A 281822-nucleotide genomic window follows, 5' to 3' on the forward strand; every position below is an offset into this window, starting at 1 on the left:
CCTAGAAAGACAAGGTTGGCAGAAATCCACGGTATTTTTGGCTGTAAATGACTAGTGGCTTTCCTGGCTCAAACCCCTTCAACAACGTTCAGGACACCCTGAGATTTGTTTCTTTTTAGTTTTTTTTCTTAAATCTTTATGCGCTTTTGGTGCCATCATAGGAAATGTTATACTACAGTTTCATGTATTCTTTCCAATTTTCTTTTTTTCTTTTAATTGCCACACATTTCCTGTAATTTTCACTCCTTACAGTTTTTTCCATCTGTTTTCCAGAGTAGTGAGAACATAGGAGGCAGTTTTCTGAAGGGGAGGATTTTCTGAAGGTTTGTCACCTCATCAAATTGCTGGGCCATTTGACGGAATATAAATTGAACTAGGAGACCACACCTAATGTGCCATCAAAAGAATTAACAAGAAAATAAAGTGATGCTTATAGATTGTGACCCAATACCATTCTGCCATTATGCATAGAAACTGTATATTGAATTTTAAACATTCCCAGCTCCTATTAAGATTATAGAATTATATATATATTGAAACTATAAAACAAAATCACAACAGCTTCTCTATGGCGAAGGAGAAGAGCCGATGGGAAGAATGCTTTATGTTTGGGAGAGGGGAACTAGTCCTTTAAAGCATCATTCCTTAGATTAGACTTTCAATATGGATCACTTTAGTAGGCACTAGAAATTAGGACAAATGACTTTCATATAGTTTTACTTCAATTTCTTCATATTACTGAGAGGTCTTCAAACTGGGGCAGAGTTAGATAAAATATCTCTCTCCTCTGAGATGGCTAATAATAGCAGTTTAAGGGTTTTGTTTCTGAACCTCACTCCTAGCCACCAGAAAAAGCATTCTTTAAACATAATCTATTTTCTCATTCTCAGCTAAATGTATGATCATATTAAAAGCATTTTTCCCTCTTTCATACGCTCCAAGCAAACATGCTGCGGTCTCAGAATGGAAAGTTTTATCTGGTTGATGACACCATCTTATATTAACTATAAGGTCAATTCCTTTCAGCAAAAACCCCTGAAACTAAAGTCTGGGGTCCCACTCACCTATAGGTCCAATTGTTTTTTTCCATTCAAGCTATCTTCTTCTGTAATGGTGTGCTTCTGCAAATGATAAAATAAATCAGAAATACAATTTGTGGGCAGGTATAGTTTCCCACCTGCATTTTTAAGTAGGCTGTTAAATAACAAAATCTTGGCCTTCTGTGCAAAAGGTTTTGGCATTACCAGAAAACAGCAACACATGCTGTTGGCTTTTTAAAAGAAGTAGACTGTACTGTTACAAAACACTAAGGCCTGGTTTCCCAGGCAGTTGGCATCACTTTTGCTCTGATTCAGCTTGACCAAGTCATTTGAATTCATGCTCAATTTATTACGTTGCATTAATCCTTTTCCAGTCATCCTCAGAAGTGACTGACAACCAATGCTTTCCAGTGCTCAGGGCCCTGGTGTCACTCTCTAGGATCATACTCTCCCATTGAAAAACAGAAGACCTTGAATGCTCTTTTCACTGGAAATATAAGCATAAAGGGAAAGAGATGATGGGTGGTTAATGCATTTGTTAAACTAGCCCTTCAGCTTACAAGCGCTTAGGAGTATGTTTTAACTTTATGAACAGTCCTTTTCAGCTTCCATGGGACTCTTCATGGGCACAGAACAAAGCTCATGAGCATGTGCAGTTTAGAGTCCCTAAGCACATCCTGTATGCTTTTTTTAATATCCATTTCGATACAAAGATATTAGTTTTGTTGCCAGGGGGCTTCTTATTCCCTCCCTCTATTAGAATAGAAATAAATAACATGATTTAAAGGAGACTAACATGGTTATTGATTTCTGGTATATACCAAAGTCTGCCTGGCTGAGAAATTTCATGAAAATCAATCTTCATGTCATACTATGTTTTACATCCTTGGCAGAATATTATTTTCAGCAGTAAAGTATTGCATTGAAGCAAGTGCTCTTTGGCACACAAAATAGACAAAAACATTTCTAAGCTATCTACTTTTATATGAAAATGCTGAAAATTTTGGTCCAATGTTTAAAGAAATTAGTGCTGTTGATTTCTTCAAATAATCCTTTAAAAAACTTTACTAAGCTCCTCATAAAAAGCCCATCAAAAATTCAGTTATAATAGTTTACTGAAGACTTCTTCCTAGGCCATAACTATAAAAAAGTGAATAAATACCTCTGAACATTTCCATGCTTCTGATGTGACACTCTGTGCTACTACCATTAATATTTCAGTGTTTGATATTGAGTGTATCAAACACACTTCTCCATCAAGTTTGATCTTGCAAAGATAATAGCAGCAGCAGTCTACAGTTAATAGCCCACAAAACAGTTCACATTCTAATGACTCCTATTGTATCATGCACTACATTTGTTTTTATAATTCTACAGTAAGCCACGAACAGTATGAAAGTAGGTTAGTTGAAAATGCATGGTTTTAAAAATACTAGACTTTTCATGAATATATGTCTAAACGTGTAACACACATCTGCCATTGTGGCAATTGCTTTGGTGTGCAGAAGAGCCAACAAGAAATTTAACTGAGAGGGATCCCCGGATAGGCCAATGCAACCCCTAAGAGGCATGCACAGCTTACAAACAAAAGGCTGCATCACCCTCTCTGCCACAAATCTCCAAAGATTCCCAGGCACACATGACTCGCAGGAAAATCGACTTGTTGTTAGGAGTCGTCACATAAATAAGCATGGGGAGATCGCAAGCTCTTCTTCATTTGCTTCAGGCCTGCTATATCTCTTCCCTTTCTCTGAGCTGCACCATCAGAATTTCAAAGAGATGGGAGAAAAAATTGTTATGGATGTTTGGTCTGAAACCCTAATGCTGGACATCAGCGCTGTTGACAGGGTTGAATTTATTGAACATGCTAACTCAAAGAAACTCTGTGCATGTTACAGTTATCTTGATATCGACAGGAACAAATTAGCCAGACCTGCACGCTCTCATGCATAATACTGTTATATTTCCGGACTACTTTCATCTATGAATGTTCTATTTTTACATGTATGCTTTCAAGATGAGGTTATATTCACACCAGCTGATCTGAATAGCAACAAAGGACAAGTTAAATTCAGGGAGAGTTAAAATATTCTCTCTTAATTACTCCTTTGGTGTCATTATGAAGAATGAAAATGGTGTTGTATTAACATACTACCAGAGAGCTTATAAACAGCTTGTGCGAAACTAGGGATTGAATGGCAGCTTAAACTCTGAGCTCTATTGCTTTGACAGGATGAGCTCAGGCAATGGTGCGCAGCAGTCACCCACGCCGAGAGGCAAGCCCTGTGCTCTCATCCCACGTTCACTCTCAAGAGTAAGCCAGTTTATTTGAACTATAGACATGAGAAAGGCTGTCTGGGTCGGGTTCTTAATAGCTTTTAAATAACAGATGCTTTCTGTGGTTTCATATCAGTAAACAATGCCAAATTTTTCCAGGGAAAGAAGGTTGCTCTCAGTTTTATTTATTTTGACAAATAAATCATTGCTTAAGTTTTTCTCTACAGACTTCTGAGGCACAGTGGCAATGAAGTTCATTCCTCTTAACGCTTTAGAAGTATGCATATGTGGTGGTAGGAGAGGGGAAATGGGAAAAAGAAGAAATAGGCTACGATTTTTTATCATTATTTTGAAGTTTCCTTTCATTTCTTCAAATGTGCAAAGAAAATCTCTTGAAGTGGTGAGAAATACTTTTGCATACGTGCTCTCAGGAGCTCCTGTAATGATATATAGTCCCCCAAACCCACACACTTGTTAGCAGGCTATCTGAATTACTTCTTCACTTCTTGCAAATCGTGGCTGAAATTGGAAATGACCTTCAGAGACAGCACTGCAAATGACAGGAAGAACATTTGCAGTTTAGTCTCTGGGTTTATGTTTCCAAAGGACCTTGTAAAATTCTTCACTTCCTTGCCTGTGCTGTTTTGGTGGCCAGCAGAGCAGAGGTCATTTTGTTTGTTTTACCCCTCTCATGACTTTGCTTTGCCAGACATGTGTCTGTAAGACACATCACAGTTCTTCAATAACAAATTGTGTCATGTATTAAAAAAATCACTTTAAAAGCATTGTGTCAAAGGCTATTTCTGTTCCCAGCTGTTAAAACTGTAGCACGACTTCGCTATTTTCTTTGCCTTTAGAAAGCTGCTGATCTTATATTAGCAAGTGAGCCGAACTTTACAGTTGGAACAACTGATGAAATACACTGAAATCAATAGTGACGATGTTAAAATAAATATTGTGCAGAAAAATAAATGTTACTATTTATGAAGCAGGAAAGGTCACAGGCTATAGAAAATAATGAACGCATTTATCTGAGCCGCTGTATCATAGTCAAACTGAAAGCCCTCTGATCAGTGAGTCATTGCTTTGCAAACGTTTCTCTCACATCACTTATAATAGAAACTACTTGTGTAGCTTCTGCCTTTGTTGTCAGTGTACGAATCACTGAGGCATGACTGTAGGACCCCATCATATAGCCCTTGCTCCCCTTTAATTCAAGTGGAGCCTTTTTTGATGATAAAACGATTGCAGCAGGGACCTATATTTAACTCAGTGACTCATTCATCTTATGGCTTTTTTTGGAGTCATTAGTGGGTCATATAACTATATATATTTCATTCATATTCCCATTATAGTTCCTACTTATGATTGTAGTTCTTTTGCTCCAATTAATTCTCTTAATAGAACAGCAGTCTCTAAACCACTGTAAACAATTCCCCTCTTTACTTTGTGGTCCGTTCTTTGACAGCTTTTTGACAGAGTCTAATCTGAAATTTCCAGCTAGTAGCATACCAGGTTACAGCAATGCTTGGCATTAGCTATTTGGAGCTATTGACTCATAAAGAAAGGTGTGGAGGAGAAGCATGAAGAATGGTACAGTTCTGTTGTAGTGAAACAACTGAATTTTTATTTGCATAATGGCCTACTCTTATCAGCTTAATTTGTTTCCTTCTGTCCTTAAAATAGTCTTTCAGCAGTTGGAGGATTTCAAAAATCCTTTTGCTATGCCATTTCCATCCAGGAAAGAAATTACTTTTTTTTTTTCCTTCTTTTTCTTTCCCCTTTTGAATAGATATGAAAACTTAGATATGAAAAGATATCTAGATATGAAAAGATATGTTTCAACAACAAACACATCAGTTTATTCAGAACCTTATCGTGCCAAAACATCTTTATGCTCAAGCATCAGCAATGAGATCAGTGCTGCTTTGAAAACAGTTTTTGTTAGCTATCAGGCTTTACAGAGATAGCAATGTTACCAGCGGAAGTGTTGGTGATTACATCATATTTGTAATTCTAGAATTGTAGAAGTCCCATATGCAGTGGAAGGCAAGGAAAGGAAGAGCATGTGACAGCGCTATATGCTTGTTTATTTATAGAAATAGTAGCTAACCAAAAGTACCCAATCGTTCATGTGGGCAAGCTAGCTCCACACAGGTTCCACATGCATCTGAGCATCGAAAACTGCAGTTCCCTGTGGAACTAGATGCCCAGTAGCACCCAAAATCCTTGTTTACTTCCTATGCTTCCTAACAAAAATGGCAAGACATCTATATGTAATCCTTCAAAAATCAGCACCCACCATCCTGAGGATACCAGAGGCATTAGATGCCGCTCTTACCACATGTTTAATCTAGAAATGCTGGCTTTGATCCTTTACTAGGAAAGTAGGAAATATGATTTGACTTCTTTCTCTAACTAAAGAAATTTGAAAAGGCCTCTTAGGCACCTGGCCAATCTGGGGAATGTGTCTTGCTCTGCTTGGAATAATTAGGAATGAGAGCACTTGACTGCAGTGCCGGGACCTGGATAATAAATCTTGTTCTTCTTTACTCTGGAAAGGAACAAGTCAATCTAAAGGTCTAAAGCACAGACCTAAGAGTCCAAAATAGCAGTAAAGAGCTTACATCCCTTGGCGCACTCTGCAGAGAAAGGCAAGGAATCATTCACAGCAGACTAAAGACAACCAAGTCTCTATTACGCACGAACAAAAGAAATAGCCAGTGCCAAATAACACTGAGAACATCCCCGCTCAAAACTATTTAATACAAGGAATTTCAAAGGCTGTTATCCCTTCCTCCTGTTTCCACTCCTTGCCTCCCACTGCCTCTCATTACTCAACAGACGTCTACTATCCACAAGCATCCGCACAGCACAGAGCCAGGGCAGCCTAAGTCAATCTAAGGCCAGGCTTTGAGAGAAGGAGAGAAGGAAAACCATCTTTTCCTTCGCTCTGGACATGTTTTCCTATTTTTGCCTTGCAAGGACACCCAGGTCACCACAAAACACATCACAAGGTGATTCAGGGAGAGGAAAACTAATCACCGTTGTCTGGGTAGCTTTGTACTGCCCCAAATTCTAAGTCTTGAGAAATCATGTTGAGCTTGAGAAGTGGTTTTGCAACAAAGAGGAAAAAATCAGGAGGCTATGTTTCTTCTCAAAACTGGCAATATTATAAGAGGGTTCAATACCTCCCCAAAAGATAGCTTTGTGACAAGGAATATGTAACATTCCAATATTAAATGGGATCCTGTAATTGCAAACTTTGCTAGGAGGGTGCAATTATCAATCTGTCAATGATTTTAACACCGTTATTTCCTAATTTGGGGGTGCATGACTCTGTGGGCCTAATGCTCTGTTTTAATTCTTCTTTATGTGTGCAATCCACAAAATGACGATAACCCTTTCAGAGCTTCAGACCATTTCTCATTAGAGTCAGGATAAGTATGAACAACATGAAAGGCCAAATACATGGGTGTTTAGAAAGCCTAGAGTGGGACTTGGACTAAATTTAAAACTCCTGCTTATAAATGTTAGTGGTTACAAGGAAGCAAACTGGAGACTTTAGGGGCACCTGCTTTTGGTAACACACAGTCTATGTCCCTTGAGTTGCACTCCTGCGGACTCTTGTGTTTGCACCAACAGGGCTGTGAAACCACGGCTCAGGTAACACCTGGTCCTATTAGAATCCAGAAACAAGGGACATAAGTTCTACCTATGTTCAAGAGCACACTTCCAGGAAATAGGTCCCAAGTGAACAGAGGTGACTCCCTGGAGCACCTGAGGCAGCGATGTGAGACTTAACAGGTACCTGTGTAGGAAGCACTAACACTGGCATCTCTCTGCTGAAGATGCTGACCCAGCACTCCTGATTCAGTGTGGTGGCAATTCTCCAACACAACACGAGCTGGAAAACTTTTCCTACATACTCTGTCGAAGCAGTCCAAGAGCTGCGTGTAGGAGTCCTGGTTTTGTCTCAGAGCTGGGCATCTCTAAGTTCAGTTCTACAACACCCAGCTTTTAAGTCCTCTGCTTTTTGTGCATGTCACAACAGATAGAGCCAGACATATACAAGAAATGTTTGGAGGGCTCATAGGAAGAAAACCTCTCCAGCTGCTTTATATCCTAAAGACCTGGAGCACAAGACCTCATAATTACTGAAAGTTTATAGTTAAATTTAGAACTACTTCTCCTCCCTCCAAAACAGGGCCTCATTAGTATTTTCACTGTATAGATTTTTAAAACATCAGTCTGGAAATCAATTAGTCTAGTCAAGCCATTGCCTTCCAATCCCCAGACTCCAGACCTAATTCTTTATGTCTTCTCCCCTTAGGTGCATTATAACCCTGCGTGCTACTGGACTGAATTGTGCTGAATACGAAAATGCTGAGGCATTTTCACATTTCATTAACAACCTCTTAAAAGAAGTATAGTTAAGGTGTTTTTTTTTGCATTAATTGTGACCTTCAGAGAGAAGCTGGTCTACTACTAATCTCCTGAAACATATGGTTTCCTTATCAGGGGGTGGGGAGTGGGTGGGAAGAGGGACTTGACTTTTTTTTCCCCGTTTTTGAGAGTGTTAACGAACACTGCTATATGATAACATAGGCCAAAGGGAAGGCTATTTGTTCCATTTATGTAGGACATCAAATAACGCAGAAGCACTAATGTCATTAATTGGCCTATACACCATCTGTTGGAAGGTGCTTCTGGTTTTCACGATGGTCACAGCAGTATTGTCAGCAATTCAGCAAGAACAGTTACCCAGTTAAACACTCTGGGAAGAAATGGTTCACAGAAAACTAGTAAGTGTGGAGTTGTTTTGCTTTTGTTTTTTTTAAAAGAAAGTGTGATGTGTATGTAGCAATGAATTAGGAGACTGATTCAACCCCTTTCAGACAGAATGATTTGACAGGAGATCAAGCAGCGGCAAGACATGGTGATCGGATGGCAGCCAGGTTAGGTTTGGCGTATATTGCAACGTAAATCAGAACAGTAAAATAAGCTTTGTGGGTTTTTTTCCTTTAGAGGTCATATCAAGTCTCATCCTTAAGGCTTGTTGGTTGTCTACTAAATTCAGAGCAGAATTTCTCAAAGGACGTGTTAAGTTTAAAGACTTTTCTTCCACCCTGTTTATACACATGTGAATCAGGAAACCAAAAAAGAGAAGGTACTTACTCAATCGAAGAGACTAATGATAATATATTGCAGCATACGATAGTCTGAATTCACTTAAATATCACACTTTTTGAAAGAGTATAAATGCTGCTATTTTCTTACTTTAGCCGACAGCACAGTGTCTATTCCAAAGCTTGTATGCTCGCCCCTCACTTTAAAGCTGAGCTTGTACTTCTCTTTAAAGCTGACACAACCAGTACAAAATTAAAATGGACAGCCTGATTGACAACATTCCCCACCCACATCATGCAAATCAATCAACCAGAATGACAAGAAAAGTGCCCAACACTCCCTGAAGGCTCAATTCCATATCTTTCAAGCTTCAATTAAAGCAGCTTTCTTCAGTGTTGCATCTCAAATTCAAATGACACAAAACTTAAAATGGGCTCCTGTTATACTTTAGGGAGTGGTAATTTTGAAAGAAGCAAAATAAGTTTTACAGAAAATTAGCATAGTGCCACATTGTTTCTCTTGTGCAGCTATATTAAATACATATACTGGCTTCATTTAAATAAGATCCATTTAAATATGCTTTTCATGGTTAATTGCTAAATGTAAAACATTTGCAAATTTTAGACAAAGCAAAAATTATTTGACACTTCTTACCTATGAATCATATTTTTTTTAGATTCAAAAAGATATATCCTGAAGTAGGGAAATACTGCTATAGGTGAATGCAAGAAAAATATGTGTTATAACAATATGTGTCCCTCTCTCATAATTTAGAACAATTATATAGTGCTGATAAGAGGAAATCACTGAATGGCCAAAAGGAGGAGTAAAAGAAGACCAAGCCAAAAAGATAATTTGAAATGTATGCTTGTCAGTGACAGAAAGGCCAATATTCATCTAAATACATATTCGCCGTACTACTGATCAGATAATCAAAGCAGAGATAAAAACAATTACTTAGTTTTCTGTATGTGTATGCAGAGTAATTTCCCAGCAACATATTTAATCTACAACGTTCTGCCTAAGTTTAAATGGTTGAGTTGATTGTACTTTCACTGTTTCCCTTAGATACAAGTTTTTACAGTCTGGTACATTTTCACTGACAGGACTAAGTGTAACATTGTAGGTACACCCCCAGTGTCAATTTTTTCATGCACCTGTCTGCTCTGTTTAACCAATATTTCATGACGCATATTTCATGAACCAGCACGTAACACGACTTGCTTCGTACGCACCCGTAAGTAAACGTAGGCACTTTTGACAATCTCAGACAAAGTGTGGGAGGAGGAGAACATCCAGGAAGACTGTGCAAGCACATCAGTTACTCTGGCCAGACAAGCCACTGTCTAACCGCTGAACAATGTTCACGGCTGGCGTGTATATACCCAGTCTCTACTCACTTAAACCAGCGTTTTGTGATAGGGTGAACATACCTCGTCACTCAGGGTTTTTTTTGGAAAGTTCACTGTTGGTTTATGTTTTTAAAAGACTGACACCTCAAAATATATCTCATGAACTTGAGACAAGGAAGCTTGTTAGAACTTCAGTGTCTCTGGAGGTGGAGTGAAGCTTATTCTGTGCAGGCGTATGCAGATCTATCTGTAAGGCAGAGTGACCACAACATCTACAGCTCAGATTGCTAAACATTTGCCTTATGAAGATTCAGTTTCAGTTACAACTGTTACAGAACTTAATTATTTGGGATGAAGTTTCCCATCATGAGCTTCTGCCTCAGGCTGAACTGAGTTTAAGCTTAATTTAGTCTTTTCAATAAGAAGAGATAGGATAAAGAATTGTTAATGAAAAACAAACACACAAACCCCCTCTTTGTAACTGTCTATTGAGAAGCTTTAGCATGTCCATGATTCTGACAGCAAGGAGTCTTTTGCTGACCTGAAGGAAATCCTCTTAAATTCGGCTGATTAACTTCTGAAAAGCTCTCTGTGTGTGCACATATATATATATACTCACACACACACACATATATTTACTCAGTAGAGGCTTGCTGGGCTTGACAACACAAGCCTAAAGCATTTTCTCTCCACAGACTACAGACATGGGTTGATAGAGGCCTCAGGAAGTCTTTTTCTCTCCTCTCTAAGATGGGATCATTCCCTAGATACAGGATACTTACTTAAGCTGCACTTAAAACATGCAGTGAAAGAAGTTCTGCCATTTGCCTAGGTAGCTTGGTTTATATCTAGAAAGATTTGTTCTAACATGTAATTGTAATCTTTCCTTTGAATTAAGCTGTTTGCACTTCATCCCAGCCACAGGGGACATTGTACACGACTGAAGACAGTTGCCTGTTGTTGTGTGCCCACCCCTTGCCTGTCCAAATCTTTTAGCTTTTCCATATTAGACTTGTTTGCTAGATCAGTTATTCATACTTCTTTCCTCTAGGTTGTCCAAAACTGGATACTAAGTGTAACAGGATAACTTTACACCTCTCTTAAAACGTGCTGTGTGCTTTACCTCCATCTAAGTCACAGCCCAGCAGTGATCAGGACTTTTTCCTTCTAGTCTTTCCCTGGCTACTAACACTGAGAAATGAAAGCCAGTGTAAGCTGTGGAATCAGGCTGTGGTTTCAAGAACTTGCTAAGGGGTAGCATAAGCTGGCTACGCTGCACAAATAAGCAGCCTTCTCTTCTCCATCAGCTTTTTATAGTGCTACATTTTTCCTCATATCACTGCAAGTGAACTTAAGTAGAGAACTTACCTGTATGAAAAGTTTCACTACCCACAATTTTTTCCCCTTACCTAGTTTTAATCCATATCTGAACCCTGGCTAGGTAGCTGCACAAACTGCTATCAGAGATCTTTGCTGTTGCCACAGCACTTCTGAGTGATGCTAAGGAAGTCATTCCGGCAGGACTCTTTCTCTCTGATCTGTAAATGAGCACCTTCCTTGTCTGAGTAAACCGAACAGAGGTTCAGTTGTGATTTTTTTTTTTTTAAAGAAGTGCTCAGAGATGTGAATAAACACATGTAGGAACTGTGATTTGAAAAACTGTCCCAGATGTCTTCAGCTGGATACTCAACAGCATGAAAGTAGCCGTCCATGTTGTAGGTTTTAACGTGCGCAGTGAAGGCAGCTGTCTAGACATGCAGTGAATGAGACAATCCTGCAAAAAATAGTGTGTTTATGTAATTACATAAAAGAATAATGCCTCTGCCACAAATGTGAAATTAACAGAGCTAACCTTTATCCTGTTGTGGGGTGGTTTGTAGTTTTTTTTTGGTGGGGGGTGCTTACATTTCAGGCTGTTATTTTCATGGAATTAGTATTTTGTCCACATTTTTGATTGTGTGAGAGGAAAATGACTGATAGGTAATGATTTAGTATTTATCTAATTTAGCATGTTTTTAACAAATTGATCATGCGTAGGAACATTCACATAGAAAAGCTTTTTTGAAACATAGCTGATACCACATTTGGTGGGAGAGATCGTCTATTGGTGGGAGAAGTTCACTAGTGCTCCTATGGTGTCCTGCATGCAGCAGTCATAGCTATTACATTCCTTCTTCTCTACCCTGCTCTTAATCAGTATAGGATTCTCTGCCTTTCCATACAGCCAAGGAATTTGGGAAAGTGCTTTCCAAGAAGAGAATTTGAAATTTTTATTTGAAATTAATATTTCAAATTAATTTGAAATGAATATTGGAATATTTGAAATGAATATTGAAAACATAATCCAGGAGTGCAGCACAGACTGGGATCCACCTGGCTGGAGAGCAGCTCTGTGGAAAGGGACCTGGGGGTCCTGGTGGACAGGAAGCTCAACATGAGTGAACAGTGTGCTGCTGCGGCCAAGAAGGCCAACAGGGTGCTGGGTTGCATCAAAAAGGGCATCGCCAGCAGAGAGAAAGAAGTCATTATCCCACTCTACTCAGCGCTTGTCAGGCCACACCTGGAGTGCTGTGTGCAGTTCTGGTCCCCGCTATACAAAAAGGATGTGGACAGGCTGGAAGGGGTCCAGAGAAGAGCCACTAAGATGGTCAAAGGACTGGGAAGCTGCCATATGAGGGTAGGCTGGGAGAGCTGGGTTTGTTCAGCTTTGAGGAAAGGCGGCTTAGGGGAGACCGTATCACCTTGTTCCAGTTTTTAAAGGCTATCTACCAAGATGATGGAGACTCCTTTTTTAGAGGTAGTCACATGGAAAAGATATGGGGTAATGGGTACAAGTTACACCTGGGGAGATTCCAGTTGGACACAAGGGGAAAATTTTTCACAAGGGGAACAATCAGCCATTGGAATATTCTCCCCAGGGAAGCGGTAGATTCCCCATCATTGGACACTTTTAAGACTCAGCTGGACAGGGTACTGGGCCATCTTGTCTAGACTGTGCTTTTGCCAAGAAAGGTTGGACCAGATGATCCCTGAGGTCCCTTCCAACCTGTATTCTATGATGATCCAACAATTCTAGAAATTTTGGAGCTGTAGGTAACTGCATGTAATAGAAAGCTGTTTGTTCCCATTAAATCTCCAACTCCTAGTCAATGGAGCAGGGGAATACTCTTCTTCCCTGGTAAGACTGCCAGTGCTTGATACAACAGGTAATAGTTTTAACACACAGGAAGACTGGGATTATGTATATGATTTAGGGTCCAACAGTGTAATTTCTGATGTTGTAACAAAAGAGCTGTCTAGCTGCACAGCGTTAGTCCTACTGGATGCACAGGAATTGTACAACTAGATCAAATGCTTAATACACTCATATTTAATCTCTAAAAGTATGAGGCCGTGACTATGATTAATTGGAATGCATTGGCTATCATGTCACTAAACTAATGCCCCTATAGACCTAACAATGGTGGGGCTACGTGGAGGGCAAGATGCGGTAACCTTTAACATGGGGAGCAGCAGGTTGGCCGTCGGCCACGTGTTAAATTCATGTATGTGTTATGTAGCACATTTTACCGCATTCCTTCTAAAGGAAGAGGTGATGACTATTGCTTACAAAGTACTTTGTTTGGAAAATGCACAGTATCAGTTTAAAGGAAGTTTAACTTCCTTCCATGGCACACAAAATGTTAGAGGAGTCTAATCCTCACTCATTCAGGACAGGTTCTGCTAGAAACACACTGACCTAATTGGCTGATCCGGGATGGCAATGCCAGTGCTCTTCTACAATATCTATTGTTCCAGAGTTAAATAATCTCACACTCCAGAGGAATGTTACAGAGTTAAATGAACTTAATTCCACTTTGAGTCTCAGAACCAGTTAACTATAATGAAGCCCATTGACTTTGAATATTTCATTAAGATTTAAATGTGTGGACGATTAAGTCTATGCACCTTTTATAAATGACGACGGATTAGATTATTAGATGGCTTCCTCAATCAAGTCTTTTGGATAGATCGCTCTTCAGGGTAGGTATTAATGAGCACGTTTACGAGCCTAAGACAGAACTGTCCAGAAGAACCTGCAGGAAATCTGAAAAACTCTGTGAATCAGCCATGCTGAGCAGCAGTGTGCATTGTCCCCCGTGAGAAAACATGAGATATAGCTATGCTCCTCCCAGTACTCAAATTTAGATAGGCAGTACTGTGTAGACATGCACAAACTGGCTCCCGTTCTCCTGCCTTCACTGCATCTGAGTTGCTACCTTCAAGTTACTTCGCCTAAACCAGCCAGCAAAGCGGTGTACTGAGGAATGGTGGACTAGATGAGAGGACAGAGGAGGCAGCCCGCAACAGGCAAGTTGCACTTTGGAGGGCCACATCTCCACTGCAGGTATATTTATACTATGCAGTGCAGCACAGAGGTCCCTAAATTAAGTTTGGAAAGGGTCATTTTGGAATTTGAAACAATATAGCCATGTCAAGGAGTAGTCTGATACGCTTTTCTCTGGCATGACTCTAGTTTTCTCTGGATCTGTGTTTCTTGCACAGAGCTTCCGGCACAGCAGTTCACTCTCTCCCTGCTCCCACCTTTGCGTTTGTGTTAACAGAGATGTCGGAGGTCAGAGTCCAAAACAGAACAGGAAAATAATGTCCGAGTTGCACGCGTTTTTTAAGAGTTTTTGCGTATTCTTTAACCTGGACTGTTTCACGGATCTCACCGACAGCTGCATTAGCACAACTGTGTCACAAGGGCAGGAACAAGCATCTGGAAATTTCTTTAACTGGCTTTGCCACTGGAGAAAACAAACGTACCACCGGCTTGCTAGGCCATAGAAGTATTCTGCTTCAGTTAATTAGCTCTGCTGAAAGGCTTAGTTAATTAGCATGGGTGTAGAGTTGCACTGACACAGTCGTACAGCTTGCAAGACCCGAGGTAATCCCTCGGCACGGTGCTGCAGCGTGCCCTGTAAGAAGTACGGAAGCGAGAGTAAAGCGGGCGGCGCGGCGTCCTCCCCGTGCCTCCTGGGGACGACCTCAGCCCCGGGCCTCGCCGGCGGCCAGACCCATCCGCCTCCCGTCGGAAGCGCCGTGCTATGGGGCGCGCTATGACCCCCTGCCTTCGATGATACCTCGCACCGCTCTGCGTTTGCCTGGCTGCTAACCCAGGCGGTAACGCCAGGAGACACCAGGCTCCTCGTCTCCTCGCACAGCCTGTCAGCGGGCCCGGGCCTCGAGCGGCTGAGGCAGGCCTCGCCCAACCGGCGCAAACCTCGAGGTACAGCCCGGGAGCAGCTCCGGCAGCAGCCCCTGCCCTCCCGCTGGGGCGGGGACCCGGGAGGGGCCCGGGCCGCCGTGGCCCCCGCCACCGCCGGGGCAGCCCCGCCCCGGGGGACAGGTGCCCGCCAGGCAGCCCCCAGGAGGGCGCATGCGCGCCCGCCGCCAGGCGGCGAAGGGGTGCGGGACCACCCCCCCCCTCCCGCCCCGCCTCTCGCGTTCCCCCTTCCGGAAGCGGCGGAAAGTGCCGAAGGATTCCGAGCAGAGCCGGAATCTCGGAAAGCGGCACCAACTCGGAAAGCGGCGAGTTGAGGACGGGGGCGGGAAGTGGGGGTGAGGCCGGTCCCGGCGGGGCGCTCCGCTAGGGGGCGTGCGCGCTCCTCGCCGCCCCGCCCCGCCCCGCCGCTCCCGCCCCGCCCCGCCCCGCCCCGCCCCGCCCAGGCTCAGCAGCCGGTGGCGGCGGCGGCGGCTGTGGGAGAGGGGTCGGTTCCGTGCTCTGGCGCTCCGCACCTGCTCGCCGCGGTCTGCGCGGTGGAGGCGGCCGCAACGGCCGTAACGGCGTTCCGCGCCCCCAGGGGGAGCGGGGCGGCGGCGGCGGAGCGGCAGGTACCGGGCGGGGTGGCGGGAGCGGCGCGGGGCGCGGAAGCCGGGCTGCGGGGAAAGTTGGCGCCGCCGGGGCGCCTCCGGGAGGCGGGGGCGGCGGTGCCGCCGGTGCTGCCGGGGCCGCCTCCGCACGTCCCTCCTCCTCCTTCTCCTCCCCGGCGGGCCGGCCGGCGGAGTGCCCGGGCGGGCAGCTGGCCCCGCGCCGGTGCCGGGCCGGCCGCGGGAGAGCGGCGGGGGCGGGGGAGAGGGCTGCTGCCGGCGGCTGGCGGGGCTGGAGCGGGGGCGAGGGGGGGGGAAGCGAGCGGGAAGGTGAGCGGCGGTGCTGGGCTGGCTGTCAGCCGGCAGCCCGCCGTGCCGTGCCGTGGCGGCGGGGGGCGGGCGGCTCGGGGTGCCCCGGGGCGTGGCGCTGCCCCGCGGGGTCCCGCCGCGTTCCGTTCCCCTCCGCGCCTTGCGCTCGCGGCGGGGTGCGAGGGCGCTGCGGCCCGGCGGCTGCGGGTCCCCGGGGCGGGGAACGGGGCAAGGTCCCGTCCCGTCCCCGCTGGCTCCGGCGCCTGCCTTCGCTGACTCCCCTCCCGGGGCTGCTTTGGCTCCTTCCCTCCTGCGGGCTTTTCTTCCGCCAAATCGCTGGCGGAGCACCTCGCCTGGGAGCTCTTGCGAGCCCGTCCGAGCACCGAGTGCCGTGGGCGGGTTTGGGAGGGGAGCGCTGTGGGCGCGGAGCGGCCCTGCCCGCGGGGACGGACGGACGGACGGCTGTTCGGCACGGCTCTGCCAAGGGCTCAGAACTCAAAGCCCGGAGATAACAGTACCACAGACCGGTTATCAGGGGCTACCTCACCTCGGAGGCTGCCGGCTCCCCACGGGGGTTACTTTAGGCATGTTGGGTGCCGGCTTACGCTGCGGAGGTACACTCCTCTCCAGTACATAATATATCCACACGTATAATATAGCTAACATACATAAATGTATATGAAGCGTGAAAGCAAGTTACCCTGTCGGTGTTGTGAAACACATGCAAGGCCAGTAAGAGATTCTGTTTCTTGTAATATAAAATTCCCATTAATTTTACGGCATTTCTCACTTCCTTTCTTTAATGATTATCTAAAGTAATTAGTCAGCCTCTGCGGTTGAAAAAGAGGAAAGCAGCGAGCAAAGATATGGGGATTTTTTTTTTGTTGTTTTCCTTGCTAGGATGGTTGCTTCCCCCGTGGCTGTACAGCTTGTCGTACAAATCACTCTGGCTCTAATACCTATGTAATAGAAATCAGAACAAATTAGTGCTTTGATAACATTAAATACTGGGACTCCTACTTTGATCGTCCCAAACTGTCCGTTTGGCAGAAATATATATATAACTGAAGTACTAACTTTGCACAGTGTTGCCTAGAAAAAGTATTTTTAAGAAGTGGATTTAGATGTGTAGAATACTTAACTTTGGGGGTGGGGGGGGGGAGCTGCACTTCCCCTTTTTTTTTTTTTATTTATTTCTCTGAAACTAATCTGCAGAAGAAACGAATTGTCCCTATTACCTGGGCGGCTTTGATTGTAAAGGAAACCGTTAACAAACAGGAATGTGGGGAAGAAAAGTCTGCTTAATTACCATATCTGGAAAAACTTGCTAATGAAATACAAATATGAACTTTTTATGATGCTGACATTCTCTCCACTGTCTTCTGGCAAAAATGTCTTGATAGGTTGATGATAAATGTCTAATACATCTTTGGTTTTTAGTTCATAAGGAAAAACGTTATATTCCACGTACTTAAGGGTATTTAAGTACACTGAACAAAACAGCTTATCTGAAGAGCCAGCTTCTGTCGATAAGGTTGATTTTGTTTTATTAAACGCTTGTGTTGCTGGCAGTAGATTCCCGGAAAAACTCTTGACACATGTGTCATCTCCCTGTGATTTAATAAGTGTTTCTTATGTGTCCAACATCACCATTTTTGCATGTTCTAACACTGGGACAGTTCATTATTTCAGGACAGACGTTTTGGGTAATATCACAGCAAGATGTTGTACTGTACAATACTTTTTACCCCTATGCCTCCAAAGTACTTTTAGTACAAACTAAGACTGTAATAAGATTGTAGGTAAGTGACCCTTGTAACTTAATAGCATACCCAGAAAGCTCCATAACTACTGCTAAATTTATCAATTTGTATTATTGGTATAATATGCTTAATGCAAAAAATGATAACGAGGAAGCTAGTGTGGTAGTAGCATTGCCTTCTTGCATATGTTCATGACTTGTCACGTGATAAATCTTTTAATCCACTCCAGTGGTCTAAAATAGCTAAAATTTCTAAAGATCTTGAGTGGGTTTTTCTAATAGGCAGTATTACAATAGAGGCAGTTGTCCATACAGTTGTCTCAGGGGAGACCTCCTCGCTCTCTACAACTACCTGAAATGAGGTTGTAGCGAGGTGGGTGTTGGTCTCCTCTCCCAAGTAACGAGTTGTGTCAGGTGAGGTTTAGATTGGATATTAGGGAAAACTTCACCGAAAGGGTTGTCAAACATTGGAACAGGCCGCCCAGGGAAGTGGTTGAGTCACCATCCCTGGAGGTATTTAAAAGATGTGTAGATGTGGTGCTTAGGGACATGGTTTAGTGGTGAACTGGCAGCGTTAGGTTAAGGGTGGGACTCGATGATCTTAAAGGTCTTTTCCAACCTAAATGATTCTATGATCCTATACATTTCTGAGCTGTGACCTACTTTTTGTACTGATAGATAAATAATAGCTTTGCATAGACATTAAAAGAGTAACCTTACATAGGCATGACACTAATGCATACAGAAGCCATTAATGTTAAATTCTCCAAGGTGGAATAAATGCAGGTACAGTGAGGAGGAGTTCTACTTTGTCACGTTGTGTTCACAAATAATATTTGCCATGCTGGCATCTATGCGTGGGGCTATTTGTTCATTACAAATTGAGCAATTAAAAGTAAACTGAAGCTTTAATGGTGATGAGGAATAGTGCTACCAACCATATTATTTTAAATACGGTACATCTGCATTGTAAGTTTTGTAGGAATCTAGTGATGTTTTTTTTCAATGCAAAACAATTGCATAAGGTTTATAACCATGAAGTTGAGAACTGGTTGCTGTCAGAGGTGACAGCATGTGGTCATCTACAGAAAAGTTTGCACTGAAGCGGAAAAGCAAGAGAACGATGTTTTTCATTTGTTTTCCCAGAACTACAGCTTTGAGTATGCTAAACAAAAATTATTTATTTTAACTCCTCCTCATATTAGTTGTTGGTAGTTTGTAGCATTGGCTTCTCTTCTGGCTACCTGTGTGTAGCAGTGCAATGTATATTTTGTTCTATGGCGTTAAGTGCACAAGGTCAATCAACAAGGGGGATTTGGCACAACACTGAGCACTAGCACATCTGGGTTGCACGTGTCCGGCTTGTGGTGAGAATCCCCCTGATGCGTGCATCAGATACCTTGGGCTAGAGTGTGGCGTGGCTCTCACTTGAGTAGGAAGCTACCCAACTCAATCAAGGGGTAATTTGGAAATGGGGTTGTATCTTAAGCCCGCAGGAAAGACAGGGTTTAGGCAACTTAGTCCAGGCTATGTGGAAGTGTCAGTATCAGCCAGAAACATTCTGCCTGCAGTTTTGTTTTGGAGTTGGATGCTTGTCATGAGTTACAGTGTGTTCTTGTTATCAAGGCCTAAAAATCAGAAGGTGTGTACAGTCTTAACTCATGACAAGTGTGAATTAATGGGAGGTAAGTTATTCCTCTGTCGGGGTGTTTACTGAGGGGAAAGAGCAGGCGCAGAGGCTGTTGGAGTGGAGTAACAGATGTGCTGCAAGTTCCATCCTGACTTATCTTGAGATGATTTATTCCAATCTTCCCATACCCTAAGATATCGTTGCCTTTATATCAGTATGTACTGAACCTTACCATGAGTTCTTATTTCTATTATTAGCGTTGTAATATGAACCTTAGTCACGTGTCCTGTACTTCGTATTCCTTTTTTCTTCCATTCATATCCTTGCACAGAAAATACTTCATGAAATGCTAGGAAATCAGGTAATATAAAAAACATTCTCCAATAACCTGCTTTATAGAGCTTTTTTGGTCTTAGTGTTACCTTACTCCTGTTGGCAAACTGCATTTAAACATCTTGAAGAGCCTTCTCCCTAAGGAAAACACTGATGCTTCCTATGTAATTCAGTTACTTGAGCTGTGCTGAAATCACCATGATGCTGAAGTCTGGTTGTGCTTATCTGCTAGATTTTATGCTTTAGATTTCTAAACGTTGCAAATGACTAATGGCAACAAAGGGTTCCTGTCTGCTGGGCTAGGAAGATTCAAGGGAAACTACAAAACCTCATAGGTGCTCGAAGCACTGCTGTACTGCTGTTCATCTGGCAAGTCCCACATGCTCTTGGCATGCAAGTTTGAGAAGTCTAAGCAAAATCTGTGATCTGGGCATATGTTGGGAATACAGATTCTCCATCTGGACCTCCTCAATAAGATGTGAGATTTTTAAATTGGTTTCCGTAAAAAAAGTTGGAAAAGATGCAAGCAGAAAGGTTTTCACTGTTCTGACAATTCCTCCAGTTTTGGCTGGCACACTTCCACTGTTTGAGGGCCTTGTACTCACGTGGCCTTGCTGTCTCGTCTTGGCATGTGTCTTTGTCCAGTAACAGCATCTCTCCTTTTATTAAAAGCAGTTCTGTCTGAGAATCTTCACTACTGATTTAGCAGGAGAGTGAATCACTCCATGAGGGATGCGGTGGATCTCTACAGGGTGTAGGCCCTTAGTCTGAAGGCAGAACGTTATATCCTAATTGCCTCTGTGTGAAATGAAGATCATTAGGATTGGGCTGATCTCACTGATTTTTGCAACTAGTTTCCCACTGTTCCACTTCTGCAAATCACTCTTCGATACGAAGATTAAAGAACAGTGGAGAAGTAATGCAGTTTTACAGACAAAACAGAAATCACAAACAGTGAAGCTTGCACACAGTACAGCCATACATTAATCTGCCACATTGGCTGTAATTTCATCGGTTCCCACTCTTGGCAAATTTAGGTTTCATACAAGCACTTATGGTAACATACGTTGTGGAGAGAGAGTGTGTCCCATGCTTTGAAGTATGACTAAAAGCCCTGCTGAGAAAACTGTGTTTTTTGCAATCTGAAGTTCAGAGGAGCTCGTCAAGCTAAGTGATCATAATCCCTTTTCTAGCAGAAGGAATTCAGCGCTTTTTGAAAGGTGTTGATTTCCAAAAGTGAAACAGATACTTTTCCTTGCATCAGAGAGTAGAAATACAGCCAAAGTAGCATGTTGCATGCTTGCTTCTATTGACCAGTTCGGTATGTTTCAAGGGGTAGTGTAGCAACCCTTGTCACGGCCGCCTACTTTCTACCATCTTTATCAACAGCCAGCTTTTATCTTCCTAATTCAGCCTAGCTACCTGTGTGCTCTGAAGCTGGTTAGATAATTATTCTTAATCAATACTGTACAGTATTAAGGTGGTAACTTACCAGTCATAGGGATCTCTTGTTTTTCTTTAGAGCTTCCCCATTAAGATATAGTGATGTTGCTCATAGAAATTCATGAAAAATGGGAGCAAAAGCCTGTACATATGTGTTATCATAGTGGGCAGTAAAGTTTTATAAAGGGTTCAAGAGGTTTTTCGTCATTCAAGGTGAAAACAAAATCAATATATTAAGTTCTCTGTAAGAAGAAAACTGGGTATATGGAAAGTGATTCGAACTCTACTTTGTTCTTCTATTGTAATGTAATACGAAACTAATTACGTACCCTTCCTTGAAGTTTGCATAGCCTTCAAGCAAGCTAAAAGGTTTCATTTCTGAAATGGTAAGGTGGACAATACTGACGTGTGCTTCACTTTTATTTTTTTGTTTTCTGAAAGAGAAGATATGGTAAAATTGCTGTGAAATCATAAAATGCTTCAACTTTTCTAGCTGGCAAATGCAGTTCCAATGGGTTGGTAGCAGCTTTAATTTTAGTGATTCTGACAGATGCCAGTAGTACTAAGCAAGGCTGGATGCTTTAGTGACATGTTTTAAATATCAAGTAAAACTTAACATGTGCACAAAGTAGAGATTACTGTTCATTTTTTGCATATCAAGAAACAAAAAGCTCCTTTTCTAAGTCATTTATTATTTACACTATTAACCAGATTTTTGTTTAACTTAAACAGGACTTTAAAAAATAGCTTTGGAAAAAGAGCGATTGTAAGCAACTGAAATGAACACTAAAGTATTTCAGTACTAAGTCAAATGCTGTTTTGTTTGAGCTTTAAAGTACCAAAGTAGTTACGATTTGACATCTTGTTCATTGATTTCCCTCTGTCTTCTCCCTCTACCCCCAGACAGATTCTGATCTGGTGTGTGTAGTGTTATGGAAAGCAAGCGGTTCATAACACCAAACTGTGATGAGTAACCACGGCTATTTCCCTAGCAAGTTATGTGATGTAGTTACGCTCTGTGGAATGACGTGTTTTATCAATGAAAGCTGCGAGCCTGAGCTGTGGCTTGCGGATGCGTGGGGTTTTGTACTGTACTGTGGTTCTTGTGTTGTTTTGCCTACAGTTGGGTGAATATGGATCCTGTTCTTCAACAGGGGGCATCTCCCAGGGATTGGCCCCAAGTATGCAGAGGTCTGATCTCTTTCACTGAGTTTTGATGTTTTTTTTAAAGTCTAACATTTTTATCCCAAGTATTGGATGTATGTGCAGTTGGCTTCTATTTCTACATCTGTATTGGTATAAAATGCTTTTCATAATCTTAGCAATTTTCTGGGTTTTTTTAATTACACAGATGGGAAAGGACTGCACTTCTTGAACTATAATAGTACAGGTAGAGGCACAGCTTTTGGTTGTAGGCAAACTTGGACATGTACCTGAAATTAAGCACATGCAAGGACTTTTTGATTGCTGTGGTTGCTTCAATGCTAGTGGTTTGTCTGGAAGAGGATAACTTCTTGAATGTGTTGCTAATGTTCTAAATAACACACTGAAAATCTCTAGTCTCTAGATAAAGCAGGCTATACTTTGGTCAAGTTGAAGATCAGCTAGCACATGCTAAAGTACAGCTTGCCGTATCTTTATGTTGTTATTTCAGAATGTGTTAGTCCTTGTTTATTGTAGGAAAGAAAGGTGTCTTTGAGCAACCTAGTGAGCACAAGTTGTCCTGATTGGCTTTCAGTGGTTGTTACAGGATGGGACAGTTTTCCTTTTCACATGCTTCTAGCCATATGTATATCACTAAAGATTTATTATAACATCTTGAAAAACTCGTTTAAAAAACTTCAGCTAACATTCTGGCCTACAGTGTGGATTAACTCCATAGTTATGGTATAGTTCAAACTTTTCTTATGTCTCTGGCTTCCTGTTTTTGGGTCCAGTATGTCAGTGGATTTCATTAACCATCAGAAGACTTTAAAGAGATCAAGTTTTTGAACTCCTGACAGTTCACTCTTTCACATGGCACTCTCTGGGCTGCTGTTGTTTAATTAAGATTTCTACCCTTGCATATTCTGAACTCAAATTTAAATCTTGATTCTCTCAATTCCTTTATCAATTGATGTAATTGTTTGTTAGAACCGTCTGTTAACTTGAATGATATGTAAAGCCGGGTTGTGATTTCAGTCTCTGTTCTGCCTGCTGCCATCTCCAGCTATGGCTTTCTCAGATGCCTGGTAAAAATAGTGTCAGAGATTTTGCTTGATGGAAACTCACTGGTGAACTTTAGTTTGGGTAGAGCATAAGCCACTCTCAAAATCATCCTGTACTTAATTCTATCAGGGTTAGTCTGAAAAGAGATCATGTCTTTTGGAAATCTTTTTACAGAAAGATCCTATTTTATTAAGGATCATAAAGCTTTTTCTTCTAAACATTTTTTTGTTTTGCTTTGCATGACATCTGAAAAAGTTGCTAAGAATTTAGGCATGTAGGGGTTCGAATACCTAGTCAAAAACTTAAATTCTCCATGTATTTAATAAAACAATTAAAAAATAGAACAACACAGCTTAGGGTGGCATGCAGCATTTGATGGCTATTTGTTGTGATTTTGAAAGTCAATGATATAAGTAAAAGTGTTTTTTTTTTACAGTATGTCATTGTGGGGAACAATTTTTGGGAGGGGATCAATTCTTTCCATTTTACTTCAAAAGCAATAAGCAATTTGAGGTGTCACTGGGAAAATTCAGATTTGTAAATGTTGGGCAACTCTTCATCTGTAAAATACTTGTGACATTGTAGCCTGTGTATATTAACAGTAGCTTTTAATAAGACTGCACATAAGTGTTTTGTATTTGCAGCCATGGTGGAGCTTTTTATTATTAAAACCCCCAAAAACTTCAACTGATTCTTCTAGCTTTCAGATTTGTTTGACTTTAGCAACACGGTGGTTCTTTGAAGTAGTTGCCAGAAAATTTCCTAAGCTGAGGGAAAGTCTGTGGGACCGCGCCAGTCAGGACGCGCTACTGATGTGGCAAGAGACCAAAAATCGCTGACAGACTTCAGAACTCTCCAGCAATACTTTTGTAGTAAAGCAGCTGTCTTAATTGTAGCTATCTGTTCACTAAGTTCAGTGGATTTTAAGTTTATTCTCCAGCTTTGGTTATACATGTTTCCTTTTCATACTGAAAATGCACACCTGGAGAAACAGATATCTATCTGAAGGAAGCTGGTGGTTTGGCACCTGGGAGCTGATAAGGCTCCAGGATTAGGGGGAACACAGTGGTTTTTGGTAACTAGGAAGTGATTCAGTGTTCAATAACGGGAAGGGTTGTGTGTTTTGTCTTCCGCCTTTTCTGAGCAGATATGACTATATTTTTCAGATGATTACTTAAACTTTTCATTCTGTCCTGATATGTGGTACCTTTGACCAAAGGTACCAAATAACTGATGGGGCCTGCAAGTATGCTGTTACTATTTAATTAAGCAGCACTTAATTTACTAACAGCATTCTGCTTCTAGCCAGTGCACTGTGTGTATCAGGTAGTATCTCCCTGGAACAAATAGGGAGCATCATACTTAGGTTGTAGCTGAATGCAGAGGCTTGCAACATCATGGTGCTTCAAAGTGTGAAACAAACACCTATCTGCCAGCGTAAAGGTAACAGACAACTTTTAATAATAGCATGTGCTTTTCTGGTACATTATTATACAATAATTCACCACCACTGTGACCACCCCCTGCACCACCACCTGGCTATTTACAAAAGTGCAGTTACATTTGGTGTAAGACCTTTGACATCTTGTAGTGAAATTATCTTGTGCTTAACAGTAAGGGAGGGCTATGGCTTGTGATATTACCCTTTTGACAGAATCTTCATGTTTGGTAAACTCTCAAGCACAAAGAGTGCTATGAATACTTTTTCCCTATTTCCTTAGAGATTTAATTCCTTATCTATATATTACGTTACATGAAGGTGAATTTACACACTTAATTTCTAACTCCTTAGGTAAAGATGGGAGGCTCTGTTTTTTCTCTTCTATCCAAGTATTTCACAGAGCATTCTAGGAAGAAGTTTGCCTCTTTCCAAGGATTACTTGTTTGTTACCCGAGTGTAGAGCAAAACTGCTGGAAGCCCTGCTCCACGTTTTCACTGTGGCCTGGCTGCTGAAATACATTCCTGCCTCTCTCACTGAGGGGTATTTTTTTTTCTTTTATTAATTGCAAAATTCTTGCATTTTGATGTGATGGGAATACTACACTTTGTTCTGTAATGTAAATTAGTCATTTCTCCTTATCAATATGAATAGAAGAACACAGAGTTGTTTGAAATAGATGGTAAATTGGTAAACTCTGCTTAGTACATGTTAATTTATATAGAGCTGAGTATATTGGCTTCAGATCCTGAGATAGTGGTACATTTGGTTTTACAGCAAGTGTCACTTATCTAGCTATACTTGGTTTCTAAACAGATATATCTGACTTGTGAGCAATTGAAGGTTTTGTAGTAATCAAACAGCGTTATTCAGTGGAATATGAAGTTCAGTATAGTCAGAGTAGACCTAGTAATAAAGGTAATTCTTCAGTAGAATAACTTGCTGTTACTTGTGTTGAATTCCTGATTCTGAAAACATGATCTGAATGATTCTTAAAAAAAAAACAACCCCATAATCCTCTTGGAGCAAAGTGATTGTAGAAGGAGTTGTGATCTTTTTATATAGGAAGCCAATCTTACTCATAACATATTACCCATTTTCCGTAGATAGTGAAGGAGGACTCTGACCCTTTATTAAAAGGAGTTGTGATGGATAACACACTTTTCCAATAGCATCTGAAGAGATTAATGAATTGAGCAGTGGCTTTAACGAGTGAGCCTCTAGAATCTGACGTACTGGGTCTAAAGTTAGCTCTGCATTGGGTACTCTTGAGCGCAAGAGATTTTGTTACTATTATCAGTTACAAACTCTGTTACTTGTTAACCAGTGTGTGCTATCTTTGACTGACTTGGAGTAGCATGGTGTTGTGCAGTAGGGTCACCTGTGTTTGTTTTTTTCTAATTACCCAGGAAGTAAACGTTTCCCAGTACAAGAGAACTGGTTTAAAATCCCACTTTTGGGTGTCGAAAAAAGCAGCCAAAGACAAATACAAGCTGTGTTAAACTGGTATGAAGAAAATAAATCTGTTGCTTAGTCTGCCAAGTGCCCAACACTGTAGCTTTTTTGTCACTTCATTTACCAAAAGCAAAAGCAGCTTTTCTTTTTGTCGTGTTTTTCCCTCTGCCTCCCATCCCCCAAACATTTGTAAACAGGAAACATTAACTGAAATGCCAAACTTGGTTTCATCCCTGCCACTACTTTAAATAAAATTACTTCTAAGGTGAAGATAATGTGCTTATCCTTATAACTTTCTCCACAAAAATAGACTGTAGGCCACACGTTACAGATGCTCTGAAGAAAGTGTTGCCCTGAGTGTCACCTTGGGTGTGTGGGTGGTTGCAGCACTGAGTCAGCTCTGTGCGTGTCGATGCTCCTCAGCTGCCAGGTGCACGTACCCAGAACTGTATAATGGCCTTTCCTGGTTAGAGATGGTTTCTGTCGTTCGTTGGAGCTCATTTGCTTTTCTTTCTGGTACCGAGGAGAAAAACTGGCTTTACAACCATTTGCTGTATCTTATAAGGCAAAGTTGAACTCTCTAACACGGGTAATAAAAAAAGCCTGTTTTACTGGATTGATTAGATGGCAACTTCAAGGCGATCGGCGAGTGTGCTTCTTGCCAGCAGATAAGGTCGGACAGCATGACAAACCTGGCTTTATTAGTCACCTTCCTTTCCATCCGTTGGGATCCCTTTTGGCAGTTGATGTGTGACAAGTTAGCAAGGTGAAAGTTTGTTTCTTCAGTAGTTTTAACTTTGATGTCCTGTCAGGTGACCTAAACCAATGTTGAATCAAATGAATGTTCAACTCCTGAGTCTGTTCTACTGTCTAAAGAGCATAACTGGCAGTCTGTCCCTACTCCAGTGATGTCTGACTCCGTTGGTTAGTTTCAACACATCTTATTAAAAAATATAAAATAAATTGAGATGTCTTAGAGACATTAAGCTGTGAACTATATAAGAAGGTTAGTGCCTGCTCTAAGGATAGGTCTTCAGTGTGAGGCTCAGCAGGTGTAATATTGTTTTGACCACAGGGTAATGAGTGAGCAGGTGCTTGACTTGGGTTCAACCACTGCCTATGTTGCCTCACTCTGTATCCTTTAACTAGTGGCTGGGCAAGAAAAGAGGGGACTGGTGGTATGGAAGCATATATAGGACTTGAAGACTTAGTGTCTTGAGCAGAAGACAGGAAGAGCTTAGGCTTGGAGAAGTGGCAGCCTAAGATCCTAAGGGATAAGAGTAGTAGTATGTACGAGATCAGAGGCATCCTGGTATGCCTGTGTGACTCAGAAGGACAGTGAATGGTGCCAGAGGTAGCCACCAAAAGGGATTGCTGATATATTACCAAATTATTCAATTATAAATAAATAACTTGAGCAGTTACATATACCATAAACTGTAGGTACTTGAAATAAATATTCTGCAGCTGTTAACTTCTAATGCCTGTCAGTTCCTGTTGCATTGCTAGTGTTAAGATGTGACAGTTGTCCAGTGTTGGATAACTTCTGCAATACAGAGCTTTTGGTTTTCACTTCATGCTTAGACTATATTATTGGACAATGTCGTATGTTAGGTTAGTGTGTTGAAATTTGAGGATGAAATTGTTAGTGTTCTAAACTACCTGTTTATGCTTTCTTTAATTTGGAAGGTTTTTGTGTTCTTTTGTTTGCGGTTTGTTTTTTGTTTTTTGTTTGTTTGTTTTTATATTAGACATCTGGATATAAGGGGGAAAAATATCTTTACCTTGAGAACTGTTAAGCCTTGGAATAGGGTGCCTAGAGAAGTGGTGGAGTCTTCCTTCCTGGAAATATTCAAGGTTTGACCTGATGGGACCTTGGAAAATCTATCTTAAAGCCCTGCTTTCATGAACAGTTAGACCAGATGATTTCTAGAGATCCCTTCCAACCTAGATTTTTCTGTGATTCTGTGATCTAGGTCATGTGTAGCCATGTTTTTCCAAAATATTGGTGATAACTTAATGACAATAACATTAATATTGTTAAAAATAATAGGGTGTTTTTTCTGCTGAAAATAAATGTGGGAAATAAGTTAGTCAACCATGCAAAACTTGACCACCACACAATGACACCCTTAAGGGAGTTGACATTGTTGCTCTATAGTAGAGCAATAGCTGTAATACTGATACTTAGTTATTTTTTACTTCTAAAAGTCTGTCTAAAATGAGGAAAGAGCTCTCAGTCAGGTTCCTTCTTAGAGTTTTGCTTGATGAACACCATGCTGCTAGAGTAGTGTTTAAAAACCTAGTTTCAAATATAATCAGAAAGCATTTGACTAGTTGTAGCTAATCTTTTTTCTTTTGCTTTATTATTGGTTATATGTAAATGATGAATGCCTGAATGAAGATTTTATGGCTGTGTGTATAGAGGCACAAAATTATGTATATTGATATATTTGTTGCAAACCAAATTGACCATATTAAGACAAACCAATAAATAGTGCAGGTATGTATGTTTCAAGACACTTTGAGGTAGACAAATCCTGTTTTTTTTTTTCATGTTTTGTTGTTTTTCAGAAATGGTCAGCTGTAGTGGTTGGGCTTCCAACACAAGTCTTTTTGGTTTTGTCCTAGCAGGTCATTGCAGAAATCATTTAAAAGTCAATGCACTCTTTTGACATTCTCTAACAGCCTATCAAATTGTGCCAAGGAAATTCTGCTGTGTACTGGCTCAGGAAATAATCTTAAGATCTGTGTTAGCATGGTGGTGTCTGTGTATATAATACATGAAATGTGTACAATGCAGCAGAAAACTTAAAAACTTAAACCTGACTTTCAGAATGGAACCTCAGTGTCTCTTACTGGAGTTAACAAAGTCCTGTAAGCTACTTCATAGGAAAATACAGTTAAATATTCAAAACCTTGTGTATTAACCTGTGACTGACTTGCATGTAAAATTAAGTGTAGGGACTACTTGGCTTAGTTATGATTTGGGTTGAGTTTGTTTAGAAACTTCTGGATACTGTTTCAAATGCTTAACTTGGCAATCAAATCCATGTACCTATACAGATGGGTATACTTTATAAGCATGTTTTAGAATGACCTCTTCTCCCTTACCTCTGAATTTGGCTGTGATTACTCAGGCTTTTTTTCTCATTAAGGGGGAACCATGGCAGTTGTCTTGGCTAGTAAAAGCATTTCAGCAGGGAAAAAAACAGTTACAAAGTCAGCATTTCTCTTAAGCAAAAACTTTCTATTTTTTTTTAATCTCCTGTGGTGTTAGTGTTGATTTTTTTTTTATTGTTTGATATCTTTTTCTTTGCATTTAGATCGACCATACCTTTTTTTTTTCCTCCTGGCACCGTGCAACTTCAGGACCTGTTCTTGAAGTGGGGAGCAAGGCGTTTCCATTGTTCTTGCCTGTGAGATGATGTTTGATGTAGATGTTTCTTATGCTTTCCTGACTCCTTAGCATAATTGCAGCCATCACAGGCCATGTTCAAACATAGTGCCGCTTCAGGCACTGGCATGCTGTCACCTTTCTGTACTGATAGCTAGATGTATAATTAACTACTGTTTGCACAGTTACAAATATAACAATGTAGGTGACAGCTTCCCTTGGTGGGGAAGAAGGGAAAAGATCCTCAAAAGAACCAACCCTAAAATAAAGACGTTGGCAGTTTTAAATGCCCACTACTGGCAATGAGTCCATTTTTCTCCAGGTAGGGCACAGGATTCCCCTGGGGTTTGTTATCAGGGAGGAGGCCATGAACCTCCTGCATTAGCACACCTCACAGGGGCTCTGGAAACAGCATCTCTTGGCGTTGTTTGTGAACCTGCTTCCTGTGCCCTGGCAGGGAATTGTGGCTGCGTGGTTTGAGTTGCTTGAACCTCTGCATTTGGTCTTAGTGGCAGCAGCACAGTGCGGTTTGATGGTGCTGGACTGCTGCTGCAGCGTGGGCAGGGGTGTGCTGGGGTTCAGGGCCCTGGAGCCACTTGCTTTTGGGGTAGTGAGGGCCCAGCACAGCTGGGGCTCGCTTCCAAACTCGGGTTTAGAGGCTAGTTTGTGGTTCAGTTTTGGAGGTTTGCATGGCTGGAAAACAGAGGAAAGTGGCCACCTAAAACTCGCATTTTACCTTTTTCAAAAATTCATGTTTTACTCAGAAAAAGAGGCAGGGTTTTTTTTTGTTGGTTTTTTTTTCCTCTTAAGTAATGCTTCAAATGAGGTCTCAGTCTTCTGTAATAAACCAAAATTAATTTTTATCTTTTCTTTCTTTAATTTCTTTTATTTTGGCTTTAAAAATTACTCCCAAAGAGACATGATTCCTTTGTTCTTAAAGATTTTTAATCCTTTGTTTACTGTGTAATGAGTTGTATTTTGATATTGAATTTCTTAGACTTAGTAACAGTAGAGTTGATGAAGAAGGACGTGGAATAAACTTATTCATTAGTAGTTGGACTCATAAATTTAGGAAATGGTGCTACAGCCTCATAAGGACTTAACTTTACTTCAACAGTTTTGAAATTCTGCTTTCTTTGCCTTCTAAATACTTGATTAATTAACAAGAACTGTTATATTAACCTTGTTTTTCTTATGGAGCAAATTACAGGATGAATCCTCAGATTCAACCTATTTAAGTAAGAATGCACATAGAAATAAACACAGGAGAACTTTCATACAAGCGTAGTACACTACAGTGCACTACTTTAATTTTGTCCGCCTTTGACAATATTGCCAGTTTTTTCTATAATAGTTTAATATCGGTCATAATGGAGTGTAAAGTTCTTAGAGGTGGAAAGAAGATAGTTTGATTAGCTGTTATATGCTGAAATATGGTTGGAAGCTTGAGGTAGAAGAAAGTAATTAGTATGGCCTATGATGATGGTTGTAATAATGCTGCTGGATAGAGTTGTCATCTTTGTTCTGAGGTTTTCACTTCCTTCTCTTTCTGGGGATGGTAATAGGGTGGAGCTGAGGAGTTGGTCTGGAAGCATTAAAAGTGGATGCTGGCAAAATATTATATACTTCAGCAGGTTGAACCTTTATTTGCTCGGAAAACAAGAAGTTAAGATCTCTAAGTGTCATAGTGCATATCTGGTACAGAAGGTAATATGGATATGTGGTCACTGTTAGTCAGCTGTCTGTACACTGTGTATTTGAGTAGTTGGAGAAAAAAGGTGACAAATGCAGCAGTAAGAGATGCCAAATAGTTGAATGAGATCTGACTCCTTACCGAGCTGTGCAGCTAATGTTGTTTGAGATAGACTAGGACTAAAAAGCAGTGCTGTCAAAGAAACATTTCAGGCTCAGCATTAAGTCATACTATCTAATATTTATGAAGGGAACCCCAAAAAAGATCCTTGAAACTTCAAAAGGCATTTAAAAAAAAACAACAACCCCAAACGAAAAAAAACAACCAAAAGATCTTAAACCCCACCCCAAACCCTCATCTTCTATTTCACAGTAGTTGATGGTCTAAACCATCCCCCCCTCCGTTTTTTTTAATGGGGCTAGTAGGAAATTCTACAAACGAGAACATCACCCATCGTAATTTTTTTTGCTGGCTCTGACCTATCTCCTTAGGAACAAACTTTTATTCGTTGTTTTAAAGACACCCGATAACTCTTCTCCACTATCTTATCTAATTTCTTCTTCCTCCATTCTCTGTGTTGCTCTCATTCTTGTTTCTGTTTGCTTTGTTCCAAGCCATACCATTATGCTTTTATTTAACCAGTACTTATTTTCATGTCTGGTCATCTTATTCTACCTGAAACCCCCTGTACTCTTCAGAGCCTGCACTAATCATTGACTCATCCTTATCAGTTCTGATTTATGTTTTCATTTGAACATTATCTGATATAATGCTTTTGAAATTTATGGAAAGGGGTGCCCTTTCTTCATGAATGCAATAAGGACACCAGGAGGTGTTCCCTTTGTGATTTTTTTTTTTTTTTCCTCAAGGTTTTGAACTGCTTCCCAGCCAGAGCTCTGCTGTGAAGTTCTCTTAGACTTCCCTTTCAAGCATGCTGCTGTGCTGCTCTTTGGCCGCTTTGCGCTAGCTGACTCAGGGTAGGCAGCCAGGCCGGCGTTGCTTTAAGTCCCCAACAAAACTCTTATACCACTTAATTCTGTCAAGTCTTGCAAATTATCTTTACTTTGAAAGGATTCTTGTTCTTGTCATATTGCTTCCAAAGGGGGACTGTATGCTACTGCATGAACTGGCTTATCAATTTTTATGAAGTTCTGGCTATATTTAGCAGTTAATTTCTATTTCATGTAGAAGTTGAATGCCCACCCTGTTTTTGAAAGGGACAAACTTGCTTAGGTGAAATTCTAGCTATTATCAAGAGTAGGAAAGTGTATATGGCATAGGCCAGAATTTGTACTTTGATTCCAAAGATCAGGTGGGGGCTGAGTTCATTCAGCATGTGTAAATATTGATGTCACATTCAGAAAGCTCTTGTGGCCAAGCAGACCACTTACCTGGTTATGACAAGGTACATTTTGCACTAAGAAAGCAGTTAAGATTAAATAGACTAAGCTGAGTATTTTTATAGAGGTGCAATTTAGGGTAGGCAATCTGGAATAGGGGTCATTACCTTTGTTACTGGTTACAGCATAAGCTTAAATATTAGAAATCTATACAAAGATTTAGCTAATAGCTTTTAAAATCAAGTTGTTAATCTGTTCAGTTATGGAGGTAAGACAAGCTTGACAACATTGTTTGAAGAATCTATTTCAAATTAATTTCTCCTTTAAAGCTCTTGGGGGAACGGGCTGCTTTGTCATTGATTTGCCATATCACTTGCTTTTGGTCAATTGACTAGTCTTAAGCAAAACCAGAAACACAATCACAGAATGGCAGGGGTTGGTCTCCAGAGGTCCCTTCCATCTCGTCCAACCCCCCTGCTTGAGCAGGCACACCTAGAGCAGGGGGCACAGGAACATGTCCAGGTGGGTTTTGAATGTCTCCAGGGAAGGAGACCCCACAGCCTCCCTGGGCAGCCTGTGCCGCTGCTCTGTCACCTGCACAGGAAAGAATTTTTTTCCTCATATTCAGGTGGAACTTCCTGTGTTCCAGCTTGTGCCCCTTGCCCCTTGGCCTGTTGTTGGGCACTATTGGAAAGAGTCTAGTCCCATTGTCCTGACACCCAGTATTGTTTTCAACAGTACTGTGTTTTCAAGTAGTCCTTGTTTTGATGCCTTTCCTTTATTCTGGTGTATAGCAGGGTTGTGAAAGAAATGCTAAAGAAAATGTTAGTAGTTCTGGACTTCTGTCCAGCTGTACTGTGATCATACCTCTAACCTGATAAGGTGCTGCAATCCACTCCCTCTTTGCCTCCCCCAGACCTTCCACATTAAGTTTTGAGGAATTTGCCTGTTGGGAGGCATTACTCATTATCACTACCATGCAAAAGCGCCTGACAGTGGGGGAACTGGGAGAGAGATACCGGATCTCAGCACTGTAAGCAAAGTTCTCCCTTTTTTGCTCCTGTTTCAGTATAAACCAGCAATGCTGGCCCAGTGCCTGCATTCCTCTGTAATCAGTTGCCACAGCATGCTAAAGATTGCTTTGAGGGAAGTAGATAAATGTTCTACCTGCCAGCCAGGAGTACAAAAGCTGAAATAGGAAGGATTGGGGAATGTCAGGTCGTCTTGGCAAAATTTGGGGTGTGTATGTGTTTAAAAATGCCTGGCATTGCCTTGTGTGTTAAGTGATTTGAAACTTAAAAACCAAACTAGCCTCCAAATTTAAACTCTGAGAAAAGCAGCATAGAGGTGTATTCTCAGACAAGGAGGTGTTTAATTCTATAAATTATGTGAGCCTGGCTGTGCATGGGAACTTCAACAAGCTTGTCGATACAAGGTTCAAGAAACCTGCATTACTTCAGATAGCAACAGGAATCTTTGTTACAAACACTCGTTTGTGGGATAGCTGTGTTAAAAATGAGCAAAAAAACCAGCCTAAGTGGGCTTGAATTACTTGTGAAGGCACTATATGTCCATAGGAGAATTGAAGAAAAAACAACAAAACACCAAAAAACCTAAAATATAACAAAAAAAAAACCCAAACCCAAAGGAATACTCCACTCTCCTTTGGAGTAAAGAGCACTCTCTTTACTCTTTGGAGTAAAGAACAAGCAGCTCTTTACCAAGTCACTTTCCAAAATCACACTGTACCCCACTACTTTTTACTCCCCCAAACTCCAGTCGTGGCTGGCATGGCTCCTGCTTGCTGTGAATGCAGGCTGCCTTCTCTTGGCCTCCTGATGGACATCCCCCTCACTGGCCTCAGGTTCCCAGCTTCCCAGTATGTTCCCCTTGATTTGGGGTTGGACACCAGCTGTCAGAACAGCACCTGTGCCTGTTCACATCATTTGTAGGCACTGGAATAGGCAGACTTAACCTCTTTGCCAGCATGGTGAATTAAAAGCTCAAACAACTGAGAAAAATACCACTTTAGTACCTTCGTGGCTGAAGGTTTAGCATATGTTTGCCTAGAAGTTGGCCCAGTATTCTTGCCCACCCTGTGATGGTGGAAGGGTGCTCTGTGGGCCCTGGTCCAGGGAGGTGTTTGCGCTGCCAGGCACCGGGCTGCCCAGCCAGCCGGCAGCCTGTGGCTGAGCTAGGTGCCGAAGCTGCATCGTACACTGACTGAGCAGCTGCTTTTTGACTTTTTGGGGGCTTGAGCAAATTAATTTGTTGAAAGGAAGGAACTGACCAAAAGATAGCCACCACTGCATTTGTGGTGAAGGGGAGACACAGGAGCATCTATTTTAGATGAATGCTGTTTGGAGTGGTTTCCTTGTGGTATGGTATGCTGTGGTCACTAGGTGCATGTTAATCTTGTAGGGTGATGAAAAAATTGCCTAACAGGGATGTAAAGATGTAAATGTTTAGATTTTGCTGGTCTAAAACATACACTGTTTAAATGCTGATGGAAAAACAGAAAGCACAGATAGCTTGCAAGCTAGGACGTGTCCTCTCATATGTTTACTCTATTTTTTTCTTCACTATGTGTAGGCATTGCTTTCTTCTTTTAAAATGAGGACACCCTAGCATGTGTGGAGATTGGAAAAATGGCTAGCCATTTTGAGTGGCAGTTACTCTTTTTTACTTCTTTTTTTTTTGCTCTGCTTTACCTATTTTCTTTGTGCAGGAATAGGACTTGTGCAACAGCTGTATGCACTTAGTGTCACTGTATGTCCTGCCAAACAGTTTGATCTTAAGAGATAACAAATTGATGGGATCCTAGATGTTTTGAAGTTTCTGCAACAATCTAAAAAAATTTTAAAAATGTGCTTTAAGCTTAAAATATGAATTTGTCAGCTAGTCATAAATGGGGAGGAAGGTGAGATGAAGGTAGAGAGGAAGGAATAGCTGTTCTTCCATGACCATTGTTTACGAAGTGCAGATGTTCGTAGGCTGGCTTTTCAGTGTCCATTTGCTTTTTCTTCTTGAAAACTTACAAAACATCATGTTTGTGAACTTTCTGGAGAAGTTCTTCTCCCCCAGTCCCCTCAATGGCAAATAAACTTCATACATGAACATGTTCAGTTTTGCTGATCTGAATATGTAACAATTATGATCAAAGTATCAGGAGGCATTTTAATTTCATCACATTGCTTAGGTTCTGGCTCTGAGTTACAAGACTGTTGCGACACATTTTCAGGCTCTTTCCTGTAGGTCGAGAGGTAGAACTTTGTGTAATTCCTTCAAACAAACTAATTTTATGAGACTTTAGGATCTTTTGAACTTGTGTAATTTTGAACAGTCCTGTACGATAAATACAGTCAGTGTCTAAACGAAATTTTTTGTTCTGTCCTTATAGCTCAAAGTTAGGTTGTCAGTTTTAAGTTCCCTTCATACATAACACAGTCTTATGTTGTAATGATGTAAACAACAACATAAATTTTACTTCTCTGATTGCTATTGTTTCCTTTTTTTTTTTTTCAAGGAAGAATTGCTGTGGTTAGGTTATTCTACCATCTTATCTTTTTCAGTAGTATTCTGTGGTTAATGCCACAGTTTTCAGTGCTTTGTTCCAGATCTCTTTGGGTACCTTTTGTGGCTGTAAGCTTTATAGCAGAGGAAGTCCACTGTCATGCTTGAGGGAATATATTTTAAAAGCTTATGGGTGAATATGGACTATAAAATACATGAAGTGTGAATGTATAGAAAACAGTTCCATGAAGTTTGAAGCTTTAAGGTCTGAAAGAAAAAGTAATTCATAGTAATTCTAAAAAGTCAGGGTTTTTTTGTTCGTTAACACAATTTACAAGATAGGCTTGCTTCTGAGATCTGAATGTTTCTCCAGCAAGAATGTTTTCTTGCACAAAATATGGACTTTTTTTTGCTACCAGCAATTAAACTTTTTCTTCCCAAGTTCGAATAGCACACAGTCCTATGTTGTGTTGAGAAGCAGACTGAGTAATGACCATCAGTGGAAAACACTGGGTAACAGTGCAAAATGTTAATCTGAGTTTTAGTATGGGATCAAGAGTTCTGATCCAAATCTAGCATATAATTAAAAATTACTTAACCTGTTTGTTTGTCAGCAGAGTACCATGTGCAGCAGAAAACTTGTCATCCATCTTAGTGGCTGTTGCTTTTCTGCTTCTGAGGTTTGTGACAGCTGTAACCATTTTAGCTAATGTGTGATTTTCTCTTTGATATTGGGAGACCACTTGATGTTGGATGTGTGTAAGCTTGTGAAGGCATCACTACTAATAGCTTTCTTTGGTTTATATCTGAACACTTCAAATGAACCTCAGGCACCTGGAGATCCCAGCACTTCCAAACTTCTCACAATGTTATCGATTAAATGTGCAGATGAGGTAGAACTTCATCGAAAAAACAGAATTATTCCAAGGTGGGAGCTTCATCAGTACAGGCTTTGCATACTGCTGTGTGGGATGTCCTGAATTTGCTCCTCTTGCTCTTTATTTTCTATTTGCTTTTCATCCTGTTTTCAAATGGCAGGTAGATTTCACAATCTTGATACACTACGCCCATGCAAGAAAGAAACCTCAGTCATCTGTATATTCAGGCTATTTCCCAGGTCTTGTAACAGTGTGTCACCGAAAATCACCTGGAGTTTCCATTTTCTTTAAAGGTTGAGTTAGCTTTGTGTGGCATTAATACTCTCACTGCTGTGTTTAGGATGATTGTTATCCTTCTCCTCACCCAGTTGGGCAGTGGGTGGCAGTCACTACTGCGGCAGCATCTATCTGATGTAGCACATTTAATTTCTATTCAGTTTTTCGTAGAAACTCTTTCCAGTTGTGCTATGGAAGTTGCTAGCACTGTAACAAGCACCTCTTGTTTATTCATAATCTAGTTACCTACACCATGCTGTCTGCTTTTTCAAGTTTTTAAAAAATATTCTTTGGCAATTATTTTAGTCATGATCTGTGTTCAGTTTGGAGAGAAGTGACCTGTTCACAAAATGCCCTTAGTCACAACATCAGAAATAGAATATGGACATACAGATTTACAGCCTTGTGTTGAATCCACTACTCTGTTACTGTCTACGACTGCTTCTTTCCTGCTCTTTAAAAAACAGCTTAAACTTTTTTACTCTAAACAGAGGTGATAAAATGTGAGGTACGGTAACATCAGACCTGTTGAAAAGAATGCAGTGTTTGGTAACTGTAGCTTTGTGAAAAATGTGATGTGTTGATCACAGGGAAAAATTGTAGAAAGAAGTCTTCTATTGGACCAGGTAATAGATGGGACTAATTAATATTTTATATTTAAATTTTGTTATGGTATTTAACTTGATACCTGAGGTTTCAGAATATTTTGATAGCTTGTCTTTGTACAATTCAATGCTGAACGCTTCCTTATTTCATATTGAAAATTTGAGAGCATAAATTATTTATGCTATATAAACTAATGGCATTATTTGGTTACCCAAATACTGTAGATGTAGACACAGCTTGATATTTGGTTATTTGATTGTACAGCATGGCAGTTTTTTTTAACAATTACCTTTGTAGTCTTCAGTCTATCCTGACCTATTTATGGGAAGTGTTGGTCGTTGGGCACTGCAGTGCTCAGCTTCCACTTTGACTCTCCTTTTCATGTTCTTCTTCCCTTCACTGTTGTTAATATAAGACACTATCAAGCTGAGAAAGGTAAGCTTTGATTTTTCAATCTGCAGTTTCTAATTTGAGTTCATGCAACATTGTTTGTAGCCCCAAAAAGGCATTTTTAAAGAAATAAATTAGTGATAGCTGTTGCTTTTTTTTGGTAAGCTAGTTTCCTTTTGTGCTGCGGTGCTGCTTAAAGCTGAGGCAGGTGATAGAGGAAGCCGTAGAGTTCCTGAATTCTTCAATTGGTGTGGTGCAGGAAATGGAGCAACAAGCTGTTACTGCCCTGAACACACTGGCTTAAGGTCTTATTTTATAAATGGGTTTTTAAAAAGCAACATCGTAAAGATCTAACATGAGCAGTAAAAGCTACTGAAAATGCAAAAGCATTACAAGTGTGTCTTGTTCTCATCTCTATTTTGTAGTACTTGAACAGTGTAGGGAGCATGGTTCTGCTATTACTTAAGTTGCTTTTTCCTCCCATTTGTTTTTCTTCTCTGACTCATTCTGCATGCAGTAGATGGTATCTCTGTACTAGTGCTAATCCAGATCTAAGGTCTAACAGTAATGCTTCACGCTTCATCTTGCCATGATGTAGCTACACAGTTTAATGCTGTGTACGTAAAGTAGCATCAGTGAAGTTGGTATGACCAGATTCACACCCTTGAAATTTGAAGGGTCATTCAGACAATCTGGTTTGATCCTTTGCAAATGTGACCAAAGGATTTTCCTCAGAAGTTGGATTAAAGCATGTGTAAGAACCTGAGTACTGAAATCGATGGTCAGTATTGGTTTTCTACCAGTAAGCTCCTTCAGAATTTAATTACCTTTGGGTTATCTGATTTCAAGATTAAGTTTTCAGATAACCAGCCTTGCTGTTGAACAGCTGCTGAGAAGCTGGGATAATTCTCTTTTCCCCACATGTAAAGACTATGACTATGTAAAGAATATGACTGTTTTTGGCCAAATAGTCTCTATTAGCCTATAATAGCAGCTTATCCTGCTTTATTGCTAGCCAGTCTGTGTCCTCTTCAGTCATAACAGCAAGAACTGTTGGTATGCCTGAAGCTGTCACATTTTAAGACTTTGCAGGCAAAAATCTGTAGGATGCAGACAATGTAAACCTTTTGAAAAAAGGGGAGGGGGAAGAGAAAGAAGGATCTCAGAAAAGTTGAAGTGTAGAGTCTGTCTCTAAAGCTTGTCTCAGAATGAATATATATAACATATATGTAGAACAAATATTTGACATAAATATTCGTTTTTAAAGAATAATTAATTTAATTAGTGTAGTTACTCTGTCACAGTCGGTGCAGCTCTGCTTTCTGTCACAACCAAAATCAGTGTTAATTAACAGTCTGAAGACAGTAAAGCCTCTTATGTTACACCTATACAGTATTTTGAGGGCACAGAGTCTGTGTTCAAGTCCCTCTCGGCCATCCATTGACGGACTGGATGGTCCCCAACAGAAGTGTTATCCCCAATCCAGCTGCGTGAGCGTATGTATGTATGAGGCAGCAGAACTGAGTCGGTGGCTTCTGTGCTGCATGGTTAATCTGCACCAGGTATTTGCAGCTTCTCACGGTGCTTGCATTACCTCCAGTATGTTGTTGGCTTAGTGGGATCTTAAGGATATGTCACTCAAGATAGTGTAATGCTAGAACTAAAACTCAGGCTTATTTCCTCTCCTGCTCATCTTATCTAGTCCATCTTCGATGTTCATACGTGGTCTTGCTGAATCCAGAGTTCAAAATGGCTGGATTTCTCTTTAAAACACTTAGCAATAAAAGTTTACCAGAGACATGTTATAATGGAAAGCTAAATGAAGTGCAGGGAAGGCTTGCAAAGCACTTAATAACTCAGTCTTATGTGCTAATTAAGCACCTAACCTCTTGTAGTAGTGTGGGGATTTAAAAAATTTATTCAGCTGCATATATTGCATTTTCTTGGAGGCAAAGACTACTGAACAGTAGGTAGGTATCTGATTTCTAGACATAGGAACAATCCAGTTTGCCTACTTACTTATTGGCTCTTAAAAGTAAAATAAAAAGTTAGGCTCCAATTTTGTGGAGGTTAGCAAAGGAAAGAGTATTCAAAATTACTTGTGGTTTGGTTTTTGTTTTTAGATCGAGGCTTTTTTCCCCTGTAACTGCTTTCATTGAAATGAAAATGCCTTCAAGTACATTCTAAATAAGCAAATAGAAATATAATCATATATATGGTCTACCCTGAAGGCTTATTTGTGGATGAACTCCCGCCTAAAGAGCTGTGGGGTGAATAAGAGGTATTATATTTTACCGTGGAAGAATTTTTTTCTTTACTCTGTTCTGTACTAGTTCTGGTAAATATTGGGCTGGCAATATATGCAAGAATATATGTTAATACAGGTATTTTCATACCTATTTAAGATACAACTTTAAAACACCTATGCTTAACTCTTATTTTCTTTTTTACTTAATGGACTCATTTTCTGTAAAATATCTCTGCCTGTAAGATCTGTTCTTCTGGAAAACTTAAGATGATGACTAGAATGACTGAAACCTTGTTCATGCAATTTTTGATAACATACATTGTCAGAATGCTTTGCTAGACTTATTAATTATTTATATGAAAGGTAAATCATTTTGCTGTGCTAGAATATATCACAGATGTTAGCCACTGGAAGCAAATATAAGAAAGGTGAATCTGAATTTTTTTATGTTGATTTTAATTTTGGGGTGAAAAGCTTCTATTATAATACTGCTGTCTGTCTTGAGTGATGGTTGGAAAACGGGCAGATACTGCTTTGCAGTTTGCATGTATGTCTACACACACACAAACTTTCAAAATGGGTATTAACCTTTATTCCGGTTCTAATTAAGAAGATGCTCAAGGAGTCTTTTAATCTTTGTATCTCAATTTGGAGGTATTTTTACACCATAAGCTGTACATTTAATCATCTAAAGGTTTCATGCTTGTTCTACATTTATAGTTTAATTGATTTTTTTAAAGCGATGCAAAGTTTCATCATGTTGTGATACTTCTGGCTTCCAAATTTACTTTCTGTATAATTTATGATCAGTACGTCAGGAAAGGTTTGTGGGAAGTAATTATAGATAAGGAGCAAGCGATAACCTACACACATTGCTCAAAATGAAGCTTATCTTTTACTTTGGTTGTTGCTTCAGTGATGCCCTGTAATTTATATGAAAACTTGCAAATATTGTATTGTGGTCAAATACCTCATGGGATTTTCCTGTGAAATATTAGAGTTGTATTTTATATTAATGGGGAGACATCCAGTTTCTCAATGTAGAAAAGATGAAGCATTTCTTCTGCAGAAGGTGAAAACAGAAGCTGGTTTTCATAGGTGTTGAGTTAAACTTCAGTCTTCTATTTGGAAAATCTGGCTGGATAATTTAACCCTCATTAAGATGCATTGATGATAGATATGACTTTGAGGTGTGTAAATAACTCTTAACTACAAGAGAAGAAAATCAGACTATAGATCACTACAAAAATTTCAGGCTCTAGGGGTGTTTTTTTCTGATGATAATTTGGGAAGTTTTTTAACGAGCAAATAGCTGATGCATGCTGAAGAGCGTTTGTGTTGGTTGTCTTAGGGCTATACATTGATATAAAGACACCTTTAATTTGTTATACCTCTCTATTACAGTTTACTTCATATCTTCTAAATAAAGCAATAGGTAACCATAAATTTTAACTGTTATTGAAAGGACATTCAAGACTTGGCCATGTCTTTAGTACTACAGTTTTTCCCCTTCATTGTTGGGATGGTCACTCACTGAAAGTGGGTTAGAAGCACTATCCTGTCATAAATGACATTCCCATAGATTCTGCAGTATTTATGATTTTCAGGAGTCCAACATGGAGCTATATATTGTCAGTCATGACCCTCAAGAAACTCTGAGAAAAATTAAAGTGTGGTAGTCCCCTTCTAGAAAAAACATGAGTGCACCCCACTTGCAGGAGTAGAAATAGCCCCGTTTACCCAATGAAATGGTGGTAATGAATGATTTATTTAAAAACCCAACCAAACAAAATGAAACAGAACAAAAAACCCCCAACTATTTACAATTATATATGTAGTGATTATACGTAGAAGTTCCTTGACTATATACTCAGCAAATCTGCTCTTGATTTAATTACTTGGTAAAAAACACATTAATGGTAATTATAATAAAAATCAGGTGATAAGTTTCTTACCAGCAATTCCTAAGTGAATTGGAAAGGAACTAAATGCTGGCATGGAAAAGGTCTTTTTAAAAGTCGGTCTTCAATACCAAAGATGAAGAAAACACATTATTTTTGTTTCGCCTGACTGCAGCGTTATTGTAAGAGAAGGCATGCATAACCAAACTTGTCCAGAAATGTTTAATGTACTTGGAAAACATTAACTTCTTTCTGTGGCTGTATTTGTTGCTCCTGTAAGACTGTTGCATGGTTTGATTACGGGATGGAATTCCACATGTTTGTTTTATACCTTAGGTGAAACTAACTGTTTTGGGGGTGGTTTTGTTTAGCTTTTTTAATTAACATATAATTCAACTTTCTGGATTTGAGGTGCTTATTTTAGGGAGAGGGGAATAATTCTGAAAGTATTCACTTATTGATAATGTTCAAATGTGTCTTATTTAGTTCTTTGTTTTGTGAATTAGCCTCCTGCCCAAGGCTACAAAGCAGGAGCTGGGATTTGCATGTAATGGCTGGTCCTGGTTGCTCAGGGCTAGAGGCTGGTGGCTAGTGTTTAAAGCTGGTATCTGGTCTTGCCTGAGATCTTGGTGACCCTCCAGCTATCCCAAAGGCAGTTGCCATTGCAGGTTTCTTTGTGCTTCAGTGTACCCCTTTATATTGCACCAAGGTTGGCAAGCCATTCCAGTAATCTGGGCCTATTTTAAAATACAGCTTTAGACACAGGTCATATATGGATGAAAACTAGTAGAACAGGTGCTAGTGACTCAGCTGCTCACCTCTCTTCTCTTGTTCCCTTGCCATTTAGACTAGGGATTGGCAAAGTTGTTTCCTTACGGACTTACTGAGCATACAGCATGTTAAATTAGGACACGCAAAATGACTTAGGCTGGTGCCTGTGGTGTGATACGTATAAAACAGCTCCTTCCGGAGCTTACTGTCTGCAGAGTGATGTTGAAGGCAGTGCAGGGGGCAGGGGGAAGTAGAGTTTTCTGCTTGGGATTCCCAGCTGGTGGCAGTTTTCTGGGGCTTGATTAGGCCATTTGAGCTCTACTTGGCTAATGGCTGTGGTGTCCGAACACTCAGCGTTTATCCTGGCCTTGGCACAGTTTCCTTGGTCAGCTGGCTCTGTCAGGGATAGCCTCAGCTGGGGCTCTTTGCACACTGTAAACACAAACTGAAATCTGTGTTACTGGTTTGATTTTACACAAAATTTTACAAATCAAGGAATTCCAAGTTTTGATTTGTGAACTCGAGGCAAATTGGTCACACTAGCAGGTTTGAATTTCTTGTGATGAATTAGAGTTACTCTTTCAGTTGGGGCATCCAGCATGTAACCTGAAGATATTAAAACAAATGTAACTGTGAAGAAATAGCATAAACCCAACTAACTTTAATATTAAACTAAGCAGTAAGTATATGTTACTGTTAGTTCTTGGATGGCTCTATGGAAGCTGGGAGACAAGCTGTTAACAGGTTTATGGCATAGAAGAGGAGGTCTGACTTGCCGGAGGGCATGTGGAAGTTCAGCAGTAGCAATGCCTATTGCATGATCTCTTTGCCATACACAATTCTCATTATTTTGTGAAAAACCTTCAAAATGGAATTTCGTCCTTGTTGCAGACAGCTTTACGGTGAAATTCCTGTTTCCTCTTGTGTCTAGTTGACAGCATTCAACTGAGACCTGGGGTTGGGTTTAGAGAGTATAATACAGTTTATAAGAGGCAATGGTTGAAATTCATGTAGAAATTTAGACGTAAGTGGAGAAGAAATGTTAGGGGTTTAATTTATGCAGAATATAGGGGACCATAATCTGAAAATTAAACCTAGCCTACCAAATCTACCTCAGTGTGGGCTAGGTTAATCAGGTGACATGCTAGGCTTTCTATAGAGGGGCACCTTGGTATGAAATGGACCTGTAATTACTTGTGCTGCTATGCATAGTCAGTTAAATAAAAATCATCCGTTTGTTTGTTCAGGCTTGTTTTTTCATAGTTATAAAAGAGCTTGGGGTTTTTTGGGGTGTTTTTGGATTGGTTTCTCTTTCTCCCCTGGTTAGCAAGCATATATATAAATGTTACTGATGCTATTTTATTAACTCCTATATTTGAAGCTTAAATAAGTGAGTAGCAAGGTCTAGCTATATTGTAACACTTGAAAAAATAATGCTTTGCTGGAGAGTGATTAGGATTAGATGTGAAAATTTCTGCAAGGTCTCCAAGCATGGCTTGACCTGCATCACTCTCTGCACTAGAGCACTAGGAGTGCAGGGCTGAAAGCAGTTCTCTTGCTTTCTCCAGGCAGGTCAGGAGCTGAGCACGAGGGTCCTGTGATCGTTGCTCTTTGCTGAAGCTGGACTAAGGTGGAAGAGAAGTAGAACATACTTAGAAAAGGGGAACAGTGGAAGTGTAGGATAGGAAGCATTGGGGGCAGGTGAAAAGGTTGGGGAATGTGAGCAGAAGGGTCAAATAGCATTTTCCCAAGAGCGGAGAAGTCTGTGACCTCCAGGAGCATTAGGCGTTGCAATGCAGACTGAGCCCCAAAGGCCAGAGCGTCACAGGCTGATGAAGCTTTGAATCTGGCTACCAAAAATTTTTTCTCATCCAGTGGCTGTCCCATGGCGAAGAATGACTTTCTCCTTTTAACCATCAGTGGACTAGTGGGTAGAGAGCTATTTCTGCAAGTGAAAAGTGTTGTGGTTTTGTTTTATTTGTTTTTTTCGGGTGTGTTTGACCTCCGAGGTGGAAGTGGGAGAAAAGATTGCAGTATAATTCATGTAGTCACCTGGCTTTTTGGTAAGAGATAACAGTGCTGAACAAATGGTTTAAAACTCAGCTGCTAGAAAATGAGAGAATGTGGGAATGAAGGTCTCGTATACAGTTGTAATCTGTCGTCACCTTTTGGTATGTCCTTGATAATGAGATAACTGCATGTTTTCTTTAGCAATAACCATCCTTGAATAAGAAAGCCCGTTTTCTGGATTTAAAAAAAATCAACATACTATGATTAACTGCAGACTGTATATCAAGAACAATTTCAAAGCAACAGGAGCGTATAGTGTTTTATACGGAAATACTGTTTGGAATTCACCTAAAGATCACGTCCTCCTTTTTCCCCCTCCTTTACAAACAAAAGAAACAGAAACCCCAAAACCAAAACAACAACAACAAAAAAACCCGAATCCCCAAAACCACACCTTTGGGAAAGAACGGAAGGAAAATACTGCTGATCTCCTAGGAAAAAATGCAATGTGCTGGCTAAATAAGCAAGCCGTGGCAATTTATGTACACTTCTGGTTTCAGAAAATATACAGTAGTAAACTGTCCATTGGCTAACAAAGTACGTGAGTACTTGTTGAATGCTTTTGTGTGTCTGACTTCTGAGTTTTCTGTGAGAAGGAAACTGTTTTAACTAATTCTAAGTATAGGTTATACGTTGTTATGTGAGGATGGATTGCTGCACTGCTTTGTTGCATTTGGTAGTCTATACAATTTTGCATCTCCTGGCTTTTCATGCGCTTCACAGTTTGCTTTTTATAGTGATGTGTAAGTAGATAGAATAAAATCACTTAAAATTTAAAAATTTCCTAAGTTGTACCATTTCTTTAGTTGCTTAAAGGAAAAACCAGCCTATATTTTAAGGCAGATACTCAGTTCTGACATTGGTCCTGTCTATTTTGGCCAGCTGTCTGGGAAACACTCATTATGTAAGCCTCTTTGTAGCTAGTCTCTAGTAAGTGAGGTATGATTTGGTAATTGATATGGTAATTAACCTGGAAAACTATCCTCTGCTTCACTTGCCAACTGGCTTTATATGCTGTGATGTTAATTGGTAAACTGATCCAGTGAGGCTTGAAATGTTTACAGGCTTGACTGTATTTAATTAATCTCTTATTTCAATGAATGGCTTTTTCCTGGGTTTGGATTTTTATTCATGAAAACTTTTTTCAGAGTTTTGGTGCTCATGAATATTTTTTCCAAAAAAAAGAACAAACTCCAACAAAACAATTTTTTTGTCGGATGTCCTGCTCAGATATAAGTTTCTGGCTTCCTGAATTAATGTATGCTAGGCTGTAAAATATTGACATGCTTCTAATGTTAATTCTGGTTGCCTTACATATGGCATTTGTGTGTATATATGTGTGTGTGTCTATATATTCCCAAAACAAAATGCTATTTGACAGAATGTGATCTGCATTAACTCAAGACTGTTTTGTCAGTTGAGAGTAAACAAAATTGTTTTAGTGTGGTAAAACTTGTATGGTAAATATAGAAATATATAGGAAACCTATAAGGGGGTGAGAGATTTGCTAGTTACAGAGGATAAAAACTTGTGTTGACATTGCCTTCCTGCTTTATAGAAGGTGTTTGGATTTTTTTCTGATTTAAACTAAGGTAATGACCCTATATATGTATACCTCAGTATACATTACAGGTGATTCTCCTAAGCTGGGTATGTTTTGAACATGGAAGCCCCTCTATATATGCATTTATGTTCCGGTTTAATATGTGCTAATTATATAAAAGAGTAAGTTGTAAAAGAAGCATTTTTTTATTATAGGTATTTGGGGTGTAATGAGACCTTCATGATATTGTGGATTTCTCTGAAGAAATGTAGATGAAATATAGTGAACTACAAGAACTGTTATTAAATGTAACTTTTGTTTTGTAGGCTATTCAGCAATAGTTATGAACTCCCGTTTACGAGCCTTAGGTGGGAGGATAAATAACATACGAGCATCAGAACTACCAAAAGAGAAAACCCGATCAGAGATAATCTGTAACGTCCACTTTTTGGATGGCTCAGTACAAAGCTTCAAAGTCAACGTAAGTTTGGAAAACTATATTATTTTTATATACATAGAAATTTGTTTGAAAGCTGAAGATCAAATGTGTGACCCTGAGGCATGGGATTTCCAAAAGATATTGAAGATGTAGCTTTGCCATTACAAATTGCAGAGCTATTGGTTATTAAATGGATTTATAAAGTGCTATTTACATTTTCTTTAAAGTTGACCAACGGAAACGTCATAAAATTATGGCATGCAGCTTGTATCTGGAAGAAGGTCGTCTGTACAATATGGGAACCATGAAGAAACAGATCAGTTGATCACTATCAGCTATGAATGAGTAACTTCTATTTAAAGGGGACTCCCAAATTTGGATGTGCTCCTCCTTTTCTCCCATCAAAGGACTGGTAGTCCTAAAAGGAGGAGACCTTGTAAATTCCTGTAGTGATGTCAGTACATATTTTCTGAAATGCAAAGATGTAAATAATGAAGGCATGGCTTAAGACAGTTGGGTTCAGTCTTTTGTACTTCAATGTAGTCTCTTTATCTGGGAGCGGGGAAGGAAGGGGATTAACAGAGGTTTGTAGTCTACATTTTTACTGTATTTTATTCTGTAAATATTTTGGTTTATAACCTTCAGTACTGATTAAAAGTATTAGTTCATTATTAAATGAAAACAAAGGATCTACCTTCAGTATTCAATACATTTTCAGTGGAATTATCTGACCATGCAGAAAAAACTGTTGTTGAATAATCATATGAATATGTGTATATGATACTTGTTTTATCCAATTTACCCTTTCTGAGAATCAGTGTTTTGCTGAGGTAGCTGAATTGTCAGATATCTTAGATTATGCAATGTTTTCTTATAGGGGATTCAAAACTTCACCTGAAAACTGTATTTTCCTAAGCATTATTACAGTTCTCATTGCAGACTCCTTTTATTTTTTGACCTTTGGATATTTATTGAAATATAAATGATTTGATAGAATGAAAATAATCTGTTTAGCTATTTATTTTCATTCTGATGTGTACAGAATTAGCCTTATTTCAGTAATATTTTATATATTATGTATGTATATTTGCATACATATGTGTATATATATGAAGTAGCTAACACTGGGGAGTGGGGTACACAGAGAGTAGGTATATAAGAAAAAGAGCAACACATTAGTATACAATTTCCACTGTTCATCTCCAGCATGCCATATAGGATTGCCTTGTGTGTCAGTGAGCTAGCATAACTGTCCTCCCCTCCTGCACAAGGACCTCTGAAAAATAAGGAATTTATGACTGCTTGAAATCCATGTATAGTAGTATATTCTTCCTTGTAAACAAGTGTTTACACAGCTTTAGGTTTAGTGCTTGGCCTGAAGTCCAGCACTGTGCAAGTGAACCGTGTGCTTCTCGTTTTGTCCTTTAAGCAGTAAGTGCAATATGATACACGGGAACCATTTTGAAACTCTGGATGCAGCTGATTTCTCTCCCTGCCTTCAGTGTACCCCCAGGGTATCCCTGCTGGTACCTTCTTCATCCAGCAATCGGAAAGGTCTCCTTAACTGCAGCTGTAGGGGTAGTGCAGGACCTATCACTGCTTTATTGAAAACAAGCAGGGAGTGTGGCTACCCCACTATGTTATGGGCTAATGCAAAGAAGAGGTTTACCATAAGACTTATGTTACTGGAGTAATAAGCTTTCATACTGGTACTGAGGGAGCCTGCACTTATCTGCCAGGATGGCCCTTCCTGATTGTCTAACCTTGGCGCCTGCCTAAGAACAGGCTTTGCCCCTCTCTGGTTGTGTCGCAAGGTCCAGTCCTCAAAAGGGTTTGAAGCCAGCTGTGGAAAATTTGTATCTGAGTTCTGCTTACGTTAACAAAAAAACTCAGCTTTGTGAAGTCTGTGCCTGAATGTGTGTTTTGATTTTAATTGCCAACATAATTCAGTTTTATGTCTGTGAGCAAAGAGTAACTCAGGTCTGTGGTCAGTCTGGGAATCAGCTAGGCATGTACTGAAGGAAAATAAGTTTTGCTCTGAACAGATTTTCCCCACTAGTGAAGTCTTTCTGTGTTGCTTTAGAGAAACTGTTTTTCATATCAAGACACGAAGTTATACATCTGATTTTGTTATATGCTTTATTCATTTCTGGATGGCAGGTCAATTGATAATTCTATTTTTAATAAATTCAATATGCATATCATGTGGTATGATTATCTGTAAGACAAATTAAAAGCAATGTATTTAATGATCACAGAATCACACAGAATCATAGAATCACAGGTTGGAAGGCACCTCAGGGATCATCTAGTCCAACCTTTCTAGGAAGAGCACAGCCTAGACAAGATGGCCCAGCACCCTGCCCAGCCAAATCTTAAGTGTCCAATATGGCCAAGTCAAGCACTTCCCTGGGGAGATTATTCCAACGGGTGACTGTCCTCACTGTGAAAAACTTCCTTCTTATGGCCAATTGGAATCTCCCCAAAAGCAACTTGTGTCTGTTTCCCCTTGTCCTCTCCATGTGACTCCTTGTAAAAAGATAGTCTCCTTCTTTGTAGCTGCCCCTTAAGTACTGGTACATGGTGATGAGATCCCCCCTAAGCCTCCTTTTCTCAAGGCTGAACAAACCCAGCTCTCCCAGCCTACCCTCATATGGCAGGCTTCCCAGTCCTTTGGTCATCTTGGTGGCCCTTCTCTGGACCCCTTCCAGCCTGTCCACATCCTTTTTGTATAGCGGGGACCAGAACTGTACACAGTACTCATGGTTGGCCTGACAAGCGCTGAGTAGAGCTGGATGATGACTTCTTTCTCTCTGCTGGCGATGCCGTTTTTGATGCAACCCAGCACCCTGTTGGCCTCCTTGGTCGCAGCAGCACACTGTTCACTCATGTTGAGCTTCCTGTCCACCAGGACCCCCAGGGCCCTTTCCACAGAGCTGCTCTCCAGCCAGGTGGATCCCAGTCTGTGCTGCACTCCTGGATTATGTTTTCCCAGGTGCAAGACCTTACACTTCTCCATGTTGAACTTCATAAGGTTCTTGCTGGCCCACTCTTCCAGCCTATCCAGATCTCCCTGCAGAGCAGCTCTCCCTTCTGGAGTGTCTGCTTCCCCACTCAACTTGGTGTCATCAGCAAACTTAATCAGGCTACACTTGATGCCGTTATCCAGATCACATACAAAGATGTTGAATAACATTGGGCCCAATATCGATCCCTGGGGGACCCCACTAGTGACAGGTTGCCAGTTTGAAAAGGAGATATTTACCACGACCCTTTGGGTGCAGCCTGTCAGCCAACTCCCCACCCGCTGCACAGACCACTTGTCTAGGCCATAACACATTAATTTCTCCAGGAGACTGTGGGGGACCGTATCGAAAGCCTTGGAGAAGTCCAGGTAGAAAATGTCCACTGGCCGCTCCTTGTCAACCAGGCAAGTCACTTTGTCATAGAAGGCCACCAGCTTTGTCAAGCACGATCTGCCCTTAGTGAGGACAGGTTGGCTTTTCCCAGTCACGTGCTTCATTTGACTTGTGATGGCCCCCAGGAGGATTCGTTCCATAACTTTCCCATGGATTGAAGTAAGGCTGATGGGCCTATAGTTACCCGGATCCTCCCTCGAGCCTTTCTTGTAGATAAGGGTAACATTTGCCTTCCTCCAGTCCTCTGGGACATCCCCTGTTCTCCACGACTTCTCAAAGATTATGGAGAGTGGCCTTGCAATGTTGTCAGCCAGCTCTCTCAACACCCTTGGGTGGATGGCGCAGGGGTCAAGCTCCTGTAATCCATGTACTAACTCTTCCTTCACTGATGGTGGGTCGGTGTTTGGATCAACTGGCAATTTCATTCCCAAAGCCTGGGACCCGACAGTGCTGGTAAAGGCAGAGGTGAAGAAAGTGTTGAGGACCTCTGCCTTTTCAGCATTGTTGGTGACTAACTCTCCTATTCTGTTTAACAGTGGGCTTATGTGTTCCTTCTGTTTCTGCTTGTGGTTGACAAACCTGAAGAAACCTTTCGTGTTATTTTTGACATCTACGGCCAGTTTCAATTAGAGTTGGGCTTTTGCTTTTCTAACTGCATCTCTGCATGCTCTGGCAATGCTCTTGTAGCTCTCAACGGATAATCCTCCACTTCTCTATCTCTGGTATGCTTCCCTTTTGGATTTGTTTAGACCCAGGAGGTAATGGTTGAGCCAAGGGGGCCTCTTGATCCGCTTACTTCCCTTTCCTTTATAGGGGATAAACTGGTTTTGTGCTTCCAGTAGAGAGTTCTTGATGAACTCCCAGCACTCACTAGCTCCTTTGTCTTCCATGGAAGCACCCCATGGAATCCCCCCAACTGAGCCCTGAGTGAACTGAAGTTTGCTCTTCTAAAATCCAGGACCCTTGTCTTAGAGCTGACCTTCAGTGTGCTCAGCAGGATCCCGAACTCCACAATACTGTGCTGTGATCACTGCAGCCCAGGCTATCACTAACAGAGATATTACAAAGCAGGTTTTCTTGGTTTGTGGATAGCAAGTCCAGCAGTGCCTCATTCCTGGTTGGCACATCTAACATTTGTGTGAGGAAGCAGTCCTCTACGCATTCTGGGAACTTGGTGAATGACATGTGAGCTGCCGTATTGTTCTTCCAGCAGATGTCTGGGTAGTTGATGTCACCCATCAGGACCAGGTTCTGTTGGCCAGAAGCTTGCTTTAGTGCCCCAAATATCTCTTCATTGGCATTGTCATCATGGTTAGGAGGTTGGTAGTAGATGTGCACTGTGAGGTCCTGCTTGGAGACGACCCCTTTGACCTTAACCCAGAGGCATTCGATAGAGCAGTGGCAATCACCATAGCTGACTTCAATACATTCAAGGTTTTCCTTAATGTAGAGTGTGTCTCCTCTACCTCTTCTACTCTGCCTGTCCTTACAAAAGAGCCTGTAACTGTCCATTGCGATCCCCCGGTCATTTGAGTTGCCCCACCATGTTTCAGTTACTCCTATGATATTATAACCTTCTGAGTGGGCATGGAGCTCTAGTTCATCCTGTTTGTTTCCTAGACTGCGTGCATTCGTATACATACAATTGAGGTGATTACTCTTCTGTTTCACATCTTGGGAGACAGCTATGGAACATTTGTCACCACACTGCTTGGCCTGACTTAGTTTCCCGTTGGAGATTCTGGTATGAGCATTTCTGCAATGGATCCCACCCCCCAAGTCCTTCATTTTAAAGCCCGCCTCAATGTAGTAATACATTATTGAAATGAAGGTGCTTTCTGAAATGACTAGACATAGATACATGATATGTGGATTAAAAGACATGCTATGTCTTATGAATGTCTTAAATATGTTTTCTGCCTTTTTCTACTTTCTCAATTTTTACTGTTATTGCTGAAATCTGTTGAACTTTTCTCTCCTGTCTGAGTGTGGAGAGTTGGAACTGAACAGGATCACCTCTTTTAAAGCATAGGGTGTAATGTTTTCTCTTTAAAAGAACTTCAACATATTGGAAAATTAAGGTTGGGAGTTTTTCAGGATTGTATGTTTGTGGGGTAGTGGTAACTGTGTGTCATTTATCAAAGCTCAAAGTTTGGATATATGTTACACTTCAAACTAATAAGGCTAACATTCACATTTACATAAGTATGCTTTATTTTCATAGACAGGATTATACTTTTTCTGCCACAGATAGTGGAAAGTGAATGGGGAAAAGTAGGCTACTCAAAGCTTTGCCGTCATCCATTTAATAGCATAAATGGAACCAAAGACTCCTCCCATTCTAATGACAACAGGCTGAAAAATATTGAGCATTGCTGTGTCATGTAGCAGCTACGTGAACACAGAATTCTTACTGCAAGAGGATTTCTTGCTTTCCAAAGCATAGGGGGATTATATAGAAAAATAATTTCAAAGAAAAGAAACATTGAGGGTAAGAAGAAACTCGAGAAATTTGCTTTAAGCAAATAGATATTCCTAACTTGTCATTTCTAGTATCTTGCTGGCACTGCACAGAAGCTCAAGACTAGTAAATTTGAGGTGGATTTAAATTTAATACAATGATGATAAATAGTCTAAACTTTCAACCTGTGACACACTGAAAAGAGCAACTTACGTATATTGAAATTCTGATCTAGTGCTCCAAGGACTGAATTTTTTAGAGAACAGGGACAATAGGGATATGACTTCTTTCTGTAGCAACAGGATCTTTTTTTAGAGCCCACAAAGCTGACTTTCATCAAACTATGTTAGCAAACTGCATGGGCTTATGAAATTTTCGAAGTTATAGCTACAGGTCTCTCTATCATTCTGCTAGATGGTACTTTCTTTTCCCAGTGGTTGTATCTGTAGCAGTGTGAATGAAAACCAAATATCCTAAAACTGGGGAAAGGAAGAAGGAAGGGGGATTTTGATTATGGAAATACTTCCTATCTTTTGAGAAACCTGAAGATAGCCGCATAATCTGATTCCTGCAAATTTGATCTTATTAAGCGCTTATCCCAACGACTATCAGTAGCCTGACCAACTATAAATAACGACTTAATTTCAAGACAGCAATGCCATTTTTCTCCTGGATTTTTGGCTTTGGCAGAGTAGTGAAACTTAAAGGCATTTATACTACAACTTTGAATCTGAAATTTGTATTAATGGTATCACAAAGAGTTAATGAGTATAACTTGTGGTATGTGCTGTTCGTAGGTCGTCATTATCAAGAAAGTCCACACATGAGTACAGACAGACACATTCCACTACATTGCTCACAATTGAAATAGAAATGTATGTTAACTCCGCAAGGCTGAAATGGCTTTTCTTGTCTTTCCCCCATTACGTGTTTTAGTATTTTGATGGAACGTATCCAAAGTCCAGGCAAAGAATAGAAGGTGCATGTAAGCTAAAGGTGAAAATGTTGTTCTTTCAAAAACACATTTCAGACAAAGGCTTGACTGCATTTAGTATGGAATGTTGCATTTGATTTTAATTCTATCCAGGTTTTCTTGAAGCCTCCCAATACATTTCAGGTGTTTGAATTTTGTGATAAGGTTAATTCACTTCTTTGTGAATCACTCTGATGTCACCTCTGTTCTTGTTCTAAGGCTATAATGCATAAGCTCTCCCCATGGGGAGAAATGTTAGTTGTCATTCTAATACATACAGAATGTGCTCACATACCATGTTTGGGTGTGTTTAATAGGTGTATATTGAGCAATAATGCGAATTTATTTGCAACTTTTAGTATAAACGTACAGGAATTTTCCGTTATTGCTCTCATCTGACTCATTTACCAGGAATGACCATTTGGGAATTATGCCTCAATTTCCAGTAAATTGAGTTTTGTGGATGTATAAAATTTACAGTGTCAGATAATTTCTATATTGCATTATCTTTCTGATTTGACACTTAAGTCTTAGTACCTGTGATTTTTGCTTTTAGACTAGCTGGCTTTTAGTAATAAGGTTTCTTTCTGGAAATGAAGTGATTAGGCAGTAATAATGAGAAAAGCTGTCCAACTTGAAATTCAAATAGTAAGAAATGTTTTTCCTTCCCCACTATCTCAGTTAAGCTCCTCCTTCCAGTATTTGAGAAGGAACATGATGTTAATTTTAACCATCAACAATTACTATTGGTATGTTTAAAACAATGGGCAGAGATGCAAGTCTTAAAGGTTCTTTTTGATTGTGGATGTGAGTTAAAATTTTAAACCACTCACAATAAAATGCAGTGAAGCAGAACTGTTGGACCTTAGTCAGTAAGTTTTCTTACTGGATATTGTTTGATAATACAAGACAGTTTAATCTGTGTCCCTGCATGTTGAAAGAACTGCTGTATGAAGTTTCAGGCTAGCAAGAAATACTTAGTTTTATATTGAAGCAGATTAGTATACTCTGACTGGAAAACAATAAGACAGTATGAAATTTAATGATGACTTTGAGGACAATAAGAAAGTGATCTGACCTACAGCAGGCATGTTAGTCTCAGCCCTTCAGGCCTGACTGCATAATAAAAGCTGAAGGAAAGAATTAGTGGAGGGGAGATTTTTTCCAAAGTTAGAACTGGAATGACTAACCTCGTGTACATGTTTGTTTTAAATCATTTTTGAAGCAGAGGAAATGCAGTGGGTCAAAACTCTGTGGGCTTGGATAAATATTTTGTGACCTTTATATAGGAAAATATTGAGCTGGAGTGTATGGAATCTAGAAGAGTTACAGATGGGCAGGGAGTTGGCTCAAAAGGTGGCAGTAGATCTTGTCGAAAAGGAGATGTTAAACAATGCAAGGACATTAATAGCATTCTTGAGTGTCAAATTTCATTAACATGTTGCTATTGGATCTTTTTCAGTAAATCAGAAATGTAAGATTTAAGGTATTATTAATGATAATGATACAGGAATACGGGGTAGCAGGTAGGTTATCTTGAACAAGGAGCAACTGCAGTGAGGGAGATCAGATTGTAAACTAATAGCTTTCATAAGATGAGGTAATGTTGGTTTTAAGCTCATTTTTCAGTTGTAAACAATAGAGGAGGAGAACACTGGTAGTTTGAAAGCTGAGCTGCTCATGTGTTACTGTTCTGGAAAAGGTGAGTGCTATTATACACCAGGCAGGAATCTTCAGCCAATGTCAAGTAAGTATTAACGGTGTTAGTCTTGGCATCGAGGCTACCCTCTGGTGAATGTCACGTGTAGATCCTGGCTACTCAGACAAAAGAGGAAAGTTCCAGTGAGGCAGGCATAGAAAGTACAACTAGGATGCTCTGCAAAAGTCTGGACTTCTGTAAAGAGGCGGCTGTTCTGTTTGTTCTAGCTAAACAAAATCTTGCATGCTTTGAATAAGAGCATCAGGTGAGTAAATAAATTCCAGGAAGAGAAAAGGCCAAAGTTAGCAGAAGAGCAAATAAATTAACTGTGTGTAAAATTAGCATGGAAATTAAGAGAAAGTGTAGCACTTTGTTCAAGCTCATAGGCATATTGGGACCAAAGGACACAGGCTCTTCGGTGCTGGATAACTGTTGCAGGCTAAATTAGGAAAGGATGACCTCAAACAGCACGTGAGGGGCAATGGGTATTGTCTTAAGTGAGACTAAATTTGCAGAAGCTTAGGTGGTGCTTAACTGTGAGGTTATCATTGCCAGAAAGTGGGGGCAAAGCTCTTGCAGAGGAGAGGGACAGGGAGATGTCCTCTTCAAGTGTCACCATGTACCACTTACCTTGTAGAAGCTAACAAACTGAGATGGATTACTTGCATATTTACCCCTCCACTTCAAAGAACTAAGTCTTCACTTACGTTTATGCAGTTCTTAAGACAGTAGGTCTTGATCACCCTGACTTCTAGGCAGTACTTGACATGAAAAATAATGAAGGGGTTCTTTTCAAAATCATGTAGTTTACTAGAGGCTAAACCTGACTGCTCTAAATTCCCTAAATATGGCAGGAAATTGTTGTGGCACAGGCAGAATGTAATAGGTGTTACTTATGACTGCTTTAAATACTAATTTTTGGCCTATCCAACATAAGTGAAATATATTTCAAGGCAGATTTAAATGGAGGTGAATGGTGTGTGGTTATGAGATGGTTGACACAAAGCTTTTAACAGTTCAGTATAAGGATTGGTAGATGTCAGGAAGATTAAATAAATGGAAATTTCTTTTCAGTGTGGAAACAATCAAACCTCTTGGAAGTGATTCATTTTAGTAGAAAAAACCGTTTATAATTCTTAAGATTATCTTAAGAGCTTGCTGTTGTAACAGAATAGGCTAGTGTGGAAAGTGCATAATATTTTTACCTCATTGTAGAAAAGCAAGAGCTATATTAAGAATGTCTTAACTACTTGCTGTAATGGTTGACAGGGTTAAGGAGAATTTGGTTCTAATGCCCAGTCTAGTTGGGTGGTGTTCATGTTATTTGCCCTCTTATGGCAGAGGGGAGTGAAAATGCGGTGTGCTGTAAAGCACTTGAGACACTGTAGTATTAGAGCACGCTGTGGCTGCAGCCTGGATTGGAATGGATGTCAAAATTCAAAAGCTTAGCCTGCATCACTTTAAACCTAGATCTCAAAACTGTTTATGTACAAAATAGATTGAAGATTGAACAGCGTGAGCTATGTGGTAACTTTTATTTTTAAGTGTATAGGCTGAAAAATAATTCAGATGTTTCTTAGAACAAAAAAAATCCTGGGTAAATACAGATTTTTTTGTTGTTGTTGAGAAAAACCTTCAACTTCAGGAATTGAAGAAGACTCACAATTTAAAATTACATTTTGTACTTAGCTTAGATTTCTGGAATGGGTGCTTGATCTAGGCACTGTGGAAGAAACTTCATGCTTTTAATACCAGAGAGCAAGAACGAGAGCCACAGACAAGTAGGGTTGGAAATTGCTTGTGATGAAAAATGTGGAAAGGAGGAGATGGTAGGTAGGTGGAGGGAGAGTAGTACTGGCCGAGCAGCTGAGTTTAGGGTTGGGAGACCCATGGGAACGTTGCAAAGAGAACTGCATCTGCTGAGCAAGAATATTGTGGCAGGGAAGTTACTTGTCTTTACAGGGAAGGAGCAAGAAGGCTTAGCAATTCATGTGTGCTGGGGGGGATGCAGTTGTGAGAGGGTGGGGAGAGAGAAGGTGAAGCCATCTGCATTAGGATGAAGGACCAGAAGTGTGAAAAGTGAGACGGGAATTAGGAGATAATGCCGTTGCAAAGAATGGAAACGGAAGGGAGTCAGAAATGTTGAAATTCAGAGAGAAAATTAGCAGAAGAATCTGCCTTCTGTGGTCTTCTGCCCCATCTGTAATGAAACCTGAAATGCCTGAACGCTTCGATAACGAGTATGTCTTGTCCCCTGTAATTACTGCTTTTGTGCTTTTAATCATAATATAACTTAAGTTGCGTATTTAGCTCCTGTCAGAAGTATGTGCCATAGATGTGCAGTTATGCTTCTGAGTTGTGCAGATGTTGTATATCACATCACTTGAAAGATTTTTTAACATTCTGCTTATAAAAACACAACCCTGGGGAAGATGAGTATCTTATGTCTAGTAAGGCAGTGCTAACAATAAAATTATTCAAGTCAGGAAATGCCCATTATTTCAGAGGGTTAAGGTGGCATCTGCTGTATTTGTAGGGCCCTCTTGTGTACATATATGGATAATGTCTGGTAGCAAATCCCAAGTTTTCATAGCTGAGCCTGCCTCACTGATGGTGCTGGACAGGACTGCCTGACAGATGCAGGGCACTGTGGCGCTGTGAGACGAGGAGTGCTTGGTCGCATGGTCCTTATCTGTCGCTGAGATTTCAGTTTGTAAGGTGGATCTAGGTCTATGCTATTTTGAAAAAAAACATAAATTGTTTGATCAGTGTCGTGGTTTGAATATCCCAAGGAACAGCAGCCTGTTTGAAAGGAGGGGGTAGGAATGTGCAGCTGGGGAAGACGGAGGGGCCAGAGCTGCTGCTTTTGATGGCAGCACAGACTTACAGGCCTGAGTGGACTTGCGTTTATTGCAAGACCTCAACTGTTTGTTGTGAAAGTTAAACAAGATGGGAGACTGTTGGAGGGGAAGGGGTAGTCTCATATATAACATTTGAGTATTGCCTACGTTGTTTTCTTCATACGTGACTTTGCTCCAGAAAAACGGGCACACCTTTTTACTGGAGGCCAGTAGTTGGCTGTTACCTTACCTTGCACCTGGAGTCTGATGTAGAAACAGTGAGCATTCAAATCACAAGCCAGCTACTAGCAGTTGTGCTCTAGCAATAGGAAGTATTGGATAATATTCCATCCTCCAAAATAAGGTAGCCACGTGGGTGTCTTTTGCTTGAATCTTTGTTCTTCTTTTCCCATCTTTTAAAGCATTCAATTACAACGGTGTGGTAATCGTTATTTTTTTTCTTTAAATCTGTCTTCTGAACAGGACTTGAGTGTTGTATAATAAACACGGCTTAGACAAAGAAATGAATATGATACTGTGTTCTTGGCTTAAGTGAACTCTTATGTATTGAGTAAGACTGGGTCCATCTAAAAAAACGTGGTCACTATCATGCTTATACATTAAGTCTTTTGTAGCAAAAGATTGTTTAAGAAACTAAGAAATTTGTTTAAGAAATCAGAACTTAATTAAATAACTTAATTTTTAAGTAATTATTTTCAGAACAAAGTGCTTCTCTTTTGCAGTCTAAATAATTTTCCTCTGGTAAATGTTTTTTTGCATGCGTGCAGTTTATTTCTGCTTTCAAGAATGAGATTTGGAAGATCATATGAAAAATTAGTTTGCTACAGTTCTTTAAATAGACAAGTTACCAAGCAAACCAGCCTGATATTTGTTCTGTCCAGCATTTTAGTATATAAAAATCTAGACCTAAAATGCCATACAGCTTTGCAAGCTATTTATTACATATTAGCATATTTAGGATTGCAGTCTTGTGAGGGGGTTTTTGTTTGTTTCTTTTTGTGGTTTGGTTTTTTTAGTAGAATTGGTTCATGGTGTTCTTTAGCAGAAGCTGCTTAATCTGCTCTCCACAATGCCATAACATAGAGATACTTGTTTAGTTTGGGGAAAATTATACCACACTTAAGGTTCTGGATCTCTGCTGTCTGTGTAATTCCTGTTGCACTAGTTCTTCTGTGATACCTGTCTTGAGGGACATCTAGGCAGAAAGTGGGGTGGCTGAACGGCAGCTGAGTGTGGAGGCTGAGGGGCAGGTGGGAGTGAAACTGAAGTACAGGATCTTATAGCTGGAGCACAGCATCCTCCTACATTTCACCCCCCATCCTAGTGTATACTAACTTTGCCTTTTGACAGCTGGCAGGGGCAGAGCAGCCCCGTGTGGCTGTAAGCCATCCTTACAGGCTACAGCTCCGGAGTACAGCATTGCTCCTGAAAACTGTGGTTAAGGGAGAGGCTGGCTGCTTAAATTGCCGGACCAACCTCAAGGGCTTGAGTTCGTGTCAATTCATGTTATGAGATCTGGCATGCCTAATGTATTTTGGAAAGAGAGCCTCTTTAAAAAAAAAAAAAGATGCTTTTATCAGGATCAAGTACTTACTGCTGAGAAACTTTGAACCAATGAATTAGCAGCTACTTTTACTCATGAGTTATATTTAAAAAAAAAAAATTTCAATTACTTGTATCTTAAAACGTGTAAATGTTGCAGAGTTTCACTTCTAAAGTTTTCATGTTTTCAGAAACAAGACACTGGACAAATCTTGTTGGATATGACCTATAACCAGTTGGGTGTGACAGAGAAGGAATATTTTGGTTTACAGCAAAATGAGACTTCAGTAGATTCACCTGTAAGTATAGTAAATAATAAAGGTGTGTGCATGTATATGTGTATACATATACACATATATGCATACGCATGTATGTATACACACATACATGCACGCACCTACACCTAAATAGTATTTATCAGTAAATATTTTTAATCCATCTAATAGTTTTTCATTTCACAGCGATGGCTTGAACCAAGCAAACCTATTAGAAAACAGTTAAAAGGTAAGATTTGTTTTTAATATCTTGATTGTAACTGTGTAGTCTTCCTCTTCTGTGTTCTTATGACTAGAATAATACAGTTCTTGTAAATTAGTGCGTCCAGATGGTAGATTTTCTATAAGTGCAAGCCTTATCTCTGCCAGTCTTTTCAGCAGAGCTTTCTACATCTCTTACTGCTACCTGAGTGCTAATAAGATCAGGTAGGTCACTAACTTTTTGATGCTGTAATAACATCTAAACCTGGCTTCTGAACGGTGTTGGATATCATGGCTGTGAAAGCAGGAGTCATATGGTTCCACTAGATTCCTTCTACAGGGAAGATAAAAGAAGAGGGGGCTTGATTGAGGGAAGTAGAGCTAGTTTCATGTATAGGTTCTGTCAACTTCTTGCCTCAAGTACAATAAGAAAAAAACCCTCTGTTTTTATTAAAACTAATCAAACAAAAAACCAACAGCACACACTTCCAAGTGCATGTTTTCTTCTACTATGTCTTGTTTATAAATACTTTTGGGTAACACAGAATGCTTACCAAAAAGGACAGGCTGGCCAGCATGATCCTGCCAGATAGTAGCTTAGAAGGATTGAGTGACACTATCCAAATTTGTGCTGTGAAACTTGAGCCATGTTCTTCAGCTCTCTTACGTCTACCATATGCTGTAGATTGTGTATGAACCGAAATAAAAATACATGAAGTGAATATGAACTTCTGTTAGTTTCTTGTATTTACACGTAAGATAGAATTGAGCATTATCCCAATTGAGACACTTAAAATATATTCTCCTTTTTTCTCTTCTAATACCTATGAGGCAAAGATAACTAATGCCTTCTATGTGATGTAGTGCATAAAGTACTTTAAATGAAAGTACCACAATATTTGAGAGTATTTTCTTCTCATAGTTGGTGTTGGGGGATGAGGAGAGACTTCTTATGGTTTCTGTCAGTTTCATGAGAAAAACGTGTGAGATTTCTGTGGGGTGGTTCATGTAATTTTTCCGTAAATGTAGAAATAAAAACCTTGGCCTCTTTCTTTTTTAAACAAAAGATTTGATTTGCTCTTCTAAAATATTGCAGGAGGTTTTCCCTGCACCCTTCGTTTTCGTGTAAGGTTTTTTATACCTGATCCTAACACACTTCAACAAGAACAAACCAGGTAACTTCTGTTTGTTTGCTTCCATGAACTAAAAATGCCTAAAACCCTTCTTTCCTATCTCCACAGCTTGGCAAACTACGCTTTATTAGGTAGATAACTTTGTATAACTCTTCATATGAAATGTTTGGAATTGACAGCTTGATGCGATGCTCATAACGAATGGTTTCTGCTATGTACAGCCTGCAACTCCAAAATACAGCTGGAGTATAAACTAATGCAAAGATGGCAGTTGGTTTATTTGCACCTTTGCACCTTGTACTCAGGGTTTTTTTGAGCCGTTCGTCGCTTGAAATACTTGCCTACTTGCCTATTGCATTTCTTTTCTCCTTTTCTCTTCTGATCTCTTAATCATATGCAATGATTAAAAAATAGGGAAGTTCAATGGTTAAGCTGTCCCTACACCCTAAGTCTGTGTTAGAAGTTTTGTATCAACACTGAGTCAGTTTTGAACATGTGTAGTAGATTTAATGCCTAGGGCGTGGGAGGGTGGGGTTTATTTTCTTTCAGCGTCATGTGGCTGAACCACGACATTCAGGAAGAACAGATAGCAGTTCTTGTTTTCCAGTTTGTCCTTTTCTTGTAACATGCAAAGTTCTATAATGCTTCAGTTTATAGTCGACCTTTAAAATTTTCTTTAACTTATCACTGAGTTTTTGAGTAGTAGGGTCCATGAATTATAAGCAATTTTCAGTTAACTTCTCACAAGGCTTTAATTGAATACTTGTGGTGTTCAGTGCATGTGACTGGGAATTTAGAATTCACAGGCACCCATTAATCTGGCACTTTTGTAACATTTTTGTAACATTTTCATTGTCTATTAATTTCAGTGACTTGAGAATATAAAGAGTACAGCATGTTAAATGATATTTATTGCAGAAAACTTAGCTATTGACCTGTTTTGGTATTTGCTAATCATGAAGTTGTAAGCTGTTCTTCAGTTTTAAACTGAAATTATTGAAAGACCTGCTCTTTATGGTTCTTCACATCCCAACTCTCCAGGATCACTATATAGTAGCAGGTGTCAAACACTAATAAGAGCAAGACTGAACTGGTCTTGGAGAATTAAGACCTTTTGTCAGCATATGCTACTTGAGAAATGTCTTATCCTCCATTGAGAAGTTATACATACACATATACACAAAAAAACCCTATAGATAGGCTATCACAGTTTGGGGTTGGGTTTTGGGGGTTTTTTTTGTGGTTGGTTTGTTTTGTTTGGGTGGTGTTTTGGGCTTTTTTTTGTTGTTTAGGTTTTAAGTTATGTCAAAGATGAATGTTCCTGGGAGAAAGAAGTGCAATTCTGTAATGGTTTGGGTTTTGGAGCGTTCATTGTGGCATTAACACTGTTGTCCTGGAGTTACAGTACAGATTACCAAAGATCTTTAAAACTGTTGGGAGAGGGAGTGTGTGTATGACTGCATATCTGTAGATGCCACTAAGAAGCTTTGTTCATCTGTTTGTATCGTTTGTCAGGAAATCTAATAAAATAAAACCAGTACACGTAACCATTTAAACCACACTTTTAAAATGTGAAAATAAATGTATGTTTGTTTTCCAAAAAATCTTTCTTAGGCACTTATTCTTCCTGCAATTGAAGGCTGATATTGTGGAAGGAAGGTAATAAGAATCTTCAATTCCTCTGTAATACTCCTTAAAAATAAAATTAAAAAAAAACCACCATCTAATATAAGCCTCCTTCTGAGGGTATCATTAGTATAAAAATGTGCCTTGTGAAATATTGCTTTAAAAGAAAATCAAATTGCTAGGAAATATTCCAAATTTTCATATAGCTCACTTACTAAGAACCGTTTAGAAGTTCTACAGCAAATGAGCTGTAGGAGATGTGTCTCGGCAGATACAATGTCAACCTGAGCGTTCTTTTTGCAAGGCATGGTGTGCCAGGCATCGTGTTCCAAACGTGGGGACCCGCTGTCTAGTGCAGTAATCGGGAGGGAGTAGCAACAGGCAGCTCATGCTATCATTTCTCATGATTTCAGGGTTATGTTCTCCATATGGTGCGCATATACCCAGTAGTTCCTTTGCCTATGATCCCTGTGTGTTTGCGTATTTTAAAAAAAGAGGAAAAAGATGGTCTGAGTATTTGGTGCCAAATGTAAATGGCCTTTAGGTGTTGGCTTTTTTCTTCTGTGGAGTAAGTTTTGGTCATGAGATCAGAGCTGCCTTTGTGCTTGGCATTTGGCTAATTCTTGTGTTTGTGTCTAATTTAAATTCACCAGACTGCAGGCATTAAAATGGTGTCCAGAGCCCCATAAAAACCCCTTCTACTCTTGCTTTCCTGAATAAGCACCCAGTCCTTTTAGGACTAGTTACTTCCATTCACTTAAGAAGCTGTTGCACAACTAGCTTTTCGTGTCCAGTCCTACTGTGCTTTGACAATCAAACTCTTACAAGAAAAAAAATCATATACTCTTTGAAGACTAATGAGTCTTCATGTACCGAACTAACTGCAGAGACAATGTTAACAATACATTTATGTTGTCTATGTCCAATTAAAAATATTTTCCCCTCTTTCCAGGTTATCATGCCCCATGAATTCTGCTGTTGTCCTGGCATCATATGCAGTACAATGTAAGTAATAACCAATCATTATTTTGTTAATAAATGTATCTGTCTGACTACCTTCACTGCTGTTTGGCACTGAAAAATAAAGATTTATTTCCTTATCTATTTGTGTGGAACGTTCAAAACGCTACTGGTGGTGCTTTGTAGAGAAGGTGCAGGTTTTTAAAGCAGCCTTCAGACAAACTAAATAGAAAAAAGTTGATACAAGCATAATGTTGTTATTTATGTGTGCTTGTATTGCAAAAAAGGCAGGTTTCATTGTCATTGGAAACAAAATAAAGAAACTTACTGTGTGTTACAATAGCTACAGGAAAGCATTCCAGGGAAATAAGAGATCATCTAGAGAACAGGTAAGGGGAAGGTAAACTCATGATTAAGAAACTCCAATGTTCTTATGTAATGTGTTTTTCAGGGAATTTGTTTGTTAGCTATGTAAAACTGTCTGGCACTTTGCAATACATTTAAGGTGACTCTACGTACAAGACCTTATATTTTTTTTCTTCCTGCAACTGGCAAAAAAATTTTAAGGGTGATAGTAGAAGAATATCTTCTGCAGTAAAACCAAAATGGATCCTGATCCTATGCCTTACAGACATTCTAAACAGAAAGTGAAAAAGAGCTGGAGGAAGGCCTTTCTCATTAAACAAACAAAAAAACAGGTTGAGCATTTAGTGGAGTTTGTATATTTGTGTATATATACAAATATTTGTGTATTTGTAAAAATGATTGTCAGTGGAAAGCATACTAGAATAGTTGTGTAAGGCTGATGTATATCTATCCCTTTTTATGGAAAGGCTAGCACAGTCAGCAGAAATGACTGAGGTAAGTTTTGCTTGAAATAAGTACCAAGCGAAATAATGAAAATATGGTTTTCAAAGGAGAAAGTGATGAACTGTTGGTATCTGTGAAAATACCAAGTGGCTATGAAATGTTCACTTTTATGTTTAAGTATATCATATGTTGTTCCCTTTTATTAAATGGAGCTTTAACCCCATTCAAGCTTAGTAAGAAACCAGAACAAGTTTTCCATAGCAGGTGGGAGTCCCAGTTTTGTTGCCAAAGGAAAGCGTCCCTGCTCCTGTATCCCTGGGGCGCAGTAGGGCACTTGAAGGCTGAAACACTCTGAACCTTTAGGATTGCAAAATGCAGTGTTGCTGACTCGATTGTGCTAAAGCACAAAAATGCAAGGGTACACTGAAGAATGCAAATATTTTATCACAAAGTCAGGCTTAACATGATTGTTAAAACTTTTGGGGGGTGGGGGTTATTAAAAAAATACCTTTTTTTACTAGCTGATGGCCTTTCGGTTGCTGTTTGTATGATGCCTATATTTATTCTCTGTGTAGGCAAAAAATGAAACATTTAATAGAAAGATATTCCCTTAAAGAAGAAGAAAAAAGTTTTTGTTTTGCTGCCAGGTTGCTGCTGTTTACCTAAAGATGATGGCGTAGGAAATTCCTCTGAAACCTGTGTCAGTTCTCCATATCTAGTCATGTTTGCTAGGATTCTTGTCAACTTATTTTATATAGTTTTCCTTTGGTGTTTTAATTTCTAATCATACTTACTAAGGAGAGTTGAGGTTCTTGGATGTGAGGTATCTGCTTATTAAAAATCTGTTGTCTGAAGTTGCCATGGATCAGTTCTACTTGAGCTGTTTCTTCTTACTGCTGCTACTTTGTGGCTTTCAAGCTGCTTTCTCCTTCTGTGACTTCCCTTGTATGCAGAAAAGGAAATCATTGTTGTCTAACAACCTTATGGTTATTGATTTAAAATGTGGAACAGTTGTCACTGGCTAGGCAGCTGAGGCAGATGTCTTTCATTTTGCATGAAGTCTGATGCTTGATACTTCTGGTCTTGCTTTTTAACTATAGTTTTCACATATGTGCACGGTTGACCTTCACAGACTGAGTTTTGCAAAGGCAGAGTTGGTGGTGATGTCTGTGCCACTGTAGTGCTGCTTCTCTGTATCGCCCATTGCACAGGTGTTTTGTTTTCAGAACCACAGTGTGGAACCTAAGCTTGGACATGTTGCTCTGCAGCACTGTGGCACACCCTGTGTTGTCTGGTGGGGCTAAGTTACAGGGGAACATGAGTGGGTGTGAATACTGTGGCTAAACAGCGTGTGACTAAACTTGATTACGAATACAGTTCAGACACTTGAAGAGTAAGTTGTTAGTATTTATTATCAGTAAATGTGCTTTGTGACAGATAGTGGATTTTGAAATCCTTTTTTAAGGAGAACTTATTAAAGTGCACTTCAAATAACTTTGAAATTGTAGAGTCTGAAGGATACTCATACTAAAAACTAATAAATCATATGTCTTGTTTTTTACTAGTGTAAAATGGGAATGTTGTGCAGCCTATAAAATGAAATAAGGGACCTATGCAGTGTGTGTATATTGCGCTTTTTATTTAAAATGTCACAAAGCTGATTTAGCACTGCTTGTTTTCTATCACATCACGTAGAAAGTTCCCATTTCCAGAACAGCATTTAAATGACTAACTGTTGGTATGTAAGAAGTCCCACGGGTTTGGTGGGAATACGCTCTTGTGTGTAAATCCTTTGCTGGGTTGGGACTTGAATCTAAAGCACAGAAAAAAAGCCAACAAAAGATGTTATGAATATTTCTGTGTTCTCCTTCCTGATCATCAGTAGCCCAGTGATTCATTAGGACCAGGGTCTTTCTGTTATCTCCTGTGATGTTCCCTGCTCAGCTCTGCTTTGAGAACTAAGAGGTTTCTCTAGCACGCTGCTATCTATCTTTGGGAGTTTGTTCAGGAAGGTGTCGACTGGTTGCTTGGAATTAATGTGGGCTTTGACCTCTTCTGAGAAAAGGAAGCCTGGGGAGGGTGAGGATTCGAGGAAAGCTGAGCTTAGTGTGCAAGTTCGTCAGGAATTAGGCATAAGAGTTTGTTGGAATTTTGGGAATGCCAGATGGCTGAGATCCCAGAGGAGGAGGTGGGCTTTTAGAGGAACATCAACAGCACTTCCACAGTGAGAGCTGCACCACATAATTCCCCCATCAACTTCCTGCTTGCCTGACTCTTCCAACTTGTCTTCATTTTGCCTCTTTCTTTTTATAGAAGTTACATTGAAACCTCAGACTTAGAGACCTGCATCTTTTCATAGCTAGCATTTGGGGATTTTCCTCTGTGTGTGTTCCTTGCCTATGCTTTTTTGAAATTAAATAGTACTCAGAAGGATGTCGTAAGCAAATAGAGTTGCTCAGAGGTCAGTCAGGTTCCTGCTACTCTCCAGGGCATCTCTAGCCCTTATGGCTCAGAATCAAAATCAAACTAGATAAACAAAGAGAACTTTGACTTGAATTTCCAGTGTCTGAAATGATTTACCAGATGTTGTTGGGTAGTGTGAGGATTGTGTGCGTGTTCCATCTGTTCTTCTAAAGCCTGAGGCAATGCTGTTCAGTCACAGGTACCTTTTTGTCATGTCTTACAGTCCCTGTCATCAGCAGTACCTGAGTGTTATTTGTGTGATGATGATGAAACTCCCAATGTGAGAATCTGCTTGGAGAGATTAGTTGAAATACATGTCCATTTTCTTCCACGTGGTTCACTGTGGTATAGATTACTGCTCTTGAGCTTGCTAGCATCTCTTTGTACAACAGCTTTTCTAAGACTGTCCCGATAGTTTATATACAGCAGCTCTCCAGTTGTTTTGGACTGTTTTCCCTTCATTATATCTTACAGTTGTGCTAGGCAATACAGGAGATCATTACTTCAAGTATTGTTTGTCTGGTGTTCTTTCACTGTGCCACAAATAATTTTTTCAATTTGTAACACTCCAAAACAAAGTACAATGCTGTAATCTCTGGAGTGGAGTGGAGAAGTCAGATTGGGATATTGGCCATTGCTGCATCTGAAGGAGCTGGCTTTCTACACTGCCTCATAGACTTGGTACTACTCTTCTGTATTTTTAAGGTGGAAGAATCTAGTAAATATTTTTGTGTAACGTAACTAAAAAGGGGAAGAGAACAGTTACCCAAGGTCAAGGTCCTGGTAGTACAGGATTGTATTCATGATAATGAGTAGTGGTCAATGCTGAGAGACAACATGACACAAGATCTGAGTGGTTTTAAGATGCATTAGTTCTGCAAAACCTCAGATCACTTGAAATGTCTAAACTGATTGAACTCTACACATCAGGAAGGATCTCTTCTTATTGTACCTTGTTAGCCTTTAATATTATAATTCACAGTTATATCAGCATGCCGGTCATTATTACTGTCCTAATTTGGAGGCCAGTCATGTGACCCTAACTATATTTTAATCCTGATTGCAGTTTTATAGCTGAGGATTTTTACTCCTTGAAAAAAGTTAAATTAGTTATATAACTTGTATGTTGGACTTGTCCCATTGTTTAGTTATTTTCTGTTCCACTGGGAACCTGATCTGCTTATGTAATTATCCTCTTTTAAAACCAGGTAACTCAGTTCTCTTTTGCGTTGTTCATGTCACCTAGAATATTCAAGCCTGTAAAAATTCATCAATTCTCTGTGAAACTACTTTTTTTTCTTTTTCTGGGACACTTCTCAGGTCTTTAGAAAGTTGATATTAAACTTGTTTTCAAGGTCTAGCTTTTGTAGGCATTCCTTTGGACCAAATTGTCCATATTACCTATAGCTGATTTCCCATCATGCTTAGCCCATGAGCCATTCATACATATGCCTTCTGACATCTGTAGTTACTTGGAATGCCCATATGCAGAAATAGGTTCTGGTGCTATTACTTTGTATGCAAATTTTTTAATTATTGTTTACAAGCAATCTCTGTAGAATTGGAGACTAGCTTGTCTTCTGTACCTTGAAGGTTATCACATAGATGGGAAGTAGAAATGGGTCACCCATTAAGTTATACAAAGCTAAAGGCTTATCTTTTCTACTATTATGCTTTGTGGGGCTGCCTGTGGAAACTGCGCCAGATTGAAATGGTGGTATTTTGGTACTGTTAACATTCAAAAACAAAAACAATTTTAAAAACTGTAATGAAGTAAATAATTATCTTGGTTGTGTAGCAGAAAGCTTGGATGCCAAAAATAACTTCATGCAAGTAAGAACCACAGGTAAATTTAGTTTGGAAGGGACTTCTTCAAAGTTAGATCAGGTTGCTCAGGGCCTTTCCAGTTCAGTTTTGCATTTCCAATGCTGAAATTTCTGTTGTCTGTCATCTTTTTGGTTCATAACTCACAGAAAAGTCTGGCTCGCTCTTGCATCCTCCCTTTGGGGTAGTGGAAGACAGAAATGTGATCAGTGCCGCCTTACCCAAATCTATAAGCCGACTGACCAATGGTTTCTTGGAAGAAACCACTGAATAAATGAAGCCTCAGTAACTACTGTAAGAGTTGTTGGCATCAATGGTTTTTTTTTTTGCTTCCATATGTGTTGGAACTTTCCTTTGTAAAGCATGCTCTCTCTCTGGCCCCCTCTCTCCCCTGCCTTAATGCAGCAATATATCTGGTACTCAAGCTTCTCCTTTTAGGGAAGATGCATGTGTACCCATAGAATTCCTATTACAATCAGTGCTACATAAATATACTTGTTCCTGGTCTTCCCTTCCTCTGTACTTGAATCTTAAATATGTAAAATGTGTAAATTCTTTCCTTTTTAATGAGTCCTTTTCTTTGCTTTCCTGCACAGAAGTCTTTCTGCTGCCAGGAGAAAGAGACAAAAAAATATACCCCCTGCATTGTTCTAACGGAACAAATTCTTTTTACAAAGTCTGAAGAAAAGGTGGCTTGTTTAGGCTTCAGGAAGGCATAGGCAGTTCATATCCTGTGTAAACATATGATCTCAAGATTTTTATTTGTTTTTCAAGCATTTATAAATTCTTACCCTATTGAGAGCTTGCACAACTACTGTTTTGGTAGGCCAACATGGGACTTCATCCATGGAAAATTATTCTGCGACTACTTGGATTGCACTAGTCTTTTACTAAGAGTTATAAACTAAATGTCTTCTTTTTATTGAATATGGCCTTCTAAATGAATGGTCCATCATGTTCCCTTCTTTAAAGCCTTTCATATTAGATATAACACTGTAAAATACAATAATCTGATATTTAAATAAACTGATTTTTTAACTACTCTGGGTTCCATTTTCTTTTATTTTACTCTATATTCTTTCCCAGTTATAATGAATTAAAGAGCAACAGTAGGTTAGAATGGCAATGGCGAAAGGTAAAAATTATGCCCTTTTTTTTGTTACTGTAACTTTATCCTCACTGAGTCAGTACCTGCTGTCTCATGTGATCAGAGCAGAAGCTATGTCAGGAGAAACTGAGATGAGAAATAGGTCTTTAATATTTCCTGTCCCACTGTTCTCTTCTGGACAAATCCAATAAAGAGGTAGAAGCCTCATGTGTTCTTCTTACTGAGGCCTTGATATGCCCTAACTTTTTTTTTCCCCTGACTTGGATAATTAAATCCTGCACAAGATCATTAGTCTTCCAAGATGTCTACTAATCATCACTTATAGTTTCTCTTCAACTGTGACAGTTGGCTGGGGAGTTGGAGAAGCAAGTAGTACTCTAAACTGCTCCCCTTGTTGGCATGACCTCAGGTAGCTAGGAGGAAGAGGAAAAAAGACCAGAGCAGACTCCATATTTGGAAGATGAGCAAGACGACTCTACCTCATAATGCATGAAGGAACAGCAGTTGCCCTCTTTAGAGAAGGTAAAACTACAGTAAAAAAAATCTTTTTATCTAATGCAAATAAAACTGAAGTGGACAATTATGTTGTCTTATTCCTGGCAATCTGGTCTATCCCCACTGACAAGAATGTAACTCAAGCTAGCTGCAGCAAACCTTAAAAATGTAGGCTGTGTTTCATTGAAAAGACAGGTTGTGTTAATGGCTAATAAAGGAAAAAGTCTTCAGTCAACTACTGTCATCTGTGAAATTGTGTTCTATGTTTATGTTAAGATATAGATATTCCCCCAAATTATTTCAGTTTCTTGTTATACTTCTGGATCTTCTGTCTTGGCTCTTTTGTTGTTGTTCTGTTTTGTTGGAGTTCTTGTTTCAGTTTAGGGTTTTTTTTGTTCTTTGGAGATACATTATTTGACAGAAGTATTGAAATATAAGTTTTGGTTCCAAGGATAAATTTAATCTTTTGCCAGCCATTTTGCTAACTAATTTAAAATTCAGGCTACCTTTAAAAAGAAATGGCTAAGCATTGCAGGAACATCTACATTCAAAATAAGTTACTGTTCATCATTCCACTTTCTTTCTCTATTTAAATATTTCCCTTGGTGCTGACAATTAGGTGTACAACTATATTAGCTTCTGACCTCATTTACCTGGGAATTGCTTTGTATCACAGTGGTTCCATTTTCTATCCCACAGAAATCATGCTTTTTGAATATTTAAGTGGCAAATATTAGTTATCCCCTGCATTACAGATACTCTTTATTTATTGTAGCTGTAAGTTGTTTTTGAAGTCCACAACTTCTTCCTCCCCACCCCTAACCTGAATCATTTAAATCACTCTCTCATACTTTGCATTTTCTTGAAAATAACAGTAATAGTATTGTTTCTAAAAGTATGCTTTTTAACTTTTATTTAGTTGAGGAGCTTTCTATGCTGAATTGTTTGCAGTCTATACAAGTACTTGCTCCTGTATTAATTTACAAGTCATACAAATAACTTCTGGGAGGCTTTAATGCTTTGCAATAACTATTTCATGTTCCTTAGGGAAAAAAGCAGATTAGTACAGGTTCTAGTGATTTGCATAAACATACCATCGTTTTGGGGTTTAGTTTCTTCAACTATTTCATGAAAACACAGATTTCATGAAATATGGGGGTTGAATTACTTGCTGAATTGAAAACTTGTGGTAAATAAGTAGTTTATTTGAAGCAACCTCCCTGCTGCCCCAAACCATGCATCTTTATAACAAGTAAAAGGTTTGTGTATATTTTCCAGGATATAAATTTATGCTGACCTAGCTTTTAAAGAAAACTTCCATAGACTGAGGCAATAAACTTATGGTCATTCATACTTTCATCTCTTCAGATATACCACCAACTGTAGATTAGTTATTAGATAAAAGCTAATTCTTTTTAAAAATGTCTACTAATTAGTATAATTTTTGAAGGGATAAAGTTTTAGGGAAGTTCAGGTTTGGTGGTTTTTTTTTGTTCAGTTCAGGTTTTTTGTTTATTTGGGTGTAAACATATATTTACTTTTGGCAGCAGCTTGGTAATGTTATATGTAAATCAATAGTTACTTCTTGTGCTTTAAGTAACTCACATTCAGCTGAGGCAAGGTTAACAATTGAATGGTTAGGACAAAGCCACAGTTGGTAGTTTAAACAATTTTTACCCAACAGTGTGAAGAGTAGATGCTTTCTAAGTGACACATCTTGTTGAAAACTTCTAATAAATGACAGTCAAGTGAATGTATATCAAATTGACTTCATTTGCCATCTCTTACTGAAGCAATTTTGTTTCCCTCTAATATTATTGTACTGCATGTTTGTGTCAAAATGGCATGTAATGCTTGTCTGGTGGTGGTACAGAAAGTGGGGCTATATAAGTAACTAAATGAAGTACTGAGTCATTCAGTGCCTCGGTTTATAGTTATGGTAAACATATTTTGAAAAAAAACAAAACCAAAACCAAACCTTTCTTCACTGATGTCATACAATCCCCTGTGTTCAACACTGCTTGTCTGTTGGGAAATAATTTGTAATTCCTGCATTTCCCCATATGTATACATGTTTTAATGAGGAGAAGGAATTCCTTCTAAATCATAATCAATTAACTATGAAACCTTCCTCTGTGTGTTTCTTGTTTCCTAACAGCACAACTTGGAGACTATAACGCTTCAGTACATCATTCAGGATATCTGTCAAATTACAACTTTATACCAGAGCAGAACAAAGATTTTCTTACCAAAGTAGAATCGCTGCATGAGCAACACAGGTAACGTTAACTTTTAGTTCTGTCACCTCTTGAGATTTTTAAAGAAAAAAAAATGCCAGAAGGAAGACACAAGCTCTTAGTAGTTTTATTTCATAGATCTTCTATTAAATGAAGTATTTGGTTTTATCATGTAGGTGCTAGACTAATCATATTCAGAGTATGATGCCAATGTGTTAAAGCTTAAATTTTAGCTATAACAACCAGTAGATCAGTTAGCATTATACATTACTTATGGCAACCATCTAGAACATAGTACCTAGATGTTTAAAGAACTTTTTGGATCAAGGACATTCAACCATTTTTTTCAAAGACCAAAAAAAAAAAAATCTACAGACTATCTACGGAGAGAGAGAAGAAAAAACAAACAAAACCAAATAAAACCCCACAAACCATGAAACACTTCAGTTAATATTGTGCTTTCTCTCCACTCCCCTGAGTGTAATATAAAGGCTGCAACAGATTATTCCAGTCAGTCCACTGCTAATTACTCTTTCTGACCCTGCTGATTTGTCTCTTGTAAGACTGCAGCTTTAGAATTAGTAGCGTTGATCAGATACTTGCAACCTGAATGCAAATATGCCAACCTAAGAAACTGTGAAAGTCTGAGCAAATGAAATCCAAATCTCTATGGTCTTGTTCTCTCTATTTTTACTGCAGCAGAGCTGGTTCCCCACTCTCCTAGTTTCTTTGATTTATACTCTGAAATATCTCCATTTTCATCTCCCATTGATATTCCTCAACTTCTTTTGTCCTCTTTCAGTACTCTCACCTCTCCATCTTGTTTCTTTATTGCTAGTGAGTAGTTCTGAACTTCATGTATTTAGTGCTGTCATAGCCAGAGATATAAAACTAGTGATGTCCTGCAGAAAAAAGACTAGAAGTTACTATTGGTCCAGATAAAGGTGTGGTGGGGTCTGTTGGAAAGACTCCTTTCTTTTCTGTGTCCTTCCAGTGATATCGATGCTTTCATTGAGTGTTTTTGGTAGAGTGAAGCCTTGATGACGGAGAAATTTAACTGCTGTATTTGAATTGACGTAGGTGATGGTAATTGAAGTTCTGAATAAAAATACTTGAGTAGACTGGACTGGGAAAAATGTTTCTTTATTGCTTCAACACCTTTTTTGAAACTCAGCTCTTCAGACTTACTTATTCTGGAGTGCAGGGAGAGGCAGACAAATTACTGTATATCCTGGCAGTATTTCCTGACTCTCCTTCGGCATTCATAGTGAACACTTAAAACTGAAACATGGTTTTGACTAGATCAATGCCAGTAATATACTTGACAAGAATGGTTCTGGTGTTCACCAGGCCTTCTGGGAAGGAAAGACAGAAAGGGGGAATTTATGTTAAAATTTTAGAACAGTGGTTTTTTGGAATGAGATTTCTGCTGATCTGGAGCAAATATTTGCTGTAGACCATACGGGATCTCTGTAAATTATTATCCCTCTTACTGTTTTTTGCTTAGTATGTAAGCAGCCTGAGGCTTTAGGATGTTGATATTATCCAAATTGGTAATGTTTTCGTAGTGCTTGCTAGATCTAGCCATCAGTTTGAGAAGGATGCATTTGAAACTTCATATGATGCTTATATTCCAGATTGTTTGTTAGTCGTTGGATGTCAGCAGCTACTTACTGTTAAGAGTGGAAGGAGACACCAAGACCAGTTTGCCCTTGCCAGTTTATCTCACCCAGTAACTACCACCTGCTTAGGGACTCAAGGTTTCATTTCATCTCTGAGTAGGGAGGCGTAACAACAAGAAAAAAAGATAAGTCTGCACTGAGACACTTTTTCTTGTTGGCCTTTCAGGACACAAGACTTGATTATTCTAGTGTAGATGGTGTTTGCAAATTGAGAATTAAAATTTGCAGGCCCATCCTTTTGGTACGCAACAGACTTTTCCCACCTTTCTGAAAAAAGTTCTCAACAAAAATTTTAAAAATGTAAATAATATACTCTTGCAAACATATTCAGCATCCTGTTGTATCATTAAATGGTCGTTTTCCTTTTTTAACCTTTCTGACACAGTGAAAGAGATAAGGTCTACCAATGTTTTTCAAAATCAAGGTGACAGTAGTCACTGTAGATGTAGATCTACGTAAGCAGTTTATCGCAGGATTGTGACAAACAGCTCTTTTTGTCTTTGCTCTTTTTTTCCAATATTGTGACATCTTCAAGCCACATTGCTGGCAATGGCTTTCCAGTTCAAGGTAACTTTCAGTTTCATGGACCATGATGTAATATTTCCTAGAGTGGTTGTTTCAGGGCATAGTATTTTGAAGGCCTGGAATTTGAAAGGATGGAATTAAAGTATTAATTGGAAGTATTAAATGTCCACCTTCTGAGGTAAAGACTCATTTGAAAATGGTAATTACTGCCTTACATGGAATGCCTTTGTGTCTGCAGTTCTTGACATAACACAATGTTATGTCAGCTTTTTACAGGTTGTATTTAAATTGCCTTTGATTAATGTAACTTTATGCATGTCATTTAGGAAGCTAACCTAGCAAAGAATTGTTTTTACCTGCTGTTAGTTGCAGACATGATAGAAAAGACACCAGATATCATCCTACTTAGATGTGTGTAAATTACATGCATCCCTCAGCCTCTGTTCTCACAGTTACTTGAATATGCTGTAGTGCCGGAGTTGCTGATCTGGGCTGTGAGACCAGGATCACCGTGGGCACAGCACGGTGTCAAAGGGCTATGGCAGATTCCAGGTTAGAGCTGCCTCTTCTCTGATCGGTTCTTGACTGGTCTTGGACCTGCAGTTTATTGGAAGGGGTTACTTTCATTATCATGCCCAAAGAAATCTTGTTTAGGCCACATTGCATTCTTCTCAGATGAATAATTAGTAGGCTGCATGGCTGTAGGGATTACCATTGGCTTCTTTGGTTTTTAAAACTCCTTGTAGATTCCATGTAGCCCTTCCATGAAGATGTATAATCTGTTTGTTTGAGGTGTGGGGATTTTTGAGTTTTTGTCTCTGGAAAAAAAAGTCTCAGAATCATAGAAGCTTTCTAGAAGACCAGAAGATAGATTCCTTTTGAGTCGTGCAGCACATATCTTATCAAGCAGTGGGAGAAAAAAATATTTTAGGACTTACAGGTTGTAGATAAACTCAGATGGCTTTTCCTTGGTGAGTTTCATAACTTAATCTTCTTTCTCGCCCTTATTTTTTAGTACATTCCTGCTTCTAATCTTTGTTCTAAATGACTTCCTTCTGAGATACTACTCAATATAGAATATTTACAGATACAGCTTCTTGTTATAAAGGAAGCTTTTATGGGGGAATTGTTTCCTCATCCCTTTAAACAAAACAGATACAAATTATTTTTCTAAAAAGCAGTGGTCCAGAATGGCTAAGGTAATAACATTGTGTATAATTTGCTCAGTTTTTGAGAGGGGTTTAAGAGAGCCTTCACCAGGGAAGAAATTGTGGCACTAGTTGGAGGCTGTGGGATTCTTCTGGTTTTTTGGCATTTAGAATAAATATAGTATTGTGTCTTTTATTTTTGACTATGGTCCATATAATTTTTTTCCCCTCTTTTAGTGGCCTCAAGCAATCTGAAGCAGAGTCCTGCTACATAAATATAGCACGAACACTTGAATTCTATGGAGTGGAATTGCACAGTGGTAGAGTATGTTTACATTGCCATTTTTCACTTGGAAAATATAATTTTATATGCCTTTTTATATGAACTTAATAGCAGTAAATCTGGTAAAATTAAGTATTAACTTTATCATGTGTTATTTTTAATTAGAGATGGATAATTTTTCAATAATTTCCATGTAACATAGGTGCTGGAATTTCAACCAAATAAGCTAGATCTCCTCGAAAGAGTAACAATATATTTTTAATACCGCAATATATTTTACTTAAAAATTTTACTAAAGTTTATGCGTGTCTTAACACGAAAGAACGTGAATGCTCTGTATAGTGCTGTGATGCAGTTGGCAGGTGTTGTAAGAGTTTATTTTCTTTGAATTTCTAATACAGTGTTAAGAATATAGATATTTTTATTCCTGTATTCTCTGACTCTAGGCTAAATTTAAGCAGTATTTAACACAGTGGATTATGACCACTAAAAATGTGTTTGAAATGTACTAGTATTTCACTGGCTACTGGGATTTCATTGTTTGATTACACTGCTGTCTGAGATGAATCCCCAAAATACATTTTATTTTTTAGTTGCATCCTAGTGTGCAAGTTACCATCTGTGCTTTTATATAATTGCAAATTATTTTGGCACAAAGCTTGTAGTATAAAACCTTAATGAAGTGTAGTGCAGATGATTCATTTCCTAAGTGAAGATGACTACTTTTTTCCTAACATTTCTCTGAGATTTGTTAATAATCCTGCCACTGAGAATTTTAATGAAAAAATCATCACTTTCTGTAATGACAGAAGGGATGGAAAAGGTCATTTTCTTCCTTCAGCACAATGTTTTCTTCTGGTTTTTTCTTTATGCTACCACAAATAAGTGAGCATTGCAATAGATTTCTAAGAATTCCTAAAGTACTCCTGTACAAAGCTACTGTATTTACGTTCATATTAATGAAATACAGTGCTCAAACAGTATAGGCCTTTTTTAAGGATGGGGAAAAGTACAAAGGAAAAGAAATAACTGAAGTGATCAGAATATGAACTGTCTGTGCTCATACCATCTGACATGAGTATCAGGAGAAGCAACTTCTATGTGACAACTGTTAAAGGTGATCAGATATCTTGGTTCATATGCACTGGTTGTGGGTAAGTAATCCAGCATATGTGAACTAATGTCTTAAATTCTTGTGTCTTCTGACAATGTAAAAGCTTTCCTGATTTCTAATAAGGGGATTATCTTTAAATGGTAAATGGGCATCTTACTAATTCTGGTTTTGTCTAGGTTCATTGTCCATTGGATCATCTGTCACACTTCTGCTGTCTTGAAGAACCCTTTACTGCCACACTTGAGATTTCCCAACATGCACTTAACTTGATCAGTCTATGCCTTTTAACTTCTGCTGTAGCCCAGTATTTTGATAAGCCAACTTAAGTTCCAAGACTTTCACCATGAGGCTGTTCTCGTAATACTCATGGGATGTTGTTTCTGAAAGTTCTTCAATTTCCAATATCCTCCCTGAGTTGTAGGCCACCGAACTACATGCAGGATGTCAGTACTGGTCATACCAGTGCCAAGCAGTGAGGATAGTTTAGAGTGGTTCAGACATCGTCAACTAAATGGAGTTTCATTGCAGTGTTCCCTGGGCTGCTCTGTCTGAGTAGAAACACCCTCCAGAGATATCTGCTTAGATGGTGTATATTTCTTTTCCCAGTGCATTGTTTTATATTTAATGACCTGGGGCTCACATGTTGTTACAATACTGGTCATGAGTCCTTACTCTACCTGACACCAAACTTTATGATCTGAGTCAAATAGAGTCTAGATTTGAATCAAAGCTGTCTCTATTCCAGGCTGCTAAGTTGCAGACCATCTTGCTACTATTTCAATCCAAAGTAATATTTTAATCACAATTTAATTTTTTTGGTAGGATGAAAATATTTGAAGTGGTCTGGTTTTGGTTTGGTGGTTTGTGTTCTTTTTTTTTTCTGGCACTTGAACTGAACATCTAGACAATTAGAAGCTGCTAGGAAGGAAATAGAAACCAAACTAGAAAATGTCATGCCACTTTTTAAATCTGTGTTTTGATACGAGTGGTGAGTTCTGTCCTCCTTCTCCCTTCCATATCTCAAAGTGGGTAATGGAATAAGAAAAGTACAGTGAAGCATAAAAATAAGGAATGTCTTAAGCAAAAGCCTTCTGTAGCAGGTGAACAGCATGGAGAATGTGGATAATGAACAAATTTTTTTTTTGCTTGTTAGTAAAAGATTTAAGGAGCTTCAGTCTCCCTAGAAGGAGACAGGTTTAGGTGAAAGGAACTTTTTTTCCATATGGCTGCAATTGAACTGTGGTGATTACTGCTATTTTAATGGATGACCAAGGTGAAATAGGTATTGAGCAGTTAGGCAGTTCAGTGGAAGAATGATTCACTGGAGTCCATTAAACATTCAAAAACCTTCTGATCCAGGAAATCCTCCAGTTGAAAATTGCCGGAAGTGGAGAAGGAGGGTTATTAGTAGAGGTTTATTGGTTGTTTCTGGGGTTTTGTATTTCCAAAACATTGGTTACCAGTCATTGTTTGCCTCATGCCATTCAGTACAAACCTTTCAACCAATATGTTATTGGTTATGCTCCAGAAAACCTCTAGGAAAAGTGACAGCGCTGGATTACATCAGCGTGGATGTTCTTGGCATTGTCTTCTGGTAGATGATCTTCCGTTTGCCGAGTGCTTTGCCAGTGCTGCAGCAGTCCTGCAGAAGAATACTCCTCAACATTTGGTGTTGCCTGGTAGTCTGTGTTGGCTGTAAATGACACTTCTCTGAAATTTGAAACAGTCTATTTCTGAAGTTTGTAGTGAAGGTTAGATACTTCCCCCCAATATGCTGCGGCTTCACAGAGGCTACCCACATTATACCCCAGCTTTGGCAGGGATGTTTACCGTGCCTCCTGATATCATCCCCACCACTTAGTACTGCTCTTAGATCACCCCTCTGTTCTTGTTAGATCCCAGTGCTTTGAACAGGTTTGGCAGGGACTAGTTAAACTGTGGCTTTTTGAAAAGCTTTAAATCTGTGGATCCTTATGGTTCAGCTCTGTGCTGCTAAAGTAGTCTTAGTCCTCTTAGAATGTGTATCGCAAAGGAACCAGGTAACGCCTGGTTTTTATACTAATGGCCAAAAGAAGCTGGTGCTCCTGTACTATTGGTTGAGAGTGGGATACTTTTGGATAATGTTTCTTGAAGAACAGATAAATATCTTTTCTTTAATTTTTGTTTTATGGTACAAATTTAAATATTTTTGCAGAAGTTGAGTGTGACCTTTCTTTTTAGCAACTTGCTAAACATGAAATTTCCATTTGTAAATTAATCTGAGCTCAGTTTTCATCTGCAAACACTTCTGCTTTTCTGAGGGTAAATCTGAACTGCTAAAATTAAAAAATGAAGTAGTATTAAGAAACTCAGGAGAGTTAATTCAATACCTTAAAACTGTACTGAGATTTCTTGAATTCCTAATCTCCTCTTGACTCTGGACCACCATCTTATCTGCCTAATAATTAGTCTGATGCTAACTCATCTTTCATTTCTTATTCAGGCACAAAGAAATTTGTAGAATCAATGTTATTTCCGTATCTACAAAAATACAGACAGTAATTATAAATTAAATCAAATGTGGATCAATATTTAGCTAGATGCCTGGCATGATCAATTTTATCTTTACTTTTTTTTGTCTCTATATAGAAACAGGTAAAAAGAAAACTATATGCACGTTATTTCTTAGTTGTGCAATTTAACAGTGTAGATGTTTTGAAAGGGAAATAATGGCACATCTACATCATCTTTCATTTGGGAGACCCTCCTTCTTTATGCTAGTCCAAAATCTTGTTTTCGGATTTCTTAGGTTTAACACAAGTAAATTCATTATAACAAATAGCATGGGGGGGATTAGTGTTTTGGATGGCTGCAGACAGGGATGGGGAATGAACTTTGCTCTGACAAAGCTCCCAGCGAAAATAGGGATTAATTATGCTAAACTACTCTATCAAGTGTTTAGCTAATCTTTTACTTATAATTCATGTAGATTTTCAGTTTTTTCTCCTAAAGCTGTTTTTTCTTCACAGTATTGATTTTTAAAAGCAGGAACCTGGCGTAAGCTCCAAGTGCTAATAATACAAGATTCTGCCCTGCTTTAGGTTGGCTGTATCATGGCAGGGACAGCTAAATTACATGTAGTTAATCTCCTGAAATACCTCAGTTTTGTCCCTGAGTATTGAAATAAAGGGGCATCAGTTCTGGATGCCTGTCATATGTTGGCATAAACTGGAAGTTCGGGAGCTTTTTCTGATAGAGATTCAAGCAGCTCCTCTAGCAGCAGTTCTTGGCAAAGTGGGGAGGCAGGTTGCTGAGAAATATTAATAATTTCATCTGAATCTGGGCTATCTGATGTTAAGTGTATTTGGACTGCTACCTACCTAACAGTTTTCTTCTATTATAATCTCAGAGATAGGACTGGTATTCCTCTCATCTTGTCAGTATTCGGTGTTAAGTGCACTGGGTGTTAAATAGGTTGTGCTCATTCGCTATGAACTGCTGTGGTATTTCACTGGAGGTTTATAAATCACGATGCAAATTAGGTTCAGTTTCATTCATTCATATGTCTGTGTCGTGCTTCTATTCAACTGTTTTCAAAGGATTTGCTGTAGGCTTTCCACAGTATTGCTAGAGCACATGCTATCTGTTCTATTCTTTTGTATCTTACTGAAAATAAAACTGTATATTAACTGAGCACAGAGTACCATCTAGAGGAGCAGCTAAGCTACTAAAGGCTTTAAGAGAATCCACTACCTTTGGCCATCCTTTACAAAATAGTCTGAAACTACTTTTGAGTCAAACCTGATGTTTTAACCAATGGGTTCTACACTTAGATGTAGATTTCTGCACGTGTTCAGCTCTGTTTAGAGACTTGTGTAATAATGTGTTAGTACGTGTTGATCATAGAGAAATAGGAAGCCAAGGTTTGTAATTTCTGTAACATCAGTTTGGGTTTAGACTCAAATTGACCACTCGGCGTCCTCCCCTGCCTTTTTTTTTAAATTTTAACTCAAGTATTTGTTTATATATAAGCATGTGTTTCCTCTTGAGTATCTCAATACATATAAAGGATTGTAATTTTATGGATGCGTTTTTCCAGTTGAGTGTGTTAAAGCTAAAGCACAGGTTTTGTTTTGGTTAACAATGTAATAGTTTAGCGTATCAAATATTCACGTTCACACATATATTCCTCTAGCACAGTCTCATATGCAGAATTGTGGTCACCTCTTGCCTAGTCTTTGTTGGAAAGACCTTGGAAAAAATAAGGAATTATTTCCTTTGTCTTTTTAAAGAGCTTAGAAACAGTTGTGTTCTGTTTCCAAAATTCTATGACATTGACCTGACTGATCTTGGGAAGTACTTCACCTTATTTTCCATGGTTAGATTAATGATGTGTGACTTGCAACTTTAGTCTGATACTGACCTAAAGAATATATAGTGTAATAAGATGAGCATTACAACTTGTTTTAATGAGTGGAAGTTTATAATACCTAGTAGAAAACATTGAAGGAAAGAGATTAATGAGGGGGAAAAAATATCCAAATATGTGATTGAATTTTTGCCTCAGGAGTAGCAATTTAAGTACAGAAAACTTGAAAATGAATTTATAAGTAGATAAATAGGAATGACACAAACTGCATTGGTGTTCTTACAGTATTTTTCTTTTGCAGGATCTCCATAATTTAGATCTCATGATTGGGGTTGCATCCAGTGGAATTGCTGTATATAGAAAACTCATCTGCACAAGCTTCTATCCCTGGTACATTCCTTTACTAGTAAAGAAATATGTCTGGTGTTTTCAGTTTTATTTCCACTTGCCTTAACACTTATTCCAAAGAAGCCTACAATGCAAAAATTTGTTCTTTACAGGGTATCATGATATTTCCTTGCATTGAGATAAAAATGAAGCCTGTTGCCTAGGCTATTAATTCTCTAAGACTGGACTCCTTGCACTGTGTGAAGTCTTGATCAAGTTAATTCACATACAGGTCTCAGCACATGATTAGGAGGACCCTGTGGTGTGAGATTTGCTGCTGTTATACCCAATAATATGTCTTTTTTTATCAGTATTACTAGTAAAGCTCAACAGCTAATGGTCTGATCATTTTTATCCTGTCATTCAACAAGATATTTGCTTCTCAGAAAAGAAATGTAAAATGAGTTATTTGGAGTTTCAGATTTATTAGAACTAGGATAATATAATTTAGACAAATTTTTAAATTGCGTCAAACAATGTTATGTGATGTTTTGGAGTCTCCAGGGCTGACACGTTTGCATTATTCTATGATACTGAAAATGTAGGAATGCATGATAGTGCTATAGAAAATAATCTCTACGAAGGAGCAATGTGCACAAGATGTCTAATATCAGTGACATTAGAAATCAGTTAAGATATAATAATTTATAGTATTTATGGGCTTTGTTATTTATACCATGCTAAAAAAGATAACATAAATTAGAAATTATATGGAGGCTGGGCCTTTCCTTAAGGATTTTGGATTGGATCAGAACAAACTTTTCCCAGTCTTTTTTAAAAGTATGAATTTGTTATGTATACTTGATAAAATATAGCTTTATCGTGTTATGCGTAATTTCCTCATATAGTTTGTAACAGTTCTTCTGGAGAACATTTTCTTAATTGTGACAGAAAAGTGCATTCTAATGGGTTGTACATGCTTTTTACTCCTTAATTACATAAACAGGTGCTGCTTAGCAATATTCCTTAAATACCTGAGTCATTCCATCCTTTCATTATGAACATAACCTAACAGCTTTTTCCTATGGGAAAGCAATAAAATAGGTTTCAATTTATTTTTAGTGGAAAATGTACTGCACTAAATTTTTTTTTCTTTAGAGTGAATTGTCTTTCAACTCACTTGCATGTACTGTAACCATCCTAAATGTATGTCAGTAATGCTCTCATATAGCACAGTGAAATTTTGTATTTTTCCATCTAAAACACACTAAAGCATAAAAGAATTTCATCTTTCATCTTTGTGCCCTGAGCCCTTTAATATGTCAGCCTCTCAGTTTCTTTAAACAGCTGCAGGTTTTAAAAACTACCAGCTGGAGGAATGTTTTCTGTCTTCTGCAAGTCTTGTTGTGCCAACTTAGTGACCTAAGATATGAATGGGTAATAGTAATCTTGGAAACCATAGTGGTGGCATTTAAAAATCCTGGACTATATGATTTTTAGGGAAGGGACAGAGAGCACACAGGAGGAATCCACAACTTCCTGTGCTATTTTTACACCTGGAGAGTGCAGAGGAATAAAACACAGACGCTAAAACATTATTTACAAAAACCTATTCTCATTTACAAAAGAAGTGGAGGGGAAAAAAAACCCCACAGATTTTTCAGTTCAAATAATTTCTACTCTAAAATATGAGCTTGAGGTAACAATATCTTCAGCTGACAGCTAATGCAGTTGTTCCAAGCTTTCTTACTCTCTCTGAAAATATCTTCTCAACAGGGCTTCTCAAAGGAACAAAAACTCACTACATAAGGGACAATTTTTTTATATCTTACTTCTGCCTTCTTGAATGAGTTAGTCGTAATTCTTCATGCAGGGGTGGTGTCCATTCTCTGCCCCCTGAAAACAAGCAAATAAGGGAAGTTACTGGAGCACACTAGCCTTTGCTGTATTTGTAGTGCACATTTTCAATTTCTCTTTAGACCTCAAAGCAGGATATATTTCTGTAAAGCCTGAAGTTTAATGTATCTTTCTTGGACTGAAGGTGTGCAAGTAAGGAGATTCTTTACAAAACAGTATGTGCCTGAGAATGCAAAAAAAAAAAACCACCCCACCAAAAACCACCCCGTTCAGATAATTGAAATAGTATCTAGGCTTTTTATGTAACACTATTTGTAGTGAGTAGTTTTTCCTACAGACTGAGCAAGCTTCACTATAAACGTGGTAGAACTCAAGGTGGCAGCAAACACCACCAAAGCACTCTTTCCAAAGTGAAGTAAAATGCTGTGCAGCATTAGTGGATGACAACAATACAACTATGCCATATGGTAGTAGTCAAAGGGGACCAAAAGTTTTCAGGAACAGAGGCAGTGAGAGAGTACTGCCTTGGCAAAAGGAGGATTTTCAATCAAAGCAACCTACATAAGGAGCTGACTGATCAGTCAGAGGCAAGGCAAGTCAAGGCAGGTTTAAAAAATAACTCTGGATTTAACACAGTATTTTATATGCTCTGCAAAGTTATTCCTGGGGGTGCTCAACTGTTTTGTGAGAATTTCCAAACTCATTTTGCAAGTAAAATATTATCTTAATGGCAAAAACATACAAGCACTCTATATCAGCACTGATTAAAGTTGTATATTAAATGCGATTCAGTGTATGAGTTTCTTTGCTTTGAAAACTTCAAACTGCTAGAGGACTGCATTCTACATTGCTAGTTAAAATTTTAAAACGCTGCTCAACAGTGTCTTACATAGCAAATTTGATAGGACCTTTCCTGCTGAATCTTCCAGTGGCAAAGTACAAGACTTTCAGCTATTGAAACATTTTTGCCAAAAATACCAGCTGAACTGAGTGCTAGGACAGAACTACCAGTTTGATCAGAAATTAATAATTCTGTTGCCCACTAAGTGACAAATCTATTTTGACCTTTGTAAATGATAGGAAGACAGGACCCAAAAGATGTATCATTAATAACATGCTACAAGTATTGACTGTTTTACATGTAAACTGTGAAATTAAATCATTCATGAATGTTGCATAGTCACTGGACGAAGTATTGGTGAGTGATAAGAGCAGCTGAGCCACCAGTTAAAATAAGAATAACTGCATTCTATTCAGATCATATTTTGGATGTGGCATCTTCAGGCACTTGTTAAATCTAAATCCTCTGATATCTTAATCTCTTGGATTTTTTGTGGATTGTGCTATGTGCGAACATTCACTCAGCTTGTAGGTATAGCATTGCAAATGATTTTTATTTAATGTTAAATAAAACTGTCAGATTAGCAAGTGTTCTTTGTCACTGAATTAAATAGGTTTAGTTGTACTTTAAAAAGAATGAATGGAATTGAGAGGGATGTTCTACTTAGAGGAGAGTCAAAACAGAGACTTAAAGCCCTGAATTGACTTGAAGTAATTATGTGGTCATGCAGTGAATCATGTTGTGGGGGCTTTTTTGGGGGGGGGAAGGAATGAGAGTATTTTGGTATTTTTGGTTGTTGGCTACCCTTCTGTTGTTGGGTGGAAAGGTCTTGGCGTAGTCTGCAAGGTTAGTTTTCTGTGTCCTGCATTTCTGCTGGCTCTACATTAGGGTAAGAACAGACAATGACATTGACTGTGTAAGCTGAGAATGACTCAAAAAATGTACTTGTTGAAGTTTAAGTCCAGGAATGTGTTAAGAAAGAACCATTAAGTGCAAAACTTGAGTGGTACAAGTTCAGGCAGACTAGCACTGGGATTTATATATGAGTTGTATCTCAGTAAATGCAACTGAAGGTTTATATGACTTAGGAAGTTCAGAATCCACAACTTTTAGGTGAACATTACAGATAATTACCATTTGAGGTAGCAAGTCAAACGGCACAAGTATTTCAAGAGTTGGCCTGACAGGAGAGGTGGATGTGACTTAAACTTTCTAGTAAAGTACAACAATTTTTCTGGTTGCCAAAGAATGCTGTGAATGAAATTTCTGTTTCTATGTGGTTCTGTAATTGATGGAGAAAAGCATTTCCAGAAATGGGCACATGTTCAGTTTCCATCTCTTCTGAGCAGGGGTGGGGCATTGTTCCTTCTGCTACCTTTCTTGTTTGTAACTGGCAAATATATGAATCCTGTACAAATGAGGAATGTTGTTTTATAATTAAAGTGTATTTCTGTCATGGATAGTGGGGAATGAATGATAAGCCGTTGTCCCACTTACTGGGAGTCATGAAAAAACTATGGTAAGAATGGAGATGATCTTCCATATAGTTCATGCCTAATGAGAACTAACATGCTGTGAAACATTATCAGCTGATGAGAATATTCTGAGACTTCTAGCAGCAACCTTCCAAAACCCTTTCAGGGTGTGTAGATGGTATTCTTCAGGCAGGTGGGACTTGGTCAGACATTAAATAGCTTTATAGCTTTCCTGAGGTATCCATGTGATTCTAATTGATCATAAATTCCTTTTTCCAAAATGTGTAAGTTTTCAGTTACTGAAGTAGAAGTATTGCAGAGAAGATTTAGGTATTTTAGACAAGTCCTGTTTTGCTGTAGGAAGGTGCGTGGGTACCTAGAAGTTTGTTTAATTTAGCAAAACTGATAAGCATATAATTAAAATGAAAATTGCTTGAGCACCAATTCTAACTGTATTCCTTACCTTAGAAAATCTTTTTTAGTGATATGTATATATAGAAAAGAGGTGTTCAGTTCTATATAAAATTACCACAAGTTATGCACAATGTTAATAATTGAAGTGAAAAATATATTAACACTCATTCTTACAGTTTTCATCCTTCTATAGTTACGATTTTAACTACAATGTTTAGTTATTAATACAAATGCATCATATTTTTCACATTGTGAAGTGAATGCTGTGAAGTCTCTGGGAAATTTCAGATGCTGTATGACCAATCTTGTTGCCTCATGAAGGCCGTAAATTTTGTTCCTTTAGTCACAGTTGTTGTATGGTTCTTAAGTTATACGAACTTGACACATTTAGCATTTGTGCTGCTTAGTAAAGGATGTCATCAAGTTTTCGCTGCAAGAATAGATTTGGTGGGAGAGAATTGCTATGTGAGCTATTTAAAGAGTAAATGAAGAATAATCTCAATTTTTAAAAGACCTTTCCTTAGCTAATTTTTTTTGAGTTTCTGGACACCTATTTGCCACTCAACACAGAAGATGGATGCATATTATTCATTGAATATTTAACAGCTATAATCTTATAGGCTTGCTGTACACAGTATTTTTCATCTTTTCCCCCTCTAAACATTGTTTAATATTTCATAGTTTGTTTCTTTCTTTTAGGGTGAACATATTAAAAATTTCCTTTAAAAGGAAAAAGTTTTTTATACAACAACGGCAAAAACATGTAAGTAGTCATTTAATTTTGTTTTGCTGAAGTGGTCACATTCTTTTTTTTTTTTTCTTGCCTTAAATGTTAAGACAACAAAGGGCTCTCTCAGCTTGCCTTTGAAATTCTGTTTTGTTAACTTGCCCTTGCTAGTGTGGTTGTTTTATGCTCGCTCTGTTTCCCATATTTGTTTCCTTTCCAGCATGGAATCTTTTCACATTCAGTCTGTTGGACTATGTTTTACCCATGCAAGATTCTTCTCCGTTGGAGACTTGGGGGAAATGTTTCTCTAGTGTTTTGTAACCTAGCATATTTCCCTTTTCTTGCTAGCATCTGCTGTTCTTTTCTTTGCTCTCCCTGCCCAGTAGTGATGCTCTTCACTGCCTCACTGCAGCAAATCTACTAAACAGCTGCTTAGCCCATCTAGGAGGGCTGTGTGAGGTCCGTTCTGCTTATGGGGCTCAGAGTTCTGGGAGAAAGGAAGGTATCTCGAGAAAAGGACAGGCCTGCAGCTGAGACATGAGGTTGGAAAGGGGGATAGTGCATCTCCTGCTGCATGTAACGTGAAGCACTTTAGAAGCTGACAAAGTATGTGAAGGTAGTTGACAAAACTGTTGTACAATAGAAAATTTAAGAGTAGTCTTCATAATGCTGTGTGCTTTTTGCAGAATGGTTTGTAGTATTAGGCTATTTAATAGAAAAAAAATATCTTGGTTACAGTATTGTACTGCCACCATGTGAGCAGATATTTAGGCTATCTTTAGAGGAAGAGAAGAAAATATTTAATATGATAGGAAAAAATATGGACATCTGTGACCAGCAGATATATGGATATTTTAATTCAGTTGAGGACAGAACTCAGATAGTAAAAGGTAAGTGTTAACATGTAACTAAACTTTATGTAGGCTCTTGTAAATGAGTTCTTAAACTGCTAGGAGCTGTTACAAGAAGACCTTTTGACCCTCATCAGTTAGGGAGTCTGCTGAACACAGATTGCTAGGGAGGCTTTTTTTAATCTCAAAGGATAGTATTTTCATTTTCCCCCCATTTGGTGTTTATCTTCAATATTTGAGGAGTGTGCATGTATGTACATGTTCTTCATTTTCAGAGCTCTTCTGTAAACAAAGTTAATAACTAGAAACTGCTACTGTGCTGATGCTTACACACATTGCATGCACAAAGGAAGCTGTTTTGAGTGTGTCCTACCCTACCATAAAGGGGTCTTAAGTGTTCTGCAAGCCCTAAGTTTCTAAATACATTGTATGAAAACTTGACTCGGTCTGTTCAAATGTATTTCATTATATGAGGAAATGAGTGGTTGGCAAACCACTCAACTAGCTTTTGAGTGTAATTTTATTTGTATTACATTCAGGATAATTGTACGATGCTTACAGGTATTACCTTCTAGGTCTGAGGGTTAAAAATTCACTGGTAAGGAGTCTTATTAAACTTGAAATATTTTCAGGTATACAAATACCTGCAATGGACAGCAATTTCCAAATGTGTCTGAGAATAAATGTAAGAACAGAACTCAGAGTGGTTAATAGCAATGGATAGTAAAATGAGTGTGGTTCCATGTTTTTTTTTTAATGGGGAGGAATAAAGTGTCAATATGTAATGACCACTGGACTCAAAGATGATGTAAAATATGTTCATTGCATAAATACTTTACTGCTGTCAAAGGTTGAATTTCTCTTTCTGGAGTCCTGTGTCACCTTTGAAGATAGTAGCATTCTTAATTTGTTCAATTAAGCTTTTGTTAAATGGTGACAGTTCGAGGCGCTTGATTTGTTTAACAAATCTCCTCTTAAGTGTTCGTCGTTCTTTATTTCATAACCCACAGAGATTACAGTAATGCACACTGTAGCATGCATAGAGAGCTACAGAACTGTAGGAAAAATAAGGCCAGCCACATGACCTTTTTACTCTTATCAGATATAAAAAAGCAGACCAGGTGTGCTATTAAATCTCCAGATACATCCATCCTTGTCAGTTAGCCCCCTGTGCCTGAAATTTAGGGCAGAAAGTCTGCACGTCTGCAGTACTTTGGTGTTACTGCTTTGAAAAGCTTGCTGTTGCAGTGTGATGGGAGTGAGGGGGCAGCTGGACTGCTAGGGGTTTTCTCCAGAATGGTGGCTTACTTGAGGGGTTTGCTTGAAAGTGCAGGAGGGAATAGGTAAATGAGGCTGAAAGTAAGGAAGGTGGAGGAGGGTGGGGAAAGCAGAGCAGGTACTACATATTAATAATCAAGATTTTAATGAAGATGGTGACAGTGCTCTAACATTTCAGGGTTTTGTATATTATATGTAGATTTCTTTGCAAAAATGTGCAGAAAGTTCTCAAAGGCTATGAATTTGCAGTCATCCAGTGTGTGCTATGTTTCATTGATTTATTCTCCTTATTCCTCTTACTCATTTTTTCTTTCCTTATGCCCCTGTTCTGAAGACTCAACTTACCTTATCTCACTGTCTCCCTGCTACTCATCTCCTCTTTTACTCTCCCACTGCTTCAGTTGGTTGATCAGCTACTTGATAAAGTATGCAATATTTCTGTCCTACTGAAGAGCTACATAAGGACTGAGGAGCAAGACTGATGAATCAGTGAATGTCTGATGCTATAAAAGCTCATGATATGTAGACTTAATGAAGGGTGCAAAATTTAAGGTAGGAATAAAAACTATGCTGGTTTCCAGGCAACTTTTTAAAGCTCTGAGCAATGAAACTTTATATCCAGAGTGCTTATCTAGTGCTTAAAAACAACTTTATTTTCTGCGTATTTAAAATACGTTTTTACTTGCTATGCTATAGATGCCTTCAAATTCTCTGTGAATGGAATAGACATATATTTGAGCAAAGCTCTTCCCTAATGCTGAAAGACTCCCTTCAGCTATTGAGAATTGTTCTCTTTACCTTAATGGTTACAAATTTCTCTAATCCTCACTTCTTGATAAGTGTTAAAATATTCTTTTGGAACTTGAGTTGAGCAGTATGATAGGTACTAGATCTTTGGATCCCTCTAGAACACTCTTCATCTTTAAAATGGTGCATTGATTTAATAACACAACTTGCAAGGTGGCCTATTAGTAAGTCATATGGTTTTGTTAACAAAAGATTTTGTTAATTTAAAAATTGACTACATTTTTCCTGAAATTTCTGAAAGTATTTATCCTAGTATAAATACTTAGAAGCTGATAAGAATGCTCTGGCAACAGTTGGGAAGAACACACTAGTGGCTTAGAGACCAAGATTCATTATTATTTTCAAACCTAAATTTAAAACCAGAGTATTTGATGTACTTAATTCCTTATCTTTACACTGTGGCTTTTCAGTATAACTGAGATGTTTGGATAATCTGATTTTTATGGCAACTGAAAGACCAGTACTCCAGGCTGACAAAAATAACTATACACTTCCTTTTATTTGCCTTCTGGAGTAGTGTAAAATGCTTCAAGTGTTCTTCAGCCAACAGAGGGTATGTAAGAAATGCAGTTTGTCATTAAAGATTTAAGTGATGCATGCTTTCTATGTTGCAAGAAATTCTGAGTTAAAATTCTACTGCACTTTATTTTTTATAAGCTAATTAGAAGCAACTGTGGTAAACTGACAAAAGATGAACTGGTTCCAGTATGCATGAGGCTCAAACAACAAATCCCCCTCCTTAAAAAAAGTTTTAATAGAGAAAGGGAAAACATGCCTGGAAGATTGCAATCAGTTAATGTTTTGCAGTGCCTGTGTAAAACCAAGGGACAAATCCTTTTTATCTTGCTCTTGATAGTATCATTGGTTTTCTAAAATAGTGACTTCAGTCATAGATCCTCTGAACTAGTCATAAAGTGTCTTGCAGAGCGTGGCATTGATCTCTGATACATGGCATTTTGCAAAATGTTGCCTAAAAATAAAAAGAATACAAGAAAAACAGGTTGATTATTCCAGCCAAAATGGTCTGTAGTTATTTCCCAGTAGGATCATGGCTGTGAACAAAAGGACAATGGCAATTAGAAATCATGGTGTTATCCAGGTGAGACCTCTGTTTCTTGCTGGACTGTATGAGAAAGATTTATTAGGTCTTTCTGGGTCCTTTAATAAAAGGCTTTGCAACCCAAATCCTGACTTTCTCCAAAGGATGAGTGAGAGAGCTTTGAGATAGTTGTCTGCCCAATTGTATGCTGAGGTGTCAAAATTCAGTCATCATTCAAAGCAGCTGGACAAGATGAGAGATGAAATTGAAAACTTGATTCTTATTTTCCACTGAAGTGCTGAGCTGTGATAGCAATTAACTCGGGTCTCATGTTACCTTCCTTTCTCTTTGCTTTACTCTTTACTCCACTTCCTTTGCATCAATAATTATATTAACTAACCAAAGCTATATCTTGTGCAAAACTCTCTTGGGACCTGAAGTAGCTCAACAGGTGTTATAGCTGGCAAAGGGCATAAATGTGGGTGTGTCACACCTATGTTTCATTGGCCTGTCGGCACTGAAGTTACAAGTAAGAGTTTGCACCAAGACAAATCAGCTTTGTCTTCTGCTTCCTTTAGATCTCCTCATTGTGGCCTCTTGTTATCATCCAGAAAGCAGGATTGGATTAGAACAGCAGTAGCAGCAGCTCCAGTCCTATCACAGATACTTTCTTTCCCCCAAGATACACCACTCTTAACATCTTTAGTATCTTCTAAAAGACTATCGAGCAGATTATTTTTGCATAGTATGACTCTTGAAAGAATGTTATTGAATTGAAGCCTTATGTGAAGAGTTTGAGTTCAAAGATGGAGGGTTTTTTTTGCTTTCTACATTGCACCCTTAATGGAATGTTTAAAAGTTTTGTTTGTCATAGGAGGTCGAGATATGACTGGAAACCTGAAACTAAATTTCGCTGTTTATTATGCTTGTATGTACAAAATCCTTACCACTTACATATTAACACTGCAAGAATTAGGAACTGAAAAACTTAATAATTTTTCAGCATTTCTTAAGCTTTTAAAGTGTCTGTTTTGCAGTTTAGAATTTCATATAGTCACAGGAATATTTTAACCATCTCCAGCTCAAAATCTACTATATGGTGGGTTTTTTTTCCTAAATAAATTTATCCTATTTAAGCTAAAAGTAATTTTATTGTTTTATGAGCTTGTTTACTGTGTTTGATCTGCTTGTATGTATTGAAACATGGTATTCCTATCGTTACAGAATGAATCCAGAGAGCATATTGTTGCCTTCAACATGTTAAATTACAGAGCATGCAAAAATCTATGGAAATCTTGTGTAGAGCATCACACGTTTTTTCAGGCAAAGAAGTCACTACCTCATGAAAAAAAGATATTGTCGCATTATTGGACCCTGGGTTCTAGAAATCCAGCAAAGTAAGTATTGTGTGAAAGCATGCTTTGCTTTATAATGGAAACAGAAGGATTTCTGTCAGTGATAGCTCAGGTTGGTGTGGCCGAAATAAGTTCTACCTGCAGCTGTGTCCCAGTCTATATGTGAACCATTTGACAAGTTGTATAGCTGTGGTTTCAGTTTCCGCAATGTGGTGTTATTACAATAGAACTTTTCTTATAATTTCCTAAAAAGGTATTTGGATATGTTTTACTGGTATTGTTTCAACTTGCTATTTCAGCATAAGGTATAAAAACACTAAAAAGTAAAAATGTCATGTAGCTAATGATACAATAAGAGAATTTACAGAACAGATTTGTTTTGAACTGCTTACCCCTTAGTGTCATATTCACACTCTGTCTAATATGTTCGAGCAATTTCTGGAGTGTAGCATACCAACTGCTCACTACTGGCATCAAGATGAAAAACTATGTCCCATCCAAGTATTCAAGATACCACTTTTTTCACACTTGTATTATTTGCCTCATTGGGTTCTGCTAGTCATGGGGCTCGTGGTTTCATAGTGTTATCTAAGATCTAGTTCCCCAAAAGTAATACTTCATATAGCAAAATGACAGGCTCTGAAGTTGGGTTTGTTCCTTCCCACATGCACCGACTGGGCCCTAACTTTATTAAACTTAATCTGCCAGTTTATTGCCTAGGCACTTGATGTTGTAATGTCCTTCTGCATTTCTTCATAAGTCACCTTTATTTTTGCCATCCTGTGTGATTAGTATCCTCCACAAACTTTGTTCACTCTTTTCTCTAGGACGCTAGTGAGTAGGTTGAACAGAAGAACCCCAACAGATATTCCTCTAAGACTTCACTGCTGATATTTTCCCTATAAATCTAAACCATTTTTTCCTATTCTCTTTTATGTCACAAATGAATAGGTAATTCCTCCAAGTGAGGATCCTATTCCCTAGCTCCTTGGTTTCTTTACAGGTTTAAGGGACCTTGTCAAATGTCTTTTTGAAATCTTGAGTAGACTAAATCACTAGTTTAAAGTGGGAGGTTATATTCAGGTAGTTCTGCTGTTTCGTCTTAGAGGCTTTTAGATTTTATCATCAGTCCCAGTGATTTCTTCCATTATGTTGATTTGGTTGGTTTCATTTATCAGCAATTCAGCTATAGATGTGTCATGTCATGTGTTGTCGTCATCTCATCTATGTCCTGTCCCCACCCCTGAAAAAAATGAAATATATAAAAAAATTTTCATATTAATAGTGAATGAAAGAGTCTTATATCATTATCTTTTCTGAATGTGAGATGTTGGAGGGTTCTTTGGTCCTTTGATCATCTCTAGTCCCTGTAGACTCTCTAGAAACCTGCTTGTTCTGATTATTTTTGGAGAAGAATTTTGTTTTCTTTTTGTGGATGGTGTTTGTGGGCTTTTTGCAGTGTGTTTCCTTAACAGTTTAACTTTACATTTATTTTGTCAGACTGATTCTCTTTCCTATTTGCATAAGCCTCAACTTCTGAACGAGGTCATCATACTTCAGATAGCTTTACAGACTTTTGGCTTGCTTTTCATACTGCCATGTCTCGCTTTAGACACTGCAGAAATTCATTCCAACGGACTACTGTTGCTTGTAAATGAAACAGTTCACTGATGAGGTCTGTCCAACAGTAAGAAGGCTGATAATACCCTACCAACCACACCATACAACCCTGGAGGTTTTAAGATTGACTTGTTTTCAATAATTCTTTTCATCCAACTTCTGTCAGTTTTGAAGAGGGTTACGTTCAGGCTTTATCACCTTAAGTATCACAAGCTTTCTTCTGGAATTTGTGGCTTTCTTGTACTATGTTCTTTACACTCATGTGAGGCAAATATCCCAGCATTTATAGTATCAGGTCAAATAGTTGAACTCTTGCAACCCTTTACTACAATTTCTTGTTTGTACATCTCTGTGCCTTTCTAGATTCTCTTAGCTTAAGGTACTAGTGGAATTCCATTTAAATTAGTCTGAGTTGTATAAATCACCTGTAAGCCTTATTCTAAGGGCAGGCTGAATCACATCTTGCAAATTGAGAGGTAAGTTCATTCAGTGTTTCTGGACTGAATGCTGAATAACCTGTCCTAGGCACATTTTCATTCCTTGCTGAAAATGTTCCTATTTTTTCATAAAGGATAACCTCGGTAATAGATGCGAGCAAGGAACTGTCACCTCAAGATATTAGCCTATTCCAGAAAGGCATTAGCAGCCTCTCAGTATGTTTGCTGAGAAATATCCTCATATTTGACATCTGAAGAACAGCTACTTGGAGTTCAGGAGATTGTTTATGTACCTTAACTGAAATATCTAGAGAATATATGGTTAAAGTGATTCTGTGGTCAGGGTTAGGGCTCTGGCTTCCATTACATGAGTTATGTTGCACCTCAAAAGTCACCTGCATTGGAAAATGTATGAACAGGCACTTGTAAAAAAGGAAAACTGATTAATGCAAAATATGTGGAATTCTTGAAGACGAATTTTTCATAATACATCCTCTTCTTCCACTCTCCCTCCCTGCTCCACCCATGTAAGCTGCCTTTGAAAGAATCTCTCTTTTTGTAGAAGACCAGAGTAGTTGGTGCGTTGTCATTGGTATTCAGAAGACTTGCAGAGATAAAATGGATAATACAGGCAAAAGCTTCTCCTGAGTTAATGGATTGTGTGTTTACTAAGTTTAAAAACACATGGGTAACTGATTTTGATATATTGATGCTTCATATTGCATTCTTCCTCTTTGTTTTTTAAACTGGGAGAAGCTTCAAAAGTACACATTTAGAAGATGGAGTGAATTTGCTTTAAAATCATGAACAAGAAACATAAATACTTCAGAATGTAAAAAGTGTTTTGGATTGCTTTTTTTCTCTTATGTAAACAAACAGTACAATGCAAAGCATACTTAAGGTTTTATATTAGCATGAGTAATAGCCACAGCATAAAAAACTTTACTACAGGGCTGAAAAGTCTCAATTACATTAAAGTCATCACATGTTCTGCCTTCCCAGCCACCCATTATGTACAGCTCAGGACTTTGTGAGCCAAAGATGGTTTCTCTGTAACTCATAAACTGCTTCTGTTCTATGAGAAATCCTAGGCCTGTAAACTTGAGGACGAGTAGCTTATCTCGCTGCTTGTCTTGTGGAATGCTGTATAAAAAGATGCATAAAAGTCAATTTATTTCAATTTCAATCTACTTTAAGAATTTCTTTGTGCTGTATAATTTCACTAGTAAGGTTCTTTTTCTGACGCAACCCTTATCAGGTTCTTGTCACAAGAAGCAGTCCAGACTTGGGGATCCCCTTTTCATGTCAGATCTTTCTCTAATGGTTTATTCCTATAAGGAACACATCACTCAAACGTGGCTTCCTTCTGGAAATAGAGGGTGGTCTGGTATAGCTCTTATTTGCTGAGGCAGGAGGTAGATGGTTAAAGTAGCAATGTGCTCAGTGAAACCCTTCATGAATTATTACCTCATTATAAGTTTTACCAGGGAACATCTAGAATATTTTGCCTGTATTGAACCATGTTTTTTCAAGCAGTTGGTTCAGTGCCAATAGGACATACTGAATTTCCTGTTTTCTCCTCCATCATCTTAAACACAATTGAGTTAAAAATAAGTCTCAGAAAAAGCTATTTTTACTCAGGCCTGTGATTAGCATTGTAGCAGGGATTACCGGTTTTATTGCTGCAAGTGCAGGACAGCAAATGGCTCTGTGAGAGTGCAAATGCATAAGTAAAGGGGGGTAAACACATGGGACTCCTTAAAACACATAGATTATAAAATTGTCTTTCATAAGCATATTTCACTTACATTTTCTGTGCAAAATAATTAATGTACAGGTTTTTTAATTTCTTTTCAGGTCTGTAAACAGCCAGTACTGCAGAAAAGTTATAGGTGGGATGGTTTGGAACCCATCAATGAGACGATCTTTATCTGTTGAGCATCTAGAGACCAAAAGCCTTCCTTCTCGATCACCTCCTGTTACCCCTAACTGGTAAATCCAGCTTCAGCCTTTCTCATACCTTCCAGCCTCCCACCTTTTCTAATTGTATGTCATCTAGTAGAATAATTTATGTAGTGTGTCAATATATATTTAAACATTGTTAGAATATATATGATGACAGAAGAGTGGGTGTCACCTCAGCTTTAGCAAGGCTTTTGAGATACTGTCTGCCAAAATATTATACCCAAGTTAAGACATCATGTTCTGGAAGGGTGGACAATAAGATAGTTTTAAAAAAATGGTTGGATGGCTGGTCTCAAAAGGGAGTAGTTAACGGCTCGTACTCTACCTGGATGCCAGCAACAAGTGGACTACTGTAGGGGTCTGTCTTGGGACCTGTTCTGCTTAACATCTTCATGACCTGGAGGAGACAATGTAGTGCTTGCTCATAAAGTTTGCAGATGACACCAAACTGGGGCAGGCGAGTCAATAAGCTTCGGGGCAGGCCTGCTATCCAAAGGGAGCTTGGTAGTCTGGAGAAATGAGCCGACACAAACTGTATGAAATTCAGTGAAGACAAATGCAAAGTCCTGGGAAGGAAGAACCCAGTGCAACAGTATTGTCTGCAGTGCAACTCTCTGGAAAAGGACCTGGTAGTCTTTGTAGGCAGCAAGCTGTGCATGAGATATCTGATGTGTCCTGGCCTCAAAGAAGCCCACAGCAACCTGGCAGCATTAACAGTAGCATAGATGGTAGATCAAGGGAAGTGATTATCCCCGTTTTGCTCAGCATTCGTTAGACCTTATTAGAATGCTGCAGCCTCTTTTGTGTCCACGAATACAAGAAAGACACTGCCAAACTGGAGCAAGCTCAGCAAAGGCCACCAGCCACCAAGATAGTCAGGAGGCTGGAGCACTTACCCTGTGAGGAAAGACTGAGAAAATGGCATCTGTTCAGCCAGGAGAAGTAAGGGTTTCCCGGATGCCTAATAACAGCCTGGCGATACTTAGGAGGAGGCTAGCTAGAGGAGGAGGCCATGTTCTCCACTGTTGCATGGTGGGAGCACGAGGCAACAGGTAAGTGTTGGAACAAGAGAGGCTCTGTCTAGAGATAATGACAAACTGCTTCTTCACAGGGATGGTTGAGCAGTGGTTGCTTAGAGAAGCTGTGCAGTCTTCATCCTTCAAGTTTTTTGAGATCTGACTGGATAAAACCTTAGGCAGCCTGCTCTGACCTCAGTTGACCCTCCTTTGAGACAGAGGTTTGAACTAGATGACTTCCATATGTCCCTTCCAACCTGAATTATCCTATGATTAGAACTTTAACAATACAAGTAACATTTTAAAGGGTGGAAAAACCCCAAATCAGTTCAGTGTACTGAACCTAGCAGTGTATGCTTGCCTAGTATACCCTGTAAAATGTTTAAAAATCGATTCTTTAAAGTGATACCCATTGACCTGTCATGAAGATTTCAGGACATAGATTCAAAGTGTAATTTCTATCCTATTGCATAAAGTTTTATGAATTATCCTGATCTTCCAACTTGTGTTTGTGTTCCTTGTTTTTAAGGCGGAGTCCTAGACTACGGCATGAAATTCGTAAACCACGACACTCATCTGTAGATAACCTTACAAATGAGATTAGTTATATTACCGAAACAGAAGATGTTTTTTATACATATAAGGGCTCTCCAACATCAAAAGACAGTGATTCGGAGTTCTCTCAGAACTGTAGTCCACAGAGGAGGTAAGGCGTTCTGCAAACAATTTGCCTTTTTTTTAAAAAAAAAACAAACAAAAACCAAACAGCTTTAGTATGAAACAATCATCGTTCATTATAATATTAAAATGAGTTCACACAGTTTTATGTCTTCATAAACATAATGTCTTCATAAATTTATTTTGACAAATTGCTAAACTGCAAATGCCATGGTACAAAATGACAGGTTAAAAACAAACCAGCCTTTCATCCCTAAATGATTCTCAGTAGTTGAGTCCTCAGTAAAATTAGAGAAGCTGTTAAGGCATGCCTGTTCATATCTGCAATATCCTGTTTCCTAGTAGCTTCTGCATCCCTTTCCTTCTTGTTATCAACTCTTCCTTTATTTTTTTTCATGGGGGAACACCTATGGAACTCTCTTAAGAGCTCACCTACATTCCACAGCATAAGCTCAGCATTGTCAGCTGGAAGAGTCACTGCATTTAAGTAAACACAAGAACATAATGATGCTAGCGGTTGTCCGTCTTTTCCTTCCTCAGATGAACTGTAGGTTGCCAGTCTAAAGGCAATCTCCACTTTTTGCCTTGGGGCATTTCTGCTGTCTTGCTTGAAGACCAACTTGTTCTCCCCTGCGGCAATCTAACCACTGCTAGTTCTGCTTACAGGGCTTGAAGTCCCTATCTTTGTGCACTGATGATTTGTTTGCTCATGTATTCTATTTTGTGTGGCTTCACTGTTATCTTACAGAGGCATTTCTTGATGAGTAATTTCAGATTACCACAATACTAACTTCAGAAATAATGTACAAAGTCATTGATTGTTCAGTCTCAAAAAGAAAATAGAGCTACTTTAAAGCTTTCAGCTGAGGAGAACACTATGTATTGCAATGCAGGTTCCTTTGTAATGTTAAAAAAGGATAATGCTTTCTAGTGATCCCTGGTAACTAAGGCAAGGTATATTTTGAGAAGCAATGTATTAATGGAAGCTGATAGGACTCACCTACCTCTGTGACAGTGAGAAGCTACTAACTGTAGCTTTAACTCTGGATTTAAAGTCTTCTTCAAATTGTAATTTATTGTTATTTATTATTATTTATTGTTACTATATTACAGCAGAGAGGTTTCTATGAAAGAAGGGGAAAAGTAACATGTATGCATATTTGGAGTTTGTCACTGTGGTGTTTTGAGTTGTTCTTCTATTTTTTTGACTGGAAGTCAGATGAACCTTAGTACTAGTAGTGTTAGTAATAGGCATGATCATATATAAAAGCAATGCCTCTGTGTTGTGAATAGTCATAGATAAGAAACCATATATTTCCTGTGTCTTAACATTTGCAGATTATACACTTTTAGAAGTATTTTCTGAGTAAAATAATGAGAGCCAGACCATAAGATGATGAGGGTAGAAGCTGTAGACAGAAAACTAAGTTAGCATGCTGTGTTTTGTGACTGGCAGGCTGTCCCCTGCCAATTAGTACTGTTGGGTTTTTTCTTTTATTTTCCTTTTTCTTTTCTTCCCCTGTAGTTTTTTTCCTTTGATTCCTGTTTCACCTTTCCTATGTCTATGAAGAATGGAGTAGGAAAGCCTGCTTTTCTGTGTTTCTCAGACAGTGAAAATAGTATGGTCTAAATTTGAAAATAGCACATTCATTTATTTTCTGAGCATTAAATGACTATGCTGTGTCTGAGTAATATCACTTACTGTGGCGAAGATTACTGTTATTACCTCACATAAATGAAATTTTCTACACACTTTATCCCCAACATGTTCTTGGTTTCTTGGGTATGTTTATAATATTTGATACTTTGCAGATAACTGCAAAAATGCTTGCATAAATCTGATTAATTTAAATTTGAATTGTGTTTTGAAAGGAGAATGTAATGCATGGAATGAATGATCCTTTATTGTATTGGCTGTTACTTTCATGAAGTAAAATGGTCATTAATACTTTCCTTTTTAACAACTGAGGTAAAATATACAATAACCATACAAATAAACAATTTCTTCTCTACACTGAGGTCTTCAACAGTTTGTTAGTCCCCATTCTAGTTCTTTTGTATTCTTACAGTAGTCATTACTTGCCTCACTTCCCTTGTTGAAAGATGTAAAGTTAAATTAAGTATATATGTGTAGTCAAATCTTTCTTTCCCTGAATGGTTTACTGAGAGAGGGAATCTTGCCCTATCAGCTAAATCTGTTTTGTGGAGGGAAAAAGTGTGTATCTTCATTATTAAATATGACAAACACTTGTCCTGAACTTCTGCCACATTTCAGGAGTATTTAGATATTAACTATAAATTACCTTGCAGTGAACCAATAAAGCCAACTTACCCATCTTTGCCATGCTGGTTTTCCGTAGATTGAATTGGTGTAACTGAAACAAGTTATAGAACAAAATTGAAATTGTAAATCTGGTTTTAATTTTCCTTAGAGGATAGCCAAGAGCAACTTCCCATAGTCCTGCTAACATATGTTGTCCTTAGTCTCAGATGGCAGGCTAGAGAGTAAAAAAAAGCCCTCTATCAGAAAAGGTGTTAGTTATTGCTAATTGTAACTAATGAATAGCTTTGATGTGAAAAAAATCTGAAAATTTTTGAGCTACTAGCAAACAACTGAGATGCTAGTTTTTAATTGCTGAATTGTTACTTCTGGGACCTCAAATCTTATAATCATGCAGCTGCTTGATTTTTGTAAACTAAGTACATTTACATCAATTTCATGTACTGTATCTGAAGCTCAAGACTGTGCAAGCTGCAATTAGCACAGGATATGGCTCTCCTCTATTTTTCAGGATGCCATCAGCATTTCAGGGGTGGGGGGATAGTTTTCACCTGTTTGACTTCAGGCCCCTGGGTAATGTCCGAAGTCCTTTATGTCAAATGACACGTGGTCCAACACAGACCTGCCTTCAAACAGATCTGTTGTGATACAGTGCTTTTTGACACAGCCATATAGGTGAAATTTATATAACAAGACTTATTGTGTTCCTAATTCTGCCAAGGCACGTTTGGAACCTTGGTGGATATCTGAACTTTAGAAGCCACCACAGCTGGCAGAGTACATACACCTGTACTTTTATTTCCCTGTATACTGTTTTTTACCTCCTGACAATACCAATTATAATTATTTTCTTAATAATTGATTTTCTATCTTGCTGTGTTTGCTCGCTTAAGGGAATGAATCAAGTTCTATTTTCTTTTGATGAAATAGTACACAATTTATAAAACAAATTATGTGGAATACCTCTTAGTTTAGAGGGCATAAAACACATCAGCTATTAACATTTCTCTTCCATTTCTTTAAATGTGCTGTACTGTATCGACATGTCAATACCTAGAACTATGTTTCCTGTTACATACTTGTAAATAAGCATGCTGGGCATGAGAGCCAGGAATATTTTGTTGTTTACTATGTTGTTTCTCTGAAGAATACAAGTCATTATTTAAAAAAATGTACTTTGTATGACCATTCTACCTTCTAACAGAAATTTATGAGGTATATCCTACAGGCTGTGCCTGGAAAAAAGGAAATTAGAAAACAGAGCAAATTACACACATAGGTGAACTAAAGAAAACCAGGGCAAGCTTCTGAGCCTCGTGTTGGTGTAGCTAGACTGCTTCTGCTACCCAAATTATCTAAGGTACTTTCACATTCAAGTACAATTTGAGGCTCAGACATAGTGAAAAGAAGCAATTTTTCTCTCCGATTAGTGCCCACAGAAAAGATTGGAGCTGTCTATTACATATGTATTATAGACAAAAAATTGCTCTAATCCCAAATTAACATATATTAAATAGAGCTTTATTCACAGGGCATGAATAGGTTTGCCTGTCTAAGCCAACCATCTCAAATCACAGCTGCATACAAAACCTGTCATCAAAGACAGTGCTGAAGAGGACTTCAAGAGGATTTTTGTTTAGCCCAGGGCTCCCCAGCCTTTGTGAAGAAAGCTTCCCTTGTCAGTTCTCTCTCCTCTTTGTGGCCCTGCTGCTGTCCGACTCATCCGACTGCTACTGCCACTGAAAAATTAACACTAACACAGACATGGAGCCCACACTGAGCCTTCCGAAGTCTCATAGGTTGCTTTCTGTGTTATACCACACTTTCTGTTATGGCTGTGCCTCACCAGTTCAGAACAGGTAATCCAGTCTATCTTCTGACTGTATGTTGTGCTCACTCTGTCACTATACTTATCCCATGGCTGCATACATATCCACATGCTGGTACTATTATTTTGTTCTAAAATGAATTCAAGAATAATATTGAGATAAAAAACATACTAATTAAGTGCACTTGTTTGAGAACTGTTTTTCAGTTAAAATTCACTTTCCCTAGTCTTGGCTTCAGCTTCCCTGAAGATGTTTTTCTTGATTTGCATTTTCTTCATTGAAGCACTTCTGCTACTGACTTATTACATTTCTTATTTTAAGCAAGATAGAAAACCTGTCTGTTCTGTGAGGTTACATATCTTCTCTTCAGATGTCCTTAAATGCTGAGGTATGCATTAGGAAAGAGTTGTGAATATGAAGTCTTATGGCTTTCCTTTAAGATAGAAAATAAATGAAATTATATTATGAGGGTTTATTTCTAAAGTTATTTCTACTGAAAAGCTTCTTTAATTTGGGTGGGTTTTGTCTGGGTGTTTTTTGGTTTTGGTTCCCCCCCCCCCAAGTTGTGTCATACCAACAGGCTACCTGGTGTGAACCCATCCCGACCATCTGTTGTCCTGATAGGTAGCCTGCATAAAGCTCCTGGAAGGGCTTGCCTTTGAAATAAAATGTTTCCCTTTCAGTGTAACAGGTTTAAACCACAGCTGGTCACTTTTAAAGGCAGGCTGATGGACTTGTGCAGCGAATTCTTTTAATCAAGTTTACACCCACCCACCCCCCCTTTTTTTTTTAGCCTGGTCTGGTTTCTGAAGATTACCACCATTGCAATTTTTCTTGATAAAGGTACCACTAAAATTTCCAAATTTGGAATGAGGAAAGCCTTTTCTGGTGTAGAGGAGCAAATCATCATTACTGATATGCCATTCCGTGACACTAATGCAATCTCTGTCATTTGAGGGCAAAAGGCAACAGTAAAAATGAAGTAGTTATATTGAAATCTGTGACACTGCTTCAGAACCAGGTTGGGAAATTGCAGAATGTCTTCAATTTAAGCCGTAACCTTCAAATCTAATTTAGCTTTAACTGGGGTAATAGGCTGATTATATTTTGGAATCAGGTACTCTGGCATGCTTGATCTTTTATCTGATGGCAATTTTTTGTCTTGAAAGACTCTGCTGTCCATCTCCAGTGCAATTTCTGGTTCTCAATATTGACATTTGATTTAAATAAATTTAAAATATAGATAATACATATGGAATGTAACTTAGAGCTTATCATACCCAGTAGTTCATTCGTGGCATCCTTCGCCAATGAATTGTTACAAGAACAGAAAAAAAATTGAAAGAAACTAGCTTACCCTTTTCCTTCAGGTAAATGAGTGAAAATTGAAATGACTACAATGAGTTTGTGGTTTTGTTTATGTTCAATTATTTTTTGTAAATTGAAGATCTGTGGATTTAAATGTTTCAAAAATAACGCATTTTAAACACTTGGTGAACTTAAAATACCAAGGTCCAAGGTTTGCCATGAAAATATAGACATGTAACTGAGTAGCATTTAAGGAGCTTTGAACTTTAATTTTCCCTGTGTGTTCCTTTCCTTTTTCTCAAGCATCTCATGGTGCCTGAGGTGTGATACAGATGTTCACACTTCACAGTGAAATGAGAAATGAAAGTGAATGAATGTCAAGAAGTGAAAACTGAAAACCACTGTGTTGTTTAATACTTTTAACCTCTGAGCAACCAGCTGCAGGAAGCTGTATGGTTTTTAGCCAGTCCCTATGAAAAGGAAAAAGTGTATTCCAATCTTTCCCTGTTCATGGATTTAAGGTTTTAATCCAGCTTTGTGAGAAGACTGTATGTTGCTACCAACACCCACGCTTGCCCCTTAATTGAGTGTTGTCTCACTAAAGTAAGCTGGTGTTAGAAGCAAAGGGTTACTGAAACAAACAGGTTCAGGATAATTCTATTCATGTTATCTAGGCAGGACTAATTTCTCCTTTATGTGAGGTGCAGAGCTCATTTTTGACCTTGTAAATTCAGGTGTAATGGCTTGTGTTTTTTAAAAGTTTTATACTATAGGTGGAATAGTTTGGAGTGTTGATCTAGCTGTTGCTTTGTTTCTTAATGCCCTTTTTCATGCTTTTGAACACCCTTTTCGGAGTGGAAGGGGGACATGCTAGTAAGAATACATAAATTTAATTATGTACATAAGATGTTATTTTAAGGGAAAAACCTGGATTATTGACATGGAAAAGTAACCTGATAAAGCTGTGTGGAGGGTCTTGCTACTTGAACTGTATTCAGTTCCCTTGTTTGCTCTGTAATTAAATCAACCAAAAATGTCTCCTTGGTTTAGAACAGCAGACTGCATAGGAACAAGTGTTTTGGTAGTTTTTTAGGGCTGACTCAGTGACCTAACAGAAGAGATCAGCTGTGAAATTTTCTGTTTAGCCTGTATTTCAGAAAGATTATTGTAAAATACATTTCTAAGTGATGAGGTATAGTACCAGTCAGTTAAAAAAACCCATACTGACAGATGAGGCATTATAGATCTCTTCAAAGTCATACACTGATTGGTGAGATAAACCTGGGTCATAGGCATAAGCATATGATATATGAGAACCGGAAGGCTGAGGGGTGTTGAGGTGGTGTTGGTCATATTGGCCTTCCTCTGCCAAAAGAGGGTTGTCTCTTCTTGGAGGTGGAAAACAAAAACATGTGAGGCAATGGACGCAGGTTACAGTAAGGGAAATGCTCAAAAGACAGTAGCGGGGAGAAAACCAGAAAAATCACGTTAAGGTACACATTGACAGAAAGGTGGAGGTGTTTCCATCCTTGGAGAACCTCAGACACAGCATGATGAGGGCCTGAATGTCCTCATCTAACTTTGATGTTGGCTGTTCTTTCAACAAGAGTTTATATGATCTCTCAAGATCCCTTCCAACATAAATTACTTTGAGTCTACAATTCTGCTTGTTATGCAGGAATATATTACGTTTATAAGTTTTTCTCTTAAAATCAAACATGCTTGCAAAGCTATAAACCTCTAACTTACATTCTAAAACTATCTTTTGCTGGTGATATAGATGGCATAGCATGTACAGTGCCAGAGTTGGAGGGGAAGGAAATGAAATGATCAACTAGTATACAAAAAGGAAATACACTTGCACTATACTATGAATTTCTGGAAGTCCATATATGCTCCTGCTGTAAGTGTGATGCATCATCTGGTGAAGGTATTGCACTGAAAATAGACTTCCTGAACGTATGCTGTATTTGTTCAATTCTTTCAGCTTACTCTTTTGATAGACAATAAACTGTAGCTGCATAGTGAGATTTTGGTGAATGTACTGTGGGGATACATGATTACTTTAACTAAAATATAATTCCTTTTATGAACAAAATTTTTAAAGCACTTCAGTTAATGAAGGTACCCTTCAGATGTATCCAGCCAACTCCTAGTAACTACTTTCTTGGTAGAAAATGGCAAATAATGAAAAAAAATTAGTTATCTTTAATTCTTAATCATATACAGATGTGTTCAATTCCTTGTTCTTACAAAATCTGCTGCATTTCACAAAAGACTGTTGTGCTTGTTCACGTACTTCAGTCTTTCTCAAGGAAGATGGCCTTCTAATACTAGGCAGTGGATCTCAGAAAATTTAAATTAGTTTCAAATTAGAACTCGGGACTACTACTAATAGACCTTTGAGTTTTACTGTGCTCTTCCACTCAAATATACATGAAAATACTGAAAATTTTTGCTTATATGTAAACCTTTCCTTTTTAAATATATATCCTTATTAAAATGTACTACACTTTTCTTGCCAGTTCAAAAAACAATCATTTTGCATCCAAAAAGAAAAGTCTTAAAGTTGAATTGCAAATTAGTTGTAAGACAAATTTTGCAGCAAGCCGAGCAATTGCAGAGTATCAGAATACATGAAACTTTCCATAAAAGTCAATAAACTGGAATATGGTCCATAGAGGCAATGCAGAGTAACTGAAAGTATTCTTTTATGGGACATGGCAGTGGATGTTTGGAATTTACAGAAAATAACTGAAAGTTGTGGATACCATTGAAGTCTGCAAGTTTTTTCTGTAATGGTACTCTTAAGTATGCAGTACTAAGGATATACATGGCCTTCTTACACAGTTGTTTTGTTCGTAGAAATGCTGAAGATTAACTGTGCAAGTCATTCTGTATAAAATTTCTCTAAAAGGCAGCAAAAATGTGCTACTGTAAATATCTTCTGCATATCTGGCTTATGAGTAATAATTCCAGTTTTAATGGTGAGTTCTCAGAAAAGAGGTGATAATGGAAGTGCTGGCACATTCAATCTCCCCAGCCCTGCAGGTGTTACAGTAAAATAAGCTTTAAGAACTTCAAGAACACCACAAGGGCATAAACCTACAGATGTTTCCTTCAGTTGTTTGTAAAGGGGGAGTTTTGCTACAGTTCTATTGTTTCAGTTGTCCCTTTTCTCTTGGGGTTTTACTCTGCCGTAGTTTATAATCTTCAGTTCTCAGAATAGTGGAATACCCTGGTAGGGCGCACTGAAATGGGGAGGAGGGGTCTTTCTTAAGACCTTTCCTTTCTGTCTTCTTGACAGAAGGAGGAGAGTTAGATTTATTTTTTTTTGTTTTAGGGCAAAGAGTCTTTATAATAAAACTATCACTGACACAGCAATCCATAGCGAGTCAAAGATTGAAGTGGCATCATTTTAGATATATTGTGGACTAAGGAAGAGAAACTACGTGCAGTTTTAAAGTGTTTGCTTGTTAGCTGCACCAATGGAAAGCTTTATCTCCTTGCAAGGAAGGGCACTCTTTCTTGATGAAAAAGTTGAATGGCTGGTCTGGTGAGTGTTCTCTTTTATTGACTTAAAATATGGTCCTGTCTTATGTCATGAGATAAGGAAAATATATTAGTGAAATGTGCAATACTGTATAGCCAGAAAAAGATCATCTAGTTATTCATGTTAACATATCAGGGAGTAATTAAATGTTAGAAATACTATAAGTTGTGGAGATCAAAATTCTGCAGCTATAGCGTGCTGAGCTACTAAGGACTTTAAGAAGCACAGCTGCTTTGTCCCTGATGAATTTTAAGCATTGAATTTTTCGCTTTGTAGGTCAAATTTTTCGTTACCTTTTTCCCCTTTAAAAGGTTACAGAATGATTCAGTAAATCTTTCGGAGCTGGTATGTTTGAATTAAAGTGCAATAATTCAACAGATAAGCCTTCAGCAAATATTAGTAAGAATTTATATTCCACATCTAAGTCTCCAAATGTGTATTGATCAGATGAGGAAAAACTTGCTGTATGTTTATATACAGTATATGAATGGAAGCCCATGTTGGTTTCTGTCTCAAATGACCTCACCCTGTTGGCAGGGAAAGAGGGGAGATATATTAAAATAGGGACATTGCATCTGTTTGCATCACAGTTTTATGGGGTGTAAATTTTGGTGAAGGCTTTTGAAAGGGGTTAACTTATAGCAACGTGAATTCCACATAGAATTTGTAATAGAGCTGTAGCTCCACTGTGGCAAAACGCAGAAAAGGTGTACAGTTTCATTGTTCTTTGTCTCACAAGGAAATCAAAAGCTTAAATGAAAAGAAATTCAATGTTTCTTTAGTTTTAGTATGACTTCCTAAGAAAATAATGCTTGCACTGCCTGTCTGCCTCTGTTCCCACCTTAGAATGTCTGGACAATTGCAGTCAAATTTAATGTAGGAGCCAAATTTTTGAAGATGCAAAGTTTTCTACAAGTTTAGTGAAAAGTCAGTGACTTGGCAGTAAAAAAACCCCAAACTGATCTTATCCTCTCACTGAGCAATTACAGTTCAGTTCAGTGGTTGTTGTCTATTCTATTTAGATGTGGGCTGATCAGGCAGCAAGTGAGTGCACATTCCCAAAGGATCTGCTGTGCTCTGCTGGCACTTATGAGGGTAAAAATAACGTGGGGACTGCAAACAAGGAGAACCAGAGGTATCTGTGGGAGAGTGGGGCTGGATGTTAGTGGAATCAGAAGCGGGGCATGACTGCAGTAAAATAAGTTTAATACCTTAAAGTTAAAAGTACACACAACCCGAACCTCCACAAATTCTTAGGGAATCAAGCTTCACCGTCTCTGCCTTTCAAGAATGAATGTCTTCATATTGTAGAATACATGTAAGGAAACATAACGAGACTGATACTGCTGCTATTTTTACTGTAGTTTTGATGAAACATAGTATGTGATTCTTAGTACTGAAGTAGTTTTAGAGAAGAATAATTGAAAATTTAACTCTATACAGTGAATTCCCTCCTGTAAGCTGAAAATTCATCGAGTCTACATTCAAACCAAACTACTTCATGTTTGTATTTTCCAGCATGGACTTATATCACTCCAGGTTTTGTGGTCATTACCTAATTAGATTGGTAAAGCTATTCCATCTGCCTTAATTTTCCTTTGCTTTGCAAGCACCTTTTTGGTACCTTTTACTTTCAAATTTATCTTAGTGTCACAGCTATTGTTTTCATTGATGTAAAATAGTTTAGCTTGCTGTTTCAGGTGATTTCTGATTAAGCTAATTGAATGCCTTGTAAAATGCTACGTACTGGCAAATTTTGATTTCTTTTCCATGCTAGATTGTCCTCAACTGTGTATCTGCTCTAGATATGGTTTGTCTTAGTTCTTTGTCAACCTCTGTTCTGCTCTTGCATTATGAGAATGTGTAAGAAAATTAATTCTTCTGAAGCAGCCTGTGCTTATTTCTTGTAACCTAGACATTAAGATTTTGCCATGTTTGACTCTTATGAAATACAGTGACATCTATAGTAATTTTGATCTACATCTAGAACTTTCTTAAATAATGTAGTGTGTATTGCTAAATCATTGCCTCTGTAAACTCCTACACAGTATATGTTGCAGTAGCAGATGTCTGATGTCTGTAGTTGGGCTTGTGCCAAAAGTGGAAGTGAGTGGTTAGAGCTGCCCTGGGATTTTGGAGTGTTTCATAAATTCCGTAACTGTCTGATTCACACTTCCAGTGTAGGATTAAGTATTCTTTAATTTACTGTGAGCATACCTTTCGGCTTTTATGCAGGCTTTTTTTATTGTTTTCATTAAGATTTAACAAACATTCATTTACTGGGTTTTTGTTTTGTTTTTTGTTTGGTTTTTTTTTAACAGGTCATCTGAACAAGAATCACCAAAGTGAGTTTTCTTTGAACTTTCTACTATATAATCTGTAGCTTTAATAATAAATGCATAACTTGATCTGATTTTTCCAAATTACTGGTCTTGTATGGTTAGAAGATACAAAGGTACCAACCAACGAAGACTATAAAAATTTGTCAAAAAACTTGAAGTTTTTGTATCAGGATGTGGAAAGTCTTAAGTCCTAATACACCCCTAATAACTATTAACAAAAGAGTTGGTTAAAATTATCAGTGGATTTTTTCAGAATTAAACTTTTATAACAGTTTATGTGGCAACTCTTTACATAGTTCCAGAAGGCATTAACTGAAATAATTTGTCATATTTTTCTGGTATTGTTAGTTTTTTTCTACACTGAAAAAATCACTGTGATCTGCAATCTCAACTTGTAAGTGAAATGGGGTTATTTTGTGGTTTGTTTTTAAAAAATGTCTATATTTAGTAATTTAAAATTATTTTTAAATGTATTTTTATGTATTACATATAAATATATATCTTATATATTTTCTTATTTATATAAGGTATATTTACATATGCAGTGTACCTACTTGCTTACCATTGACCTCACAGGAATCGTGAAGGTTACTGGAAGCTGTCAGATAAAAACAAAATTTTGACAGTATAATTCCTTTTAAGTGTTGTTATAGTTCACTACTTCAAAGTATTTTCAAACTGAGAGTGCCAACTGAATAATATCTCCCAAACTGAAAAAATATTTTCTACAATAACTGAAAATTCTGCAAAAGTTGCGTAAAACACTTCATGCCAATTGCCAAGTACACAGAATATAACTGAACATCAGAAATATTATGGCAAGAATAAGTTTGCTTGATGGCAGCTTTCAGAATATTAATGTTTGCAGTCAGATTTCCACAAGCTGAGAAATAAATGTTTGTATTAAGGTTTGCTGCAATGTGACTCCTGTATGTTAAAAGCCTAAGCTACATTCCTCGACAGCAAAGCATTACTTCTTCATTAACAGCTATCAGTGGCTGCTGAAAATGGTTCAGAAAAGCTCACATAGATAGACTAGTACCAGAGCAGAGATGAATGCTTGAATTTACAAATTTCAGTGCCAGGGTTTACTTGCGTATGCTTCTGCTACTTTAACCCTGTGAGAATTTGATGTTGCTTTTAGGGATAAACTGCAATAAACAACTAACAGCCTGTGTACTTCCAAGGATCAAATACGCTTCACCGCAGTGCTGGGTTGTCAGTAGCAGTGCAGAGTATTCTTGCAAGATGTACTGCCACTGGGCACGGTGATCTATCATGTAAGTGAAAGGTCTCTCTGCAGTGGGGTAATACAAGTAGCTAGGGCTTAGTTTTTTGCCATACACAGCACTGCATGTTAGTGATACGAAACAGTGTCTAAGGTATACCTGAGCTTTCCCCAGGACAGAGGTTTTCAAAGTACTATGTAGTATTTATAAAGATAGAGCAGTTCGTATGTATGGTATCTGTGAGTTTGATCCAATTAAAGAAGGGGTTTACTTGTGTTAGACAGAGGTCTGCATTTCAATCTCTGCAGAAGAGGGCATGTAACTAAATGAATGTTTGAGCAGTCCTGGAGCACGACCAGGCAATTTGGCTGATTTGAGGTGTTCATTTACTTACCCGCTTTTGTTATCCTTGAATTTTAAGGTTCTTACCACACTAGGCCAGGTCTGCACACACACCCTCCCCCCATTTAACTGTGGGTCTGTCTTCATGATTATAGCTACCTCAAGGACAGAAAATATTAACTGTCATTAAAACTTTCATTGTTACTTCATTTCCTTTTTCTCTGACAATTTTCCATGGCTTTTCTGCAAAGCACCTTCTCCCAGAGGGATAAGGTTGAGATGGCACTCATAAGAGGGAGGAAAAACAAGTCCTTTGCAAGAATGTCTGGAATGATGGCAAAAGATTTTCATGGGTAGGATTGGCAACTGAAGTGTCTTTCCCCCAGGGTTCAGTTCTCTTCATGTTACTGTGATTTCCTGTACCACTGCAATGGTGCCTTTCACTGCTAACATCCAAATACTTTGCTAAAAATGTTTTTGCTACTCTAGTTCTGTTTTGTCCATTCTTTTGGATGTCCACTGATCAAATGATGGGCTTAGATCATACTTCAATCCTGTTACCCTGCACCTCAAGAATAAGTGTTAAATCTGAAGTGTAAAGTTGGCTTGCTCTTTTAACTGGACAGTGCATTTGTATGTTTTACTATTTAATTTAAAAATCTGGATAATGACACCTTTTTAATATTTATTTATTCTTTTAAAATGAAGGAATGTATTGGGAAACAGTCCAACACGGAGTTCTCTGACCCATACCTCACCTAAAACCTTGGCTCAGTCTCCCAATGGAGTTGGTAACATTTCTGGCTCTTATTCGTTGGAAGGGGTCGATAAACAGTTCTTGGAAACGTATGACAACATTACAAAAAGTAGCCCAACGGAAGATTCCAGTCAGTACTACTGCGATAAGGTATGGTCAATTGCCGCCTTTTAAAGTCAAAACTAGTACTAAATGTAGCTTTGAACTCTAGACTAAGAACCCACAAAAAGTGTGGTTATCTTCCAGGATGAGCATATGTTATGCAGTAATAAAAATAAATCTTGTCTTACTACACAAATATATCCACAGTACAGTAGGCAAGCCTGCCAACTACATTGATTTCCGTAGTGTCCAGGTTTCCAGAAGCATCACCAGGGGAAGTTCCTAGTGGAATGGGAGTACTTACATGATTAAATCTTACTCCTCCACGGAAAGATCAGATAATTCAAGCTGCTGTATGTCTTGATAGCAGGCACAACTCTGCTTTATCCCAGGCATCTCCTCTTTAGGATGGCTAAACATCATCCTTTGAATTCTGCACTGGCTGGAGAGCAGCTGTTCCCTGCTAGCATTATGATAGCGGATCATTCCTCCCCTTTCTCCAGCCTCTTTGAGTGGTGCTGAACAGCTTCCTAACCTGCTTGTCCAGTAGCTGCTGACAACTTTTAATCCTCTGGTTTGTGGATCTCTTGCAGAAGATACCAATGCACCCATTTACAAGGAGAGAAACTGGGGGAAAAGTATCCACTTCATAGTCCTTAGAGCAGAATAACTTTTTTCCTTTTAAGTCACCTTTAGTAAAGACAATACATTGAACTTTTTAATAGCAGCTATCAGTTGAGAAAGCTAGGATGAGAGTAACAGTGTGAGGACAGAGCAAGCAGAGAACATATTTGCTGTTATGTATGTTGCTATTTTTACAATTTAAAAGGTTACAATCATTAGTATATTCTGTAACCTTAGCTTTTTCCTATTTTAAACATGGATGTACATAGAGTATTCTTGTTCAGCACATTTAAATTTGGATGCGCTATTTTATAATATGCTACTGTTTTCTTTTAAAAATTAGACAAGTTTTGGTTTGTTTTTAATACGTATTGCAGAATGACCTGATTGAAGGAGACTTACTTTTGGTGCGTATCATACCAGATGAAGACGGGAAGTTTGGATTTAATCTAAAGGTAAAGCAATAATCTTTTAGTTATTTTTAAATGCTTCTTAGAGATACAGTGCTTTGACTTTATTTTTAATGCAATGCTTTGGAGAAAGCAGTATATTCTACAGAAATTGCTTATGGACTAACATTTTTTAGAAGTGGCAGCCTAATCCTTAAATGCTAAAGCAACAGAAATAAGCCTCTACTAGTTCTGTGGATTTTTGTTGCATACGCATGGGCATGGCACATTTCCAAAGCAGACTGCCTATTTGGCTGCTTAAATATGAATGTGGAAGCCTAATTTAAGGCATTAACTTTTGGAAGATTGGACCTCTGTATTAAATAGTTTGTTCTATCCAGTTGAATATATCCATTAAAAATCCTATTGGAGTGGTGAAAATTCACTTATGAAGAAAATGGAAATTACTGTTGATAATTGACTATTGTAAATTTTGGACATTCCCTCACTGAAATTCTATTTAAGCAGATAGTGTAAAGTAGCCATAATATCAAAATCGGGGTGGAGTTTGATCTTTTCACCTTGGGCATTTATTGGTGGGGCAGTGATAGAATGTCACGTAAAGAGAATAAGGGAGTACAGTTGTCGGGAACTTTGATCCAGCCTGATCCCTTGCAGGTTCATCGCAACATCTAAGACCACTGTCCACCTTGCAAGTTAAAGTATTGAATTAGGCTTGCTTGAAGGGTAGGGCTAGAAAAAGAATTGTTTATCACCTATTAAAATATATGGCTAAGCAAAGACACTGGGTCTAGATTACTGGAAATCAGTAGATTTAAAAACAACACACCCTCCCCCTGCCCCATTTACTGATGAAAATTCAATCTTGCTAACGCTGCCTATAATGATAGGGCATAAAATTTATATAAAAACAAAAATAAAGGATTACTTGTTTTAAATGCTGCTTATGCTTATTATAATGATATATTTATGGTTGTTATTTACTTGACATTTCTCTAGGGCGGTGTAGATCAAAAAATGCCATTAGTGGTATCAAGAATAACTCCAGGATCACCTGTAAGTAAATTCTTAAGACTTAATCCCCCCCGTTTTTACTCCCTCCACCACTCACACAGGTCCGTAGATGTAGGAATTTGGAAACCCGTAGCCAGTATGAGACAGCAGCTGAACTGTTCTCTTTAGAAATTGATTTGACCGGTGGTTTCTTGAACCACAGATGAAAAGATATGGAAGTGTTAGCCAAACAAGATACCAGTAGAAAGCATGTTTGTTTCCCCCCATCATCTCAAAAGGTGTCTCTTGAACTGGAGAATGTTTCATGAGGGCCAAGAGCGAGAGACATGGAATAGTGTTCATTAAAGTAGTGAGTAGTCTGGGCCCCTGCAGCCTAGAAAAAAAAACTAGTTTAAAGGAGATGTAGTAGAGATCTGGAAGATCAGAAGCACTGTGAGCAGCAGATTCCAGTAGAACAACTATGGGCTACTGAATTAAGTTAGTGAAAATCAGGTTCTTCATGCATAAGTAGTTCTTCATGTGTAAGATAGACCTGTGAAACTCCTTGGCAAAGGCTGCTGTGGTTAAAATAATTTTGTGGGTGGTCAGGAGAGGACAGATAGTTGGGAGAAAAACCTGCTAGCAGTTACTGAATGGACAAACCACAATAAACTGAGGAAACCATAGGGCTAAAAATATTTATAAGATGGGAGAGGGTGTGCAGAATGTTTGCTCTCATTTTGCCATGGACTTTTGCTTGTGGAAATATTTATCGACTAGGTGGAACAGTCATCAGAATCAGTACAGCCATTTAATTCTGTTCAATTGTGAAATAGTAATATAACATCTTGGTAACCTTTTTCTAAATCATTAATATATACATTTGTGAAGATGCACACTATCTTATCTCAAACTTTTTTCACTCACCTTCTTCCAAAGTGTATTTTCTAAGTCTTGTAAAATAATTTCAGTGCAACCTTGATAGGTGATATTGCTGGCGTAATTCTAAATCTCATCTACTCTGTATCTTGTAGACTCTTTTGAAATTTGATAATCAGTCACAGGACTGATATCTACATGTCGTGATGTAAATCAGGCTATAACAGACTGTCTGAGAAATTGTTTTTGTCACACTTACGATTTGTGGCTTGACTTATGCAGTGCATAGCACTCCTTTATGAACTACAATAATTATTGAATAAAAGAGTAGTAGGAAATTATCATTATAACTTAAATCCACAAAGTGAAAATAAAACAGTCCTTAAAAAGATTCAGTGTCAAACTAGCAAACTTAAGGGTAGTTTGAGGTACTGAAGTTAATGTAGGGCAAACAGGCTCATTCCACAATCAGAGAATGAAAGATGCTTCTCCAGAGCCAGTGGTTTCCATTGACAGATTCAGATTGTCTTCTGGGAAGTATTGATCTAGTTTTTTTGTCTTGGATTGGAAAAGGACTGGACTTCTAACTTACAGACTTCATTTAATTGTCTGCAGTTAGTGGCATAGGCATAGACACAAGTGACCAGCTAGCTCTCTAGCCTAGTAAGCCACCAAGCGAGCAAGTTATCAAGGGTCAGGGAATAAATTGGAAACAGTTATCCAATATAATATACTCAATAGCACTGTTAAAGAAATCACATCATGTTACAGCAAGAGGGAAAAAAAACCCTTATTTTTAGAGCGTAGCAGTATTAACATTGATTATATTGTTTTCCATAAACTAAATTTCACCTGTTCTTGACTGTTAATGAAATGTAGGTGATATCTGAAAGTTCAAGTTAAGCTGTCTGTGGAATGCATTTTTAGGTTATTTTAGCTCAGTGATGCCTTTCCTTTATTGTATTTGCTACTATTTTAACTTGCTCTAGATTCACTCATTACACTGTAAATTGTCCTCAGGGGTCCTGTTAGTTAATATTATTTGCTAAGATTATTTCTCAGGTTTGTAGGTCGCTTTTTCCCACTTTGCTACAAAAAAAACCCACCAACCTGTAATAGTTGTGGAAGAGGGGAAGCAAATCTACTCACCAAAATAAGTCACTATTTTCCCTTTCAAGTCCTAAAGTTCTTTAGTAAAAAAAAAAAAACACACACAAAAAAAACCTAATATAGCAGCAATCTAGTATGCTGGGAAGATTGTAGGATGGAGAGCATTAAATCTGAAAAACCTTTTATTGCATCTGGTACTTTTTTTAACTAAAGTCCTATACTGATTTTTTTCACAAACAGTATTAATGTCCTGTGGTGCTAAAGAAGTCATTATGATTTTTTTTTTAATAGAGCTTCTCACTGAAAAATAGTTTGCATGCCTCTTGGAGCAATAACAAGGTGATTAGCATAGAATGAAACATTGGGTGTGTCAATAGGACAGGAAGCCTTTGACATAATTAATTGGCTGGAAAAGCTCAGTATCTGAAAAATCTACAAATTATGCTTATATGGAAGGAATTAATTCTCCTTCAGGTTATATTTTATGTCATCAGATGATTCAAGTAAGAGAGCTGAGGCATTAACATGTCACATGATTAACAAAGTTTCTTTGAGCAAAGATATTAATCTTCATCTGTAATAAAGAATAATAGCCAGCAACCAGCCAAGAAATCTAAATTATAGGCAAATATAGGAGATCAGAAACCATTCCCTTCATGTTCTTGTTGACTTCTTGACTCTCCTAGACTGACCCGGTATGATCTTTGTATCACTAGAGACTAATTTGTTTCTCAAACAATAATATTAGTATGATTGAATCAGTCATTCGTAATCTCATTCTTCAGTCTTGCCTTTGTAAATGGTACAAAATATGGGAAGGAGCTTTTGGGGAGCTCTGAATACCTAGTTAAATTGGTGTTGAGGAACACCATGTCTGTTTCTAATTCCTATTCTTCTTCTGTTTACGTTTGTGTCTCTTTTTAATCATTGTCAATCTTTATCCTTCATTATTTTCTTTGGAAAAAGTTGGGGGAAGCTTTAAATTTTTCTTTTTAAGCAGCCTTTCTGCTACATACTTCTTTCCTTTCTCCCTCTTCTTTCTTTCTTCATTTGTTTTGTGGCAGTCATACATATCTTAAGTTTGCTTTCCTTTTACTTTATTCTTGGACACAAGTGGCTCCCAATTTATTTTCTCCTTCATATCCTTGCCTCTTTTCTTATTCTGCATTTCTTTTGTTGGTTCTATCATTACCACTTCTCCTTTCCATTTCTTCCTATTTTTTACTTGGTAATGTAGTACATCACAAACTTATTTAGGAGCCATCAGTGCAAGGCATAACCATGGCTGGGGCTAATTAGAACACCTTGTTCACATTTAGGGGTTTGGCGTTGTTTTTTTGATAGGGCTAATAACATTGAATGAATAAAGTTCAGGGAACCTGTGCTTGGCATTAAGGAACTACAGGGAACAACTGTGAATAGAGAACAATAGTAAAGGTCTGTGTCTCATTCATATTACAAATGAAATGGAGTTGTATGTATATCACTCTTGTGTAGCTGAGTACTTCCTAGACAAAATAAGAATTAGGATAGCAATGAAAATAAAATTGTTACACTACTTGACACTCAAAGGTTGCAGAATCCTGCACGTTCATATTATAGAATCACAGAAGGTTGGAAGGGACCTGGAGGTCATCTTGGCCAACCCTCACTGCCCAAGGGTCACCTAGTGCCAGTTGCCCAGGACCATGTCCAGACAGCTTTTGAATACTCCAACGTGGGAGACTCCACAATGTCTCTGGGCAGTCTGCTCCAGTGCTCAGTAACCCTCACAGTAAAAAAAAGTGTTTCCTGATGTTCAGATGGAGCCTCCTGTGTGTGTTTGTGCCCATTGCCTATTGTCCTGTCACTGGGCACCACTGAAGAGAGCCGGGCTCCATCATCTTGGCACCTTCCTTTCAAGTATTTATATATATTGACAAGATCCCTCGTGTGCCTTCTCTTCTCTAGGCTAAATGCTCCCAGCTCTTTTAGCCTTTCCTCATACAAGAGATGCTCTAGTCCCTTAATAATCTTCGTAGCATCATCATTGTATTCTGGCCATAGATTTAATTGCTTTACACTGGACTTAGAGTTAAGCATACTAAGTGGTGTGGCAGAAAATAGCCAAATAAAACCTAGAGTTCAGAAGTTAATCTAAATTACTGTATCCAAGGCAAGCCACGATGCAGTTTTTCATGTGAGACGGGGAAAACCCTGCTTGTGTTGTCTGCAGCACGGGTAGCAAAAGAATTTGTCACAAATGCCAGGGTACCTGAGCATCATAGGTTGAGCATGTACCTGCATCATCTTGTTAAAACTTTCAGTGAATGAAGTGAGGCAGAACGTTCTCTGTAAATATCGCTTGCTAGCCACCAGACAAGAATCTGGTAAATAACAAAAATATGAAATGTGTATGGATTTCTTTAAATTTTAGAAAGGGCATGCCTGGGGAATGTCATGTTACTCTAAATTATGTTCATCAAAATCATGTTTGGACTTCTCGGTATTCACTGCATAAAAACTGAAGTGTGTTATCTTATGTGCCCAAACCACTTTTTCCAGAAATTCATGTGCAAATGGATGTAACTAGTGGTTGTGCAGCTTGGAGTCTGAAATTTAGGTCTTTAAGAACAATCTGGTGATGGCTGTTTGATAAATGCAAATTCTTTTTATTGCTGCCAGTATGCTGTTTGAACTGTTTCTCATCTTCGTTGAGGGGCTTTGAAGCAAGAAAGACAGCTTTAGACCTGAATACTTTGATAGAACTGAAACAGAAGATGAAACCTGGTCAGGAGAACTCTGAAGACTTTGCTTATGTGATGAACTTAATATCCTGATGTCTTCCTGCTTACATGACTGGATGCAATGACATTAATGTGTTTCTTTGGTCTTGAAACAGGCTGATAAATGCATTCCAAAACTGAATGAAGGTGATCAGATAGTATTAATTAATGGCCGAGATATCTCAGAGCACACGCATGACCAGGTGGTCATGTTCATAAAAGCCAGCAGAGAATCTCACACAAGAGAGCTTGCACTTTTGGTCAGGCGGAAAGGTAACTGGGCTAATTTTTATTCACTTTTATTGTTTTTGAGACTGTTGCTCTTATGCTTGGTGATATAACCTCTTCTGTTTACACAGATGCGCTCACAGGGCATTGGGAATAGGTCTGTGCTAAAAAGTAGATCTCCCTGCATTTGAATTAGTAGTACAAATAGTTTTAATTTTATAGGTTCTCACAACTGCAACAAAGAATCTATCAAGTTAGAATTTCTTTTTAAGTCTAAAAATCTATGAGAACAAATAGTCCCTTGCAAAAGTTTGGGATGTTTTGTTTGGTTTTTGTAAAACATAGCATAATTTCACAGATCCCCAACTGCATGTTTGCAAATACCCATGGGCAGCTCCCCAGTACAATGTTACAATGAAACAAGTCAAATAAGCTTTTTTTTTTCTTACAGTAGACATTTTGCGACAATACAGAGCTTGACCTATGCTGGCTACTTGCTAAACTGCTGCCAGCAAACAGGAGGCAATCTCTGAAATATGCAGGGTCTTAAGCCTGTGCATTTAAAATACGGGGACCCATCCAGCTTGGTATTCCTTGCTCCATATTTAAACACATGCAGATCCCAAGAGCGTTCAGATGATGTGAAAATTCTGTTTTATTACTTTCCTGAAGAGCTATGGTAGACCTTAACACACACAATTATGGAAGGGCTTTGCACAAAGTTTCTGATTACATTAAGACTTAAAAATCTGAAGGGATTATGCATCACTGGGAAACAGGAGGGAATAAAACTACCTAAATGTTATGTACTTCTGTAGCATTTACTTCATTTAAAATTTCTTGTGTCTCTAGGAAGACAGGTGGGCTTTTGGTGGTGTTCTCCCTGAACAGTCCTGCTTCTATTGTAGGCATTTCTGCTGGCTCTATGCAGTATTTAGTCTTCCCTTAACTATTCTAGTCCCCTTCCTAATTGCAGATAAGAGAAGTCTGCTCTTAGCTAAAGATAACCTGTGGCCACATGCCAGTCATTTGTATAGGTGTGAGTATGAACTGCTCGCCATTTTCTGATGTTTGGCAAGTATGAGCCGTTCTGATCATTGCAGAGAATAACCACAGCTGGACACGTTTGGTGACACAATAGCTTTCATAGAGACAGAATGACTGTGTGGATTAGTTCATCAATGTTTGTCATGTTCTTGAACATGTTGGCAAGGAATGTCATAGAAAACTGCTTCATTTTTTGTAGTTTTAAGTTAGTTCCTTCAATGTTAACATAAGAAATTGCAAATGATAATTCAGTTGTTTCTCTAATGCCAAAGGAGTACAGTATCAGTGTGTTTGTGTTTGTTTTGCTCTTGGGGGTCCAAACTTATAAAAGCTTCTTATAGAGATATTCCATTAATTATGCTCTAAACTTTTTTAGGCAAAACTCATTTGTGTTTTACTGTGGTGGATGCTGTGATTCATGAAGCTATTCAGCAGTTAGTTGGTAAGACAAGGTTGCAGAAAAAAAACCTTTGTGCTTGGAATTCAAGTTCTTTGCATTCATAGATAGGCACCTTGAGGAGTTTCATTTTCTGAAGGGTCATAAGGACATTTTACTCTTAGTAGTTTCCAGTGATATAGTACATAGAGAAATGCAGTTAAATGTGTTGCTGGTTGCTTTCCCGAGGCCTTGTCTTTGCAAACTTTGTTCTTGCAAGCTGGTAGATTTTAACGTGTGTTGCAAACATATTACTGCTGTATGTAATAAATTTTAATTTTCAATACATCTTTCAGTAGTTAAACAGTTTGTGGAGCCTAAATCAGAAGACGAAGCTGATTCCCACAATCTCCCAGAATCTCTTCTTCCTCTCTGTTCTGAATATGGTGGTGATACACTGGAGGAGTCTATGGAGCAGCTGAGGAAAGGGCTGGAAAGTGGAACTGTCCTTATTCAGTTTGAGGTAAGTAGTACTCAATTCTCAAATGCCATTAATATAGACCAATAACTGTGACCAGCAAGTAATGAAAAAGCTTAATTGGAAGTCTCATTGCTCCTGTTGAGTCTTATCTCAAGAGAGCAAGAATGTGACTTGCCCATCAGTTTCACCCTTCACTATTTAGGATAGGGAAGAACAAGTTACCAGTCTTGCATAAAACATCATCTGATGAGAAAAATGTATTTTAATTAATATGTTTCTAGCTTAAGTACCCAAAGGTCACTAAATTAGTATTATTTTCTTAATTCTTTTATTAAGTAGAATAGTGGGGTTTTGACAATGATCAGTCTTCTACTTTGTTTCTTTTTCCATGCTGCTCAGTGACATTTCTAAAACCTCTTTTATACCTTAAGTTAGGGTTTCAAGTTCTCATATGTTGCCTTCTTCATGGAATGACAGGACCAGCTTGACCATTCCTCATCATCTTCTCTTAGAGGTTGATACTGAAGGCTTGGAATGTTAATTTCTGTTTGCTGGACATATTTAATGTCCAGTTCTGTGGTGATACTCCCTGGCAACCTAAACACTGATGGTTACTTCCTGGGCAGATTACTTTGTAGGTGGGATTCCCCTGCATATAGGATGAGACTTCAAAGAACTGCTGTATAGATTAATGAATTAATGTTTGTCATGTTTTTCAACATCTTAGCAATGAATGTCATAGAAAACTGACTAATAACGTGTTTTTATAGTTTATTGAACTACTTCCTTCAGTGTTAGTGTAAGGAATTCCAGAAGATAATTTAGCTGCTTCTCTAATGGCAAGGGAGTACAATGTATATATGTTTGTGCTTGTTTTGCTGTTGTGGATCTAAACATTTATAGTAACTTTGAAGAAACCTTGGTTATTATGACTTAAAAATTTCACATTGAGTTCTGGAGTAACCTTTCTGACACTGAAAACTTGTAGCACAGTGATACAATTTTTCCCCATTGTGATACTTTTCCTTTACTATTTTTTTCAAATGCTTTAAGACTTAATGGTGGTGGCTGAAGAGTTGTGGTATTGCTTATTGCATAACCACTTTTTTTTTTTGAGATTTGCTTTGTTTCCAAGAATTGCCAGAGTTAAGACTCGCCTTTTTTAAGGAATGTTTCGTAACTACTTTCCAAAATCCACAGCACTCGTTCCAACGCAGCAACAGCGATGAGTCTGTTGGCTATTGAAACAGTGACTCAAAAGATATGAACTGTCCTTTCAATGCTTTGTTAATTATCAAAGTTGTTGACTGAATTTGTGCACAAAGCTCCTGTAATAATCTTCATAGGATATTTGATCCTTTACGACTTTTCCTGACAGTGTTTATAAAAGGATATTACTGATGTTACAAAAAAAGCACAAAATTTTTTGAAATCTAATAAACTAGGGGACAGCTTAGTGGCCTTTCTTTGAGTGCATTGTTTAGTGATCTTTAGAAGCAGAAATTTGCAATGTCACTTCATCAGCTTTGGTGGCTCTCAAACTCTCCATTCACATTAGTAAAATAGTAAATAATTAGCCAGTAGACTATAGACTATAAGACTATAAATAATCAAGTTTTTCCAGAATATCTTCCTCCACTTAAGCAGAATTTAAGTAGTCTGTCAACGGCAAATTACTTTTTGCCAGGCAACAATAATGAAGCTCCAGAATTGTTACTTCATGTTAAATTATTCTTCCTAGTCTTCCAAAAAAAGCAGAAATCACAACTTGGCTCTAGTAAAATGGAACTTGAGTTATAACTTCAGCAGCCCTTCAGTTACACGTATTGTTGAGTTCTCTTCTCACGTGGCTTGTTTATGCTGTTCAAGTTGAAAAATGTGGTGAGCTGTGATACCAAGTCTTAGGATTCAGTAAATCTCACAGTAGAATGAACTTTCTCTGTTGTTCCTTTTCCCTCAACCAAAGCAGGGGATTTAAGCCTCCTATTTGTTTAATTCCATTTTATGTGTGGAACCATATTCTAAATCTTCATTAAACATGTAAGATATAATAAGCTCTTTGGTAAGTGTTCAACGAAGTATATAAAACTCTGGCACAGCCAGGTTAATATAACTCAGTTGTAAGTTGCTTTAATGTATATTTAATACAGAAAAACTGTAGTTGTGTAATTGCATTTCTTTCTTTTTGTTTTTGATTATTTTCCCCCTCTGTACCTAGTTGTCTTGTATGATGCACTTAATGCCTTTTGACCTCTAAAATTTATTTTTAGTTATACACTTGTATGCCTGCACTTACTCTGGATAAAGTTTGCAAGATAGGGGTTGACCCAAAAGAAGGGAGTCACATGTTAAGAGATTGTAATACATTGAGACTTTGGTTTTTTTCAGATACTTGCAGGATTGAATGTGATGGCTATAGTCCAGAGAATAGAAGTTTGTTTGAATTTTTTGTATTACAGTTAATTCCAGAAAATATCGGTCTGCAGCTATTTTTTTCCTCTGAAGTCTTTTATTGCACACCTCTTCCACCTTCAACCTCTGTTTTCCTTCTGGTGCATAGTTTTACAAGAAGAAGACAGCCTTGCAGGGAAACAGTTTATATCAGACTTGTACACTTCCCCCCCTTTTTCTTTTTCCTAGAAATTCTTCTAGAGATAATGATGGGCTAGCAATAACAGAAATTCTTGTCATGTTAAGAAATAAAAAATCTCTCAGGTTAATTTTGCAGGTAGTTAGGAAAAAGATTAAATAAAATAACTAGATTTTTTTCAGTCTGTGTATTTTCATGTGAATCTACTTTGTGTGTGTGCATATCATAATCACAACCCTCAGAATCCTACCATTTCTCATTCTGTCTTGCAGCAACTTTACAGAAAGAAACCAGGATTAGCTGTTACATGTGCAAAGGTACCTCAGAATATGGATAAGAATAGATACAAAGATGTTCTGCCTTGTGAGTATTAAATACAGACTTTCTGCCTGTTTTACGTTATCATCTAAATGATAACTTATAAAACTGTTGTATTGAACTTCTTGATTAAAGGTTTTATTATATATTCAGTCTTATTTATTAATTTTATTTTCTGAAAGGTTATCTATTTTGGTTTGTATTCTGCTGTTTGTGTGTGTGCAGTTCCTCAGTTTTTGACTTAATAAAAGGGAATTATGCCCCTCATTGCTAATTTGATTCCCTCTTCATTATTTTTTGTGTGCAGATGATGCCACAAGGATAATATTGCAAGGAGATGAAGACTACATTAATGCAAACTACGTGAATGTAAGTCATACGGAGACCTGTATTTGCCCACTTTCTGTATTACAATAGTAGACTTAATTTAGCCTTTTTAAGGAATAAAGGTTTTTCATTTTATGTTTTGGGCATTTGTAAATGTAAAAGATGTAAATATTCATAATGTAAAACATTAAGTGTCTCTAATGAAACAAGTGGCCGTCCTGATATACAGTAGATGCAAGCATGTGGTATACACTGATATATATGCAGGGTCTTTATCCAGTAAAATTGTTTCACCTTTCCACATACTGCAAATGCTGAGGTGGTCTCCTATAGGTTAAAAATAAGCCTTTTTCCTTCTAGAACCAGTTATGGCCTACCAACTATGCTATGAAGGTTCCAGAAGATAAAGTAGGGTCCTGATTGCCCTACACACACACACACACACACACACACACACACACACACACACACACACACACACACACGCGTTTGTGTCAGATACTTAAGTTAAACACCTCAATCACAGAATCAACTGTTAACTTACTGTGTCTAGTATCAGGCAATAAACAGCTTTTGCTAGTGTACCTTTGGTATACCTTGCCATTATTCCTTACTAAATATTAAAGAAAATTTGGAAAGCAAGTGCTCAAATACATTTTCACTATTAATCATGTATTCCTAGTTCAGCATGAACAACTGTAGTATACATCTGGTTTAAATAAAACATTTAAAGATTTTTTCACATAACAAATAACTTTGATTACCTTATTACTCAGCTTGCTCCATTAATCTTCCCTCAGCTCTGTTTGAATGAAATGCTGGATTAAAGATAAATAGTACTTGAGTAGTGACAGCAAACTTTACATAGGGTTTTTCTTCCTCTTTACAGATGGAAATTCCTTCTGTGGGCATTGTGAACAGGTACATTGCTACTCAAGGGCCTCTTCCACACACATGTGCACATTTCTGGCAAGTAGTGTGGGATCACAAATTGTCACTGATCATCATGTTAACAACTCTAACTGAACGAGGACGGGTAAGTGTTCAGGTTCTTTGTATGCTGAAGAACTTTACTGTGCCTTTAGACTTTTTCCCCCCGTTGTTGTGATTAAATAACCTAAAATAGGCCAGCTTATTCTGATGAAACCTATCTCTGAAGCCTAGGCTTTCTGAACTACTTAGAGGAACAGATACCCTGCAAGCTTCTTTTCTGTGCTGCTTTGAAAACAAACCAGCAGTCTGATAAACAGAAATCACTGCATTGACTCCATTTTGCTGATCAGTCAAGTACTGTGTGCTGTCCTTTTCCCCTCAAGAACTGGGATCCATGTTGCAGTTGTTGTTCTAATGATTCGGCAGACATTTGGAAGAGTTGAGCAGGTTAAACAAAACTTGCAGTCTGGCTTCAAACAAGTCTGCCATTACACTACTTACTAGTTTTAGCATGCTGGTGGTCAGAATTTAGCTTGCTTTAGTTTGTTGCAGGTTCTTTTCTAGAATAGCTCTGGTAATTCTTTTAATTATGTTTAAATAAATTCTAGCACTTCATTAATTTCAGAATAATACAGTGAAAATTAAAGCAATATCTGTATCATACTCAAAATAGCTTCCTGCTTATTTTTTTTTCTTTTATTGAGGAGAAATACAGGTTAACACTTTGCCCAGTCAGCTGGTGCCTTCCAGGCGATTTGTCACTAACTTCAAACTATCCTGCTGGTACATGTATACACCAGACGCTTTTTCTGAGTTTTGTTTACCTTCAGAGATGTTTTACATTTGCCCAGTTTGTGGGTGAGTTTTCAGGCATAGGAAAAGATGTATGTTCTTGCCAGAGTATCCCTATTGCCAAATGCAAAACCTTTTCCCAAACCCTGTAGGTTTTACATTCTAGAATATCTATTATAGGATAAAAACCTTCCCCCCAGTAGTGTTCATTTTTTACAAGTGGATGCATTATTTTGACTTAAAGAGGAAAATATTTCAGATAGACTGCTACAGTAAAAGTTTTGGGCATAATGGTTACAATTTGGATTTCATGCCATTGAACTTCAACCCTAAGAAAGGTAGAATTAAGAAATTTTAACACTTCAAATTTTCCAGCTCTTGCCACTCTGTATTAGTTTTAAAACGTTATAGACTGAAAATGTTATAGGTGGCACAAGCAATGTTGGTAAGTTGATAAAGAATCCAAATTAACTAAAGCTGAAATACAAAACTGTTGGGAATATCAATTTGCTTGGTTTATTTTGGAGCTAGTAACAATTATTATTAAATTGTCTAGGCAGTGAAGGGGACAATTATAGCTCAGCTGTTTTGGTCACACACAATTAAATCAAGTTTTAAGTACAGTGTCTGGGGAGTTGTGTCAAGATGGGGTTTTTTTTGACTCCCTCGGATTTTCTTATATCTCAGCTGGACTTTTTCTTTAGTATGCCTTTTTTGTAAGTCCAGTGGCTTCATACTTGGAAACTACTTCGTTTATATTTGTTACATGAAGTAATTATTTACAAGACTGGAGCTGCCGAAGTGGAAGATAAGAACATTTAATTACTGGGGTGAAATGTTGGAACATTTATGTTGAAGGGCAAACTTGATCTGTCTTCAGTGGGCAAGGATTTCACTGCACTAGTATCTCACTGGAATACTTCAAATTCAGTCTATTCTACAGCATTTTGGCCTTAGATTAGATGGGGAATGAGGTGGCAAACCTGTCATCAGCACTGCTCTAAGCTTAGGTTTTAAAATGAGGAATAGATATTAGCATTAGGATTGTTTCTACAGAAGTTTCATATACACTGACTAGATGTGGCTATCTCTCTGCTTTTTAGAAGGTGAACCAGAAAAAGGAAGACGATAATTTCAGCAGTTCAGTGGTAGGGATCTGAAGATCACCTTCTTACTATCAGCAGCAGAGGACAGGAGAAAAAATGGTTCCTTGTGCTTGTACATGGAATTGATCAGTCTCTTTTCTTTTAGAAAAGACAGAGTATTTCACAGATGTAATTTTAATATGAAATTGAACTTCAGCTCTCATTTGTATCCTGGTGTACCACAAACTGTATATGCAGTACATCAGATGTATTCGCATGCATGTATGACTTTGCTTGTCACACATTGGTAGGCTTGAAGGTTATCGATGGCCTTGCATGAAACCTGTCTGAGGCAGAGGGCAAATTATGCTTTCCTGCATCAGGAGGTATGTTTCTGAGCCTTTGTTTATAACTTTTTAACATGTAGATACAATTAATCATTTAAGAGAAGACCTCTGTCTTCAGTCTTACATCTGACATAGAAAAGAAATATGCATCTCTTTGACAAATGGCACATACATGAACTAAAGTTGTTTGTTCTTCCAGTTGCTGAGCTCAGTTTTCCCTAGAAAGTGTGGAGGGCAACTTTCATTATATGACCGAGTTACTGTGATAACTTTCTATACAGTATTATTGCTACTAGTGTTTATAAGCATTATTGTGTTTTAAAAATATTTTTGCCTTAAAACATGAAATATGATTGAGTGAAAAATGAAGATGGTTTTCCCATTCAGTGAATTCCTGTCAAAAAACTGAAGTACCACGTAGCTCTTAGTGGCCTTAAAACTAATACCCAAGTTAAGGAAGCAACCTTCAGAAGATGACATAGCTAAGGTCACTTCATTTCTCTTCTCCCTGAAAGCAAGTGGTGAAGGTAGGGAAGTTTCATATGGAAGCATCCAGACAAGTACCAGGCAGGCTGAACTTCTGCAGGGATGCTCGTTAAGGGGTGACAGTGCTGTTGGGTATTCCTTTTCCTACTCACACTCTCACTCTCTGCACAATGAGTTATCTCTTAGGTCCTCCAGAAACAGAGCCTGCCTTGCTCTTTCCCTCAGCTGTGAGACTACAGTGTTGGAACAGGGGGGGACACAGACATGTTCACATTACTCTTCGCATTCCAGCATGACCTTGCTTCAGAGTCTAAGAATAATGTTTGAACGGACCTGTGGAGATATCTGGTCCACTCCTCTATGCTCAAAAGAGCCGGCTTTGAAGTTCATGTAGGTTGTATAGCATCACGTCATTTAGGTTTTTATTATTTTCATGGATGGACATTATTTTCATGGTGGCTTGTTTCTGTGCTTGACCATCATCACTGAAATAGTTTTTGACAACATCTAATCAGAATTTCCCTTTTTGCATTTTTTTTCAGTCACCTTTTGTCCTTTCATTGTTTACTTTCAAGAAAAATGTGGCTCTGTCTTAGCTATAACCTGCTGTTAGGTGGATGAAGATTATAATTTATAAGTTATAAATTCCCCCCCTACACTTTTCTTCTTAAGATGGAACAAATCCATGTCTCTCTCCTACGTTATGCTTTGAGAAGTCATTTTAGCGATTGCAGTTTAGTACCAGACAGAAAGCATCTTGCATCCAATTTACCTGAATTTTCATTAAAATAACTAAAACACAAGCTTATAGAGAATTTACCCTGTTTTGCCATGTTACTTTCCAATTTGGTTGTAAACACCTCACCAACTGACCGGAATACCACTCCTTGAATACCCTGAACCATAGCATAGGAGGGGAGGCTGGAAACAGAAGTGCCTGTATAAAGTCTTGATGTGTGCTTAATTTTCTTTGCAGACCAAATGTCACCAGTATTGGCCTGATCCACCAGATGTAATGCAATATGGCAGCTTTCGTGTCAGATGCCACTCTGAAGATTGTACGATTGCTTATGTTGTTAGAGAAATGGTGATTACAAATGTTGAGGTAAATGCCTGTTATCTTTAATTATCCCAAATATATACATAGATACAGACTCCGTGTCTGAGCATGTACATATCTGTGTGAGAATATATTCTTTTGTGAGAAGAATATGTATATTTTGTATGAATCAACACGGTATGATTATGTCTTCGGCGCTTCTTCAAAAACATACTTTTGGAAGTTCTAGAATACATTAATACATTATGCTGTACAGGTACTGTAATAAGCTTCATAAAGAAATTTAGTGCTTTTCTGTAAACAGTTTTGCAGTCACTGACTCTTCACAAGTATTTTGATTTTCAATGAGAGTTTTTTCTAGTAACTGCTCTTTCACAGGTGACTTGGTTAATGTCACATACAGCTAGAACAGATAACAAAAGTGAATTGTAATACAGTTCTTCTGAGAGAAGAGGCAGGATCTCACCAGCTCCTTCTCATTGTCTTTAGTCAGATGTTTAAAAAAAAATCCTTATCTCAATTGGAATGTGCTCAGTTTATGTAAGGTACTTACTTTCCTTAGCTGTTAATACTTTATGCTAAAGGCAGGATAATGAAGCAAAGAGAAAGTTGAATACATGGAATACTTCCTGTGTATCAGCTCGGGTTGTGAAATCAGTGTTCAGATCACACCTGGACTTCCCACAACCTGAATATAGGGGATGAAGTTTGGCTTTTCTTTGTAAGTTCTCCTACGTTTCTTATACATTTCCCTCTCATCTCTTTTCCAAAATTCCATGGTCACAAGTATTTTCTATAAAGATGATGGGTTTGTGCTATCACAAAATGTGTGTCTAAGAAACCACTGTGTACTGACCATATGCGAATTTTCAGTTCCAATACTAGTAAATCTTTTAAACTTCTGTTTAGTTATGTAGATTTTACTGTTACTAGAATTGCTAAGAGCGAGAAAAATGAAGTATCTGTTTTAAAATGTAACACTTCACTGACATTCTTACAGCAAGATGACCAATCATTCAGTCTCATAAATTTGTAACTGTCACTTGACAGTGTACCCAAACTTATTTTAATGTGATTAAGATTTCCTTTTTAGTCATAATAATGAGGGGCCTGTACTTAAAGGTCTTTTAAGTTAAGATGGTGTTGTGGTTTACAGTGTTTCAGTTTCTAGCTACGAAACCCCATGCAGTCAGGGAGGAGCATGATTTTTGGTTCTGTTTTTCAGCCAATTAATCTGTAAGTGATAAACTTGAATGTCAACACAGAAGAAATTAACCTCATTAAAGCAGTACTACAGAGTATATGTCAACAAACTTTTAGTCCCTGTCACTCAAATTAGTTGATTGCCAATTAACTTTGGTTAGCTAATGCTTCGTGTAAATTTCATTTAGTCTTTTCAAATACTTGTTTTTCTTGGTTAGTTACTTATCAAATTGATACATAATTTTGAGTAAATTCACCAATGACTGTATTCAGTATGTATTTTCACTTCAGGTGTCTATTTACTAGTCAAAATACTGATGAGAATGGATTTTTTTATACAAGTTAATTCTTTTTGAGACGAAGGTTGTGTGAGAATATAGTGTGCTGTTGTAGACATGTTAATGGATGTGAAAGTTACAAGGATCTTCAGCGGAGTAAGTTGTCTCATGATAACTCTCAGCTGAGAACATAATTTCTAATGCAAAGGTGTATGCTTCCATAGATTTCATCTAGCTTAGACAGAAGCATGCCAAAGCTGGTCCAAGGTGGATGTGTTTTTTGTGACGAGCGGAAGGTTGTTTTGAGGGGTGTTTGGGGAGGTTTTTTGGTGTTTTTCTCTGTCCCACTAAAGGCAAGTCTATTTGTACACTTAAGTGGCTACACACAAAAGAACACTCAACATTGAGCTGACACGTACAGAAAAAATATGACCCTAAACTGATAGCTCTGTGTGAATTCGGCGTTTCAGCTGGAAATAAAAACCTTTAACTTGTTAAAACATAACAAGAGAACTCTCAAACACTGAAGTATCTCCTAGTTTTACATGCCATTTCAGCTGCTTTTTTAAAGTGGACCAAATGTATTCTTTTGGAGGCATCTTGTTCTTGAGTAGACTTTGCAAAGCTTTATACGTACTATGTCTCACAGATATTGTTGTTATGTTCTTTGAAGAATACGTAAAAAGTAATCTGAATTCAAACCAAGGTTTTATTATTCCCTGAACTAATGTGAGCATTATTGGACTGATCTTTATGAAGACAAGTAGCTTTTAATAGTGAGATGGATAAAGCTTCCAAACTCACAAGAGACTTCGTTTCTGTTGGAAAGGCGCATTTGTGAAAGCATTTCCTGTGAATTAAGTTGAACATATTTCAAATCTGCCTTTAGGGGAAAATAGCTCAGAAGAGAAGTTTATTAAATTATGCCCTTGGCCTTTTGTTCATATATGTTCAGAAGACTTGGGACAAGAAACTTTTTAGGACTTTTCTGACACAGTTTAACTTGGTGCTTCTTTACCTGTAATTGAAGATCAGCAAATGACTGCAAATGTGTGAAATATTTGTAAACTTTCTAAGCCTCATGAAATGAAATAAGGATTAATTTCCTACCGTTTCTTTTCAAGACCAAGATTGAAAGCTATCCTGTAGCAAAATGAAAGAAAAGCAAATAAAGCACTAAGCTTGTTTTTTTTGAGGTTTTTGGGGTTTTTTATTTTATTTCATTTTTAAAAAAAAAAGCTTCTGAACACTTTGGGGACCAGAACAAACAGACTGAAGGAAAGAAATTGTGTAGTGTGAGTGCAAAATTCATCACACAATGCACTACTTTGTAAAAGAAGATAAATATTTCTTTTTAATCACTGGAAATGTTGCATGGGAAACCTGAAGAAAATTTTCATTCCATTTCCTTTAAGCTAATTGCCCTACAACATATCATTGCCCATTAGATCTCACCAATTTCAGCCAGTTACATTCTGAAAAAAGCTACTTTGCTGCATTCCCTTGTTTGAACAAGAATTTTTCTTGATTCCAGTTAAGTGTGACTAAAACCCAGCCATGGAGCTTAGCAAGACTGTGGAGACAATACTTGCTGAAGCATATTACTTACATAACTTTGAAGAATGCTGATTTTGCAAGTTCGTTATTTTCTGCCACATCTTATGTTAGTTGTTGCCACACATGGTGGTTGTTTCCAAATTGCTCTGTCATTCTCCCACCTGATTAGTTTTATTAACTACACTAAACTATTCAAGCAAAAGAAGAAATGAAGATGTTTAAAAATGGATTGAATTTCATTCTTCAAAGACAAGTTATACCATTGGTATAATGAATGAGGAGTGAGGACATGAGAGCACTTACACCTTATAAACAACCTGGGTCAAGGTAATTAAGACAATTCCTTCTGTCATAATGTAGACTGTTCAGCATGATTGTGCAAACAATGGCAATGCAAATAGAGGGATTTGGGGAGATAAGCTTCTTTTTTAATTTAAAAGCTATCACTTTCCATGGACATCACAATGATGGAGCGGATGGTTTGAAGGAAAAGAAAATAAATTGATGCAGCAATTCAAACAAATTGAAGATTAAGCATAAATTCATTTTGTGAAAAAGGGTATTGCTGTTTGCTGGAGGGAAGAGGTAAAATTACAAGATGAAGGATGACTGGTGTCTTTCTGTTTATGAATGACCAGCATGCAGGCCTTCAAGTGACAGGGTTAAATTGATATTAGGTGAAACAAAACCAGCAATGTAAATTAGTATACTGCCAGCACTTTCTGCTATAAACAGCCAAAAATAGAATCTCTAAGTTTTACACATCATAATTGTTCGGGCTGATGCTTTCCACACCATTTGTCTTCCTTGCCAGATACATGTCATACAATAGTTTGGGGTGGGGTGGGGGGGGGAAACGTTGAACTTGCTCATGTTAAAGATTTAGATTGGTTCACTGGAACTTTTGCTTCTGCACATTAAACAAGACCTTGTATTTTTTCTTTCCAAAGAAGTCTATATAAATTCAACCACGTCATAAATGTCTTGAACAAACTCGTTGCACTGCAAAGGTAATTTAAAGGCTTCTCTGAAAAGTGTCTGCACTGAACATGTTCTGTTCTGTCAGGTACTTGTGGTAGAAGAAAATGAGTTTGCTTTGAATAGTAAATAGCTGAAGAACAAAAGTAGATTAAAAGTGTTATGGCAAGGGTGTACAGAAGCATAATGAGGTGGGAACAGTAGTCCATAGAAATGCCAAATGCCACTGCCAAAGTATCTACTCTTCAGAAACTAAGCTTTAACTCTGATGACTGAGTCTGAGCTTTCAAGGTATATTTGTGAAGCTCACTCGAAAAGAGCGTACCTTTTCCTGCCTAAAAGATAGTAGGACCATTTCAAGGTTAATGTAGTTCTACATGGTGAAGTTTCTTTTCCTTTTTTAATTGGAGATTATATTATAATCTAGACCAAAAGGGACATTAAATGAAAAGGTGAAATGCAAACTCAGTTGCTTGGATTTTAAGAAAAGTCAAAATTAACGTTGATCCTTTCAAGCCTAAATTTCATTCTTTCTATATGAGTATTATCATTCTAAGCTGTGTGTGTTGTTTTTCTGATAAACGTATGACTATTATTAATTGGGGAGAGTCATCTTAGGAGAATAAAATGAGGAAGCCTGCCTTCTGATGTAATTACTATAAGAAAGGCTGCAAACTGCAGAAAGATGAAGAATGGATATTTTTGTGGCTGAGGGTCTTTACACTGAGATTGTTTTGCAAGTGTCACAGCAGCCATTACCTCTGACAGCCCTATACTTTGTCAGGAGTTGCAATCCCAATGGCAGCTTTATTAACGATCTGTGTCTTTACTCTGTGTTTTTGAGCAAAATCTAGGATGTTAGCTTCACTGTAAGTTGCTTTTGCAGTAAGTTGTCTTGAATTCACACAAGAGAGGTAGGTAGAAGTACATATTTCTTTTTTTGGCGGCCACCTTTGCTGCAGCAACGGTAACCATTATCAGAAGGACAGTAACAAATACTTTGGGGCAGATATGATGTCTTAGACCTCTGTAGCTGGTTGCCAAGTAAATGTGGGTCAATGCTGGGAAGCAGCTAAGTGTTGGGCAAATGGCATGTGATAAACTCAGCAAATTACATAATCCAGAAGTGTCACTGGGGTCCGTAAATTGTATGGACTCATTTTTTTTAATCCACCATTTTTAGGCTGATTTGTGGAAGAACCAAATACATAAATTCAATTGAAATCAGTCCATGTGAGTGCAAAAAAACCAAACTAAATACTTTTGGAACAGCAAGGTATATAATGTAAAGCTACCCAAAAATAGCAACCTAGGCCCTGAGCAACTCTTGCTGTCTCACTTTCTGTAAGTCTAGACTTATAAAACAGGACTAATAAAGCCAGATTTTATAAAGCTAATGACTGATAAATGTAGAATTTATCATGCTACAATAATGACTGTTGTTGAAAACCTCAGGGTTTTTTTTAAATAAATTTGTGGAAAGGGTTTAAGCTGACTTGCAGAGAATAATGGTTTTGACAGCAACTTGAGTATAACGAGAAGCTACCTCTTATTTTGCATTACCAGGTTTGTACAAAGAAGCAGGATCTGAGAGGAATAGTGTGTTTAAGTATTGTTAACAAGACAAGTACAGTGGGGCTAATTATAAGACCAATAACTATAATTCTAGCACTTTTTTAATATGAATGTTAGGGTTTAGTAACCATGATGGTCTTTTAATGCAAGTTATTTCCATGTGTGGTGGTATTTGGTTGACATTTTCTGAATTTAAAAGCTGACTTTCATTATAAGTGTAAAGACGAAGATTTTTATATTTTAAAAAAGCACTAAAAATAGCTTAAAATCTGGACTTCATCAGAGTGCTGATTTAATATCTTCTGCATGAGACGTAAGTGTTAAAATTAGAAAAACTAGTTCTACCATATATGAATATAACTACTATTTACAATAAGTTTAATTTACTAATAAAAAATTGAGTATTTTAAAATACATCTGCATTTTTAAAAGCGGGTGATGTAGTGGTCAAGTTATAACAATTTGAATCATCTCAGAAGAGCTCAACCAAAAGAATCAAAACTGATTATATCAAAGCACAAATATCTAGAAAACTGTACTGAAGCTTGAATCATACCTGGAAAAATTAACAAGCAGCTATGTTGGTCTGTAGGGATGAATAGGGCACATAACAGAAAATTACCACACCAAAAGAAGCAGCTCTAAGGACTAAGTACGTGCTCTTACAGTGTATTCTTACTCCTAATAAGTCTTATGTAATATGCTTGTTGTACTTAATGTCTATGAACTATTTAAAAAAAAAAAGCAACTAGTTATATTTGAGCCTGCATTACTGATAAGTAAAAATTAACTCTTTCCTCTTTTCTGAGCTTGTAAAATGACTTTGGATGCTACAGATCACTGTCGAAGGTTCTCAGTTGTGCCATGGCACTTATCCATGATGCATGGCTTGAAGTTCTTGATGCATATGGGAGGTGACTGGATACTCACTCTTGGATAATTTTAGAATGAATCAAGTCTGTTTCACCTGAATACTGTAATTCAAATGTCTCTGATTTAAGAGAATCAGCGCAAACTGTTACATGTAATTGCTGCATTATTTCACTTCCCTTTTGAAGAGGTTATGATTAAGCATGCGCAGATTTGCAAAAGATGACTTCTTAATGATTTTCATGCCATGTTTCTGTATTTTTTCAGTCTGGCATTTCAGAAAAAGTTAGTGTAATCATTTGGTCAGGTTCAACTACATAATGGCAGTAAAACTGAGTAGAAAAAGGCCATGCTTTTTCTTGCAGAGATCCTGGTCATTGTGGGGTCTTTTGACGACCTCTGTGATAGATCCCAATTGTTACAGCAAGCTTGGTCATTAATGTTAGATTACATTGTCCACTTGGGCCTTATGCTGGATCTTTGAATTGTGATTGCTCAGACTCTGTCATTGAGAAGGAAATCATGAGCTGTGTTTATCTTCCTGTCCCTGGAGGCAAGTGTAAATTTCTGGAATTACTTTGACTGGAATAAACACTTTTCCTTGGACTCTACTTGGGTACATAGGCAGTAGTTATTCTGTTTTCTGTGTCTTACTAGCCTGTTCCCTGGGAGTGGAAACGCTTCCTCCAGTGGAAGAGGAAAGCAATTTTCAGTAGAAAAGGAAAAAACCTCTTAAAGTCACTAGCATCATTAAAACATTCTTGTGTGGACCGCTAGGGAAGGTCCAGCTTTAATAGACTAATACAGTGATAAAGGAGAGGTTTGTTTCAGTAAGGTGTCAAATGTTAAGTCTAGTAATGGATGTCGATAAAATGCAGTTACAGTTTAACTGTTGCTAAATATGTGGAAGAAATAAAGGAATGTGAAGATTTGTCTCAGTCGGTAAAGAGAGAGATCTTCATTGCATGGTGCAGCAGAACTCAGGAGGGTATTAGGTTTTTTCTTTCATTGGTTTCATCTGTAACAAAGCAGTTGAGCCCAATCTGAATTTGTATTCAAATGCAAATGATTGAGTGATTTCATAATCAAAGTTAACAAAAAGCTAAGCTGAAAGGACTTCTGTAAAACTTTTTTAGGTATAATTGAATGAAAGAAGAGCTCTGCATGCAACAGAATCTTTTAACCAATTATATTGCTTCCATATAGAAAAGTATCCTTCTGTGGGTCATACAAGTCATTCATATATGTACAATGAACCTGTAGATATGAAGAATATATTTGTTTTCTAACAAACCAGATTTAGCAAATGTTTCGGGCAACTTTATAACTGATTCTGTAAGTATACACATTACATATTTAGAACAGATTGTGTAGCCCCAAGACCCTGTGTTTTCGATATTGTCATCAATAGTTCTTCTGCTGTTTTCAGCTGGTTCTACCAACCTGTTAAAAACAATAGTTATAGTTTAAATATAGCTGTATCTAGACTATTATATAGCACTACTATGCTTATAACTTTTATATAGCACTATTGTGTCGTGTAGCATTTTACCTCAGGTGAATCATTGATGTCAAGGTATAATAAGTCAACAGCCAATAAATTCAAGTAATTAAAATCTGTTTAGATCACAGAAGTTAAACTTGATACCTCATCTGTTTAGAAAAATGTTATGCCTCTTGCATGCTTTCTAAGAATTACATGTTCATACTTTATTCTCAATTTTAAAATTGCGAACATTTTCTACATCATATGCATCTTATAGCATCTGCAGAATATGCTTACTGTGAAGGATATGATTGGTATCTCATAAACATCAATACAGAAGTCGTAACACTGAACATTTCTTGAAAACCTTGCTGTATTTTAGACAGAACAACAACACACCATCACCCATCTCCAGTATGTTGCTTGGCCTGATCATGGTGTTCCTGATGACTCCATGGACTTCTTGGAGTTTGTGACCTGTATGAGGCCAAAGAGAGTAGAGAATGAGCCGGTCCTTGTTCACTGCAGGTACTTGTTTTTAAAATTCTGATTATAGATTTGCTTCGGCCTTAGAATAAGCATTTGCTTTGAAAAGTTTATCTGCAGGACAGGAGATTCCTTGAAGTAGATGAAAATGTTAAACTGTGCAATACCAGCATTCACTGTTGAAGACAGCAGCACTGGTGTTGTATCTAAAGGGTGAGGGTTTTTTCTCCTTTTCTTCTGCAACCTTTTGGTGAAACGGCTTAGGCATGTAATTATCACAGAGCTGATAATCTGCAATGTAAGTTGTTCTCCATTTTATCCTCTGCCACTGTTGAAACCTTATTTGAATGGTGCCACAAAGGTGGGATTTTTTCTGCTCTTCAAGTGCCTGTCAAAAAGCAGTCAATTAGCTCTTACCTTTTTTTAGTCAAAAATACCAAACCAGTACATTTAGATTTGTAAGCGGTTGTAACTGTTAACTTCACTTAAAGTAAATGGATTTTTTTAGTTTTATTTGTATGAAAATTCTTTTCTTTCTAATAATTGGCAGGAAATATTACTGAAATTGCTTTAAAGATAAGCTTTGCACTCTGTTCTAATTTTATTAAAGTCATCCTGTAACTTGTAAGGCTATTTAGCATCCTAGTTATGAGGCTGATATGAATCAGGTGCATGGGAAAAATCTGATTTCAAAGACTACTTTTCTGTTACATTTCACAGCGCTGGAATCGGTCGTACTGGTGTATTGGTCACTATGGAAACAGCCATGTGCTTAATTGAAAGAAACCAACCAGTTTATCCGCTGGATATTGTACGAAAAATGCGAGACCAGCGAGCTATGATGGTGCAAACATCAGTAAGTGATGGAGAGGAAGCCTCGTTTTCTGTATATATCTGTACTTGTTCAGTTTTAAAACAGACACAAAAATTTTCTTAAATTATCTAGTTGTATGAGTCTTCAGTTGCCATTATATTTCACGCTTCCTACATTTAGCATAACAAGATGGTGGCAAAGGCCGCTTTGTTTGTGGTGTGTTTTTAACTTTTGTATTTCTTACCTTGCCATTAAAAGATAATTGATTCCTATACATTGCAAGTAGTTAGAATACACAAAGTCAGACTTCTGCCCAAATCATCTGTTCATGGTCCTTTGTCTAAATTCTCTGCAAGAAGATAGAATAATTTTTTTTCTCTTCATTCTAGTACAGGCCCTTACAGGAGGTTACTAAACCAAAGGTAAAGTTAAAGGTTTTGCAGTATGATTTGAAGAGAGGAAGTGGCTTTTCATGAGGCAATTTTAGGATTAGAAATTTAATAGGAACAATATACATTTTTTCAAAATTTTGCCACTACTCCAGTCTGGAAAAACAAAGGGCAAGAATTAAATTCAGGAAAAGTTGGGCAGTGATTGATACTACTGAAATATGAAAGTAAAGTGATTTTAAGACAGAAGTGGCTCAAAGACAATTTGAGATCACGAGGCAATTTTGCATCAGCTTTGGAAATTAACATATTTACAGACCAAGGATGAAGGATGGGACGTTCAGCTTTCTTTAGTAGAGGTTGAATGACAGAATATTAAGTGGGTGTTATCTCAGAGAGCTAAATGCCCTATGACAAATGGAAGTCTCTACTCTGTGCAAGTGCAGCCTCACCTTGAGTGCTATGTGCAGTTGTGTGGCACGGTATATTAAGGATTCAAAGCTACTAGAGAGTGTCCAGAGGAGGGCCACGAAGTTGGTGAAGGGTTTAGAGGGGAAGCTGGTTGAGGAGCAGCTAAAGTCACTTGGTTTGTCCAGCCTGGAGAAGAGGAAACTGAGGGGAGACCTCATCACGGTCTTCAGCTTCCTCACAAGAGGAGAAAGAAGGGCAGGAGCTGATCCCTTCTCTGGTGACCAGTGACAGGATCCGAGGGAATGGCATGAAGATGTGCCGGGGAGGCTTAGGTTGGATATTAGGAAAAGGTTCTTCCCCCAGAGGGTGGTGGAGCACTGGAACAGGCTCCCCAGGGAGGCAGTCACGGCACCAAGCCTGACATTATTCAAGAAGCATTCAGACAACACCCTCAGAGGCATGGTGTGAATTTTGGGGTTGTCCTGCGCAGGGACAGGAGTTGGGCTTGATGATCCTTGTGGGTCCCTTCCAACTGAGGACATTCTGTGATTCTAAAGGGGTTTAGACCTACAAAGTCAACAGTTAAAGTGAGCATTTGTGTGTCTCATCTTCAAAATAAAATGCCTTGGTTTCTACTTGATCAAGGGAAGGAAGAAGGTAACTTGAGAAAACAAATTCTATTCATTAACAGGTTAACGACCACAGGAGCTAGCATTACGATTAAGCAGGTGGGGGAAAAGTCTTACATTATAAAAGGTTGTGAAAATGTCAGGAATTAGTCATTTGTGTAACATTAGAGTGCTCTGTGAGCAGAGAATCTTCATGCATGCTGCTGAGACTCTTGTTTGTTGTGGTATAAGTGCACTCCCTGGAAGTGCATCAGGACTGTATGGTTGAGGAGGGAGTTGTCTGAATAGTCCCCTCATGTTCCTTGTAGAAATGGAAGCTGAGCTTATGACATACGATGTCATGAGACGAGAAACACTAGCCTCAAGGTTAAGGAAGCTGAATGTTGATTTCTGGAGTTATACCTGTCTATGCCCCTCAGTTTCTAAAACGAACTGAGGAAGTTCAGGCTTCAACTTTCTAGAGGTGGTCATCTCTTTGAGAATCAGACAGGAGAACCTGAAGTAAACTTCAGCTTGCCAGAAGGCCGTGTCCCTTCTGTCACAGTAGAGATCAGCAGGAATTGTCCTTGCACTCCACAGTTTGATGTAACTGAAGAATATGGGGAGTAGTGACAAATACACTGACAACCAGACCCCAAGTGTGGATAACTGAGTATCTAAAGTAGGATTCTTTGCCTTGCTTGCCGTGTTCCACAGTTCACCATCAGCACAATCAGGAGTTGGATGATCTGTAGCAGCACAGCTGTGAAACTAAATTCACTTGTTATTTCTGAAGTATGCAGATGCTGTTGTGAGAAGCGAATGAGCAGGACTGGCATACTGTACTGTAAATGAGACACAGAAGGAAGCACTCAACTGGGAGAAACAAGAATATCAAAGAGCTGCATGTTAACACTTTGATCTACCCTGGGTGCTCTATCGCATTCCCATGCCTACATTCCAGCTAGCCCCACTGCTCATATTTGATATTCAGCTTAGGGCTTCTGGGAGAAGCATTAGCCATTGTTCAGTTGTAATAGAGGGATTGTTCAGTTGTAATCGCCTTGCCTGAAGCACGTTCAGCTGCCCTCTGGGGATTGTGTGTGCGCTCCAAGTCTAAGATGATACACATAGCCAGACGCGTGTTGTCAGTTAATACCAGACAGGGCATACTCAGTAAGTAAGAATGGACTCCTCAGAGCTATTAACTGGTCAGTTTAGTGTCTCCTGTTAATCATGTGAAAGCTGTAGTTTCTTAACTGTAATTTAGTCATTAGGAACAACAAAACAAAAGCTTTGACCAAAATAATAAAGCTACCACAAATTTTGTGTAACTGTATGGCCTTTCATTTAAAAAAATAAAAAAGAAAAACCATTATGTTCCATTAAAGAGAAATTAGAGTTACTAAATAGTACAGAAAGCAGTGCTTTAGGACATACATAATAGATCTAGTTATCAGCTGAGTGAGCAGTAAGAATACATGCAACAGATAAGAGCAAAGAAAACAAGTAGTCAGAGTCTGAGTCAGAGGAAGCAGTGCTGAAGTGCTCATTCTTATTTGTTCAGTAACTTGGTCACACAAAGGAGTTAACAGAAGTGTTGAACAGAGCTAAATATCACATTTTGGCTTGTTCAGGCAGTAGAAATATTCAAATGACAATAACAATGAAGAGAAAAGTCAAGGTAATTAAGAAATAAAGACAAAAGAACAGAGTGATATTGAAGGTGGGAGTAATTGACTGAAGGGTTGAAAGAAAAGGCAGGAAAATCAAGATGCAGAAAATTAATTTCCATCCCCCAGTTTTCCTTAAGTTTTTCTGTACTTAAGAGAAAATGTATTGCAGGTTATAGACAAGAATAACATTCCTAACTACTGGTGTTTAAATGCAACCCAAGGTCCCTCCCAGTCCAAGCATTATCTTTTAGCCCTGTCCTTTGGGAGATATTGGGGGAATGTTTCCAGATGCTCCTGGAGAGTTGATGAGAGCTGACATACAAGGGCAGCTGGGGGAACATTTCAAAGGTGTAAAAAAGGATTCAGAAAATGTGAAGCTGCGCTTCTCTGAATATATGACATGGAGCTTTGGAGAAAGGTGTTCATTTGGGGGTTTTGACAATAGCGAAAAGTACTTTCCGAGAAGAGGAGAGGTATGCTTTGATCTTTAAGTTCTTTTAAATTTCCATCATCTTGTGTTCTCAGGATTGTGTTAGTCATAAAAATTTATTCAGGCTATGTAGGCTTTTAGTTCTGCACTAGTCCTGTTGCTAATGTCTCCTTAAGTCGCTTTTCAGAAAGAGGCTCACAGGCTAATTGCTTTTAACAAACAAATACGTCACAAGATAGTGGAAGGAAGTCTTCATAATAGTATAATTCAGAAGAGAAACACTAATTTGTGAAGACTTACAAGAACTAAATGAGCTCAGAATGTTGTGTGACAAAAGAATTAGTGTGGCTGCTACTCTTCAAAAATATTCATTTATGAAGGTTTTGATCCCATTCTGTTACAAAACGAGATGTGTGGTCTGATCACAAATTGAAAATGAAGCGACTCCATTTTCTGCAATAGTGTTAGGTAGTTTTGAAAAAAAAGTTTTTCACAAGGCAGTTGGACCTATATATCCTATATGGTAACTTTAAAAGTGGTTTTGGTCATGTGACTTAAATGTGTCCATTAATATACAACTGTAGCTTGGCAAGCTTAGAATACTTGTAATAATCAGATGACAGTACCAAAAACGAGATGTATAGAGAACATAAATGACTAGTTGAACTTAAAGTCAGAAGGCTCATATAAATTTGCATAGCTATTCCAAATAAACCCTAATCCTGAGATTTAAGTATGTGTTCTTTTAGATTTGGGGATTGTGTTTTTCTTGGTGTGAGATTTTTAATGCTTGTCCTTCAAAGAAGAGTAAATGTTACCTTTGTTTACTGAGAACACAGCCAAGAGAGTTGCATTTTCTCCTTCCATCTTTGTGTCTCCTCTCCTGTCATTGTCCAGGAGAAAAGGAAGCAGTGGGACTGTTAGTCCTATTAAACACTACTGTATAATCAGGAGTTTAATAATCTGTAAATGTTTTTGGTTTTTTTCTTGTGCAGAGTCAGTACAAATTTGTTTGTGAAGCTATTCTTCGTGTTTACAAAGAAGGATTGGTTCGACCACTGGATTCCAGTTAGCACAGCAGTGAAGGATGAATTTCCCCCCCCGCCCCCGGAAAGACTGCTCTTAAAGTAAAGCAAGGGCTTGTTTCTGAAAGCAACTAGAATGGACTAGAAGCCCATGAAAAGACAGATGAGCACATTTGAACTGTGGCACTTTAAATTTCTCAAGAAGATTGCTAAATCATGTACAGTATAACAAAGTCATGCAGATAAATATGAGAGCAATTGTGTGTAACACACTTTAGTCACATGGACACCATAAACAATCATGGAAACCTTAATACATTATCTTTTACTGCCTTAAAACACCCTTCGCTTTGGAAGTTACAAAGGTCCTTGTGTTTCTTTTGAAAATGCAAAAAGAAAACTACTAGTATTGACATGACTCAGTATAAGAAGGTGTTTAATATCTTCATATTGTATGAAAGATCACTGAAGGTGGATATTTGTAACTTTCTTATTGGGACACTAAATATTCATGGAAATGTAACCTTGACTTCTAAAAGGCTGACGAAGAGCTTTAAAGGCTAATGCATAACTACTGTACATTCAGAGCTGGAGAAATTAAGTATTCGGTTACCATAAATCTATTACTAAGTATGCCAGCTGTTATTATATGCTTTTAAAAAATCACATCTACTGCATGTGATGTCCAAAATAATGCTGCATTGAAGAATTTCTGCAGATGGTACAGTCTGGATCTTCTGTTGACCAATTTTAACTGCAACTTGCCCTTTTAACAGTGACCTGCTTCTTACAGTTTTAGTTATTGTGCTCCTTTTGTTTCTGCTGTCCTTTATACTTGTTTTTCACTGCTGCTTCTTTATGTGGCTGAAAACATTTTAACTTCAAAGGAGGTTTAATTCTTTCACCTTTGTTTCCATGTGTATTTATGAGTTGTTAGATGTAAATGTGGATTAATGTTGCACACAAGTACTAGACTTTTGACTTACTGTATATGCAAAGTAGTCTAATCCAATACTGGAAGAAAAATTACTACTGTACCCATCAAATATGTTGCTGCTAATTCAAGGTGTGAAGCTCACAAGGGCACAGGTGTTGCTGGTGTTCAGATGGTGATAAAATGTTGACTTGCTGCCCTTCAGCAAAAACTGCTCTTACCCAGTGAAACACAACTCCCTTTTGCAAGAGTTCTGCGGATTTACTGTGTTTCTTGCTTTATGGAAATGCAGCTAAATTCACATGAAGATTTACATGGAAAGAGAGAACGAATTTGTACATTGAATAATTCACCCTAAGGTACGCTGGTCTCCACTTCATTTCAACTGGGAGTATTGGACTTTCTGAACAATATAACCACATTTGTATGATGTTAATTTATTTTGTGTGTGCTTTTTGATTACCCTAACATAGTTCTGCGTTTTTGAATAATGTTTAAAAAAATATTCTACGGGACTGCTTAAAACTCTGTTATTTAAAAGATTAGTCCTAAATAAGGAAAAAATTTTATGGGGCATATCAGCCAGATGTTTATATGTGTAAATTAGATAATTTAGAGAAAATTAGGTAATTTTCTTTTTAGAGTTATATATATACACACATATATTCAGGTATATTTTAGAATTATGGTTTGTAGTATGGATACTATCCATATATAGAGAGTTTCATTATAGAAACTGCCACAGCTGTACAACGTGCATCTCTCATGTTACCAGAAGGTTGTCTTTTTTCCCCAGGAGACAGCTGAAAAGTGAATGTAGAATGTGCTAAATTGCTGACTCTTGTCTTCTGCAGCCTTGGTCCTTCTTTCAAGATTACATTATTAGTTACCGGTAAAAAAGATAAGTGGTTACTATTCGTTGATCAAGAGAGTTTTCATTAGGACAAGCAGGGTAATTGGCAACAGGAAAAGCTTCTTGGCTTTGTTAGGTTGAAGGACAAATAGGTTTGTGCTCGTTCTTACGTACTGCATTCCAGATTTGACTTTTGCTGAAGTTCTTGTAATATTTTGGATCATTATCCTCTTGCTTGATCTGGCACAGGCTGGAAAGCAAGAGACTAACTCTGGTTCACTCTTGCTAAACTACATCAGGTCACCCAATCCGTCTGTCGTTCCAAATGTAAAATGATACTGGACGTGCACATGATGCTTGGGAAACTTTTTTGGAAAATGCTTGTGGAAAAGTGTTATACAAGCACAGACTGCCTGCCCTTGTTAAAGAGAATATTGAGCGGTGAGAAAACCCGCTGTCTCTTTCCCACGTGAGGAGTAGTGGGCACTGAAGAACCTGTGCCTGCTGGGTGGGTGGTTAACACAAGCTCCCTTTTCTTATAATGTGTGTGCCTTTCTGTAAACCATCTTTTTTAAGTTCTGTTGTGCCCAGGTCTCAAAGTCACCCCTTGCAGTTGGCATGACTTGCAATTAATAGTTTGTCAAGAAGTGAAAAAGGCAAGGAGGAAAAACGCAAGAAAATAAATAGTAAGAAAAATATTTAGAGCATCTCTTTGACATCTGTTTCTTTCAGGGAGGTTCTTGACTGAACTTATGGTTTATTTGTGTTCAAGGTAATTGATATATTCCTATCACTATTTATGTTTCTTCATGTTGAATATGTATTTACCAAAACACTGTAAATTTATTCCATATATAACTCCAGTCTGAAGATACATGGTATAGGCTTGACTTACATTAGTGTGTGTGTGTTTAAATAATAATGGTCATATTGTGACAACAAATGCTGCTCTTGTTCTGGTAAACTTAGATGGTTTCCGTAATACCATTCATGAACTCTTATTTGGACTTTAACAACTTGTTTGAAATTGCTGGCCACTGAGACTACTCAAACCTATAAAAATAGTAATCTCTGTAATATCTGATTATTTTTTTTTTATAAAACCATAGAGCAAATACTAACTACACAAGTATCTTGTACGTTGTGTCCATCTTTATTTCAGTCTTGCTGGGTTTTGCACATGTACCTGTAGGGTCCACAGGGGAGAATGAAGGGGGTTTTTGTCTTCTCTCTGTAGCGTGTGATGACTTTGCACTGAATAATGTATGCCTTAGATCTGATCTCACGATGAAGACATAATTATGAAAACAACATCTTAATGCTGGCTTTTGTTTCCACAAGAATTAGGAAATTAAAAAGACCCAGTTCGTTTTTTTGATAGGAGTTAAAACTCCTAACACAAAATTTTTTAACTGTCAAGCAATTGACAAAGAGCAGAAAATGCTGTCAAGTCAAGATTCTGTATAACCTTCATAAACAGTTTAACTTTGATTTTTTTTGCCTGTGCTTGTGTGGTCATGACAATAACTATTCAAAATGTCTGTCATGGCGGTCGATGAAGAGGGAGTAATAAGCCTTTGAGGTTTTCATCACTGTGAAATATGCTAACGTTTATTCTTCTTAATGAAACAAAGTTTAACTAAGTGGCTTTATATTTGATACGGAAGTAACTAAAATGCCTATTCAGAGTGTCTTCATAAATATCACAGAGGAACACTTCTAAGACAGAGGTGGGAGGGAGAGATCTTCCCATGTATTGAAAATAAGAAAAATGGTGCAATCAACCATGAATGCCTTTTGTGTAACAGGATGTATGAAACATGAATCATTAAAATACAACCAAACCTTGAACAATAGTGGTGGTGTTTTGCAAAAAAAAAATTAAAAAAAAATATATTTTGTAATCCAGGGTTTCGCTCTCAGTAATCCCCTTTTAGGTGTTGATACTCAATTATATGCAATCAAAATGTACCTAAGAAATCAGCAATAGCTCTTCATATACACTCATTTTTAAAGTTGGTTCCCTTTTTTCCCCTCCTTTTTTCTACTATGCAATACACGGTTAAAAAAATATTTATATTTCAAAAAGACTGTGGTTCTAAAATATCTAATGAAGTATGCATTTGCCTTATTACAAGCATAATATGATACAGTTTTACAACAAAAGTTATCCCCTGTAGTTAGTGCTTTTATGTGTCGGAGTTAATGCATAAATGGTCCACTGATTAAAAATGTTGAAAATAGGCATGGTTCATATTCAATCAATTAAAATTTAAACATAGTTATTTCACTGATAAATGGCTTTATTGTTATATCCTGAAACGTAGCATCTGAGTGCAAGTTTATTTTCCTCCTTCACATAAAGCCTTTCCAGAAAGAATGTGCACTGGGAAGTGTTTGTATTTCAATTGGTAACCTGCAATTAGTCTACTTGGTTAAAAGCATTTATTAATCGAAACTATATAGAAGGTAAAGTTGTGTCATGAAATACTTTGTTCAACGGCAGTTGAAAGCCAAGTGAATGATTAATTCATTATATAAAACATAATGTTTTGATTAAATGGATTCTCTTGCATTTAAGTTCTGACACTGATAGCGTTAAGCCATCTCAGATGACTGTCTGTTTTAACAATAGTATTATATTAACAGTTTAAATATAGCAATCTAATGCAATATGATTTAGTTTTAGTGTACTTTAGCATATTTATTCTTCCAGTTCAGTTAGCTGTAGAAGCTTTAAACAATGGTATCAACAATCACTGAAACTTGTTGTCTTTATAAAAAAAAACCCGTAACTTTCTCCAAATGAAAAGGAAGGAGTAGCACATGATAGAAGTTTAATAATTTTTCAGCTCAGACTAACTCCGTGGCAATAGTGGTCTGATTTGACCACTGATATAAAAAACAATTGTTGAGGACCAAGAGTATCAGGGGAAAAAGGCAAATTGTGTGGGCTGTTGACACTACTTGTTTAGTTTTGACTGTAGTTGAGAGACCAGCTATTGTCTTTTTTCTGTTTTGTTTGTTTTTTTTTTTTTTTTAGTGGACAAATTCATCTCAAGAGGTGGCTTTGGGAATGGGGAGGAGAATGTGCCTTTATTGACTCTCCTAATTTTTGTTGCAGGCTACTTGGATAGGAGTCTTAGAATTGTGAGTTATTTTGAGTTTAGCTGCAGGTTTGGAATCTTTAATGAACTCCTTATTTAAAATATTTAAGCACTGATTTTAGACATTAAAGGAACACTTCAGTTTACTGTTAGTTTTCTTGGTTTTCATAATGTCATTTCTTGGGTTGTCATTCCTTTACCTTATAAAAACACTTAGAGGTTTCCCAGAACTGTAAAACTGGCTTTATCGTAGACAGGCTGAGTGATGTTGCTGTTGCTTAAGATAGGATGTTATTTACACCTGCTGAAGGTACAATGTGGTGTTCAGACCAGCCTGAACTGACCTCCTTTCTGAGGAATTTAAACAGTGCTGCTAACAGTGGTAAAAATCATAAAGATATCTTGAAATCTTGAAAAAGCGTGTAGGAAATGTTTTGTTCAGGGCAGATAAGACCTGGGTTTTATTTAAAAAAAAGTGAGGATGAAAATGGTTTTAGCAGGGGTTAAACAGGGGTAGGGGTGGGAAATGCATGGGTTTTTACCTTTGCAAACACCTTTCTATGTTTCAAATGCATGATTTCACTTGGAGCAATTTGTCTACTAAAGAGTCCCTCTGTTGATGGGATTTAATTTTTGTCAAACTGACCCAGGAAATAATTTTAGTTTGAAGTTTTTCCTCATTTACTGCTTTGTTCTTTTAAGTAACATTAAACAAAACTGAAATCTTTTTCCTTCTGAAAATTATTTTGGTTGTTTCCATTTGGTGTCATTTTCTGAGATGTAAATGGAATTTGAGCGTGGCTGAGTAACTATCGAGATTGCCACACATGCTAAAAGGAAACAGATGCTTTACTAGATCTAGTAAATCCATTACCTGACATCAGTTACCAGCTGAAACTAGTCTAGGTCATATTTCTATCAGCCTTTTGCAGAATAACCATTTTGTAAATAGGAAGTCTTTGGAGCTTGCTCACCCAAGTATCAGGAAGTCGTCTTGTACTGAGCTAGAATTGATGCTTTAAATAAAAAAAAAAAAATAAAATCTGAACCTTGAAGTAAGGAAGGACTATTTACCAAAATCTGTACAAAACACACTTATACCTTCTACGAGGAAAAATAGTTTATAAAAAAAGCAAGCTGCTAGGCATGAGTATCTTCTTTTCTGTCACTGGATCTCATGTAATCATAAACCAAAAACCAAACTAGTTCTTAACTAGTAAGCAGTGTGGCAGCTAAAGCACAGAAAAGTCAACATCGACCGAACTGCCTCATTAATGTCTCAACTTCCCTGCGAAGGGGTGGTTGCAATCCTGGTTCAGAAGTCCTTGCTGCAGAATGGAAGGAGAAAGGGCTTCCCTCCGTAGGGAAGCGACAGAAAGCCTGCTCGGTAAATCAGCAGGCTATATTTGACCTTAGTGGGGTTTTACTTGCATTATCTAACCGGAACAGTCTAAATTCAAATAGAATCGGGTGTGTCCATATGAGTTTGCAGGAACACTGTAGCCCTACAGTTGCTCCAGGAAAAAGCTCACAGCAGGTGTGTTGATTTCTGTGGGCTTCGTTTGCTTCAGGCAGGCAGCAGGTTAGCGTGGTAGCAGCTGAGTTATTCCTTATGAGTGCCCCTCTAATTCACATACCTGAATGCAAACCTAGTATAACTGTTGCTTTCCTAGTTTTAATAGAAATTAAACTACTGTCTGTAGAAATTAGGTGAGGAAATATTATATGCGCTCAAACGTAAATATATTTCAAATCCACCTTCTGTAAAAGAAATTACCAGTATCAATGCTTATATTCCGGTGACCTGTGCAGGGAGTACTAAACATAATTTATGTAGCTTTTCACACTTTATTGTGTAACCTTAATAGAGAGGTACAAGATAAATAATGGGGACAGTCCTATCAAGGCTTTGAAAATCTGCCAGGCGTTCATAATGACAAATGATGATCGGTTAAGACTGACCTTCGTTGCAACTGACAGAAAATCGTGCTTGGTAGTACTGGAATAAATTATATAACAGTTGGGAAACACGGAGCTGGGGGTGGGTTTTACTGCAAGCTGTGCAAGAGATTCCACTGTCCTAGTCGCTAAGTTTGTGTTTTCATTTATGTTGAGTTAGCGTTATTGTCAGAGATGTAGAAAAAGCTTGGAAGATAATATCCGTTCAGTGACTGGCTATTTTTTTTTCATGGTTGTTTCTGTAGCGCTCTATAGTTTATTCTTCTGAGATCTTAGGTGCCAGTGCATTAAAGGAATAAAAGAATGTATTTGATGTATTTGGAAGGTAAGGAAAGAGTTTATTTTGTATCCTAAGCTGTACTTTTCTTTTAAATCATTTGAAATGTAAATTGATGTTGATATTACAAAGCTTAATTTATTGTTTAAAAATGTAGACACTTCTTGAAATGAATGTATCATTTTTCTTTTTTATTTTTATAGGAATAAAGTATTGGTTAATGTTTTCAGTATAGTTTTCTTGGGTTTTAGAACTGTTTTGAGAAAAAATATTGCAGCCACCATTTTATGGTTATTGGTTATATGGCTAATGGTGAAATAAAGCATTTTTGGCTATATGTTTTACTGTGGCTTTATTCAAGCAGATAAATTTTGCATAAAAGATGTTGCTGACCTTTGTAATTCTTTAAAAAAAAAAATCACAGATGGCTGCAGCTTGAATTTTATCTAAGCAAACAAACTTGTATGGAAAGTGTATGCTCCGTATAGATACGGTGTGTAATCCTGTGATAAATCGCTTGCTGGAAAAGTAAAGCAACCAAGAAAGACACAAATTCATAGCAATATTTCACCTGCAATAATTTTTGAGGATTATCTCAATCAATTAGACCAATAAACCTTTCCACTCATGAGACACAAGGCCACACAAACAACGGTCTTGAGTGTAGATTTTCTTTTTTCTTTGCTACTATGTATAAAATGTGCAGGCTAACTTTCCTTTTTGGATTTCCCATGTCCTTCCCAGAGGTGTCCAAGTAGTCGTATCTTCTACACCCTCTGTTGCTCCAAGGTGGTTGTCACCTGTTTTACAACAAACCAGGGCCCAGCGACGCTGTTCTCGGATTATTTCTGTTTACGTGTATATGTAAAGTGCAAGTTTATAAGTTTCAAAATAGAAAACACACGAAGGTTGAATCCAATGTTACCAGATGGATAGAGCATTGACCTTAAAATATGTTTGGGATTCGGTTAAGAACTGGCATTGTTGTTAGTAAGCACTTTTTGCTCTCTACAAGACATGGCTCTGCCCACTGATTAGTCTTTTTAAGCTTGAGACCAATAATCCTTCACGACGAAGCTATGAATTCAATGAAATCCTGGTGAAAGAAAGTACAGGACCAAAACCAACCATCTGGGCAGCCCAGACATGGGTTATGCATGCAGGTTGGAATCTCTTATAGGTGCAAAGTTACCACGATGAAGGTTTTGCTGGAAATCAGTATGAAACAGCTTACAGAAAGACGTACCTGTGTCTCTGCAGCTTGTTAGCAGGATAGGGTGCAGAAGTGCCTTTTGGAGGAGGTGAGGCAGAAGTAGACACCAACCCATAGTCATAGTGGTCAAGACTTGTGCAGCTGATCGCTAGCGGGGAGAAGAGAGCCGTAATATGCCTAGTGTTAAGGGTGATTTCAGACAACGCAAAGCACCAAGGTATTCCATTCCCACACACAAGGCAATCCTTTACAGTCCTTACGGTACTTGCAACCCCACAGAGGAATGGGGTGCTCTGCCAGGAAGCCAGGAGGATGGAAGAGGGGTCTTTATGTAACTTACGTCAGGCAAAGATAATTGGGAATATACGTGTCAAACTGGCATTTCCCAACATATGTATTATTTCCATGTATAGCTCTTCGGTGTTGTATCTCAGTGATATAAAAATTCTCAAGTAGTGACTCAATTCAGCTTGTGTTCCTTACAGTACTCAAAGTAAAATATTTTGACAAATACAAAAATTGTAAAATATCAAATTTCATCTTGATGTGGGATAAAGTTCCTTTTTTTTTTTGGTCAGTCCTAGTAAAGCGTAACTAAATTGTTTTCCATGTACTAAAAAATAAATACTCAATGGTAGCATGTGCAAAAGCTAATCTGCTAAGAAAGCTTGTCTCTTCATTTGAACGACACAAAAGTTTTCTGTTTGTGCAAAAGAAGGACCGTGTGAGAATAACTGAAAGGTGCCTGGGGAGACTGAGATCGCTGCTGCTGACCCCTGGGTTCAGAGCCAGTTCAGTTTCCCAGGCCCATCTCCAAGGACGAGGGACATCAGTTGTTTCACTGGAGCATGCTAAAGGCCAGACTCAGCGTGACTCACGTGCAGTGTTGTGTGTTCGTCTGACACCGCTACTGGGGAGGTTGGACACCTGCAACACCCTGTATTTTAAAGCAGAGGTATTTGATTTATTTTTCCTGTTTCACTGAGTTTAGCACCCACCCACAGATGATGTAACATTGTCCGTAACACAAGCCTTTAGTTCTTCCATGCGTCAATTACAATTTTAAAAATAAATTACTTGGCACTGAAGAAAAGGTTTCCTGAGCACTAGCTCTGTCTCTCAAGCACAGTGGGTAGTTGTACCGGGGCACTCGGGCTGCACTGGCGCACGTGATGGTGTGGGCTGCGGTGTCAGTAATGCGGATGGTGATACCAAGATGGAGGCGTGTGTGAAAAACAGCACTGTATACATCAGTGTACTCTGCAGAATACCACAGGCGTACCCACTGCTAATGGGTTTGGTCCGACTGAAGTTTAACTTTGGCCGTCCGAGCTTTCTGAGGGCGTTTGTACTGACAGAGCTTTTAGACCTGATAAATTCTTATTTAAAATTAAATACTGAATGTTACTCCTTGTAAACTACAAATTGATGTGTTGTCCTTTTTGAGTATGTGGACCTCAGCTCTAATCTGGATAGCTCTGCTCATGCATGTTCAGAAGAGTTAATAGAAATGTGATATAAACATAGTGTACCTCTGATCTTCGCCTTCCGAGTTAGCGTGAGCTTGCTCATTTCAAAAGGGGCCAGCTTGCTTATGGATAATACTCAGTCTAAAAAGATGTAGTGTCTCCAGCCTTCTGGTTATATGCCAGAAACTGAAGTGCCTTTTGCCTTTGAAGATACTTGTTGCTGTATCCAGACTGGCTGCAAGTGGCATGGTCTTGTTCAGAAGAGTCACAGCTGAGTTATTTTCACCTGTGCTGCTGGGTTTTTTTAATTTAATTTTTTAATTTAAGAAATACTATTACAAGATCACCTAGTCTCTTTGCTTAAGTGTTCCTCAGAAATCTTATTGCAGAGGACACTTGTATTTTGGATAGAGAATGTAATTTTTGTCCCCTGTGAGAATTGGTAACAGTAAATTTACTGTGCTATTGCACCTCTGCTACTTCTGTGGCTCTGCCTGCTGCATCAGGTGAGGTGTCAGAGCATGAGCAAGAGTCTCTAGCTGTCTCAGGCACGCAGCTGGGAATATATCCCCTCTCCGTAGGAGTTCTTCCTTCAAAAGGAGGCATGTTATTTACTTCATAATAGTAAAGCAGGAACTGAGGAGAAGCAGAACTTCAAGTAAAGCTAGGACTGAATGGAGCCTAGATGCTATGCAGAAGGCGTACAGCACCAAAGTGTGATTGGACCTTCTGCAGAAACAGGAGGGTGACAATTTGAAAGGAGCTTGTTCCTCCTCTTCCTTTTCCCCATTCCCCTTGCATTTTCACTAAGGAAAACAAGTGGTTCCTCTGTAGTTCCTGGGGCAGGGGGGTGTTACGGGCAGCCTGAGCCCCCTTCGGAGTGGAAGGTTTCTTCCCTCCTATAAAGCTGTCTTTCTTTCATGGCCTGATGCAGGTCATATTAGTTTCCTATTCATCCTCTGCTACTCAACAGGTAAAGCAGTGAGTACTCAGAACTGGCCTGGTTAAAAAAGGGGAAAGTAGTTTAAAGCTCCTGAGCTGTGTAACTAAGAAACCCCATCTTAGCAACTGCGATTACAAGAGGACTGTTAACGGTTTGCTTAAATGGCATTACTTCCAAATACTGTCTCCTCCTCTACCAAGTGGATGGGAAGGGGGTGGAGAGAGGGATGTGTATGTGTGCAGACTTATGTAAAAAAATAGAACATATAGGTGAATAACCAAAGTAGCTCAAAATGGGCAGAGAAGGCATAAATTCAGTTTGACATCTCAAACATAAACAGAATTAAAAAGGGAGTCTAAAATGAAGATGGCAATACAGGTAATATAAATAATGTATAAATAAGGAGCGCTTTTTTTCTACTGTGCCATAGCAATCCTTGTACTAAAGTAAAAACTTGATTTGCACTATTGAAAAAATCTGTATATAACCTGGCTTTATTATTTATATGCGTAGTGTTTGCTTTTGCAGATTCCTATAATACATGCATAGATTTACTTGTTCAATTAACACTGTTTCTTGTTTTATTGCCATCTGTGTAAACTGTTTGCTTTTTTTGTTATTACAAAGTTATGTAGATTGAGGACTTTTTTTAAGGCTAATGACTTAGAAAAGTGATTTCCTGGTATTTGAGAGGGTTTAGATGACAGAGAATAGGAAAAATAAAATACTTTAGCCGTGATTGCATTCAGCATATATTTAAATAAACGAACTTATGTATCATGTTTTGTTTCCTTAACCAAACCAATCATTATTCAAGTTTGTCATCTGATACCATTAGGGTGCTTGATGCTGTGCAAATAACTATCAAACACAATCCAGCTTCCAAAGGGCTTTCAAGCTAGTTCAGAGGAGAGACAAAATAGCTTATATATGCACAATCAATCAAACTATGGTATATAAGGAAGCAGGTGTATGCCATCCTCCTCCTAGTCAGGCTAAATACAGAAACAAGTAAATGTACTCTGTTTTAATAGTGGCTCAATAATAGAAATGATGCCACAAATAATTTCAGCAGACATTTTAGGAGCAGAAGTTGAGTCATGTGAACTGAGAGAGTTTCTGTAGCATCCAAATGCGAAGGGAACACTATTGCATGGAGCCTGGATTATCCAAGTATGGCAAGGAAGAAAGAAGAAAGTCATAGAAACTGGAAGTAAAACATTGGCAACATTACTTGAGAGGAAGCCCACGTAGTGCAGAGAGCCCTTTCTGGAAAGAGAATTGAAACCCTGGGCAAAAACTCGTTCTCACTGTGATCCTATTGCTTCATGGAAACAATATTTCGATGGAACTGCACTGGTTGTTTAAAAAGTTCATACTGGGGGAAAAAGAAAATATTTTCAAATGCAAGGATCATACTAACCTTCTTGTATTCCCTATTATGAGTGGGGGAAAAAGGTAGCAATAGCTGAAATTTTGCGAAAGAGAATACTTTTTATTTTGTATGGCCCCCAATGGACAAGGTACTGTGAATATCTTGTTGCCAAGCAAAGTTTGGTTTACAATACTGTGAGATGCAGTTATTTATATCTGTTCTCCCAATGGGTAAGGTTAGGTGTAGAGACTGTGAGATGCTCACAGTCACAGAGCAAAATTGTCAGATCAGGGAACTGAAGTTGCAGGCTAAGTTGTGGTCCTCTGCCCATGCCAGGGCTGATGCCAGCTCCCAGAATGAGTGACGTGTTCCATGGGATGCCCTCCACATGGAAAAATATTCTGTGGAGTTCTGCACTGGAGAAGTTTCACACTAAAAACGATTGTATTACTGGCTGTAGCTGGTGGTAAGGTAGCAGTGGGCTTGGGTGGCTGCATCAGGACTAGGCAGTTTACAAGGTGGTGAAACATTTGGTTCTCCCAGGATGAATTTTTCCCCCCTTCCTGAGTGTAGCCAACTCGCTGTCCTCCCAAAGAGAAGGGAACTGCACCCTGCTCCCCCTCTAGCAGTGGTTGTCCCTTCCTTATCCTAGTTTGCTCTCCTCCATCACTCGCAACACATGTGCCTCCCCTGCACACACTGCATGCAGTGTTAAATTCTGGTCGTGCCGAGTGGGTAGAAGTGGGTGAGTTGCTGTTGTGCTGGAACAGATGGCGTCTGCAATGCAGCCACCAGTTATGTGCGTGTGTTGTAGGTGGTTGCTAAAGGAAAAGGGGATAATTTAGAGGTTTTTTGTTGAAATGGTTTGTTAGTTTTATTTATTGGGGTGGAACAAATAGAAATCTGAGGTCAGATTGGTTTTTGTCTCTGGCAGGTGGTTGTCAGTCATTTGGTTTATTTAGATAAGGGCAACTTGGTGTGTTGGGCCAAGGTAACATGATGGGGATGATTAAGAGGAGAGGAATCTAACTGATTTTCTGTCTCTTGGTAACTTGCAAGTAGCCAGATTTCTGGACAACAGTCCACAACTTTCAGGTGTTCTTGGCTTCCTCTGTTATGTCCCCATCGCTTATTGCAACCATGACCCCCAGTCAGGTCACCTGCCACTCGCAGCTTGCCTGCCCAGGCTGGTACTGTAGTCTGCCGGCTGGCCTCATTTCCCTTTTCCCTTGCAGCGAAAAGCCTGCAGCTACCCACCAGGTTTCTCCTCCCATATATCCCCAGAGTCTCTTGGCCTCCTGCCTCTCACCTGAACTTCCGTGTCCCTCCTCAGGCAGCCACGATGCTCAAAGGCTCTTCACCATCCCCTGGCACAGCGAAAGCCTGGTCCCTGCCCCAGGAGCTGGGGTGCTATGCCGTGCCCCTGTCCTTGGAGAACCCCCTCTCCATGAGGGGATGATATAACGAAGGCGTAAAGGAGCCATTGAGGGTGTATTGTGATTGTGTATTGTACATGTCTATTGTAAATGTAAGATTAACAGTCACTCATTATAGTGACCTGTAATGGGCCACTCCTGTCCCCTGGATTTGTGGCCCTGTGTTGGGTTTTGGGGTGTTTCGGTTGTGTTCCATTGTGTTTTTTAAGAAGTTTTTTCTGTAGTCATAATGAATATCTTGGTAAAACTACTTTTTGTTGCAGTGTTTCATTTGTGGTAGGTGTTTTTTTGGCTAAAGAAATTTTAATCTACATGAGGGAAGACCTGGCAAAACTTGGAGGAGGAGGTAGAGTATTCATGTCCAACAGCTCGTGAACAATTCACAGATGTCCCTTGCCTTGCAGACCCGTGGTACCAACAGTAGGCACTGAATTCCCTTGTTCAGTTGTGCAGCGAAGAGTCTGACTTCCTGGGAGCTGCAACCCAAGGTTTACTGCTTTCGCAGTAACATTGTGCTGTAAGCTCCTGTCTAATAAAATTAGAAGAGAATTCACATGTTGTACAGTTCGCAGCTTAATTTTTCATGCTGAGTGGTGTAAGGTATTTATCAACTGGTTTAATAGCTTAGATCTCTGCCTGCACCTCCCCACGCTCCACTCTGTGTGGATGGAGGCTGACAACTCTGCCTTTATAAAAGCGTTCCTTGCTCAACCCCATGACTAATGCAGATAATTATTTTTAAAGCAGCTCTGGATGCCACCGCAGTGTGCTTTCATACGCACGCAGAAATGTATATTTGCATTCATCTGGCGTTTGTGAACCCCAGGGTGCCGTGTAAATCTTACTCTTGCCATGTAGTTTAAAGAAATACTTTGTAAGGCTGCATCACAGTGGGGAGCCAGCTCACGTGCTCGGGATATCCAAAGGTACAATATAGTGAGTGTAAAATAAATAAAGATAAACATTAAAGAGATCTCATTTCACAGGACATTATTAAAGTCCTCAAGACCCTCAAGGTTGGTCCATTCACACAGCAACCAATTATTTCTCCTTTCCAAACCTAACTGAATGTGGAACAAAAAGTTCCACCTCAAAATCAAAACAACTAGGGGAAAAAAAAATCACAAATCCTCCAAGCCACCAAGCGTCTCCCAGATTTTTGTATCCTGGTATGGCAATGGGTTAAAAACTAGATTGATTTGACATGATTATTTTTAATGAGTTGGTGATGGTGGTTGCTTGTATCTTGGTTGCTTACTGCATGTTTGCACATAATGAGATAATTTGTTCCAGTGCTTTTCTAGGAATTGAAATTGAAGCCACTTGCTCTATTATCCTTGGACATCTAGAAGCATAGAATACAATCATATAAATTTCAGTCTTTTTTTTTTTAGGATTAACATCTTTCTTGCCTCTTTTCCCATTATGCTGTGCCATTCTTTCTCCAAGTGCTCAACAAAAACTTCTAGCAGAAGGCTGATGAGCACCCTGGGTGCATTTCCTTGTGTCTAGCCAGTTAAATAAGCTTAGGTGTTTTCTACCTTACCAGGCTACTCTTTGGCTTGCTCCTTTTCTGGTGTCATCTTAGCTCTTCCACCTCTTCCCTGGGTGTTATTCTTCTGCCCATCTGCATGCTGGCTGGATCTTTTTCAGAGAACACTGAAGCAAAGCGGCTTTAATTGCTCTGATCTTCAGTGCCAGCTGCTCCCTTCCCACTGAGAAGCGATCGTTATTGTCTTGCTAATATATTAATTTACATACTTTCCTGTTAATGTTGCTGATCTCTAGGTCTGTTCTATGTCTTTGGCCTTTGATTTTACGCTTATAAATTCATGCTCTTCTGTCATGCTTCTCCTGAATAACTTGCCCTATTTCCTATTTTTCTTATTCTTCTCAAGTTTCAGGCTGTTGCATAGCTCCTGACAGAGCCAAGCAGCTCTCCTGCTATGCTTCCTCCGCGCTGGCATGGCGCGCGTGTGTGCTTTTAATACCGTTTCTTTAAAGAGCTAACCATCTTCTGAAACTCTCTCTTCCCTTTAACCTCCCAGAAAATCATTGCCATTGTATCCCAAGATAGCCTTGAGAGTCTTGCCTGTTTCATACCTTTCTGTTGAGATGGGAGAAGGTTACCAAAGCCTACCACTAATGGCTTTTAAAAAAAAAAATAAATTGAAACTGTCTGCCTAATCTTCCTTGTTAGATGACCTGTAGCGGGTCTCTCGCACGTCCCATGCTGCTGCTTTCATTTTCGTTACTAGTAAAGACTTCTGAGTTTATCCTTCTGTCCTGTCACAATAAAGACAGAATATAAAAAATGATTCATTGATACACTAAACTAATGATTTATTTTCTTGTTCACCCTTCCTAAACAGTGATAAACTTACTTTATAATAGTCCAGTCACACATATCACCTAACAAGCTTTTGGTATTCCAATTACTTTCTAATCGATGACTTCAGTTCCTTTTCAACTGTTTGTTTGTTTTTTAAAGGAAAGTTTTCCACAGAGTGTTTTTATTTTTAAAATAAATTTTAAAAAAGTAAGCTTTGCTGAAAACCTTCTTATTTCATGGAGATTTGTTTTCATTTGTTCTAGGAAAGTTGCTTTCTTTCCACTCTCAGTGCACGCATGATCTGGAGCACAGAGGGAGCCTGACACAAAAGGTTGGGACAAGCATCTCTGTGTGCCAGTGAGGCAGGGGAAGCATGTTTGTGTAAGTGGTAAGCAGGCAGTTTTGGGAAAGAGGAGGGACAGGACATCTTCCCTGAAAACTCCCAAGCTTTGCCCATACTTAGCAAAACGAGAAAAGAAAAAGAAAAAAAGGGTTTGGCCTTGGTTCATTCATCCAGCCCTTTGAAGACGTACACAGTGGATTGATATGTCCTCCCCGCCCCCTGAGCCTCCCAGCCGTCCTGGGTCCTAACACTGCCGTAGCATTAGCTCAGTGGGTGATTCCTGAGGATGCTCTCGTGCTCCTCGGAGCAGCTCTGCCGCTACTTGCTGAGGCCAGAGGAAAAGCCCAACAGTCGGCGGGATGTGAGCACTAGCCATGCAGCTGGCGGAGAAACATGAGGGAGCTGCTGTGTCTGGTCCTGATCATAACAGAGCGTTTAGCTCATAGCTGTGTCTCTTCTGAAGGCCGCCCAGCAGAGATGAGAAGCGAAGCAGGCGTTTCTCCTGCATTTTCATTATTTAACCTCTTCCGTTTTGCAGCAACTGAGCATAAAAAACTAAAAGGTTTCTGAAAAAGGTTATTGTGAATTCAGGGAGTTATTTTCTTTGGCTCTGCAGCACACAGCATTGATTAGCTAAAGTAAAATATGTCACTGTGATATTTTACACTCTTCCTTGAAAATGGATTAAGGTAATTAGCAGGCTGGAGAAGCTGGTTACCTCCCTGCACGCTGCCTCGCCAGGAACCCCAGGAAGATCTCTTGGCGCTTTGGGCCTCCTTGGTTTTTAAATGTAAAATTTTTTTGCACATCAGTTTGCTACTCCTAATGAAGCCAGGAACCATAAAGATGGATTTCGGCAGCCACCATCCCTCGCTTTCAAGGCGGGAATTCCGTAGTGCATGCACTGACTCTTTAACGCACTGATACAACTTTTCCCTCTTCTGGTGATGAAGCAATGAGCAGAGTAGCAGATCTGTGCACTAAAAATGACCTGCTGCCCAACCCTGAGGTCCACCTGCCCTGTCTGCCATCGATACCTTCCAGATAAAACAGGGACATTACTTTGCTTGCTGTTTTCAAAGCACAAGGTGGTATTATGAAAACAGACCTAAATGATTTCCATTGACATTTCTGTTGGACAAATTGGGCTTTCACAGTTCTCATGGATAGTGTTGCTGTCCACAGGAGTAAAGAATTTCTCATAATGAAAAAGAATATATCCAAGAAAAATAATGGCTTTTAGTCAAGCCAGGTGTCATACTGCTTTCTGAATTATATTTTAGGTTTTACCAGACAGCCTCCCTTGCCTGGCATCGCCCATGGGGAGCAGCAGTCTTCCCCTACCCTACACACAGTGAGGCATGCCTTGCATGAGCCTGACTGGGAGCCCCAGTGTGCAGAAAAGACTGGGCTAAAAAATGGCAAACCACAGCTTTTATCAGGCCCTCAGTGGCACTTAGAGCTCAAACTATTCCAGTATTATTTTTTCATTCCCACTTTCATCTCATTTTCCATGAAAAATATTAACAATGCAACTTTTTTCATCAAATGTTTTCCCTTGGGCTAGAAATTCATTTTCTGCCCTCTTGAAATTCTTGTTTGTTAGACCCCAGGGGAGGAATGCAATATCTGAGCCTGGGATAGTGAAGTAGCACATGTACAATATTCTGACAAGCAATAGAAAAGCAAATCTACTGTATTTGCATCTAGCAGCAGCTGATGCTAATATGCAAAGCTAAAATAAATCCAAGCGATATCATAGATTTATGATCAATACTTAAGCAAGTTGTTTACTTAGTAATCAGAAAGGCTAATGCTGATTAGATCTGTCTGGAAGTACACAACTGCAATAAGTAACATTTTTATCTCCTTGCAAAAATGAATTTGATCTGAAAGCACTGACGGGCTTAAAAACTAAACAAAACCTTTCCTTCAAGCTGTATATATGCCTTAGAGGCAGCCAGGGTTGTTTTTTTTTAAACGGTAATAAGTGCATTGGAAGTGAAGCCTGTTGGAACACTTCTGCAAACAGCAATTTGAAAGAGAAATGCAATGAATAGAGCCGATCCGGAGCAGCAGTTTCAGCTTGGCATGGCCATTATCTGAATTAACTGCCAAACAGGGCACAGGCAGGAGTCCATGTTCCTGGGTCTGTACAAGTGCTGAGAGGTTCCCTGGAGCCCATGTGAGGGAAGGGTTCCCTTTCCTTCTCTCTTGCCTTTTACCTCCTGGTTGCCCCCTCCATGACTTCTGAGGAAGGGTTTCTAGACGTTCGTGTTGTCTTGAGACGGCAGAGGCGCATGTGTATCCTGAGGTAGCAAATGGGGGGAGTGCCAAACAGTCCCTTAGGACTCTCTGTTTTTCAGGATCTGTGCAGTTTGTGCCTGAAACTAGAATAATGCTAAAGGAAACACCCGTAACTTGTAAGAGCAGGGAGCGTGGCACACATACAAAAGGATGCTCAAACTGTCCAGGTTACAATATGTGTTTAGACAAGTAACTTCCCATCTGGTGGCGTGAGATGCCCATTTCCCAACTACAGATGGTGCCCAGGTTCATTCAGCAGCTCTTACGAAGGGGCTTGCTGCAATTTAGCCCAGCCAACCCTCTGGCTACAGAAGAACGAAGAGAGGAGAGACCTGACCCTCCAGGGTGCAACAAGCAGAGCTGAGTCCTGCAGCAAGGAGAGGGACATCACCTCAATGAGCAGCAGAAGAGGCTATCAAGAGGTTGCCTAAGCAATGCTGCCATCAGGCACAGCCACCCGTGATCTGAGGCTACTCTCCAGTGAAGCTAATCAGCAGCAATCAGTGCTGGCATCAGGCAGGGAAAGGAAGGGGGGGATGCACTGGGTGAATTGCACCTGGTAAATGTCAGAAACCAGCCTGCTGTGAAATGGTCAGAGATTAAAATGGCTATAAGTGCAAGGTGCTCAGGTTTGCTACTCAAGAGGATTGTTTCCTAGAGCAGAGGCTACTTGAAAGGAGAGAAAAGCCGGCACTCTGTGTGACATTTGGGATGTTGCTATGGCCACCGGGAAGCCCGGGAGAGGGAGGGGGGTTATACAGGAGCACAGAATGTGGGCAACAAGGCAGCTGCAAGGTAAACCTCTGTTAATCATTTTGGGAGTAGTTCCCTGTCGACCAGCAGTGCACAGCAGCCTAACATCCAGTTGAGGTTGCCCTGAAACCTCTGAAAAAGTTCACCTGTCATTTTTCTGCACATAAGCACAGCACCGATGTTGATGGAGCAGAAGCATAAAGGATTTTGCGTGTGTGTGTGCTTGTGTTTGTGTTTGTGTCTGCTGTCAGATTGATGAGACAGAATTCAGTTAATAACAGAAGCGGTGCAAAATTTTTTGCCTCCTTCAGTCCTCTGTAAGGTGCTGCCAGCCAGGCTGGTACGGTCCTTGGCTCCTGTGCACTGTGCTTGGATGTACCTGGGTAAATGTTTTCCATTCCCATGTGTTATTCACTGAAGGATTTGAATATTTTATCTAAGACAAGCTCTTGACATTCACTTACATTCCCTTTCTCTTCCTTCCACTTTCTCCCCCCATAGCCCAGGGAACAACCAAGGTGGAAACACAAAGTCAGAATCCAAGTCAGTTCCTGCAAGTAAGAAGGGTGAGAGATGCTGATGGAAGCTGGCTGTAACTGGAAACAACTGTTGTAAGGAGAAGGGAGAGCTGGGATAGGTGTAAAAAGCTCTTGTGTTTGCTTCAGTACTTAAAAATATGTGGATAATTTATTCCTGGGATGAGAGGTGCCACTGCTGGAGAAAGGGATGCGGGTGAAGAAAGCATCCTTTCTGGGAGGTTTCCTTGCATTAAGTATTCTTTCATCTCTATTTCTGCTCTGTGTGTCATTGTGGTACTTAACGGGACATATACTCAATTTAAGAGGAGTGGCTGAAAGGTGAGATGTTTTCCTGCAGCTCTTACAGCCAGTCACAGAAGGGAAGGCTCAGGGGAGACCGCATTGCAGCCTTTCAAGTACTTAAAGGGGGCATATAAGAAACATGGGGCCAAACTTTTTAGCAAGGCCTGTTGTGACAGGACAAGGAGAAATGGTTTTAAACTAAAAGCGGGTAGATTTAGACTGAATATAAGGAAGACATTTTTTACAATGAGGGTGGTGAAACACTGGCACAGGTTGCCCAGAGAGGTGGTGGAGGCCCCATCCCTGGAAACATTCAAGGCCAGGTTGGATGGGGCTCTGATCAACCTGATCTAGTTGAAGATGTCCCCGCTCACTGCAGGGGGGTTGGACTACATGGCCTCTAAAGGTCCCTTCCAACCCAAACTATTCTATGATTCTATATATGCTGACTTTAGTGACTGCTGTTGCTCATCTAGTACTTGGGAGGAAGCTCTGTCACCAGGACAGGAGGTGGATGCACCGCTTGATCCCCTGTAATCATGAGAACTGCTAAGTGGCTCTTGTTGTGCCAAACTGCCTTGTCACTTGTAATTGCAGGACCTTCCTTGGAGCAATGTGTAAGCAAAGGGGATTCTCAGACAGCAGGTTTTACAGCTCTGCTGCAGACTCTATCACTTACTGTGATGGTGTAACTTATTCAAGTGGAAGGCTAGGACAAGAAAATTACCCCGCAAAGCCCTGCAAGTGCCAGCTTTAATCAGAAAGGTGGTCATGGGCTCATCTCAAAGCTCTCACTTGGCTGGAAGCTTTCTCCTCAGGAAAGGAGGGGATCCTAGAGGCTGCCTAATCTAACATGTGGCATCTCACATGCTTGTCTGTGGATCTGCGACCACTCTCCAGAACCTCCTGTACTTGTCAGCTTGAAAGTACCACCCTCCCTGAGCCTTTGTAACAGCCGCTCAGCAGGTGCCCAGAAAAATCCCAGCACTGTGGAAGTCAAAGAGCTTGAAAAAGTAGCTGCTGTTGTGGATCTTGGGCAGCCCCTTTATGTTTTTGTTAGTCAGGATGTTCAGAAATTGAAATTATCTGATTTGAGAAGCTGCACTTCTTTCTCTTGCTGGGAGTGATGCTATTACGCTATCCACAGAGCAAACTTCAGGACTTCTGCAGTCCCTAGGACGGATTCCCCTCCATTAGCATTAGCAGATGTCACTGGTGCGTTTGCCAGCTCAGATGCAAACGGAGGAAAGCCACCCCTTGCTCGCTTGTCCCATGTGAAAGAACTGTTGCCGTGGTAGACCTCTGCTGTCTGGGGCTTGTTCTCCTTTCAGAGACAGTGAGCATGTTAGGCTGCATAATTTTTCCATCTGTATTCTGCCAGCTGGACAAATACACTTTCTGTTCCCTCCCCTCCCTTTCGGCAAATTGCTGGGGACCAAGACTTGCTCTGTTTATGATTTCTGCGAATAAGGTGGAGAGGTGTGGGCTAGAGTTGTTTCTTTGCTCATTTGTTTTTCTCATCTTCTTGACTTGTGCTGGGGCAGCTGGTCTTCTGGAGCATGCACAATCTTTAATTACAGCAGTTATCAAGTGTTTAGACTGTGAGGAGGTCAGCTCACTGCTGAAGAACCTAACTGGCCTTTGGGTTTTCCTTAACTGATGCAGCACCAACCACTGCCTGGTAGCAGAGGTGGCCACTTGCAGGAAATAACTCATCAGTAACTTTTGAGTACTTGCATCACCCTCTTCCACTCAGCATCTCCTCTGGGCCTGCTATTTCTTCCAGACACTACTGATTTCTTCTTTTCTCATTTTTTTAGGTCTTTGTTCTCCCAGCAGATCCCCAAAAGCAGTTCAGCACAACGCGCTGCTGCTCTGTGCTTGCCTGTAAATTCACAGTACTGAATAGTCAAGCAGCTGCGCGCAGAATGAAACACTGAGCCTCGGTCCAGCTCCTCAGTGCTGAGGGGTGTGATTGTGTGGGTTTTTCTAGTTACAAACTCTTTCACTCCCAAGCTGCCTTCATGCTGCAGCTGTACAGATGACTGCAAGCTTCATTATATAAACACTCATGATTTCTTGAATTGGAAAGGATTGCGATGAAAAGCTGAATGTTGCAATGGCCCTTCTTCCACAGCAGCACCAGTAACCTCTTGGAGGAATAGGAAAGGTAATGTGTGACAGAATTGCAAAGCTGGTATGTCGTCCTTCTGCAGGCCCAGGTAAATGTAGGCGACCCACGTAAATGTTCCAGCCTTTCCGCTTGAAGAAAATTTCTCCTCTTCCTCCTGGCACTGGGCCAAATGGTAGCAAACTTCTGGATTAGCTTTCTACTAAAGCAAGCTGGGGTATCAGCTGCTCAAAGCCCATCTTCTTTTATTTATATGCATTTCCTAGCTTTAGAGCAAAGGTCACCTCAAGCAGTGCACAAAGAAACCCCTTCTCAAAGAAAGTTCATCCTTATGAGCCCAGAGTTGTGGCTTTGCAGGTTTTCTCTCTAAATACTGGGAATAAACCTCAGAGCAAGAGCGAGCTCCCAGCTTCACGCCACAATTTCTCTCAAAATAAGGCTACTTAATTAAAAAAAAACCCAAACACACAAATAAAACAAAACAAACCCCCCTAATCTGTAACACTACAATATTTCTTTGAAGATTAAAAACTTGCTCAGAAGAAATAGACAATCTAACAGGGCCACCTAGTGATACCACCAGTGACAAGGTACGGCAAGGACTATGGCAGATGCCAGCCCACTCACCAGTCTGCTCCACACAGCAGAAGAGGAACAGAGAAAGACATGCTGGTGCTTGTGTTCCCAAGCACTCTGGGTTCCCCATCTGAAACAGGGCTCATAGGTCTTTTTACAGCACCTAGCGCAACTGGAGCACCTGTGAAAGGTACATGCCAACATGCTTTTAATTACAGGGGAACAGAAATTAAACAGTCTTCAGAGTCTCTTGCTCCACAAGAAGACAGAATCTCAAAAAATCATCAGTTTTGCTCTGTGCTCTAACTATGACTAGTTATTTGTGGATGAATATGATGATTGATCAGTCATTTTTCCATTACTTAGAACAAAATTTCCATCTTTAAAAATAATTAATTTTTTTTTTTAAATCTGAGTTTTGGTCCTAGAAAGACCTGGTGACATCCCTTTGGTTTCCTGATGCCAAGGGACATGCTAGGTCACTACTCATTTTGTAGGACAAGGAAATGGCAGGGGTGGATGCTGACTGATTTGCTCCAGCCCAGTCCAATGGCAATGTCAGGCAAACGACTTGGACCTTGACTCTGTGGCCTGCTTTAGAAGCTCGAGCAAGACTCTGCATCATGGAACAGTGTGAACAAGTCTCGTCAAGCCCTCCCAAAGAATAACCTTTTCTCACACTCTCCTGGAGAATTATGCACCTGGCCAGCTATTGTCTGGCGTGTGCTATGCTAAACATGATATATGCTTTTGTTTTCTGTCTCTTGTTTGTGTGAATTGCTGCATCTGGGATCCCAGAGTTATCTGAACACGTCCCAGGTGCGATGCTGAGGGGCCTTCAAACCTCGGATGCTGCACACCTAAAAAGCAGTATCAGTCACAACTTCTCCCATTAAGGGCTTTTACTGGGGCAGCCAACATAATAGTATTCACAATATTATAAATGCCAGTATAATAATCCAGATGCGTGATCCCAGATCAACTTCAGACGTTTTGTATAACAGCTTAAGTTTATTGCTTTTTCCTCAATTCATTCAGCTCTACTTGTCTCAATTAGGCACATTTGCAAGCACTGAATTTGATATTTAGTTGACTAGGTTCCACATAGCCTGATGGGCGGTAATGCAAATGTAGTGCATGGATCATAAACATCCCTGCTGAAGGAGGGATGGAAATGCAGTGTACCACAGCTATGAGAGGTAGGGAATCACCACATTTCTGGGGTACCATCCATCTCCCAGGACCATAAAGAGTTCAAACAGTGGTTAAGACCTATAATTTCCAAAGCAGGGAAGACCTTTGACTGTGCTAAATATTAACTGTGAAATATTTCCCTTCCAGGGGTTTCATTCACAAACATCAGTGCTGCTTTTTCAGTAGTAGTAAGAGATAGCGCTCCTGGACTGCTGTCATTTATGTAGCGAGACAGAGTCGAGCTGTTTGTGCCCAGGGATGCACCGCAACGACGCAGCTCCCACGGCTGGGGTCTGGCTGCACCAGGAGCACAGAGACTGCACTGCGTCGTGGGCTGCAGGCTGAGGAAAGTGGAGCACAAATCCCTGTGAGACATCCTCGCAATGTATCATAAATGAGCTACTGGACTTGGGCTTGAACACTTTCGTTTAAATTTATTCACTCGAACACAATACATTCCTTTCCCTTCCAGCAGGCAACTGCTCTGTTTCTCCCACACCAGCACACCAGTGGGCCGATGAATCTTGCAATAAGATGCCACGCTGCGAACACCAGTGGATGGGGTGAGGGACATGCCCTGCTCTGCTGCAGGCGTGCTTGCTAATCCCTCCAGTAAAGGGGCAAGGTCAGCAGGCAGCAATGCCCGAAGCCTGCGCAGGCAGCCTCACTGGTGCGCGCCTGGCTGGATGTCAGGGGCATACAGATGGGCAGGGACCCCCCCGCAGCAGTGGGTGGAGAGCTGCGACTCCTCTTGGCTGAGGTGGCGTCTCCCCAGAGTGTCTGTCCATCCCATCACCTAGTGTCCGTTCTCTCACTGGCACCTAGAAGGCCAGGCCTTGGATATAAGTGCATGCAAAGGCTTTCCTGCAATTACTCCTATTGCCAGAGCACAGACTGGGGCTTTTGTCTGCCACAGTCTGAGACTGACAGACACAAATGTTATTAGAGGTCTCTCTGCTAATGGATGGTGGTTTGTGCTTTTCTGCTGGCTTCTGAAAGAAGCTCGATGCTATTTGACACCCAAAGAGCTACAAGAGTGCCATGCTGACGTGTCTTTCCATTCTTTGGACCTGTGATACCTTGAAAATAGGCTATCAAAGTCACACTAATTCTGCTTCTTATAATCAAATTGGCAGCCTTTCTTGCAAAGCTGCACATGCCATCTAATAAAGTTCTGAATGACCTTCATTAGGCCAAGATGTTTTTCTGCAGCAACGATGCTAGGGGAATTGCAGGCTCTTCTTCAATTTATAACACAGCAGAGTTGTGATGTGGGATAGGATGTGCTATCAGACACCCAGCGCGCTATATGCAAGCCTGCGCTTGCGGGCAGGGCATGTCAGAGCGCAAAAACCAATACAATTTTCTTCACAGTCCCTCTGACCTGCTGCCCTGGGTACCATGTCAGCTGGCTTCGCCACCTGGCTTATTGCAGAGTTGCATCTTCTTTTCCTACATTTCCTATTACACGTGGGAGATGCATTGTGGAGAGGGTGCCAGGGGACTAGCCCCCAGATGAGGAACAGGGGAGAAGCAAGAGGTCAGCAGCACACACACTGCTACCAGGAGTTTCTGGCTCAGTCCTAGCAGGGCTGAGCAGTTCATTTACCCCATACAAACTGGGGAATGGCTTGTCACAGGGGAATGCTGACACTCAGAATAGGTGTCTGGGTTTATAAGCAGACAGATTTAAAGAAAATAAATCCTTTGAAGCAACTTGTCCAATGCATTCTGAATTTATGTGTGTGTGAGGGTTGCTGGTTTCCCCTAAAGAGCCTCGTCTCTGCAGACTGATGTATCTGAAAAAGGAAAAAAAGCAATCCAAACCCCAAACCTAAACATAGTTAGCTTTAATATTCAGGAGGAAAAAAATCTGCCCCCAGTCAAATCTGTGACACGGTTTCAACTTACCAAGGCCTCCCTGGTAGAATGTTTCAGAGCATAAAATGTGGGGCCAGTGAGTGCACAGTGTAGGCCAGTCTTCCTGATACGTGTACCTGCTGTCTGCAGGTGACACCATTGCCCTGCCTGGTCCTTGCACGCGTGCAGATGTGCCTGACACCTCCTAATTGAACCAGGGACTGCCAGAGAGCAGAGAGGCTGCACGGAGGCTGAGGGTTGGCATCCAGTTAAACAGCTGGGAGGGTAAGACTTGCAGGCAGAGGTTTGAGGGGGCAGTCAGGTCTGTCAGGTCTGCTAGGTCTCATGTGCTCAACTCACGGTTTGTCCTTTGGTTTCCAACTCTTGGTCTCCTACTGAGATGCCCAAACATCATGAATGCTGCTGCAGCTCGGATGCACTAGGAGACCATGTGCAACCCTTGTACATGCTGTTGGGACAGCCTGGTGCTGCCAGCCCTCTCCTACGCCTTCCAGGGGGACCGCCGGTCCCAGGGAAGGAATGACTCGTCCCTCCAGCAGCAAAGCACACCATGACAGGTACCTCTGTGCCGTGACCAAGGGTGGCCCTGCTGCAGGTTCCCGGGATGGGCTGAGTGCTGGATGCTGGCCCATGAGTCAAAGACTATTTCAAGCAGGATGTGAAAAGGAGCAGAGCTGTTTTTCCAAAGGAAGGAAATGATGGAAAGCGAGCAATAATTCAGTGGTTTGACCCTGCTCTGACTGCTAGTGGCTCTGACTCCCAGTATTCAGAAGTGAAAGATGAAAACTTTTTTTTTCACAGATCACAGAGTAATTGCAAAGAAGAAAGCTTTCCTGCTGGCCTTAAGCAGGTGGGAAGGTGTTCATGCCTCGGTTGCTGTTCCCTTGCTATCACATTCAGCTGGGCAACCCCATCTGGAAGCCGGTCAGAGGAAAGGACTTGAAAGCGTTGGGCGTGTTTTGCTGGCAAAGAGAGCCAGCTCCCTGGCTGCTGCTGTAAGTGCTGTTCATGTGGAGTAATCATACCCTTTCATTCCTTCCTCTTGCCACGAGTTCATGTCCAGGCCGTGTCTCAAACACCTGTTTTCTCAGCTGCTAATTAATAGTTTTTAATACGCTCATTTGTACTTTTACCCTTTTCTATTTGAAATTTACCTGAAATGCTTTCACATGCTGCTTTCACAGTGCAGATATACAAAGGCTGAGACAGAAGGTATAAGGAAACAAATTTCTCAGGAACCTGGTCTGACATCATCTTTGCAGAAATAAACAACTAGATCAACAGCATTGCCCACAGCAGTAAAAGAGGTTAGATGGTTGCTTCTGATAGAGACGTGTTTTCATGCAGCCATTCAACAGGAGTCCGATGTCAATAAAAACAGTCATTTAGAAAATCATTTCCTTTGCTATGTTTGGGAGCAGGTGTGCATACACATACGTACATGTGTATTGACTGTACGCGTATGCCTCTGTACACCATTACTATTTTTTAATTATTGTCTTTCATCTGTGTATTAGCTCTTTGCCACATTTTCTGTTTAATCAGCATCTGTAAATGTCATGAGCATGTTATTCATCTTTTCCAGGTCACTCATGCAGATGTTAAATGGGACCCATCCTAAAAGGGAATCCTCCCTGTAAGCCTTTGTCGTATCTGCCTTGGCCTAAGGACTATAAACTTATAGGCAGCTGGCTGAACTTTCTCTATGGCCATTACATTTGTGGGTGAGATATGACCAAGTAAATTCCCCTCTAAGTATTTTTCCCACATCTCTTCTTTCAGCATCTGGTGCCCCCTGAACCCTCCTGAGGCTGAAAGGGCAGCAGAAACTTTTGAGGCAGCACTGGTCCTTTACATTCCTCTGAAGAAAACGAGAGGTCTGCACTTAAGTGCTTTGCAGGGTGAGGGCATAAAGTATGCTGCAGCTACTCGTATAATCGTATTTCTTTAAAAACCTTCTGTTGTGTGCTGACAGCCACCCCTCCCAGACAAGGCCATTCTTTTATATATGGTCAGCACTTAAAACCACATGCAATAGCTACTAGGGTGGACCTTTTAAAAAGATGGTCTAAATCATCACAAAATCGTGTGGGACTCATATAGTTCTCCAGGGATACCTTCAAATCCTGCCTCAGCTATATTTCTCACAAGAAGGTCAATATAATTTGCTTGACGAGCAAGATATTAGTAGAATGCTTTTCTACCTTATTCAGTAACATTTTGTTTCCTTTAGATTTTTTGTTTGGCTTTGGCTACTGATAGATTGTCCAGAGATTGTCACTAAATTGCCTATTAAAATGCATTGGTGTTTCTTCTGAATTGATGTACTCAATTCAGTACCTAGCAGCATTTGGAAACAGATCAAATTGCATATATTTAATCTGACAAAGTGTTGTCTGGTTTTCCACCTTTCTTCAGTTCCCTCTGGAGTACACCCAGAATAGCTCACTGTCATCAGCAAATCTTGGAAATGAAACTCAGTTTCAGCTAATGGAGAAACATTTATGGACCTTGGTGTATTCCAGCCTTCTTTTTTTAAAAAAAAAAAATTCATGTAATAGTTAATTGAGAACAATACAGCTTCAGTTTTAAGCCAGTGCTTAGGTGCTAATGACAAAGTATGAAGGCATGCCACACATAGCTCTGTTATCCTCTGTACCCATGAGCCCTGGTACCACCCAAAAGACTTGAATGTTTCTTGAGTGGGGACCACCTCAGGTGCTGATGGATGGGCTGCTGGGACTCCCTTGTTTGTAGGGCCTGGTTTTCGTGTTGCACGGCTCAGGGGATCACCGTGAGCTGCCTGCTGGAGGGTGGCAGGAGGCAGACCTTGCTCACCACTCCGCACCACTCATTCCACCCATAAAAGATCCCGCTTCCTTGGGCTGTTCAATGGGAGACACTCATGGGCAGCTAATCCAGCTGGTGCCTGCTGAATCCTCTGCTGGTCTCAGTGTCGAATGCACACAGCAACACCGTGCTTTCGGCAAGTGCTCAACCCCGAGTCTCTGAGTTTTTCACCTTCAGCTATCAAGAGCTGGGCATTCAATTATCTAATCTCAAGCTTGTTTCTGAAACTTACCTCTGTTGAAATGTGGCTTTTATGTAAGGCCCTTGTTTGAACTATTTTGTACTGCTTTGGGAAAGGCTGGGTCAGTCCTGGGTTGTTCTGTGTTACTTTAGTGCAGTGGTGGTTGCTGTACCCTATTTTTTCTGGATGGGCCAGGAAAAGGTGGTGGTAGGTCTTACAAAGTCTATTTCTTACATCTTCTTTGGCTTCCCTTACTGAGGATTAAATTACAGGGAGAACCCACAGTAAAGATCTTTGGAGCAGAAGTCCAGCTTGTGCCACATTTCTGCAGAGGCATACTCCTGAATCCTTTCTCAGCTGAAAATCATGTATAAAATAAGGAAAATAATTTAAAAAAAGAAAATAAAGAACCCCCATAGATTTTCTCAGCTGTATATTAAACTCTGAGCTGTTTACTTACACATGTAATAGCGTGGGACCTGACTGTGCTGCAGTCGCTTGACTTCATCTTAGGGGTGAAATGAAAGTTGTTTTCATGAAAAATTTCTTTGACCCATCTGCAGGCGAAGTCACTGCTGGCCTTTTTATCTTGTCTTCACATCCTGCTGAGATAGCAGTGCTGAAGCCAGAAGTTGTTGAAATGAAAGGATTTGCTGTCTGTTTTGTCACCGCAAATGGGTTGTGGAAAGGAAACATTTGAGGATGGTGACTCCAAAAAGTCATTCCTGCATTAGTTTCTGATGCTGGAGTGCCAGACATCTCTCAAAATCAGCTCTCATAGCTCTTGGAGATGACATTTATGGCAGACAGAGCCAACTCCAAATTCTGTGTGGTTTGCTAGCAATACAAATACTTATTTTTCTGTAAACTTTCATCTTACTTTTTGTAATAAGCTTGCAGGGAGCAAATAACTAAAAACTTTTAATATTATACAACAAGTTGAGCTGGATGTAGCTATTTGCTGCTCGTTCTGCTCTTTTAGCTCCATGAGGGAATAAATCAAACCTGTTTTGAAGAGGAATTCACCCCTAGCCCTTAGCTGCACAGAAAAAAACTTTTAAATACAAAGTGTACCTTGAGAATTACTTGAGAGCACAAGTAGCAAATAGTAGCACACACCGGTGTGAAACATCCTGTTCCTTATACCCAAGGAATGCAAGTGGAGCAATGCTACTTGGCGTTAGAATAAATTAATGCTTACAGGTGACGCTAAAATAAAATTATCACCTAAGACCGCAATATCTGAGATCCTAAAACATGATGAATATTGACTTCTTTGGAGTCATCTCTATCTGTTAAGCATTTTAAAGAACAGAGCTTCTTGGTAAAGAAGGCAGGGGGAGCATATTGCTCCTCCCCATTAGCTGCTCTGTGTCATCAATTACAAAACAAAGGCCAGTTTTGCAACCAGTGCAAACTAATGTTAACTCCCTTAATATTGGTGCAAATGGCGAGATCATTCTGATTTATACCAGCAAGCTTTTATTTTGTCCCTTTCCGGCAGACGAGCTAGTTCTTAGATGTGTGTAGGGACCTTAACTTCTAAGGATTTGCTCTACTCAGCGCTTGTCAGGCCACACCTGGAGTACTGTGTGCAGTTCTGGTCCCTGCTGTACAAAAAGGATGTGGACAGGCTGGAAGGGGTCCAGAGAAGGGCCACCAAGACGATCAGAGGACTGGGAAGCTGCCATACGAGGACAGGCTGGGAGAGCTGGGTTTGTTCAGCCTTGAGAAAAGGAGGCTCAGAGGGGATCTCATCACCATGTACCAGTACTTAAGGGGCAGCTACAAAGAAGACGGAGACTCCCTTTTTACATGGACTCACATGGAGAGGACAAGGGGGAATGGCCACAAGTTGCTCTTGGGGAGATTCCGACTGGACACCAGAGGGAAATTTTTCACACTGAGGACAGTCACCCGTTGGAATAATCTCCCCAGGGAAGTGGTTGACTCGGCCATGTTGGGCACCTTCAAGAGTCGTCTGGACAGGGTGCTGGGCCATCTTCTCTAGGCTGTGCTCTTCCTAGAAAGGTTGAACTAGATGATCCCTGAGGTCCCTTCCAACCTGTGATTCTGTGATTTGCATGCCACATGCCATGAAGGCAACCTGGTTGGTGCTGCCAGAGGGGTAGCTTAGCCTGGGCAGCAAGCTGTACTCTTACAAGTACCCCACTGCTGCATCTCAGCCGTTGTCACACAGTGTGCATGTTGTGCCGTAGAAATACCCACAACAGCAGAAATAGCATGTTGTTTGCCCAGGCACCACTGATTTACCAGGTTATAAATACAAACCCATCGCCATCCCATGTTAATAACAGCAGCCAACTGAATTACTCTCAGCTGCATGAGAAGAGTGAGCCAAACCAGCCACATAGATAGTAATATGAAACCAGGAGAAAGTTGGTCCTGGCGAATACCAAATTGGTAAAACTCCCCAAAAAACTGACTCCATTAATGGAGCAAAAGATGGGTTTCCTAAAATATGAAAGGAATGACTCGTTCTACCACCATGAGTGGCTGAAGGCAAATATTCGCGAAACTGAATTAACAAAACTGCTACCTTTATAATGCTATGGTTGAAGGCTCTCCAGAGAAGGCACTGACTCATAGGGCTACTGTTGCTCATCCTTTTCAGCCCAGGCAGGAGAACAACGTGCGCAGAGGTATGACACACGCTGCATTTGAATCGCGAGCAAGTGGGGGAGGTACTATTATTTCAGATACTAACCTCAGTGTCAGGAACAAATTGATATGCTGATCAATTCCAGGATTTTGAACATGAATGTTTGCATTAGTCAAATAGGCAGCCTTATTTTCCATGAATTTTCAAATTCTCATCTTATTTTCCCTTACTTAAAAAACCTGAAGGTCGTAAGTGGAGCTGAGCAAGGAACTTGGGGGCAGGGGGTGGGGGGCAGGAACTGACAGCTGAGCCAAAAAGTTGGAGAAGAAAATAATTCTTTTGCAGTCTCTTTTTGTTTGGTTTTTGTTTTCTTTTCTTTTCTTTTCTTTTAATTTCAAAATGAAGGGGGAGAAACCCCACCAGTTTGAGTCCAAAGAAGGCCTTTTCTATGAAACCTGCTTTGTGATGCTTTGGGGTTATTGCACTACTTTGTGGACCCATTTTCAGAATTTACGTTAAAAAAATGCTATGCACAGGTGAAAATATGAAAGGACTAAACCAAAAGGTTTTACTGAGAAAGCCAAGACAAACTCATTTAACTCTTTCAAATCCTTCTACTAACACCATTGTTTCTGGCAAAATATGTATTTGATTTGCTCTGGATTTCTGGGTTGTTTTAGTAGAGGTTTATGTTTCTGGTCGATTTTATTATATGTCCGTATCTATGAATCCAGTGTCTAGTAATAAAGAAGAGAAAAATCTATTTTCATAACTCTCAGAATAATTTTCTAGAAACTTGTCCTTCTGCTTTCTAGTTAATTGAAATTTCCTTCCCCTGACTCACTAGTTTCCAGGGCAAAACCAAAGGGCATCTTGTGGGCTTGGTTTCCATGCAGAAACATGTATGGTAGTCATTGCCTGGGAATGTATTTCCTAAAGATCTCTCCTGGCCTTTTTCCAATATGGTTGTGATTTTTTTTGTTTCATTTAATCAACTGTTCCCTCAATGGTTTTATTTATGCAATTTAAACATACACACAAACAGCAGTATGTAAACTATAGCCATTAAATTACCACATAGTCAAATTTCCCCTACTACTGAAGTGCATCATTGCTGTTCCTCCTAAAGTAAAAAAAAAAGGCAAAAACATCCCCCCAAACCAACAAAGACTCATCAACCTTTAAAAAAAAAAAAAGTATGTAGAGAAAATTGAAGCTCTGCTTATTCTTTTCCATTTGAGTGGCTGTACCTTGTCCTTCCCATAGTGACATCTTACAGAAAGAAAGGTAATTCCTTAGGCAACCAGGTCAGATGGAGGACTTTGGGTAGAACCTACTTTTCATTATTGCTTGGAAATGTGCTGAAATTGCAGTAACACATCCTGTGATAAATTTTCAAGCAGTTGTGCAATTGCTTCTCACTGTGTATTTACACAGATTCTTGACACATGCAAAAATAGATGAATCATGGGTAGAGAAATTGAAGTTTTTGCTGTCTGGAGATACACAGCTTAGAAACAGATGAGGCATGCAGTAGTGTCTGCGTGCATGGGAAACACTTACCTGCAGTTATGTTCTAATTACTGACACACATGGATTTCTTAGACAAGCCTTTTGCCTCAGGGCATGTGCAGAAAGCCCAAATACAGCGGTACCTGCATACTCTCCTAACTGATCTTCCACCAGATGGAAGAAGGGTTGTGTCCGTTGGCCTTAAACAAAATCTAGGAACATGCACTCTGGACATACATCAGAGAAAGGTGAAGGACTGTGGGGACACGGGGAAGATCAGAACAGGACATGACAGCTTAGCGTGCAGTGCTGTGCCATTGCACTAGCCCCTATGAGATACAGCCCCTTACTCACTGCAGTATGCCTGCTTTGAAACAAGGGTCTCAGTCCAGGGCTCCATTGCACCATGCCCTTCTTAGTCATTTTCTGACATTTGGCTACTGGAAACCAAATGCATATCTTTTCATGTTTTTAAACATCCGTATTCTCTGAACTAAAATGTATTACCTTGAAAATGCTGCTGTTGGATTTTTATCTCTCCTTCGCACTTGATTCTGGAAAACGTCCCCTAGTTCATTCAAATCTACTGTAAATTAGATGTTGTCTCAAAACTAACAGAAAATATTCTTATTCAGAGAGAAAGATTTAGGTGAAAATACAATGGATATAGCCCTGTATTCCCCTCCCATTTTCAGCTGATGCCTCCCAATGATGAGGAATGCACTATTATGTACATCACTTGCTGGGATTCTCGGTTTCTGGATGTTATTTTTGAGTTAAGTGCTCCTTTGGAAATCCATGTTTAGCTATATTTCTATCGTAACCCCGATGTCAAGAGAATGCAAGTCCTCAGCTAATCAAAACCTTCTGCATTAACCTCTACTTGCTAGAGAAACTGAAAGCAGCATAACACAAATAATACACTTTCATTACTGTTTAACATAGAAACTGTCTCATGAGGTTTTTCTTTGAACTTTGTTCTAAAACTAAAAATAATTTTGTAGTCAGAGCAGAAGTTACAAGTTTCACTCCTGCGTGCTTCTCCCCAGAATGCAATAAGATGCTGCCTACTTACATATGAAAACCCAGGTCACCACCTGGCCTAGGTGGTCGGGCTTATTTGACTTAGACCAATATGGACATCAAACCTTGCAATGAAAATACCGCATTGCTTGTACTGCTGCAAAAACACCCCTGCAGAGACCTGAAAGGAAACTGTAAAGCTGAGCTAATCTAACATGCTCTGCTTAATAAGGGGCTCCGCTGCTTGGGAGCAGTGACATCTGTGTACTGCAGGGTCACTTTTATTCCCAGACAGATCTTTAATAGCCAGAAAAACACACGTGCCTGCGTGGCATTGCAGTCAGCCTGGGAAATACTTCTGGATCTGAGCTGGTTCTGTATCTCACCTTGTTAGACACCCAGAGACATGTTCCCAATCTGCTTGGACCACTTTTGGCCAGTACAATTTAGAAGCCACCACACGGTGCTGTGGGGGCCCAGTCCTACCCACAGGCTGCTGGGTGGCCAGCCCTGAGCTGTGCGAAGATCGAGGGTGAACACCATCTTCTCACGCGTCCCTCAGCAACTCCCAAGGCGGAGGCTCCGCAGCCCCCTTGCTCCAAGCAGCTTACACATTGACACCTCCTAGTGCTGGGGGTCTGATTTTAACACTTTGCCCCAAACAGCTGCTTACATTTTTGGTGTGGGTTTTTTTTTTGTTTCTGTTTTTTTTTTTTTAAACAATAGGAGGAAAAAAACCCAGGAAATATTTTCTTGGCGTTTCACTCTATGTCAATATTTACAGTGTTTTCTGTTACAAATTTGTGTTGAGAAGGTTCTGTAAATTAATATTGCCTCAATGTAAATTTCTAACTTTTTCCCTGGAGGAAAAGAATGTGGTTTTCAACGTATTTTTTTGTCCTTTTCTTAATATTTTTATCTACTGAAATCCCATATAACCAGCCTTTATTTTCTGGATTGCCACTTCTCCTTTGCTGTCCTCTTTGGAGAGAAAAAAGGGGAAACAGGCTGACGTAGGGGTGAGGAGAAATTAAAAAGAAAAGTCTCTCGCAGGGATACGTTGTGCACTTTTTAATTGGTACATTTGGGAACTTCAAAAAGGAAATGTTAAAGTGTGTGATTTCCCACATCCCTTCTTCTGACAGTCTCTAATGATGTGTTTTCAATAGCATTTTAAATTCAACCTATAGTGTATCACAGAAAGATAATTATCACTCTGATGTTTTAAATTGCTTCCCAGAAAGATCCAGGGGGGAATTCCAGGCAGATCGTGCTTGTCTTTTTATGGGTGAGTGGAGGACAGCAACTGGATTTTGCAGCAGCTCTTGCCATTTTCAGCTGGTTCTGTGTTAGGATGCGTTTCTAAAAAACTGAACTATAGCAGGGAAGGTATTCCTTTTTGGTGTACTCTGGGTCAAACACAGGTTTGGACCCTAGAGCACTGTGATGAAGGAATTTTAGAGACCTGAGCGAGGGTACCTCCTTGGTGCTTTCATTTAAAAATTTGGCATCGTGATGGCAGACTGAATGTCAGCAGTTTTGGCTGGTGCCTTGTACTATGGGACTGGTTTTAAAGTTTTCCTAACTCCAGTTATATTTATTTACATGCATGAATTAAATAGCTGCAATAGGATCACATTCACAAAAGATCTTACATGGACGTAGAGGAGGCAAGATGAGCAATGTTTGCTTCTGTATTATATTCTTGTGTGTGTGTGTGTAAAACAAGGGGAGGAATACTGGCAATTCTTTGTATTCGCTCCTAGATGGCGCTAGAAATTCTTGGAATTCCTTTCTTCAGAAAGTAAGTAAAATCGTTTTTACTTTTCTACCAATAGGCGGAACCAGCATCGTCTTCGTTACTTATGGCCTGACAAAAGGAGCAATGCTTTCCTCTTCCTAGCTTAATTTAATTAAAAAGCAAAATACAAACTAATAATTCCCTGCATCCCAGTCTCCCCACCGACACGTCTCAAAGAGCAACCCTCTCCCCTAAAACGATAAACAGCGTTGAGTTTATTTCAAGATACAGCCAGAGCAGGCTAGCAGAGGCAAAGGCGGCATCACTGTGATTTAGAAGGCAGGGTGCTGGCATTCTCCCTTCCCACCTGAACAAGCTGGAGAGCCAGATAGCTTACCCTTATCTCTCATTTTTATAAACCTAGATTTCCATTTGAAAGCAGACTTTGTATGTGGTGCAGCACAGTGACCACGCTGCCTGCCAGCTGCTCTCAAGTGTTTGCTCCATCCTTATCGGTATTCTTGAGATAATGTTAGATGCATGAAAAGTAGGGCAAATGGTCTAATTTCATCGCATTTAAATTAGGTTACATTCACCTTTGATAGCTAAACTTAGATATTGGCCTCCTTAGTCTTTCCGCATTTTTAATTCCCATACAATGCAGATGTTGCTGCTTTAATTGGAAATGATCAAGTATGCAGGGCTGATGGCCTCCTAGATTGGTATTACTGGAACAGTGCACTTCAGGAGCAGGTGAATGAGGCACTGTCCAAAATGAAAGGACGTACTGAGAGCCTGTGAAAGAGTGAATACATCTCTTATTAATGTACAGCAAGGACACCAGGATGAATGGGGCTGTGTGTGTATCTCCTCGCCTTTTGATGGACTGAATGAATTAGGCAGGCTCAAAGGTTTATCAGTTCCTTTTCTTGGCTGAGTGAGTTTTTCCTTTGACAGAATAAGGGAAGAGACCCAAAAGTCATGAGCTGTGTTTTTCTCACCTCACTTTCCTCAGTTGCCTTTCAATGATGATATGTACATCTGTGTGCCCATGAGGAAAAAAAAAAGACCCTGAAATTTGAACAAGTGGGAAAATAATTCCTATTTGCAAGAACTAGCAGAGCAACTTAGCAAGCCAGCACACTCTCAGATACTCTGCAGCATGGAAAACAAACTCCTATCCAGTTATGGTCCCACCATGGTTAGTGGTGCTTAAACACCATACACAGGGGCCTTATACACAGGACAATTTATAGATGGCCCACTGCTCCCTGCTGTATATCCTTTTCTGTCTCCCAAGGGTCACGAATAGTACCAAGAACAAGGCTTTTTTGCATCTGCCTGCCTCACTGTGCAGGCAGGGCACGTAGGGATTTCCCAGGTTGCTCGCCAGTTAGGAAAACATTGCAAACCCTGAAACTGCTCACTTGCATCTGCCTTGGCAAGCTCTCCTGTAGGGCCTTACCTGGGGGAAATGCCTCTAGCAGTGGGACATTTCACACCAAGCCAAAACAGTCCAGGCAAGTCTTCTCATGACACTAGTATTTCATTTTCAGTTAGGCCCCCAACATGTGTATCTGGGGGAGAAGAAAGTGGCAAAAAAAAGCTTTTTTCAATATAACTTTGTCACAGAGAAATATTTCTGGTTTATTTTTAAATACTCCTCCCTTTCCTAAGAATCATTTTTCTTGACAGCTTTTTTTAAAACTACATTCTCTGTATTACCTTGACTTTTAGCACCGCCCCTGTACCTGACGCCTGTAACACTCATTTGCCCATTTTAATTGCCTATAGCAAAAAGGAAAAAAAGCTTTAAAAGGAGGCAATAATATTGAGAAATAACTAGGAGTTTGCTTGTTTCTAAGGACAGTAGAGTTGGTAGGCCAAAACATATCAATATACCCAACAAAAGGACCAACTCTGTGTCCTAAGGGCTAGAGTTTGTTAACTTTATGAAGCTCAATAGTCTAATAGTAGCTGGTTTGTGTGGGCTTTTTCCTTTGTTTGTTTGCTTGCTTCATTTTTTTTTCAGTCTGAACTCCTCTGCAGAGCTGCTCCAGAACTTTGCCTTTTTGATAGTTAGAAACCTTTAATTCCCATCATACTCATTTATGGATACTTTATTCTTATGTTAACAGTATTTTTAGCTGGCTCTCTCCTCTTGGACTCTGTTTACTTTTCAGTGTGGACCACTGAACCGCTGGTGTCCATTTGCTCTCTGAAGATGCATATGATTATAATGTAGTGCCTACCATATTACATTTAAAAACAAGCTATTATTTTCACATAGAGGAAAAAAAAAAAGCTTGTTAAGAGAACAGTTAGGAGTTACATGGTGAGAAGGCACATCTTCAGGCAGCATATTGGTGCCTCTCGGCACAAATCTGTCTGGTCTGCTGGACACCCTAATGTTTGTGCTGCCCAGAGGACCAGCCCTCCTAAACTAGCATACCACTCTTGTACTATCTTCGTCACAGTCATATTAGCAATGCATTATGTTTCCTTACAGGTATCACCTGAGGAGCAGTTTTCTGCTGTAGAGATTGGATGGACAAAGGTTACCTCATCCCATGAAAAAAAAATTATATTAGTTTCCTGTTCTACCCACCTAGAAACCTGCAAAATTAGCTCCAAAAAGTGAGAATATTTCTTAGCCCAGCACGGCCAACTACCTAGTGGTTAACAGACTCATCTAAAAAGAAAATATCCAGGTTCAAGTCTCTACTCCGCCTTGCTACAGTGCCAGATTTAAACCCATGTATTGTCATTCAGTGAATAGCTGCTTAGTGGTTCAAGTAGCATCCATCGGTCGCATTAGTTGTGCTCAGAAATCTCACCCTGAGCGTGAATAACCTTCCTGTAAAATGTTTCCGTTTGGAGGATTCATCATCAATAATTTATGTTGCCAAAACAATCTCTGCTGGTGTCTGATGAGCGACCAAGGAGCTCTTCGACAAATGCATGCAGGAGTGTGCGCGGGGTAGGGACATTAACTGTCAGGTGTTGATAAACATTTTCTCTTGTAAGGCACGAGGAAAGCTGATTAAATGCCTGAACCCACAGCATGTGGAGCACCCTCAGCTTCCTCTGAAGTCAGGGATAAAAGGGAGCCACCTCGTGCTTCCCTGGCGGGGGTACAGGAGCCCGTGACTCTCTTGGTGCTCTTTGTACATGCAGAAAACGCTGCAGGAGAGCAGCTGTGGCAGAATCACCTGAAGGTCAAGTGCCTGTGGTCCCACAGGCCTTTGACCAGATCCACGTTTGCTCATTAGCCACGAAGCCACCTGAAATCAGCAAGAGCCCTTCCTGAGCAACACTCAAGAACAAGACCATGTCCCAGCTACTCAATATTACTGACATTTATTTTTTTTTCCATTGAAATGCCACAATAAATAGTAATGCCAAGGAAAAGCCACTTCTGAATAAGGCAAGGGGAGAATGACTAAACTTTTAATTTTTTGATTTTGTTCACTGAACCTGAATTCAAAAGCTAAACGATTTGGGGCAAAGAGTGTTTGTACTGTTAGCTGTTGTGTGAAGTGAGTTTTGACATAGATTCTTCAGTACTTACATGAAACTATAAGTTTCTGCATGCAATGTTTGAGAGACACACAGCTTAAAATTTACAAGTCTACAAGAATGAAAAAAATTATTACTGCAAATAATATTTGACTGAAAGACAATAAAGGGAAAAAAGCACACTTTAAGATTTTCAGATTAAGTATTTCATTATATTTTGTAAAAAGTTTCCAATTTGTGTCTCCCTGCAGTAGAGGATAAAAGCATATTTTAAAGAATGGCAATGCCCAGCTGGCCCCACAACGGACAAAGAGAAGAGATAGAAGCTTCCCTGAACTCGTTTCTCAGATTTTAATTTCAAGATAACTGTACCCTTAAGAGAAACAAAAGTTCATTTGTTCCTGTAGTAACGCTGCTCAACAGCTATAATGCAGCTAGAACAAATATGTAACCTGACCTGCTCTCTCGTATGCATAAAAGAAACCCTGAAGTTATATAGTCCAAAGTCAAGCTGAGACATTGTCCTGAGTATGTGTATTACTGCCCGGGTAAACAGAAACTGAGACTTTTGATAACCAGGAATAGTGTTAAGGTAATAAAAGTTCATGTAAGCTGCAACCAAAGAGAATTTAGATACAGAATAACTAACAATGAAATTATGATCTCAGGCAAGAAAGAAGCGCCAGGATTCACTCAACTGATTTCAGATGCTTTTGTCATGGTCATTAAAAAGACAGATAGGAGAAAAACGATCTTACCTTTCGTTTCTCTTCCCACTGTGCAAGAGTGTGATTGCCATTATTTTCTAGGCTGATTTGTCTGTAATTACATTCATTGGTAAAAATATAAGACAGTTTAGGGTATAAAAATGAAATATCAAGCTGGATTTGTTGGTGCCGGTTGTTCACAGCAATATCACAGGGAATTTGTGCATAAAGATCAAAGACTGGAAAGCCCCAGCATCTGATGCCGGGGAGGTAGGTACAACATCATGTCTCTGTGACAGCAGTCATCTTACAGTCAAGCCTGACTCAACTTCTGCAGAACCACCTGGAATTTAGTGGACTTTGACTCAACTGTTCTTTTTAATTATTTTTTTTTCCATCTAGGTTGATCTGAAAATCATTCTGTGAAAAGGACTCTGTGATTAGACCTGTGGAAGCTGAATGTGTGTGTGTGGGTGCTCCAAGCTATTCACAGTGGCCGTGGGCTGGAATACAAGAGTGGGTGAAGTTTTTGCCACAGAGGAAAAAGCATTTTAAAAATGGCAAATAACTTAAATAGAGACCATACCATCTTTGAACATTATTTTGTTTCCTGAGAAATGTACTTCAGCTTTTTATTTTGTGAAATGCCTGTCTTAAAGACTATGCTGTAAAGTGCTTTTTCATGGCTGAATCATATAAAGTTAAAATTAAATATGATAACACAGAAATTAAAAAGGTGGGCCAGATGGGAAAGCTGAGGAGGCACAAAAGCACTGTGCAGTTGACAAGAGTTAAACAAAAATAAAAGCCCCTTGACCCAGAATCAACACATCTAGGTTCAGGAACAGAGTCAAGGCCTGGTCCAGAGAGCAAAAAAATGGGAATGGTAGGAAGATGTGCCAGGGGAGGTTTAGGTTGGGCATTAGGAAAAGGTTCTTCCCGCAGAGGGTGGTGGAGCACTGGAACAGGCTCCCCATGGAGGCAGTCACGGCACCAAGCTATTCAGGAAGAACATGGACAATGCCCTCAGAGATATGGTGTGAATTTTGGGGTTGTCCTGTGCAGGGTCAGGAGTTGGGCTGGATGATCCTTGTGGGTCCCTTCCATTTCAGGACGTTCTATGATTCTATGAAAGTGAGGTAGAGGTTGCGGCTGATCTATAGCCACTCCATGAAGAGGTTGTGGACAGTTTGGAGCTGAATCCTAAAATAAAGGTAGAAGTATTTAAGACTGAGAGCAACATGAAGGTCCTTCTTATTGAGGGCAGAAGATACAACTATGGATAGACTTTAAATTTTTGCTGGAACATGCTGATTTAGAACTGTTTTTTCTTATAAGTTCATGACAAATAATGCTTAATAAACACTGTCTCATTCGCAGTTAAATTCTGACTTCAGTTTGAAAGAAAAGGCAGCGACTTTCCAACTGTTAGTGAATTTCTAAACAGAAGACGAGGAGAATTGCTTGCAGCTTCTGGGCACTGTGCATTTGTGAAACTCCAAGGTATTTCTATTTTAATAAGTGACAACAGGAACATGAAAACAAAATGTCTGTAAAGTATGACTTTACTGTGATTGGAGAATTTTCCATCTGTTTTTGTAATTCGGGGAAAAAAGCAAAGTGAAACTGAAAAAATAAAAAGAAGTACCACATGGAATTAGTAACGCGTTAGACAGACGTAGCCTGGATGACATACCTGGCCACCTCTGGAGGGCTGATGCTTGGAAGAGCTCTTCAAAAATACAGCTTGTGTTGGACAAAATTTGAGCTTGGTGCTCAATGGGCAAAGCCCTGTGCAATGATGGGAAGCCCCATGCTAAGTCCCTCTGGATGCAAAACTCTCCCAGACTCATTTTTGTCATGCATTAGGGTGAAAGGGGCTAGCTCAAAAGCCTGCAAGATACCCTGGGGACTGGGGACTGCTGTGTGCTCCCCAAGGTGAGGAGCCCATGGCCAGCTGTACCCCCTGGGCAAGAGGACATCAGGATGAACCTGTGCATGTCTTGCCACAGAGTTATAAAATGGATGTGGGGCCCTTTCCACAGCCTGTGTGGCAGGCAGGAGCTCTGCCTTCACGTGGCACGGTGCTCTTGCAGCCCGGATGGGATGGTACTTGCAGAAGATTGCTGTTGCATGTGACACCTGAGTGCGGCTACCTGCATAAAAGAAAGGCCACAGGGAATAAAAGGGAATAAAATATTAATTTAAATTGTATTTGGTAATTTTTTTTAATATGGTGAGACCAATGAATTGAAAGCTAAAGATACTTTCATTAGAAAATAGAATTACAATATTTTGTGAAATGAAACCAAAGGAAGGATTTTGAAGAGCACGGTTCTGTGCTCTACTCCGGTGGCAATACTGTGAGTCACTCCTTTCAGCGAATAATAGCCCTGTGTTCCACTCCTTGGCGCTTTCACATAATTTACATTAATTTGTGAATGCAGCTCTCTTGTACTGGATGAGCTGCTTATCAAGGTGACACACAGCCATTGTAGCTTCACACAGAATCTGTGACAATTAGATTTTCTATTTTACCTATTTTCATTCTGGGAACCCTAAATATGGCAAATCAAGATAAAATATTGACCTGTCTGTGAAAATAAACGTGATTCAGTTTGAAGAATAGGTCATTCTTCACACATGAAGAACATCACATACTTTTTTTAACCAGTGTTTTGCAGGCCTAAGGTTAATGTGCAGTCTGAATTTGTTCCTGCTGGCAAGGGTCTTATCAATGTAAAATATTTTTTCCTTTGGAGTCAGGAGCAAATCATACCTCTCCCTTCAAACTGTAGGGTATGCATTGAGATAAATAAGTGGTCTCACCTCTCCCACACTGTTTTAGGAAGGGAGAAAGCAAAGAGTTGAGTGGATTGATGTTCTAGTTGCAATTTTTTATTATTATTGTTTATTTTCTACTTGGTTAGCGAGAACCATGCAAGATGGACAAACAGATTAAACTAGAATATATCATTCCTATTGCATGCCAGCTGCAAGACAGAGGTCTTATTTATTCCAATCTTATAGGTAACATTGTTTAAAACACCTGTCCTAAAAAAAAAAAGAAAGAAAAGTTACCCTGACAAATTTTTGTTTGGCTTACACATCTGTATTCAAAGACCAGGGAAAAAGCTTTGATTATGCAGCCCTTACAGAAACCACCAACTCGCATACGCTGACTTTGATAATGGGAGGGAAGAACACTTACATCACAGTCTGAATTTTCCAACATACAGCGGTCTTTTTTCCTAACCCTAAAAGACAGTGCTTGGTCTTTTCTGTCAGTAACAAAATCAGTAGGAACCGCATCCCCTAAATAGGCCTCAGTTTTCTTAAAAACTACAGAGAATAAATGGGGCATCCTGGAATTAACTCAGCTGGGAGCTGCACAGTAGTGACGAAGGAACGTGGGTGCAAGCCTCTGCAAGTAACTCAGAGCAACAGTTCATGAAGTTTCCACAAACCTGTGGCTCTCAGGCATGATCGTTCACTCTTTGTCTTACTCTGCACCGATGAACTTCCTGCTTTATTTAATCTTTTAATTTGAACAAGAAATAATCCCATGCAGAGTTATTTATGCATATGCCTGGTGTCCTAGAGTCTGCCAAGCAAGTTGCTGCTGACATATTTCCTGTGAACGGCAGGTCCCTGGGAGCCGCCATCTCCATCACCCTGTCCTCCCCTCCCTGCCCCCTAAGGCAGGGTGCCTTCCGCCAGCAGCTGCTGCTGAGGCTGGGGAGGTCGCTGGAAAAGCTGCGCCACAGGCTGGGAGTGTGGTTTTTACACCTTTAAAGTCTTGGATGGTCTTTTGATGTCAGTGGGGGTGGAGAGAGGGACATTCAAGACTAGCACCCAAACACGCTCAAGCTTGTCTGTGGTTTCTTATTTGTTTTGTGCTTTCTCAAGCTGCTGCTCCATCATGTTTCCCTTTCTCTAGTACCTTTTGATGGGCTTCACTCAGGGTCTTGGCTGCCTTGTTTATTCCTTTATCATTAAGCTGTTTACTGCAGCGGAGTCTTCCAGCTGCTGTGACTCCATGAAGCCACTGCAGTTCTGAACAGCATTAACAGTGGCACTTGGCATCCAAGGCAAACGTGATTTTTCTAAAGGTAATCTTTTGTTCTACAGTTTTGCTGGCTAAATGGTGTTCTTGGTAGGTTAAATGTACAGCACACCCAAGAAGCATGGAGATCTCTGAAAATGGAAAAAAATACCCGGTTTTCTTCTTAGACTACTGATTTATTTTGATTACAATTGGGACTTTGGCTCTGAAGCACTGCTAACATTGAATGGGTTCTTGCCACCTTTTAACTTTATTTTCCTATTGCTTTATAGCTCTGTTGCAACAACCAGCAGGGTCAGACCTAAACTACGGGCAGCTGCTGAGTACATTTACAGACCCTCAGGGCCATCGTCTGCCAAAGCCTCTGGGGTGCCGACATCAAACCAAGCACCCAGTCACTTTACAGCGGGAGCTGAAAGTCTTGTGGATCCACTCTTACAGACTTCAGCAGACCTCGGCAAATGGTTTGTTATGCATCTCCTGTGGGCATTGTCCCTGCTGCTTTCCCCCATCCCTGCCACACAGGCAGGGCTTCAGAGCTGCCTGAGAACAAGACTTAATACTCTGGGGTAGTATCTGTGTGTCGCTGACTACCCGGAGGACCAGATAACCTCTATTTCACACAGGCACTCCCTGCCACCAGCAAGTCCTCAGCACATGTGATGCCCTGTGCCTGCGTGGGTAGGGGGTACCTGACACCAAGGCACGTAAAAACAATTGTGTTTCAACACAGCTGCCCGTGCAGTTGGCTACCAGGCTATAAAGTATCTCCACTTACATTTTTCAGAAACATATGAGTAAATTTTCCATGTTTATTTCCTACCTTGATTTCTTTTTGTATTCAGGCAGTCAGTGTGGGGTTTAGCTTTTATATCCCAGCTGGCAGGGGTTTTGTTTGATGTTGCTATTAATTCTACTGGATTGGAAAGTGCGTCTGTGAAGGACGCTGTCTGAATGAGCAGTGTTGTTATTTATTAGTGCACATGCATTTGCACACTGGTCATGAAGGACAAGACGATTTCTGTCAAATTTGGGAAAAAATAGCATGGGTATCATTTGTTGAGGCAGAGAATAGCCTTGAAAGTGCCAAGAAAGAATGAAGTTGTCTCGGTCTATGGGGGATGGTAGGGAAATTTGCTGTACTGAGCAAGAATAAGCAGTATTTAGTGAATATTAATGGAGAGGAGGCTATATTCTGGTTGTACAGTACCTCTGCTTTCAAGGCATTATACTCTGCTACAAATTGTTCACAGGAGCACAGCTGAAGTTGTATGGAGATAAGCTAGGGGCTACTGACATAAATGGGACTAAAAGGGGAACACCGGTGAAACACCTCAAAGGAATTAAGGGATGTTCCTCTAAGAAGGTGGCACGGATGACAGCCCAGCTGAAGTGCCTTTACACAAATGCATGCGACATGGGCAATAAAAATGAGGAACTGGAAGCCATTGTACAGCAGGAAAACTATGATATAGTTGCCATCACAGGGACATGGTGGGATGACTCACACAACTGCAGTGCTGCAATGGATGGCTATAAACTCTTCAGAAGGGATAGGCAAGGCAGGAGAGGCAGTGGGGTAGCTCTGTATGTTAGGGAGCATTTGGATTGTCTGGAGCTTAATCATGGTGATGATAGGGGCTGAGTGTTTAGAGGTAAGAATCGGGGGAAGGCCAACAAGGCAGATATCATGGTGGGAGCCTACTATAGACTTCAATCTACTGCATATATGCTGGAAATACAACACAGCAGAGAGGAAACAGTCTAGCAGGTTTCTGGAGTGTGTGGAAGACAACTTCCTGACGCAGTTGGTGAGTGAGCCAACTACGGAAAGCACGCCGTTGGACCTGTTGTTCACAAACAGAGACGGACTTGTGGGCGATGTGATGGTTGGAGGCCGTCTTGGGCATAGCAATCATGCAATGATACAGTTTTCAATTCTTGGAGAAGTAAGGAGTGGGGTCAGCAGAACTGCCACCTTGGACTTCTGGAGGGCAGACTTTGGCCTGTTTAGGAGACTGATCAACAGAATCCCCTGGGAGGCAGCCCTGAAGGGCAAAGGAGTCCAGGAAGGCTGGACATTCTTCAAGGAAGAACTCTTAAAAATGCAAGAGCAGGCTGTTCCCATGTGCCAAAAGTCAAGCCAGTGGGGAATACAACTGGCCTGGCTGAACCGAAAGCTTTGGCTGGAACTCAGGGTAAAACAAAAAAAAAAAAAAAAAGGAGAGTTTATAACCTTCGGAAGAAGGCGCAGGTAAATCAGGAAGACTATGAAAGCGAGGTTATGCAAGGAGAAAATTAGAAGGGCCAAAGCCCAGCTAGAGCTTAATCTGGCTACAGCTGTAAAATGACAGTAAAAAATGCATCTATAAACACATTACCAGCAAAAGGAGGTCTAAGGAGAATCTCCAGCCCTTATTAGATGTGGGAGGAACCATAGTGACAAAGTATGAGGAAAAGGCTGAGGTAGTTAATGCCTTCTTTGCCTCCATCTTTAAGAGTAAGACCAGTGGTTCTCAGGGCACCCAGCCCCTTAGATGGAAGGCAGGGATGGGGAGCAGAACAGAGCCCCATAATCCAAGGAGGAATGGCTAGTGACCTCCTACACCACCTAAATGCACACAAGTCTATGGGGCTGGATGGGATCCACCCAAGAGTACTGAAGGAAATGGGGAAAGTGCTCACCAAGCTGCTTTCCATCATTTATCAGCAGTCCTGGCTAACTGGGGACGTCCCAGTTGACTGGAGATTAGCAAATGTGCTGCCCATCTCAAAAATAGTGTCACCAGCAGCACCAGGGCAGAGATCATGCCCCTGTACTTGGCACTGGTGAGTCTGCATCTTGAATATTGTGTTCAGTTTGGCCCCCTCGGTACAAGAAAGACATTGAGGTGCTGCAGCATGTACAAAGAAGGACAACAAATCTGGTGAAGGGTCTCGAGAAGAAGTGTAATGGGGAGTGGCTGAGGGAACTGGGCTTGTTTGGCCTGAAGAAAAGGAGGCTGAGGGGAGACCTTATCACTCTTTATAACTACCTGAAGGGAGGTTGCAGTGAGGTGGATGTTGGTCTCTTCTCACCAGTAACGAGTGATAGAACAACAGGAAATGGCCTCAAGCTGCACCAGAGGAGGTTTAGATTGGATAGTAGGAAAAATTTCTTCATTGAAAGGGTTGTTAAGCATTGGAGCAGGCTGCCCAGGGAAGTGGTTGAGTCACCATCCCTGGAGGGATTTAAAAGTTTGGATGTGGTGCTTAGGGTCATTGTTTAGTGGTGAATTGGCAACATTAGGTTTACAGTTGGGCTTAATGTTCTTAAAGGTCTTTGCTATCCTATATGATTCTGTGCATTCCGTGTAAATAGTTAGTATATATATACTCCTTTTATATAAACACATCCAGTGTTTATATAAAACTGATATAAGAGTCTGATATAAGAGTTTTGTCCCAGGCATATGTATGACTGTTATAAATATGTTTGCTCAATATTTATAGTATTCTACATGTGTGTATGCATATTATTGTACCTGTGTGTACACTACATCATTGCTAGTTTGCAAATTATTTGTATTATAAACCCATAATAGAATAAGTTTGTAGTAGCTTAAATATTAACAGGTAAATTCTCACTGTAAGGAGCAGAATAAATTTCCTGCCCATTTAACAGTAAGGCAGTACTTAGAGTACAGCTGTAGACACAGGACATTTCATTATTTTCCATCTCTATAGTTTGTCAAAACTTTTCTGAAAGCACATTTTTTTCTCAAAAGGTGATGATTTAGCTAAGATGAAAACTCTTGGTTGAACTGAAACAATTTGTTTTCATGCAGCTGAAGGATTTTTTTTTTGACCTGGTGGAAATGTAGAGGGTTTGATAAAATTGGAATGGATTGTGTCAGCTTTACATTTTGTGTAGAATTACAGAATCATGTAACTTTTGGGTTCCATCCTATTCACTTCATCAGACTGAACTGTAATTTTTATTCAGTCCCATAGGGAATACCAGCATGTCTATTTTTCTGTCCTGGTTCTATTCAAGCAAACAGAACCTGGAGAAAACAGAGTTTTCTAGTGGTGTGAGCAGTGAGTTTCACTGACCCTAGTTTTCATATACTGAGGTTTGATTTGATGAAAACTCAGTTAATGTTTCCCTTCATTTCTGTTGGTTTTGCATCCAGTGTAGCAAGTGCTGCACCCTCATCAATGTCCTTTGACACAAAATGAGTGCAGAATGAGACTGACTCAGAAGCAGGGGTAGATGGATGTGACCCACCCTTCACGGTAGAGCAGAAGTAGGCCTGAACAGGTATGCCCAGAATCACAAAGAAGTTGTCTATACTGGATCAAAATACCAGAATTCAGGAGTTCCTGCTCCTTCCTCTCTTCTCAGGCCCCAAGCCTGAGAGAGGTACTTTGGCAGCCATCCATAGAGGTAGGGGAAAGAGAAGCGATTGCTGACAGCTGGCTGCAGAGGGTCACTTGTAAGACAGAAATATAGAAGAGCTTGTCTGGATTTTTTTTCCCCTCCTAATTAGGTGATTTGTGACTATATTCTTATCAGTGTCCTTGTTAATGCACCTGTAACCATTCTCATTAGCTTCTGAGTTATCCTTGGGATTTACCTAATGAGAGTATGCGCTATTAGGACATCAGATGCATTGCACACTAGCCCGCACTGGCAATATACTTTCCAGAGACAACGTAGTCTGTATGGGACTGGCTAGGAGAGGAGAAACAGGAAATAGATGCATTAATTGAGCCCCATAACGTGTTTTCCAATACTCTAATTCATCAATAAACCTGAATGGCAACAAGTCAGGGTGTTTCAGTGCCCCCCATGCTGAAAAAATGGTCCTGGCACTAGCTAGAGTAACTGTGCAGGCGAGCAGGAGGGATGAGCTACAGTTGGGAGGTGTTTGTTGCACACTGCAAATGTTATTATGTCAGTAATTATTTTAAGACTTACGTTTTGGTCTATCCATTATTTAGAAGCATCAGCTTTCAATAAATACAAAAGAAAAAAAAATTCATTACAGCAAATAGTTGGAAAATAAGCCACAGAGTATCATCAGCCATGAAGCATTAATTTTGATTCCTTAAAGTGGAACAGAAATTAGAATTCCAAAGGCTATTTGATGAGAACGAGAAAGACCTGAGGGAAATTGAATCACATATGAGAGAAAGCAATCCTTCTTTGACTTGATCTCTGCTGTAGTTCTCAGTACTCATGCAAATGATGGGTAAAATGCTGCCAGATCAGAAAGGGTCTGTTTTATACAAGTCCGAAAGATGCCACAAGGTATAGACTTGCAGAGAACATCTCCGCATTACCTGTGCACAGCAACTTCCATGCTTGCAGTCCAAGCTGGGATTGAAATTTGCAATGAACTGATCTACCATAAGTGTAAACAGTGTCTTGTAGGCCTAAGACCCTCTTATGACATGCAAAGGCTTTTAGCCTGGGTTTGGTGACACTTTAATTTGGCGGCACTGCATCGAGGTAAGCTCTTGCTGATGTGTTTACGGAGTACCACAGCAACGTACCCTCAGCTATGCAATGTGTTGTGCTTGGCTGACAAACTCCTCTCGTATGTGTCTCACCAGCAGTGTGTTACTCTGGTCCTCGACCACCTTCTCCAAGCCTTTCTTGTGGCCTTGCCTTTGGAAAGTGGGGAGCAGTGATGCCAGCTCCACAGTGGGAAGCTCACAGGCAATAAGTTCACTGCTGGATGCCAGACACATTGTCTTCTCCTGGGCATCATTCTCAAAATGCTAAACTGTTTGACTTGTCACATCACTCACTATGGAGACAGCACTATGACCTTTCCATTAATGACAGCTTCTGCTGTTTGCTTCAAAGTTGATAAAACTGCTGTTTTCCGTGAGTCCTATATTGGTAGTGTTACTAATATACCTAGGCCACTTCCATTCCGTCATGTTTATTGAACACTGACTCTAATTGTATGAACCCTCCCTGGTGCCAAGCAGTAGGTCTTCATGCCACCAGGGCATGTGGGGGGGGGGAGCTTTTCTGTGTCAGGGGACAAGGTTAAAAGTGATGGCAAGGCAGCTCAGCCCTGAATTAATGAAGGTGTGCTTGATTGCTTGATCTGCTGCCAAGTTACTCCCAGCCTGGAGCAAAAGCAAGGCCTGGAACGGGTACACGTCGCTGAAGGAAGCTCATTTACAAGATGAAGACTGTAGAGGGGAAAGAAAAAAAACATTTCTCCCTGGGTATGACTCTTATTTTTCCCCGCTTTCTGTCTTTCGTTCCACAAGAAACTTGAAACTGTCAACTACCAGTGGAAACAGCACACCACAGCTTAACCCAGAGCCCTGAAAGTGGATGAAACACCACTGTATGCTTACGTCTTCCCATTCTTACTGTGCAAATTGGCTTATTTCATTTGCTTTGGGTAGCTTCACGTTCAGTTTGTCCCAGGAGAGAGAGTTAAGGCTTGCATTATGAATACATTATTTGTGTCCTTCTCCCTCTTTGTGTCAATTTTGTCTCTTCGTCATCAGATTCCCCCACACTTTCCAGAACTGAACTCTAACTATATTCTCATTTAGTAGTCAAAAAAATCCATTCTGCAAATGCTGAGGCTATTCCCCCTCTGTCTGTAGTTCCAGAACAGATGTGCTCAAAAGGCTGGATTTTTTTTTCAAGCGATACATCCCTATTCTGGGACTGAAGGTTACGGGAAGAAGCATTCTTACCCTGTCTTGCAGAAATGGCTTGCCTTTAGACCTTGTGTTCAGACCTCAGAAGGCAAGAAGACAAATTCTGCTAACTGCTTTTCCCCCAAGCTGGAGCAGGCAGAAAAGCAAATTACATCAGATATGAACAAACAAGGAACAGGACCACCTCACGCATCTGAGGTACAGTCGGTTCCTTATATACAGTTTGCTTGCTTGAGGCTTATGGCCAAGCCAGGGTGCAGCCAGCAAGTTTGATGTCGACAGCCTCATATGGTACCTCCAGAGGGAAATATGGGGGACTAATTGTGCTGTCAGGCTACACCAAATGCTAGTTATTAGTGTGTCAAACATGTGACCACAATTCATTCGGCTTCTCTGTTGCCTTGAGTGAGCAGTTTACAAACTAAGCTCCCCCTGACACTGGTGGGAACTGGTTGCTTGTTGAGGCTTCATATGCAGAGAAGAAAGTGGGCTCCAAAGTGCTCCAGGACCCATATTCTGTGTTGTGCTTAAATTGGATTTTGGTTGCTCTGTGTCTTTTACAACCTGGATTAGAGGCATTTACAGTCGTACGTCTCCTCTGTTACAATCGCTGTGTTCCTGTCTTCAGCGTGCTCTAGGGAGAGGAGGAGCAGCAAAACCGCAGCAGCGCTAAGGAGCACAGTAATGTCAGTGCCAGCAGGCAGAGAGGGGCCGACATGCAGAGAGAGCAATTTAGCCGCGCTGAGCCAAGGGCTCACTTCAGCTGAGCAGAGCCAGATATGAACTTTGCTTCCCAATAAGTGCCTTTACGTTATGCTTTCATAACAGCTAAATAAGGGTACTCTGGCAGAACCGTTAAAGCTAGGGAGATTTATGACTTTCAGCAGGATCGCACGCAGCTTTGACTGAAAATATATCCTTTGGCTATGATCTTAAAACCAGTTGAATACATGAGAAGAGATGTATTACTTTTTCTTTTTTTTTTTTAAATGTATTGTGGAATTGATAAACAGAGGCACTCGGCCAGCTTTGGGTCTAAATCCCATCATAGGAAGTGGAACTGGTGCTCAGATAAACAGCTTAAACAAAGCACTGTGGTTATCTTGCCCATAAGGTGTTAATAAGGATTCTCTACACCATTTCAAACTGTAAGGCTTATTCAGGAATGGTAAAACCTATTGGTGTCAGTACAATACTGAGTGGAGCCAAAAAAAGACCTGGAGATGAACATTGATTTAAAGTGAGCAAGTACTGTAGTAGATGTGCTTTTTAAAATAGAACTGCATTTGCTTTAGTAGTTTCAGCAGTAATGAAGCCAGAGGGGTTCAGCTTGCTTCTTCTACGCAGTTTATCTGCTGTGAAGGAGCTTATAAGGGAGTTGGGACCTACAATATTGTTGTGGTGATTTTTCATAATTATTGTTATTTGATAGATAGCTCAGATGTAATTCTACTCACTTGGTCCTCCTCTGCTCTTTGGGTAGAGCTGTGTATGACAACCTACTGAAATTTTACCAGAGCTATGTGTGCATGTCTGGTTTTTCCATTGCTCTCATCAAACCAGCTGTGTTTGACCAATGGAAACAATATCCCTCACACTATGGAAAAGCAAAGTTATACCCCAAAGCAATATGCTTATGATATTAAATCTGGGGATCTTTCCATCGAATATGTAACATTGGCATGAATTTGCAAAGATTATTGCATCCTTATAAAAAATACAGAATTCTCAGACCATACTTCAAGTCCTATTGGGAATTATGAGAGCACAACATGCATGTGGATTTTTTTTTCTAGCAATTGTTACAATTTTATTTTTAAGAAAAAGGGATTCTGCTTTTTTTGGACACATTATTTTTCCTATTTAAGGGACAAAAGATGTATTAGCAGTAGTTCATTTCTTTACTGTCCTATCTTCTAAAAAACCCCATTACTACTTATCTCTCAGCATTTCCTCTAAAACAACTAGGTTATGGAGTGTTTAATAGCTTTATCTTCTTTAGTTAATTCCCCATGATTTAGATAATTCCCAGTCTGACAGTGCCTTGGACTTTTTACAGCATTCCTTATTGGAGGATCCCAGAGCTCTTTCACTGCAAGTCTAAATACAACTTCACATTACCTTCAGTAAAGAAAAGGAAAGTAATAAAGCAAGAAAAAATGGATGCTGGGGAAACATAATGACAAAGTATGAGGAAAAGGCTGAGGTAGTTAATGCCTTCTTTGCCTCCATCTTTAAGAGTAAGACCAGTGGTTCTCAGGGCACCGAGCCCCTTAGATGGAAGGCAGGGATGGGGAGCAGAACAGAGCCCCATAATCCAAGGAGGAATGGCTAGTGACCTCCTACACCACCTAAATGCACACAAGTCTATGGGGCTGGATGGGATCCACCCAAGAGTACTGAAGGAAATGGGGAAGGTGCTCACCAAGTTGCTTTCCATCATTTATCAGCAGTCCTGGCTAACTGGGGAGGTCCCAGTTGACTGGAGATTAGCAAATGTGCTGCCCATCTACAAGAAGGGTTAGAAGGAGGATCCGGGGAACTACAGGCCTGTCAGCCTGACCTCGGTGCTGGGGAAGCTTATGGAGCAGATCATCTTGAGTGCCATCATGTGGTATATAAAGGAAAACTAGGCAAACAGGCCCAGTCAGCATGGGTTTGTGAAAGGCAGGTCCTGCTTGATTAACCTGATCTCCTTCTATAACAAGGTGACCCACTTAGTGGGTGAGGGAAAGGCTGTGGATGTTGCCTGCCTAGACTTTAGTACAACCTTTGACACAGTTTCCCACAGCATTCTCCTGGAGAAACTGACTGCTCATGGCTTGGATGGTCGTACTTCCATTGGGTTAAAAACTGGCTGGATAGTAGAGCCCAAAGAGTTGTGGTGAATGGAGTTAAATCCAGTTGGGGGCTGGTCACAAGTGGTATTCCCCAGGGCTCAATACTGGGCCAGTTTTCTTTAATATCTTTATCAATAATCTGGACAAGGGGATCGAATGCACCCTCAGTAAGTTTGCAGATGACACCAAGATATGCAGGAGTGTTGGTCTGCTTGAGGGAAGGAAGGCTCTATAGCGGGATCAGGACAGGCTGGATCGATGGGCATACATCTCCCACATCCTTGTATGAAATTCAACAAGGCCACGGGCTGGGTCCTGCACTTTGTTCACAACAACCCCATGCAATGATCACGACAGCTTGGGGATGAGTAGCTGGAAAGTTGTCTGGCAGAAAAGGACTGGGGGTGTTGGTCAATAGCTGGCTGAATATGAGCCAGCAGTGTGCCCAGGTGGCCAAGAAGGCCAACAGCATCCTGGCTTGTATCAGGAATAATGTCACCAGCAGCAGTGATTATCCCTCTGTACTTGGCACTGGTGAGTCTGCATCTTGAATATTGTGTTCAGGTTTGGGCCCCTCACCACAAGAAAAACATTGAGGAGCTGCAGCATGTACAAAAAAGGACAACAAAGCTGGTGAAGGATCTCAAGAAGAAGTCTTATTAGGAGCATCTGAGGGAACTGGGCTTGTCTGGCCTGAAGAAAAGGAGGCTGAGGGGAGACCTCATCACTCTCTACAACTACCTGAAAGGAGGTTGTAGCAAGGTGGATGTTGGTCTCTTCTCCCAAGTAATGAGTGATAGAACAACAGGAAATGGCCTCAAGCTGCACCAGAGGAGATTTAGATTGGACAGTAGGAAAAATTTCTTCACTGAAAGGGTTGTTAAGCATTGAAGCAGGCTGCCTAGGGATGGAGTCACCATTCCTGGAGGTATTTAAAGACATGTAGATGTGTCACTTAAGGACACTTAAGGACATTTGATTAATTATTTGATTGATTTGATTGATTTGAATAATTTGATTAATTATCTGGATTCGTAGAGTGGTAAAACAGCAAATCCTAGGGTTATGCATTCACCCTAATCTGCCATAATAATTAGCCAAATGAGGGAATCAGATCAGAAGCAGGTGTAGATTCTCTGCACCTCTTAGTTATAAATGCAAGAACCATGAGTTCCTGAACACTGTGCTATATGTGTGCCTTGAACCCGAGTCTCACACCTGAGCTTGGACCTCCTTTCTAGTGTGATATTAGCCTTCTGACAGTGCAGATCTGGAAACATCCCTTCGGGTCATGCAAGTTCAAGGCTGGGGAAATGTCCCTTTTCTGAAGCACAGAGTCCTGTAGGCCACCAGCGGTTCTACCTGGTCCTGCAAGTAACCTCAGCAAGTTTGCTGATGATACCAAGCTGTGAGGAGTGGTTGATACACCAGAAGGCTGTGCTGCCATCCAAAGAGACCTGGACAGGCTGGAGAGCTGGGACAAGGGGAACATAATGAAATTCAACAAGAGCAAGTGCAAGGTCCTGCACCTGGGGAGGAACAACCCCATGCACCAGTACAGGTTGGGTTGGGGTTGACCTGCTCGAAATCAGATCTGCAGAGAAGGACCTGGCAGTGCTGGTGGACAACAAGCTGAACCTGAGCCAGCAATGTGCCCTTGTAGCCTCGAAGGCCAACAGTATCCTGGGATGCATTAAAGGCAGTGTGGCCAGCAGATCAAGACAGGTTATCCTCCCCCTCTACTCTGCCCTAGTGAGACCACATCTGGAGTGCTGTGTCCAGTTTTGGGTCCCCCAGATTAAGAAGGACAGGAAACTGCTCGAGCAAGTCCAGCGGAGACCTACCCAGATGATCAGGGGACTGGGGCGTCTCCCTTATGAGGAAAGGCTGAGAGACCCTGGTTTGTTCAGCCTGGAGAAGAGAAGGCTGAGGGGGGAATTTCATAAATACCTATAAATATCTAAAGGGTGGGTGTCACGATGATGTTACTAGGCTCTTTCCAATAGTGCCCAACGACAGGCCAAGGGGCAAGGGGCACAAGCTGGAACACAGGAAGTTCCAACTGAATATGAGGAAAAACTTCTTTCCTGTGCAGGTGCCAGAGCAGGGGCACAGGCTGCCCAAGGGAGGTTGTGGAGTCTCCTTCCCTGGAGACATTCAAAACCCACCTGGCCACAGTCCTTTGGCCCTGCTTTAGGTGTCCCTGCTCAAGCAGGGGGGTTGGACAAGATGATGATCTCCAGAGGTCCCTTCCAACCCCCACCATTCTGTGATTCTGTCATTCTGTGACTCTGAGGCACATCCTCAACGGGAAAGTAAAAGGGAGGTTGAGGAATGACAGCTCACTGCAGTCTGGTTGTGGCAGTAGTGATTCTTCTCACAAGTTCATTGATAAAGCATTTGTAAATGAAATTGGAGTCTTAAGCAATAACCCACCCTAAAATGGAAACTGACTTATGAGTTGGAGAGCAGTGTACTGAGATGCAACATGACACAGAAGCCAAAATCCAAGATCAGCCTGCCTGCAATTGCAAATGGCCTAATCCAGGGCCCAAACAAGATAACTGGAAGGCTTTCCCTGGCCCCCCAATTCCAGACCAAACCATTATTGGAAAGAGTGAATTTAGAGTACATAGTGATATCCAGGAATCCATATTTATTGGGGCAAACCAGAAATAATTCTGAAGATGCCAAGCTATTTGTGGCAAGCCACTATGTGTTGGTGAGTCAAGCCAGATAGTCCTTTCAGCTCAGTATCAAAAAAGTAATGAAAACTGATTTATTTGTCAGGTAACAGAAAACTCAGTTGGATATGGGACTGCAGTATCTGCTTAGTTTCATAGCTGTGCCCTCTTTGATTAGGTGTATGTGGTGAAATAACATTTTAGGAATTCACAGAGGAATAATTAAGATGCTAATATTGTTGGTAATAATCTACAGAAAAGCTTTATAACAGGTTTGGTGGTTTATCCTGGCCAGAACAATTAAAAAGCCTCAAATAAGCAGTTCCTTCTCTTCAAGAAAAAATATCTCTAATATCAGTGCCACAACAAATGGCTCATTATTAGTATCAGCGATAAAAACAGGGAAGGACAACAAATTAGTAAAATATCAGAAGAAGAGCAGCTCTGTTTTGTTTTACAGCCATCTTCACTGGAGAGCATGTGCAAGAAGAGGAGAGGTAACACAGCACAAATAGCAGACAGTGTACAAATCATGCAGGCAGGCGGTAGTCTTCTCCTGCTTCTGTGAGGCCCATTGCCTGAAGGCCAGAGGGTGAGCATGCGCAGTCAGGCCTGGACGTGATGCTTCACCTCCATTGCCTATACAGGGTGGATTTAGCCTAAATCAGGAGTTGTCTCTGGAAGCAAAATGTTCTTTGCCATGTTGCACCATCTGATTGCAACTCAAAGCCATAAAACCCTCTACCGAACATCTGGAGCCTCTCTTTCTTTAAGCAGATGTTGGACTGCATGTTTCAGTGGGCATGAAGACTTTCTTTCTAAAATACCTTTCCTGTTTTTAGAAGCCCAGATAAGGGTAGGCACAGCCTAGCCCTGGTCAAACAATGGAATTTGTGAGTGGACAGAGGAACCAGAAAATACAGCTATTCCAGGACAGAGGAACTCAAAGGACATAGAGTTTGACTTCTGAAGTCTACACACAAGGAGAATAGGTGTGCTTGTGAACATGAGCTGGAGAGAAAGATGTAGGTGAAGGGAAAAAAAAATTCCAGCAACATAGCTGACAAGGATTAAGTAATGTTGTCCCAAGAGCTCACCCAAGAGTAGAGAGATGTATATGTTATAAAGAAACGAAATATATTTCCTCATTATAAGCACTGACCTTGCAACATCCAGCGCAATGTATTTAGCCACTATGCAGAAAGGGAAATGTTAAAAGCGGTGACAACCTGCTGTTGAACAGTTGCTGTTCACTCCTCTGGAGGCAGATTAATATCTCCAACCTAGTTTTGTAAATCAAAATCATTCAGGCATTGTCCTCACTACATTAGCCCATGTGTCTCAGTGCTAATCCAGCCAAGCCTCAGACCTCCTTCCAGGTTACAGAGATGGGAGATCCCTAAGGCTAAGCTGTAGGGACTGCAAATGAGACGTGCTTGAAATCCTTAGAGGGAAAGCTTTGCATCCATGCAAACCTATTTATGAAAGGTGTTGGTTTCCTACTTGGTACAGGTTTACGTTAAAAATTTACATAGCCAGATGGTGTAAATATAAGTCAGTACATGAGTGCTCATTTAAAAAAACATAAACTGTTGCAGATATTCCACTGGGAAAGCTAAAGTATATTTTTCAAGATCCCTAAAGCCAAGACATTTTCATCTGCTTCATTTAAGAGGTAATAGATATTTGCTTTTGTTCTAAGGGGTGGAGGCATTAAATCAGAAGGGAGTTAGGAGGACTCCATCTTGCAGGACTCAAGGGGATTCTGCATATGTTGCACATAATAAACTCAAGTTCGGCACTTCATAGTGTTGTTTTCCATTGTTTTCTGGCTGCACCCTGCTTGACTGAGACATAGCTACCTTTGCAAATGGCACTTCGGGTTCTGTGCCAGGGAACAGTAATGGTAATGACAGGTCTTATTGGAAAGACACAGTAAGGTTAATCAAAAAGCAGATGACGAGATCCTTAACTCTTTTTAAACGAAGTTGTGTAAATAGTGGTAGAAGGCTGCTGAATGGCTGTTTTGCATTACAGCTATTAATGACAATGAAAGTCAGCAAGGAAGAATAAGCTGATATTCTCCATACAGTGTGTTCTAGAGTTTGCTGCTTTGTTACAGCAATGAAGTACAACGTCCTACCTCTCTTCCCCTCATTGCTTTGTTAAACAGAGCTTCAGTGGTTGAAAACATTAAGTAAAACCAATTGCAGTGTGTATTGGGTGTAGGCGGCAAGGTGTTGCTGGGGGTGGAGGGTGCAGAGGGCCAGGGGGGTGGGGTATTATCTGATGAAAGTCTTATTAAAAACATAGTAAGAAGAGGCATGGGGCTGCTCTGCACCAGACACAGCCAGTTCCAGCTATCTCTGCAACAGACCCGCCACAGGACATGGCTGAGCCCATCAGCTATGACTGGGCACACTGGGGGCAGCGCAACTCCTTGCGCTGCTTTGGGTGGGTCACAGAGGAGTCAGGCATGAAGAAGTGAAGTTGAGCCTGGGAAAAAAATAGGGGGTGGAGCTAGGAAGGAAGAGCTGTTTGCTTGGTTGGGTTTTTTCCTTTGTTTCTCACTACCCAAATCTATTTTAACTGGCAATAAATTGAGTTAATTAGCCCCAAGTCTAGCCTGTTTTGCCTGTGACAGTAGCTGGTGTCTTTCTCTTGACCCACAAGCTTTTTCATCCTATTTTGTCTCCCTGCCCCCTGTTGAGTAGGGGGAGTGAGAGAGCAGCTGGCTGGGTGACTGGCTGCTGGCCAAGATTAACATAAGAGAATATCTAATAAGTTAATTTACCGGGTCCTTTCTCATTCCAGTCCTACATCTGACACCAGTCCCCTCCCTACACTGTACTTCAACACTTTACTGTTGTCCCACTGTCAGTCTTTTAGCACCACTGTCACTCAGGTAGGAGTTGGATTTCTCAGAACTGTATGGGGAGGAGGAATAACCTGGTCTGCCTATGACAAGGGTGGGATTTAGGAAGAACCTGCTGAAAGGTGACACATGGAACATAATGGGATGGAGAAAATGTGACAAGGTACACATCAGCTAGGGAAGAGGTTTTCTGTGTGGCTGGCACAAAAGCAAGTGCCTGCTATCAGGTGTATGGATGTACAGTCAAGCCTTATTGACACAGAGCCATGCTTTGTGTCTAAATACTTACTATAGTAGGGGTTAAGAGATGTTTTTTAAAAATGTATGTGAAGGAGAATAATTTTGATTCAGCTGCTTATCTGCTTGGTATTACTATCAAAAATAATTGGTATCACCAAAAATTATTTTTACAGTTCAACACATTATTTTCATACAGACCTATTCAGTTTTTACATATGGTATTCCTGAGTTCATTTTTTTCCATGTGATAATGGGTTTGCACATGTTACAGCTTACAGCTATTCTTTTTTTCTTTTCCTGAAAGGTTTTCGTTTTTAGTAATAGCTTCCTGTAAGGTATCATGTTTCTGTGTGCTAGTTTTTCAAGTGCACTTGCCAATACAGCATTTATCAATATAGAACATCAAGACAAGCTCTGAGATAATTATATTAAGTAAACGACAGACCCATTTTCCAGAGAGGACCTTTTTGGAGTTTATTGCTGGAAACTTGGAAATAGGTTTTCACATATAAACTGATAGCTGCTTTGCATCTCCTCCCATTTATTTGCTTTGACAAACATTGCAGACTTCCTGCTGCAGAGAAAACTGAGAACCAGTTTCTATGGCCAGGGAGTTCATGGTGAAAGTTTGTAGTTGAGTGGATAGCTGCTCTTTGAGTGGAAATTGCTTGCCAAAATCAGCTACTGACCATCAGCATTTATTTTTATGGTGCATTTTAAAAAGACTTTCATCAGAAATAAATGACTGTATCACACAAATTTTCGACACGTTGAGGGCAATATCAGGATGTACTCATCCAGGAAGTGAAGAGGGAGTAGGACAAAGCTTGGATCAATATTTACCTCAACGGATGATTAAGTTTGTAATTAGACAGAGAGGGGAGGTTATATATTGAGATTCTATCTACTAAAACCAAAAAGGGGTGACGCATATCTGTCAGTGTGTGAGCACTAAGGTGATTCCCTCCCTTCCTATGCTTCTGAGCATAAACAATATATGATGAAAAGTTAGGGACAGATGAACTACAAAGCTGACCAGATGGTTAGGCTAGGCAGGCAACTAAGTGAATTGAGCCATTTCAACGTTGTATCCTACCAAATTCACTTGGCAGACACTATAAAAATACCCTCTCTTACGAATAATCTGGCACTGTGAAGTGCTTCCACCTCTGACTGAGTTGTAAATGTTTTCTTCTCTACCTACGCCTGTAGAGCTACTGAACCTTCACTGAATTGAATGGCCTCACCCAGCACAGTCTTTCCCACTCTTCTTTGGGAATACTTTGTTTAGCATTAGACCTCCATGCCCTGTAGCTAAGAGTCTAACATGGAGCTGGAGTCTACAGAAGTGTAAGCATAAGATGTGTTGCTGGCTTTTTGCACAGGTAAAATCACAGACAGGTGAATGTCTGTTAATTACATATGCTGCCTTCTATCCTACCACCTACCACAAATGCAAGCATCTGGATCACTTAGTAGATTCATCTGAGAAAAAAAAAATGGGGGGTGAGGGGTAAATTAAAATGTACTTCTTGAAGTGTCCCAAAGCCCTGATGAAACTGATCGGCCAAAGTAACTTGGTGTGGGTAGTTCTTATAAAACACTGCATAAATGTGAATTCTAGCCTTTGCAAGAGATGGAACATAGTTGGCAAAACACCTTTATTCTTTCTTTTCAAAACTGATATATTTTGAATAATCATGTCATCTTGATTCCTATTCCTATATTAGCAATGATTATTTGGGATGATTACTTGGGACATATTTATTTACTGACTTTCTCTGAGAATCATCTAGCAGACAGACATCTATCAGCAGTGCTCTGTGATCTTTCCTCAGAGCTTAAAGATGGGCTGAAAGACTTTCTGAGGCTCCTACAAGCATTGCAGTGCTGTGGCAGGATCATAATTGTACACCAGATCTATTAACAAGTGTAAACCACAAATTTCCTTTCAATTAGAATGCCTAAACAGTCAAGGGTAGGATTTGGTATCTCACCACACTGGAATGCCAGGCCCCACTTTCAGAGCTAACAAGGAATCCAGCTGATTTGCACAGCTTCTCACGATCCAGGGAGCCTGAGACTTCAGACACGCATTCAGGTGGCACCTGCGTGTCAGCCAAGTCACTGTGCCCAGCTGGATGTGCCTTCCTGGCCTGTGAAATAATAATAATAAGCAGCAAAACTTATTAAATCATCATAGCATAACTGTGAATCTGAGTCCTGTATCTCTTTACAAAATAGCCCATGGGTTCCTATGGTGTTCAGGAGCTTCTGACAATTTCACTCTCTGTGCTGTTAAATAAAGAAAAACATGGCAGCTTAAAAGCTGCCCAGCCCTTCATGTATCTTATGCTGCCTCCTAATAGCCTGGAAAACCTTAAAATGACAGGAAGCATGCCAGAATGACCACTCCAAATAAACAGGCATTGATGTTGCTCACTAAACGTAATTTACATCTCAAGAAATAGAAAGCAGGTGTTCACTTCATAGATGAATTTTTAAAATTAAGCTCTTCATATCATTCCAGGAATCTAAGACCCAATTTTCTCTTCCTCATTCAACACCTGCAGAGAGAGCATTGTGTTATTTGTGTTCATAGAGATGTGAATGCACCTCCCTTAACTAATGGGCTGGAAGGTTTTATACTGATATATCTAAATTTGCTATTAGTGATTATAATGAAGTTAGCGAGACAATGGATTAAAGAACCATGGACTTTCTTGAAGTATAAGTAGAAGGCTCCCATTGCCTTTGAAGAGTGAGACTTCTGTTGCAACTTGTAGAAACACTAGGAGTAAATATAAAAGTAGAGCACAGGAGGTTTTATTTGTAATCTTTGCCTCACTCAAAGTGAGGGATGCTTCTAACTTAATTTTAAACTTCTTGAAGTGAGGGTCTACTCTAAGCAAATTCTCTGGGTTTCTCCTACAGTTAGGGAAGAATAGAGGATAGTTTCAGGTAATGATTCTCCCTTCTCATCTTAAGCAGTTGAGAGTGCCTGTCTTTGTGGATCATAGATAGGCTATATGGACTATGGGAATCAGGGCAAGTAACTTAGAGTTAGGTGCTTATTTTTCAGACATCTGTAAGTCAAAGTGGGATTAATCCTAGCCCAAAATGAAGGGCTTCTGAAATAAAATTACTGCAGACAGCACACTTTGGAGTAACACAGAAAGCATTACCTACTGCAGTTGGACATGAATTCTAGAAAGAAAGAAAACAAATCCAAAGCAGCTGTGTATAATGCAGATTACAAGGCTCAGCCCCGTTCTACACACACAGCCATCCTGTCCTGCATTGTTTTAGGTGCCACACACTACCTAAACTCAGCGATTCCCCCAGAAGTGTGGGGATCTCCTGGGAGTCTTGATTCATGTCCTGCTACTTCTGTCCCTGCTAGATGGATAGGCCTATCCCTATCCAAGATGCTCTGTAACATATCAAAAGGCAATAGAAGCCCAGGCTTAAGTAATTAAATCCCCTCCACAGTACGCTCTGTCAGCAAACTACCCCTTTTTCTACAGCCTCAACTCTGGGAGTCTTTGCAAGCACGGAATAGAGGGAGATATACCAAGAGTTTGAAACACAGACCCAGATGAGGCTTACAAATGACGGACAATGGAGTATTTTGAAAGCTTCTATTATTCTGGCTCTTCAAGTAAGCTGCAAACTTGTTTTTTTTCCTAGACACAGAGGGTTTCTCTTTAGTTTCTGTGTCAATGGGAGGTTTCTCCACAATAGTGTTTGAAATCCCAGGTATAGCTGCAGTTTGTATTCATGTCTAGGAAGGGATTTAGGCTGCAAAGTGAAACAGAAAAAGCCACATTGCAGCAGGAAGCTGAAAAATGGGATATACTGAATGAAAGGCTATTGGTAACCAAAATACCTCCACTATCCTACTTAAACCCTGTCCTTCTCCTTGATACGTGATAGGCAATCCTCAGACATTTTTTGACACCTGCAAAAGCGTAAAAGAAGCAACAAGTGGTATCTTCCTTTAAAGAAGATGAAAACTGGCCCTATTTTCCTCTCCCACAGGTAAGAAAAAAAAATTGATGGTTTCTTTTTTCAGGTTATGCCTTCTGTAACTTGTCTTTTCCCAGGTCAAACCAGCTTAGATTGTTTCAAACAAGTTCACATTGAGTCACATGGGGAACTGACAGAAGGATAAAAGGAAAATAAAAGTTATTAGGCAGCTAAAAAGTGGAGAAAGAAGCAGCTTTGGAAATTCACTCTGTGTTCAAGGTGTTTTGGTTATATTAGTACACAGACACATGTTCCTGATCTACTGGGATTAGATGTCAGCAGCAGAAGCAAACATGAAACTTCAGAGAGATTTGCTATCAAAAACACCAGCATTGGAAAAAATGTCACTAGGACACTCATGAAAAAAATATCAGAACAAAACCAGACCCACTGCTTAAAACACTTATCAGAAAGAGCAGGGCCAGGCAGGCTTGTCTTATAAAGATTGCCCCAAAATTAGAAAAGTTTTTGAAATGTGAATGACATACTAGGTGGCATCTACAGGTCCATCATCTATGCCAGTAGGAGCTATGCGGCTTTTCCTGACCTATAGGCTTTGCAAAGGCTGTTTCCCCAGAGGCTCCCCCACCTTCCTCCTGCATTTCTTGCACAACTACCAGTGATGGAGCGACACGGATGACACTGCAGGGACATCTATGGCTCCCTTGATCACCTGCAGTAACTAATGTCAGCAAGACCAGTGAATGCCGCAGTTGCCTGCAGAGCAAACTGCAGTTCTCCTGCCCTGCAGCTGAGGACATCTTCAGGGGTAAGCAGCAAATTGTTGCAGACCCTGGCACCAGTCACTCGGGAGCACACACACACGCGCGCGTGTGCTAAGTCAGGTGGGTTGGCAGTTACTGGAGTGTTTGTTAGCTGGATACCTTGAGCATGGGAAGGAAGCTGAATTTTGTGTTCCTGCAAGGAGCAAACCAACCAGCAGGTCTTCTCTTCCCAGAGCTATGGAGGATCTAGACCCAGATCAGAGCTCAATGACTTGCCAGTTTCTAACCACTTTCCAATTTCTTCTCACTGTGTCTTTTCTGTTTGTTTTCCTTTAACCGTGTGTCAAAGTACTGAAGCAGCTTGTTGCTCTGCTACAATTGCCAGCTGCTCAAGTATACGTGGCACAAAAGCAGTTTTGGTGCTGGGATGGGAAAATATTGTTGACCGTACTGGATACTGGCAGACGGCAATTTCCCTCTTTCTGTCATCATGTAACACATTTTCAGCAAGGTGTTTTAGCCAAAAAATGAAAACAGATCATGTGCTTTAAGTAATCTGGGTTGGTTTTGACCGAACTTGAGTCTCTTTCTCTGTCCTTTTCATCCGTTGTTACATCATTTTGATTCCCCAGGATGCGCACCTGGCTTCATCTACCAGCAAGCACATGTTATCTGGGGACAATATCTACAGCCACCTGGCAAGACCCTCATCATGTGTAAGTACCCTACAAATTTGTACCTTTTCTCTGTGCTTGTTTCCATTTCTCTTTCACTTTCATGAAAAATTTCTTCTGCAGTATTTGTTCCTTCAGTGAACGGTATTGTTTGCATGTTCTGTTCTGAGTCAGCAAATGGCAATACCTAAGGCAATTTTATGCAGCAGGCAGTCCTAAAGGGTCATGACACTTGCCAAGTGGAGAACTACAGTGGTAGAAAGTGGGGTGCTTTTGTCCCCCTGTGCGTACTACAATAACCTTTTGTTGCATGACAGCACAGTTTATTCTCTCAAAGCTTTGGCTGGCACACAAAGCGGATGGTAATCTGTTTATGAGCAGGCACTCAATTATTGTTGTTCTTTTATTGTTTAATGGGCTATTTACCAAATGCTGTACAAGCTCAGTTCTGAAAAATAAGTTATTCTTTGCTTTGTGGGCCTTTATGTGTCATTTATGACTACAGTTCTAGGCACTTGACGAACATTGTTTTTGCTGTGCTCCTTTGGGTCAGAGAAGGACCTCCTCATTCCTCTCAGGAGAAGGTTGGCAGAGAGAGATGGAAGCCAAACCCTCCACGAATACTGATGTCCCGCACCGGCACCACGCTGTGAGAGGCCCCAGTGCAGCAGGAGCAAGGCTGCCTTCCAGCCTCTTCTGCTGCACTTGTGCAAGCTGGACGTCGGGGGCTCCGGCTCAGCACCCTGGCAGTAGTGACTCCTCAGTTCATGGCCATTGCAGAAGAGCTCGGCTTGCCTTCCTCTTCAGCAAAGGCAGGGAGAGAAACCAGCCCTTAAGGACTTCATGCAGTGACCTCAGCCATGAGACAGCCCAGGGCAGAGAGGAAATTAGCATTTCACTTTGAAAGTTTATTTTTTTAATGTACCAGATGCATTTTAGATTAGAATACAGATTAGTTCTGTCCTTTTATTTATCACCTAATTCTAGGTGATATATTATACTATGTCTTAAGTTTTTAAAATATGAATGGGAAAATGCAAGACCTTTTCCTTTCCCCTTCACCACTGCTCAGGGATAAAACAAGGTCCTGCTCACAGAGATGACTCATTCAAATATATGTGCTACAGCACTGGGTCTTAAACACGATGTCTTTTCTCTAGTTTAGTACCTGAAGTCAAGAAAATGCCTTTCTAGGAAGGCATAGGGCCATTACAGCTTCCTACATAAGTCATCTTGCACTAGATCAGCAATAGGGTAGGACACCCAGCCAGTGGGGCAGCACCATTGTGGCACCTAATCTGCAACTAGATACCTGTGAAACTTGCTGCACAGGACCTGCCTATGCTGGTCACAGTGTAAAATCCCTACAGACTAGGAGATATGAGATCTGAATAGTGGCCTGGCTCATTAATCACTCAAAAATATTACCTGTTATTTCTTCCCTTTTCCTTCATTCAAGCAGACTGGAATACAGAAAGCCATTTTGTAAACATTTTATCATGTCAGCCTTAAGCTTTGCCCTAAGTTTTGTATTCTTTCATGGCCAGATAAAACCAAACATTTCATTTTATTTCAAGTAGTTGTAGTAATTTTTGGCAAGATTGGTATGACTTAAAAACTGTATTCTGTAAAATTGATCTATTTTTCATTTAAAAAGTTTTATCATTTTTTTCTGTTTTATCCCGTTCTATGTGCAGTTCTTTTCCAGTCACCCTGACAACAACAAGGCTAAATGCTGAGCATCGAATGGCTGCTTCTTTCACATGGCACTATGAAAAGTCCCCTCAGCTAGCTGGAGTGATTACTGTCAGGCTGATTATTGCCTGATGACCAGATTGTTCTGCATCTACAAAGAGGGTACGAGTATTCTTCAGTGGGCATTTTCCTTAATGAGTCTACTTAGGACACAGTTGCCATTGATGGTGCTGTGTTATCATTGGGGTGATATGACTTGTCAAGTTTTCTACTCTGGAATATTTGGATTTTTCTGAGGTTTTAGCTAGATTATATTTTCTTTTCACTTTCCAATGTGCGCTCTCTAACCATTCTTTTAAGTTTTCTTTATTCCATATGCTGTGGACTCATATGACAACTTAAGGTAAGAAAACTTTTTTTGACAATCCATGTTATATTCCCTATATATAATAAATGTTAGTCCAGACCTAGAAGAACTGGATCCAGACCTAGGACAACTAAATCCAGGACTAGGAGAACTGAACCCAGCTGCTTAAGGTACAGTCAGGTCAATTTTTTTTAATCTGTGCCAGAGCATCCACTCAAATGCGAGTAAAATAGAAATTAAGCAGTTGGACTTCTGTGAATGAAACCAAGTACAGAAACAGCATTATTATTCATTGCACTATATTGCTATTTTATGTCTGTATATGCTTAAAATAACAAAGCACTAAACAAGGCTCTCAAAATTGTGAACGTAACACACCAGCAACATACACAGGACTTTTGAAAGCCTGGTTGCTGCTTGTGACAAGTAATAGGAGAAAAAGTGACCTGTAGAGAAATAATTTCCTATTTTATTTATTTATTTAACCCAGCTGTTTATTGTAATAAGCAATAGATGCTACCAATATATAAGAACGCAGCCAAACGTGCATTTAATTGCTGAAGCAGAAAAGCTTGCCCGTTTCTAACTAGGGATCGTTATAAACATTTATATGAGACCAAATCCTGGGGTTTGGATGTCTGTTTTACATTATTAGTATATGTGTGCAAAAACACACCCTGTTCTATAGCATTTCACAGCCTTTCTAAAAGGGAACAATATTATTCACCAGAATAATATGGGTATTCCTAGGGAAATGCCATTTCTGTAGAAACCTAAGGCCCATCAGGTTTCCTGAGATTCGGGTGTGCACCTCCCTGGCCTTGTCTCTGAAATATCAGCCTGTAGTGCCTCAGTACCAGGGGTGCAAGGCTGTGAGTCGTTAGGGTGGCAGGCACGGATGCTCTGTCCTGTGGGGCCGGAGGTGCGCCCTGGCATGCCAGCCAGCACAACACAAAGCCGCGAAGCTCCTGGGACCTCAGCCCATTCCTGGATATGGGATGCCACTTTCGGGTTGTGTCTCTGACAGCTGGTGCAGGGCAGCCCCTGGGGCACCCTGTGACGCAGGAGGGAGAGAGGTGGCAGGAGGCTGGCAATTAGGAACAAGCAGGCTACCTGAAGCTGTGGACCATCATCTAAGTAGGACACCCAGGGCTCCTAGAACCTCCTGAGAGCCTGGCCGCACTTCCACTGCATCGCCACTCTGTATTCAGGGCCGCAGCCTATTTAATGATAGCATCTGGGTAGGGACGGCCTTCTCCCTCGGTCTCTCTCTGACTAACTCCAGGCAGCTGACGTACTTTTGGCAGTCAAGGAGTGGCGGCTGACTCATTTTGATGCCGGGACTGTCAGGGGAAACATGCCAGGGACACCTCAGGGTGATGGATTTTGGACCCAGCAGCTTCTCCCTGTACCTCCAAAAACTAACCGGAGCAGCACGTCCCGGCTGGCCAGGGTGTTTTTATTACTGATACTTTTATTTTTAGAGTTTGATCTATGATAGAGCACCAAGTCCCAACCACCACAAACAGTGCATGATTAATGTCCTAAGCAGGGCAGACTGCTATAAAATTACAGATTGCATTGCATTTTCTGTTAGAAAATCCTAATTTAGTGAGTGAAATACCTGCCACTGAGATCCCTGGTACTCCCATCTGGACTGAGACAGGGTAAGGAGGAGAGAGCAATAAACACTTGAGGGAGAAAATGAAAGATGAGGGACTTTGGGAAGAATTAAGTGACTAAACAGAAAAAAAGGAAGGAAAGGAGGGGTTTTTTTATGGTGTAACTCTCTTACACACTGACTTTTTCCACTACTGTCTTAAGGATCCCAACGGAGCTGCTGTCACAGCTATGCACAAAATTGAGCAAGGCCAGACTTTTGTACATATACTAGAACAGAGGTCTGAGAAAGCACCAGGTTTCTTTTCTATTTCAAATACAAACCTTTCCTTTAGCCCTTTCCTTGGCATTTCATTCTCTTAAAAATAACAGTTCACTGTTGTGTTATTTATAAATCCCAAGCAGTTTCCCCTGTGTTTGTCACTCACCGTGGTACGAGGTTATGTGTTACAGCACAGCCTTGGTACAGGCCTCTCCTGCTGTGTTGGGGAATAGGGTTAGGTGTGTTTACCCCGGGGGCCCTGAAACACAAATGTCTCATAGGGGACCAACTGGGATAATTTTTTAGGGTTTTTTTACAGCTGAGCAAAAGGACAAGAAGTGTGGCTGCTCATAGATCTAGAACTCTTCACATCCCCCAGAAAACTTAAGCCCAAACCTCACTGGGGAAAATGTGAGTGAAGGTGAGCTATGTAATGTGACATTCTGATTCTGCAAAGAAAATACTACATGTATTATGCATTCCCCAAGCAGCAAAATGTGAGGGTTTGACAGCTTGCCGTTGTGATTTTAGCTTAGTTCTTCTGCTTTGCCTCATAATGGTGAGGGTATCTCGATTTGTTTATTTAAATACCCACTGAAGCATGTACTGAGCAAACAAATAACTGTATTTACATTCATGTTCTGTTTTATCAATTCTCTTTTTTTCTGTCAAAACTGTAAACAAAAGCTGACACAGCATTAATAAGCTTCTGTCAGTGTAATTAATATGAAGAAGAGGCACTTTTCCCTAACAAACACCTAATCCTTTCCAATTCTGTTTATCGCAGCAGGTTACTAGTAAACGAATCTGTGTTTATTCTGGTCTGTGTAACCTGTGCACTGTTATTTCTAAAACAGGACTCACTCTTGCAAAGCCTTGCTACCATAGCTACCAGGCTACAAATACTTACAGCAAGAACTGTGTCCTCTTCTCATTTACTTCTGCAAGGGGAAGCTAATTGGTGTGGCATAAAGGAGCAAAGTCTCAATGTTTTACATGACTGAAACAATAAACATTGTTTTAATATGGCAGATAATTTTAAGAAATAAGAATAATATCAAGATGCATGATGAAATTATTAGTAATAGCATACAGGTTTGATACACAGGAGTGCCTACTCTCTGTATTCAGTATGATTGTACCTGCACCTTTCTGTTCTGGTGTAGGCCATTGCTTTTCATGCAGTTGAATAACAACTATGCTGCTGGGAAAGTATTTTTTACAACATTCTGGGGACTCTCACGCTGCTGCAAGAATTCCAGAGTCAGTAACGCATGTCAGTCAAACCCAGTTTTTACCTCAGTGGAGATAAGCAAGCTTAAGCAGCAAGGCTGGGAGGAGCCCTTCAGGCACCCCATGAGTGCAAGGGTGGATAATCACTGCTCATACAACTTGGTCCTCTGCTGCAGCCTCTGCTAGCAACCTCTGAAGGAGCTGTTCCTGCCATTTCCCTCAATTCAAGGGGTTAAGGATGAGAAAATTTAATGGGAAATGAGTGGTGTTTATCTGGACATGGAATGATGGTGTTACTTATAAACACTGAAGCAGACACATAAAGTTTAATAGCAATACATTAAATGAAAATTTAAATGCAGGCTGCTCAGACAGATTTTTTTTTTAATATCAGAAAGTCACTCTTATCAAAAATATTGATCTGTCTGCCAGTCACTCTAGAGATATTCAAAATGCAACTGTAAATATATTATATTGAGATAGCGCCCAGTATTTCCAAAAAGCAGTGCAGGGCACAGAGCCAGTTTCTGTGAGGATGCAGTGCCTGTAACTAATGGATGCTGATGGTCAAACTTCGGAAGTGCTGTTCTACCCGGAAGAGAATCACTCTCGGCTTGGCTGGGGAGGTAACTGTTTCACCCCAAGTAATTTCACACCACAAAATCATCAAAGTGATCTCCTTGAAAAGGGTATGGTCTTCATTCAGGCCTTTCATTAAGGCTCTGCTATGCTGACATTACTGAAAAAACATCTTTCCTGTGAGGGTGCCAGAGCACTGGAACAGGCTGCCCAGGGAGGCTGTGGGGTCTCCTTCCCTGGAGACATTCAAAACCCGCCTGGACGCGTTCCTGTGCCCCCTGCTCTGGGTGTCCCTGCTCAAGCAGGGGGTTGGACAAGATGGTCTCCAGAGGTCCCTTCCAACCCCTGCCGTTCTGTGATTCTGTGATATTAAAATTATACTCCTTAATTAGTAATACTACACTATGCCCCGTTCCAGAAGCCTGATTTCATGCTTACTCGTAGACTTGATTCTGCATCTGCTAAAACCACCAGGAATCAGTAACTCCCCTGGCAGTACTAGTACTGTACAAGGAAAACCAGTGCCTGTGGCACCATGAGCAAGCACCATGTACCTTCTTATCACTGCACACTGCAATCTAAGCTTACCTCATGGCTATTGATGGCTTACCTCAAATTCTGTGTTCAGTTTTGGGCTCCTCACTACAAGAAGGACATTGAGGTGCTGCAGTGTGTTCAAAGGGCGATGAAGCTGGTGAAAGGTCTGGAGAACAAGTCTTATTAGGAGCAGCTGAGGGAACTGGGCTTGTTTAGTCTGAAGAAAGAGGCTGAGGGGAGACCTCATCACTCTCTACAACTACCTGAAAGGAGGTTGTAGTGAGGTTGGTCTCTTCTCCCAAGTAACTAGTGATAGGACGAGAGCAAATGGCCTCAGGTTGCACCAGGGGATGTTTAGATTGGCTATTAGGAAAAATTTCTTCACTGAAAGGGTTGTCAAGCATTGGAACAGGCTGCCCAGAGAGGTGGTAGAGTCACCATCCCTGGAGGTATTTAAAAGACATGTAGATGTGTCACTTAGGGACATGGTACAGTGGTGGACTTGGCAGTGTTAATTTAATGGTTGGACTTGATGATCTTAAAGGTCTTTTTGAACATAAACAATTCTATAATTCTATCATCTACCAGGAAATAGCCAAAGCTGGAAGACTACAAAACAGGTTGTGTCAGATGACCAAATTTTTATCTTATCAGCCTGTCCCACACTGTCCAAGTATATTTCTAATACTTATTCCATCCACTGTCCCAAACATGATTCATTAAGGTTAACGATTCTTCTGTCTGCATGCATTAGTCATTCTAAGCTGCATTAGTTCAACTCCAGTGTATTTAAGGACTTATCATTAATTAAATACTGTTCATACTGAAATTTGTAAATGTAAAGTGCAATCTAAAGAACAGCTTTTAATAGTTGTCAGATCCTTGTGACAATTATAGAAGTACATCCATATTTTCCCCCCATCTGCCATCCTTGGAGGGGGAATGCAATTCGTCCATCAAATTTTGTCTGAAGAGAAATGGATGTGAGTCCTCAAGAGCAATTTGTTTCAGACACCTGCACTCAGTGCAAGCTGCATCTTGCACCACAGGGACCTGAGTGTCACATAATCCCCTTTACTGAATGATGCCTCATTTCTGTGTGTATGCTCAGCACTAGCGTGCATGATATTGGGAGCTGGGTTTTTTCCCTCAACTTTCTGGAAATATCAAGTACTCTTCATCATGGACTTTATGTTTTTATTGCTGCCATTGTGGCTTCAGATGTGATTTTGCCACAACTTGTGCATAAAGGGGCCGTGTGGTACAATTTTCCTGCTTCTCCTGCGGTCCATCTGCAAATAGCCGGTCAGTCCAAGCATTACATCTCTCTCACACTGGACATTGCATCCACTTGCCAAACAAAGGTAAATGTGAGACAAATAACTGCTCCCTCAGGGAAGAAGTAGAGGTGGAGAGGACACCAAACCAAGAGCTTATCATTAGACCATTTCCACACTTCAGCCCCAAAATTTGCTGTTGAGGATTTGCTGAGATGAGATGCACAGACTGTTGGCTGTAATGAGATTTGTGGAGGAGCATAGCACTGTGTTCCAAAGCCATTATGTTTTCTGGAGAGATTTTGTCTCAGGGGGTATTACTGCAAGGTTGAACAAGTCCATGTTTGGCAAGTCAGAGCTGCAGAGCTTCACAAGTGACTGACTTTGGCAGAAGGTAAGTAGATTTTGTATTTTCCTTTCAAACAGTGCAACACTTCTAGAGAAATTTTAGCTCTTGGAAGTATATTAAGGAGAATACTTAATCTAGGGAACTCTTAATCTTGCTGTGGGCTGGCAGGACACTCCTTTTCCTGGCTATGATTTCCACTGGAGTGGGGAACACTTCCAGCAGACTTACTCCAGGGAAGACTATTCCACATAGAAGGTCTTGATGGGAGATAAGTTTGCAAAGGAATAACCAGCAATAAAACCTAGGAAAATAAGATGTTCCCATGTTTGGTTTGTTTTCCTTCCATTCCCATTATACCCCATCACATGTAGATTATTTGTTCTGACAGTGGATGAGCAGATAAGGTGTTAAAGTTTCCTGTCCTCTTGAGAAGAGTTTGGTGGAGCTCTGTTTCTACTTTCAGTATCAATATCCCTCCTGTACCACACTGCTCATCTCTATTGGCCATCAAAGGTTTACCCAAACAAATACTTACAGTAGACTGGTAGACATCGTCATCCATTAGTAAATAAATTTTTAAAAAGTATATAAAGAAGTAATGAATGATAATTAATACAATTTACAGGACATATAAAAACATTTCCTCATTACATTTCCTGCACTACTTCAACTTGAACAAGAACTTTTGATTTGTTGTTCAGCTCAAGAATCAGTATCTTTTTTGTTTATAAAAATACTAATCTTCAGTTAATTCAATAAAAGATGTAGTCTTGTAAATCTAAGCTTCCTCACACTATTAAGAGGAAGGCAAATAGTTATTCTGAGTAGCCTGTTACAAATCCATTCTTAATGAGCAAAATATTGTTAGTGGACCTTTTACTGATTTTTGTATGTATGAATTTTATTCTCACACTGTCAAAACAGTACATCTATTCAGTAGAATAAATAAACCTTTAATGAAAGTCTGTATCTCCCATAGATCTTGTGAAACAATCTTCATGTACATTTGACTTTATATTGTCCCTATACCTGAAAGGGAGCAGACGATGAGACAACAGAGGTATCCAATTGCTGCCACTGAGAAAGTGTTTAAGCTACAAAAACGGTGAGTGAAATAGATTTGACAGAAAGGAAAAATGAAATGTAGATCTAGCATAAAGAAAGAAGAAATATGCAGTAAACAACTTCCCAAGGATACTAAAATGTAATAAGCAAGTTTTAATATGCTCTATTTGTACATTTTTCATCTTTTTTATTAGTTTTGGTTATGATGTAGCTTCCAGGCCATTTCCCTCCAAAATCCAGATAAACTACTTCACAATGTATTATATAATAAATATGACTGGGAAAAGTCTTCAGTGAATAAGTTGGTTTAAAAATATTCTTTAATGGATGGTATTTGTTTTGGTTGTTGTCACTCACAGTTTGTCAAAGCCCTGAGCAATTCATTAACACTTTTTCAGCTAGTAATTTTTATCTTTCAGCAGTTCATTTCTTTGTGCCATAGGTACATGTGTTTGTGGCAGTGTGTAGAGAATAAATACTATGCACCAAAGTATTTTAAAAAATAAAAGAAAAAAAGAAATTAATTAATCCAAATGCTCAACAGAAATGGCAAATTATTCCTACCCTTTATAAATATGTGCTGCGATATCTACATAAATTTGCATTTAGGGTTATGATTTATCTCTTTTTTGCTTCCCCACCATGACCACCTTATAACCCATCTTCTTTTTGCGGGACCTATCTACAGAAATCTTTTCAGGTCTTGTCTTTTGCCTTTGATCCACGTATTTGCTTCGTGAATCCCATCCAACGTTCATCTGATCTCCATACTCTGCCCTGCTTTTGCCTGCCACCCAGGGCGATCTGTCTTTAGCTCCACTCTACCTCCTGATGCTCCTGTCCAGCAGTAGCGTGTCTCTCATTGCCATGTCATTATTTCTGTCCTGGGCTTTCACCACTGTTGTGATTTAACCCCAGCCAGCAACTAAGCACCACGCAGACGCTCACTGCAGGGATGGGGGAGAGAATCAGAAGGGTAAAAGTGAGAAAACTCGTGGGTTGAGATAAAGACAGTTTAATAAGAAAAGCAAAAGCCACACACGCAAGCTAAGCAAAACAAGGAATTCATTCACCGCTTACCAAGGGCAGGCAGCTGTTCAGCCATCTCCAGGAAAGCAGGGCTCCGTCACACATAACAGTTACTTGGGAAGACAAGTGCCATCACTCCAAACGTCCCCCCCTTCCTTCCTTCTTTCCCCAGCTTGGTAAGCTGAGCATGACATCATATGGTATGGGATATCCCTTTGATGAGTTGGGGTCAGCTGTCCCAGCTGTGTCCCCTCCCGGCTTCTTGTGCACCCCCAGCCTGATCACTGGTGGGGTGGGGTGAGGAGCAGAAAAGGCCTTGACTCTGTGTAAGCCCTGCTCAGCAGTGACTGAAACATCTCTTTATTATCAATACTGTTTTCAGCACAAATCTAAAACACAGACCCATACTAGCTACTATGAAGAGAATTAACTCTATCCTAGCCAAAATCAGCACAGTCCCTCCAGATCATTTCTCTCTGCATCCCTCTTTCTTATCAAAATCTTACTCTCCCATCCACTCAGTGGCTCCTGATCTTCCTGCCCACCAGTTTCAGCTTCTCCTCCCATCCTTGTGGCTTAGGCAGGACAGGCAGCCCCACAGCCACTTTGTCTTGCTTGACTTCCTCTGCAAGTCCAGCCCTTGTCCCATCTTCACTTATATCAAAAATCTATTTGGCCAAGGGTGCCTAGGATACATGGAGAGCTTGGAGCTTGCCTGCAGAAGGCATGTGGGAAATAATGGAAAGTAAGTTTTTATAACGGGACTTGTGGAACAGCCTTTGTAACAGGAAATAGACCAACATTTATGTGTTTATAAATTAATTTCTATAAATATTTTACCATAACTTTTTATTACCTGTATATTTTTTGCAGTGATTTATTTGGAATAACATCGCTCTACTGTATGTGTGCCCACTGGTTCAAACAGAAGTGGATGTTTTTGAAGGGATTAGAAATGCAGGTTGAGCACATAGGTACGTACATACAAATATGTGCATGTGCTTAGGTTAATCCTGATTTATTCTTTTAAAGAAGAATTCTGTGGTTTAGATGCAAGTTTTTATGATTCATTCTCTGGCTCTTTTATTTATTCATGTAGTTTCACTCTGCACCCTTAAGCTATCACAGATATTTTATATGATGGTACTTAATTGTGTTCATTCTCCAGAAATGCTGATTGAAAATTAAAATGTTCCTGTTCATTTCTTTCTGGAGATATGCACATTGAAGATTAATAGGTTCATTTTTATTATGTACATGAAAAAAATGGACCTCAGTAACACAGCTAAATGATTAAATTAATAGTTCTGGAACTAGAAATCCTACCTGGAGTGGTTAGTTCAGGTTTTAATGGGCATTCCACTTTAGCCACGACTGGCTCCCTAACAGTCTTTATCTTCATTATCGGTTTAATGAACTGAAGAAAAAAAAGATAAAGATAAATGTAAGTAAAGCTTCTGTGAAGATGTGTTGAAACTCATTAAAGGTGAGGTAAATCCATTAAGCAAGAGGTAAACTACCTTAAAAGTTCTTCATATCAATGAAGACCATTGGTGGATTTCCTGGGAAAGGAAGACTGGAGACGGAATGAGGTATGCCACAACATACCGCATTACAGAAGCAGATGAAGGGTATATTTATTCTAACACATCCCACTGTAATATGTTGGTGCCTGTTGAGCGAGTTGAATGGATGGCAAGGCTGGTTAGGCTGTCCTCTGTCCTCTTGCTCCACTGTCTTCAAGGCTGGCCTCAAGGGCAGACCCTAAATGCCTCTCCCATCTGCCTCCTCTCTGGAGAAGTGAAGTTTGTACCCCATTCCCTTACAGAAGTGGACCAAGGAGTTTGAGTGGCAGAGCTAGTGCTGAAGCCTCCCAAAAAGAAAAGACCCTGCAAGGCATGAGTGCCCTACAGTTGCCCTGGGCTACCTGACAGTGAGTATTTCCCTGCTGACCATCATCCTCCCTGATATAAAGAAGATAAGAGAAAAAAAATGAAGCTGAAGTTCACAGACCTCCCTGCTCTTTCATGGCTGAGAGAAGTTGCATCCCAATTTCATAGTCTTGAAGCACAGGATTCGTTCACTTTTCCTTCTCTGCTGAGGCTCAACAGGAGAAGCTGTGATTGGGAAGGAGTACTAGAGAGGCACTGCCTATAAGGCAAGTATATCAGAGTATATCAGTATGTACCATAAGTCTTTGAGAGAAATATGACCTAAATTCATGACCTACTGAAAATCTGGGGCCCTCCTGAGCACACAGATGGGCATTGCTGCTTTGGGCTTTAACCCACCCTGCTCTCCATAGTCTTACCAGGCTGGGTTGGGGGAAAGGAAAGAAATATTTGGTATAGCCACACATTTAACCTCAGGGACATCATGCCTTGACCTTGAATGACAGTCAACAGCAGATGGTTTGCTTTTGAATTTAACGGGCCTTTCTTCATTGGGAACTGAATGTTGGATGTCTTCAGCTGCCATTCATTTATGCCTGAATTATAATGAAAAGGAGTTAACATGGCAGGTTCTCCCAGGCAGATGCTAGTCCAAAGACTGGGTTCAATATGATGGGTATGCAACAATTGATTCTGAAACGCTTAACCTGGAAAAAAATTTAGTCCCAGATATTGTGGGTTTCCAAGTATTTCACTGTTTGAATACCTCACATCCTGTGACACAGTCATGTACTGTCTTCTTGTGCCATATTGGTGGAATTGTGGAAAATATTTTGTTGTTCTTTGGATTTCTTTAGCTCAGTTGCATAAGATTAGTCATTACAGTCTTACACTAGTAGAGTTTTTACCAGAAATATGGTTCTTATGCTTAAAATTAGGTTATTATGTATGAAATGTCTTATTTTGCTGCACTAGGTTTGCCTGCTGGCCACAGGCAGAGAAAATCAGAAAGGGAAAATCCCCTTCTGAGGTCAAGAATCAAAACAGAGAATGATGGGAAAAATAGATAAGTTTCCAGATTTTCATGGTTTGCCCTCAGCTTTAGCATTGGGACTGGCAGTCATGCACCACGTAGAAGCAAAGGCAGGTAAAATATCCTGAGTACAAGATACAAGTGGGTTTGGTAGCTTCATTTGGAATTACACCAAATCACACACAGGGAGCGTGATACATATTTGCAAGTGTGAAATATTTTAGAATTTATCTCATTTCTTCTCTATACGCACATGCACCACAGCTGCAAGAAAGTGACGTTAGTCCCAAGTTCAAGCCTCATGTCCGACCTTCCCCAACCGGCAAGTTTTTAATTACATTAACATTCACATTTGCTTGCTTCCATGTTCCTAAAATGAAAATTATTTTCATCATACCAAAGTTCTGAATGTCACAGGATTTCTGCAGTCATCATTCACAATACTTGCCAGGAAATAATAGTGAAAGCAATCCCAGCTGTTGGTATGGAAGTCTGGAGGTTGATGAGGAATAATTACTTGATCTTTTGAGAACTGCGTAGTGCTAGCCCACTGTCTTGGTATAACTTTATAAACCATTTGCCTGAATTTTGAAGTAGCAATGTGATTTCCAAAAGCTGTAATGCACGTTTTCTTCCTAATTAGTGCCCAATTAGGTAAAGAAGGTAAGTTGCTATAAATTGAAAAAAATAATAATTGAAAGTTCTGAGTTCTGAGTAAGAATTGTGCTCAGTGGTATAATTCGGGCAGAGGGGATTAATGATTTACACTAACAATAAAGACAAGAATTTAAAATGCTGCAGATGCTTTATTAATGTAGTTATTAATTTATTTTTTATTATGCATATGAAAAAAAGATTGATTAACTCATAAACATCCTTTCCTAAAGACTGTGCAGTAACTGAATGACAAATGAGGCAGTAGCTGCAGCAGCAGGTAAGAATAGAAAAAATGTTGTTGTGCAGAGCAAGATAATGAATGCCTTGGATTCAGCAACAACATCGAAGACTGTGCGTTGCTCTTGTGGCTTTCAACCTTTCTATGCAACTACAGCTGCTTTCCTCTTTCTCCTCATTTCTTGTTGAAGATGTATTACAGGCAAGCTTAGCAAGCTCTTGAAGTCCAAGCAACAGCAAAGCAGGCTGGGTAACAGAAAGCTTAACAGCTACTACAACCGCTCCATGTGTTGATGTATGATGAACATCTGAACTGCTGTTTCAGCCACTGTGAGATCTTTTTAGAATATAGATATTTGTTGTCAATTTTCCTTTTGTCAGGGACACACTCTAAATGCCTGTGGTGGTATCTTAAACACCCAATCTTTTCATGATGAGGAGGGTGCTAAAGAGACCATGTTCTGCTAAGGCTTGGATGTACTGCCAGTGAAAAGTTCAAACTTAGTGCCAATGGCACTGAGGCCTTTAAGCTATGGCTATGGGACTTGCTTGTCCCAAAGCCAGTCTTAGGCAGACACAGGCTGTCCCTGAGGTTGTATGAAACCCCATGTAGCCCAGGCAGCCTTCACCCCACTGAGTTACATCATCCCATGAAACTGCCCTGCACCAGCTTTTGTTCTGAGCTGACAGAAATGTAGTTCAGCTCCTAAATTACCTTGCTGAGATATGCTCCAGGTGAAGAGAAAGGTGCTGCAGGCATGTCTCCCGGGACAGTTTGCACGTGTTAACTTGGTCCCTTGTGGGGCAGTAGCTCATGGTTCCCGTGTTTGCCCTGCATGACCCTTTGCCAGGACTAAATTCCCACAAGTGCAGGATGTGGATACTAGGCAGAGGCACAACACAAGGAAGTCAGAAAGCAGAACACCAAGGAAGTGGAAAGACATGGCTCCGGTCTGAAGTTGTGCAGTAGAAGGAGGGCAGAAATTGGATGTGTTCCTGGATCAGCACTTGAGAAGGACATACCTTAAGTTCCTTTTTATAGAATGATTTAGCATCACACTTCCTAAGCGTAGCTTGGATTTTACCTGTTGTTCTTTCCCATGGTGAAACTTTCACAGGCAAAACCACAAGATGGTTGAGTTTCAGACACCAAGCTTAACTGGCTCTCATATTGACAGCAGTCAAGTTCAGTGTCTACCTGTTGCTGTTGCATCTCTGCTACTTTGCTAAGACAACTTCTGCCTATCCAGCATCCTCTAGAAAATGCAGATGTGCTCCCTGCTCAGAGGAGATTTGTGCTGCTTCTGAAGTGCCTCCCCTAATTTGTCCTATTACCAATTTGAAAGCTTTTAGTAGGATTCTTCTCTGTATATTTGATCTTTAGTGCACAGACAGCAGAGGATGTCTGTCCTTCCAGGCTGACTCCTCAGTGGGCAGTCTGGCTATAGCTCTGCACCAAGCAACCTCCTGTCAGAATAGGTCTCCCTTCCCCACCACCCTGCTTGTGTTTTCCTGCCCTTTTACTTGCATGAGTGCAACACAGGCACAGGGACCTGAAACCACAAGTCGGAAGAGGGAATAAGACGTCATTTTCAGCAGCAATACAGTCTTAGCTGAGGTTAAACTAATGTAGAAATTACAACCTCCATATCAATACAAGGTTATTCCCAGATACTTAGCAGAATTGGTCCATTTGAGTTATGACCTTGTCTGCGGGAGGAGGTCACAGCCTAATAATATGAAATTCAGTTTTTGATCTGTCCATTACTTATAACATGCTGGTTTATGACTATTTTACCAGTTATCTTCCAACAATTATGTCCTGTTCATGCCTAACCAAAGTACTAATATTCCATCACCGTTACAGCACTGCAGTCCCTGTTACTGTCAGGGGCTGCTGAGCATGTTGACACTAACTGACTTCATCACAGCCCATCTGAAATTCAGAAATTCAGAAATTCCCATTGCTAGACCTGCCTGGATCAGAGCTGACTATCAAAGCCCACTGCTGGATCAAGATTACTCTGTTTTAAACAATCTCAGCTGCTGGCTGAAGATCGTTTTGTGCTACTTGCAAGGAGGAGGGGGATCTATAGGGAAGCTGTATATTTTGAGCATTTGGACAGATCAGAGAGGGAGACCTTAAAAGAGACATCATAAAATCATATCTTTATTAAGCAATTCAGGAGTAATTGATTACATACAAGAAGAGCAATGAAACTGCTTTAGGAACCTCTGTTTTCAATTCACTTCTACCTGACAATCAAAAGGTATAATAAATCTGTGTGGGGGCACGATTGACAGATTGACTTGCATTACGACTTGCTGGAATAGCATAAATGTTTGATCTGGGCCTAGTTTACCTATGTTAAAAATTGTAAAATATATGCTGACTTTGTGGAATCAGTGGTAAGCCATGCACACTGGTTGGACACAAACTCCCTGTACCTCAGAAGAACCCCTGAGCCTGAAACCACAAACTGGTACCATTTGCCCCTATGAAAAGGCAACCAGCACAGTCTGTTTGAGACAGATCTCCCCAGAATCTCTTATGGTTTCTCAGAAAGACACTTACCTCATCTGTGGAGCCTGTTTTGGGGAAATAAATTTACTTTAAAAAGCATGCTAAGGATTTAAAAAAGGAAGATAAATTACAAAATGCTCAGTGTCACAAACTTGGAGAGGTGGTTGCAGTATATTTTCCAGAACATTTGGGATTCAATTAGGTACCTGGTGAGGTCTGCTGGGGTATCACAGTGAGATGAAACCCACAGAAATACATTACAAGCTATTTAGATAATTCAGAAAACCCTCCTAGATGCATAATCAGTTTCTTTAGGAAACCAGGTCTTCCAGAAATCTTGCCCACTTCTCATACCTACAAATGCCTATACAATGCAGGAAACAGCTACAAGGCAAAGGAAAGGAATTTTCTGTGAACCCATTCCTTCTCTTAAGTGATTTGGACGAGCAGAGCAAGTTTTAGTATCATCTGATCCATTACTGGTAAATAGTTGAGCACCAGCCTTCAGGATAGTGAAATGTTTTTGAAATCTTCCAGCCCATCCCTGTGTACAAGAACATTAATTTTTAAAATTTCTTTATTATCTTCTTTTTAAAAAAATCAGTACAGTCTTGCCTCTGCAAAAGGATCAACACAATATTACAAAAAATAATTGCATAAATGAGAGCTTGATCGTGAATGCAAATACAAAGCCACTTAAAGTGATATTTGTTCACTTGATTGTATTGGTTTGTAACATTTTGGATTTATTTCTGTCTCTTCAGTTACTGTAGCACTAAAGGTTCCCCATCCCTATTATTACATCATTAGCATCCTCCAAAAAACTCCAGTGTATAAGCTCTTCCCCCATATTAATGTCTAGTGACAGATAATAGCAATGAGTAGTTAGTTAGTAATCCTTATAATTGTAGCTTGGAAAACTGACTGCTGAGCTAAGCCATGTAGCCTGAAGGTATAGAGATACAGATTTCCTTGCCACCAACAGCTGGTGAGCACTGAGCAAGACAACTACAGAAAAGATCTTTTTTTCAAAAGATTTCTTGCTGGCTATGTTGGGAGGATAGCAAAAAGACCTGCAAAACCAGTATTGGTTTAGAGCTAAACTTACTGTAATAGGGAATAAAATCCTGGATTCCTGCTGAATTTGGTCTTCAGTGAGGATCTGTGCTCTTGGATGGATCAGGGGTGGAAGGTGGCACTGAGGTGACTCTGTTAGTGGGTGTCAAGATCTAGCAGGATCCTGCCTGGTGCTGCAGAGGGTAGCAGAAGTGATCAGTTAATTCAGGTGAGGACCTTTCTGCTTAGCTACCAGTGAAAGCCCAAAGTCATTAATGGTGATGAACAGCATGGCCAGATGGTATTACCTGAGTTATAGCGACAGGTTTGGCCAGTGTACCTCTAACACTGGGAGTATGCTGCTCCCAACTCAAACCACAAGTTGGACTAAGCACAGATGAAACTGAAAAAAGAAAAAATGGAGTGTGAGACATTTCTATGTTGAATCTTCACCCTAGTTGCAGGGGAGACAAGTTAATAGACCATTCTTGCTTGATAGACTTTTTATTTAGTACTTGTCATCAAAGGCATATCCTACTGGTTGGGTTCTTGCTAGAGTTGATACAGAAAATTATTTTAGCCTTGTCAGACAGTAATTATGGGGATGAGATTTTTCCATGCTGCAAGGATGCCTTGGGCTAACTTGTTTATATTTACTTGTTTGGAGAAAGGAGGAACACAATTTTAGCAGACATAGCCTAGCCATTTCCAAAAGTGAGACAGAAAGTCTGGAAACCCTTCTCTGTAAAAAGCTCTGTCATGTTAGTACTCATGAGCAAGCTTAGTCCTGTTCACTGTGTGTAAAAGGCTTTTTAATGCCTAACCTGCACAGGACTCAAGAAAAAACACCTCTGATAGGATGGTGAGGTGGAGAACCACCCCACCTGGATGGGTCATACTAGCAATGGTGTCATATAAGGCTTTGGTTTAGAAGGTGACCTTGTGCTGTTCAGCATGACTTCACTTCTTGGCTAACTCTCCAGCTCTACTTCACTCTGAATAATGCTAAGCTGTAATGACGGGTGTCTGGCTTAGTATAGCTCTTGCTGACTACATGTCCAGGAGACAAGTTTCCTTCCTAGCTCACCTTACTGCATTGCACTTAGCAAGGTTACTTTTTAAAGTCCAGGGTTAGCTCAGCACCTTTCCTAGAAACTACAGGAGTGCCACTCAAGGGGACGTTGGTGGGAAAAGATCTACCAATGCCCCATGCAAAAAGTGTTGTAGAGAGAGCATCTCACACTGAGGTGCCTTTGTATTCTTTTTGCAATGATGGAGAAAAATGTAACTCCTTTGTCACCCTAGGTAAAGGCAGTTTTAAGTAATACTGCATTCTTGAGGGGCAGAGGTTTGTTTCTCTTATTTTAGTATGAATTTCCAAGCTAAGTACTCTTTGTTAGGTGTAAAGTTTAACTTTTTGATTTTTTTAAGGAGATTGACACATCTTTACACCATCAAGGTGGTGCTAAGGCTTTGTGCCGCCAAAGTGTATCATCAGATTGTTGAAGATCACAACCTGCTGGAAACGGCAGCAAAACAGAAACAAGGAAATGGAAAGGAGGATTTGGAAAGTTACACAGTGAAGGGGTTTAATTCCAAAATCTCAGTTACCTCAGAAAGTGATACTATACCTCGCTGATTAAAAACAGAATATACAGAACAGAGGAGGCAGTTTGATGCAAAGTCCATTGTTGGCAAAGTATTACCCTTAAAAATGTATTTTTAACTTGATTTCTGAGATAATTGCAAAAATAAGAGTGTCTATTTTAAATATACTTCCTCCCTCCAAAGAAATCCCTCAAGAATGGGAAGTAGCACCTGTTTATAGGCAAAATTAGTGCTGATTGCAGTAATGCTACATGCCAAACTGCTACATAAAGCCTGCTCCAGTCTTCACAAATTGACAGCTATTTGTAACTCAGTGGCCTCTGAAGGTCTCTGGAGTGACACACAGCATTATGGCAGGAGTACCAAAGTATCCTCAAATTTCTTGGTATGAGAGAGAGAAAAAGCAGTAAATTATTCTCCACTATCTGTGACTTATATCATACAATACGATGTGATTTTTATTATGAAGAGTTGATTGTAGGCCAATCAAACTGTATTATGCTGCACTGGACACTAGCATGTATAAGAAACTATGGAAGAAGATTCTGGGTAAAGGAATGCAAATGGGCATGCAAAAGCAAAACAGAAAGATGGGGTCACGTAGAAACAGGATGAAACATGTACAGCAGTGATTTCCAGGAATCTGTTGGTCTTCCAGGGTTCAGAAGATAGAATGTCCTGCCACCTGTGTGGCCTGAGCCAGTGCACCTTTGTGGGTCACACTGAAAGCTTGAGGTCTGAAATCAGGCACTGGATGCATCTGGTCTTTGTATTGCACATGTTACTTTTTGTCAGTTTTTAACAAAACAACTTCCATTATTTCACTGTGCATCTGCTGCTTTCATGGGGCTAGGATTCACGCTGGAGGGGAGCTTAAGGCAGTGCCATGCCAGCCATCTGCCAAGAGTTACTGCATGCCGGCTAAGGCAGCAGAACAGGCAGCACCTCTGCTCCTCACCCACTGCAGTTTGTTGCTCAAAATCTGCGAGCAAGCTGAAATCAGCAGCGCTTTATGTCAGCCTGGGGTTTTGAACTGCTGGGGCTCTGGGAAAGATGCACTGCCTATGCCTCTGGGACAGTAATGTCTGGTAGAGGCACCAGTATAGGCGCCAATAAGCCCTTAAATCACAGCCGCCACGATCTCCTGAGATTGCAAGGCAGAGCCCTAGTCCTCATGTGTTATACGACACAGGCGCTGGCCCGAGGTCCGTGGAGATCAGTAGCAGTGACTGTTGTACCAAGATGAGGGACAGGTTATGAGAAGACAGTGTATGAGGAGAACATCCCAAGGTAGGGCAACTCAGTTGGAAATCAAAAGCCCTAGGACAGGGACACATGGACACATATACGTTCTCCTTGCAGGCTGAGTGCATGTGCTGGTGTTACCAGTGAACTCTGCCCAGCAAACCCATGCCCAGGGAAAGCAAGCAGACATGGCACAGGTCATCCAGCAACATATGTTCCTCCGCAGTTCATTTTGCTCATTTATTCTGTGTTATGCTACAAAAGTAGTGCTGCTATCCATAACTAACTGTGTATTACCATACAGATAACCTCTGACTGAAGCTGGCATAGCAACAGAGCAGGAGGCAGGATGTTGCTACAGCTGCAACAGGGGAGGGAGGCAAAAGAAAGACGACTGTGCTGAAGTCTGGTTTCTTCTCCATTAGGTGCTAGGGAGAGCAACCTCTGCCAGGGAGTGATAAAGGGGCATTCCTCTAGGCAGCCACAGCCCTCCCAGCAAATCTGCCTGTGCTGCTTACCCGATATTTCTCCACATCCACAAGCTGTTTTAAAAGGCAGCATTTGGGAAACAGGTTATGGTCATGTGTGATTAAAAGAAACAGTGGGTTACACATTCATGCATGCCAGTGGCAGAGGAAAGGGTACGTGTGTGCTCCGAACTGAATGTTTCCTGCACAATAACGTGCAGGAATAATTCCCTACTGGGGAAAATAAAGCAGCAAGCTCTCCCAGATGCAAAGTGTGGCAGTTCTGTAAGGAAACTGTCTGCATTAGATGGTCCTTGAACACCTCCTGGAGACAGGTGCCTGACAGAGGGAGGGAGTTCTAGCAGCACCTGAGGACAGGGTGGGAAATCTCACCATGCCCCCTTGATCTCAGGACACTGTGTTTCTCCAAAGCCAGGTTGTAGTGTGGCATTTTTGGATATCTAGGTCACCCTGGTCACACCCTTGCTGAAGGCCAAGGCCTCTGGGGGGTTTCAGACCAACCTCCCTTAGATCATTAGGCTGGCCAAAAACATTCTCACTGTGAGGCTGCTTATCCGTGAGGGGTTCTTTCTGTCTCTTAGTCAGCAGCACTGAAATGCAGCTTCTTTTCTCACAGAGGCTTCAAAGTGAGATTGACAACCTGAGATGTATGGTAGGAAGCTGCTTCAGCACAAACTCCTCTTTGTGGTTTTCTAAAGAGGACAGCTGATCTGAGTTAGTTTATGGCATGTTTTTCTGGACCGGGGACTACCTTCAGCTCTGTCACTTTGACATCATGTCCTTCTCTTCTGTGAGACATTTGCCAGTAACAAGCAGCCTAATGGTCCCTCTGCATGAAGCAGGTAGGATCCTGTTCCTCTCAGCTGCAAGCCCAAACAACGCTCATTTAATTATTATGGGTAGATCTTAAAACACTGACAATTTTAGAGGGAAAAATCGGCATGCAGTTGCTGTTATGGAACCAGGTCAATCTATAGCTGAATTCTTTTCTTCTCTACAGAACATCTCAATTTTTTACAGCATGATACCTCCATCTGGGATGTGGACTGAGGGCAGCTCAGATTAAGTAGGCTATCTTTGCCCTGGAAAAAAACAGAACAATGGTAGATCATCTCCAGCTGCTGTGGTGGAAACAAAGAATCCTTTCATTACTTGCAGGGCTTTTGCACGTATGTCTTCTCCTTGTGCCTAGCTGTCATTTAGAGTCATGCATTTTCATGTTGCTGCAACTAGTCATGGGGAACTTAAATTTCACTTGCAACCACTTTTAACATTCTTTTGTGTTGCCAGAGAGGCGCCAAATATTAGTAGCAACAGGACAAAAGCTAACTGTGACCTTTGCAGCACCTAATTTACAAGAACCCCTCTGCCTTGGAGAAGAGACCTATGTACCTGTCCTTCCTACACTGATGAGGTAATAGCATCTATTCTAGCCTGACTGGGGAGCAGCAAGTCACCTACAATCAGCCAATTTTGCATCCTGCTGCATCAATGTGGGCCAATGCCTTAGGCACTGACCAGGGGCTACAGGGCAGAAGCTCCATCTGCTGTCTAGAATATTGTCATGAGGGAAGGCACCTTATGTCCATACCTTATTAAAGAAAATAGCAGATCAGAGCAGGAGTTCCTTACTGGTAAGGTTTTGTTTGGTTTTGTATGTTTGCTTATTTTTGCAGTTACTGCATAAAATACAGTAGCAGTTCTGAGAGTCCTCATGAATCAAAGGCACCTTCTCAGCTGAATGCCCCATTGACACTACAGACTTTTGCATCCTCCCTGTTTTGGTTAATCTTATACTCTTTTTCCAGCAAGGTGGCAGAGCTTCCACAGGGAGCTGCAGCCTCCTGATTAAGAAGCTGTTGTTGGAAATGGAATCCCTGAAGGCAGTTGTCCCACTCCTAAGAAATCACTATGGAAGGACTAGGGGCGTGGGAAGGGACAGTGCAACAACTGTCACCACTGCTCTCCACGTCAGTTGCTGGTTTCTGTGCTGTGCCCTGTCCCATCAGTGCACGTCCAGCAGGCTCAGGCAATGACGACTGGAGGGAGCTCATCATTTCCCATGGGAAGAAACACCCTCAGCTCCCAGATTTCTCTAGGTTTCAGCAGGAAAAAAGTGCATGATCACTCAGGCCAGCTGAGAGAGGAGCACCTGTGGCATGGAGCAATGCCCAGCGTATGAGCAATTTTTCATGTCAGACAAGGCAGACCCAGCCACCTTCAAGGCATTGACAGCCAGGCTGTCAGAGGTCTAGTTTTGGCTGTAGCTGGAGTTTAAGTGCTGAAGCCTATGTCTGTTTTAATCTGTTGGGTAAAATGCAAACCCAGTCCCAGTTCCCTTCTAGGTAAGTGTGCATTAAAGCACTATATTGTGAGTAGTCAGACTTTTGTGTGCAATGTGTCCACAGAATATGAGTAAGTGGTCAACTGTGTGCCTAGAAACTAAATGGTGAAAGTGCCCTATAGGCATAGCTTAAAATGAGTACTTGCTGTATGCACCTAATCAGGTATTCTTCATTTTCTGTTACAAGGTTTCCTTGGTTTAATTTTCTCTTTGCTGTCGAAACCTATTAAAAGAAAATGATGGAGCAAGCTACTAGAACTTATAGGTGTAATGTTCAGTTGTTTTCCATAATCACAAGAAAATAAAGTCTGATGGATCATGTAATAGAAAAATGAAGAAAATCTGAGCACTGTCTCAAGCGGTATTTGCTTAATGAATATAAGACAGCATTGATGACGGTATTTCTAGTTGCTGGTACTTTATAATGTGATGGGGACTGCATTATGCAAATATAATTCTGGTGTGTGTTTTTTAATACACTTTTAATGAAGAAATGCAGATCTCATGGCTTTAAATGAGTGCACTTTTCACTTGTAGATAGAAAGAAGAGGGAGGAAATTGTTTGGAGACAAAAAAAAGGAGTATCTTCTATCAGAAGGGGAAGAGAATAAAGGGACCTTTTATGGAATGGGACATTTGGGGCTTCCATGTCCTTTCCACCAGCCACACAGATCTCTGTGTAACCAACACAGTTTTGAAAGAAAAGACCTTTTATTTCTGAAATCTAATTTCAGATACTTATTAGTGAGAACACGTCCAGCTGCTGTTGTTTTTCGAAGTGCACTCTTGCACATCTTTTCGCAACTGTATTGTCCATTGGTTATATTCCTGCAGACCTAGGGTTTTCATGTGAGTGCATATAACCATAGACATTTACATGCATAAGGTAGTTGCTTCTAATTTATTCCTTTGGCCTGATGAAAATGGGAAACTAGAGCAAAAACGTTCGCTGGAATTTCTTAATAAGGTTCAAAGGAATTTTAGTTATTAATGATATTTTGAAAGTTAAAAAAATCTAGACCAAAAGTTGTTCTTTTTTAGTAGCTTCTTTGTCATTGCTACGAATTTTGCCACAGGGGGTATATATGCAGAAATGGAAAATTCATAGTACATTGCCCTCTCTGTTGGAACTGTTGTCTTTCATTATATAAATAACTGAAATGAACAGTTGAAAGATTGGATGGGTAGAGAAGGCCATCTTTTTCTTTTAATGTAATCCTTTTTCCTTCGGTTCCTGTTACACATGAAAACTATGAAGGTTAAAATCCTTTCTGAATCTTTTCCCAGAAATATCCATGAGAAGTTGCTCTTTTGCGGACCTCAGGTGACCTTTCTTGGTCACCTCAGTTGTGGAATAAAGCAGAAGCCTGCTACAATTCATATTCTGTAACAATTTATGCTAATTAATCCCAACCCCAAACAAAGCCAAGTAGAGAAAGAGAAGCAATGAGTTAAAATAATAAAACTAACACTTATGCAAATAGGAAAGAACATTCCCCAGTGGTTGGCAGGGTTAGCATACAGCTCATTTTTTCTCCTCCGTATGTCCCCTTTTGCTTCCTTGTTTTATTCATCTCATTTCTTCCAGAAATCCTGGACTGAAAAGCAAAGCACAAATACAACTGTTCAAGCACACTGACTGCATGCATGAGGCAAACTTCAAGCTCATATAGGGATGCTTCGCTATGCCATGGTACATGATGATACATGCCTATCTCAGTCAAGAAACTCCTAGCCAGAAGGATGTTTCGGTACAAATAAATGTGTGTTATGACCAGCCACAACCATATGTGGGAGTCTTCCCTGGGAAGTAAAAACAAAAAGTCTGTATTTACTATGTTTTTTCTCTTTTACAGTCCCAAGGGGCTCTGCAGGTGAAATCAAAGTGCCACACCTGAGCAGACAGTACAAGCCTAGAAGACCAAGCTGGTGTTCCCAGACCTCAGGGAGACTCCTCAACACCCTGTCTTCAGGGTAATTCCATTGTGATCTCCTCCTTCCTTCCTCCACCTTTTGTAAAGGGATTTAAGAGTGTTTAGGTAGCTAATGAACACTCAGGTAATAAAATATAACTAAAAAAAGCTTTCAACACTGAGATAGTTATGGGTTTGGCCACCATTCCATTTCCTCTTGCAAACCTATCCAAGGCATTGCATCTGCAACTCTGCATAATATATCTCGCCTGGACAAAACAAGTGCTGGCACCCTGTTTGGGTGAAGGGCCTCCTATTTTAAAGGTGGAGGAAACCTGAACACCAGAGTTTCAGATAACTCAATTCATAGCAGAATTGCCTTACAATTTGAATTCTGAGTACTTCCATTCAAATTAGACAATTAAAAAAAAAAATCTAGTCTTTCTTGATACTCTACAGCCAGGATACACCCCAACAAGAAAGTCCCTACTCCAAAGAACTGAATGCAGAAAGTGTCCTTGGCATGTGTGTGTGTGGTGCATAGTGCGTGGGGTCCCAATCACAGTTGCTGACATTGCAGTATAGAACTTAAAAAATAATTGGAGCAGGTCTCTGTTGCATAGCTCTGCTCAGTCCTGATGTGCTACACCCATTTTGGCTGACAGAAGTGCAAACTAACGGTTAATTGAAGAAGCTCGTGGACAGAAGAGGTCTTTGCCTTGCAATTTTTGGGAACACAGCACACCCTGCTTCTCCTATCTTGCAAATGACAGACAAGACGTCTTCAAACGTAATGGTCTTAAAATGTCAGGTGTAATCAAGGGTGACACTGTGAATGCAAATGAACTGTTTTGATAAGTGCAATCTAAATACCGAAGCCAAATTACAGCCTCCCTGTCACCACAGTTCTCCCATGTGAGGTGAAACTGGCACAAAATCCTAAGAGGTGAGCAGAGAATGCACATCATCTCACTGCATTTGGGGCACAGACCCCAAATGGCCCAAAACCTTGAAACCTGGGAGGGCAAAGGGGTGCTGTTAGGTATGGTTATTCAAGAAACGAGGGAAAGCTGTGAAAGAAGTGCAGGGCAGTTCAACTGAAAGAGAAAAAAAAAAAAAACAAAACAAACAACTTCCTGATGTTTTCTTTAATTACTGGTTCTGTCTTCTGAAAATATTGTGTAGCATACCTTCACTGGTTGGAAGACATCTTCCATCTGAGCTACAAACAGGTGGTCTCAGATACTGCGAGAGGCGGCCTGCTACAGAAGCAGGCTGCCCGGTCCCCTTCTGCATGGACAAGTCCCAGCCATTCCCCAGCATCTGCCTGTTTCTTTTTGGCATCACTGAGTTACTCAAGCTGTGCTCTGGAGATTGCCTTGTCCCCTACTACTACTTTGAAATTACTAACACTTTATTTTGCTTTAGAAATACGATCTTTCACAAAAGCAGAGATGGAGACTTCTAAATTATTCAACCACTCTATGCAAATAGTAACTAAATTTTGCAATGCCCTGGTGAGGTAGGTAATTATATGTTATACTTTGTGACAGGCAGAGACATTAAGTTTGAATCACTGGCTCCAGACCAGAGAAGAACTTTGAATTAAATTTTTCTGGGCTCAGGTGAAATTTTGGATAAAGCTTTAGTTTGATCAGAATGTGGTTTTTCATTTTCCATTTTTGGCTCATCAAGAAACCAGGCTTGGAAGAATATCCCTTGGCTGAGCTGCTAGAATTTGTTCATAAATGATTCACTTGAACCTTTCACAGTCAAATATGACACTGAGAGTACCATGGAAATAAATTTTTGAGGGTAGATGAGTCACCTGGGTTTCGTTGCAAGTAATGACAAAAGCTGAGTCTGTTACTCACCGAAATTTTATCCTCACTGCCTAAAATGCTATAGCTGCATCCTCTGTGAGTGACCTGGCTGGATCGGTCCACCTGTCTCTCTGGTTTAGGGTCTTGTTGTAGATGAGGCAGTGTGATTTTGGAGTGTTAGGACTGTGTAAACCTGGAGTGATCGGCACCCATGTTAGGTGCAGGCCCCCAGTAATCTGAATTGACTTGTTGTCTGAAACAGGTTTTGTATCTTTTCCAAAATCTGCCACCTACAACAGCTCAATTATCTTGTGAATGAATCATTCAGTTCTTGTGGCAGTGAGGTCCTGTCCTAATTAAGGGATCAACAACCTGAACTCTTTCCTTGCATAGGCTTCCTGTCCCCTTTCCACCTTCTCTCTGCCACCCCTTAACTTATTATCCTTTGCCACATCCCCACCTGTTTGTGCCCTTGCTAACCTTCCCTGCTCATCACTTTTGTATGCTCACCATCACTCACCATCCATTCTGCATGATTTAAGGTGACCAGAAGGGTGCACAGTGACCCAGGGGCAGCGATACCATGGTTACAAAGCAGTGCTATGGAAAAAGCACCATTTCTTCTCCATCATGACACCATGCTAAACTGCTGATCTATAGACCATAGGTGGGCTCTCACTGGAGATGTCAAATTATACTCACTGATGAAGGACATCAGCCATGTTATTTGATCTCTGAGTACCCTGGGACAGTCACCTTCATCCCTGAGCACATCCTACTCCGGCACTTAATTACCACTAGAGGCATCATCTCTAGCTTCAAAACAAGGCAAGAATCATAGTCACGAAGAAAGAAGTTCTGTAACTTGTCCTGCACTGCACAAAACCTTGGTCCTGAAGAGTACTCCCAGCCCCATCCTCACAAGAACTCCAGTGCTGTAAAAGCCTTGAATATTTCTGAAACAACTTTTTATGTTTCTTGACAGGATCTTACAGTTTTTACATGCTTTGAATGCTCATTTTTGAAAAAAACAGTATTTCCTAATGAAGCAATGTACAGACTGACAGCAAATCTTTGCCTCAAACATCCTATAAAAGATCCCTTTACCCTGATTTTTTAGAGATGGAGAATATGAGGCACAGGAAGATGAACCATTTTGATGCAAGTCACTCAAAGTGTAGCATGACAAATGAGAATTGAACTGGGAACTGTGATATCCTTCTGCTTTTCTGATATGCTGTTCAGTAAGCCACTCGGTAGCTACACTATAGCTCTGCTTGCTTATTTTAAATACAGTGTTTAGAAAGCAGAAATCAATTCTTCTAGCTATGCATGCATGCGTGTACAAGCAGGTATGACATGTATCTCCTTAGACTTTACTTCCATAACATCTGCTAACTGGCCAGGTAGAGAACCGTGGTTTTTGCTATGAGAGGGGGGGTAGGGTTTATGTTCACAGCTGGTGTACAGTAAGATGTGCTCTCGCTTAATCCTAGATCTCTAAAATGGAGGATGGAAACTTCCACTCCAGTAGGGCAATGCTTTTTTCCCTATTCTAAAAATGCAAACACAAGTACCGTTTAAGATGACAATCTTATCCAACAGATCTAAGCAATCCTCCTTTTGTTTTCAGTTCCCATTATCAAAATGGGATCCAGGATCTGCCTGTGATGTAACTACCAACAAGTCAATACAGTAAAATATTAATTTTCAAATTCAACAGATCACATGGGTCAGTATAATAATTCAGGCCTTCAGATGCAGATCACAGAGAGGACCTCAAGAGAGGCCCCACATAGGATAACTGAACTTATTTATCTGATTTTGCTGGAACCACCTCAACACATTTTTTGATTTAATAAACACTCTTTGCTCCTGCTGAATGGATTCAGTGTTCAACACAGGTGCTATTTACCTCTGAAATGCATGATGAGCACCAATCAGACTCAGGGAGGGACATATTTTTCAATAATAGATCAGTGTCTGAATGTGTCAGCAACTCATTTTACCTCATTCCATACTTAAGTCTGGTAACACTAACGCTGAAAACAAAGGTTTAACAAATAGACTTAGAGGGCTTAGCTAAAACAGGTAAAGGCATACCAACCAAACACATCATTGCCAGTCCAGCCAAGGACTCATTAGCTCCTGGAAGGTGTTTGTCCCCAGTACTGCAGGTCTTTTTCCAGTAATGGGTTTACCCATCTTGTTTTAAAATGCTTTCTCTCACATGTGCCCCCAATATCTGGGCATCCTTGTGATTGTGCACTTGATACAAGACCTCTCTCTGGACACATGCCTCAGGGCCACATGTGGAACCGGGAGCATCGGCTGTGAGAAAGGATCACAGAGTCCTCATTCTCATTATCAGCAACTTTAATCCTGGCCAGAGGAGAAATGAAAAGCAGTACATAAAATTTCTGTGAGTAGAAGAGTAGCAAAAAGTAAAATATCTTAGGTATTACGAAAAAGATAGAAATCCCATTTCAAGCACATTTGTAGAAAAGATAGTTATGCTATGCAGGTTTGATAGGTCCAGCCTTGTGCAGCTGTATTCCAGCAGAATGTGCTGTTCTTGTGGCTTTAGCCATTTACAGAGATCTAACTTGGCTCAGCCCGGAAAACTGAGGAGCTGTGCCTTGTTGAAAAAATTGGGAGTTTGAAACTTTCCATTCTGAACAGAGTGAAAAGAAACCCATTTCACTTAGAAAAGAGAACACAGGTAAGAGATTATGAGCATCTCCACCTGAGTACAAACAATAACCTGGAAATTACTCTGTGGACAGAAATCAGCTGAATGTGACAGTAACGCAACTAAATGTGGCTGTGCTCCCCATGACTCAAGCAGCTTCTTGCACAAACAGATTTATGAAGAGATATCTTTCTCTTCCAAAATGAACTATCTTATTTTAGCCAAATATTTACCAGTCCAGAAAGAGAGGTAAGAATTTCTATTTGGGTCTTCCACATCTCAGGAGAAAGCTTTTATCCTTGAGAACCAGTTAGTGCTCAGACTCTTTCGCCCCCTGGAATCTATTCCGGGCTTAGTAAGCCTTCTAGATTGATACACCGAATTAAACAAACCTTTCCACAGAACATTTCTGTTTCACCTAACTGACAGGTTTTCTTGGGAAGGACAAAATAACCCCATACTAGCATTACTTCATGAGAATGCCATTTATTTTGGCAGCCTATTTTTGTACATATATTTGGGTAGACCACAAAAGAGCAAACAGTATTTTTTCCAATTGCTTTTCCTGATTCTGCTTAAATGCTATACACAAGGGGTGACTGAGAAATTCCTTGTGCTATATTTCCCCTCTGGAGAGACTTGTTTTTTTCAACTCTGAGCTGCTCCTGAAAGGATAAGAGCAATGAAACCTGGAAAATACTGAGATGCTGCCCCTAAAAAAGAAAAATCTTCTACTGACATAGAACAGCTCTAAATATCAGAAAAATCTCTCAAAAGAAGTATATGGTGTCCTGACGAGTCCACCTGACTTAGCATGGAATTGGAAAAGGATGACCAGAAAGCAGAGAGTCCCATCGCTCTGTCATGAGTGGTCCTACTGTTTTATGAGCTCTGATTTACAGTAGTTTCATAGCATCTTCCAAACACGCACATGATGCTTTCTAATGTGCAAACATGAGTGAGACCTACATAAATATGACGGTGATTGTGAGGTGGCATTTGCCAATAAAATGTAAGATTCACAAAAAAAAGAGATTATTTCCAGATACTGTCACAAAAACATACTTTTTCCTCCTATTTATGTTCCTAATTGTTATGCCCAAAAGAAGGCTCAAAGATCAGGATAATAGCTGATAGGTACAGAGAATAAGACACAGGAGAAAGGAGGGAGGAAAGTAACTGTGATAAAGAGTAAATTGTTTGAGAAATCAAAGTGCAAGCAGCCTTGGAAGAATAGTAAAAGTAGCAAATAACTGCAGAAATATGGGAAGTAGACTTTGGAGTAATGTCTAAAATCCTCTTTATCTAAAGCAGATAAAGTGCTTGAAGAGGGTATTTCACAATATCCTTGCGAGTTCTTGGTCTCAGACCTCAGGACTGAAGGCATGTTCTTCACATACAAAATGGATGTAGCTGAAGTGAATAAGTAACAGGTACTTGGCCATGTGGAGGGACTGCTGGTTAGACGTCAAAATAAACAAAAATAGACTGTTCACCACTGATGCAAGATTAGCAGGTAGGATTGCTTCTCATATAGAAGTCAAGGCTCAGATGTTACAGCTCTGCAGCTGTGGCAAATGATGCAGAATTAGAATGTGCTTGTAGAAAGACTATTAACAATTACCAACTGTTTCAAGGTCTTCTCTCTCCCCTTCTCTTTCATGAGTTTCTTAATTAGGCTACTTTTCAAATGTGGTTACTAGTTAATGAGAACCTTCAAAAGAAATCAGGGCTAAATTGACAAAGATGGCAAAAAAAAAGCTTATTTTTTTTTCTTTTTAATCCTTTATGCCAAACAAACTGATATTTTCCCTACTTCCATAACTTATTTTAGAAAAGTTAGTTGTCTCAGAATGAGTATCTGCAGACAAACAAGAAGAAAGAGTTTGGTATAAACGCACCCACATCCACTCAAGTTTTCATTCTCAGCCACTCAGCATGAGTACATTAGTGCAGGAAAATAAGCAAATCCTGCTGCAGCCAGAGTTCATTACAGAGCTGTAAGCATTTATCACTTGCCCCTTTAAGCACACTTTCCCAATAATGCAAATGCAGAGCTACCTACCAGCCTTGTATTCCCTGGTGCACATTTTTATGAAAAATGATGTTTACAGTGCTCTTGCTGCCCATACGTGAATTACTGAAGCTTCTTTAAGCAGATGTGGATTGGAGCCGTACTGACTAAAGCACAGAGAGCAGTGAAGAGAAGCTTTTTTCCCTGGAGGTATTTTGATTGAAGGAAGCCCATGAGGTATAAGGCCGAGGGACACAGAAGAGGCACAGTTTCTGTCACGGGAATAGATTCTAAAGCAAGTGGATTTACAACAACTGGAGGGGGAGGAGAGGGGAAAAAAATGTAAGGTACATGGCAGGAGTTAATTTCCAGGGAGGGCGCTGCCTATGTAAAGAGTGGCAGGGAAGAGTGGGGCATCAGTGAGAAGTTAGAAAAGCCTGGAACAAATATGGTAGAGATGGAGACAAGGACAGAAGCCTAACTTAATGCTTAGAAGTTACCTTGAATGTTAGATAGAAAAAGGAAAACTACTTAATAGGCCTAAAATGACCTACAAAGTGAAATGGAAGTCAGTGATGGGAAAGGAAAGAAATCCTTGATGCAGCTCAAATATCTGAGGGATAAAGAAGGGAAGCCAGGAGAAAGAAACTGCAGGTTACAAAAGTGCAGGTTCACCCACGTTTCTCTGGGTATATCCTTTTCTTTATTCTTCCTAAAAAAAAATGGTCTAGATGTAGAGGGCTGCTACAACTTAAGGGTTCCACGTTTCTGGTCTCTGCTTGGCTTGGCCAGAGCTGCCAGGATCCCCAAATTTCCTGACACTGCAGAGAGCCCAGGTTCGGTGCATCATGTGGGAAGCTGATGCTGCCCCCCTCTACCAAAACCTTGCCACATAAACCCAACAGTGACTTGCGTGGCTACCGTGCACCCTGCGTGAGGGATGCGACACTTCCAGAAACCCACAGCTGGAGGCAGTGTGCCAGCATGCAGCAGCTCCACAGCGCATGCGCTGTATTAGATAGGCCCTAAGAGTAGGCAAGGTGGAAACTGGGACTGCGCTGATCACAAGTTAAGCAGAAGAAAAGGAGGAGGCGGATGTTACCTCATCCATATTTGTAGGACTCTGACATTAGTGCCGTTGTAATAATTGGGATAAAACCTGAAAAGCATCACAGAGTGCAAGTGCCTCGCTGTCTGCCCTAAGTGGTGGGGCACAGTGGTTAGGTTTGTTTGGGGAACACCAGATTTTGGCTTGTTAGCTTGGCTTGCAGAGGCAGGCAGTTGAGAGTAAGAGAAATTATGATGGCAAAATACAGGAAGGGAAAAAGACACGGCATGTCACTTTCCAGGGGGCTTGTTACTCATAAGGTATGACAAATAGCATCTGTCAACTTGATGCTTTTTCATGTTTTCCTACATATATACATATATATGTATACATAGTTACATAGATAATCTTTCAAATGCTTAGTTATAATTCAACAATTTATTAGAAACTTTCTTCCCTGGTACTTTGCATGTTTTATTCCCAAGACAAGAGAAAAGGGGTGGAAACAAAACTGTTCTCAATACAAATCAGATCAGCCCCTTCAGTTTCTTTGTTATGGTAATTGGTAATTACAGGAAAAAAATATCTTCATTTAAGATGAAGATTGCTCCAAGTGCCTTCCCTACACATGATCTGTCAGCAGCCCACCTTTGGATGACACCTATACTGGAGGTTAGAACAGGTCACACGAACTCTCTGAGCAGCCACAAGCACAGGTCTCTGCTCCCCCTTCCCCCAGCACCTGGGGAGCAACTACAGCAGTACTGAGACCTGAGACAGCTGAAATGGGATCCAACGGGGGACAGCTTGTCGACTGCCCCACGTCCATCCCAGTGGACTTAAAATGTGCTGCCAGTGAAACCATCAGGAAAGCTTTGGGCCAAAATCAAAAGCTTAAAGAGGGTTAACCCCTCTCCAAGAAGACTCGCTGCCTCGTCATCCTCTGATGGAGCCAGACAGATCCTTGCCCCCATGAGGATGACGGTGGCTGCATGCAACCGGTGTAGGGTCATTGCACACCTGCTCCCATGAACAGGCCCTTCAGAGCACTCAAAAAATCCTACCCAGCTTCGTGCCCCCCGCTGCACTTCAGCAGGGTGTTCCCAGAGTGACGGCAGGTGATCTCTAGCCTCTGCTGTCAGCGTCTGTAAATGTCTCTGAAATGCACTTAACTTCTCGCTGGAGACGTGACACATTTCTGACCAGCGTTAGGTTATGGCACTTGCACTACCAAATTCAGAATTGGATTTTGTACCCAGTTTCTGTTTTCATCCTGGTTTGAAGCCTTGGTTGGAGTTAGAAGTTTCACTGCGGGCTTCCCATCGCTGCTCCTGACGTTCCCCCAGCCTGCAGGCGAGTTTTGCTGGCAGCCGCGGTAAGCTTTGCTCCCAGCAATGTGGAGGAACTGCCTGATGAGTACCCAGGGGCTTCGGTGGCAGCAGGGAGGGTGAGGGCAAACGGCTAAGGTCTGACAGAGTGCTGTTAGGGCTATTTCCCCAGCTGCTTAATTATCCAGTTGCCTTCCTGGCCATGCCCCCTTGCCTATGCACGTGTGCATGTGCGTGTCTGCACGCACACACGCGCAGAGCAGGCTTTTCCAAGTTCAGATTAGAGGGCTGCTATTCAAAACGTGTTGTTTGGTTTTTGTTTTTTGTTTTTTTCTGGGAGCAAACAGGTGACATCCATGATGGAGAGATTAGCTTTGGATAAATTAGATGTAAGCCTAATACCAGACAATTTCCAGGGCAGAACCAAACATTTTTAAAATGGTGCTGGAAAAGGGGAAAATATTTGTATTTCAGAAAAGTATTTGCTAACACTGCTGAAAGGAGTTGTAATTCGATTCAAGGATAGCCTTGTCTCTTTTTTTCCTTCTGAACACTTTTGGGAGCTTGCTTTCTAATCTTGACAAGATATGTGTGCTTATGTATGCCCATTTTATACTGTTGTGCTCTTGATTTTTTCTGAACTATTATAGAAAAAGGAAACAAAGAAAAACCCACTGACAGAAAAGAAATTTCCAGCTGAATTGGTGTGCTTGGCAGTGTATAGTTGTGCTGAAATAAAAATTCAGCCTTTCAGAAAATGTAAAACAGGCATTCCTGCACCCTGTATGATACAGGGCAAACAAGCTGCCAACAGCTAATAAATTAATAACATTCGTGACTACCAAACCTCGATCAAATATATTTCACTGTTAACCATGGGATGTGTGAACTCAAATGCAGTCACAGATTCTACAATACCATTTTATAGGTCATTGTATTTATCCATAAAACCTTTAAATGTAAAGGTAGAATATTCAGTGAAAAATACCTAGCAATCATGCCACACCAACGGCAGGTATTATCTAGAATGGAGCAAACTCTGGGTCAAATCTTACTTCCATTAAGAGGCTGAGCAGTATTGTTAATAGATAATTTGAGAAAAGCTAACAAAATCTGATGTTATCTGGACTTTCTGGTGTGTGGCAAACAGGTTTTTTGTCATTTACTGGTAATTTCTCCGTTCTAAGGGAGTTAAACTGGAATTGCATTGGTATTATCACTAACACTTTTCAATCTGGTTTTGCTTAATGAGATTTTTAAAGAGTTGTTTGGGTGTTCCTACTAATTCTTTCCTTTATTGTAAAACCAGTTACAGGACTGCACTCTCTCACTATAGATTTTTTATACATTGTGTTTGTATAACATGTTGCATCAGAACTAAAGTAATGATTTGTGGTAAGTGAACTCATATGGGAACTTCTTGGAGTGAAAAATAGCCACTACATTAAAAATAATGTTTACCTCACAGAACCACAGCAGGTTTAAACTCTGAGTCACATGCTCCCTGGTTTTAAAGCTTTTGGCTGGTTGAGTCCTAGATGAGAGCAGCCACCACCAGCATCCTGTATCCAGGTGAGCTGATTCCCTTGGCACTGAACTGCAAAGCCTTTTGCTGGAGCCAAGACAGCCACTGTAGATGGCGAGCTCCTGACGAGAACGGCAGTATTTTCCACAGAAATAAACATGAGGTCTTTCAGCTGCATTTAGGCAAGATCTCCAACAAAGAACTTTCCTTGGGAGCCTGATTTTCACATCCACGGCCCCTCCCTCTGCCAGGGCTTGCACCTGACACCCTGTTATTTCTGTATTTGTTCAAAATACTGAGAGCTCAGCCTGCTTTGAAGGGGTGCGTACCATCTTGTCTTTTAGGTTGGAGAATGTTGGAAAATGCCAGTGCCTTCTAATAGCCACAGACAAGTGCCTTCACCCCGGCTCAGTAATGCAGAAGTGCAAGAGCTGTTGCCTTCACCACCCTCTGCCAGCATTTTCTGGGTTCTTCTCTGGGTCCCCTGTTCATCTACTGGCCAGACCAAAACCCTAATGGCCCCATTAGCTCCATGACTAAGGGAGGGAAGGGGTCTGACCCCCACACAGCAGCACATTAAAACTGAAGCTGTTACTACTTCCCAGCCACCCATCAGGTCTCCTTGCTTTAGCAGGCCAGGCTGAAAACCCACAACCACTCAGTCTCTTCTTCGGGAGCCATTCACGTCCCTACTGGGGCGGCACTGCGGGGGCAGCGGGACAGCCAGCTCGAGGGGAGCCGTTTCACCCACCCCATTTTATCTGCTGCTGGCAGGATTGAAGTTGCTTCTCTGCCCAGGTTGTTTAAAAAGTCACCGGTGCAGGGTGGCGGAGCACAGCACTGACTCCTCACACATGTGAAAAGTGCCTTCTGGGTTCCCACAATAGTTTATGCAGTCTTCCTCAGTGGGTTTATGCATATCCTGCACAGCCACCTCCTCATCCTGTATGAAGCCCAGCGTAACCTGTTCCAATTGGACAGTTCTCCCACACCGTTAGTGAACAGAGTAGGGTCATCCATCCAGGAACCAGGACTGCAGCCACGTGTGTCCCCATATTAAGCATGACAGCATCAAGCATGAGATTTCACATATCATAAAATCACTTATCATTTGGTTGGCAGCCCTATAGTGCTACAACTTGCCTGGACTGTCCCACGCGTGTCCAGTCACAAACTCTCAGCAGCATTTGATGAATCTGGACACACCGTCCAGCCATTCCTGCCAAAGGGATTGAGGCAGCAGCAGTTGCTGTGACCTGCCTGCAGAGGTCCAGAAACACTGGGCAGGCACGCCCTGCCTGCGCTGATCAGCTTACAGGGATGCGCAGCAGACCTGATGCTGTACAGCGTGTACCCTGCACTGCCTGCATCTACAGTTGAGCTGACACACTTGGAAATGCACTCAGGCCACAGCTCAAGCGGCGCATCGCATGTGCCCTCATGCTTCTCTCCAGGACTTCCCGGCTGGTCTGATGGCAACCCCATTTCTGCTCCCTTGCCCTCTAGAGCTGCTTGTTGCAACGCACTGGCCTCGGTCCTTGTGGGCTTTGGCCATGGTACCTGTGCAAAGGTTTATGATATTTTTAAGGTATAAAAAAATGCAGTGTGTTAGGTCACTACTTTTATAGACTAACATTTGGTGCAAAATCACATTCACACTTCATTTACCAGATCCCACAGCTCCAGAGAAATCAGGACCATTTGTTCCAAACCACGCAAACAGAACAGAACAGCGACAGAGAGCAGCTGGGAGGGGTTATCTGGGTGTATTTTAAAGCCATTTTACAAGTCAATAAATACAGGTAATATTTGTTATAGTTGTATCCGGAGGCTGCACATAAAGAGGTGAGCGTATGTTTGTAGACCATAAAGCTTTCTAACATTAGTCAGGAAGGATAGCACTGAAATTGCTTCCTCAGCCCTTCATGAAGACGTGCTTTAATGAATGACAGAGGAAAACCACTGCCTTTGCTCAGAGACAACTTACACTTTCTGAACAGCCGAAGTCAACCAACTCATGCCAATGAGAGCAGAGTCAATAAAGAGAATTGTATTTGTTTAGCTCAGGAGACTGGAAGTATAGGTGAACAATGCAACAGCAGAGCTTGCTGGGAACCTGAACGTCTCTTCCAAGGACAGACATTTGAGGCAGGGGAAAAATCCTTCTAAACTGGAACCAAGAGACAAAATTTTCACATTTTACACTACCTAAAATTTCTGGAAAATGTTGACTTGGTACTTAACAATTTTCTCACAAGTCATATTTCAGCATTTCATTTCAACAAGATAAAAGCCTTTGGTTTTCTTTACCTTAGCGGTTAATTTCATTTACAAATTTTTGACCTGTTGCAAACACTATCTACTTAAGAAATCATCACATTCCTGAAGAATTATATCTTTCATGTGTATAACAGTTATGCTTTCTGGGCAGTTTATAGTCAGAAATGAATCATGCACTTGTTAGATTGCAGTTTGGAGGGTCAGATTATTTCCCTGCTGGAATATATCCTGGGAGGGATAGGAAAGACTTGTTGCAATACCCTCTGTCCACTTAAGTTTTCATCAGTATTAATTTGCAGCTTCCTTGGTCCCTCCTGCTTTCATTTTTTCTTTAAAGAGCACTTGGAAAACTAGTCTGTTAGGCAATATCAGCAAGATACAGAAGGGCAATATCAAATAAGGGTGTAGCAATATGAATAGGTTTTAGCAAGAGAGAAAGAAAGGCTCAAGTTCTACTTCCACTCTTTCCATACCTTAAAACCGTCAGAAACTTCACAGCACTGTTATTAGGACTGAAGAGTAACTTTAGTCCCATGAGATGAATGAGGCCAGGCTGTACATGGGGCTGTTATATCGCAATGCATAAGAAATGGCCAAAAAGCCCATCAAAAGCATTCCTGCCACACAGCTTGCCAAATCTGGGTGTCTCCTAGAAGGCCAGCACTGGTTAGGTGCATCAGAAAATATCTCAGCAAAGATGTTTGCTATGCACAATTTTCTGTATTTCATGTTCAATTGATTTAAAGTGTTATTTCTCACAACAGGTAATAATACACTATTTTGCTCTATAAAAATGCATTTTATTTTTAGTTGTATTTCTTTATACAAACATATACAAACATATTTGTATATGTGTGTTTATACAAACTAAATTTAGAGCAGCGTTGATAATTTGTTGGATTTTACCTTTCATTCCTCTAATTCTAGATTCATGCATCTGTTGGGTTTTCCTCAAGTTTACCTCGAGTTAGTTGCCTAACATGGGTCTGTGATGCCTTTTGAGACTTCCTCTGCTCTCCCACCTGGTCTGCAGCGACTGCTTGAGGGAAGCAGAGCTCCCAGGGACCTGCAAGTGCTGTGCAGACCCCTCTGCAACCTGAGGGTGCCTGAAATGGCACTAGACATGTAAACAGGGGAATTCCAGTTTGCACCCTTTCGCTGGGGTGCGAAATAATGGAAGGAGAAGGAAATAATGGATGAAGATAAAGAGAGAAGCATGAGACGCTCAAATGGAAATTCAGCTTTCTAGCTGCTGCTGCCCGCATCTTTGCTGCTTTTGTAGCCTTGCAGTTGCTTCCTAAGCGCTGCTGCAGGGTAGCTTTCCTGTTTTTTTTTTTCTCTGATTACACTGCTGTTTGAGCTGCCTGTCAGGAGCTGCAGCCCTTCTGCTTCCTGACTGAGCATGCTTGTGTGGGGTTGGATTTAGTCAGGCTTCCCATGGGAATGGCTTCTAAGTGTTCTTGGTTCCCTTCCCAGCCCAGTTTCTCTCCGTGCTACAGACAGTGAGGTCCGGGTGCTGGGGGGTGGGACTATGTGCAGCACATCCCTGCAATCCACGCAGAGCAGGATTTAGGATGCTTAACAGAGCCTCATCTCTCCAGCTCACCGGCTGCAGCGTGGTGCCTGGGCTGGAAACGGTGCTCTGGTTGCCCAAGGTCCACCACTCAGGATGACTCCCGAGTCCTAACCTGTCTCCTGCACCTTGCTTTGTCACTTCTCTCTCTCTCACCAGCTGCTACTCAGGATGAAGTTGTATTTTATTCTCTTAATTTGAGAAAGCCTAATGCTTTGAAAATACTTGTGTGCCAGAACCTCATGCCAATTTCTTTTTACTTACAGGAGGGAGGTAGCACGGGCTCAGGCAGAAAGGACCTCCCAAACATTCTGGGGACAGAAATGTAGATGCATGAATCACAGGACTTGTTAGGCTGGTTTTAACCAGTGCTCCCTCTTGTCCCATCTCCTGTGTCCAGTGATGAGGCATCCCAGTGATGCTGGTGTGCCTTTCCAAATGGGAAAATGCCTCTTAGCCTCCTCAGACAGGGATTGTTCTATGTCCTGAAGCATGAAACCTTAAATTCCTCTTACAACCACATTTCACTTCTGTGAACAGTTGAGCCCTCTTCCACATTTTTTGAACCAGGAAAAAAAGGAGAATTATTAGAAGTAAAATATGTTATTAAATGGGAGCTGGCATGTGTCAGGCTTATTGATGGGAACTTGCATAAAATGTGATATTACTTCATTCCTACCTTAATTGAAGATATTTTCAGCCTAAGTGATGTGTAACTGCTCAGTGATTTAGCTCTCTTTTATGAATAATTATATTACATGTATTCTCTCTGGATATTTCCATTGATACATAGGATAAGTGTCTCTCAGAATAGCCTGTAAAGGGGTCAGGCAGATCTCACTTTATTGAATCCCTTTGAAAACAGCATATTTTGCCTTCTTAAAGTCAACGGTTAAATTAACAAACACAATGAGAAACCTTTCAAATGAGAGGAACATTCCCTCCGCTTATGATCTAATTCCCTGGACACCCACTTACTAAAGATTTGACAGGAGTAACATGAAGCTACAGTATTCACTATGTGGTTCATTTTTTATCAAACAAGACAGAAAGAATGAAGCCTTGTCTGTGTTTGAAAGCTGTATCGTGTTTCTGCCATTTCTGTAGGCAGTCTTACAGAAACCTTTCAGTTCTCCCTTTCTCATCTTCTGCAGTCTAATGTATTAGCAATAGCTTTTCAGTGATTAACAAAATGATGGTGATTTTTGCATGAACCATAGGAAGAATCTCATTCTTACCTGTGTACTCACGAAATAACTAATTTCAAACTGTGATGAAAACAGAAGTAATTACAAACATTTCATCAAATAAAGAAATCTTCAAGCGCTATATTTAATATTAAACACTACACAGAAAATTTCCCAGGCAACAGGCCAAGCTGAGATTAACTGGATCTTTTTTAAGAGGTGTTTGTAATGGAAATTTAAAACCAAACAGTAAAAAACACTTTGACAAACCTTTACATTATTGCCACAATCTGCATCTAGACCCAATAAAATAATAGACAGGAAGGCTGCCAGCATCTAAGCCAGGGGCATGCAAATGCCTTATTCTGCAGCTTGCTGATAGCAGCTGGGGAGCTGAATTTAAAAGCACCACTTCAAAGCCTTTCTAGGAAATAATTGAACACTTAATGATTTTAAAGTTCCGTGATAGCTCTAATGCCAAATTGTTGTTTAAATTAATTTATTTAATTAATGATCAACACATGTGTCGGGAAGATGCTTCTCTGTGCATGCGTGTTCATGGCTCTGCTACAGTGATGACTAAAACAAGAAATGCGGTGGGGCACAGGGCTTGTCCCAGGGCACCGGGGCAAGCTGGGTGGGCAGTTGACTCTGGATGAGGTGAAAAGTCCCCCTTTTAGACTGCAGAGTTACTTTGATATTGTTTATTTGGTGCCAACTGGGTCTGCTTCCAGAGTGAGCTAGGAGGGTATCTTTCTTCAAAAGGCAACAAAAGATGCAGACTTGCCTACAGCAAAGAAGAAATGGTTTTTGCTTGAAGCACTGCTGGGTGACTTTGGTGTTTCAGTGCCAGCTAAGTTAGCTCCTGCCAGCCTCGGGGAGAGGAGACAGTGAGGACAACCAGCAACGCCAGGATGGGGCAAGTACCGGGACGTCCACCTCTGTGCCCGCAGTGTGGGGCAGAAGGAGTTCCCTGCTGAGCTGGTGCCGGTGGCGGAGGTCCCAGGGGAAGCACCGCAGCAGGAAACCCCGCTTGGGCAAGGGGTGTGATGGTGTGTGTGTGGACAGTTATTCAACAGATAAAGATCCACAGTAGCTTCCACAGCTTGCTCTAGAAAATTGCCTTTTGCACAGTTTTGAGGTCGTTTCCCCTCCCAGAGCGGTTATACTATTGCTTCCCTTTTCCCACCCCCTGTCTCTGGTTATTTAGATGAAAATGTCTGCAGCCCGTGGGCTGTGCCTCTATAGGTAAACCCAACAGGCTTAACACAGCTTTGCTCTGAAGTCAGCTAGCTCCTGTTTGAAGTCAGAAACAGTAATTTGAGGAAGGTGATAAGCTGGGTAAGAGAAAGCAATCAATCCCAAACTCTAGTCCCACAGTGCAGAAACTCCCCATTAAAACTGCAGTTGTGTTTTCTCAGTGTACTAATGCCATCGGTGAGGACATACAAAATTCATAAGGATTCTTGACAGAGAAGTGAGAGAAATGTGACAGAAGCCTTCATGCTCAGCAAAAGTGGGAGAAAGATGCATAGGACGTGATAACTCACAATTTCTCACAGAGCACTAAGGGGCACCCATCTAAATGACAGGGCAGCCCATTTAAAACAAAAAGCGATGCTGTTCCACACCACCTGTAACTGACTTGTGGCCTTCATCGCCACGGCATGTGTACCTCCATTACATCAAGTGAAGGCCACCATGTGCTGCCCTTGTTTCTGCTCACTTCCCATGTCCTAAGGGAACTTCATTTGCACCAACTCGAGGTATCCTCACTACATGTGGCATGACTTGCCACCTTTGCTCGTCGTCTCTTCTGGTCCCAGGGCTCGCTGTGACTTTGCCTGGCCTTCTGTGGGTGAAGCTCAAAGTATGCTGAAGGGTTACTGCAGAGATGTTCATAGTGCCAAGGGCAAAATAGTACTTGACTTGTGGATTAATAGGAATTTTCAGCTGCTGGGTCTCTGAATTAAAACACATGGCCTCAAAAGGCTCTAAGTCATGTTGGTGAAAAAATTCTCCACAAAAGTGCTGTCTGGTAAAAGTTTCAGAGTCTTGCAGCATTAAAAGGGGAAACAGAAATTCCAACCAGCCTGGTCTTGTAGACAGATTAATCCTTCTTTATAAATTAGCCTCTTTGTACCTATGAAACATGTTTGATCAGATTCCAAATCATGGCAGTGATTTGTGCCAAGTGGGAAGCTGAAGAGTAGAGGAATGCCTGATATTTAAATATTTTACCAGCCCTTCATCTGGGTTAATATTTTATTAGCAGCAAATATGCCTCTCTGCTAAGGTGTCTACAGCTACTGCTCACTGTGGTAAGATACGGGTGGCCTCGCCTGAAGGTAGTACGAAATACAAGAGTAGAGGGAAACATTGATGCCACTCATTTCTTATTTCTTAAGGATGGACCGAATGCATCCATATTGATGTATGCTTGTGTTCTCTGTGCCTACATTTGCAAAGCCATGTAATTTAGCGTTTTCCCCATTCACATTTCTTTCGGCAGCACGGTCGGTACATACCAACCTCTGTGTAGCTGCATCATGCTAATCACACCAGACTGCCGGGACTGTGCCTGATCAGGATAGTGCTGGTGAGTCAGCTGGCGGGTCAGTAGGATGGAAAGGTTTGCTATGCTGTATATAAAAGTAGTTCAAGCCTAGCTCTGACAAAGTGGTTGCCAGTGGGAGAGGCATGCCCATGATTTGTCCTCCTCTATTCACCAGCAAGTGTTTCACTGCAAAAGGTTATCAGCCTCTCCTTCTGTAGACAACACAAGCGCAGCACACTGGCAAGAGGCACGCCCCCAGGTCTCTGACAAGGTCAGGCACGGATATGGTAGGGCAACCAGCAAGTCTCTTGACTGCAGCAGGTATGGGTCAGCACCATTATTTGGGAAGATTCTGGTTTTTTCTGCTGCTTAAGACTGTGAAGATGGCGCCAAATTTTCAGTTAGTTTCATGGATGGACTATGCATCCAGAGGGGTGAAACTGGGTGGTGCCACCTCTGTTGTCACCCATATACCAACAAAGCAGATGTTGTGTATGTGACTGCAGGAGTCTGTGCCTTGTACAGTCTGGGACATCTCCATTTCTGGAAAAGCAGGATGTTCTTGGTTCACCAGGCAGTCTTAATATGGTTTCTTCTTGGGATATCTCCTCTCCTCTTTTTGCTCTCCTTTCTTTCTTCCTTCCATTTAAAGGAAAGCAATTCCTTGAGAGAAGAATAGGATCTTTGAAGATGAATAGCTCAGTGCTCAGAGTGCAGTGGCCAAAGCAGGATGCAGGAGTAGACTCCATTCTGTGCTGCAACCTCATCTGGCCATGAGCAGCTATCGTCACTATAGAAAATGTAGATAATTATTTAAAAAAAACCAAACCCAAGGCAGTTTCTCTGGCCAGCTGCCTCTGAGGAGCATATCGCTCAAACAGCAGCATAGGGGTGAGTTGGCAGGCTGGGAGTATGGCGGGCTGCAACGATAATGTAAATCATCCACACGAAAAACTGATAAATTAAAGTAAATGACTGCTATATTAAATTAAAACTTGTGGGGAATTTGCTTGATTGTATGATGCTACCATGTCCTGAAACTTTAATTCCGTTGTGTTTTTATGCATATCTAGCTAGTCAGTTACACCCAGTCTTGCTGTCTGGCCAGCTCATAGTGGAATATTTATTCCTCCAGAGATGCTAAAATTGTTTTCTTCCTGTATTTCAGTTGAGGAATACATAGCAGAATACCTGGAATGTGCACAAAATTTAGTATTTGTAGAGACTGTGGTAGTGACTAGGACCACCCTGCTTTAGTTCCTTCCTCCATTCTTCACACTGCACGTCCTACTAAATTAATTAAAAAATTGGGGAGCCCCCCAGTGGCTAAAATTATATAGCCTAAATTACAAGGGTGTTAAAGAGGTATCCAAACATCTGATGGTGTCGTCAGACTTTGCAAGAATCCATACAATTTTAAAATGGAATTTTACAAAACATTACCTTTTTACAGAAGAGGCAATTTTAAAAAAGTCAAACCAGTTAAGTACACGTGGAGGTACTTTGGGAAAAATTTCCCTGAAAGTTCTTTTCAGAAAACACCCCCAAATGCAATATATAAAATATCAACCTTAAGTTTTTAGACATATCCTTTTAAATGTAAACTCCAGGAATTTGAGAACATTCTGCATTTGGTAATAAGATTGTTCTCCTACTCCACAGACCAGTACTTGGTATGCTGTTTCTTATTCCCCAAAAAAACAACCTCTGTGTGTGTGTGAAACCAGACTCCTGACTCTTTGACAATTTCTATGTTGATTCTTTAAAAACTGGTATATTGCTGGTTTATCCAGACATTATGCCAACAAAGGTCTCTGTTAAAAGAAGGGAGAAAAGTATGTAAACCTAAACCCAGGTTTGCAGCCCAGACCTGTAGCTTATTGAGGTAGTCAAAAAGCATTGAGGCACTCTGCTCTGGACCCTCCTTGATCTCACTTCTAAAATGCTCATTGATTTCCATGAGAGGAGATTTGGACTACACATCTGTGGGCAGGTGTTACGAAGAAAAATATGGGGTTTTGAACCTAAGATAGTGACTATGTCCTACTACATGCTTCACATTTTTGTTAGATTGGTCATGTAATTAAGCACAGTGGGAAAATAAGCAATATTTTTATAAATAAGGACATCTGAGACCATTTCATCTGTGCCTTATTCCAACAAACTAGGAACCTGATGCAAAGCCTGTTTAAGTTGATAGCTTTTGGCTCGGACTCTTGGAGAAGGATAAGCGGGTCAAACAAAGAAAAATCTCCCTTTGAGCCAGGAGGCTATCTTTGTGTAGAAAGCAAGTGCCAGGCTTCTGGCTGGCTTTGCCATCAAGTGGGGTGGAGATGCCCTGCCTGGTGCCTGAGCTCCCGGTCACCTAACCTACAATTCGTTGTCAGCTGCAGAGCAGTCATGAAGCAGAGCCAGTCTGGTCACTAGCCCAGGAAGCTTCCTGCCCTTTAATTAGCCATGAACGTTGGTCCCTTAAAAGATGTCCTAGTAGTTTTTTTTTTTTTTCCCTCCTCTCACACATTGCAACAGGTTTCTGTTGCCTTGTGTTCTGCTCCACAGCCTACAGATGATCACAGTGCTTCGCAGGCAGCCTGAGACAATATCCCATCTCCCAGAGCCCGCACGGTGGGACGTGCATCATACTCCTACCCAACAGGAGGTCTGCCCCATCACGCTGGCTTATCTCAGGGTATCCATCACCAACCCTGGCAGTGCTGGGCTGCAGGGAGTGAGAGCCACCACAAGAAAATTGGAGCATGAGCTTCACCCTGATGGAAACATCCACCTTACCGAGTATGAGGATATGACCAACTTCTACACTGCACTGCGGGCTGCTGCACTGCTGCCACTGGCTGCTGCCGCTGCTGAAGAGCAGTCTCAAAGGCCATCTCCTGACTGCCATCACTACAGAAGTCCAGCAGCTCTTCCTCAAAGAAAAGGAGGTGCACAGTGCAACCTTTGATCATCTGCACAAGCACAAAAATAGCATGGGGTGCCTACAAGTTGACAGCGGTCTGTGTCAAGAGCTGTCAAAAGCTGTGGTTGCCACAGGGATAATTGGTTTGTGCCAGCTGTAGTTGATGGATACCAAGCTGATGAAAGGAGACAGGATAATATGCCTTCTGTTGTTTAATTAAGGATTTTCTAAATCTGCATAAGCTGAAAGCTCTGGATGCTGAAAAACACCCGAACACACCCCGATATTCATAGTAAACAGAGAATGTTGGGAAAACAGTGTTCCTCCCAAAATGTGCATGCACCTACGCAGAGCACCCCCTGCACAAGAAAAGGCCATTTGGCAATGCTCTTGCCCTTTATTTCCTGCCGAACTGCTCCCTGCAGATTAATGCTTGTCAGAATCTTCCCTTATCACAGGGGCTGCAATCTTTACTTAATACCCTGAGGGAGGGACATCTTGGGTTATTTTGCACAGTGCAAGTGATTGAAATACGACAGCAAACCGTTAACATGATCCCAAAAGTACTGGCTCACAGCCCAATATCTGTTCTACAGTCATTTCAAAGAAGGTGATTAATAGCATGTCAGAGAGCTGCTCTCTATACCAAACACTACTTGAAGGACTGTAAATAGATAAAACTGAACGATCAACAACCATATACTGAAATAAGGACAGGTACCTGAAGGGTGCTGAGAATCTCAGTTGTTGAATTCTACTTTTATTGTTGTTAATGGTAGGTATCAAGAGGGGGTGAATAGCTCTCAAATTAAATTTGCAGCTAATCTCATAGTAGGAGGCAAAGACTCTATCATGCAGGCAGTAGCCTTATCTGGAGGATATAGTAATAAAATCCAACCTGGACAACACAAGCTAATACACCCAGAAGAAATGAAGAAACATATGTTGCTGTTTGATGGGGCTGGAGGTGTTTGGAAAGTGGCAATGTTGGAAAAGTGCTGGGGCAAAGCCAGAAAACTTGGGCTGTAAGCTCGCAGTGTGGCACAGCAATAAGGCTGGGCAGTTTGTAAGAGCAAGGCTCGTGGTTGCTAGTCTGGGCGACATGAGAAGGGTGATGTTCATCTCGCAGGACTGACATGCTGGGGGGTGGGAAAAAAGACCATTGCTATGCCATCAAGTACTAAACTTGTGGAGAAGGGGCCGGTGATCTCAGGGTGAAGGGTTTCTCTCTCACACACACCCCTCTCTGAGTTCTCCCCCCACCCCCAGATTACCCAATTTTGCAGGGAAGGGACCTGCTCCTGGGGTCAACTCCCTCCCCAGAGAAGCAGTGGCGGCACAACTGCCCACCCTAACCAGGGTTCCCAGGGCACCTGCTCCTGCTGGGGGGGCTGGCAAGTGCCCTGCAGCCCAGCTGAGCTCTGGTCCTCAGCTGCAGAGGTGATGGGCATCATCAGAAGAGGTGACAGGAAGGGGAATACAAGTGCAGCATCCCCTGCCAAGCTCCAGGTAAAGCAGAATGGCTGGGAGAGAGGAGGAGGAGGAGGAGAGAGGCAGAGGAAGCAGGGAAGGCCTGCTTTGACTAGTGCTGGATGCAAGGCTGGTCTTGCAACTACGGAGATAGTGCTGGCACCTCATAACTGTAGTAGTGCTGGGCAGAGGGCATATCTGTCCTCATCACAAATATGAGACGATGGGAAAAGATTCAGAGATGGGTAACCAGGATCTTCAAGAGGCGCGGAATAGCTTTTACATCAGGACCAGCCATAGAGACCAGGACTCTCCAGCTCAGGAAAGGATGTGTCCAAGGATGGATGTGCTAGAGGTCCCTCAAGTGGCATGGGAAGGCAGGTAGGGCAGGACTTTTGGTTGTCCCACGTGAGCTTGGTGTTCCACCAGGACCCAGTGACATCAGAGAGTGGCCAGGGCAGAACTGGCAAAAGGAAATGGTTCTTTGCAGAGACAGGATAAAATATTCACATTGGATCAAAAACAACTGTGTGAATTCACAACCATCCACTGCAGGATTTTATATACCAGAATAACCCTTCCGGATGAGGAGCTGCAAATTTCTGAAGGCTGGAAGAGTATTCTGGGAAAACACGGCTAACCTGTTCTTGTACTCTTGCTTATGTGTCCACTACGACTGCGGTCAGAGGCTCGATACTGGGCCAAACTGACAAATAGTCTGACTCAGCATGGCCATTCTGACATCTCTGATGATGTACATGTGCCACAGGTTTCCCTATACATTTCCTCTTGCCACAGCACAAGAGCTGCACCAGGCCACTCCTGGTGTCTCGCTTCTCTCTGCCCCTATAGAGACAGCTGGTCATGATGAAGCTACATGTCTCTGTGCCTCCAGTGACAGTCCCTACCAGTGATCACTATCTCCTCCAAGGCAGGGCAGCAATAACAGAGGGGAATCTGAGTATCTGAATTGTAGAAAAAAGGAGAGTTTTTCTAAAGATTTTAGCACCTATATCTTCCTTCTGGTAACAGGTCTTCCTGAAAAGTGATTTTTAATTTCCTCCACTGGAGTCACTCACTCTGAAAACCACTTTCAGGTCTGGTGGGTAGTACCTTTGGCTGCAGTTCCCACAGCCCCAACTTTGGCCAGGGCAAAGCAAGCCACAGCTGGACCATTTTTCAGGGCTCTCCTTACAACTTCCTGGTGACAAAGTTGCTTCTGATCCTCGACACTCCTCCAGCCAAAATTAATGGCTCTTGCAGAAGCCCATCTTGTACCAACCAAAAAGACCCCCAGCCCCTAAACAAACATACACTGTTTGGGTGCACACTGCTACTGAATCAGGGTATCAGGTTATGACCGCTCTCCTCTCCCCAGTGCACTGGGCTTGGATCAACCCCGTGTTACTTCGCAGGTGGAACTGGCATTGGCAGCTCCCCAGGGTATGCGCTGCACATTCAGCTTCTTCATTTCTGCCCTGAGACACACTCCAGCCACTTTTAAAGACTGTAAATATAATCAATAATAGATTAAACTGAACATTTTCTTCAGGCACTGGGTGTGCTTACATGTAATGAGTGTTTACGGACTGAGGAAGACATCCCAAAATTACAGAAATTCTTTGGTAAATTTGAACCTAGAATATTTTGTATCTGAAAGCCCTGTGATACTAATTTTATTGTGCTTAAGGGATAAATTTAAATCACTAGCACAGTTTTGGATGGGTTTGCTTTTATCACATTTGGAAACGGGAGCTAGTACCCCCTTACACTACTATTTCTTAATGATGTGCTTTTGTCAGTGAAAATGAATTGGTAAAGACACGAGGATTACATTTAAATTCAGCTGTATCTGAGGTTTAAACACGCGGGAAATGAGATGAGGGGAGGAAGAGCTTATGCTAATCCAAACAAATGGAAGAGCTCGTAACATTTTCAGACAGTTTATTTGAAATCAGATTAAATTCTGTTTGCAACCTGATGCATCTATGAAAATGGGGCTGCCAAAATACCCTCACCTGTTGTAATACAACCACTCCTGGGCTTTTAACAAACGTGCACAGCCACAGGGATGTTTAAATCACATCTTGCATATGCAAAGCATAATAGAGTTTATTAAATAACTAATCCACAAAGCCCATCTTTTAACTCATTCAAGTGGGCAAATGAAGGCAGAAAGACAGAAGTGACCAGCTTGTGGCCCCACAGCAAACCTGCCGGAGCTGGGACAACAGTGCAGGAATCTGGCGTTACACTCCCAAGCCCTAATTGTCCTCCTAGGGCTGCGGTGATCCTGTACCTTGGCGTCCTGAATGAGTGATTAAGCACCATCAGCAGTGTGTCTCCCAGCTCCAAAAGAGAGATTACTTTGCAGAGGAAAACAGTGCTGCCTGGGCAGCTAATTAATCACCTCTCTCCTCTTTGAAAGGCAATGTCTTCTCTTCACACCACTTAAAAACTGCTCACGTACCCCTTTGGCATGGCTAGTTCTGGGAGGTGATGCTGGCTCCCTATGCCAACTGCTCCATTGGCCCTAGTCATTCCATCCCAGCTGGGCAGGATGGTTGGTGTCGAAGCCATCAAGGAGATGAGAGCCACAGAGCCCCTCCACCCTGAGCCAAAGATTTGGCTTTCCTAGTTGTGGGGCTTTACCAGAGCAGAGTTTCTGCAAGTGGAATTGCCTGGTTTGTGCTAATTTTGTCCTCCATGCACAAGGTAAAAAAAAAACAAAACAAAACAAAAAACAAACCCAACAAAAAACCAAACCAGGTAAAATAAAGATACTGGAAGACATCATCCTGCCAGGGATTTGTGGGGTGTGCCTCTTTGAGTGGGGCGCTGTTCCCATTCAGACTCTGCAGATGCTGCCCAGATGTACAGAAAGAGGACACTACCCTACATGTATTAATCTTTTCAGTCAGCCTAATGAGCATTTCTGGGAAGAATCAGAGAGGGCAGCTCACCAGCTTGCTCATGGGCAGTTTTCACTGCTCCTTGGTAAAACACCCCAACACAAGACACCAAAATGGCACTATGCATATGTACCTCATGCAGCCACTCAAAACTGTGCACGAAAAGTCCTTTTTCTGAATGGAAAGAAATCATCCTCTGCGTCAACATGTGTTAAACTGATTGTTTGCCTAAGAACTAAATATACATTTGGGATTTTTTGGAAGCTTTTTATCTACTTTTGTTTTTATTCCTCCCCCTTACTCATTTAAAACAGGCCTGCTGGCCTACATTTGCAATGCTGAAAAAGGTGTAATGACATTTTCAATATTCAATATTTTTGTTGAAAGCATCTTGAGAAAATAATTTTTAATGAAACACATTTACTATTTCTCATCTCTGTGCAATCTGTCTGATTTCCTAACTCCTCAAAATGACAAAATACATTTTTCTGTTCAGAGATGCTGGCCCAAAGCCCATCACACCCACAGGCTGTAGTTTTATGATATGAAATGTTTGCCTAATTCTGCATACCATGGAATTATAACCTTAGTTTAATGAAGAAGAAGAAGCAAAAAAACACCATTACATAAGCAATCCCACCAGAACATGGAATTAAAGGACAAATCCAATCTAGGCAACTCAGAGGAGTGGACATGAATTTACTCTCCGAGATTACCTCTTAGCAAGTGCTAAGAAACCACAGGGAGAGGTGCTGTTATACAAAGAAAACACAGATTGCTGGAGCTAGAGCTGAACTGCTCCAGAGAATACCAGAAAATACCTCAGCCTCTGCTTTCTAGTACTTGCTTTCATGTAAGGGTAGCAGGTACCCTGCACAGCATGGGTAAAAAAAAAAAAACACCTGTAGTGGTGTGCAAAACAGTTCAGGTAGATGTTAAATGATCTCAACCCTTGACTTCAGTGAATGCTAAAAGTGCTTTGCTACGCCATTGGGCTAGGCAGAAGAGGGAGGAGGACGCGCTCAGTGCTTTCAACAAGCAGCTCTGCACATGCCAGCATTCTTCTGCTACGGATCGGATGAGACACAGGCGGTATTTCTTGGTGAGTTGTGGGTATTTCTGTGAATCACTTTCATGACGTTGCAGCAATTCCAACAGATAACATGACATTTTTCTCCCCTTTCTTTTATAAATCACTCATTTGTGTCTGTAGGCTTAGGAATATAATCATCACCCAGTCACGTTGTTCAGTACAACATTATGTTTCTTTCTCTTTCTCTGGTGACCTAATCTAACAATGTGCAAATACTTCTTCGTTTCCCTGTATCTACTTTGTACTTCCTGATATCACAAATTACTCACAACAATAGAGGAACTCTTTCTGTAGCTTTCCTTTTCCCCAAAATTGACACAGAAGTTTCATTCTGAATATGCCACTATTTCCTAAACTCACATTTTTCAGGGTCTTCATGTTCTGCCTCTCAGCGTGCCCTGACACGCTCCTGCCTTGATGATGCTGAACAGTGCGGGGGCCGGTCTCTTATCGCACACCTCCCTTCCCCAGGGAGTCAGGGAGTCGCAGGCTGGGTGCTCCTCTGCCTGTCCCACCAGCAGAGTCTGATTCAAGGGTGACGTCAAGCGCCTGCTCAGGAATCTGCCACGACAGCCAGGCGTACGTGACTGCCTTTCTCTAGGAAGGCACAGTCCCCTCTTTATGCTGCTCTCCTTTGCACGGGATAAACAAATGTTTATTGAGGGCAACAAAGAGCACAAGAATGAACTTGCCGCAAAGCCATGGCTACAGCTGGTGAGTTTGTGCATGGGGAGGCAGGATCTGAGATGTGCTCCAGGGGAAAGTCTTGCAGCACAGCCCGTCCCCTGTCCCCAGAGGAACGCTGTGACCGTGCTGTCCCTGGGCCACCCATGACCTCTTTCTCTCTTCCACTGGGTGTTTACCAATGCCATGAAAAGAGGGACGGCTTCCCCAGGAGAAGCATGAGTGCCCCAAGTACCGTCTCTGCATGTATTACAGCCTGGGGAGGTGGGAGACACTGACCTAAGATGTCTTGAGCAAGGAACGGCCTTTTGCCACCTGGCTGCATGAGCTGACTACTGACATATTCAAACCAGCAAAATATTTCAAAATTGCCAAAGGAAAATACAAGGATTTTAGGCATCCATCTCCAGAAGGGAGTAGAGGCTTGCAAATTTTTAAGAGTGGTAGCTCCTGGCACTCCACCCTGAGATGGGCATTGTTTGAGGTACAGCCTATCCTAAATGTTTTCTTTGGGCTACTTTGCAAGCCTTCTTGTTGGCATGATGACTCCTCCAGCACCCATCAGCTCCAGCACAGCTCACCAAATCAACCTGGGCGCTGCCCCGCCTTGGGCTTGGGCCCTCTTAAATGTGAATGAGTACAGCTGCCACTCACAGAGGATCCTAAAATAGAGAAGAGCAGCTGACCATGCAGTAATACATGAAACAAGCCCCTGAGAAGGCTAGCGTTGGTCATATGGGCAGCCCTGCGTCTGTGGTGGTGGCAGCCAACGCAGATGGGATGCTGCCACTGACCCGCGCTCGCTGTTTTCCAGCCCATGGTGAGCACGGCTGCGAGGGGGCGGCCACGCCAGCAGCACCAGCAGGATGTTAGGCAGATAGAGCCCATGAGCCGTGCAGTAGGATGTAGTCTGCTCAAGAGGCAGTTAGATTTCATGGTCTCGAGACTTTTCACCCCTGGACAGCCGGCCGCTGGTGGCTGCTTGGCCAGCAAGATGCCAGTGGGGTGCTACTTGCCAGAAGAGGAAGCTCGTGCAGCACAGCCAGCCTGGGGTAAAGATAAGCCCTTGGCAAGGGCTGGCAGGCTAATGAGAGAAGCGGATCTAATTTAGCAGACCTTGTGTGCGCCACCAAGCATGCCAGCACTGCAAGGGTAGGTGCCTGCGTTCAACGAGAACCTTACACAGCAACCAGACCAAGGGCTCCTCTCTCTGCTGAAGTACTGTTGGTGCGTCTCTTTCCTCGTGAATGGCTTCCTCCTTTCCACGCCTACTGAAAATATACGCAGTGTATGCAGCAGGTAACCAACAAACTCCTAAGGACCCAGCTTTTAGAAACGGCAGCAACTTCTTACACCTGTTTCATCTCTTAGAGTAGATGAAAGAAGTTAGCCACGCTGCTGCCTTAAATCACTGATTAACTTCAACAGAGTCCGTATTTCTGTCATCCGACATTTGCAGGCAAAGGTGTTATTGTTAGGTAGATCAATTGGTATAGTTTGAAAAGTAGCCAAGGTTTGGGACATATGGTTTATTTATTAGAACTGGAGTGGAAGGAGCATAACTAATACATTTCTTTTGCAATACAAGTAAATCAAAGTGATTTCTTCTCTTGTGACAAAACTCTATAATTTTTTGCACCTGATTTTCACATCAGGTAAATATCAGAAAAAAATGCCAGTGTTTTCGGTTTTCATTAGTAATGGAATAAACATAGTCAAAAGAAGCATTCATAACCAACAGTCATTTTGCCAGGAAGATTATGTATTTGCGACCAAAAAAAAACCCAAACAAACATGTTCTGGACTGGAATCAGTTAATGAAAACTCCTTATTCAAAGAAGATACTCTCATAGCCATATTCAAAACCTATTGAAATCAATCACTGTACCTCAAAAAGATCCAAATGACCTTTAAACGGGTTGCTTTTAAAAATGAAAGAAAACCACGGGGCTGTTACGGTGAAGCTCCCCGTTCATTAGCTCAATTAACAATAATGATTGCAAACACTTAACTCCTTCACAGGCTCTTTTTCAGTGGCTCTTGCAAGGTGCAAAGTAAAAGTGACCGTGACACGTTGCCAGATACTCCAGGTTCCATGGTAAGGGCTCCAGCAGCTCGGGAAGAAGGATCAGAAATGCAATTGATTCTCACCCACTGCTGTAAATTCATTGTTTCTCTCCTGTCAGTCACTGTCAGGGGTAGTGTAGGAGAATGGCGGAGAAGCAGATGGCTCCATCTAATAAATTTTGCAGGATCATTTTTAAACAAGTGAGGCAGTCAGCATTGACGACGCTACATAAAAACCCTTCTGCCTGTGTCCTAATGTAAGCAGCCGCACTGAAAATGCGCTGCATGTCCCCGCTGCTTGGTAGGCCGGTCAGGTAGGCAACACCAGCTCCTGCTGGCACCAGCGATAGCCTGTTTCTCAATTCTTGCAACAGTGGTGCAAGTTTCTCCCTCACTAGCAAACGCCTCCTGGGGGTGGGCAGCCAAGGAGAAACCTGGCGGACGGGAAGAGACAAAAAACGTAAGGAATATATTCTCCTTCAAACCATCAGCTTGGACCTGCTTTGGTGCTGACTGATACAACCACGTGTAGGACTGCCAAGTCCTCTTTAGCATGCATAGGCAACGAGAACTAATTGGTAGATGGTGCCACAGGTGGTTTTGCTATTCTTGGTGGGACTCCCTCTTTTTCGCTTCCCGACATCTCTGGCAGCTATGCCCAGCCCTAGGTCGGGTAGGCCCAGGCAAAATGCTGAATATGCTTCCAGTAGCTTTTCCAAGCAAAGGTACTTTATTGTGTGTGTATACATGTATGCATTATCTACACGTGCAATATTATTAGACAGAGCCGCTTTGCAGCTATGCCAAACACCTTTTCTCTGAAGAGAGTGCAAGGAATCAATTTCTGTTGTTGGTAGAATCTGGAGGGAGGGAAATATCTGTCCTCATGGATTCCTCTAAGTGAAATATCTAACAAATTCTGCAGACAAAAGTTAGTTTTCTCACATTTCTTCCATTTTGTGACTAAAGTGGTGGTGCATGCATATTCATGAGTATATGAAATTGGTGGGGAATAATTATGCTATTCCGGGTAGTAGTAAAAATGGTTACATTTTACTCACTTTTAGCCTGAGAACCACTGTGGGAATAGTCACTCAAATGTTTAGAAAATTGATTCCTGAAGAATAGAGGATTCCTGAAGTTTCTGTGTGTCAGAACAGTCTCCCCTTTTAGAAGGTCTGCAGACGGTGGACTCAATTGTTCATATATGTTTTTATATTTTATACAGAATATACTATATATAATAGATAGTATATATAATTATATAATACATTTTGCATATATATATATATATATATAGTATTTCATACTTTTTTTAATCAAATGTACAGTGAAGCAGGTAAATTATTGTTACATATGTTTTGCCCCAGGACAGAAGGTCCCAAGCATTTTTGTGCTGCAGGCTAGCGCAGACAGTGTGTTGCAGGACACTCAGCAGTATAACAGACACCTGTCTTGCAGGACTTCACAGTATTCCATGGGGAGAAGGAGAAAAATCAACGAACTGCTAACAAAGCTTCAGAGCAAAATCACGCCAAGGTTTTATCTCCGTCTCACATTGCAGGTATGTGAAAATTTTGAATTATTTTTAAGCAATAATTTCCCAGCTAAATCTGAACTTTTGTCCGTTTGCTCTCTGTGTACATTTTAGTATAAAAGCAAACCATTTGGCTGAACGTCTTTGAAAAGCTATTTTTGGTCTGTATAACTAAACACAACTTGAAATCTTACTTATCAAAATGCACCTCAGCATTTCAAACGTCGCTGAAATACCTTCAAATGTATAATCGCTTCCAGGTTGCAGAATACTCTCTGTGCAATGCTAAAAATTTTAAACAGAGAGCCTTTGCTGTGCAATCGGCCTTGAAAAAAATGCCTATTGAACACCTGATAAAAGGGCACTCTGCTCAAAGACAGAAAGCCCAATTCACTGACAGACAAAGCAAAACTCTTGGTACAACCATGGGATCTCCCATTTGCTTAGAGAAGCCCAGGCTAGGGCTGGATGTAATGGCTATAGACATAATGAATGCAAATTATGCACCACTGCAGGAAGATGGAATTTCTAGAGCACATGTTCGTTGTTGGTCTCTGCTTCTCCAGGCTGCACCTCTTCGGGGAAACATTAAGTATCTATTAAACACGTCCTTTATACCTTGTCATTTGCTTCTGAGTTTTCCTGTCAAAGATCAAAGGCAGCTGATACCTTCCACATTCAAATAGGTACAAAATAGGTGGCAATTTGGGGACAGGGAAAGGGAAGAAAAGGAAATCGCCCTTCTCAAACTTCATGTTTGGAACTACTAATATATTAGTATTAGAGATGTTGTTTTGTGATACATACTTTTGCTGATACCTGTCTCCCCACACAGGCTTTCCTCAGATTGAGGAAGAGAATCTATAACTTCAGTGACCAGAAGAGCCTAATACACGTCCCAGCACAATAGATTTACAGGTATAAGCACTTCCTTACATATATCTTCTTTCCTAACTAGAAATATTTCACCATGGATATGAAAATAATGTAGAATACAAATAATGCTTTTAATAAAAGGGCAGTAGGATTTAAATCTTGCTGTGTTTGTTTACTGCAAAAAAAAATTACTTTATTTTTGTGGAGAAACAAATAAGACACGCTCCTGTATAATTTGCTTCCTTTCAATATACATCTTATGGACTGAGAGTGCACTTAATTATTGGTTATGGAACAAACCTTTGGAAACTGGAACATTTCTAGCAGTACCCAAAGCAGAAGGTATGGGGTTTTGCTGTTTCTTTTGTGTATTTTCCCTATAGCAGTTTATTTGGACTATGAAAATAGGCAGGACAAAAAAGCAGGCTTGGGACCCTTCTTCCAGATTCAAGAGACTGGGTGTATTATTGTGATTTCAGCACAGGCAGAATATCCAATTATGATCACAAAATGCAGATACACAATCCTTGCCCCAGGAGAAATATGCTTCAAGGCCCTGATTGACTTACGGATGTGGGCAGTTCTGTCCTTGAAGGTGATGCTATTGAAATCAGGGAAACTTCTCTCCTGATGCAGTTTCTAGCAGATGGAGATGTGCTTTTTGGATTTTGGCCCTTTGATATTATTTGAAACACGTTGTGATGCATTTGCTCATAGTGAATAACACATTACTCTGCGTGGACTCCCACCGACTTCCAGGAGTCTGCTCACAGCGCAAGGACCCATTTGGCAGTGGAAATCTGGCCTCAGGCACATTGTATATTATCACAGCAAAAATTTCTTTGGAGCTGTGTTTGGGGAAAGCCCTGTGCACCTCTGTGGGTGACAGCCATCCATGTGTTTGGTGCTGCTTCCTAGCTATTCTTTATGCAGGAGGGAGGAAAATCAGCATCAACGCTTCTTTTGAGGCTACAAGAATCATCAGGAGCACCAGCAGCGCATTTATCCCAAGCTGCTGTGTGCCCTGCTCCCAACTCTTAAGGTTGCAGAGTTTTAGGTCCTGCCCAGTGTGTTGCCCTGCCCCATCTATGAGCTTCAGTGAAGCTATTCCTGTGCTTTGAGTGCATTTTGGGCTCCAGAGTGAGATGCCAGGGACAATGGGCTGAAGCTTCTAGCACAAATTAAATCCTCCCAGCTAAATTTAGGGGAGCCTCCACAATTCTTTATTGAATTTCTTTTTTCCTCAGTACTTAATCAATTTTACTTCACTCTAGAAGGATAATAAGATGATAGGATTGCATCTCCCATTTACCAGGATGTCATTCCAAGACAGAGACTGCCCCTTTTTAAAAGGACATGGGCTCCCTTCAACCATTTTGTCCAAAGGCGGTATGTGCACAGAAGCAGGTAAGAATTTCTGTATTAATTTTCAGTGAAATACTAGTGATTATATGGCTGGCTCACTGTACAACTTTGAACAGAAAACACCAATGCTGTGCTTGCAAATGCAGGAACTTCATCCTACCGAGATATTAGTCAGCTTCTGTCAGAGTGTAGAGAGGTATTTTTCACATCAGACACTTTCGCATTGAAACCACGTGATTGTTCAAAACAAACATAATAGAAAACAACTAAAATCCTTCTTTTGGAGAGGGAGGGGAGGAAAGAGAGGATAAGAGCCTCATACTCCATCTTACTCGTCTCGGTGAGGAATAAAAGAGTCTGGTTCCATGCTTAAGACCAAGATATAAATAATGTCACTTTTTGGCCTCCAGCAAAACAGACCATATGTCTACATTGCAGCCACTGCAGGTTGTGTGAGCAAACCTGTGTTAAGCTTCAACTCACTGGCTGGATGCTGCTCCCAGGCCTGCCTTGGCAGCAGGGAGCTCAGTGCGGATTTACCTCTCCAACCAGCCAACTCCTTGGGCAACATCACTGCCCCACCTATGGTCCAAGGAGTGCCTAAGCCAGCTCGTAGCTTTGTCTCCCTGACCCTAACCAAGGTGAAGAAACAGTGCAAGCAGCAACAAAAGGGGGAAAAGGAACAGTGAAAACGATAAAAATCAATATTCTCCACAAGAAGGGCAGTCACAACAGCTGCGCTGGGCTAACCGGTGAGCCACAGTTTAGGACTCACTCCTTGTGCTACTCAGGGACACAGGTCGGTCAGTCCGATCAGGCTTCCCTGCTTCATTTCTCCTTTCCAGGCATGGCAGAGCCGGCTGCCCTGCACGCTTTCCTCCTGCTGATGCAGTGCAGATCAGATGAAAGCTGTGAGAGAGGAAGGATAGCAATGGCAGCAAGGAACTCACGAGGGAGGAGAAAGCAGAGCAAGGGCTTGGATAGCCCACACTGGGGTTTCAGTGATCACTGTAAGTGTGGCCAATGGTTACTACTCTTTCACTTGCAGTGCCTGAGGTGCAGGAGGCCATGGACCTCAAGCTACCTGAGCAAACAGTGGTGTGTGAAGGCTGAACCATGCCAGCTTTAGCACAGTATCCCTCCATATTTCATTCCATGGGAAGTATCCTTTCATTAACACCCCCAGAAGATATCAATGGCAGAATAGCCTGTCCTCACCTTTGCCCCCCACCCCGCATCATTTACACCCACATTTACACCATTTACTCCTCACACTCTTGTCCATTGATTTCTGGTAGAGTCCATGTCACATGGACTTCTTTACCAGACAAAAGAAAATATCAGTGTACTAAATAAGTTATTTTGTCTCCCTTCAAACACCAGCATTTAACGTCCCAGGAAAGAGGCACACCTTACAGTCCTCCCGCAGGTGGCTGTGCCTGCAGCTCTCGTGCATGCTCAGCTGCACGCCAGGCGCCTGGGACCCAGCCACAGCACTGCCTCCTGGCAGGCGGGTGCAGTAACTCCTATACACAGGACAAAGGAGACAGCAGAATATTTCACAGCCATGTGATATGCAGTTACAGGCACAACCAGATTGATGTTGGGGTTATTCCAACACAGAATTATGGTGCAGTTTGTTACAACAGTCAAAGCCAAATGAGACCCACGTTCCTCCTTCACTCACATGGCATACTGAGTTCCTGGCTTTGGAGTATGTATAATTACTAAGAGGTGATTCAGGTGAAGTTTAGATCCTGCACTACACTTTTTTCTTCCCTCCCCAAGTCAGGAAAGTAAATATAGAAAGAACTCCACAAGAAAATGTCAGTATTATGTTTCTATAAAAGAATTTCCAGAAAGTAACAGGTGACTAATATTACTGATGCGACACGAATATAATAGGTGAATTTCAGCAGTAAATCATAATCATGATACCTGTGCCTTAGGGTATTAAGACGTGATTTAAACTTGAGAGCTTTACAGACCTCTGATCTGTGTTCCATTACAGGGATCTGAAAGCAGTATCTCATTAAAACAAGGGGGGGAAACGAAACAATACTTGAGTCTTTAAAAAGCTGTTGCATTTGGCCACCCAAAAAAAGAGATATGTTCTTATCAGATTCTGATGTAATCATAAGCCCTCAGCACAAGATCTTGACAGCGCGCTGCTGTGTTAAAATCCATACTGAAAAGTTCCTGTAGTATTTTTTGTTGTTATTTTTAAGCAGATGTTCAAACAAAAGAAAAAATTACCAGGGGTGGCCACAACTAGGTGAAATAACACACTTCTTCCTAGGACAAAAGTCCAACTGGTTCCACCTGGATATGAGGGAAAACAAATCACCATGAGGAAAATAAGGCATTGGAGCTGGTTGCCCAGGTTGTTGTGCAATCTCCATCCTTGGAGGTTTTCAAGACACAACTGGATAAAACCCTAAGCAACCCAGTCTGATCTCAGAGCTCACCCTGCTTTGAGCAGGAGGTGGGACTAGAGATGTCCCGAGGTGTCTTTTGACTCAAATGTTTTATGTTCATCTGAGTAGTGGGTGATGATCCTGCTTTGTGATGATTTTGGTTTTTAACATGTAGAAAGGGGTTTTCCTTTCTATTGGGAAAAATGAAACCTTTTGAACATTTACATGAAAATGGAAGGTGTAGGAGTGTCAGCTGCACCCGTCTGAGCCTTCTGGCTAGGGTGGTGTCTCAAAAGGTGGGATACCCAGCTTCAAGTATCTGCTGCATGACTCAGAGTAGAAGTTTGCACCCTGCATCACTCCAGATGGGTTGCAAATGGCACATCATTTGGATAAGTGTTTGCATCAGCTTGCTAACCATCCTTGATATGTTTGCGGTCACCATTATGTTTTTAGCTCAGCAAGGCAGCATGGTTTGGGGATTAAGTCCTGAGCTGCCCCCAAATCCAGTAGTGGTCAAAGGTGGTACAGTGCCTGCTGTGGCTTGGCCCAGCCTCAGAGGCTGCTGTAACTTGTTTGCAGCCCCTTTTTTATTCACAGGCCAGCTGTCTGAGACTCCACAACAGCCCAAGCAAGGTCATGGTGCTGATTTCCTCCTTCTCCTTGTCACATACCTGGCATGGCTCAGTTCTGGAAAGTAAGTATGGGATAACAGGAGATGTCAGTCCCCAGATCAGCCTCCTTTGCCACCTTAAAGCCAGCATACAGAGGCTGCAAGGGAGCCCTAAGGCGAGGAGCAGTGTTTTCAGCATCTCTCTGAAAGCCGGTTCAGTGCCTTCAGAGGCTGGCTGTGTGGCACAGAGCAAAGAGCTCCCAAAGGCTAATCCCGTCCCCAAAACTGTCTCCTTCTGCAGCCTTCTGCACAGTATTTCACCTCTCTGTTGCAATTTTTTCATCTGTAAAATTGGGATAATGACATTTTATTAACTCGCAGGACTGCTGTGAACTTTAATTAAGGCAGGGTTTGTAAAATGCTTTAATGAGGGAAAGCACTAAGAATGAGTAGATTATTTGGTTAAGCTGGCTGGTGTGTTGCTGCCAGACTTTTCTGAATAACCCAAGGATCTGTGTGTACACACTACAGATTGTTATTCTGTACACCTTCAAAGATAAGCATTGTAGGGCTTGGGTCTTGGGCAGGCAGGATTTAGTTTGGGAGTGCCTCTTCCTAAGCATACTGGTGCACAGCACTTATATTCACTGCCCAACCTTGTTTACCTTTATTTTGCAGATGGCAAACAATTTCGATTTACCAAAAGCCACCTTAAAACGAGGTACAAAGCCAAATGGTGGGATAGTCTGCAATTCTAAGGACTGTGCAAAATGTCCTTTCTGATCCCCTGCTTCTGGGTTTAAGGAAAGCTGCAGGTACATATGCATTAAAGGTAGGAAACTGAACAATTTCTGCACTGCAATGGTAGGTTTTACAAGGCAACAGCATTGCATCCAAATGCCTTTTCCATAGCGAGTTACATTTTGTGATGGGGCTGTGTGGCTGTTTTGCTGTCACCGTGCAGCCACAGACCATGCAGCCTTGGGCTGCAACTCGTGTAAGGTGGCTGAGGCAGCGTTTCTTGCAGGGGAGCAAGCGGCACCTCTGCAGTGAGCTGCAGTGAGATAGAAGGGATTGCCCTGCCTGCTGTCTCTGTCTTCACATGCGCTCAGACTTCATGACACTATTTTCCCAATGCTGGGAAGCGAGCCAACAGGGCTTTGGGCATCTGGCAGTACTCAGCAGAGGGGTGACTATAGCATAAATCTGTTCAAATACAGTGTCTCATAGGCATAAGTCTATCCAGACACTGCCTTTCATTTTGCACCTTACAGCAGGCAGTGGGTGATAACTTTGTCATCTTTGCATCTTTCTTTTAGTTCCTTTTGCACTTTTTGGGCCAGGAAAGAATTTACTGCTGTGAGATGCACTGAACAAGTGGACGAAGAAAGGCATCCCCACAAGAGGTAGGACTGGGACTGGTTCTTCAAATCCAACAGCCAAAGGTAATTCAGGCTCAGGCTGTGGCTCTGGTCCCTCAAACCACCAGAGGCGGACAGTCACAGGGACACTGTGGGGACAATGTGCCTCTCTGTGGGGACCCTTCACCGTCCTTCTTCCACACCTACAAAGCTGCAGGTGCCACTGCAGCCTTGTCTGGGGACAGTGCCTGCTCCCGTTAATTCGTCTGGAGCAGTGGTGAAGCCTGGGACTCCATATTCTTCTCTGAGGAAGATTTAATCAGTCTGGCTCTTAATACCACCCCGTTGCTCTTTGATCAAGGATTATTTAAGCTATTATTGAAATATTGTGCTCAGACTTCTATTACGGCTGGTATTCACAGAAACAATACTCCTCTCTAACGGAGCAAATAAGGCCGGGCTGTTTGTTTTAGACAGAATTCCACATATTCACTTTATGTTACTTTCACACTGCTGGTCAGGAACAATGATACTTGTCCAGGGCTAGAAATAATTACTGGGAATCATATTTTGGTGACATTTCCAGCAAGTTTGTATGGTGAAAATAAGTCTGCAGCATCTCCAATCTCTAGGAATTTCTTTAGGAATCAGACATCCCAGTGGCTTTGGGGTTTTGTATTCTGACAGGTGCCAGACTTCCTCCCTGTGTTTCCATTCTTTAAATTTTAACCATGTTTGCAAAATGTCAGACATCTAAATCAGTTTTCCTTTTGTCAGATATGAAAGATTACTGTCTGGAAAGATCAGCAGCCACTAATCTAGCTAAATCCATGCTGTTTGTTTGCTGGTTTTACTACAGACACCTTGGCTCCCAGGTATTCTCAAGGTTAAGCATTAGCACAGTATCTTCTTCTGATTTTTAGGCAAGATTCTTCAGAACAGCAGATACAGAGTCAGAGCAATGACCACAGACCAAGACTAATGACTTTAAATGTTTGAGGTTGCTGCTCAGTTTAGATACCTGACATGGTATACGTGGATATGCATTTTCAAAGGAGAGATGCTTAGTCCAGCCTGAAAAATCAAGATGCTGAAATGAGCTACACATCAGGCATAACAAATTAGTAGATGTTATTGATAAGCATGGACTTACAGCAAAGTTCCTGTCCAGATCTCTTTTTAAAGTGCTCCTGAGAAACACCCTACTCCTCTTTTTTTCATTTGTTTGTTTTTAATGAAGTTTTCAGAAAGACGTTTCCAAGATATAGGAAGAATAAGACAACTCCAACTGCTGCCCCACTTAACAGAGTATTTGTACTTGTTGGGATTCGTCATGCATTTGAAAACTATTGTGTGGCAAATCCAATAATCCAAATTATTGTTTGCTAATCCAATTAGGCATTTTAATTAAACTGTGCAAAGTTCAGCGCTGCTGTGAGTTTCTGTATCTGGGTTTTGGTTCATTTTATTTTATAATTTTGGGTGTCATCAGACGACAGAGCTCTAGCTCAGGAAAACAAAGGTGCCCACACATTGGCATACTGAGCGGGTAGCTCTCAAGCGTTCCCATCACTTTTTTCCTGAACAGCCAAGCAAGATCCTATCATTAGCAAAGGCATCCATCCAGTCCATTGCTCTGCCACCGGCGCACTCCTGGCTGTATATTTACTTCTGTTTCCTTGTGACCTTCAGGTAACCTTTGAATTTGGCCAGAATACTCCTATGGAATCTGGGCCCGAACTGATGTGAAAGTTTTGTTACATAAACTAGCAAAGCCCAGGAATAGACTGACAGAGGGGATACACATGAACTCTGTGAATTCCACCTGATTAAGGCAAAGTGAAGTAAACCTAAGCTGCAGTTGCTTTGTACTTGACAAAAGAGCACTACTATTCAAGCATACCCTTCACTCCACAACATGCCTTGCAACATTGATTCTTGTGCTTGTGGGAGAGATGTAGAATGATAATGCCTCTGCAGCCACACATGGGAACCCTTTCCCTTCATAGAAGAGAGAGAGTGACTGACACAATGCCCTCTTCTTCCTGAGCAGAGCTGGAAGGAGGCAGAGAACCATCCTTCCCAAGCAGAGAGGTCTGATGAGCTGACACATCCTGGCACACTGCTTTCAGGGTCAGCAAGACCTTCAAGCTAGCAACCAACAAGACTCCAAGAGTGCAATATTTCCTTTTCCCTATGCACAAATAATGCTTTTTCTGAACCAACTAAAAGTGATCGGCCATCCTGTTAGGCAAGCAATGTGACTATGACTCGTCCTCCTCTGCTTGTAGATGGGATACCAGTCCTTGCCCACCTCTGGATGGATGGAAGCAATAGCAATACAGCTCCCTACAGGCACAGCGGTAGGACAGGCACCCATCTCTCCTGAAGCCTGCAGGGAGGAAGATTAGCCCAGCTTTGACTCTCTTCCATGCTGCTACAACAACACCAGGTGGACATGACGGAGAATAGAAAAACAGTCCTCTATTTGTTTGATTTTATTCTCTGGAGCTGTACTCTTTTCTTTGCCATGTTCATATTGTCAGTTTAATGTATTTCCTTTTTAATTATTTAAATTATTATTTGATTCTTTTATTTTGAACATTTTTAAATTTTATTTTGAATTATTTTTAATTTCTTTCATGTTGAATGATCTTATACCTCCAAATGTCTCCTCCAAATCTCTCTGTATCAGGAAGACTAGAATGGGCCCTTTTCCTGCTGTGATGTGGCATGTTAGATAACCCTGATGCTTGATGGGTGGAGAGCCAGATTTCATGCTGGCAGTGGGGCTCTCATCAACTGCTGATTGAGATTTGTAAAATCATACATTAGCCGATAGCTCGGATTTATAATTGCACTATTAACTATGCCTGCCAAAGGAGGCAGTGGGAAGATTCAAGCCAGAAAGCCAAATACAGACCATCGCTCTTGTCAGTACGATCATTAGCTCTGTCCTGCATCAGCATTTAGGATGCACTTTGCCTGGGACTGGACTTCAAGGCCACCCACAGACACCAGCAGCTTGGCTACCTGTCTGTCATGATGTATTCCCACTGTGGAAAACTCAGCTTTGGTGTCTCACAGGTTGCAGTGTCTGCTCAGTTGGTTATTGATGATCCGGACTGCGGCTACCTCCCAGCTCACCCACTTCCCCTGCCAGCTGCAGAAGCAGCCAGGGAGCTCTTCTCATCCTTTCTGACACTTGCTCTGTATCTCAGAGCGGGAGGTATTACTCCTGGATGGCTCCCAGCTCTCCCAGTTGGCTGGGCAGAGCTCCAGTTTGGGATCTGGTTTACGACTGCTGCCAGGCTTATCTTATCTGCAGAGGTTTATTGCCTGAAGCCAGGCCTGAAGGGGTTTTGGTCCTCACAAGTGAGTGGGATTTTTTGGTCTGACTTTTTACCAGAGGAGGCAATATTGCTCTGGGTTCCCTTTCTTGTTTTTATGTAAACAGCTCTGTAGTCTGTGTAGATGTGCCTCGAGGCAGGTATAGGCACACTCTAAGAACTGAATAAATATCTCAGCTACACATTTGATCTTCTCAAGTAGAGCAAGATGGAGATGGCCTTTGTTATGTAGGCAGCTAAGAGGTAGTTTTCCAGAGGTACATCTCAATTTTAGCTTATACCTGGCAACGTTCTTATCTGAGTTATCTGAAGCCTCTAAAGTGAGATCTTTCTTTTCAATGTGCTTGAAAAACTCAGTTTTCATCCTTACAAAACCCTCAAATTTTCATGATTGCACCACGGAAAGAGTGAAATACATGCTTAGCTTCAGCTTTCAAGGGAAGGGCAATGCATGAGAGGCCACAGCATGATGTTCAGAGAGAGCACACAGTGGCAGAGTGATCCGGGAACTAGATAAGGCTTTGCACAGTCTCATTTCTTCTGTTGCCCTTGGAAAATAGAATGAGATCACCTTTGCTCCCCATGCCTAAGGGGGTCTTTCACAGACACCGTCTGAATGGCTGAAGGGGCTGGGAACATTCATTCAAAACGCAATTCTCCAAGAAGCTGGTCTTTCAAAGAACTTGTGCATCAACGAGTAAACACTCATCTCTGCCCTATTTTTTTAACCTGAGAGGTGAGTCTTCCTACCACAGTGAAGGAACCCTTGGTAAACTCCTGCTTGGGAGCCCAGCCACTAATATTAGCTTGCACCATTATGCAAATGCAGCTCGGGTGTTCCCACACTCTGGGGAGGGACTCAATCCCAGCTTCCCAACATGTCCAACGGCTGCCTAGAGCCTGCACTCTGCCACCAGTGAAGACTGGATCACTGTGATCAGCATTTGTCTCTACTTCAGTTCAGACTTGGGTTTTGCTAGCTTCTGTCACTGAATGTGCTCATTGCAGCTCTGTGAGTGTCTCTCTGCTCCCGTTTTCAAATGCAATAAAAAAATAATTGCTGAGAATACACAACATCAGCTGCTAACGTTTAAGAGAGATGGTGAAAGCAAGATTTTAATCGTAATGCTTTATCTCAATGTCTACATGTAAACCTAATTCAGTAACTTTTTGTTTACCTTTTCTGGATAACTGTATAAACCTGCTCAGCAGTTTCAAAAGACATTGAAAAACCACAAAACCCTGGGGTTTTTGTCACTTTTTATTTTAATCTCCCAGCTAAGTCTGTGAAGACGTTAGAGCTTATGACAAAAAGTAAGCAGACCATTTCTCCACATTCAAGAGACATATCAGTAGCACACCGAAACTCTTTTTCACTCAGGTCAAATAAAATACATTGGCCCAGTTCTCCACTAAATAGGATCTCAGTCTGAACACACTGGAGCTTGGACATTACAGGATTCCAGGTTGGTAGCCCCTAATGTGTGGCTTGATGGTCCTGGGATAAGTTTGGTACAAGAGGTGTACAAGTACAAGTACAAGTACAAGGCTGAGAAGGTAACATGGTCCTACATCCCCGTGGAGGATCAGGTCTAGCAGAGTTGAGATCTCCTTTTCTTCCCACCTCTCTTCAAAAGGCCCCCTTCACCTCCTGGGAGCACAGGATGGGAGTAGCTGGTAGCTGGTAACCCCTGCTGCCGGCCACAGGCCCTGTTTCAGTGAAGCAGCTGAAAATCCTTCCCACCTGTGCTGGTTCTGGCTGGGGTAGAGTTAATTTTCTTTGTACTACTTTATAGCAACCACTATGGTTGATAAATGCCATATCAACGATAACACAGTAAAAATCACCAAAATTAATGAAGAATGAATTTTGATGAAACCGAGCAAAGTGCAGCGATGATAGAACCAGACAAGCGCAGTGCTGATGGAACCAGAACTGGCTTCATCATGCAACAATCCAACACAACACACCATCTCTCCTGCCCTGATTGTCTTACTCTACTGCACCTGGGAACATTTTGATAGAAGCAATGGCCACGTGCCTGGGCTGGCAGATGGCCAGGGCATCACTGCTGTTTCTGTGCTGCTGTACTGGACAGGCTGGGACTCCAGCGTGAACTCAGATTGAAGGGACTGTGACCTCTGGATGGGTCCATATGGCAGCAGGACAACCCAAAGCATTTGTGGCAGTGGACAAGTCCAACCAGAGCAGGTACATCTCAAAGCATCTGTGGCCATGGTTATATCTGTGCTGCAGCAGGTACACCTGCTGGGACTGTGGCCCACGGTTAAGTCCACAAAGGAGAAGGTACACCTTGACATGCCTGTGGCTGTGGATAAGTCCATGCTGCAGCAGGTACACCTTGAAGCATCAGTAGCTGTGCATGAGGTCATGCTGGAGCCCCTCAAAGCATGTGGTCATGGATAACCTCATGACAGAGCAGGTACTCCCCTGGAGGGACTGCAGCCATTGCTAAGGCCATGTTGGAGCAGGTTCTCTCCTGAAGGGACTGTGGCTGCGGGTAAGGCCACACTGGAGCAGGTATATCTTTGAAGGCATTATGGCCCAAGGAGAAGGCCATGCTGGAACAGATGTATCTCAAAGCGACTGTAGCTGTGGATAGGTCTATGCTGCGGCAGGTGTACCCCTGGAGAGACTGTGGCTTATAGATAAAGCTCCACTTGGAAAAGATACACCCCTAAGGGACTGAGGTCTGTGGATAAGTCCAAGCCAGAACAGGGACAAGGGGAGGAGGTCATTGCAGTGTTGAACCCTATAACCTGGCCCAAAGGGACCAGGGGTGGAGATTGTAATGGAAATACCTTTAAGTTGTTGTAACCCATGATTTGAGTTGCATGTTATAGGAATTACTATAGCAGGAACCACCCAAACTAATGGATGACAAGCCTGACAAGGAGTGCAAGTGCAGCAGTGGCCCGACCTGAGCTGGCTTTGGTGCCCAGGAACTCCACAGAACACACCTCCTCTCTTGTCCTGAGTGACCACTCTAACAGACAGAGCACAAAGTCATGGACTGAATGAACTCAATGGACATTTTGTGGACATCTGCAGACATTTTATAAACATTTCACAGGGGTGGTCCATAGACTAAGGGGATGATATCTGTGTATTATATCAAAGAATGGGAAGGGGGGTGGTGGTTAATGAGGATGTATTGGATAGGGTGGGACCTGAGCATAACGTAAATGATATGGAATAAGGGGTGGAGAATGTGCTGGTTTTGGCTGGGATAGAGTTAATTTTCTTCATCGTAGCTAGTATGGGTCTGTGTTTTAGATTTGTGCTGAAAACAGTGTTGGTAATAAAGAGATGTTTCATTTACTGCTGAGCAGTGCTTACACAGAGTCAAAGCCTTTTCTGCTTCTCACACCCCACCAGCGAGCCGGCTAGGGGTACACAAGAAGCCGGGAGGAGACACAGCTGGGACAGCTGACCTCAACTGACCAAAGGGATATTCCATACCATATGATGTCATGCTCAGCATATAAAGCTGGGGGAAGAAGAAGGAAGGGGGGAACATTTGGGAGCGATGGCGTTTTGTCTTCCTAAGCAACCATTACACATGATGGAGCCCTGCTTTCCTGGAGATGGCTGAACACCAGTCGGCCCATGGGAAGCGGTGAATGAATTCCTTGTTTTGCTTTGCTTGTGTGTGTGGCTTTTGCTTTTCTTATTAAACTGTCTTTATCTCAACCCACGAGTTTTCTCACTTTTACCCTTCTGATTCTCTCCCCCATCCCATCGGGGGAGAGTGAGCGAGCGGCTGCATGGTGCTTAGTTACTGGCTGGGGTTAAACCATGCCACTGCCTATCATCCATCCTCTGCATTGCTCCATGCAGGGCAACCTCAAGGGACAAATGTTTACAGCCCAGTCTATTTTCCCATTTCATTTTGCTCATCTATGATGGTGAGAGTACTTAAATACCCAAACAGAGAATACTTATGGTTGCCTGCCTGTTAGCACAATTTTTTTACGCCTGCCTCCGAAACTGTAAACATGGGAATCAAACATCTGTTGTGCTTTCAGCAGGAGAAGGGATTACAGTGAGGTACAACTACTAACATTTGCTTTATTTCTGGCTTGGATTTTTTTTTTTAATTGCTAAGGGCTTACACACAATATAAAAGAACTTAATTTAAACAGGCCTACAATTATTTTCACTATTTATTAATAATTTGGGTGACACATGCCTTACTCTTTCATGAGCTGGCAGGGTAAAAAAATCCCATCTAGCCCAGCAAACTTCTGTCTGCATGGCTTCACACCAGCAAACAAGACAGGAATGCTCCCTGAATCTCCAGGCTTCACCTAAAGCCACGCAGTGACTTTGCCATGTCTGCAAGTGATTCCATCTATCAGGGTTTAAGACAGATGTTTTCTGTGCTGCAGCCATTAGGAGAGTTCATATGTTCAACCCTGTAAAGGAGTCAGGCCACTGCGTTTGAAATGTATCTGCACCCAGTCAACTGAGTTCAGGTGTGGCTGAAAGCATGCCAAGTATTTAAGAGAAAATACCTATGGGGATTATTGTTCTTATAAAAAATGAAGGTGTGTAAATAGTTTCGTTCATTTCAGGTAGAATTCTCTTTATCAGTCATGTTTGTTTCTAGAGTGACTTAATTTTTAGACAGATATCTTGTGTGCTGCAACTTGGTCTACAACTAAGGGAAATTTAGGTAAGCAAAGGAATAGTTGTTTCTGTTCCTTCAGTAATGTGTTATAATACTGCCAAAACTATCAAGCTTTCTCATGAAAATATCATAAAACCATTTCTTTATAATTAAATTCTGGGATACATATAAGGGACACGTATGACATAAATCATCCTTTATTTTTTAACTTGCCCTGATCAAGATGTGGAACCTAGCACTTTGCTCTATGTCATTATGCAGCCATGCCTTCTGAGCAGCAGTAGTCCTCCATCAAATGCCTTTTGACGTTTGTTTTTTAGAAAAAGCATGTCTTTCTATCACTGTCTGACTTTCGAAACATGAGAAAAATAAATTAATTTCTCTGTGTGCGTGGGACTCACCAACCTTTCCTCCTGATGAAATTCACAGGATACAAATCTCCTTCCAGTGATGTAAGGAGGATCTTTCTGATCTTTCTGCATGCTCCAGCCAGACTACATCGCTTTAACTTTGTTTTTGGGAAAGGACTTCTTCAACCTGCCAGATATCTTGCCCACTGACTCCAACTGGTAAATCGCCATAAGCATGGAAAGATGTCAAGAGAAAGGTGGGATGTACCCTTTTCTACCCTCAGCAGCATTGTGCATCGTGGCTTTTTCTGTGGTCTAAACGTCTCTCCAACTTACACTGCCATCATCTGACAGAGGATCTAGAGAGAATAAAAATACTGTCAAAGAAAAATGTGTTTATGTGACAAGAGAAAGAAAACAGCCTCTGAAGAGCATTACAGCGTTCTGATGCCGTCACTGCAAGACGGCACAGGACAGCGTGCATAGCGCAGTGCAGGGCAATAAGAAGAGGAAAACGTTGGGCAAGAAGGAACCTCTGTTGACAGTATATGTACATGTTAATATTTGATGGAGGAGGGGAAGGAGATGAGGAGGATTCGGAAAAGACTTCCTTAAGCTAGTACTGAAACAAAAACCCCACAAACTCAGTAGGAAACCAGCATGTCAGAAACCTTAAGTGACCAAGTAGCTGTTAAGTCATTTAACATCTTTAAAACATTTTTCCCTGCCAGGTCATATGTTATGAAGAGATACTGCTCTCCAACCCTACCATGGAGGGTTTTTTTACTGTAGAATAAACCTGGATTTGTGTCTGACAATTGATCCTGCAAGCTAAAGCACATATACATGCAAGAGAGGACTGCATGCTTCCCCATCGATATGCCATACAACAGAAATGAAAAGCCGTGCTGTGGGGTGAATAAGTGATTCAGTCCGCCTTTGATTTTCCTCTTTTGAATATCAGTGCAAATTCCACTTGTGTTTCTTGTTCAGTAGGAAGTAGATGGTGTTACTTCATTTTATACTCAGGTTATCAGTCAGATATAGACTGCGTTTTAATTAATGTATTTTTTTATATTCTAAAATGAGCTGTTTGCCATCTAGGAAAATGCAGTTTGTAAAAAACAACAGTTACACAACATTTCTACTTTATGAAGCAACTTCGCAATAATTCAACAGTTTGGTTCCACATCCCTCAGATTTCAGCAAAACCTGTGCTAGATAATGTAAATTTACAAACTGGAAATAAAGATTGTATTATTTTTCTTAATTAATTTTATTTAAACTTTTGGTTATGTCTTTCAGTCCTGATTTTTCCTTCCTGTTTTCTTCTTAGTGGTAGACACAGGACAAACAAACTGACTCATCAGCCATGTCAGTGGATGCATCTTTTCTTTTTCTTGTTGCTTTTCCTTTTTGTTCCTGTAGAAATACTTACTTTTCCTGACTCAGCTCTTCATTTTTGACTAATTTGTCTCCAACAAGTGTCCTGTCCTTCTTCTGCCCCTTGTTCTCTGACTCTGAAACAGTCCAAGAGATGAGGAGTCCAAATCTCCACATGAGGAGAGAATCTCCTTTCTGTTGCCGGCTTAACATCCTAGCAATGGAGTAAAAACTCTCAAGCACCTGACTTAAGCTTCTTTTAATTATCCAAATCTAATGTGATGTTTATTCATTATAACTTTCACCTTTGTTTTATTTCTGGGATGATTTTCAATACATGTTGAAGGTTTCCAGTGGTTTTCATAACTGGTTCATTGCCCCATCATACCTATAGAAGGTACCATTCAGCATTGCTGCATCAGTCAAAAGGATCTTTGTTGAAAAATTTGGATTTTCATAATTCCTGCACAGCACAAGAAGCCACGGATATCTCTTTTCAGAGGAGATATAATTAAAAGACACATAAACACTGTTAGAAAATATTTCAAGGAAACGTTAGTGTTTCAGCATGCAATGTTTCTTTAAAGGTAGTATTCTGAGCAGTCTTCTAGGCTCCCTTAAGATTAAAATCCAGACAGTTCACCAGTGGAAAGATGTCTAAATTTTTCAGCTGAGCATCTGATATCTTCGCAATTTAACACAGCATTGAAAACTTTTTTGTTAATGCTTTAAACCTAATCATAGGTTTGAATATAAGTAATTTCTATGCATTGAGGTCAGTACAAACCTGATAAAATCCTCACTAACAGAAAGAACATCTGATTAGGCCATATTGAACCTGCTTATTAGATGGGTGGGAGGCACTGCAAAGTGTTCACTCAGGAAGAGACATTTTCTTTCTGTAGATTTTCTAATGGAAAGGTTTTTACTCTTACACCTTTATCAACAAACCTCTCTGGATATACTAGAACAGCTCTTTGAGTGGACACACTTATTCTGGAACAAGTAACTTTTTTATTTATTCTGACAGAAAAAGGAAAAATTTTTCCAGAATATAAGGATTAGCATGAACTGCAGCAGCTGCCAAAATTCATGCCTACTGTAACATCGGTGTTATTCCAAATGGAGAAGTATGAAATTTCTTTCCTAATGCAGTTCTTTTTTAACGCTTGGTGGAGATAGTTGATGTATTATAAAGGGAAGCCCTGACTACCTATGATCGTGCGGCACCTTTTGCAGGAACACATCCACGAGCCCCAGCATCAGGGCCATACGATTTGCATAATAACTTTCTGCCTATCCCAGTTCATA

The 281822-nt window shown here is 40.5% G+C and overlaps 1 protein-coding gene across 8 annotated transcripts; it reads left to right on the forward strand.

Annotated features, from left to right (window-relative positions):
* Positions 1–14031: 14031 nt before the first annotated feature.
* PTPN3 (protein tyrosine phosphatase non-receptor type 3) lies at positions 14032–151015 on the forward strand. 8 transcript variants are annotated; one of them, XM_064443259.1, is made up of 27 exons: positions 14032–14186; positions 47184–47338; positions 60443–60550; positions 60698–60755; positions 61824–61902; positions 63475–63519; positions 64439–64491; positions 73305–73425; positions 76976–77063; positions 82785–82873; positions 88097–88160; positions 93324–93496; positions 97369–97503; positions 99022–99198; positions 110463–110486; positions 112763–112961; positions 113915–113992; positions 114947–115003; positions 119811–119967; positions 121702–121868; positions 124689–124779; positions 125042–125103; positions 125951–126097; positions 129681–129809; positions 138094–138239; positions 138918–139053; positions 143521–151015. In XM_064443259.1, the coding sequence occupies exons 2-27, from the start codon at positions 47201–47203 to the stop codon at positions 143596–143598; spliced, it is 2799 nt and encodes a 932-aa protein (XP_064299329.1). In that variant the 5' UTR covers positions 14032–14186; positions 47184–47200; the 3' UTR covers positions 143599–151015. The 8 variants fall into 8 exon arrangements, with proteins under 8 accessions (XP_064299329.1, XP_064299328.1, XP_064299326.1 ...); XM_064443258.1 differs by lacking the exon at positions 14032–14186 and adding an exon at positions 15502–15676; XM_064443254.1 differs by lacking the exon at positions 14032–14186 and adding an exon at positions 16294–16575.
* Positions 151016–281822: the final 130807 nt, after the last annotated feature.

Source organism: Phalacrocorax carbo, chromosome 2 (assembly GCF_963921805.1).
Source record: "Phalacrocorax carbo chromosome 2, bPhaCar2.1, whole genome shotgun sequence".
Taxonomy (NCBI): domain Eukaryota; kingdom Metazoa; phylum Chordata; class Aves; order Suliformes; family Phalacrocoracidae; genus Phalacrocorax; species Phalacrocorax carbo.

Coding starts and splice junctions, on each gene's coding strand:
- PTPN3 (XM_064443254.1), top strand. CDS start 16,548: ATGTTGGGTGCCGGCTTACGCTGCGGAG. Junction 73,426..76,975: donor TCGCTGCATGAGCAACACAG/GTAACGTTAACT, acceptor CCCCTCTTTTAG/TGGCCTCAAGCAATCTGAAG. Junction 129,810..138,093: donor TGGTGATTACAAATGTTGAG/GTAAATGCCTGT, acceptor GCTGTATTTTAG/ACAGAACAACAACACACCAT.